This window comes from Polypterus senegalus, chromosome 12 (genome assembly GCF_016835505.1).
Source record: "Polypterus senegalus isolate Bchr_013 chromosome 12, ASM1683550v1, whole genome shotgun sequence".
NCBI lineage: Eukaryota > Metazoa > Chordata > Cladistia > Polypteriformes > Polypteridae > Polypterus > Polypterus senegalus.
The window spans coordinates 74,005,786-74,276,448 of NC_053165.1; the positions used below are offsets into that span (position 1 = coordinate 74,005,786).

Here is a 270,663-nt window from a genome sequence, read left to right on the forward strand (position 1 = left end):
ATACAAATCTCAAACACGCGTCACACTGTGACAAAATATTTAAAAAACAATGTGACATCCGTCTCTTTGATGAAGCGAACAAACAACAAAACACTTCAATGTTCAAATCACTTGACTAAGTCGCCTCTGAATGTTACGCTCTGCATACATTTTCAGATTTGTTAAAATAAGAAAGTGTTATGTAACTATGTAGAGCAGGGGGATCCAACTCCTGGTTCCTGGTGGGCCACAGTGGCTGCAGGTTTTCATGCTAACCGTCTTCTTAATTAGTGAGCCGTTTTCGCCACTGATTAACTTGTTTTGCCTTCGTTTTAATTGACGTGGCTCAGACCCCCTCAGCCAAACAATAATGAGACACACAATGAGACGCCACATGAGTAGCTCACCTGTGACTTGTGAAAAATGAAGGGGTCTCGGTCATGTTGGTTTGCTCAGGTCACCAAACATCTTGACGGTGGTCTTAGAAAAAACAGAAAATCAACAGTCTGCTTGGGGCAAAACGAGAGCAGCAACAAGTCCTGATGTTCATAGACGACTTCTCATTAAGAAACTTGTTGGAATGAAATTGGCTGGAGTTTGATGTTCGTCTGTCAGCTCGTTTCACGTCTCATTTCTGTTTAATGAAGAAACGAATCAGTTCAGAGGACTGAAACCTTAAAAACAGGGCTATGAAAAGGAATGGAAAAGGAGTTAATTAGCCTTGAAAACTGATTAGGGAAAGGGTTAGAATGAAAACCTGCAGCCTCTGCGCCCCACCAGGACCACACTTGGACACCCCTGATGCAGACAAACAAACTTAAACACACAGCATTTTCTGTCACTTAAACATCGGTGACGGTATTTGTGTCCTTTTTTGTGACGATGACTGACTTTGCAAGCCAATTTAAGTGTCATAGAGCCGCCCTCTTGGAGTTGTGTGCTGAGCTGGAGATCATCATACAGAAATCACACCTATAGAGCCCTAAACCGGACAGATGAACGGACATCAGAATGTGACTCACATGTGATTGAAGTTACCTTTTCTGTCCATTTTATAGTCCTGCCGCCTCGACTGTGTGGCACTTACAGATGGCCGAAATGTCCCGTAGCTTTAAGTCAGTTTCTGTGCCATGTGAGGCCAGCTGACCTTCTGGGACGATGAATCCAAGGTAGAGAGGACTGGCAGCATTTTAGGAGAAGAGTCTCTCCCGCCAACCGTGAAGCGAGGGGTGGACGTCCTGTGGATCACAGTTGCTTTGGGAAGCTTGTAGTCGGCACGTCTGCTGTGAATTGTGCATCACGTCCAAGTGTGCTTGACGAGAACGTGAGGCCATCGGTCAGTAAGGTGAAACTGAACCACAGATCAGGACCCGAAGGACACTAGCAAACGCGCCAAGGAATGGAGGGCTGTGGCCTAGGTTTGACTCCCGCTGAAAGGGGGGCATGTAAGAAAACCCACAAACGTCTTGCAACTCACGTTTCACCGAGGCGATGTTAGAGTTCTGCAAAACGCCTGCCAGGGGCCACTTTGGCTGAAGGGGGGCAAGGGTGGGCTTACTTCTTCCCTCCGTAGACCATTACATCTCTTGATATTTGTGTTGACCTCATGATTGTTATATGTTTTGCTTGAGATTTTATTTGAGTAGACCACCTTACCTGTAGGCACCATTTTTGTATGAAGGTCTCCCGTTTGCCTGTTGTAAAAGTCAACCGTTTCCATGGGGGTGTACTTACTTTTTCACAGGACTGGACGTAAGAAGGAGGTGTCAATGTGGATGCTGCGCTTTTGGACCCTCGCCCCACCCCTGAAATAGCCAGGGTGTGAGCTCCACCAACTGACTTCTGCTGTTAATGATGCGTTGTGTGAAAGGCGCTATAATTATAATAACAGGTCTTCAGGCGGCCAAACTTTAGTTGCTAAGTGGCCAAGGCGAGGCACGCAGTGACCTGCTGATGGGGCACAAACACAAACGTGTGGCGTGTTTCACTTTGTCCCCGTTACTCGTTTTGGCTCTGTGTGTGTACGTGGAGCATGGTGGCCTGGATTTTTTAATGGCCGCCGGAGCTTCCTTGACATTGTGGCAGCAGGCCTCACACTTTGGATTCTTTTCTGGTGTTTTACTCCTCCTCTGGCTGTGAGTGAATTTCTTGCACAGACAATCTTGGCACGCACACTCTGGCAGAACATGGAGGACACTTCCCGAGTGTCTGGAACGGCCTTTTAAAGCTGCAGACTAGCGGTACGGACCGCTTTTCTTGACTTGAATGAGCCGAGTGACTCAGCCACAAAGCACGTGCCCGTCCCAGCCCGGCCTCCGAATTGAATGAATCGGTAGAAATGAGCCAACCCACTGGCGTCAGAGCCTGCGCCCTGGACCCTCCAAACAGGCTGCCCCTTTAAAAGGCCGCCGGGGGGTGGCTGACAGCACCGAGGCCTCTGTGGCCCATTAATCGTCTGTCGGAGTTTCCGCCCCGGTGAGCATGTCAGCTCTCCATTAGAAGGGGTTTGTTTCTCCTCTCCTGCCTGCCTCTTAACGGCAGGGGGCCCTCACACATCTCACTTGGCCTCGGTGAGGGCTGGTGCCAGACAGGCTGACTAATGGGGAGGCTGACCCCGGCATTCCCTCTGACACAACGCCTAATAAGAGTCTAATGATGAGTGTGGGACGGGGGCTCCTGTGCCTGTAAATTCCAGCCCGTCGAGATAATGTGGGGTGGCACAATTTAAGGGAAATCCTGTTTGTGGGGGTGATAACAACAGCTAGAAAGAAAACCGCTTGTGTGTTGATCTCTGTGCATGTTCTCCGAATGTCAGAGGTCCTGGGAGTTCTTACACGGCGGTCCGCCACTCCGTTTCCGACCTTCATTTAGCCTGTTTGGGGTACGGCTTTGGCTGATGGTGAAGGTAAAGCTAGCAAGATGGTGATTCCCTCATGCCGCGTGTATTCGGTTTGCTCTGCCACTCCATCATACTGTGACCCCCCCCCCACCACCAGAGGAAGGGGGCTCAGTGTTTCACCCTGGCGAGACAGTCCAGGCATTGTTGGTGGGGGGGGGTGCATGAAGGAGCCGGACAGAGTCGCTCTGGGACTGATTAGTTTAAGGGAAATGAGCACAACCCGATAGGCCGGCTCGACATTTTCTCCCACCAGACCCTTCTTGTGTTTTATGGTCCATCTGCAGGTGGCATTTAATAAAACGCGTGAGGCGGGCACAAAATGAAACCTCTGGCCGTGGTGTAGGTGTAGCCGAGCTAAAGTGTGTGCACGCGTATTAGGCAAATGGTGCTGCTCATTGTTGATTTCCTTATTGGACGTCAAAACCTGTTCAACAACAACCCCCTGTAGTTATATAGCGCCTTTCCCATGCACAGAGCGATTCGCAGAAATTCACAAAAAGCATGAAATGCTAAATACGGGGTATACAAAGCTTTAAATTACAATGAGAGACAGTAAACCTGACTAGAATACAAAAACACAAGAAACCCCTCAACAAGTAAAAGCACTTGTGGCACAAACACAACTCTTCCTGGGCGTCTGGACGGAGACGTCAAACCGAACGGAGGTCAGCGGTGTCAGGGTCAGCTCAACGCCCCCCTGAACAGACGAGCTTAGTAAAGCATGGACTGAGTCGGCTCGTCTCATTTCCAAGTCAAGGCGCTATATACAGTACCCGTGAAGGCCGTGCCGCCCATGGAGTGCAGCTTAGTGTGGGACAAAACGATGTGACCACTGGAGGAGGAGGAGGAGGGTACTGAAGTAGTGCGGCACTCGGCCATTTAATGCTATTATTGGTCATTAATAGAATTTGACACTCAGGGAGTCTGTGATGTGCCCGCTGATGCTGCCATTCCTGCAGCAGAGTTCTGAACCAACTGGAGCTACGATAACACATGAGAAGGGGCACCTGCCAGTCGGGCATTCCAGCAGTCGATACGGGATGGACGAGGGTCTCAGCATCAGAAGAGGAGAGGGACGAGCAGACACGGGATACGTGACGGAGGTGACAGTAACAACACTTCTTCATGTGATGAATGGGGAAAACAAGGAATCGAAAATGATGGCAGAGTCCTAGTGAGAGGAGGAGGTCGGATGACATCATCACCAGTTATTAGGAGACTGACGAGACATTTTCTTCACTCGTTTATTCTTACACTTTCTAGTAAATTAGCAAACCAACAGCACAAAATGACACAGCAGCACTTAAAATGGAATTGGCCATTCCAGATGATATTCAATGAGAGACGTGGCCACCCTTCCTTTTGATGACCGCCACGAGCCTCCCATCCATTGAGTTATCTTTCTCTGAAGCAGCAGCCACGTCCACACAGGTGTATCGCCTGCCCTCACGCCTCAGAAGGGCCCGTCACTGGAGTTAACGAAGCCAACACAATAGTCGGTCAGGCCAAGCCGTGGCGTATTTGGGTGCACGTGATGAATCAGTGGTGTGGCTCACACCGCTTGTAAGGGGCAAACTCGAAACCCTCACGATCCCACTTTGCACTGTATTGTATGCAATCTGCGTTATTGAATCCCCCTAAGGGGGACCGCGCCGCTCTTCAGGATATCAACGTGCTGGAAAATCAACAGGGGATGCGTCACGAGGAGGAGCAAGACGCCAACAAAAAGCGCTACCAAAAATATGTCGTGGAGGAGGACACCCTTAAAGGGAGCTAAGACCCCCAACACCATCCAATCCTTAGGAACATCCACAAAACAGAAATTCATCCAGGATTCAATAACCTGACTTCTCAAACAGACTCCTAGCCTAGAAAGAAAAAAATGGAAAAAAAAACGCCTTTGGGGTGTAAGATCATGCCCTATGGTGCCGGACCACTTAAAATGAAGTGGAATAACCTGCGTCGTGACAGCCCCCTTTTAATCACAGGGGAGCACTCTGACGACCTCATGGCCCCCTCCCCTTCTGCGCGTTTATTTTCATGGTTCCACGATCATTTTCAAGTTTGCCTTCACTCTTCATCAAGTGCTGAGCGGACACATTTGTTAGGCAGACCCTCGATGTCATCGCTCTCTGATAAGTCACAAATTCATGCCGTTGACTAAATCCACATATGGGCCATCCTTTTTTTTTTTTTGCACATTTGCACACAAACGCCTATGAATCCCCCTTATTTCCCCCCCACCTTTCCCATCTATAGACTGTTACTATCTGCGGGCTGAGACACACACACACACACTCGTACGCCCAGATAAGCCGCAGTGGGCTGTAAACATTCCCAGGGGCCCCCTCAGCATGCTGGACAGGCAAAGCACTTGAGACTGGAGGGGGGGGCAGTGAAGCTCCCCTACTTTATTGGTGTGACGCTCAGGCCGCTCAGATACGCGGTTATCATCTCGGGATGGGATTCAGAAGATTCACCGCGGCCATCGGTTTTAAATTATACAAAGAAATTCAGCGTTGACAGCCGAGAGTCTCGTCAGGCTTGGCCATCAAACGGAGCCGACACAAAAATGTAAAACAACAACATAAAAGCCCGGACTTCATAACATCTAAGCAGGCTGTGACGTTGTTAATAAAGATTTGAATAAAATGGCCAGGGTAGAAGGGAGGGGTCACACACCACCTGCCTGCTGTTGTGGAACTCTCCATTGGAGAGAAAGGAGGGCAGGGCTTCAGAGGGCGTGTCATGGTGGCCCCACCTCCCGAGGATCCACCCCTAAAACTCTAAACCACAAGTGCACTTCATATATAATTATTAAACTATAATTACACCAAACAATATGCAGACCAAGGGCAGCATGGTGGCGCAGTGGGTAGCGCTGCTGGGTTCACTTCCCGGGTCCTCCCTGTTTGCATGTTCTCCCCATGTCTGCGTGGGTTTCCTCCCACAGTCCAAAGACATGCAGGTTAGGTGCATTGGTGGTCCTAAATTGACCCTAGTGTGTGCTTGGTGTGTGTGTGTGTGTGCGCGCCCTGCGGTGGGCTGGTGCCCTGCCCGGGGTTTGTTCCCGCCCTGCTGGCTAGGATTGGCCCCAGCAGACCCCCGTGACCCAGTAGTTAGGATATAGTGGGTTGGATAATGACTGACTGACTGAATATGCAGACCATAAAATACAAAATGATCAAAAGCCTCAGCAACACAAGATGACACAATGAGTTCCAATGTGCCCAAATACTTACTGAGGGTGCTGGGCAGCGTCAAAGCTGTGTCTGGTCACCGTACGTGCAGTTTACCCAGGAGGTGGTCTGTTTGGGGGCTAGGGGGCAGCATAGTTTCTTTATGGAGTTGATGTTGTCCTCTTTGCCTCATGTGACTGTCACCTTCGGCATTAATTCACTGCTGGGATGAGGATTTGAGGTCAGGGTTCTCTCTCAGAAAAGAGTGGATTGGTCTCTCCTGGTGATGGGGGGCTTGACAACTTTCCTTATTGGAGGACATTGAGTGTTTCAGGGTCTTTTTCACAAATGATGGGGCAAGAAAACGTCAGAGCGACCAATCGGATTGGAGTGGAGGTGAAGCGGGGGCAGAGTCTAAAAACACAACTCTCAGTTGGTTGATCTGCCCCCCAAACCACCCCCCGTCCTCCATTATGGTCAAGAGCTGCAGGTAGTGACCCAAAGAATGACAACAAGAGTGCAAGCAGCAGAAATGAGATTTCAGGGAGAGCGTTAGAGTTGAGTCACTGCTCCTCCGGATCGAGCTGAGGTGCTTTGGGAATATCGTAAGGAGTGCCCCAGGGTGGCTCCCCCTAGAGCTGATCCGGGCAAGTCCCACTGGGTGGAGACCCCGCAGCAGGGACTAGATCTCTGGGCTGGCACAGGAAGGTCTGGACTCTGTAGCTGGGGATAGAGAAGTCTGAGCTGACTGGCTTGGCCTGCTGCCACCACCACCCTCACCCAGAAAAGCCGTTTCAGAAAATGAGAGTGAAAAATTGAATAAAAAATAAAAAAGGACTAAATCAAGGAGCCGGGAAGCCCTCTGCTGCTGGTGGTGGGGGCTTCTGCTTGCAAGGCAGGCTACAAAACTGTATGGGTGGCCCGACTAAACTCTACGGCAGCAGGCTGTTCCACTGGGGATGCACGTTTGCTTTCCAGTGGCTCACTTAGGGGGGCATCCACGTGTCATGCCCATTTATTCACCTGTAAGATTCAGTTGGCAGATCCCAGTACGCTGGCAAGCCAGAGGCAGCGGTGAAGCTGTACCCGCCACAGGCCTGTGCATGGTGTAGACACGAAGGGGGCCGGGGAATGTCTCACTGTTGGTGTGAATGGTAAAGGCCAAGGAGAAAAGCGAGAGTGGCAGCAGAATGCGATCCGATTGTCTGCTAGCCCCGGCCCGCAGTCGATTGGAGAGGCAGTGGGACGTTCAGGCCTATCTTGATGTTAGTTTGACCCCTGACCCCTTCTCTTTCTTTAGACAGCCGCTCAGTGACCTGTCAAATGGGGGCTTTCTTTCCCCTGACCCAAAGGGGTCACGTCTTCCTCTTTAAGTTGAAATATGGCAGCGTGGTGACCAGGAGCAGACGATTATCTCCTGGACTGAGATGTGAGCGGCACACTGAGCCGGGGCTAATGATGATTTCTGTTTATCTGCTCATGCAGATTTACTGCCCTTAACTTCTCACTCGCTGCCCATTAGGCATGCGGCAGACGCACTGATGAGAGCGGTCGCCGGACCACCTTTTTAAGCCCTGCCTTTGGTCAAATGGCTCAGGAAAAGGATTTAGGGGTAGCCTGACGTTTGTCTTCCTAATGAGCACGCTGGCTCGTCTAATTTCGGAGACCCACTGGGTTTCTTACTGAGCCTCTAAAAAAAAAAAACAAGACCCTCAACCAGCTCCTTCATTAGTTTACCTTGAAACCGAGAGCGATAGGCAGGGTCATGTGAAAAAGTAAGTACACCCCATGGAAACTGAGGACCCTTTGAACACATTAGGAGAGCAGATCTTCATGCAGACAGACGCGGAAATGCGTCAACAAAAATATGTGATGGTCTTTTCGGAACCAGCAAGTCCACCCTTGACCTCGGAACCTGGCGTTGCCCCTTGTAGGTGTTTCGCAAAACTGCCCAGCAGTCTCTGACATCGAATCAGCGACATTTCTGAGCGCTCCTTCATTTCAATAAGGACTCTGCCTAGGCCAGTCCATATCCCCACATGTCTCTTTTTGAGCCATTCCATGGTGGGTCTGCTAGTGTGCTTCAGATCATTAGAGTGTTCAAAGGCCCACTTCTGCCATTCTCAACTTTTGGGCAGATGGCCCCACAACCTCCTCAAGCTCACCGTGACACGATGCAGAATTCTTGGCTGACTTAGTGCCCTGAGGCAGCGGCTCAACCCAAAACCAGAACCCCTACATTCTTCAGAGTCTCCATTGAGGTTCTTCTCCTGATTTGCTGTCAGCTGTTACTGCGGCCAAACAGCTCTCTCTGTGATTCACCTGTCCAGGGCATGCTGTTCCTGAAGGCCTGCTCTTTGCCTAGATGTTCAATGGCAGACTCTTGTCTTGCATTGATGTGCTTTTTGACAGCAGAGGCTTCATTCCTGCCACACCTCGCCTGCAGATCGCATTGCTTTGGTCTTGTTCTGATTGGAGGCGTGTGCACTTTGACCCCAGCTGTGGTAAGAGTTACCTGAAGATCCTCTGGTGACATTTTAGGTTTCTCTGGGATTTTTTTTAGTATCAAACGGTCAGCTCTTGGGTTGAATTTTCTGTTTTGGCCAGTCCTGGACCATTGGACAGTCATTTGGAATCTACGGCACTTATAGATGGAGTCATGGATTTCAAGTCATTTGGCCCAGAAGTGTTTCCATCAGGGCTGTGCCCTACCACAGAATTTACTCCTGGGCCCAACATAAAAGGAAGCCGTCCAGCCTTCTCCATTTTAGTTAGAGTTGTGAGGACAAAAAAAAGAGTTACTGTACATTGAAGAATGTGGTGTGGCTGTGTCTGGGGTGTGGGCTCAGTGGTGTCCCCTGGAGGTCACAGCTAGCGTAGTCAGCAGAATTTCCTGGCCATCAGTTTGGTTGGAAACTGTGTAAAGAATAGTTGTGACCTCCAGGGGGGTGCCACCGAGCCTCCTGTCATGTTGCCCTGCCGTTATGACTTCCCGATTGGGCAGAGATCCACCTGCCATCCCAGTGGGGACACCAGTCCATCCACCATGTTGCTTACATTCTGTATCCTGGACTTTGTCATGCCTGCCTGTGAGCCGCTGTGTTTGTCTGCTGCCCTATTGCTCCGTGTTCAGGATTACTTCTCGGTTGTCAGTGTGATTCAGTGTCTTGTCTTCTTATTCTTTCCCAATTTTGTGTCTTAAATGCCTCTTGTGATTTGCTTGATGTTCATCAGGTGTCGCTGATGTTCCTTTTCTTTCTGTCATTATGGTGGTTATCACTTTGCAGTAAACATGTAACTATAGGTCACTTTATCATCCTTTACATGGGGAGAAATAATAATAGATCTATCTATCTATCTATCTATCTATCTATCTATCTATCTATCTATCTATCTATCTATCTATCTATCTATCTATCTATCTATTATATAGTGCCTTTCATATCTATCTATCTATCTATCTATCTATCTATCTATCTATCTATCTATCTATCTATCTATCTATCTATCATTAATTTATGTAACTTGAAAATTACTTTTGAGATTTGCTTATGTTATTTGGGTGTAGCTTTGGGCTTTTCTTTTAGTTCCCTTCAAGATCTGCCCTTCTGGTGGTACTGTGACAATTTTAAATTGAGTTGCCCAGTTCACCTTAATAAAAGGTTAAGTGTTGTCTGTGTGTGTCTGTTGGGTTGTTATGTCTCTGTCATTGCAACAGGTGGTGCATCACAAACATTAGCACTGGTTTTGTGAATCCCATATCAAATGGCATATAACAAAGACATATGTATTGCATGATGCACTGTGAATGTTAATACTGAGGTCTGAGTTGATTGTTTTTGATTTGAGCCCATCTCAGATGGTTAGCACAGCTAGGTTCATGATATCACTATAGCTGTAAACAGTACATGCACGTATACAAGTTGTTGAGTACAAAATATCATTCCAAATGTTAACTTATTTCAATTTTATTTTTCAGACAAAACTTACAGAAGCAGCGACAGTTTCCTGCAGTCGGTCGGACTTCATCCAACCCTCCTCTGGGCTCCAACCCAGCGCCCCCAGCCACAGCACCTCTACCACCGCCCGCTCTGTCCACGCACAAAGTGTTAGACAAGGTTGACAAGCTCGAGAAGCAGCCCAAGAGACTGCTCATGACCCCTTTCCATCACAGAGCCTCTGTGTGTGAAGACTTTAGCCTGGACCAGGACCCTGCTTCGGCGGGCACTCAGAAGCTGGCCATTACCACAGTGGATCCCCCAATGGAAGTGTTACCAGGCCAAAAATATCCAAAACAGCTGTAAGCTCCAGGCAAGACCTCTGATTGCACCATACTCGCCCCCCTTCCACCCACTTTCAGCCCACATCCCCAAATTCAAGACGCCGAGGGGCTTGAGAGACAGCAGTAAGTCTGCCAGTGTACTATGAACTGCCACCCGGGCCCAAGCTGCCTGAACCAAGTGATACCATGTTATATGCCGCCCCCTTAGCTACTGGCAAAGAGAGCACAGGCTGGTGGCGAGACTTTGTGGTCCCCATGGCGGAAGGTACGGAATTCAGGCCACCAGAGCTGCACGCAGACAGGGCTGAGGTGAAGGTGGAGGCTGCTACAGAAGGCATTGCACTAAAGAGGTAAGTGACGGCTCTTTGCTCGAGCACACCAGGGGGAATGAGGGGTCTCAGGGAGGATACGGGGTCTACACAAGCTCTCCTCCTTCTTACTGGCAGGAAGCCCTTGCTTTTCTTTGCGATTTCCATATGCTGTCTCCAGGCTGGTTAATCCCCGCTAGTTTACCATAATGAGCAGCCATGGAACTACCAGATATGTCAATGCAGAGTCACTTGACGGGACAGTCGAGGTGGACATCAAATGGATTAGGTTTAGAAACCCAACAAACTTCCAGAGGACTTCATGGCAAGCTATCTATCTATTATATATAGTGGTGTGAAAAACTATTTGCCCCCTTCCTGATTTCTTATTCTTTTGCATGTTTGTCACACAAAATGTTTCTGATCATCAAACACATTTAACCATTAGTCAAATATAACACAAGTAAACACAAAATGCAGTTTTTAAATGATGGTTTTTATTATTTAGGGAGAAAAAAAAGTCCAAACCTACATGGCCCTGTGTGAAAAAGTAATTGCCCCCTGAACCTAATAACTGGTTGGGCCACCCTTAGCAGCAATAACTGCAATCAAGCGTTTGCGATAACTTGCAATGAGTCTTTTACAGCACTCTGGAGGAATTTTGGCCCACTCATCTTTGCAGAATTGTTGTAATTCAGCTTTATTTGAGGGTTTTCTAGCATGAACCGCCTTTTTAAGGTCATGCCATAGCATCTCAATTGGATTCAGGTCAGAACTTTGACTAGGCCACTCCAAAGTCTTCATTTTGTTTTTCTTCAGCCATTCAGAGGTGGATTTGCTGGTGTGTTTTGAGTCATTGTCCTGTTGCAGCACCCAAGATCGCTTCAGCTTGAGTTGACGAACAGATGGCCGGACATTCTCCTTCAGGATTTTTTGGTAGACAGTAGAATTCATGGTTCCATCTATCACAGCAAGCCTTCCAGGTCCTGAAGCAGCAAAATAACCCCAGACCATCACACTACCACCACCATATTTTACTGTTGGTATGATGTTCTTTTCTGAAATGCTGTGTTCCTTTTACGCCAGATGTAACGGGACATTTGCCTTCCAAAAAGTTCAACTTTTGTCTCATCAGTCCACAAGGTATTTTCCCAAAAGTTTTGGCAATCATTGAGATGTTTCTTAGCAAAATTGAGACGAGCCCTAATGTTCTTTTGCTTAACAGTGGTTTGCGTCTTGGAAATCTGCCATGCAGGCCGTTTTTGCCCAGTCTCTTTCTTATGGTGGAGTCGTGAACACTGACCTTAATTGAGGCAAGTGAGGCCTGCAGTTCTTTAGATGTTGTCCTGTGGTCTTTTGTGATCTCTCGGATGAGTCGTCTCTGCGCTCTTGGGGTAATTTTGGTCGGCCGGCCACTCCTGGGAAGGTTCACCACTGTTCCATGTTTTTGCCATTTGTGGATAATGGCTCTCACTGTGGTTCGCTGGAGTCCCAAAGCTTTAGAAATGGCTTTATAACCTTTACCAGACTAATAGATCTCAATTACTTCTGTTCTCATTTGTTCCTGAATTTCTTTGGATCTTGGCATGATGTCTAGCTTTTGAGGTGCTTTTGGTCTACTTCTCTGTGTCAGGCAGCTCCTATTTAAGTGATTTCTTGATTGAAACAGGTGTGGCAGGAATCAGGCTGGTGTGATACACCACAGTTAGGTTATTTTTGAACAAGGGGGCAATTACTTTTTCACACAGGGCCATGTAGGTTTGGATTTTTTTTCTCCCTAAATAATAAAAACCATCATTTAAGAACTGCATTTTGTGTTTACTTGTGTTATATTTGACTAATGGCTAAATGTGTTTGATGATCAGAAACATTTTGTGTGACAAACATGCAAAAGAATAAGAAATCAGGAAGGGGGCAAATAATTTTTCACACCACTGTAGCGTCTTTCACATATCTATCTATCTATCTATCTATCTATCTATCTATCTATCTATCTATCTATCTATCTATCTATCTATCTATCATATAGTGCCTTTCACATCTGTCTGTCAGTCAGTTTGTTCTGATTTATTGTTTTCCAGTTTCTCTTCTTTTTGCTTTGTTATAAGGATTTGGCTTTTGAATTGGGTTCTGATTTGCCTTTGACAGTGTACCTTCATGAAGTTATTCCTGTTTTGTCTTTTGAATTTTTTTAATAGAATTTTTTGAACACTGTCACTTGTTTTGCTCTTTGGGGCCAGGGGTTTAACTGAGTCCCCTCTTCCTGTCAGTCTGTTTTTTCTTTTGGTTTTTGCAGGCTATAAAGCCCTCATCTCAGGTTTGAGGCCTACTTGATATGTTCAGACTTGTATGGGAGTATAGCAGGGCTGGCAAACTCACTTTTATTAATGGCCAAACAAAACTCTTTTTGTGCCGAATGTGGGCTGCAGTAATGGCAAGAAACATCTCACCCCACATTTCCTTTACAGACAAGACACGCGGGTATCTCTCTGATCAGTTCAGTGGTGCATTCTGCCTCCCATCTCTCCTAAAACTCTCCTCTCCCATTTGTCATCTTTTGTTTCTTGGACATTCAGTGGGTCAGAAAAGCTACCACTGGGAACATCACTGCGTGAAAAATGGAAGTCAGTGCTTAATGTCGAGGTAGTGCGGCAGTCTGGACAACGGTGAGAATTGGCAGCTAAAGCAAAGTGACTCCATTTACACCTCCATGAACATGCATCACAATCAGATGGTACTTGACCAGAATGAAAAGTCAGGTGTAAACGCCCTGGCATATTTAACCAAAGTTGTCACCTCCTACTGGTAACGGCTGGGTATAGCCTGCCTTTCTTCTTGGCCATTCAGTATGGCAGCGTCCCAGCCAGGTAATGAATTGTGCACCTTCACAGTTGGGAGGCCAGCCCATGCATGCCCTCCTTTAGACCTTTAAGCCTTCATCTTCAGGTCCCTTTCTGCTCAGTAAATAACCATGAGCACCACAGGACCACCCTGACACAATCGGCTGAATAGGATGGATGAGCTTGTTGGCTCCCATCCCAACTGTTCCACTGTGCTCATAGGAGTCTCCTTTGCGAAGAATGTGCCTAGAATAGTATTCGAATGGTACTTAAATTGTGACTTTGGTATCGATACCAACTTTCGGACCACAGGACTGGCACGCAAACCGTTTCAAAGCAAATAACGGATTAGTCCCAAACCCCCTGTTCTTACTCTGGACCTCCTGATATGCCACACAGCTGCTCGCCCCCCTGGTGTGCTGTGCCATCACACCTGTCCTGGAGGGGGCTTCCCTTGTGAAGTTCCAAAACAGTGAGGGGTCCTGTGAGGTTCTGACCACTGTGTCTAAGCTTATATCGAGTGTTGTGTGAAGTGTGGAGGGCAGGGTTGGACATCAAGAGGAAAGCTGCCGATTACTTCAGGTAGTGAAGATCTCGAAGTGCTCCATTTTAAAATTTAGATTTTTCGGTTCTTTTCCAGTACCAGCATACCACACAACCCTAACCTAGAAACGTTATCCTTCATCCTTCTCTTTTTATTGTAGAGTCACCAAGCTTCAGTGGAACCTTGAGAGCGAGACAGTAAGTGGCATTGCTACCCAACCTAACTTATCGTCTTTGCCATCTGCTCCTTATAGTAAGAGTCTTTGTGGGCATCTTGCCAACCTAAATTGTCCCCGGTGGAGTATTAGTCGTGGCAGTGCCATGTGTACAGAGCACACCGACACCCATCATGCGTCACATTACTGCTGTCATGAATTAGGAGAACTGGGAACTGCCATACTGTATACCGTAGCCTTTTCTGAACCCCCTTAATCCTGAGCCGAAGCTCATTTATTTTTTCATTAATACTAATCGTTTTTATATTGTTATCTGTACAAGTTACATTCGCTTGTTTATTAGTTATTGTTTGTCACTTGACTACATCTTGCTTTTGGAGCAGTTGTCATCATTTTGATTTGTCATTGCTACGTCACAGTGGCGAGTTGCTAGAGGGACATCTGATGTCTTTGTGTTTGTGTTATGCAGCCAATTTGCTGGGCTCGCCAAAGTTTTTCCCGGAATATTCACCGTGTGGTTGGATTTGACAAATTTGTGTTTTTTCCTAGTGCCCCATGATGCTTTGAGAGGCCAGTGTGACATCTCAGAGCTGTAGCAGGCACTGCTGGTTGGGACATCTCCCAAGAAGAGCTTGTGGTCGAACTAAATAACTGGCGCTAGTCTCCAAACTTGAATACAAAAATCTTTGAATACGTTTTGGGCCAATCGTAACTGTATGTTTGGCTGTCTTCCATCTCTTGGTCCTGTCTCCTCTTCCCAGACAGTACAGCCACTCTGCAGCGCCATAATGAACAAGGACGTATCAGTAAAGTCGTTGAGTGCCAACCTCCAAACGTGTAGGCGGTGAACAGAATGTGCATAACCCCCCCCGTTTTTTTCTGATGCCATCACCACTCCACCTCACTCTCCCTTTGTGTGGCCCTGAATGATGTCCTTCCCTAAACTTCCTCGTAACATGACCAGTTTCCGTACCGGAAGCAGCAGTCATCTTTCCCTCTTTACTTGCCGTAAAACTCGCTCATCTGTTTTGTGTTCCATCAAGGAAACCCCAACGATCTCCAGTAGCACCGCATCTCCAAAGTTTGTAACGCTGCTGGTTATTCATCGTTAATGTCCGCCCTCCACTTCTGCACATCTCTAATGATCTAAGGTTTGTCTCCTCTGTGATGGCCCTGCATCTCCAGAACATTCTGAGGGCCTGCGCTGAATTTCTTGTCCTAGAGTAGTGGAGTCAAGGGGTACATTGACAAAAGCGGGCCTTCTTTGTTCTCCAGGTGACAATTTAACAGAGGAGTCCTTCAGTAACAAAGTGGAAACGTCTCCAGTTAAATGGGGGGGGGTCGTTTAAGTTGCCCTCAAGAGTCTGAATTAGACGTTTCAGCTAATATCTGCCATGTTATCATTGCCAGTGTAGTTGTATTACACTCACTTGTTATGCCACCCCAGTCCGCCTATGCATCAGAAGCCTCTAACCACTCAGTGTCATCAGCCCCAGGGGTCTCACATCTGTGAGAAGACAACGAAAAGTACAAGTATTGTCATTCCCTCCCTCCAACTCGTACGTGTTGAGAAGTGTACCGAGACCTCCCCAGGCTGGCACATTAACACATTGTCTCGTGCGCTTATCGCCCTGTCGAAGGATGGAGCCACCATGGTGACGGACACCATGGCACTTTTTTAATGCCTTTTCTGTGTTCTGGGCATGCAAGTCAACCCGTGAAAACACTCGTCCGTGGAGGCCACCAAGAACTTCTAGCCGGTAATGCCTTTTCTGTGTGAAAATTAAAAGTGTGAAGAAGCAGTGCGAACCCTCGCTAAGTGGCGGCCGTTGAGCGCGATGGCTTGCTGGGCACAGAGTGTTCGTTGAGGTGTTTATAACATGCTGCTTGCGTCCATTACAACGTTTGCATGACACAAGAGTGTGAAACTGCCCTGCGTCCCCTACACGGTGTAATGTGGCATGAGAGAGTCACAGTACTTAATGTGGTGATTTTAGAGACCACTTAATTCTCGGGTGCGGGAAGTCAGTCTGAGTAAGACAGGAGTCCAGTCCATCATGGAGTACGTTCTGGAATGGGGCACACTGTGAATGCCCAGTCGTTGGGTGAAATGCAGCATATTGCCTCATAGCATCCCCTAACCCCCGGAAGAAAACCACACAGACACAAAGGTTTATTGTAACAAAGTGTCTTCAACAGGTTTATTCCCACAGTTGTCCAAGCACAAGGCAATCATTTCTTCTTCCTCCACTGCCCCCAGGCGAACTTTGTCCATCCATCCGTCCCTCCCAACTCCATCTTGCCTGGTGAGGCAGAGCTATTCCCTTTAGTACTTCTGGTGCTGTGGCATAACCCACAGGAAGCACTTCCAAGCCAAACAGAAGTCCCCAGAAGTAAGGGTCACATTCTCTAATGGAGCCCACGGAACCCAATAGGGCTGCCTCATGGGACTACAGCTCCCAGTATGCTCTGCGGGTGTCCAAATAGGTACCGAAACCTGTGGACACTGCCATTTAGTGTATCATGGGAGAATTCACACTTGATGTATCTTCTGCCCTGGGCTCTTCGTTGTGTTGGCTGGGTAAGAACCTTTGCTTCATTCCTGCCAAGACACCAGTGTATCCACATTGGCATCTCCAGCTAGGCTTCTGGTTAAGGCAAGGAACGTTCTGCCATTTTTCTGGCCCACTCATCACCATGGCCTCTTGGCCCAGTAAGGGAAAGGGACTCCAGCCCATGCGTGTCGTGCATTTGAGCGTTTACATTCACACACAAAACCGAGAAAAGGCGAGTTACATGCGTGATTCCACATCTGGAGTTCTCCTTTGGCAAAATACTCTGACATCATTAAATGACCTCATCGGCCACCGTGAGTCCAAAAGCAAGCGTGAAGCCTGTGATGAGTTATGAGGAAAGATTAAAATAGCAGAGCCTGTTGAGAGATGAAGAGGAGACCTGACTGAAATGAGAGGAACCAGTGGATCAAGATGGTGACTTTAAAATGAGCTCAGCAAGAACACAACTGGAAACTTGTGAAGGGGAAATTTCACTTAGACTTTCACAGACACCTGGAATAAGCGACCAAGTAGTGCGATGGACAGCAGGACCTTCAAAACTCGACATGATGTTATTTTAGAAGAATTACGTGGATAGAACTGAAGAATTCTGTTGGGCTGAATGGCAGATTGTCCTGGTGTTCTAAATTGATCTTATGGACGCTTCGGCCGGTGGCTTCAGTTAGCGAGTGTGAAGCCCAGCAGGTGACAAAATGCACATGTAAGTGTAACCCGGTTAAGGGTTTACGTGGCCAAATGACTGAGTTACTCACAGAGATGTCTGCATGTCTTACCCCGGAGATCACAGAGACCAAGTCCCTCTGTTTATGTGACATTTTAGAAACCGAGCTTCTGGGTAACTGCAGGGTAACAGAGTGGCACAACTGGGAACATCCACACACAAATCTACAAGTTACTCGTAGCAGGCAAATTCAAAATTGAACATCTGTGGGGAGAGACAGCTAAATGTGTTTAATTCTTTATGGGTGGCTGTCACATCAAGTGACACTTTTACTCGGCTAGCGTTCTGTCAGTGACTAGGAGACATGCAGGAGCTCCTTCTGAACCCTCGCCCGCCATATTGAAATTTATGGCTGACGCTTGATCCAGGCTTTCACCGTCACGACCAGTCTCTGATTGTCATGTCAACACGGGCCACTCACCATGACGTGGTTGGCTTCTCTTTGTTTGGTTCTTTTATTTATGGCACACCTTTTGGCTTTTTGTTTTATTTATTTTTTTACTAACCACAGCCATGTTGCTTTCCAGTTTCATAGGTGCCCCAGTCTTCTTTCTGGTTGTCATGACTGGGACAGAGAAACCTGGACACGTGAAGCCCACTTCTGAACAGTGGCTTTTGTGTCTTTGTTAGCCTTTAGCACGTGAAACGCTGCTCGAGATTTTATCTTTTTATTTTTTTTAATTCCGATTTTTGTTTATGTGACATAGGAGACGTAATATAATAATAATAATAATAATAATAATAATAATAATTCTTAATAATTAATTCTTTGCATTTATACAGAGCTTTTCTCACTACTCAAAGTGCTCAGTAATTGCAGGTTAAGGGCTGCCTCGCTCAAGGGCCCAACAGAGCAGAGTCCCTATAGGCATTTACGACGTTTCTGTGCTCTGGTGGCCCTCGGGTAGGTTGGGGGTCGTTAGTTTGCAGTGCCAGACTTCATTTACCAGTTTTCGATTTTGTTTCTGGCTTTGATTTTTGGTTTGCCCCCATGCTCTGCTTGACTGCTATGAGAATTTTCTGATAAGGAAGACGGCAGTAAAGATGCAAGCTGATCTCAAATTCTTGGACCTTTCTTTCAGTATCTCTTGTTGTTTTGATTTGGTTTCTTTATGATGGTGTCCTACAGGCAAATTATTGATGGCCAAGGTCACTGCACAGGTGGTTTTTTGCATGAAATTTTCTTTCTTTCTTTCTTTCTTTCTTTCTTTCTTTCTTTCTTTCTTTCTTTCTTTCTTTCTTTCTTTCTTTCTTTCTTTCTTTCTTTGTCCAGCCATCCACATAGTTTATTCTCCCATTTTTATTAGAAAAACAAAGCATTGAAAGTTTAGGAATCTCAGAGATTTGCCAAGGAAAGCGTAGACTGCTGGAAGCCAACGGAGCTCGGTGGATCACATGGAGGTGACAGGCGGGCCGCTGTCTCTAGGGGATCCCGCTCTCTTCTTTTCCGTGGAGCTGTCAGTCTATCGATCCCTGATGTTAACAGCTTTTGTGACCTCCCGTTTGCGTAGTGCCTGAGTGCCCCCTTCTCTTTTCCTCATGCCTGCCTCAGTGGTGCTTTAAAACTTTGTCGTTGAGACCCTCTACTTGGTCACTGCTCAGAAGATAACTTGCTGCCCCCAAAGCCCTCCCAAATGTAAAGAACTCAACTGTCAACCAAGTGACAGCCATTTCCAAGTCCCAACAGTCGCTTGTGAAAGCTTCCAGGGCCCCTTTGGAGGTGTCAGGGTCCTCAAACAGAACTCACAAATCAATAACCTAATGAAGGGGAACACAGCCACCCACTCACCACAGTTTTCACTTCCCAACTGCAAACTGTAGGTCAGGGTGTTTGTATTGTTTTATGTGTCCAAAGCTCTTTTTTATTTTTAAAATTAACCCTTTACATGGCAGTCACTTAACAGTACAGGAGGTGCTTTGAAGCCCTTTGTGAAGCCAGCAGTGGTGAGCAGCGCAGAGGCGACCATCTCAGACCTTTAGGGTAAGGAAGACACAAGTGTCGGGGTCAGGGTGCTGGACAGTGGCGACATGCTGCGTGCCAGGAGGGATTACAGAGGACTCTGGTGTAGCACTAAATGCCTACAATAGCCCATTAGTCATACTTATGGCATCACAGAAATGATAGATAGATAGATAGATAGATAGATAGATAGATAGATAGATAGATAGATAGATAGATAGATAGATAGATAGATAGATAGATAGATAGATAGATAGATAGATAGATATTAAACCATCAAGATTAACTCATCTTCTTCACATTTACATAACACACTATTTACACACCATATATCTCTAAACCTTTCCAAATTCTGTACATTTATAAAAATTAAAATCCACTAAGATTCTACTTTTACATAACTGTTTGAAGAACCCAATGGTATCCTGAAGCCCAGTCCCACTGATCTTATTTTTGCGGGTTTTCCATATTGTCAGTTTTGCTTGCCCTATGATGAAGTTCACCAGGTTCACATTATTCATTGTTCGTTTTGTTGTCTTCCACCCAAATAAGATGCCCACCTCGTTATAAACAAAACCCAATCTAACGGTCAGATTTCTGATGATGGTGAAAAGAGGTTGAAGCCTCATACAAAACATAAAACAATGAAACACAGTTTCTCTTTCACCACAAAAAGGACAAGTATCAGTAACCCCAGGACTAATTATTGCTAAAAAGGAGTTCACCGCTAAAATGCCATGCAACAGCCTCCACTGCAGATCTCCCACCCGATGAGCCAATGGTGGCCTGTACAGCGACCTCCAGGCCGGCTTTGCTCCCTCTAGAACAGTAAGTTTCTCTCTCCACGGTGTATCAGGATGCGTCTTCAGCTGAGTCTTATGGTTGACAGTCACACACATTCTGTAAAGTTGTTTTCCAGTCACACACTGCAGTGGTAAGTCCAGCAGGTTACTTATGGACAATGAGCCATTAGTTTTACTGTCTGTCCACTCACATGCCGGGGACACCACAAATGTAGGAAAATCACAGTCACTGGAAGGACAAATCTTTGTAACAAACAGATCTTCTATTTGTGTACAATAGTTCCTAAACAATGATGTTCTCAGTCTATTCAAGAATTTTCCTAATAATCGCAGAGAGTGCACTCCTGTCTCCTCTGCTATTGTTGTCGTGTCCTTCCAACCAAATCTGTCCCAATCAATTAAATGACGAAGTTTAGTAATATGGCACTGTACAAAATTATGAACAAAATATCGTTATTCCCAAGAGCAGCCGACATGATGGTTAAATAGCAGCGGTTCCTCCAGTACCCAAAACAAGAAAGTACTTTCAAAATCCCTTGTGACCTTCAGTAGAGACCAAGCACTTAATAAACTTTTATAAAAGTCCGGTAACTGTGAGGTATTGATCTTGTCCACTTCACACAGCACTATGCTCTTCCCCAGTCTCATCTGTCCAACCTGGTCAAGAAAGAACCGAGCTAAAAAAAGTTCATGGGTGCTGCTCCTGTGAATATAACATTTTTTGTATTGTCTGTAGACGGAAAGCAGCCACTCGACTCCCAACATCCATAAGTCCTTGACCGCCTTCATCCAGTGGTAAGTACAGCACAGTCCTTCTCAGCCAGTGCATACCGTCCCAAAAAAAGTTTACAATAGCCTCCTGTACTTGTTTGATCAGCTGTGATGGGGGCTCCAAACAGATGCACTTGTGCCACAGGCTGGAGGTCACCAGGTTATTAACAACCAGCATCCTACCCCTATAGGACATAAGGGGGAGGATCCAGCGTCATTTCACCAGTCGATCTTGAACCTTTTGTAGTAATCCCTCCCAGTTCTTACGTACAAAGTGTCCATTGCCAAGGTAGACTCCCAGGTACAGTAATCCTCCAGTGCTCCACTGCAGACGCCCCTCAAGCTGGGGTGGACTCATTCCGGCCCAGTCTCCCACTAGCAGAGCACTGCTTTTGGCCCAGTTTATTTTTGCCAATGACATTTTTTCATAAGTTCTTTGACAAACTGTCAGCTTATCCACATCCTCCTGATTCTTGATAATAACCACAATGTCATCCGCATAAGCCGTAACTTTAAATGGCTCCACTGTATATTCTGGGATAGACAATCCACTCAGCAGTCTCCGCAACTCCTTTAAAAATGGCTCCAAAGCCAGTGTGTACAGCATTCCAGAAATAGAGCAGCCTTGACGAACTCCTCTTTGAACTGTGAAAGGAGCACACAAGCCACCATTGACTTTCACTACAGTAGAAATGTCACTATAGAGTAACTGAATATTTTTAACAAATTTCTCCCCAAAACCAAAAGCCCTCATCACATCCCATAAGTAGGAATGACTGACCCGATCAAATGCTTTCTCTTGATCTAAGGAGAGTAAACCAACTTTAAAATTAAGAAGCTTTGAGGAAACCAAAATATCCAGAATTAAAAAAATATTATGAAAAATAGTTCTGTCAGGGACACAGTAGCTCTGATCTGGATGCGCCACTTTAGTCAGAACAGTCCGAAGTCTGTTGGCCAGCGCTTTAGAAAAAATCTTATAGTCTGCGCACAGCAGTGACACAGGCCGCCAGTTTCTAATAGATAAGAATAGATAGATAGATAGATAGATAGATAGATAGATAGATAGATAGATAGATAGATAGATAGATAGATAGATAGATAGATAGATAGATAGATAGATAGATAGATAGATAGATAGATAGATAGATGTGAATGCAGGGACCCTGGTCCTTTGCACCATTTTGGGACACATTGCCCCCAATACACAAGACCCTGTTATGCTCTTAAGACACACTCCTCTAATTTTTTCCCACTCCTCTCCTCTCCTCTCCTGACTCCGACTGCCCCGGCAGAGAAGACGTCACGGTCATTAAGGGTGATGGCAGCGATTTCGCTCCCCAAGTTCTACCTCCAGAGCTGTCCCACTCAGTGCTGTCTCCCAGTTGCTGTGGCAGGTGGTCTTCCCATCAGAGAAATGTTCAGTCAGTGTCCCCAGCTGGGATGCCAAACCAGTCACACCTCCGTCTAGAGCTGTTTGTTCTTTAGTTTGTTTTCTCTCTTTTTGTTTTTTAGATTTAATTCTCTTTGGCGTGGTGGTCCACAGATTCATCCCCCTCTAATCCAATCCACATTTTTTCTTTGTGTTATAAATTAATAATCTCTCTTTGAGTGGTCCAGGTTAACAGCCATGCAGGTGAGCCCACCTTTTGCTTGCATCCCCTTTGTGTGTTCTCATGATTTCTGAATGCTGCTTCACTTCTCAGTTTGTCTCGACTCGCCGTTTCTGTAGACGTGTCCTGGGAGCTTTATGCCAGAGTGCCAGGGATTTTCTGCAGCACCTCCTGAAGGGGGCTGGCATACTGGTGACTCAGAATGGCCCGGTGTGGACAGTGTCAAATGACGGTCAGTGGGCTCACATTTCACCCTTTTAAATCCTTTAAAGTCCCAAAGATTTTCATTTTTACCCCCAAAAGAAACCTCATCACAATGCACCCGACTACATGGCCTCTGCACCCCCATGACTGAGACACAGTCAGCAGTGTCACATAAAATGAGCCTCGTCACTAACACGCATGTTACCAAAATACAGGGAAGACGTAAATACCGTGAGCTCAGCATCGGGTTTGTCCTCCGCAGGACACGGAAAGCCAGAAGTGTTGTCAGCGCCGTCTTCGACTGTATAAAGTGGTGCCTGTGTGAAGTAAATACCCGCCGTCCTCTGTTTACACAGCGGCATACTTGGTGATAGATGTGAGGCTGCAGCCTGGCCATCACTTTGCCCGCATTAAGTGAAGTTAAGCTCTGAGCTGGAGGTTTCCATTCCCCTCCTGATGGGTACTTGATAAAAGTCGCCATATGCCACACCGAGCGCTCGTCTCTAATCAAATGCATTTGCTGCTTTCCTCTTAAAATTCCACTTTGCTGAAATCCTAAAAATCTTAGCCCCTGGGTTTCCAGTGGGGCCATGGGTTATGAGCGTGGGAGCTCAACCCTGTTGGAACCCATGGCCACCACCAGGGGACACATGGGCCTTTTCAGGGCCTTATTTGGCCACACTTCCATCACACCTCCAGGGATAGGCACCTCGGTTTGGCACCTGGAGTCCTTCCAGATGCCCTATAAAAAGGCGTTTATGAAAAGTTCGCCCCTCACATTTCACACCCACTACATTTTGCCTCCATGATATTTCTCCCCCACCCCAGTAACTTCTAATACCCACACCCAGACATTTTGAGTGTTGGAAGTTTCTAGAAAAAAATAAAGCGAATAATTGTTCTTGGCATTCAAAACTGACTTTCCTAATTTAAACGCACGTCTTGAGATGACCGTAGTGCTGGCTAAAAAAACGCGTGAAATCGAGTACAATCGTACAATACGATATCACATAACACAGAGTAAATCTGAAGTACAATACTCACCTTTTATGGAGGTAATCACGCATAGCATTTTCAGTGGAACACGTTGATCTGTCTGATCAGTCGTAGAAGAACACTACCTGAGGGAACTGTTTTTATTTTTAATGTTGAGTAAGGTTTATTACATTTTTGATTGCAATTATCGATATGTACATAAATTCTGGGACAAAATCTAGTGGTTGCGAAATGTGTTTGGGTGAAAATTGTGGGGAGCAACTTATCCAGACGCCATAAAGAGGGGCCAGTCCCACCATTCGGGGGCCTGAGGAGGTTGTGTTGGTGACTGGTGCCCAGAGTGTTTGCTGTAACCGGGTGTGTGTCCGAGTTAGGGTGGCTGTACGCCCCCTGGTGGCTTACAGTTGTAAAATTCAGTAACCTTTTCTGCAAAAAATGTTCTTATTTCCATAGGTGTTAGAATAAGCGTGAATACGTCAGGAACGCTGAGAACAGAATTATGAAATATCAACAAGTAATATATATCTGCATTTACTGTTTTGAAGCAGCCCAAATCAACAGGATTCTTTTTATCTGCTCTTACTGTTTTCAAGTGAGCATCCATAGCATTCATGTCCATTGTATGAAGACCCCCGGCCTAAGCCTCATTCAGAAGGGCAGATCTTACTTACATATAGATGGGAAAGAAGTGATACTGTGCATCCAAATTACAGCACCAATGACTTCAGGGACAATCTGAAGGATAGAAAATGGAAAATATACAAACGGCTGAGACCGCTGGCCCCCGCAACCTGGAGTGGAATGTGGTGACATTTGAAATTTGAAACCCCCCACCCCCTCTATTTTAGTAGATAATAGTCTGTCCGTGAAAGTGAACGCGATTGAATCAGGACGTTGACGAAAGGTGAATTGGTGGGGTAGGCGTTTCTGTGCTACGTCTTCGAGGGGAGAACGTGCTATCGGGGTATGCGATAAAGCTCTCGTTATATCAGCAGGGAAATGGATGAATGATTTCATGTGTGTTTTTCTTCTCAAAATTTTCCATTATTGCTCAGTCCAAAACAATGGGGCCGAGTTTAAAGGGTTCGGTTTTTCCTATTGCTATTGTTATTGTGCTATTCTAATGTTCTGTTATTATTCAACTATTATTATTATTATACTAACATGTGTCACGCATGCACGTCAGAGGTATGCAACAAACAAGCGGCCCGGTGATGGCATTTAGTTCCGCCCCTTCCTGCCCCTTCCTGCCCCACCCTGCCACCAGTGTCCTTAAAGGAGGTGTCACTTTTGGCCAGAGCAGCCCGCAAGATGGAGCTCTGCTGGGAGTGCCGCTATCTCACCATTTTCTTCGTGTCAACTTTCTGTTGACGGGCCACATGCCAACGGGCACTAGTTCTCTTCTTTTTGTTAGCTTTTCTTGTCTTTGGACTAATAAAAGTGGATAACTCGACTGGCACTCCAAAATATCATTCCCGCACCCGGCCACACATGCTTATCAAATAATCAGTATTTCAAAGGACAGAAAACGCAGTATACAAAAATAAAATAGCAGAATGTTTAGACACATGGGATTGTAGATGAGGCAGAGAGAGCAGAGGCCGTAGATGGAGAGGGGAGCGGGAGTGAGCTCTGACCACAGAGAGTTGTTCCTCGGTTTTCAGTTTTCTTTCATTTTTTATTTTTCTTTGTGCACATTTTCTGAGGATGGACAACATTTTGGAAAGTTGTGGATGAGAGTCTGTTATAGCTTAGTCATTATCTCCACAAACAGCTTGACCGACTGAATGTCTTGTCAGGTTTCCTCCTCTGTGCCCCAAATCTGTTCCAGGGTGGCTCCCATTGGCCCTGTCTGGTCAAACTGAGCTCCATTTGTAAGCAACGGAGTGTCAAATGGTACCCAAAGACAGCCAAGTGAGTGCACCGAATGAACATCACATTACGGTCCAATGAGGAGTTGTTTGGGATTTTTCAGCGTCAGTTCCTCTTTTCAGGGAGAGATAACGATTCAGGAAGGAAGAGCGGGCGAATGCAGAAGGCCGTGATGGGCAATCAAAGGTCATCACCTCCCAATCTCCTCCTGGAACACGTTTAAGGATGACAATGACGGTCACCGCCTGGTTCAGCAGCCACGGGGTTAATTGGCGTGGCTTCCCCGCTCATCACCTTTGTATTTTCAAGGGGGCAGAGGCACAGGTGAGGTGGCCGAGGAGGGCCGGCGGGAGAAAGTGAGAGGCGGCCGTGTTTATCCTGTCACGCCAGCTCCTTAGCCGGCCTAATAGCCCTTGTGTATATATGGGCGCCGTTTGAAGTGTTTCAAGACTGTTATCCTAAACTGTAACGTTCGTGGGATTTCACCCCCCGGCCCCCCTTTTCTCTCACATCTCTCACATGGGTTTTTTCAAGAGATTTAAGTCTGACGGAGGGAGGGCAGGAGAGGGTGAGGCTGATAACATTAAGTACCACTTAGGCACTTTGATCACAGGCGAGCATCAATCTCCCGGAAAGAGCAGTGTGTATATTTTACAAAGTGAATCAATGTTATTAGTGGAACAGCTGGGATATAAATAGCCAGCCGTCCTCGGCGTGCGATCGGCCCATCGGCTGGACGCGGACTCCCCTCAGTTACGGCAGGGCCTCTGGGGGTGAGTTTAGCGCTTGTGGTGCAGCCCGGTGGCTCAGCGGTTGGTGTCACCCACTGTTAATGCTTGTCTTTGGGTTAACGTGTACATTTTGCCCATCTTGGTGACACATCAGGGCCTAAGTGGGTTCACAGCTATATGTAGAATCTGTTGGTGTGCTTTGAATTTTTATTTGAATTATTTTTCGAGATGTTTATAAGTTAATATGTCTTTTTCAGCTCTATTTTTGTTTTTGCCATTTAACGGTCGTTATGGTTATGGCCAACCGAGAGTACGTGATGTGTGATGTCACCCATGTACCAAGATGGGACAACTGACCCTTTTGAGTAGCCCGTGTGTTGCATTTTGACTTTCACTAAAAGATTTTTTTTTTTTTTTGACGACTATTTTGGTTTTTATCTTGTTAATGTTTCCTTGTTGCTGTCCATGTTTCTATCATAGATTTCCACCCAGCCCCACTTTGATGTGTCTTAGACCTGCCCCCTGCTATCTGTGCCTCCCCCCTGCTATCTGTGCCTCCCCCCTCCCCTCTGACTCGGCTCTCTTCAGTCTGATATTTGCCCCTCCTACCCATGTCTGTGACTCCGCCCAGTCCCTGTTGTTACCTGCCTCTTAGGCTCCACCCCAGTCCTCCTACCTGTGATTGTTACCACTAAGACTCTGTGTGCGTCTGTAGCACCTTCTCTTCCTCAACACGCCGAGTGCTTTACGTTTTTGTGATTTTGATTGGTTTTTTGGGGGGGGGGTTTGTGATTTTTGTCCTGACCGTCATTGGAGACTTGGAGACTTTGACAGAAATGGCCAGATGTCCCTCTGTCTACTAGCAGGTCTGTTTATACCTGATCGTCTCGACTGTAAAGCCTTCCCCTCATTCAGGTCTCAATGTCAAAGTTGGATTGGCACTAACAGCCACACTGTACCATATTGGGGTGCCACACTGGGGTCCTACAGCTTGGCAATGCCAGCGGAGAAGCTGCTGCCGAGGGGATGTGTGCACGCGCCCGACTTCTGAGGACGTTTTATAAGCCTGATAATTTGTGCTGTGCTCACCACAAGTCAGCCCTTACAAGGCTCATTGGAGTCAGTTGTAATTGTCTTTAATAAAAAAATGGCATCTTTTCTTGGAATTTCTTGATGGAGATTTTGATCTTTAATCTGAAGGATCAGAAACAGATTTTGGTACTTGTGTCTCTTTAGTATTTGATTTCCAGCAGCCGCCCCGCCTGCGAGTCACCCACCTGAAGCTAAGTACTCGGATTTGAGACCATCCAGGGATGGAGATGTGGGTCTGAGTGTGGATGCCAGTGACGGGGACAGTGTGCTGAAAAGATGAGACTTTACACCAGACATCCTGACTCCCCTGGGCATATTTCCTAAAGAGGAGGTTGTACCTCCATGTCCTGGCTAAAGTGCCCACCACAGCAGAGCCCTAATAGAGTGTCCAGGCACAAAATGGCCGTCATTGCATCCTTCTTATTGGTGGTAGTTGAAGTGGCTCCCCCTTCTCTGTGTAAAGCGATTTGATGCAGCGTTGTTTGAGAGAGTTGTACAATGTGTAAAGCTCGCCTGCGATGCCATTTTGTTTGTTTACATGTGGGGCCATTTTGTAGCCGTCAGGTTGTGCTACGGCCATCCTTCCCACAACCCCCTGCGAGTGCGCGACATTCCTGAATCCTCCCAGTTTGAGGTGAACTTTTTCCTGATTAACAGGCTGATTTTTAACATTGAGGTCTTTGATTTTTGCTTAATGTTCCCATCTTGATGACAGACTGACGGCCCTGCCTCATATCTTCGCGTTACGTTTCGTCTCCTCAACCTTTTCATTAAAAATTGTTCCGTCTCACTTTCGAGGTCAGTGGCTGCAGCTCATTGGTGTTTTAGTTTTTCTCAAGGTTACAACTCTGCATTGGAAAGACTGTCATAAATGAGAACACACACACCCCAATATATTATTTATATATTCTTTTTAAGTCAAAATCACAATCTGATTATTAGTTGCTCTCCTACCCCTTAACACTTGTGGTTGGTCAGCCAGTCGGCAAACATCCACCACGTCCTCTCAGTTGTGAGGAGCAGATCATAGATATGTGATAGATATTGTAAAGACACAAAGAAGGCAGGAAAAGGTTTGGGGAACCACCCCTCATGTTGTACAACGTGGCAAAATTCACAAACCCAATAAGTGGCTCCAGAGTAACGTCTGCTGCTGTGTCCAAAAAGGGGACAACTCAAAAGGAAAGGGGCTGGGCTTTTATAGGAAGAGCTGGGTTCCAGTGATTAAGGCCGGAAGTGACCTCGGTAGGAGGCGTGGTTAGGAAAGGGAAGCAGGAAGTGGAGCTTTATGCTGGAGAGGAAAGGTTAGGGCACTTCGGAAAAACCTGCTCTTGTTTTCTGCCCTCAATTAAACCCTTAGCCTGTCCCCCAAGCGCACGTGTGTCACAATATATATATATATATATATATATATATATATATATATATATATATATATATAGTAGAAGATCAGACACACAGACCCAGAATGTCCAGAACACACCCATTTATTTATTTCAATGTCCTACACACAACACTGTGCTCCAATATACTCAACTCAACTCAACTCAGTCCTTTCTTCAGCCACCTCGTCCTCCTCCACCTGACTCTGGCCTCTTGCTGGAGTGAGGTGGCCTCTTTTATACCACACCCGGAAGTGCCACAGGTGCTCCTCAATCACGGGTATGGCGGAAGTGCTGTAGACCACGGCTCCGGAACTGTTCAGGCGCCCCCTGGTGGTGGCCAAGGGCCCGCGCAAGGTGGAGCTTCAAAGCTCCAGTTGCATTGCCCCAGTGTGCCCCAGGGGGGCTGCCCTGTCACGTCCCGGGGGATGTACTGCTGCTGATATGACCACTCTCCTGGTCCTGTCTTCAAAATGCCTTCCCGGCCAGGCAAAGTTCCCAGCCCTCTATCGCAATATATATATACAGTATAAACGGAAAATGGTGCATTGCCTTCGTCAACAGTTTGTGTCAAGAAATAACCCACTAATAGGAACAGGCAGTTGCCGGATCCCGAAACAGAGATGACATTGTACAAATACCCGTCAACAAAGAAGATACTGTCGTTCGTTTTGTAACAAAGGCTTAGGAAACAACCGTCACAGTATAACGAAAATAGCAAGGTGTATGGGAGGCCGCAGGCAGCGTGGGGAAGGGTTTGGAATCGAGAAATACCGTGTCGGCTGCGTGTGGGCGGGACCGGTTTTGAAGTGGATGCTGGATGAACCAGAAGAGAAATATATATAAGAGATATATATACGAGGAGGTACCCAAAAATAACTGGAATTGAAAAAAATAAATTGTTTTAATAGATTCTACTTACTGAGACTTTCGTCTCCTTCAAATTCCTCTCCATGTGAATGATTGCACTCATCGTAATGGTTTTCCCACTGGTGGAAACATTTTTGGAATCGCTGAAGAGTAACATTGTTCCCAAGGCCTGCAGAGATTTTTCTTTGACTTCCTCCACGGTACACAATCACTTTCCTTTGAGTTCTTTTTTCATATGCGGGAACAAGAAAAAGTCACTCGGAGCAAAGATCAGGCGAGTAGGGAAGGTGGCGAGACACACATGACAATTCAGAAATCTCTTCAATAGTCCAACGATGATGACGATCTTTTTAAATTGCATTGCAAACTTTTTCAAGATTTTCATCATTCCTAATTGTTGAGGGTCGGTTGGTCTTCGTGTGACACTTCCCCTCATCTGAAACGTGAAAACCATTCATAGACCTGCGCTTTACTTACAGCTTCCTCTTTAAAAGCTGTTTTAAGCATCACAACAGTATCAGCAAAAATCGCAAAACACATTTAATAAGCACCAAGAAACACTGACGCAGAATGGCATACGCACAACACAGAGCAATGGCACTGGGCAGACTGGCACAGAATACTGTAAGTATGCTAAACCTAGCAGCGAAATTCACAACTACATCGAGATTGGGCACCAGGTGCAGATTCCAGTTATTTTTGGGTACCCATCATATACACATATATATTTTATAATCAGCCATAAGGTAGAAGTGGCATTCTCCGATATGAAGATTTGCCGGGAGCACACAAAGTGACAGAAGACAGGAGAAGCGAGGCCCGGTGGCTGTGACTGAGGAGAGCAGATTGGGACGTAGTCTGGCACAGACAAAAACATCTCAAATCCAGGAATAGTTAAGAAGAAGGACGGGCAGCAAATGTTCTGTCTGCGCACTGGCACGACTTAAAGGCGCATGTAGGAAAATGAAAAGGAAACGCCAAAATGAAACACAAGATTCGAGACAACAAGCAAGGAGTTTAAACCAAAGGGAACAATCGAGAAGGCTATTTGAGGTTTGGGTATCCACCGATTTTTATCCCGTCGCAGAGATTGAGCACAGGTCACAGCCTCAAAGGTTACATCAGTAGAAACTCAGGGACGAGAACCTAAGAAAGGGATTACAAGATGGTGGCAATCGAGGACCTAAAATGGAGCCCAGGATGTTGCAGAGCAAAACACAAAATCTGAATTCTTAACAAAGTACGAAGCAAAGAAGTACAAGGAACAGAATCCTCGAGCTGAGTAACCCTCGTCCAGATTACAGAAACCTGGACAACCTCTAAGGTGAGCCTGGAGGAGATCTTGGGACAGCTTAGCCATTAGCAGGTTGTTATCACGACACCAAAAAGACAACCCCAGAGTCCAAAAAGCAAAGCAGAAGGTCGGTCTCCATCCATTTCTGTTCCCACCAGATCAAGGACACACACACAGGAGTAGACCAACGTCACAGTAGCAGAGTTGCTGGTTCGACTCCCAGTGGGATGTGTCTGATGACCCGTGAAGCTCATCGGTATATATGCGGCCTATAAGGTTCAAGGTGCTGGTTCTGTCACCCCACCCAAAAGTTTGTGTCAAAAACCCGGTCACCCTATGTGAAGAGGAGAACTCCAGGATCAGCTGAAACGTGAACAGCGATTTAGGCGCACCCACAGTGATGCCCACCAGTGTTTCCTTTTCTACCCCTTTGGGGTCTCTGAGGGTCTCTGCTCTTGCCAGTGAGATTAGATCTTCTGCTCAGACCTTTCATATGTTTTCCTAAACACTGCCCGACACTACAAACGCGCTTCGGCGAGTGTTTAAAGAAAGCATCCCAGTGGGCTGGGAATGTGAAGGATGAATCTGAAGATGCATCCACATGTTTCAGGGCAGCATTGCTGGGTACAGTGATGGATGACACTGTGAAAACACATTTCGGCCCTTGTTGGTGGGTGTCCTCGTCATAATAATGAGGCTGAGTGAAGTGAACGGGCCCCGAATGAAGTGGAAGGAAAAGCGATAAAAAAAAATAAAGCCAAACACTCCATCACCAAATGTAAACACCGTAGTCTTTTGAAGCACCTGGGAGGGCCGGGATCACCCAATTGGTTATTCCTTAACTCAGCCGGGCCATAAAAACATCAAATGCCTAAGTGGGCCATTTGTCTCATTTGACGGCTCTTATGCTCCTGACAGTTTCCCTTAAATGTCATCTCCCCAGCCCACCCCTTGTTACTTTCTTTCCACGTATGGTCATTAAGAGGGGCTGTGCCTCCAAAGCCTCGCCATGCCAGCACCGGAGGATTAAGGGCTATTATTGCGAGGCACCAAAAGGCCGTGCAGGGAAGGCAGGCACATTCTCGTGTGCTGTCACTCACAGTGCCTCTCAATGGACTTTTATTTTGGGTGCCATCTGCTTTAAAAGCTTTCACGCTTTGCTCCGTTAAATCCTAACACGCTAGTGTACTGTCACCTGCCATATTATCAGTAATTGTTCAATGGCGAGTCATATATGTAGCACGACTAATGCTATCACGCATGTGGCGCTGATCAAGGTATGTGGTGGCGCTGTCACTAACGTTCTCTTCTCCTTCTCACCAAGAAGCCGCCGACTTAGGGCACTTGGCCCCGCCCCTTCCAGTTTGTGCGGTATAAGGAGCCCGGCTGCCCAGATGGAGAGTGAGCCGACGGGCGGAGCTTCAGTAAATGACCTTCAGCTCTGCGGCGTTATGTGCCCAAAGGGGCTGCTTGTACAGACACCAAGAAGCGTGTTACAGTTAAAACGAGGCAACCCGGTTGGCGTCCACCAACTTCTCATTCTTTAAGTGAGCTGCCATTCCTGTATCTGGGTGCAATGTCTCCTCAGAACAGCTGACAAAAATAGAGTCATAAAGTCGTCAGCCCCCTTCAGGTTTCTCACATTTTGTTACGCTGCAGCCTTGTGCAAAAATCATTTCAATTCCTTACCTCATCAAGCAACACGCAGTACTCCAGAATGACAAAAGAAACAAACACCGACCGGATGGTACTCGCTTTTGAAAAAATTATTAAAAACGATAAGAAGAAACGTCCCGTTGGCGCAAGTGTTTGAAGCCTTTACTTTGGCTCAGGTGCAGCTCGAGGGCTCCCATTTTTAGCGTTTTATACCCCAAAGTCTAGTATGTTCTTGGCGTGTCCAGTGCAAGGGTGAAAATGACGTCGGATTTGGGGACACGGCAAACACACACTCACGCACACACACACCAGGCACTTTTCTAACTGCATGGTGGTTTCCCGTTTAGATTACAGATTTATTTTTTTTAGTGTGTTGCCAATACTTTGTATCGGTTTTTACTTTTTGTTTAGAATATTTACGGTTTGTATTTTGAATCGTTTGATTGTTTAATCACTTTGTTGGTATTTTTAAATTAAATTAAATGTTTTACGGCTTTGTTTTAACAGGGCAGGGTTACGTGATTTTGTAGGCCGTTTTTGGTGGTAGTGAGGCTTGAAATCACACCGGGAAGAACCTTTTGTGTTCCGTCTTTGGCGCCCCGTTATTCTTGTGTTTTGGTGGCTTGGCCTGCTGCGTATTTATAGACCTAACTTTTGGCTTTTCATATCCTGGTGTTATCCTGCCATCATGTCAGTATGGACGTAATACTTGGGGGGAGGACACTAAATAGACCACTGGCCGTCATGGACAGTGACACTCGCCGTCTAACTGGGAACTGGAGTCCTGGGGCGCAGCCCTGTTGGGATCCATGAGAAGCATCGTCAGCCTCAGTGGGGATTGTGGAACACCGCCACACGAGTGCGTCAGCACCACCAGGCCTTAATGCCCCTTGGGGGGTTGACGTCATATTTTTTAAAGGGCTATCAGGTTGACTTCACTTGACTTGTCACCATGTCCTACGGTGTGTGATTCCTCTTATTATTTTATCTTTTTTTATTGTTTACTACCCCACTGCATGCCTTGTGCTGGTTAGTTTAAGAGCAGCCTTTCAGTGCAGATTTCTCTTGCGGATTCGCCTGTCCGCTGTTACAAGAGTGTGACACCCATGGTATCTATTCCTGGGTAAGGTCCTCGCTGCGGGTCGCGTAATGGGGCAGGGACACACATCAGGGGGTTGTCATTATAGGCAAAAAAAATTCAGAGATGCTTATTGTGCAGAAGTGAGCAAATTGAAGAGATCTGAGAGGTCTGGGGCTGCACGCACCCTTCACCGAACGGATTAGCGTACGTCTACCTGGCGCCGAGAAGCGTGGGTAAGTCATTGAACCCCGTTCATGATGGGGTTTATTTCTCACGAACAAGTGTGGCTTGTAAACTTGCACTGAATAAGTCTGTGACCTTCGTACACACCACCTGTCTCTTCTACCAAGTGGATGGTTTAGTGAGGGCCTCACATCGGCCCTGCTGGTGGAGCACCTAGAAGACGATCACACTTGGGCTGTTACTGTATGTGTACCTGCAGAAGGATCACTGCCGAGCCTCAAGAGAAAAGAGCGGTGGGCCGGCACGTCTGTCTGACCCCACCAGCAGCTAACCCCACTCTTCATACTGGATAACAATACCCATTATTTTTCGGGAATGTAACCCCCACGGATAACGAGAACTGACCGTAATAAACAATGTTGTTTCACCTTTGCGCATGGTTGGAACAAGTCAGATAGCAGTGTAGTTAAGAGTGTGACCTTGTGGACCTTGTCACAAAAAGATTTGGGGCAGCCACCCGTATGATTGTTCCTGGCTGCAAAAGAGTTCAATTGAGAGTACATTTGTGTACAGATTTGAGTCCAAAACAGAACTGTCTTGATGAGGCCAAGATGACGGTTTTAAAGCAGAGGATAGGAAGAGATGTCATTAGGTCCGGAACTGGAAGTGACATCATCATTAAGGCCGGAACCGGAGGTGATGTCATTCGACCCAGAACCGGAAGTGATGTCATTGGGACCAGGCAGAATTTCCTGTAATTGGTCTCCAGTGGAAAGAGAGAAAGGGTTAGTAAACTCCGCCACCCCCTTGTCTGGTGTGGTATTACCCTCATTTAGGCCCTTTAGCTCCCTCCCACATGCACGTGTGTGACAACCTTCAGACAATAGAGGGGTGGGCACGTCCCAAATATGTGGTCTTCCATCACTGATGAGGTGAGTGACACCAGCTAACCAGGCTAACCTCATCACTGCTTCCTCTTGTGTCCTTATAGCAACTTGAATGACATCCTTTCTGAACTTCAGTGGAAATACGACATCTTGAGAGTTTGCTTGTTGAAGTTACAGCGTTATGCAAAAGTTTAGGCACCCCTGTGAACAATTGACCATCCTGTTGAATTTTCAAGTCAAACATATCCCAGTAACAAGCAGATATTCAAGGACAGGTTTTTCAGCAAGGCAGAAGGCAGTATTTGATTTTATTTTATGAACTTAAACATATCAAAAATAATAATAACTAAGCAGTAATTGTGACATGTGCACAGGTTTGGGTACCCTTCCCCTTATAAAGTCTCAGATACTCACAAACGTATTAGGACCTTGGAATTGTAAGCTGATGACAGATCCATTCCAGTAAGTTTTGTCTCCTCAAGCATTTTGATAAATCTGAATAACCAAAGTGAGATAATTGGCGCTTACAGTGCTGGAGAAGGCTATCGAAAATGATCAGAGCGCTTCCTGGCTTGCAATTAGTACTGTTAGGAATGCCAGTTGAGAGGAACAGAGGAAGTCAAGAAAACTTTCTAAGAGAACTGTGTGCATTTCAGGCTGAGAGGGACCACAAAACCCCTCAATCACTGCCAAGGATCTGCAGGAAGATTTAGGCAGGAATGGAGTCGGGGTGCACCCTTCTACTGTCCAACGGAGACTCCAAGCAAGAGTCCGGAAGAGGAAGCCTTAACTGTGGCTTCGTCACAGTGCTTAGGGTCATTCTGGAGGCAAGTGCTGTGGACAGATGACGTTAAGATCGAGGTGTTTGGCCACATGCTTAGATGAAAAAAGGGCCGCGTTTCATGAAATGAACACCTTGCCCACTGTGAAACTTGCAGGTGGATCCATTATGCTTTGGGGTAGTGTGGTAGCCAGCAAAGAATGGATTCCACTCAATTTTAGAAAATGTCTTCTACAACAGGACATTGAAACATGAAACACACGTCAGAATTCATCATGGCCTACCTGAAGAAACAAAAGCTATAGTTTCTGGAATGGGTCTCATAGTCCCTGGAGCTGAACACTTTATGCATGGCAGCCTGGAAATATCTCAGAACCTGAGGTTATCTGCTAGGAAGAATGGGCAGAAATTCAAATCCTTAGAACAGAAAGACTCCTAGCTGTCTAGAACAAGCATTGGGGAAGCTTTGACATCTGCCAAAGTCAGTAGGCTCTAACGGGGGTGCACAAACTTTTGCACAAGTCACAATCTGTGTGTTCTTTATCTTTGATGTTGTAAGGTTGTGTTTGAATGTCTTCTTCTTGCAAGGGGGTTGCAGTTAATGCTTTCCACTTCCAAAATCCACAGCATATGCCATTGTCTCTGGGCGCCCACACTTCTGCATAGCACTGTAAGTGCCCTCCCTCCTTGTGCATTTTTCTGAAGTAAAGGTTTTCTGAGTTATTTTCCTCCTTGATTAAATGCTGTGACCTCGGGGTCCATTTTTATAGGAACATTAGACATAATTTGATTTTATCCCAATTTAGTGCCCTAATGCGTTAAAGCATTGAGAGTGCCCCCGCGGAGCCAGTCTGTGTGCAAATGCGCTTGACCTCTGTGGATACACAGGAACAGTCCCACGAGACTGCAGACCTACAGTACATGTGCACATTCTTCATATTTATGCCTGTCTCAATCGTCACAAGGCATGGCCTCACCCTGATCCTCGCCTGCAGCGTTGGCACAGCCACTCAGAAGGTCAAGTGATCTGAAGACGAAACAGAAATGGAGTGAGCGGGAGACACAGGGAGTAAATCATAACACCGCCAGCCATGTGTAGGCCTGCATCAGGGTTCAGGACAGGCTTGTGTGACATACCGGTACGGAACAAGCACGAAAAGCCCCGTTTTTTTTAAATGTTATGGCACCAGCATTTCTTTAATTTCTATGCTGGAAGTAAATGAGAGAGCCTTCAAGCACCTTGCGCTCAGGGGTTTATTTGTGAGATTGAAATTCCAACTGCCGCCCCTCTGTCTGTCTGTCTGAATATACAAAGGAGAATCGAAAAGTAACAGCAACTTACCCATTACTATTGGTACCAGTGAGCGGATGGACGTCATGGTTCTATCACTCGTTTCCCTGCAGGGTGACATACTTCTTGTATCATTCCTGCTTTACTGGCTGCTCCCAAATCCCAGTCTGTCCCACTTCATGAACCTGCGGCCATGTGGAGCCCCTTTAATTGGGCTGAAGGTGAGACTGTCGCATGGTGCTATGTCAGGGCTGGAAGGGGAGGGGTTGTGTAAGACATTCAGTCTGTGGCTGTTGCCCCCTCCGTTGTGGCCGCTGCATAAGGACATGTATGTGTGTCATGGAGCTGCCTTCCTTTGACAGTACTGTGTATCACAGGTTTCAGCTTCTCTCCAAGCATCGCACGTTATGTTCCACTTGTCACCGACTGTCCAGGTTCCTGAAAACACACCAGTCCCAAAAGAAGGTCATTGTGGTTTTCTTGGCGGGGGCTGTCGTTCCAACTTCTTCTTTCCTGGAGAAGACGGACAGTTTTACTGCAGGCTTTGTATCACTGTGATGGACGCTTGTCTTATCTCCGGTGACAATCCATTCCAGAACACTTCAGAAGAAGCTTTTACGTTGTGCCAGCATATATCCAATGTAGTTACAGCATAAATTTTCAAATTGCCTTTATGTTTTGATATACCTGCACATGGATGAGAAAATGGATGGGCCATTAGACACCATCGCAAACTGCCTGTAGTGAAGCCACGCTTTAACAATTATATGTGCTACTTTTGAATGAAATAAATCGTTCAATAAAGTATTTGAAGTGTATCACTTTGCTTAGGCTAATACGTTTACTGGATGCTGTGTACAAAAATGGTGGACGTGTCATTTAAAATGAAGAAAACAAACAGTATGAAACTCTTAGTAAGCACATTGATTGTCTGCATGTTGAGGACCAGGAGTCGCAGAGCACCAAAGTCCTAAAGGCTCTAGGAATGCCCACATTGGCACCCTCAGAAATCCCAGCTAGACACCAAAAAGGGCCTCGTAGAATCTTTATGAAATTAAAAGGGGTATTCTTAATGAAGACGTTCTAACATAACATGAAGCTCCGTTGAGCACAGAGGCGTAAAGGATTTGCCTGAACAGTAAGGCAATCCAAAGTGAACAAAGTCCAAATACAGAATCCAACAATTAAATTGGAAAACACAGCAGAGGTTCCAAAATATCCAAAAATAAATCATAAGCACAGAAAACTCAAAATAAACACTCCAAAGGGCATTCAGAATGAGCCAGCTGGAGTTGTGGGAGATGACTCTGGAGTGATAAGGTGATTGACAGGTGACCCTGCCCCCTTTGGGACCATAACACAGGCAAAAGAAAATAAAGCTGATAAGGAATAAACGTAACATCGACACATAACAATGATGAACCAATTCAGAAAACTCCAGGCGGGGAGTAGAGCCCTGGCCGAAATGTAGCACTGCATGTTTCTTGAAGTCATTCTGCTTTTACTATAAACTCCGCCATTGTGTGTGGGAAAGTTCAACCCGTTTGCTCTTCAGACGGCACTCCTGAAGTTCATCCATCCTGCACTGTAACTTCATAAATCTCATCAGATAAGCAGTTGTGCTGAATAAATAATCCCATTTATTAGAATATGCGATGATGAAGCAGCCGCCCTATCTAAATGAGCTTCACTCCTCCAGGCCGAGTGCCGCGCTTCTTTAACAGGCATGTATGATTGCAGCGGGAGCATTTCCGCCAGCCATTCCCATAAATATACTGCTGGAAACAAACGTTTCCGGAAAGCTTCTTTAATTTCAAGGCAATTTTTCTTTTTCATAACCTTGGTAAACAGCAATTAAAAAAAAAATGTGACGTAAACCCGTCTTAAAAATGTGCATCTGTCATGTCCTCCCCGGCCGAGGTTCACATTCCTCTTTGATGTCCCTTTTGTTCATTTTGACTCTTTTGATGTTGATTATGTGCATTGTTCTTTATTTTTGGTTTGTCGGTGTGTATAAGCTGCCTTTGTTATGGGCCAGCTGCTAATTACCGCCCTATAAATCTCAAGGGTCTCCCGCAGTGGCTGGCGGTTCATTGTGAATGCATTCAGGAGTCGCGGAGTTCATTTGTGTTCTTGCTTTGCTTGCGCCTTTTGTAAGTTTTTGAAATTTTGACCCTCACACTCAGTGTTTGACTGGATTACTGTTTTGGGACTTTGTTTGCTTTGGACTGTCTTAGAGTTTTTGGACAGTTTCTTTGCTACTTGTGCTCCACGGTGTGCTTCACAATGTGCTTCATTGACATTCATGCTCAGAGTGTTGAGATGTTAAGTACAAACTTCACCAGTTTCAAACTGCATTTGTGTAAAATACAGATGTGTATAAGCGCAACATCATTCCAAACCGATGAACATGAATAGGCCTAACGGTGTGCGTCAATTAACGTCATCCTTGAGCTGTGGCCACTTGACAAAGGAGAGGAAAACAAAAAAGTCGAGTCCACAGAATTACTGGGGAAAGACACTTCTAAGGGGTCCGTGGCTGAGCAGAGCAGAGAAAGTGGGACATGGTCACAGCCCTGAAGACCTCGGCCAGCCGGTATCCCACAGGCCGCTGGTCATTCCGCCGTTTGTGCTGGGCCGTCTCATCTTTACATCCTTGGATTCCAAGGTCCCCAATGTTCTATGCAGGGCCGACTAGGCCCAAGTGAAAATGTTGCAGCCAAAGCACAGAGTTTTGAAGTGGCCTGCTTTACACTTCATTCCCTGATCGCACAGCAGTGGGGTATGGTGATCCACTTTGAGTTTTTGTTCAAGTTGTGCATGGATGTCATATCGCATATCGGGGTGGAATGGGGTCCCCCTTGGTTATTTTGGGGCACAGACACACAATTGTTTTATCAAGCGTAAGGAATGCATTCATTGGTCACCCAGAACTACCTGGTGGTAGATTTGCAGCTGGTTAACTAAATGCTGCCCTCCCACCAAAAAGTTTCCCGTCCAAGGAGACCACCTGGTTCGCCTGTATGGTAAATAATTTTCTCCTTATCTATGGTAGGGCCAGCCCTGGTCTCATGTGCTGGGAAACCACTTGGAAGTGGAGCAGTGGCAGCAAGGGCCACCATGAGAAGAAACACCTTAAGGGAAGATTAGTAATTCTAATTATTGCGATTCGTAACATCTTACCCAAGTGGCTAATCGACGGAGATGCAGCGTGCTCAGCAAATCAGCAGCTCCAAAGTAAAGTAGTGAGATTTCAGCCTGAGACCAAAGGGGTGGGCAGTGTCCACCAGAAACGACCACAGTTTAGCTGAGGGGGTGACCAGAAAATGGAGATGAAGTAGTTAGTCTAAAGACGCGCCCTAATTAGAAGCCATAAACACCAAAATGGCACAGCCTAAATGATTACAAAAATTAATGACAGAGTCGTTTGAGGCATGGAGTCTTTCCCCAAGAAGAGAGCACACTAAGTAGTTACTCACACAATTTCTATGAATTGCCCTCAAACTACCCATTCACACTATATGGACGCTCGTTGACAATGTCACCAACGAGACGAACGCGTGTGATCATATGACTGCCGTGATGCACTGTTGTTAAAGAAACACTTTGTGGGCCGCTTGTAAAATACACAAAATGCCACTGAAAAGCGAAAGTAGACAATACACAAAATGGTGTCGCACGTGTTAAATAAAACTAAAAATATTAGATGTGAATCAAAATGAAATAGATAAAACAAGACAAAACATAAATGATAGCGACGCCAAATAACCCAGCTGTGTAAAGACCATAACGAGGGCTGTCTCCTCTACCAGCGGGCTGTTCAGTCCACGGCCTTGAGGCCCTGTAGCTGTAGGCTCGGCCTCCCACTTTTATTTTGTTAACGCTTGCAGTCTTTAGTGGGCTGGTGTCACGTGATTTTAACGTGCACTCCTGTTTGTCAGTAATGATAAGCTCACATAGGTCACCCCTCCGCAATCAGACCTGCTTCTTCCATTTCGGCGTTGGCGTCTCTGATGCGTCATTCCCAACAATCAACTTCTATTCTGACTCGTGGTTATCATCAGAGCAGTGACAATGCGCCTCTTCTCTCGACAGTTCTGCTAAGATAGTTTTTTTTGAACAAAGAATTCAACAAGAACCTGCCTCCCCCAATCACGCAAGTTTGAGACCCCTCAGCTGTTTCAGATGCTACAGGCATCATGACAAGATAAGATAAGGCAGGACGAAAAAGGACATGGCCTGCTTGATGGATGTACCTGGAGAGAGAGCTGCAGTCTGTGGAGGCCTGAAGAGGTAAAACGGGACCCAGGCTCACTTGGGGGTCCAGACGGAGCCTTTTAAATGAACAGCAAAGCAAGGAGGTGGTCCCTCGATGAGAAGAGTCCAACCTGCCGGCGTTATCAATAACACAGTGACTATCACAAGCGACAAGTTTAAATGTCCAAGACGCGGGGCACGGGGCTCCGTTTTCAAATCCAGCCTGCCCTCTGCTCCGGCATGGGGTACGTGTTGTAATTGCTGGAGGTCCTGTCAGAGTAGGCGAGGCCCTTGAGATTACAGGATCTTAATTTGGTTACGACTGGGCTTCGTCCCGTTCGTTTAGCGCCCCAGTTAAAAAGAGCTCAGGCAGATCTACTCTCCAATCGTGATACTGGAGAGTGGCGACGTGTTACATGTTGATGAGCACACACAAGTAAGAATTGCACTGGTCAGTACAGTGCGTAGAGAGAAGAAAGTGGGGTCTGGACAGAGTTGGGAGAGTGAGGACCCCGTAAACCTGTTAAATGCCTTCATTAGTTTGAAGCTGCCAGGTTATTAGGTTCACACACACCCCACCCCATCCTCCTCTTCTTCTTCTTTTGGCTGCTCCCGTTAGGGGTCACCACCGCAGGCCATCTTGTTCCATATCTTTCTGTCCTTTCCATCTTGCTCTGTCACCCCCATCACCTGTGTGTCCCCTCTCACCACATCCATAAACCTTCTCTTAGGCCTTCCTTTTCTCTTTTATTGTTTATTATAGAAATATTCCCCCGAAATGATCATTTTTAAAATTTTACTTGAGCCAAATAGTATGTAGTAATTTAAATATTGACTATTCAAACTCAGTGGCATTGATACAGCACTAGACAGTGGCAGATGAGGTAACTCGTGTCACCTTTGTATGCTCAAAGCGTTATTAACAGTCACTCCCCGGAACTTCTGCATTGAAGTCAGCAAGGAAGGCGTCCTTCCCACAATGCTGTGCGTTACAGTTGAAGGTCGTTCATTGGAGAAGAAGCTTGTCTATGGCTCAGATGCACTGCATTGTGGGTGGTGATGCCCTCCCTGTAGGAAACAGGGGGTAGCCAAGGTGATAAATCCCCTTGGTGCAGTCCTTCAGACCCCCCTGGCTGGAGGTTTTTTACTCCTGTCCATTTCAAATTTGGCACATCCATCTGCTTTTACTTCATCACCTTGTTTGATCGTCTGGCCTCCCTATAACTTGTAAATATTTGCCATTTTACTTTAACTTTATCTTCTTTTCTGTAGATGACATTAAATCCACATCTTTAACAGCACTTTACAAGGCCATGTGGTTAAAAACACTGCTCAGGTGGGCTTCAAAAGCCTTCATGGACACTCAAGTGATGTTATAATGTGTTGTTGTTAGTTGTTGAGGGTCCGTGACTAATTGGAGGTCACATGTCTTAAACATTAAGCTTTTTGAAATACGTTCCTGATGGAGAGCTCAACACTCTCTTCAGGTCTCTGACCAAGATGAAGAGCAGGTGTGGAGTTTTACCGACAAATTCATTAGAATGTGCAGAAGATACAGACCTGAGGTTGTTATTGGTGTAATGGACATGTTTGTTCACTGAACACTCGCCGGCCGCTTTATTAGGTCCACCTCACTAGTATCGGGTTGGACCCCCTTTTGCCTTCAGAAATGCCATAATTTTTCATGGCATGAATTCATTTCAAGGTGCTGGAAACATTCCCCAGGGATTTCGGTCCACGTTGACATGAAAACATCACACAGTTGCAAGAGATTTGTCAGCTGAATATCCAAAATGAAAATCTCCAATTCCACCACATTTCAAAGTTGCTCTACTGGATTGAGATCAATGGACTATGGCGGCCACTGGAATACAGTGAACTCATTGTCAAGTTTGAGATGATGTGAGCTTTGTGACATGACAGGTTATCCTGCTGGAAGGAGCCATCAGAAGATCATCATAAAGGGATGGACACGGTCAGCAACAATACTCAGGCAGGCTGTGGCATTTAAATGATACTTAGTTGGTACTAAGGGGGCTAAAATGTGCCAAGAAAATATCTGCCACACCATTACTACATTACTACCATTAGCAGACTAAAGTGTTGATATTAAAGCTGGACGGATCCATGCGTTCATGAAGTTGATGTCAAATTCTGACCCTACCATCTGAATGTCACAGCAGAAATCGAGACTCATCAGACCAGGCAATGCTTTACCAGTCTTCTATTGTCCAACTTTGGTGAGGCCGTGTGAATTGTAGCCTTAGTTGCCTGTTGTTATCTGACAGGAGTGGCACCCGGTGTGGCCTCCTACTGCTGTTAACAAACTACTTCAAGGTTCAATGCGCTGTGCGTTCAGAGAGGTTCTTCTGCATACCTCGGTTGTAACAAGTGCTTTTTTGAGTTACTGTTAATTTTCTATCAGCTCAAACCAGTATGGCCATTCATTTCTCTCTGCCTGCTGAGAACAACAAGGATTTTTAGCTCAGACAACTGCCACTCACTAGAAATTTCCCATTTTTTAGAACCATTCATTCTCTGTAAACCTTAGAGATGGTTGCACCTGAAAACCCCAGAAGATCAACAGTTCCTGAAATAGCAACCCGTTTGGCACCAACAACCATGCCATGTTCAAAGTCACTTCAATCCCCTTTCTCCCTGTTTTATCTTGGTAGAGTAATATAAATTGTTCTACTTTCCCCTATTGTACTATTAATATGTAGCCTTAGAATACCTAATCTCACAGACTTACCACTGTATATAACTTATCCCCACCTTCCCTTCTATATCTATAACCTTAGGCAATTAGATGTAGTAAAAAGACAAGCAGGAGTTAAGTTACACATAAAATAATGTATTACTGATAATATTCATAAATAATAACAAAATGCAAAGTACATTTGAATATTGGCAACCATACAACCTGATAAAATGGTGATGTGTAATTCAGGTGGCACACAGACTTGCAGTTACTTAAAAATGTCTCTAGTTAAGGCATCGTTGGTGCTCAGCTTTCAGTCACATGTCTGTTCAATATGGCTGCTGAGCTGTGCTCTTCAATGTAATGTCTTCATCATCATATGTGGGTCAGTCAGAGAGAGAGAATGTGGTTGAGCAAGTACATTTATAGATGTTCTCTCCAATTCCTAGAACCAATAGGACATCATGGTACTTGAAGGCCTCTGAGACAAGCCAATTCCAAACAGCCATACCTCAGACCAATGGGTGAAATAGAACATCTTATCTCCTGCCCTACCCCCAAGACCATATATTACACTAACCTGGCTTTGTGTGGGAGATCAAACTGGTTTAAGACACATCCCCCCAAATCCTGTCATAAAATTACAAAGAGACAGTCGTAAAAAGGGGGATGGGGGAAGGCAAACATGAATACCTCTCACCACTTGGTTTGCCTAAATTATAAATAAAGACATACAAAACATTTATCAAGTTATATGCAAAATCCTACATCACAACACTCCCCCATTTTGATGCTCAGCAGGTCGTCTTGACAATGTCTACAGACAGAAATGCACGGAGGTGCTACCATGTGATTGGCTGATCAGATTTTAAAATGTACCTAATAAAGTGGCCGGTGGGTGCGTGTTTCCGTAATTCTGCACCTCTCACAATCGTTTCTAGATAAACTGACATTTTGTTTTTTTTCTCTCTTTCACAGTTAACTTGCCTCAAGCAGCACAGCAGCGAGCTGGTGTGGTGGCAGATGGGGCACAAGCACCTCTCCTGGCATGGGGCTGCCTTGTACTGGTGGTCCGTTTTGCCGTCATCACAGGAGAGTCTGTCGGACGAAGACAAGGAGGGAAGCTGAAGAAAATACACAAGTCGGACGTGACTTCTCCCAAGGTAAATTTGAAACCGTAAACTAATCCGTGATTAAATGTTGTTATGAGTTTGCAAATTCACCAAAGTTTTTCAAAGGGAGATTTCCAAATCTCCAAAGTGTGTCCAGCCTGCTGTGTCTGAAACATGTTGATGAACATGACAGTGTCCTCTGAAGGGTAAACGTGCCCAGTTTCAGTTCAAGTCGCTGGCCTGGCAGCCTAGTTGTTTCTTGCAGTGCCAGTGGGTGTCTTATGAATTTCCGTCGCTTCATTGGAGATTATTGGCATATCTCAGGCAGGGGTTCAAATTCTCTTTTGTTCTTTTTTGTTTTGTGTATCTTTCTTTCTTTCTTTGGTTTTATCTGTGTATATAAGCTGCCTTTATTATGTCCTGTGTGTTTTGTGGGTGGTCCCCCAAGGGGAGTGGTCACCTGCCAATCACCGCCAGGATCCGCCCTGACAATCCGCACTTGTCTCCTGCAGTTCCTGGTGGATCATTTTGAATGTGCTTAGTGCTTATGTGATGAGTTGCTGTGAGTTTTCTGCTGTTACCTCTTTTATTTTTTGGATATTTTGGAACCTCTGCTGTGTTTTGTGACTACGCCTGCGATTCTGCATTTGGACTTTGTGTGCTTTAGATTGCCTTGCTGTTTATGTAACCCCTTTATGCCTTTGCACTCCACAGATGTTCATGTCATGTCAGAGCATTTCCATCAAGCACTAAGGCAATTCATTGTGAAGTTATTGGTGTTTAAGCCGTGCTTGTGACTTTTGTATATTTTTTGGACTTTTGACTTTCTTGTTCTTTGGATTCTGCATTGTTTGACCTGGGCTGCCTTTGTTTCAGGTAATTCCATTTTGCCTTTTGTTTCCATGGAGTGGAACCCTTTTTCTGAGGAATAAATCTTTTATTATATAAAGGTTTGGTGCTTGCTGTTATGACTAGCTGGGCTTTGATGGGGATATTCTCCTCTAGTGGGCACCATTGGAAATGTGTGGGACTGCGTGCTTTGGAACTCTTTAGTGCCTGGGACCCGTAGTTCACAATAGCATTGTGCTCAAGTTTGAAGATTAAAATGGCGTAAAATCCTGGTTGTGGGTAAACTCATCACGCGTGTCTTGGCATTACCGTTTGTGTAAACATAGGCATTGCATCTGTAATCATTTATTTTATGAAATGAATCGTATTGTAACAGACAGACACGACACCAGACATCCACAACACACGTGTTTATTTACAATATTTACAGTCCAGCTCCACCAACTCACACACGACTACTCAGTCCTTTTCCTCTCTTCGGCCGCCTCCACTCCTCTCGCAAGCTCCGTCTTCCTCCTCCCGACTCTGGCTCCTCGAATGGAGTGAGGCGGCCCCTTTTATAACATCGTGGATATGCTCCAGGTGCTCTGAGATGGTGTAGCGGAAGTGCTGTCCTCCAGGGCTCGGGAACCATCCAGGCGACCCCTGGGGTTTGCCACGGACCCCTACAGGGTTAAGCTTCCCAGCTCTGTATCCGTGGTCCTTGATGGAAATCAGGGGGGCTGCTGTCTTGCGCCCAGGGGAGTTATTGCCCCTCTCCCGGTTCTTCCCTGATCCAGGCGTCCTGGTGGAGTAAGGTCTCTGGTCGTCTGCCACAGTATACTGCAGCGTTACTTAATGTGTTTGTTGAGACTTCGACTGAGCCAAACAGCAGTGAGTCCAGGGAGCGCGTGCGGCCTGACGTCACTCACGACAAACTGCTGGTTTTCCTTGCATTTATTCATTATCATATGAAAAGTTGCAACGTATGGGTCCACAAAAAAACATTACAGACAGCAGGTCACGAGGGTAAAACGTTTCAGGTGTTGACAGCACAGTTTGTGCCACACTTTGTGAGAAATTGTCTTTTGGTGAAACTAAACTGTCCTTTGTGGCCCCCTTAGAGAGATTCTCTGCAGTTAGTGATGAGCCAACGAGTCACAAAGAACTGAATGTGCAGCGAAACTCTGTGTTTTCCTTTGCAGAAAGTTTCTGTAAGAGCCATTTCCTAGTTACATAAGATTCATAAATGTTTTACTAAACGACAATGCATAATCTATGGGAGGTTCCTATAACCCCTATAAGTAGAACTGAATTGGTCTATTCTAGCCTCTCTCACTTAACCTTATTCTCAGTTAGTGACCAGCCTTGCCATGTGTAAGGTGTAAAGGGCACAAGGTTTTATATCCGGGCCTACGGGCCTGTTGAGTGTTGCGAAGTAACTCGTAAGACAACGCGCTTATTTAAGTGCAGAGCCATACGTTTAAAGTGTACAGAAGAAGAAGTAAAGAACTTTTAAGTACTGAAATAACTAAAGTTTCTCAAGAAAAGCTAAGTTTAGAGAAGATACATTTTTCCCTTTTTTTGCCTTTTATTCTACATGTGTAATTTCTTTTTTCTTTATTCTTGTGCGAATTATTTGCTTTTAATTTTCACCAAATATTTTTTAAATGAACTTGTGCATTGAGAGATTTCTTTCGGCACGCGTTTTACCCGTGCTTGGACTCGCCTTATACTTTGGCGGCGACATTTTCCAAAATGTGCTTTGTTCCCAGCGACATTCACGCCGTTGCCATTAGAATGAAGGTGTTTATTTCCTACCTGGCGGTGTTTTCATGCGCTAATTCTGCATGCCTCTGCTTGTCGTTCAGTATCTCAATAAAGATAACTAGTGAAGGGAAAAAAATCACCCGAAATGTGCGTCTCCTCTGCAAGCTGCTCGTTAACGGCGGGGATCAACTTCCCTGTTGAGAAAATGCAGCTACTTTACATGCACAGTGGTGCATTGTGGTGCCTCTTGGTGTGGAAAAGTTGCAGCCCATCCCACATTTTGAAAGCACTTAGATCCGATTTTGCCGGTGAGGTGCGGATTACGTATGTTACGCTGTAAAGCACAAAAGTGCGAACAAGACTTTAGGGAGCAGTACCTCTATGAAACCCCCAACAAAGTCTTTTTAGTGAGCTTCATGTTTCTCAAATTCTAAATCGCCTGCAATATAAATTTGATGTCAGTTCCACATAACTGTATACTGTTAGGGTTGTGGTTTTTTTTTTTTTTTTTTTTAAATACATTTTTCTCCACTTGACTCCTGCCGTCTACACTTATTTTAGTGTCCGTGAATAAAAAAGAAGTTGTCAGATATCAAAGTCGCCGTGAAAAGGCGAGTTGTAGCCCACCGTCTGAGCTTATTAGGGTACAGAGAAAAAAAAATGGGCACACAGTAGGGAAAAAAGCACGAAATGTTAACTTTAATCTCGAAATTTCCACTTTAATCATGTAGTTAATTTTGTCATTAAAGTAGAACATCGTAAACTTCATCTTAAAATCATTTAATTTACTAGTTTCTCAAATCCCATCGTAATTAAAGTAGCACATTAAATGCTTTGTATTGTATTTGATCTTCTATGTGCTCTATGTGTGTGAATCACTACGTGCTTCTTAAACTGGCTCTCTTCCTCCGACAGGACACAGAATCCATTACATTCGTGATATTACAGCTCTCTGAATAATTAAAATACTGAGATGTTCATTTTCATGATGATAGGAGTTAAAGCATGTTATTAAAAATGGGAACACGATGGCACAGTGATTGTGCGTGACCTTTGATGAAATAATTTATTGCAGCAGTACTGTCTCTGTCCTTACTTTTCATTCCTCAAATACCCAGTCGCCACACAATCAGCTCTGTAACAGACGTTAAGCCATCTGTAAGCTTACAATGCAGATTCTTCAGAACTTTTAAGGAAAATTGAAATACCTTCATAGTACATGTTTAATTATTCTATCCATCTATCCATCCAGTGTTGTACCAGCACAAGCAAGAATACAGCATGAGGCAGGAACGATCCGTGAACGGAGCGCCAGATCCTTGCTAGCGCTGAAGCACCGCGTAGTTAAAGTTTTATCTGTATAATATAATAAACATATTTTGCTGCATTTCATCTTAAAAATGATATCATCATCATATGTAAATACGCGCTTTATAAAGTGGCTCAGGTTGTGTAATATTATAACTGTAGTGCAAGTTTACAGTTGAGGTGATTGTACTTATAAGTCCAAACAGTTCTACAAGGAGCACTTGATGGACGGATTGAGTGCGTTTAGAGTTCTTGGGATGAAACTGTTTCTGAACCGCGAGATCCATACAGGAAAGGTTTTGAAACGTTTGCCATGTCAGAGCAGTTCAATAGACAGCATTGCTGAGGCAGCGTGTGCTTGATGCTGTATTCTGATAATTCTCTTTCCAATCAGCTGCTGTACAGCTGTGATTCGCACTCAGATATAGTGATATAAATACTCACAGTTGTGCAGTGAGAGTAACAACGCTAAAGAAGTTATGGTATTTGTAATACTATGGCTATTCCCTGGGCCATTATATTATTACAGTTAATTACAATCAGATGCATTAAACTAATAAACAATATGCGGTTAATTTCAGTGTATTTATAAAGCCGCGTCAGGGATGTGGATCTAAAAAAGAAAGGATAACCACGCCGGAACATTAGCACTGCTTTGATGCTGGGCACCGGTCTGCAAAACCGAGCTGAGAACTTGCGTACGACAGGGTATGAGCTACCGTGGAATTCTGTGTGGCTTTACGCCAAGGTTAGGTTTTATATATATCGCGATTTGAACGTGAAAACGTTCTTACGCAACAATTTTGTGTGTATGCACTGTTTATACATGAGGCCCCAGGTGAAGATGATTGGGAGCTGAAGAAAAGTGCAGAGAGTCTGCAAAATGGTGAAATGCTAAGCCTACCAATGGATTTCTGATTTTTATTCAATTTTGTCGATTTATTTAGTATCTTATTTTTTTTTGTTTCTTCTACTACTAAGAATACTTAACATTGTAAAAACAATTTGATGCCAAGATAATGTTTGTAATTGTTTTCCCCCGTTTTCTCAAAACAGATAGTTGAAGGCTCTCACGTTCTAAGTTCTTAACATTTAACATGGCAGAGTCTGTCTGCTGAGGGATCAGTTTCTGTTCTTGTGTTGTTCTCTGATGGCAGTCAGGTATCATGTCAAGCTTTGACTTGTCTCCTCTCTCTGTTGCTCGTAATCTCGGATGTTGTTTCTGTGTTTTTGCGTGCTCTCTGCTCAAGGTCGGTTTGCTATTCTTGTACGTTTGTTCCTCAAATGTATGCTACTCTCTAAGCTTTGACGTTACCTGCTAGTTTGTCCCCTTAGTACAGCTTGGCGCCACCCATACAGTGGTTCAAGTTCATGGGCCTCTCCCCCCCGCAAGTCCACCCATTGCTGGGGCTCATTCTTAATACTCTGTTGAGTTTCCACACACCAGCATGTACTCCTGCTGGGGCACCCGAGGTCCGCTTTGCCCCTCAATGTTTAGTCTTGCCCATTCTCCATTTTTAAATACACACAATTAAAAATGAACTGCTGGTGTTGCCCGTCACTTATGTGAAACCTTGTATATATTTTTTATGTAAGTAAATTTTGGTCTATTTTATGCTCGTGTGGTGTTTTGTCATGGAATCACCCCACCATCCTTCCCAGTCTGGGCATTTGCACTGTGGTAACTTCCAGTGGTTAGCTGTAAACCCTCAATTTCTGCATTGCGGTGTTCCTCAAAAGTATGTTGAGAACTCCTGTTGCTCACAGTGGTTCCATTTGGCGTAGTCGGCAGGATTTACACTATGAAGCAGTCGGAGTATAGCGGCTGGACAATGAAAAAGTGAGGGAGTGCTCAGCTGTGTACTATGAGATGCTCATGGCATATAAGAGAGAGTTGTATCTGAGGGCCTTTGAAAGCCAGGTGTTCAGCTGGCCAGTGGCAGTTACCACAGTGCAGATGTCTAAACATCGTGGTGTGACTCCATGACAAACACTTTGCTCGTGGTCACGCTGCCTCACAGTAAAACCAGAATAAAGCAAGGACTACCAATGATGATAATGACATCTGTTTTTGATACCCCGAGTGGAAGTCGTCTTTCACATGAGTCAGGGTGCCACTGGAACAGTTTTCAAGTTAAGGTCCTTGCACAAGGGGCCCGCTGGAGTAGGACCCCTTCTGGCAGTACCCGTCCAGATACCAGCGCAGATCCTTAACCACTGAGCCACCACTCCATGCTCTCAAACCCACTTACTTGAATTTGGGGTAGCAGCTGTGGGCACAATGCAGGATGCCAGTCCATTGTGAATTACAGCGGGTACAGCATTTAAAGTTGGGGAAGCGAGTCCAAGCTGACCTGCCGTTCATCCCGTAAATTGGGGCGACCCTCGAGCTTGAGGCTTCACGTGTCTGTGCGCATTCACATTGAGCCGCAAGTCGGCGTCAGACGTTCAGGTATAAAGTGGCACAGAATGTTTATCCGAGCGAGTTATTTATTAGCCTCAAATCTTCCCATATACAGACCAGCGCACTCTTACACATAATTTAAACATCTGAGAAAAATGTGAAGTATGCGGACCGTGTATTAATGAGCCTGTAATATATTCAGAACATCTGCTCCCGCGGACAGGTGGCTTTGTCGACGGACGGGTGCAGAATGATTCAGGTCATCCCCCTTTGGCTTAACTGGCGGTCTTTAGAGTAGTCATCACCGCGGCCATCAGCGCCAACGTGGTTGGGCCCATAAAGACGCAGGCCAAGCGACAGGCCGCTCCATGTGTTGCCACGGGCACAGTGAAGTTGCCTCGCGTGGAGACGCTTATCTTTGACCGTGAGCACCACACAGCCCGAGGACCCCTGAGCTCTAATCCCTTTTGCTACGGTGCTACTGATAGATTTATTCTCCTTATCGCCTTTCGATATTTACAGCCTCGGATTCCACATGTTACATTTATCTCAGCGTGAAATATGTCTGCCTCTGCCATAAACTTTCAGTTAAACGCTTTGAGATTGTGCTGAAATATTAGTTTGGTGACCATCCATCTCTCTGACCAGATCCAGTTTTGGGCATGGGAAGCCATTGTCTGTCCTGGTAACACTGGGCACAAGGTGGGAGCCAACTCCATCATGCAAGTTCATTCAGTGGCACGGTACTGGGAGCCTGCGTTCGGATTATCAGGCCCCCCAAACCCCGTCATTGTTTTCCCTTTGTCTGCACAGGTTGGGTTGAGCTCCCTCATCCGAAGGACATGCGGGTTAGGCTGGTGGGCACTCCTTGGCAGGTGTGGTTCCTGACCTACACCCAGTACTGCTGTGGTACTCCCTCCATGATCCTGACCTGGATTAAGCAGATCTGAAGATGTTAATGCCATTTTCAAAGCACGCTTAATCCTGAGCAGGGTTGTGGGGCCCATCCTAGCAAGCATAGGGTGCCAGGCAGGAATAATCCCCTGGACAGGATGCCACACACACACTGGAACCATCCACCCCAACAGCAGGCCTATTGGGAGTGTGGGACAAAGGAAACTGACACAGACACGGGGAGAACATGCAGACTCCGCGTAGGGGGGACACGTAGTGCGAGACGTGTCAAACTTCACTGAAGAATAAAACTGCCATCCCCATAGCCACCTGCCGGTCTGCTCCCCTAGTTCAGTGAGCTGGCACAAGGGCCTGAGCGCCATTCTGGAGCTCCCAGTAAGCCTGACCTGCGCGTCTCTGGAGACCCCTGGAGACCATGCAGGCTGCAGATGTCCTCCGTCTTTGTTGACCACCTGCTTACTTGTACCGTTTTAAATTCTTTTGTCTGTCTGTCTGTTTGTCTGTTTTTATTTATTTACTTTTGCTTAAGTGCCATTTTCCTGAGAGTCGCTGAGCCCAGCCATATAGTCCATGATAACAAGGCTGGCGCTGTGACCTCTGGCCGTCTGCTGAAGCTGCGGCTGACAGTTTATTGATAGCATCAAGGCACACGTCCCTGACTCCACGGGGAGAGCTGGTCGCTCCGACCATGGTAGCTATCCTGGGTGGTCAGACAAGGCCCAAAACAACAAGAGGCAGACATTACTTCCCGGGGTCCTGTCCTTAATGTGGACTGCCTGCCTCGCATCACTGCTTCAAGGATCCTACATTTAGGGAGATCAATATCTCTCAGCCAACAGCTCCGTACATCCCAGAGGATGCCCCGCTATTGACGTCAGCCGGTGTTAAGAGAAACAGAGGAGACGCTCTGCGACAAAGTGTCCTTTCAGTGTTCACTCAGTGTCATGTTAAAAGGCAGAGGTGTAGGCGGGCCCAGCGACAGGGCGTCACACCGGGCTGGAAGTGCGATGTCAAGAACAAGTTAAAAAACTGAAAGGGGGGAGAAAGAATAAGACAGCAAGGAGCAAAGAAATGGACTTAAATACAGATAACGAAGGGAAAAAGAGAAGGGAAGCGTGAGAAAGAAATGAAAACAAGGAATAGAGGACGAAAAGTTAGTGAGGTTAAAGTGAAAGTACAATTGATGAGATTAAGAAAGTTTAAAAAGAGGAGAGAGGGGAAGCAAACAGTGAGAAACTGAGAAATTTGAATCAAGAAATTAGGAAAAAGTTCAAAACAATTAGAAACACAATAAAGGGAGATGAGAAAATAAAAACACCATACGAATTGAACTGAGAAAACAGAGTAAAAAATTAAGAAAAAGGTTAAAAAATGTTAATTTTGAAATTGAGAAAAACTGCATAAAATTTAAAGTGAGAAAACAGAATAAAAATGTAAGAAGAATACAAAAAAAGTCCAATTTGAAAAAGGGGAGTGAGAAATTGAGAAAAACAAAATAAAGTAAGGGCGGCACGGTGGCGCAGTGGGTAGCGCTGCTGGGTTCGCTTCCCAGGTCCTTCCTCCCTGTGTGGAGTTTGCATGTTCTCCTCGTGTCTGCCTGGGTTTCCTCCCGCAGTCCAAAGACTTGCAGGTAAGGTGCACTGGCATTTCTAAATTGTCCCAAGTGTGTGCTTGGTGTGTGGTTGTGTGTGCCAAGTGGTGGGCTGGCGCCCTGCCCGGGGTTTGTTTCCTGCCTTGCACTGTGTGTTGACTGGGATTGGCTCCAGCAGACCCCCGTGACCCTGTAGTTAGGATATAGTGGGTTGGATAATGGAGGGATGGAAAATAAAGTAAAATTAATAAGATTAAGAAATTAAAGTTTAAAAAAGGGAAAGAGGGAAAGTAAACAGTAAGAAACTGAGAAAAAGTCAGAACATTAAAATGAAATTTTAAGCAAGAAATTAGGAAAAAGTTCAAATCAATTAGAAACATTATAAAGGGAGATGAGAACTTAAAAACTAAATAAAATTTAAACTGAGAAAACAGAGTAAAGAAAAAATAAGAAAGATAAAAAAATACTAAATAAACTAAATAAAAGTAAAATTAATGAGATTAAGAAATTGAGAAAACGTTTTAAGAAATGGAAAAGAGGGAAGCAAATGTAGACATTGAGAAAAAGTTACGATATTTAAACAGACTGAAGCAAGAAATTAAGAGCTAAATAAAATTTTAATGGGACCATAAAGAGAAGGAATTAAGATTAAAATGTGAAAAATAAGGGAGACAGAAACAAAACATAAGATGAAATGGGTCTGTATTGAAGGAGTGACATAACAAAGGAGTGAAACCTCGAATATAAATTTCAAAGGAGTGACAACCATCCAAGTGCTAGGTGAAGCGACGATGATTTTTTTGGTGAGCGTACTTTCAATTGTGTGTGGCAGGTGAATGTCACTCCTTTAATACCGTATTTATGGCACTCCTTTGTTATGTCACTCCTATGAAGTGTCACTCCTTTGAATGGGACCATATGAAATGGGTCAAAGATTAAGAAAAGGTCAAATAAAAGAAGAGAAAATATGAGATTTCAAAGAAGTAAAAAAGGGAAAAAAAACAAAGAAACTGCAAAAAAAAAACTGAGACAAAATGAGTGGAAAATTTGGTAAATTGAGAAAAAGCAAAAAAAAAGATCGAAGAAAACACTAAGAATTTAAGAAAAGTTTCATAATAAAATAGGAAAAGGGCACAGTAAGCGGATGAGATAAAGTAAAAAATTAAAAGAGAGAAAGAAGATGGTGAGAATTGAAAAATGTTAAAATGCAAAGAGAAAAATAAAATGTGAGAATTTTGGAAAAAAAGTAAAAAATTGGAGGGGCAAGAACTTGAGAAACTTGTGAAAAGAAAGGAAACGATTTGAAAAGAAAAAATCAAAGGAAAGAGAGAAAATGGTAAGACTGTAGAGAGTGACAGATGGCACGCAGGCGTCATCAGTGTGTGGACCCTTCACTTACCTTTCAAACGCTAACCACAGGTGAGTACGGAGAAGAGGAAAGCAAACACTGCAGCTGACGCCGCCCCCCGGGGGTCGACCTGACAAAGCGCGTTGTGGTCACAGTTATGGAGCCCACCTGGCCACCTGTGACGGTTGACTGGACACTTCCCCATTATGATGCCACGCTTGTTGTTGTTTTCTTACGAGTTTCTTCTCATTTTTTTTGACTCTCTCTGTGATTTGTCTCGATGCCCGTGATGTTGACTCACGTGTGATTCCCTACCCTATTTGGTTCTCTAGATCTGAAAACCACTCGTTTTAGAGCATTTTGTGCAGGAGAAATGTGTGTTATGAGGAACAGCAAACCAGCAAAACGATGAGCGAGACTTGAAGTTGTGTGGGCCACGTCAGCCGACCCCCTAATGGGATAGAAGGGGTCAAGGTGACTCCTTTAACAAAACGTCACACATCTGAGAACTGGCAGTACCGGCAGGTGGAGACTGTTGCTTGAGGCCCCTTTCGAGGTGCTGACCACCAATATGATCGTATTTTCGATATTTGATTCTTTATCGGTGGTCCTTGCCCTCTAAGGGTTATTCATGACAAGTGTGAAGCGTTTTTTGAATATGATGCTGTTTTCGAGGTTAAGTTCAAGCACTTTGTGTAGCACAATGAAATGACATTTATGACAACCCCAAGGGGGCATGTCAAGAATACAATAGAAGTAACCATTTAAAAACAGAATGCAAGTTAAAAGAATTGTGATTTTTTTTAACGGTGGTCCGAGCCCCCCATGAATTCTGTCAGCAGGTGTAAACTGACAGGTTTCAAACCTACGCAGGTGGGGTTTCGTCTCAGACTGCTTCAGGGTCACTGATGGTGACTAGGAGGTTGTTTTTGATGTTTGCTCCTTTGTTAGCCCTATGCACGCCTCGGTCAGAGGGTGACAAGTGACGATTGAGAATATGGGGACTTAAAACGTTGAAATTGTTTAATAATTTAATTTGAGTCCACTACACTCTTAGACATGAAGATGCCAGAGTGCTTCTTTGGAGCAGTGCTACAGGAGAGCAGTTTCTATTTCTCATTCACACAAAGGACCCAAAAGGATCTTTTTAAGGATTTTCAGCTCCACAAATAACCAGGATTGGATGAGAAGAGATTTGTGAAATATCCGTTTGTTTCTGAATTTAAAAAGATTCCTAATGCATCCCGTACAACAGGCGGTCGTCATCTCTTGGTATCCTGCCTACTACACCATGCACACGTCTCTTTGCTGATTGATCCTTCACTAGCCCTCCATGGACTTTTGTCAGCCGGTGACAAGTGATGCATTTATTTCTATTGCAGAAATGAGAATTTTGAGACTTTAAATATTTAAATGAAAGGATACATTTTAATATTTGAAATACTGGATGTGGCTCTTCTACCTCGTGAAGTAAAACACCACATTGCTTATGAATGCCCTGAATTAGGCAGCTTACTCCAATTCAGACTTCTGTTTTTATTAAACTTGCTGTGTTTTATTGTGGAATGAATCAAATTAGCATTTTGATTTGTGACGCCATCTGTGTTAGAACTGTAAACTTGTCACAGCACCCAGTCATAGTAGCCGTCTTGTTTTCATAGCCCCACATTACGGTGAAATGCTTTGTCTGAACATCATTATTATTATTATTACTTACTAGCCGTCCCCCCACGTAGTCGTGAAACAGGACAAACTTTAAAAATTAATAGAAAAATGTCATTCTGGCCAAGCAGAAGGTGGTGGGTACACTCCAACGTCAAACATTGGCACTGTCTCTGATAGTGTTCAGATCTGCCAGGAGAGCGTCCCCCACGTGGTCGTGATATGTCTGCCAATCAGCAGCTGCCCTCTAAAACACACTTACTTCTGATCTCTGTCTCAAAAACGTCAAACATTACTCCTCAGCAATCTCTAGATGATAACGTCTGCTGAACAAATGGGTATCATTAGCTAAACAGAGACAAGGTGCGCTCCAACACGTGGCGACAGGTAGAGAGACTCAAACGGAGGCTGGCGCGTGAGTGAGGAAGGTCCTCACAGCCTCGTGAATATATCGTTCCTGTAAGTGAACTCTGAAAATCATCCGGAATGTTTGAGCAAATTATAGAAAAAAACTGAACTAAATCCGTGAAGTAGCTCTCTCGTGAAAGCGGACAGACAGACAGACGCTGGATTCGTTATATACTGTATATAGAGATTACTTGACTGAAGGCTTCATCCAAGGCAGCCGACAACACTTGAGACCCACTTCATTCCATTTCTTTTGGTTTTCTAATTGGTGCCAAAGCAGGTGAAGGGATTTGCTGGGGGGTCACACGTGTGTCAATGGCAGGGTTTGAACCCATGACCTCAGGATTTGAAGTCCACGGCCTCAACCACAACGCCACACTGCCCGTCCTCTCTATGACTTGAAGTGCAGAATGTCAGTGAGACGCCGTGAACAAACGAGCGGAACTGAAAACTTGAAGGAATGGCTGAGCTCCCTACTAAAAGACATAGCCACCCTCTGTACGCCGGCCCGTTTGTGTGTCTCTCATGGAGTTCAAAAATAAACAGAGTGGGGAGACTCGGGAGAGACAGATAACGGCAGCTCCATGATAAGAGGGGCAGGGAAAGCAGCCATTTGGAATCCAGGAACTGCGACACCTCTGACCTCAGGAACACCAGCAATCACCAGCATGGCCACCTCTCTCTCTCTCTCTCTCAGTCACTTTCTCTTTCTCTCACTCTCTCTCTCTCTCACTCACTATCTCAGTCACTCCCTCTTTCTCACTCACTCACTCTCTCTCTCTCTCTCTCACCTTCTCAGTCACTCTCTCTTTCTCATTCACACTCACTCACTCTCTCTTTCTCTCACTCTCTCTCTCTCCCTCACTCTCTCATACACCCTCTCTCTCTCTGTCGGTCTGACATTTTTTTTTTAAATACAAAGCCAAGTCAAATTCCAAGCTCCTCCTGTAGGTGTCGATCTTTGGCCGGGACGCTGCTCATTTATCTCACTTAAGGCCACGCGGCCCCGTGGGTCATAAGATCATTTCTTTATCTTCTTGGCTGAAGGATGCTGTTGCTGCACCTCACCTTCAGACGGTCTCAGACATCACAAAGGGCCCAGGACGCCACTCTTTTTGCACTGCAGCGTGTAACGCCCGTCCCGCCGTGCTCTCAAAGGCTTCGCCCGTTATCTCCTCATATGTAATAAAACACAAGGACAAGGGATGGAAGGGGCAGTGAAAGGATACAGAAACGGCTCGGGAGAGACCCTCGAGGATTTTCCTACAATATATTCCATATGGGTGAAAAATGCAGGTGGAGCAGTCGGCCTTCGGAGCAGAGCGCACGTCTGGGGAGCGTTCCCACAGAAAGGGGGTGGAGGGGCTTATCAGTCTGTGGGCAGCGGCGCAGCTGGAAGGCATTTACTGGGATGGTGGGGTGCACTCCTGCATCTGTAGATGCGAGACGGCCAGGAGACCCTGTCTGTTGACGTGAGGAGCAAAACGCGGGCTTCCCTTCTGTAGGCCAGAGGTGGCGTGCGGTGGCCGCTCCACCACTTCACTCATTCATTCTTTCATTGGTCCGTTTTTATTCACGTGTCCGTGTGACGGACCACTCGTGTTTCAGTGCCTCTTATGTACCGTAAATAAACTGCGTGGTTGAACATAACAAAGCGGGCAAATCTGAACAAAGTGACCAGTCATCTGTGTTTGAATGAGGGAGTTGAACAGATAGGAGAATTAACATCATTTTAATACGGCGCCATGCAGTGTGCTCAGAAAGCCTTCAGACCCCCTTCACTTTCTTCACGCTTTATAATGCGGTGGGTTTCATGTGAAATGGAGACATCATTAACCCACAATGACAAAGTGACAGCATGTTGTCAGAAAGGTGTGGAAATGAGTGAAAAATCAAAATCTGTCATTCCTAGAAATATTCGAGACCCCTCACTCAGTACTCGGTAGTCTTCTTGGTGTGTATTTACAAGCTTGGCACACCGCAATTTGGGCAGTTGAGCCCATTCTTCCTGGTAGATCCTCTTAGATTCGACGAGAAGTGCCACCTTCAGGGCTGTCCACTCACGTTTTGTGGGGTTTAAGTCGGGACCACCCAAGGACACTCCAGCGTTATCTCAGCTCTTTGTTTTCTGGTCATTGAGTCATTGGTCCAGTCTGAGGTCACAGGTTTTCTTCTCGGTATTTGGCTGCATTCATCCTTCCCTCACTTCTGACCAGTCTCCCTGTGCCCATGGCATGATGGTGGCACCACCACGTTTCACCGTAGGGATGGGATGAGGCAGGTGCCTGGTTTTCACCAAACACAGTTCTGCCCAAACTCTTCCATTCTGATATCTTCAGACCAGAGAACCTTTCTACACCCGCTTCTTGAGTCCAAGCAGGTCGCCATATACCGTCTGCTCAAGAGTGGCTCCCATCTAGACGCCCTACCCTAAGCACCACTGAGATGATGGTCCTTCCAACAGGTTTTCCCCCCTCAGCTGAGCACTTCTGAAGCTCTTTGAGACTGACCATTGGGTTCTTGGTCACCTCAATAACCAAGGACCTTTTTGCCCACTTGCTCAGTTTGGTAAGGTGGCCGACTTTAAGAAGGGTTTTGGTGGATCCAAACCTCTTCAGATTCCTAATTCTTGAGGCCGCTGTGCTCCTGGGACCCATGGAGCTTGTCAAATGGCTTGATCCTCTAACCCTGGTCTGTGCCTCACATCAGTTTGTTCACGGGGGTCTACATAGAGTAAATTGAATTTCATGGCTTGGGGGGCCCACTGTACACAGGTCCACATGTGTGCCTTTCTACACAACGTCCAGTCAGTCTGCTTTGCCACAGGTGAAGTTCTAGACCAGCATGTCCCAACCTAAGGGGAATTGTAGGTGGGCCATTGCTGTGATGATCACCAGCGACAACATCGCAGGTGGGTCATGGGCAATCCTGGACCCCCAGTCTGATGATGGTGCTCAATTCACCAAGGAGTGAAGGCTCTGATGCCCCCACTTTGATGGTTGTGCATGAATCACCACGGGGGATTGATGGTAGGTTATGAACACACCGGCACGTGAAAAACTGGGTTGTGACAGCACAAAGGTATGGAAACAGAGTTCTTGGGACATCTCACAGAGAGCTGAGGGTCCTCCTGAGTACAATTTGGTGTGCCACAGCAGCGGAAGATCTCAGTACTTCTAGGAGCGAGAGGTTTTAGTTTGTTATTTCTGAAAGCGGGTGGTCACTGGCTGCCATGGTGCACTCCTTGAGCGGAGCCAGCGGGGGTTTCCTTTATGTTGTCACTTTTACAGCAGTGTGGCTTCCAGAACTTTGTTTGCCCCCCTGGTTTCAGGCTCTCCGACAGACCAAAGACACATCAGCGGGTGAACTGGCATACATGAAGTGGTAAATGCGGAGGATGTGTGCCGTCTTGTCCGGGGTTACGTCCTGCCTCAGCCCAGCTGTTGCTCTGAAGTGGCTTTGAGGTTTTGGGGAGTTGGTTTGGCTGGAGACCACTCTATTTTGGGAGCAGTCATCTCTGCAGAGAGCTGCTTGTCTCGTCACCCTTGTCTTGGCGCACACGTCTGAAGTGGACTGTGCTCAGGTATGCGAGTTTCCAAACTTCTGGCCGCTGCACCTTTGGGATGTTTAGTGGAACACTTGCGCCATTATGTCCGTCACTCAGCAGCACATAAACATCAATTAGTGATTCCTGAGCTCCGAGCTCTCTGATCTTCAGCCGGCTGTTTGTTGATCTTACTGAGCAGCCGTCAGAAACACCTGGGAGACGAGGGACACGCAGGGGCGTCGATTTGGGTGGGGATGGCGTTCTGTCTACAAGAAGATGACGATGGTGGTGGTACAAAGAAGAAGAAGAAATGACCCGGGGGGGCGCACTCTGGGAGCATTACTACCTACTGCGCCCCCCTTCCCCACCGACATAGAAGGCATTGGCCGTGCCAAAGTGTAATATCATTAAATAATATGTTTTCATTTTTATATTATATACATTTGTCTGTAATTTTATTTATTATTTGTCTGTCTGTCTGCCGTTTATAACAGCTGTGGGCGGCACAAGGTGCTCCAGCTCTGTACCCCCTGCCTGCGTTATGACCTGCAGGACTTGGTCTGCCTGTATCTATGGGCTCCTCCATGATAGGTAGATAGATAGATTTTGGTGTAGTAGGCAGGATTAGAGAGATAGATAGTCCCTTGATACACATGTCTGGTAGATCAGCAGGAGAGACTCCGCCATTCATGTCTGCCTGCTATATACTGACTGATGTACATACTGTATCTGTCTATTATATAGCGCCTTTAACATCTATCTATCTATCTATCTATCTATCTATCTATCTATCTATCTTTTATATAGTGCCTTTCCTATCTATCTATCTATCTATCTATTTATTATATAGCGCCTTTCATCCTATCTATCTATCTATCTATCTATCTATCTATCTATCTATCATATAGTGCCTTTCATATCTATCTATCTGTCTATCTATTATATAGTGCCTTTCACTCTATCTATCTGTCTGTCTATCTATCTATCTATCATATAGTGCCTTTCATATCTATCTATCTATCTATCTATCTATCTATCTATCTATCTATCTATCTATCTATGTATTATATAGCGCCTTTCTATCTATCTATCTATCTATCTATATATCTATCTATCTATCTGTCTATCTATCTATCATATAGTGTCTTTCATATCTATCTATCTATCTATCTATCTATCTATTATATAGTGCCTTTCACTCTATCTATCTATCATATAGTGTCTTTCATATCTATCTATCTATCTATCTATCTATCTATCTATCTGTCTGTCTGTCTGTCTGTCTGTCTGTCTGTCTGTCTGATAGATAGTGTCTTTCCTTTCTCTGTCTCCATCCCTCTTTTTAAGCTAGCACGGTCCCACTTTGTCTTGCTGGTGGCTCATTAATGTCTTCTCCTCTAGTAACTTTGTTTCCTCTCCACTTCTTTGTCAGTTTAAGTCAGTCCGCCCATTTATCTCTGGGGGTCCTTTCTGCCCAGTGCTATCAGGCATTTCAATGCTTCCTCCTGGGGCATAGTTACATTTATTTTGAAATACCATTTTGAAATATCTGAATTTATTTATTTTTTTTGTTTGTTTATTATGTATACATATGGATTGATTGATTGGCTATATTATTTGTCCTGCGAGTCTGTATCCTTGTTTGTATGTGGAGTTCCCCTTGGCATTAATAAAGTTCATCTCATCTGCTGTAATCTAATTATCTGGTGCCCGTCGTATCGGCAGGGTCGTCTCGCTTTGAGGCTCTTTAAATTTCTCCCTCTGCTCTCAGCATGCTGCCTTTCTCGATCCCCCCATCTAAAGCACGTTGGTGACAGTGGACTGGCGGGCCTCGGTGTCCTCCTTGTCACTGCCAGGCTAGACCCTCCGCCTTGCCATTGGGCAATGGCCCACCTTGTGCTGAATGTCTTGATCTGATTTGCGATCGAGTTCTGGTCTGATAAGAAACAGCAGCTGGATTATTCAGGCGCGGTGCAAGGCACAGCAGCAACCAGTTGTGTTTGTTTAAAAATCGGATTTCATCCCGAGACCTCCAGAATTAATTACATGGCCCAGAATTTCCACTGGGACCCTCAACACCTCTTTATAGACGATGAATGAGGCAATTAGGGAAGGGAGCAAAACCGTACAGAGCGAGCCTTAGATGGAGGCACAAACGTTAAAGAATGCGGAATACCCCCAAGCCCCACACTGGAAAAACAACAGTAAAAGTCTACGTGTCAAAGAAGTTATTCAATGCCAAGGAGCCATCAGCCATGTTAAAAAAATAAAGAAATAAATGTCAGAGGTGTCTGGGCTCGGTTTAGGGAAAACTCCAAATCAGTTACCTTCCGTGAAGAAAAGAGTTTTTTACCCCCTCATGTATAATTCCGCATGTTTGCATGCGCAGAAAGACCCTACACTGAGCGACAACGTTCAACACATGCAGCGGGTGCTTGGCTTGAAGCTGTCACATGTGTGACCATAAATAACGCGAGCTCGACATAAAGCTGCGATTCTCTCTCTGTCGGGTTTGAAGAAATCTCCCTCAGGAACGCCTTACTTGACTTTGTGACCGCCAGTAGAATCAGGGGGTCCAACTCTCTTATACTGGCAGTGGAAACATCCCAGTAATGAAATAATTAATTAAAAATACAAATCCCGGGTTAACAGGTGCAACTAAAATGGTGAAAGAGCACATCGCGCCATCAAGATTGAACCCGTGGGACCCCGATGTCTTACGCCTTGTCCCACTTAAGGGAAGAGAAGCCAGCAGTGTGCAACGCTTTTGATTCAAAGTACGGGTGGGAAGAGCAGTTGCCCGTATTTATCAAGTTCCAAAAATGTCCACTAGAGGGTGAAATCCATCAAAAAACCCCAGCAAGTAAGATAGAGGGCTATGTAGAATCTTTATAAAATAAAACATTTATTCTTAATGAAAATGCTCTGAAATGACGTGCCGCTCCGCAGAGCACAAAAAAGGTAGGAAGAGCAATTCAAGGCAAACAGAGTCACAGCGCGAAAGTCGAAAAAACAGAGCACAGGTTCAAAAGCTCACCAACCCCGGAGCGCAATCAGATGAACCACCAGGCACTGTGGGAAAAGTGGTGGGCATTGGGTCACCCACGAGGCAATAACAAAAGTAACATTAAATGGCATACGAGAAGGGGAGGAACCCTGACTGAAATATAACAATGGCCAGATGGGATAGAAAGAGCGATTAGTTAAGTCGGTTAATGTTAACAACAGGGAAATCTGCACCCAGAAAGGAGCATGCTGGTATGCCACACCGGATCCGTTTTGGCAGGGAGGGGGTTAAATGCCGGTGGCTTGCTGCTCCGTCTCCTCGTCCCTCTCCCGTCTGTCCCGCTCTTGCCTTCTTGACATGTGACCGACCCTTTTGACCTTTGCACCCCCCCCCCATGCCTTTCCTTTTCCTCCCCTTATCACACCGGCCGCCACTGTCTCTTTCTCCCCAGCCTGCCCCTCAGATTTCGTCTGCTCAGGGTGGAGGTACCAGTGACTCTCGCCAGGGATGTCCCCAACGATGACGTGGACTGTGGCTAACCCCTCTCAGGATGTCCTCGCTGCTCCCCAGCCCGGTCCTGTCTGGGGTAATGTCTCACTCCTTTCAGCCTTAACACGAGTCTAGGGCGTCACCGGGGGCTGAGTCAGCAGACCACCAATGTGATTAATTGATCCCTAAATCTTGTGTAAAGGAAAACGTTCAGGGGCTCGCGAGACGGGTTAATGAATTTCTCTTCCGGGCGAGTGTTTCGGTTTTATGAAGATGGCTGAGGGGCTGGGGCTCCCATCAGTCACATCAAAGGTTTCTCTGTCAGGCGGGTGGGAGATCCATCAGAGGTGAGGCCCGCTCAGCAGATGACTTCTTAATTGCATTTTCAAACATATCGTCCTGCTCTGATTCCAAACCTGAGACTGGTGGCAGGTCTGGCAGCGCAGTGGTCAGTGGTCCCAAATGTAGGTTTTCATTCTTTATATTCATTTATTTTTACACTATTTGTTGTAAATCATTTCAGAGAATCCCTGGGTTATCACATTTGTATCTTTTGTTTTGAGAGTTGTCATTCGCCTTTAGTGAGGACCATCTCACTTCCAGTGGACTACTGTGACACAGAATGGCCAAAGTGATGTGAGGCCTCGAAAATGTAACCACAATGCTGAGCAGAGTTCATACCAGCTTGTCCAAAAAAGTCAGAGTGGCCACTTAACGTGCTGGCTTCGGCCTACGCTGGACCAAATGGCCCTCAGCTTCACAAGTTCAAAAATATGCAGGCACAGTCCCAAAACGTAACTGAAATGACCACACAAGGGAGCGGATAACCGTAAACCCAGGGCATGAAAAGGGATGGACAGCAAAGATTCTTTATCAAAGGAGGAATAATTCACCAAAAAAAAACCTGAAAAATATAACAAAAATGCGGCAAAAGGAACTGCCAATCCAACAAGGTGAGAAAAAAAAATCACAACATAAAATAATACGAGAAGAGCAATTCTCACAAACTGAAATCCTAACACAGTGAACCGCCAGGGACTCCGCACTACAGCCTTCCTTTGACGTCCCAAATAAGGACGCAAAGGGTGGCTCCGCCTTCTGGGGGCAGGGGTTCCATCCTGAAGACACATAAAGCCATTTGAAGCGATTGTAAACATAAACACTGGAAACATAACGAGTACATGACACATGAGCAGAGCAATAATAAGCAGAAATAAGGAGAAAATACATGAGAAAGATGAGAAAACGGAATTAAAACATAAGCCCGGGAAGGACCGCTGGGTAAAACCTAATGCAGGGGAGTGAAGACAGCCAGACGATGGTGGTGTAATTTCTCGATTTGCGTTGTCAGTGTTGAATTATGTCACACAAAGCAGGTGTAGACCGCTGTGTTCTTCCCCAGTTGGCAGCTCTTCACGCTAATCTCAGTGCACTTACATCAATGATGTTATTCGTTTCTGTTTGACGTCCTATAAATACGACTAAGCATTGGCATTTTGTTGATGAGCTGACGTTTACTCAGTGAGGCTGTTGTTTTGTTCTGACTCACAGCTGGGGTCAGGAGAAGGAGACTCAACGTCCCCTCCTGTCAAGCATCAGGGCCCATGGACGTTACCTTGGTACCCCAACCCTAATACAAACCAAATCTGTTTCAGAAAAACGTCCCAGTTACATGCACAGCAGGTCAATAGGCGGCTTCCTAGCATCAGTTGAACCGTGGCCAGCATACATCATTTGGGTGATGGCTGGCCATGTCACATTACACGACTCCTCCAGCAATTTCTAGACTTAGCCTTCACATACATAATCTTAGCGAATAGGAATGCTGGGTGGCAGAGGCAGTGGCATGCTTTCGTGAAGACCATTTGCATAATGTGGCATACCCAGCGACCCCCTCCTAATTCGTGTTTCTCAACCTTTCTGGTGTTTTCCCATGGAAGTGTCTTTGTGTTCAGAGCAGGGGTGGGGAATCCTCTTTGATAAATCGAGCATGAGTGGGGCGGGTAGGCATTTAGAGCAACGGGTGGGTGGGGGTCCCTCCCTGGGTGGGGGTCCCCAGGGTGAATTGAGTGTGGTGAGCCACAGAAGACATTTACTTTGCTAAAACCAGAGCAAAGCTCTTTACTATACACGGGACTCTTCACCGTACGTGAGACTCTTTGAATTGTATGCAGAGTTCTTTACCGTATGTGGGATGTCTTTAGCAAATGCAAGGCTCTTTACCATGCATGTGGGGCTTTTACCGTGTGTGAGACTCTTTAACGAATTTAGGGCTCTTTACCGTACATAAGACTGTACCGAATGCAATGCACTTTATCATACGTGAGATTCATTAATGAATGTGAGACTTTTTAACAAATGCGAGGCTCTTTATTGTATATGAGACGCTACTGAATGTGATCACTTTATCACACATAAGACTCTTTACTAAATGTGAGACTTTTTATTAAATGCAAGACTCTTTAACGAATGCAACCCACTTTATTGTACGTGAGACTCTTTAACGAATGTGAGACTTTTTAAGGAATTTGGGGCTCTTTATCGTACGTGAGACTCTACCGAATGTGATGCACTTTATCACATGTGAGACTCTTTACTGAATGTCGGGCTGCTTACTGTAGGTGGCTCTTCACTGTACGTGAGACTCTTTACTGCATGCAGAACACTTTACTTTACCATACATGTGGGGCGTTTACTGAACGTGAGACTATTTACTTACTGTACATTTGGGTCTTTACCAAATGGAACTCCTTACTGTATGCAAGGCTGTTGACCCTCTACGAGGCTACTGTACTGGACATATCCCTGCACACCCACCCGAAGCGTGTCGATGGAGTAGGTGAGCCAAGCAAGGCAGCTTAACTGATGCCCTCGCGTCCCCTCAAGTGTCCACTTTGACACTTAGGCCAGGCCTTGTGACTAATTACAGCGCCGCCCCGCGTGCCTTCCCTTGCCATTTGCAATTTTGAATGCGTGTTTGCAGACCGGTCACCATGCTCTCTCTTGATTACTCCTGCCCTCTCCCACTGTAATCTGCAGTCAAGCGCCTTTCATCCCACTGAATGTGATTCACTTTTTTAAATTCTTCGTCTTATCATACTGGCAGAAGCAGAAGAAATTGTAGAGTAAGCCGGGAGAATGAAGGCGAGCTTTGTCAGACGTTATCTGCTGTTTAAATACCAGTGTGAACATCAGCGTGATAGCAGCAGAGCGCAGGGCCTTCCAGACCGCCGGATAATAAACAGGCATTAAGGTCGACAATAAAATGGTGGGTTTATGAGGCCTCCAATAGACAATGGCTAGCAGCTCCTGGATTTGCGAAGACTGCGTGTCTTGCAGGGGTTAAGACGCTAAAGCAGGCTAATCTAATTCTGATCCCTGCGTCTACCGTTTAAGGGATGTTGGCAGCTGTTCACTGTCAAGTAAAAAACCCCCACCTGTCATGACCCCGGCCATTAGTCAGGAACAGAAACATTCACTTTTTGGGTCACAAGATGCCAAAGTCTCCCACCAGCCGTCTGCCGGAGATCAAAGTCCTATCCATTGCTGGAGACGCGCTACAGTCAGACGAGTTTTCTTTCTGTTTTTTTATTTCCCGATGCCCCCCCCCCAAAATGGGGGATTTTGCACTGACTGGGAGATGTTGGCTGTGCCGCTGCTTTTCTGTGAAGCCTAAAGTGCTAGCGGTGAGTGTGCAAGGTGCTCTGTAAAATAAAGTCTGTCATGAACTGAGCCACCTTTGTTGTGTCTCATGGATTTCTCTCAACGCTGCCTGTCTAATTCACAGTTTTAAGGGTAATCTACTATATTTAAATGTATATATATGTATTTATTGTATTTAAATCTATATTTATGTATATCCTTCGTGTTTGGGACAAAAACACTGTTGTTTTTTCTCTTTGATTTCCCCCCGACCTCCACAGTTTCAAATTACAAATCAAACAATTAAGATGTTGTGATTAAAGTGCACAGGGGATTTGCAGACATGTCAATCTCACAACTCGTTTCCAACATGTGGTGCCCCCCATTTCAAGGCACTTCAGCTATGGCAGGTCGATTAAAGCAGCCAGTCACATACAGACATTGGCAGGTGTTGAGGGTCTTCTCTGGTGATGCTCTGCCAGGCCATCATGCAGCCATCTTCAGCTCCTGCTTGTTTCGGGGGGTCTCGTCTCCTTCAGTTTTTCAATTGGTTTGAAATCGGGGGGCCTGGCTTGGCCATTGAAGAATTTCCCATTTGTTAGCTTTCCTGTGTTGCCCTAGCAGGATGTTTGGCTCATTATCTTGGTGGAGGATGAAGTGCGGTCCAGTGAGTTTGGAGGCATCTACTGGAACAACTGAACACCTCAGAATTCAATGTGCCACACTGCCAGCCGGTCCACCATCATTGAAGAGAAGTGTGCCAGTCATACATGCCCAAGCCCCCATGTTTAACAGATGAGGTGGTCTGCTTTGGATCTCGGGCAGTTCCCTTGTCGCCTCCACACTTTGCTCTTGACGTCACTCTGATGAGGTTCGTCTTTGTCTCATTGGTCCTCAAGACCTTTTCCCCAGAATGCTGCAGGCACTTTGAAGTCTTTTTTTTCTGCAAACTGTAATCTGGCCCTCCCGTCTTGGTGGCTAACCAGTGGTCTGCATCTTACATTGTGGCCTCTGTGTTTGCGTTCATGAAGTCTTCTGTCTCTGACATGTCCACAATCGGGCATTTAGGGGGCCTTTTCTTTACCACAGTGACAATTCTTCTGGAGGTTTTCCTTAGCCTACCAGTCCCTTTGTGATTCCTGAGCTCCCCAGTTTGTTCTTTGTCCTTCATGATATTCCAGACAGTTGACTCATCCTGAGGTTTCGCCGATGTCTCCAATGGTTTGAGTGTTACTTTTCAGCCTCATGATGGCTTCTTTGACTTTCATTGGCACAGCTCTTATCCTCATGTTGGACAAAGGCAGTTAAAGCCATGAAACCCACCTGAGGAGTCACAAACACCTGTGATGCCAATTTGTGCCCTGAAATGGATTTTGGGGATTCGGGGGCAGTGTAGTAAAGTGTGGTGTGACAGAAATGTCTGCTAATGTCCTTAAATCAAAGTTTGCAATGTGCACTTTAATCACAATTAATTTCAAACAATTGTGGAGCGGGCTATCAATAAAAAAATGTGTTGACCCAAACGTTATTGGAGTCACTGTATTATAATATCAAATCTACAAATATTTTTAAAGCCTCCAGTTTTGGGGCTTCAGGCAACGGTAGTTTGTGCCTTTAATATTCGGAGCTCTGGTTATAATGAACCAATCAGCTCATCCCAATAGATGTTGTAATTTGTTGAAATTTTTATGTTTTTCCCGGGCTGAATGCTCTTTTTTTGTTTTTAGGCCTCCTCTTGGGTTTAAATTGGAATTCTGTTTTGTTTTAAAAGTTTTCCATTTTGTTTAGAATTACATTTTGAATTTCACCATGACACCATTTTGTTTTCTCTGTGCCGCCGCCATTTTTGGTTTTGACACTTCACTACACAATTGAATTACAAATTACACCCATCGGATTACCGGGTGTGCCTTCCATGTCCATTTCCTGCTCCTTGTATAATCTCCTTGCAACCTAAAGATCGATGTTTATTTGTGGAAGGCGGATTTCCAGACACTTTAGATTCAAGCATTCAGCCACAGGTCAGATGTGCTCTGAAGCAGATCCGAAAAGTTGTGATTCCTTGCAGTTGTTTTCTGTTCATGCTTCTTTAAAAATGCAGGTCGGTGTTTACGATGCATGGGTTTATGATTCACAGATCCGCCTCTTTGCCAGTTTGCCATCAGTAATTCAATGGAAATTATTTGGAAAGTCTTGCCAACTTTTGTGGAAAACTGCAGACAAGTTAAATGGACTACAAATCCCAGCAACCCCTGGTTAATACTGCATCATTGGGCAGCTTCAGTGCTTGCTGGGTGAAAGATGAGGGTGCTGACTTTAAAAGTGAAATGAAAGGAACCAGCAGGATGTGCAGTTGAGTTACAAATTATGCTCATTGGATTGCAGTTTTCTCTTAATTTATGTTCTTGTTCTGTGCCCACTTGTTCGTGACAATTCATCAGGGTTGAAAACGTCTTCAAATCTTCACATACTTCGGCATCACAGTAGGGTAAAACTTTATTTATTAATTTAAAGAGCTTCTGTAAAAACCCACATTTCTCCCTGGATATAGATACAGATCTGTCTTGCTTTGCCTTACATTGTCTTGTCTTGTCTTAACTTACCTTAGCGTGTCTTCTTTTACTTTATCATATCTTACCTTACCTTACCTTACCTTGTCTTACCTTATCTTGTCTTATCCTGTTTTGTATCTTTCAGGCAGCTGTTCACAGGGCACTTCATTTCATAACTATACCACCGTCATCTGCTTCTGCAAAACAGGGCTGTGCCGCCATCACGTGTCTTTAATGTTTTTGTGCTTTGTGATTTGTTGGATTTATTTTGTATCTGTAATATTCATGGTTTTTGTCATTTACTACCATTTAATCTTTATTAAAAGTCCCAGTTCACAGAAGGACTGCAGAGCTTTGCACTTTTCCTGGGGGACGCCTCGCGTCTTTGTCTCGGCAGCCAGCCTCACACACGTGACTTACATGCTCTGTGATTATTCTGCCTTGTGTTTTTCGTAACTTTTTACATCTTATTTAGCGCAACAGACTTCGAATGTACAGTAACCATGGGCCCAAAACATTTTTGTTGATTTTCTCATTTGCGAAAGGGTCATCAGATCTGTGTCACGTACGAGTAAATCAGATGGAGCTGCAGCATGAACATAGCCTGTCGAGATGCTTTTGAGGTGGTGTTCGACCCCACCATCTGTGGTGGTCTTGGGTTTAATCCATGACTACATTTAATTTATCGTGGTTACTTGTGACTCAGATAGTTCTCATCCTTTTTCTTCCTGACTCCCAAGCTCGTCCATCGTCTTTAAAGAAACTGGCGGATGTGGCCAAGAGTGACCCCCTTTCAAAGTGGAACGCACTTCCATGGGTGACAGTCTTAAAAGTAAACCCCCCAAATCTTAACAGCAAATCCTTTGGTGTTGTCAAAGAGAGGCCCACGTTACCAGTTTAAAAGTTCTTTAAATTTATTGTACGTCTGTATATACATTTGTGTTTATGTACACCATCAAGGACAAAGTAATGTGCCTCTTTATACAACAATTGAACTTTACCCAGACTATCATAAAGCATTGTTTTAAATTCTCTTTTTTTTTTTAAAAAAGAATTTCTAGCAATATATCTTTTAAAAAAACAAAAACACAACCTAGAACCAAAGTATAATGCGCATCAATAAATACTATGAACAGGAACAAGACTAATAATTAACACAAACCACGGATGCATCCATGTTTTCAATGTTATTGCTCGATACATAACTTACTCTTGTAGTCACTTTCTTATTAATAATAATAATATTTTATAATAATTATCTTTCTGAATAATGCTTGGCAAGGAAAACAAAAAAAATTACAAATTCTTAAAAGGTTCTCCAAAGAAGGATACATAAGGCAGTATTGACGAGCCCGAGATCACATTTTCCCAAATGCCATTTCGGCGGGTTTTGGGTACAGCGTGGCTGTTTGCCGCTCTCTTAAAAAAGCGAAGCGTGAAACGTCGAGTTCGGCTGAGTCGGCTCATTCTGGACAGAACTTCACAGTCGACTTGTGGTGGGCCTGGCAGGTCAGCTCTGGAGTGACTCGTTTGTCCCCAAAAGTCCAGGGAGCGAATGCCATTTTGTTTCCTGTGGGGATGAAACATGAATGGTGCCCCCGAAAAGAGTGCTGTGTGTAAGTGAGGGTCTGGTAAGCCACTCTCTCATTGTCTTGAGTGCATTGCTTTGAGGTCCCGTCCTTCTGTGCAATTTTCCCGCGTGTTATGTCTTCTGACGCTCAGCGACTCACTTGTACTGATGGCCGCTTGGCTGGCAGGCCATACAGCGCGTGATTTCAGGGGCTTACAAAATGGCGGAGACCATCTGAGCAACCTTACAAAAGACTGAATGACGCCACCACTGGGGGGTGCAGTTTGACGCAGCAAAAAATGATGTCATCTGTCGCTGCGTCTCCATTTTTACGTTCAGCTAACCGTAGCCAATGTTGCTTGAGTAGCCTATTATTATAACTCCTTGGTGGCCATTCTGTGGTTTCTGAGGTCGAGGAATTTGAACAAAACATTTATTTGGTTCCTGACTAAGTGGTCCTTTTTTTAAGGGTCCATTTTGAAAATTGATGGGTGTTGCCATTTTCTGGCACCAGGAGTGTGTGCGCATGATGTCATTGGTGCGACCCTAAAGAAAGGTCATCTATGCGCCATTTAGATATCCGCGTTTTGCTAAAAGACTTCACGTGGGCTTCTCTGTATTTTCCTTCTCAGTTTTCTGACTTACTTTCTGGTTTGTGTTCTTCATTCTTGTCTCACGTTTCCGGCCTGGGCGAAAGATCGGTTTGTCTCTTGTGACCCCAGTGCGTACTCAGTTCTTGTCCTTGTTTCATCTTCTGGTCCCGAAATAAAACTTATTCTGCTTCAGCAGAGCACCTGTATCGTAAACAGATTTAAAGTTTAATCTTGTGACTCCACCAGGTATTTGTAGCGGCGCTTGTCCACAATTCTGCTTTGAAGGCCCTCGAAATATCACGTAGCAATTGGTTATCTTGTCACAATTTGAGCCCTAAATGTTTCATAGCGCCACCTTGCCAGAACATAAGCAAGCAGTCACTGCCCGCTTGCTCGATGCCAACTGAAACGCAGAATCGACCCATATGACCTCTCACACCTGACAGTACGTGGATTTTTTTTTTTTTGACATGTCGGGAGCCCTGAGCCCCTTGGATCGTGTTGGCATGTACATCATACTTTGCCAGCAGCGACTTTACTTTACCAAGTCATGAGACTTTCAGAACTTGACCCGATGTTATTTTGCAGCAATTCAGTGGATGGGATTGGCAAGATTTGTTGGCCTGAATGCCCCGTTCTCGTCAAAACTGTTGTAATATTTGAAGTCGGACTTTCTTACGATTTTGTGCTGATTTCAACAACCGCTCTGGCTAAAATCTCATGGAGTGGGGCCCGTCCTTACTTGTAGTCATAATTTGGATGGAGAAGCTTCACGTGCACAACACACGTGTGGGTGAGGATACGCATAACACATATACCGCATTTGCCACAGACTAAAGCATTTTTATGAGTATATTACTAAGTGAAGGGAACCAAAATATTGTCAAAATTGAAAACTAAAAACCTACATGTGAACAGATGAGATTTTGAATCTCTCTTAGAAAATGGGGAATGGATAAACTCGAAACAATCTGAAGAAGAGCCCAGTGGGGTTTGTGTCCTTGTTAGCCCCTAGGGGGCAGCAGTCACGCACCTCTTTGTCACATTAATGGGAAGGTGAGCAGCATCCTGCGTGTCGCTGATCCGTAACCCATGTTTTAAACTGAGAATAGTGGCCTGTGCCGATGTCCATATCGGGCGACCTCCTCACGCCGTTCAGGAGTTATGTCAGGCGTCCTCTTGACTGTGGGCAGCCACGTGAAGAAACCTGAAAGTTTGTATGATTTCTGTGAATCAGACTTTATTACGGTTCAGTGGAGGACAGATTGGGACACCAGGGAGTGCAGCTAACCGGAAGGATCCTGTTTAATGTTGGAATCCACGTTTTCCAGATGGATTTCATGAGGAGTCAGAGGATGTGCTCTTCTACTACGGTTAGATACGCTTGGGGTCATCGTGAGCCACAGTCATCACATACTCCTGGGATAGAAGTGACGCCTGTCACGGGCACATCAGACTGGGTAACATCACACGTTCAAGGACACGTTTTCAAGTCAAAGTCATTTCTTCACAATCGTGGTATTGTATGCAGTTTTGACGCAAATTGAAGCGTTAAGCTTGGACTTTACAGTGGGGCATGGAGCCTCACCAGAAAATAAAAGAAGAAGAACTTCCCAGATAACTTCTCTTTGAGTTTTGATGTATGAAAGCATGCCTTCCGTGTTTCCAACACATTTGTCACAACAAAGGAGATCTGGAAATCATCTTTTGATCGCATATTCCTGGTTTTATTTTCCCCGAGATAGAAATATGTTTTCTGTTCGCTTGCACGAATTCTTAAATAAACATGGAAGTAAATGGAAAACATTGAGTTGGTGTTTTGTGGGAAAACCACGTCTACCATTGAAAGGTTATTGAGAGAGAAGACAAGCGCTGAGGTAACCCGCACGGCCGGTCTTCATTTCAAATGGCCGAATCCCATAATAGTGGAGTTTGTTTGTTCAGAAATGACGGGTACAATCTATTAAGTTGCAGATCAGTACTCTGCAACTGTCTCGGCTTAAAAAATAGGCGCAATCCGTAAGCTTTTATGCTTTGGATTTCCATGCCCCATTGCCGCCATTGTAAAGCGCCAGTGCAGGCAAGATATTTATTACAATTTGTCGTAAACGCTTAACTTTAGGACACCATTTCACATGGCAAACACATATATACATACCCTGCCTGTGACAAAGTAACATCAACTTATCCTTTAGTACGTGATGCCATCCAGTCAGGTGGCTTAGCCTTTAACTCTTTCAGGGCAGATGTCGACTTTTGTCGAAATTCAGGGGTAGAGAACAGTAATCCGCTCGTAAATGGCCACAAAACTCGCCGTTACATTTTCCTTTGACTCTCTTTCCTAGAAGGAAAGCTAGCTTTGCTGATTTGCCCTCGATTCCTTGAGCGTGCATGAGTAGCGAAGAGCAAACAGCCTCTAAAATGGCATCGACGTCTGGCGAGAGAATGTAGAGAAGGCACAGAACAGAATAGCCTGTGGACAACGCTTTGTGTATTATCGCTGAATCGGACTACAATTTTAATGCAAGTGATCTGGAGATGGAAAAACGGAAGTGAGGTACCGGCTTCGGCTGATCGTGGTTCTGAACACGTTTGTGTAGCTGATGCACCTACAGCAATGTTCGCCTGGGAGGACCACCACTTAAGATGACAAGAGGTACAAACTAGATTGTGGCGCATTGCCACTGTCATCAACCGCCACCCGGCCCACTGCACATTCCTATTGGCTGTCGAGCCACCCCTGCATCAGAGATGGCGAACATGCGGTGTCAGCAGCCACAGCACGCAGCTACGATGTTTTATGTTCATTTCTGTGTGAAACCGTTGCTTTGTCTGTTAATATGTAAGAGTCCTCCCCTTTTACATGCAGTGGTCAGCACGTCTAACTAATACGCTAAGCCCGTCCACCTTTTTGTTTTTTCACACCACAGACCATAGCGGGTCGCACATTTTGCACTGTGGTAAGCTCTGATGGTCAGCCTCCAACCAGCGACTTGTGTTATTACAAAGGCTCTCAGAATCTGTTTGTCTAAAGTGAAACCTTTAGAAGAACTGGCACTGCCGGTATGACGCACACCAGTTGATTACCTCCTGGTGACGTCAGCTGAGCACCCACCATTCTGCACAGCACCGCCATTACACTCCACCCGTTCACAGCGCAAAGCCTACCGACTACGCCATTTGTTCCCTGAACTTGTAATCGACCAAAAGAGTAAATGACTACATTTAGTTGTTGAAATAAGAACGGGAATTGGAGGCGAAGAATACAGAACAGCGCCCTGTCACCTGCTCCTCTTGAACCAGCGTTGTTTTAAGGACACGGAGAGTACTGAAGGACAACCAGAACGATGGCAGCCTTTTCATTCAGGAACATAACACTTAAGAAAAGGAAGAGTTAGCCCGCCTGCTATTCATTTATTTGGCCCATTTTTTAAAGTCACTGAGTTGGCAATGGGAGGAATAAACCTGTCAGCTGACCTCCATTGATTCAGAGGACATGAGGGATACAAAACACATAGGAGTCCATTCCTCCAGTAGTTGCCCCCCATGCGTACTCCATTCCAAGATCAAGGTCTTACATGAGCCCTGTCTGGCACAAGATGGATGCCAACCCTTTGCAGGGTGCCAGTCCGTGCCACGTGTCCAGGTTCTTCCCCGTCTGCCTTTTGTTCTTTGTGGGTTGGATGAGAACGTAAAGAACCGGCCTGACGCCTGGTCGCTGCCGTGTGCTTTCTGTGGATGCCATGGACTGCATGTGCGCCCACGGATACAAGCGAGTGTCGCGGGTATCCGCCCCGCCATTCACAAAATGAGCTCTGAAGCCGAGTGAACTGATCTGTTCAGGGAGAGAACACGAGAGTTTAAAGAAAAAGACAAAAAGAGCAACCCAGCAAAATAAAACAAGAAGCCACCGAGTCCCAAACGCCCGTTGTTGACGATGAACACTCCGTCTTCGTTCTCCCTCACGTGGTTTGTGTCCGTTTCAAACAAAAGCAAAAAACACGCCTGTAGTTGTCACTTCTCTTCTTGGCTCATCATTTTCATTTGTCTTTACGGGGTGGGCCCCCCTTTTGGGCTTTTTTCTGTTCTGTCTCCTTGTTTGTGACTCCAGTCCCCCCAACTTCCATGAACACACTGCAGGATTAATGGAGCAGAGTGGCCGCCATCTTCTGCTTCCCACGGATAAACAGTTTCTTGCTCACGTCACGACGCTCAGTTTCAGTCTTGTCAAAATGTCCACACCCAGGGCTGTCCCAGCACGGCTACGCCCGTGCTCCTATTAGCTGTTTTCTCCCCATTCCGGCACAATGCCAATGCCGTGAACCGAGTGGTATTGATGAGGGGACAGGTTGCGAGGCATGCCGTGGGAATAGAGGTACTCGTTTCCTTGGAGCCCACTGCTGGGGGACTGCATGCCAGTTTGTGGGCCGCACTGTCTGCCAATGGACTGATGGGGAACGGAGCTCTGGTACATGTCGGCTATTTGGGGTGAGGCATGGTTGGCCACGCCACTGAGCCTTGGCATGAGGGGACCTGAGGTGAAGTGAGCAGAAAAATGCTGGTAAGGCAGCCTCTCCATTGGCTGCATAGCAGTCACTGGGCAGCTGGTGTAGGGCGGCACGGCTGCCCAGCTGTTGCAGCCGATGTCCTCCAGGCTGGGAACGGACTCCACTGCTTGGGAAGAGCTGGCGTACATGCAGGCCTGGCGCTGCGCGGACTCAGTCCTGTAAGAGGCGGAGCTCAGTCCTGTTGTTTGCGAGTAGCCAGTGGGCCGGTAGTAGGGGTCGTCGTCCCCCGAAGAACTCTCGATATACGACTTCTTGTAGGAGTGATCTGACGTGTGGCATTCCTCTTCAACTGTGGAAAGAGAGACAAAACAAAGACATTCAGGGTGAGAGCATGGGCAGCAAACCAGCCATGACGCATTTCTAGAGTGCCCCTCTGAGGTCAGTCCCAAAGCGCCCGCCACATGCCCATCAGAGGGTCACCCTCCAAGATCCTCCCAGTTACCACCCCGGACCAAGAGGGGTGTCTCATCATCGTTGTCTTCCTCCACGGTGCAAGGTAACTGACTCCACACCTTCTGGCCCCTGACCCATAAGGGCACAACCGCCCGTCAGGAGCTGACATGGACACCCGTTTAAATCCCAGGCAGTCAGAGCCCCGTATGTTTGTATGTTTACCTTCTATTTAATTTTTTATTTCACGTGGTGTGTTTGAGTTCCACAGTAAGTGCAGTGGAGGAGCCGCTCATGGCTTTCCGCTTTCCTCATCTCGTCCTCGTGTGAAATAACGAATCTGTCAGCCAGTCGTAGCAAATGGGGATCAGACTGATAGCACGATGAGCCTTCGACTAACCTTTTGTCCCTTCATCAACCCCGCTGTCACGAGATCAAGGAGAGCGCTTTGTTTGGATGTCCTCGTGTTGCGTTCAAAGAGGGAAGGCAAACGTTTCACTCCTTTGTTTTTGAATGTCTCCGGAGCTCCGGCTGCAGGCGAATTGGGGTGTAGCCCACCGGCCTGCCACTTTCAACTTTGTGACCCGCACTCTCCCTGGGTGGTATCACTCGCCTCAATTCGAGAAGGGTGCACGGGACGCGCGCGTGTGACGCTGATGGATATTTCTGTTTGGCTGATGGTTGAGGGCGCAGAATGAAAGAGGCCTTCTTCTGCAATGACTGTCTATAATTTTCTTTTTTTAGTTAATTCATGTTGAAATATCGCTGCTACGTTACAAAAGAGGGAGTCTGAGTGTGTCCCTTTTAAGCAATTTGACATTCTGGATTCTGGTTCAGTGACGGCTGGCTGTGGGGTGGCTGGGTTTTAAGAGTGACGCGTGTCGCATCTATTAGGGCAATAAAAACAAACTGAATCGTGAAAGGAGACACCGGATACCGTAGACGTTTGCACACAAGCAGCATTGTATTTAGTTTTTTTTTTTTTTTGCAAGTTGCATTTGAATTAGGGAGGCACGGATGGTTTGGGACGGGGTGCGTACAGGTTGATTGGAACTGAGGAATGGATAAGCCAGAGCAGCAGAACTCATCAGCTCCAAACGTCCATTTTTTAAGGCAGTGGAGGCTCTCTTTATATTACAAACTAGTTTCTGACACACGTTTGGCATATTCAGCGTCATTGTGTGTGATATGCCATCAGTTCAGTTTAATTCTAACAGGTGGCACATCACAAACCTTAGCATGGCTATTTAAACCCGTATAGCATACGTGGCCCGGTGGAGACAGCAGACAAATTGACACTCGAACTTAGCTGAGGCCGGCCAGCTGCTTCTCTCTGTGTCACCGTCAGTGTGCTCCTCTCAAAGGAGTTTTTTTTCTCTGTTGGCCATTTTTTTTTTATTTCCTGTCCTCTGTTTTTCTAATTGAAATGTTCAATTTTCTTTTATTTGCCATTTGTGCATAAAACCAACAGTCAAAGCACATTGGAATTCTTGTGCAGAGCTCTGTCCGAGTCATAGTAAAACATTAAAAAAAATGTAAAAACAGTAAAACAATATAATAAATAATATGAGTGTGCTTGAAAGTTTGTGAACCCTTTAGAATTTTCTCTTTTTCTGTATAAATATGACCTAAAACATCATCAGATTTTCACTCAAGTCCTAAAAGTAGATAAAGAGAAACCAGTTAAACAAATGAGACAAAAATATTATACTTGGTCATTTATTTATTGAGGAAAATGATCGAATATTACATATTTGTGAGTGGCAAAAGTATGTGAACCTCTAGGATGATCAGTTAGTTTGAAGGTGAAATTCAAGTCCGGTGTTTTCAATCAATGGGATGCCAATCAGGTGTGAGTGGGCACCCTGTGTTATTTAAAGAACAGGATCTATCAAAGTCTGCTCTTCACAACACATGTTTGTGGAAGTGTATCATGGCACGAACAAAGGAGACTTCTGAGGACCTCACAAAAAGAGTTGTTGATGCTCATCAGGCTGGAAAAGGTTACAAAACCATCTCTAAAGAGTTTGGACTCCACCAATCCACAGTCAGACAGATTGTGTACAAATGGAGGAAATTCAAGACCATTGTTACCCTCCCCAGGAGTGGTCGACCAACAAAGATCACTCCAAGAGCAAGGCACACGTAATAGTCGGCGAGGTCAAAAGGACCCCAGGGTAACTTCTAAGCAACTGAAGGCCTCTCTCACATTGGCTAATGTTCATGTTCATGAGTCCACCATCAGGAGAACACTGAACAACAATGGTGTGCATGGCAGGGTTGCAAGGAGAAAGCCACTGCTCTCCAAAAAAAACATTGCTGCTCGTCTGCAGTTTGCTAAAGATCACGTGGACAAACCAGAAGGCTATTGGAAGAATGTTTTGTGGACGGATGAGACCAAAATAGAACTTTTGGTTTAAATGAAAAGCGTTATGTTTGGAGAAAGGAAAACACTGCATTCCAGCATAAGAACCTTATCCCATCTGTGAAACATGGTGGTGGTAGTATCATGGTTTGGGCCTGTTTTGCTGCATCTGGGCCAGGACGGCTTGCCTTCATTGATGGAACAATGAATTCTGAATTATATCAGAGAATTCTAAAGGAAAATGTCAGGACATCTGTCCATGAACTGAATCTCAAGAGAAGGTGGGTCATGCAGCAAGACAACGACCCTAAGCACACAAGTTGTTCTACCAAAGAATGGTTCAAGAAGAATAAAGTGAATGTTCTGGAATGGCCAAGTCAAAGTCCTGACCTTAATCCAATCGAAATGTTGTGGAAGGACCTGAAGCGAGCAGTTCATGTGAGGAAACCCACCATCATCCCAGAGTTGAAGCTGTTCTGTACGGAGGAATGGGTGAAACTTCCTCCAAGCTGGTGTGCAGGAATGAGCAAAAGTTACCGGAAATGTTTAGTAAGGGGGAGTCACACCAGATACTGAAAGCAAAGGTTCACATACTTTTACCACTCAAATATGTAATATTCAATCATTTTCCTCAATAAATAAATGACCAAGTATAATATTTTTGTCACATTTGTTTCTCTTTATCTACTTTTAGGACTTGAGTGAAAATCTGATGATGTTTTAGGTCATATTTATGCAGAAATAGAGAAAATTCTAAAGGGTTCACAAACTTTCAAGCACAACTGTATAGATTATACCAGCACTATACAGAAAGGTGGTAATATCTACACAAAACAAATACAATGTATTGTAGGTATTGCACAGTTAAAATATTGCACATTTTTCACTCGTCATTTACATGACAAGTGAAGTGAGGTAGTGTGAGGTTATTACGCATATTCAATAATTTTGTTTTGCCATCAGTCTGACTGTGGCGGAGATAAAGCTCTTGAAACACCTTGTTGTGTGAGTGACGATGCTGTCCGCTCTGCTGCATCTCAGATTATACGTACAGTTTTTGTGTCTGAGCTGAGAGTGAGCTGAATGGAGTGAGTCTCTGATAATGTCCTTTATTGGGCTGATTTACAGTATGTGTGTATGGTGCTGGATTTGTGTATTCAGTATAATATTAAGTGAAGTGCCCTCAGTTTTGTTTTGATTTTATTTTTCATCTGTGTTGCCATCCACGTGGTGTCCTGCAGTGCTTCTCTGCCTTTCTGGCATTGTGATCCACGTTGTATGTGACGATCCACCAGATCCAGTCCCCTTCATGAATCAAGCGCGATCGACACAGCGGATGGGGCTGTTGGGATCCCCCTACGTGAACTGAGCACAATCACGACCCACTACCAGTATAAACAGTAATAACGCAGGACCCACCAGGGGCAGCAGCCCATGAACCATTTCTGGCTGAGAGGCACCGCTATCCGGTATTGTGACACTTCAATGTGCGCCACACTTCAAATCTCAACTAGTGGATGTGTGCTTGGTGGTTTGCTCAGCAGCCTGAGCCAAGTGAGGATGTGACACGTCAGGAGCTTTGATTTTAATGACATACGCCATTGGTTTGTGTGGACACCAAATACTGCTGTAGTGGCTTATGTTGAGCTCATCTGGGATGAGGGCAGGTCAAAACGCATTTGAAATTTGTTATCCCGGACAGAAACATGACCAGAGTACTTAGGGAGAAGCAGAATGACAATCGTGAGGCAGGTGAAGGGCTAAAGTGCGGAACTGAAGACGAGAACTCAAAGGCGAAACTGAACCGTGCCCTAATCATCCTTTGTACGTCCTACCAGACTAGCACGTAGGGCTTTCCGGCCTTTTAACCATAGTTTGGATGCTTTCTCGAGGATGTCGCTGTTTAACATTATGACATCACGCTCTGTGTGACAGTAAGGGTTTTGTTTAGTGGAGTTGTTGAGCACATCAAGGATGGAAAGCCACCAAGATCTGAAGATTGAAAGTAACTAATCTCAAGAGAGAGAAGACGACATCAGAGAAGCTGATTCGTCAAAATTCCATAATCAGAAACAAATAATTTAAATCTGAGACGTTGCTAGGATCTCTGCTTGCTTTAGATTCAAGTATCCAAACACTTGAATGCTGTGAGTGCCACAGAGATAACTGGAATGTCAGATAGTAACACGAACCACATGACAGGCAATGCGCGGCCTCACAATGAACAAAAATGGGATCACCCGTGAAAAACACATCTTGGCAACATGCAGGTGACACTGTACTAAATGATAATAAAAATAAATAAACAAGTGAAAGAAAAAACAAAAGCTTACAGAACAGCTTTCTGAAAATGACACCATCAGCCATCAGCCCACATGTCTGGTGTTCTCAGTTTGCTACCATTAAAAGTTATTCAACAAAATTGCAATTCTATAGGCAGAAATTCTCATTTTGTGTTTCCTAATACATTTGTCACCAAGTCTTTTTTACTTTCTCGTATACGTATAAGTATAATGAAAGTACTGGAATTCCTCCAAAAAATGCGATCTCGACATTTTGATGAATCTCGACATTTTAGACCTCCCTGTGTCCGAAAATATCATTTTTGGAATTATGTCTGCCTGTCTGTGTGTGTAAACACGATAACTTGAGTTCGCTTTCATTTCGGTCAAACAGATTTTGCATACAAGTGTTCAGCACAAAGCGTACATTTCTATCAACTTTTGCGCTATTTCCATTAACCTGTAGAGGTACTGCAGCTGCAGAGTCCGATTTATTCAACTTTACTTTTCTAATAATTGTTTAATATATTATTCATTTGATTTGATTTGTTGTTGATGGTTCTTTAATGTACATAATCTAAAAATATAACCCTTGTCTCAAATATCCACTCCCATATCTGAGAAAGTCCAGGGAGACCACTCCCGATTTTTTACTATTCCATACTCTGGAAAAAGAGTTGAGCTTATTCCATTCACATTCCACAACACCATTTTCATTATTTCACAGATGCCGTACTTTTTGCACTGTTTAGTTCTCTGGCAGTAGAGAATCACAGATCAAAAAAAGAACGACCCCGAAATGAAAACTGTATGACCGCACAAGACCAGGAAATGAGTGAAAATCAGCAAAAAGGGTCAATGCTAAAAATTCGAAAAGTACTCTCACACCAAAAATCAGAACTGAAGTCAAAACCATAACCAGAATAGCGTTGTGTGGTATAGCGGTACTGGAAAGCTCAGATCTTAAAATGGTACGGTAACAAGGATTTGGGGATTTACAGTACGGAAAATAAATGTTGGCTTTCCAACACCCACCCAAGGGAAAGTTGCTAGTGTAGATGTCAAAAACGTCCATTTTGTAGACTACTTGAAATGAAACCACAGGCTTTGACACACTCGAGATTTCATGCCGGGTACCCCAACCTAATCTCCTCTTATTGCTTCAAGGCTGTCAGGATTTCATTGGGGAAAATTCTCTGAGGAGATGACGACTTCGTGGCTCTCAAGAGGGAAGTGGTGCGTAGTGCAGTGTAATGGCGCAGCACTCCAGTGAGGCTGGAGAAAGACCTGGTGGGGTTTGGAGTCATCCGCAATTTGTTGGTGCTGGTACTCAGGTCTGAAGGCTGGTATTGACACCAGAATCAAAGTTTACGTGCTGATCCAACTCTAGCTAAGAGAAACACGCACAAAAGTTTATAGGTGTTGTGTATCTCGATCTCCAGTGTTATACCGGCGACATCGGACATCATGACGCAGGAAACTACAACCCCCCTGGAACTAGGAGCGGCATTAGGGCCCATGAAATAAATAAAATGGTGTGGTGGAACGTAAATGGAATAAATTGATTAAAAGCTGTACTCATTTCCAGACAACAGAATAATATATCAGTTTGGCCAGAAATGTTCTCTGAGATACAAAACTACTATTTCTATGTATGGAATTTACAGAAAACATTACAATTTCACAAAAATAATATTTAAAGGGAGCAAACTCTGGTACCAAGTGTCCTAGGAGCCAATAATGAAAACAAGATGAGAGACCATGAATCCTATTTAACAATGTTAGAAACACAAGGAAAGAAGTGAAAAAAAAGGAATATAATTACTGGATTATAGAAAACCAGAGTCAGAAAACCCGACTCACATTAGTTGTCGACTCAAATCATTTTTTTAGACTCAAATCTTTTTGTCGACTCAGATCGTTTTTAGATTTAAATGATTATTCAGAGGCCAAGGAGCAGACTGAAGAAAATGAAAAGGATAAGCCACATCATGAGAGTGAGCGCGCCCAGAAGATCTCACCTTTCCGTTTGGCGCAGTGGTAGATCTGGTTATGATCGTGAGCCAGAGGGTATGGGTTGGCTTGAGGCAGAAGGTCCTGGGAGGTACTGGAAACTCCATTTTCACACTGGTACTGCGAGCCTAGGTTGCCCGGAGCAGGAAGACCCCTCATTTCAGTGCTGAAGGGACTCTGGTTGGAGGTGACACGCTGTCTGACTGTGGTGCGGGGGACCACTGGATACTCCTTACTGCAGGGAAACAAGCAAAGTTAGCTGAAGCAACACTTCCAGCAGGGTGTAGGAGCTCTGAGAAGCAGGCCAACGCTTACAAAAGCAATGCAAGTAAAGCCTCGGAGGTAAATGCGCAATAAATTAGAAGCGTCAAGTCAGAGTCCCAGCACTCTTCACTTAGAACAATTGCTAGAATGCTGCAACACGATTGTGGGTAAAATCAGCTTTACAAATCTTAGAGTGGACCAGGAGATCGAGTCTACAGCAGGTGGCACCCAGGGACCATGAGTGTACACAGCAAACGTTTGGGCAAGTGGAGTGATGGACGGGTGGACAGATAGGTTGGTTTGAAGGGCTGATCAGTTGTGCTTCAGTAGTAAATGCAATGTGTGAAAGACTTGGACTTCCCAACTAAATCTTTGGTTCCCCTCGAAATTAAAATTATCGGGAAGTTCCTTACCATAAATTGAAGAAAAAAAAATGTTTTACTAAATCACATACAGTAAGTGCACGTTTTTGGGTATGAAATCAAAAGAGGCCCAAATTGAAATTCAGTAGAAGTTCATCCTGAGGGGCTTATTTTAGCCTGCTTTACCCTCACACTTAGGTCCATACTCTTAATGACATTTCAGTGAAGGAAACTCCACTCCAAAACAAAGGAGCCTGGCTACCCAAGTCAAAAATTCAAAGTGGACAAAGGAAATGTTCAGGTGTGTCTTGAAAATGGCCTCTCTGCCTGATGCTGGTCAGAAGTACAAGGTAGCGTGACTGTCGTTTATAGACAAAAATGATCAAAGTGAGAAAAGTCCATCCAAGAGTTTCACTGCTGTTGAAGAGAACATCGGAACCGCTCTGGTGAGTCACACGGCTGCTAACAGAAGGCCCTGTGTGTCCTCAAAATCCCTTTTCTCTGCAATGCTGGTCAAAAGTACAAGATGGTGTGACTTTCGTTAATAGATGGCATGTCCAGGTGCGATGCGATTTGTCGGTTTCAGATGTTCATTAGAACACCTTTGATGAGAACAGACCATCTTGCCAACCCTGTTCTCCAAAATGCCTAGAGTCTCCAAGATGACATTGAGGGTCCTAAAGTCCTACTAATGTCCACCACACTCATGTGTTCCATGTGTTTTAGGTTTTTTATTTTTTCTGTATGTGTGAAGAAAAACTTCCCAAAATTTGTGTGGAATTTGCCCTGAGGAGATTTCCATCTGTGTCCCGTGTTCTTGTTCATATCCTAAGTTGATAGCATTCTGTAGAGCTAAGTGTAAATTCTTCAGTCCCACATTTAGGTGTTCAGCCAACAATGGAGCACTAACAGGACCCCTGGATTACCACGAGGTGTTTCCCCCAGATGGAGCAAAGGCCTAACTGAATGAACTTCGTGTTTTGTTCCCCCCAACCCCAAACTCCCGTGCTTCCTGCCTATTCATCACATGTTTGACCAGCCGTGGGCAAACTACAGTGCATTAAAGAAGAAAGGCCGAGTCCATTTCACGTCTTCTTCTAACGGAGAGCCAGTGTATGCTGTGTGGATGTCTTCAAAGTCGCATAGCATAACCGAAGAGTAAACGTTTAGCTTTGGGCTTTACTTTTTGAAGACATTCCTCCTTCTTTACGTGTATGTTGTTCCTTCAGGGCCTGTGCAGGCGGAATGGTCTGTCACTTGAACATGAGGTCTGAGCAACTGCAATGCCATCCCAAGAGCCCCCCGCGTGACCCCCTAGAGCAGGGGTGGGCAAAGTCATTCCTGGAGGGCTGCAGTGGCTGCAGGTTTTTGCTCCAACCCAGTTGCTTAATAAGAAGCACTTATTGCTCAAGTAACAGTTCTGATTCATTTTAGTTGTCTCGGTTGTTAAGAATTTGAGCCTTTATTACTTATTCTAGTCTTAAACGGCTGTGTTCTTGGTTTTTAATGTTTGCTTATTAGCAATAAGATGCAAATGACAAAAGAAGCCAGCATTTCTCCATTTAGCTTGTCTCCCTTTACACCTGTGTGTATTTATCATGCACTATTGGGTTTAATTAAATACTTGGAAGGAAAGTGAACAGAAAAAAGACTTCAGATCATTTGGTTGATATCCTTAGAAAGGAAAATAAAATCTAGGATATGAGAATGGCCTGACATGGCAGAGTTAAAGCACTAACAAGCCATGAAATTTAATTATTGGCCAGGATTTTTTTCTAAATACGCAACTAGGTTGGAGCAAAAACCTGTAGCCACTGCGGCCCTCCAGGACTGACTTTTCCCACCCCTGCCCTAGGGTCTAAGTGAGCATCAGTACTCTGGGCCTCCACATTCATATCAAGATGCCACCCAAGATGTCAGATCTCCATTACCAAGTGGTGTTCGTTGACTAACCCCTCAGTTTCACAAACATCTGTTTAATTCTGGTTTGTTTGTAGTAGTAGGGTGTTGTACTGTGTCAGCCATTATGGATGTGGTGAGAAGTCGAACAAAATGTCACCTTTATTGGCTAACTAGAAAGATTACAATAGGCAGGCATTTGAGGCAACTCAGGTCCCTGTGGTGGCTCTGAAGTAAGGGTCTGCACTGGCAGTCAGAAGGTTGCCGGTTCGAATTCCGTAAATGCCAGTAGGGACTCTGCTCTGTTGGGCCCTTAACCTGCAATTGCTGAGCGCTTTGAGTAGTGAGAAAAGCGTTATATAAATGCAAAGAATTGGTATTATTATTAAGATGTTATCAATTATGATCAAATGTAATCGAGGTGTAATCAATTGATTACAACTTGCCTGAAGAAGGGGCCTGAGTTGACTCAAATGCTTGCCTATTGTAATCTTTCTAGTTAGCCAATAAAAAGGAGTCATTTTGCTTAACGTCTCACTACATTCTGGTTTGTTGAAACGCAGTTGGTGTTCTCGCAGCACTCAGCCGCCCCTTACCTGACCCTACGTCGGTTATGGACGCCTGCCATTGAAGACGATTTGATGTCAGTCAGCCTGCGCCTGTGCTTGGCTATCATCAGCCTTGTTTTAAATGGAACAGTTGAATTCTGTAACAACCACCGTTTCCAAAATCAAGTTGGGACGCTGAGTAAAAAAATAAAAACAGAACGCGCTGACTTGCAAATCATGTAAACCCACATTTAATCGACAATAGGGCCAAGAGAGCGTATCAAATTATTATTTTATGAAATATGTCTGCTCGTTTTGAATTTGATGCTAGCAACACATTTCCAAAAAGTTGGGATATGTCAATAAAAGACTGGAAAAGTTGTGTAACATTTAAAAATAGGAAACAGCTGGTGGCCCATCTAACAGCAAATGAGATTAATTGGTCAAGTCATGTGATTGGGTATAAGAGGAGCAGCCCAGAGAGGCGGAGTCGCTCAGAAGTTAGGAGTGCAGCAGCTTAAGAATAACGTGCAGCGACATAAAACTGCAAAGAATCTGGGGGTGTCATCGTCTACGGTACATAATATTGTTAAAAAGATTCTGAGAATCTGGAGAAATCCCAGTATGCAAGGGACAAGGCCAAAAGCCAACACTGGACGGAAGACATACAATTCTGTAGTGGACATCACTGGCCGGGTTGAGGAGCACTCCTGAAAATCACTGTCTGTGAAGTCAGCTCATCTCTCCTTCCATAAATGCAAACTAAAGGTCTACCATGCCAAGAAGAGGCCAGATATACACATCCACAAACACCACTGCCATCTCCTGCAGGCCTGAGCTCATCAATGATGGACTGAGACAAAGAGGAAAACTCTCCTGTGGTCGGACAAATCCAAATTTGAAACTCTTTTTGGAAATCATGGACACGGCGTCCTCCCAACCGAAGAGGAGAGGGACCATGTGGCTTCTTCGAAAGTTCAAAAGCCAACATCCATGATGGTATGGAGGTGCATAACTTCACAGAGTTCATCTGGGAAGGCACCATTAATGCTAAACGTCGATATCTGCAGGCTTTAGAGATCCAGGAGATATCGTCTTCAGGGAAGACCTCGCCAAACCACATTCTGCACGTATCACGACAGCGTGGCTCCGTCGTTAAAGAGTCACATTATTAAACGAGAAATACGACAAAGGATACCCGAACCGTTGAGCAAACATGACATCGGGCAAGACTGGAACAGCATTTCACTTTCTGAACTGCCGCCACTGGCCTCCTCGGCTCACATACGTTTACAGAGTGCTGTGAAGAGATGAGGGCGAGTGCTAAACAGGCCGCCGGAACACCTTTTGTAAAATGCAGAATGAACGTATATTCTTCAAGAAAACGATAACATTTCTCAGTGTCACCATCTGACATGTCGACATTGTACTACTGTCAATTAAAGACGAGCTTATGTGATTTGCAAATCATCGCATTCCGTTTTTATTTACATTTTACACTGCATCCCAACATTTTTGGAAACAGGGTTGTATTTACTGACCTTAATTTCAAATATCTGGTGATTTGTAAAAAAGAGGGAGTTAGAGTGCATCACTTTAAACAACATTCTGATAGAAGAGAGTCATGTCAGCATGGTGGAGCACGAGTGTTACAGGATCCAGGGTTCAGAGCCCCGTCCCATCCCTGTCTGCTGTCTCTTTGTTCTCTCTGTGCCCATGTTGGTACTCTGGGGTCCTCAGACGTCCCATAGGTATGGAGAATTACTTTGGCTGGTAATTCTAAACTGTCTCAGTATGCATGAATGTGATGTTATGACCCTTCAGACTGTATGAAGAAGACCCCTTTGCTTTTTTTTCAAGTTCTGCTTGTTTTGTTATAAATTCATTTTTTGTTGTTGTTGTTGTTCAGCAACACTCAATACCCCAGAATGACAAAGCAAAAACAGGATTTTAGGAATCTTTGGAAAGGTACTAAATATAACAAACTGAAATCTCATATTGACACAAGTAATGAGACCTTTGCTGTGACCCTTGACATTTGGCTCAGGCCCATCATGCTCTATTGATCATCGTTGAGATGTTTCTACACTTTGTGCTGAGTCCACCTCTGGCTTGTCCCTTTACAATTTCTACAATTCTATTATAGCCAATATGGTGAGTAGGACTGGTAACATTACAAAAAAGAGGGCCACCATATCATCACTCTGCTTTTTGGAGGTTGTAGAGAATAAGGAGAAACTTTATGACCATTATGAACATTTTCTGACACACCAGCATTGAAGACTTGTAGCCAGTGAATTATGGACGTGTGTTAGGAAATGCAACTGGAGCTCCCTGATAGCTACAGCAATACACATTTATGATGCCTCACTAGGTCTGCTCTCTTTAGCACATTCAGTTGATTGGACTAATGAGGAAAAGTACACACCTGTCTAGAGAAGGCTCCACAGTTGAGCAGACACCAGGCCGTGAGGTCAAATGAAGTATCTGTAGAGCTTAGAGACAGGACCATTCTGCAGCATGGAAGGTTCCCAGGAACACAGTGACCTCTTAAATGGAAGGAGTTTGGAACAACCACAACTCTTCCTAGAGCTGGTCGCCCAGCTGAACTGAGCAATCAGAGGAGAAGAGCCCTGGCAAGTGGGGCAACCTAGGGCCTGATGGCTTAGGCTGAACTCCAGACAACCTGTGTGGAGATGGGAGGAACTTCCAAAGGGGCAACTGTCGGTACAACATTCAGCTAATCAGGACTTAATGGGAGAGTGGCCAGGCCACCCCAGAAAGCCAACTTGGAATTTGCATAAAGGCACCTAAAGAACTCTAGGACTGTAAGAAAACTTGACTCTCTGGTCTGATGAAACTGAGACTGAAATGTTTGGCCTCATTTCTAAACGTCATGTCTGGAGGAAATCATACACTGCTCATCACCATTCTGACGGTACAGCCTAGTGGTGGCAGCAACAGGAACTGGGAGAACACTCAAGGAAAAAGTGAACAGAGCAAATTATCTACTGAGATATCTTTACAGAAAACCCTGGACCTCAGACTGGACTGGTTCACCCTCCAACAGGACAACAGGGAGTGGCTCAGGGGCAACTTTGGGAAGGTCCGCAGTTGAGCCTGGAGAGACTTGACAAAAGCTCTCCACTAATGGCCTCCATCCAGTCTGACAGAGCTTGAGAGGATCTGCACAGAAGATCCCAAAATGCAGGTGTGTGAGAAGATTAGCACTTCACACCCAAAGAAGACTCCTGGCTGGAATGGCTGCCAGGTCAAGTACTGAGATGAGGCTCTGAACACTTGTGTTAGTGAGACATTTCAGCTTTGTATTGTTTATAAACTTGTAAACATTGTGAAGATCCTGTTTTCACTTTGTCGTTCTGGGGTGTTGAGCACAGATTGATGAGGGGACAGAGGAATTGAAATGATATTAGTGAAAGGCTGCAGCAATAAGAAGATGTGTAAAAGTGAAGGAGTCTCTGAAGGCACTATACGTGAAGCGAGACCTGCAATCCCACCCAAAGTTGTTCTCTGACATGTATCTGTTGGGATCAGCAGTTTGGAAAATGAATCATTCGATCAATGAAGACCATTCTACTTAAGATCTGCCCGTATTCCTTCATGGAGATGACGCTTTGCCTTCTGATTTTGGGTGCTTGACCAGTTCAACACCCTGATTTCAGATCTCTGTTGGCCGTTTAAGGCTGTGCACAATTTAGGCTCCTGCTCCCTACTCATTGAACCAGAGTCCATGCCACCCCATACATGCATTACCTTTGCATTCTGGACATCCTGTGGAGTTCCATGTCATCGCTGCCTCGGAAGCCTTTTGCAAACGGGTTGTTTTCGATTTTCAGCTGAGTGATCTGCAAAAGCAAAAGTTGACCAGGGTGAACTCGGCAGGTCTGCTGGACTGAAGGTTTTGAGCCTTACAGAAGAACACCTCCATCATCTCTCAGTGTCCACCTATGCAGGCCTTGGACGTTCCCATCAATTATTTCACTGATGGTTACAATGTAGATGTTTCCACAACGTGAACCCACCACCCCACAGTGGTGAACTGACTCTGTTAGAGTCCACAAGGTGTCATAGTGGTGGATATTTTAGAAGATCCATAATGTTGCAACCAGAGTAGACATTCCACCCAACAAGCCCTATTCACCTACATTATGCAAAATAACATCCGATTTGAGACTGGAAGGTCCCTGAAGTCCAACACCCACCACACTACTTGATGGTTTACTCCATGTGTCTGTGGTTCTCTGTGTGGAGCCTTTTTGAAGGCCTTCCACTGGAGAATCACCATCACCTTTGTTTGTCTGTATGTAAAACACAGAAATCTACCTTGGTAGCTTTGGAGCTGCTTGTACCAGAACATGACGTCACAAACAGACATCAGAAACGATTGCAGAGCAGGGCGATTATTAAGGAAATGTGCAAACGAGAGCGAAACAATGAATATGTGTGTGTAAAGTGTGAAAGAACAACACACACCACCCCTTCATGCAGTATGTGTAAGAAGGCACGAATATGCGAGCAGGTCAGACTAAATCACTTCTGAGGAAACCGTTTAGGTGTCTGTTGGGGTTGTGTGGGGTACCTGTACTAGAAAAGTACCCGAAAAAAAAAAAACAGTTTTAAAAAAGTACGGTACCAGAAGTAAAAGTCGTCTTTCCTCTCGATCCCTCAGCCTCTCGACCCACCCAGCATTCCCTCAAAACTCGGTAGTGTACTTGTGGAAAAAATCATCATGGCTTCATCGACTAGATTGGGACCTCATGGGGACCCCCGTCGTGCCTTATTGCTTTGATTTGGTCGAGACTTCTTTGGAGAACCCCTTTACTGCTTCGACGATTGAACATGTAATGCTAATAAAAGTGAAACGCTGCGTAGTGTGGCGCGATGGCTCGGCGCTCCAGGGACACTGGAGTAAGACTTGGGCTTTTATTTGCTTTGGATCCATTTTGGTTCCAGTACTAAAGTCCAAAAGCTGCAATCAATACCAAAGTCCAAATGTTAGTGCTGATCCAAACCATAATGTCTTGTTAGCTTGACTTGTAATTGACCTCAAGCGTTTAGTAGACTTTTGAAACAAGTGCTGACCTGAGGAGATAACAGTTTCTCATTTTCTGCTGCACGTGGAAAGTTGTCATCAGAATTTCATTGTAAGAAAGTACAATAACAATAAACTCTAAACTAAACTAAAAAAGATAGATAGATAGATAGATAGATAGATACTATATAATAGATAGATAGATGTGAAAGACACTATATAATAGATAGATAGATAGACGTAAAAGGCACTAAATGATAGATAGATAGATAGATAGATAGATAGACAGATAGATAGATAGATGTGAAAGACACTATATAATAGATAGATGGATGGATGTTAGGGACCTTTTGTAACTTCCTGTCTACAGAAAAATAAGAAAGTGAAGCGTAATATTTATATTTTCAATGCATTCCTTCTTCCCAAAAATACTCATTTTGTGTTTTTATTACCAAAGAGAGACCTGTTATAAAAGATTTATAGATAGATAGAAATGAAAGGCGCTATATAATAAATACTCGGGTCGGTACAGACATACAGTAGATAAAGACACTGACAAGGAGAAATACGAAGGCCTCAATGGTAGTAGACATTATGTCATAAACCTAAATAAAGGCGCTGTATGACAGACAGATCGATGGCTTGAACGAATGAACTTTACATGTCGCCACAGGGACTTTAAGCTTTTTGCTTAAGGTAAAATAAATACATAAATGCATACATCTGCCCCCCTTTGAATTAAACACCAGAATGAGTCGCTGGCGGTATGGCGTTGGCCATAATGAAGTCTTTTCCCATCTGCAGGTATGTCGTTAGGCACCCCGCTGTAAAAGTGGGACACCCCTCAGTACCCGCGGTCCCGTATTCTTCCATTTTAGAATCAGGACGCCTTAGCCATTGCTGACAGGGATGCCAGTCGATCCCTCGCTGGGCGCATTTATTCGATATGGGAGCACAGAAGGAGATAACAGTACTCGCGCAGGGTGGCGCTGCTGGTGTAAGCGACAGAGAGATCAGAGTAACTCAGCACAGGCGGGGGCGGCCGGGGGTTGAACCCGCCATGCTTCATCGTAGCGCTGACAAAGCAGGTATTCTCATTATAAAATAAGTCCATTTAAAAAACGATAAGTGGGTAAGAAAATGACATGACGTAAATTGTGGTCTCATTTGATTACTACAGTTGTGTTTGTTTCTAGCAGGCTACGAAAACGGATCAACTGCTGTCTAAAAGGATGTTTTACAAAGTGTAAAACGAGGAAGGCTTACACGTGTATCAAATACAAGTCGGCCTTATTCCGAGCGCTCCGGCTGTTTAAGTTCACGTTTTATCTTTTTGGCTCACGACCTGCATCGCTCTGACGGCATTAACGCCGATACCTCGCTGACTGGAGGCGCTTGAACGGAGCGCAACTGAACAAACTTTTTCCGCTGCTCGAACTCACGATCAATGAAAAGAATGAAACCAAACCAACACCAAGATGTTTTTATTATTGGTGGACTTTAAGACAGTGTATCCCAGCAATCTGGGCTCGTGTGTTGCTATTGTTCATAATGGCACTGGGTCGCATCTCCGGGCGATCGCGCCCGATTCCCCAACAGGGAACTTGGTGGGTCGCGAAGAGACTTGCATGGGTAAAAGGAAAGGCTGCGAAACACCGATGAAAGCACACCTCGTGCACTTGCTGGGGGATGTCACAGCGCTGTCAGCAGCCACTTTGACGCGGCTGGCACATACCATGACTAGGCTGCCCAGATTTTCATTGTCCTTAAATGGGACACAACTCGTGCTAGACACAGCCTCAACTGGAGGGCGCCTTGTATCGAAAGGCGCGCCTTTTTGGGGGTTTAGGATGAGGGGGATTCTTGTCTCCGTTAAATTCCAGGACGCGATGCTTAAAACGGTACCTCTGGTCATTCTAGCGAAAACTCTGCCTTTTCGATCGGGTTTTATTTGCGCCGTTTGCTGACACTTTATGACGAAGTAAACACTTCGGCTGAAGCATACAGTCTGAGAACTATAAGCGACTTTATGTCGCAGCTTCGCTTCGTCAGTTCAGACTCTCCGATTGGCCTGATGTTGCTTGCTTCGAATTGAGTTGATCTGATTGGTGGGTTGTAAGACACTGAAGGATGTTCGCTCTAGTGTGTTCGTTCCACAGCGCCGTGCATACTGAGAAATGAGACGGGCACCAACATTGGGTAAGAAATACACGTGGGCTGGCATCCCTGGCAATGGATCGTGACTTGTGTGTGGCGCTAGCGCCGAAAACGGACGCCGGGCATAATCTGATTGAGGCGAGTGCGGGAGTGTCCAGGGCCAGGGTTGGTTCTGGACAGTGGAATAATGCGATTAGAAATGAAGTAATGGAAGGACGGTGCCAGACGTGGAGCAGTGGTGTGACTGGTTGGCAAGGGAGTCAATGTTACCAATGATTCACCGTGGAACTCTTCGATGGATGTGAAGAAAAACCGCAGCACATATAAAGAGGGCACAAGAATCTGCCGGCGCCAAACTTTCCGTGTGAAGTGAAAACGTCATCACAGAAGAAATAAAAACTTTAACGTTTAATTTTCTCTATAACTGCATTCAAAAACCGACAGCTACGTTTTTGGGGAAATAACCATGTAACACGAAAAGTGGAATGTGCATGTTTTTAAAGAGTATTTTTCTTGTAGAAACTGGAAATGTTGCTGTCCTGAGCCTCCGACGCTGCATTGAAATGCCGTGCCAGTTAGGATGACTCGACTTTGCATTTCCCCGGCCATCAAACTAGGTTTTGAGTCATTTGTAGAGAGAGACTTCCTAGATTCTTCCATCAATCGATCGACTAAACCCGCTCATTCCACACAGGATTGAGGGGAAGCTGGAGCCTATCCCAGGAAGGAGGCAGGAAATCCCCCTGGTCGGCGCAGCAGTCCATCTCAAGGTGAACACACAGACACACGGCTAGGTTAACATTGTCTGTCCACATAATCTGCATGTGTTTGGATTGTATGAGGAAACATGAGCACCCCATGTGGACACAGGGAGAGCATGCAAACTCCACACAAGGGGCACCCATGAGGTCTCCTTACTACGAGGCCATTGGCTGAAATTCATAATAACTTCGTTCTTCGTATACAACATGGAGACAACATTTCCAGAGATTTAAGTTTTAAAAAAAATCAAAAGCAGACCAGTACGCAACCTGACAACCTTGATTAGTCACCGTTACTTCGCCAATGGAGCGCATGCGTGATGTTTAAATGTCAATTTGCAGTGCCCTGGCATTTTGAGTATATGTTCAATTTCTGCCTTGCGCCCACCGCTGCAGCGATGGGCTTCGGCTTCCTAGAATAATCTGGTTAGAAAAGTAACGGGAATGCCTTTGGCTTCATGGACAGAGTATCTTGAATTTCAGTGTATGTGCAGATAATATCTTAAACGTCTGAAATTATTTAGTGAGAACAGTGAATGTCCTGGCAGCATCGAATTCAAAGAGAAAAGAAGCCACAAGCCAAGGTCCAGTTACTGCGCCGCCGTGCACTCCGGCCTTTCATGGGTTGACGTTCCAGTTAGATTACTACGCTATATACAAAAATCCGCGACTTTGAAAAAGAATTGGAAGGGCGGCTTTAGAGTGATCCGGCATCTTTTGGACGATACTCTGCTTGTTTTAATACAGCTACTGCACACACGTATAATTAACTTCAATAAACCGAATACAATACAATAAATAGAACAGAACAGAATAGATTAGAAAGCCTTCATCGTCATTGCAAAAAAAAAAATCTACGAAATTGCTAGCGCCACTCCAGCTGGCTACAAAAAAGCAAACGATTTGTGTAAAAAAAAAAGACATTGCACTAAATGATATTGCACATTTAGTCTAAATATGTAAACTATATACTTAAAAAGAAATGAGATCAAAAATTAAACCAGTAGTAGTACAATAAATAATAAAATAAATACCATTATCAATGGGGAGTAGCTGGCCTTGGGCAGCAACGGTATGTATGAGTCTGTTTCTCAGCACTGACCAAGCATTGTTTAACCTTCCTTAATTTGCTTATTTTTGTTCGATGTATTTATGGCCATAAGGATATCATGCTGCAGAACAGAGAGCAGATTCGTGGCAGGCAGTAACAAAGTGCGAGATAAGACGCGATCGAGGAGCCCGGTAACCTACCAGTGCCGTGCCAGTCGTGCAGATTTCAAACCAGCAGGAAGAAGTTTTAGGAAGTTACTCAAGTCGAATTGCCCACGCGTCCGAAGCACAAAGCTAGGGTTTGTGTTTTAAGAGCTCAGCGCCGCCAGGCTACCTTAACGGATTGTGGGAGGAGAGACGTGGGGCACGTGCCAGTGCCGCGCAGAGGGCACCATGGATAGGATTTGGCACGTAGCGCAGCTTTAAAGCCTCGGGAGAATTTGAAAGATATGAAAAGAACGAACCGCCGTATTTGCCGACTTTTGGAGTCACCACGGCATCAACAAGCGCCTGGCAGCGGGTAGTTAAGGGTACTGAATTACCGTCACCGGGGCCACAGTGGGCGCTAAGGCATTTGGCGGAGTGAGGGCGAGCGCTAGGCTGGCCATATTAAAGGTGCATGACGACAGCGGGCCGCGGCTGTTGGCGATGCCTTCGTAAGCATCCTTGTCACGGCAACTAGTGGGTGCGGAAAGTGGGCCGCGGAGGGTTAGGGTGCACTTGGGTGGGCACAGCCGCGTTTCTTACATGTTGTAATGAGTTATCAAGGGCGCTGGCGGAATAAAAAATTGTCCGGGTTTTATCGTTTCAACCAAAATCTCTTATTCCCGTGCAATCTATTGCGTGTTTTGCGTTCTCTGTCTGACTTTTTCCAAACGACGCTGACATTTTATCCTGCTTTATCCGGTTACATATATATTCAAATGCGCATTTTTTATTTTTTTTTTTTTGCTAAAAAGGAAATTTCAGAAATTGATAACGACGTTTAGAAACTATGGCAGTGTACGTTTATCCTGTTATCATGCGTAGAAGTAGTTGCGCGCATGCGCAATAACAGCGCGTACTCTTTTGGAAATTAATGACGCAGTGGTGGAGCAACACCGGCTTAATCCGGTCTAGGGTTGCGGGTGGCCGAGTCACTCCAGGCAGCGCTGGGCAGAAGACAGAAAGACGCGGTTGGCAGAATTGTTTGTGCTCAACTGTGGCCGCTCCCGTTATTATTAGCCAAGTCGGAGGCTTACTTTTCAGTCATCCTGGTGTGAATTTGAGAGAGGATTGTTGTTTGTCAAAATCTTATTGAGCAGTGCGTTTGTCTTTCTATCACGACGTTCTGTTATTTATGTAGTGCCCTTCACATCTATCTATCTATCTATCTATCTATCTATCTATCTATCTATCTATCTATCTATCTATCTATCATATAGTGCCTTTCAACATATGTCTATCTATCTATCTATCTATCTATCTATCATATAGTGCCTTTCAACATATGTCTATCTATCTATCTATCTATCTATCTATCTATCTATCTATCTATCTATCAATCATATAGTGCCTTTCATATCTATCTATCTTTCCAGCCCAATCCATATCTGTTCTTTGTGCCGCCCAATTCCTAAGCCAATGTCACATTACACGACTTGTATTTGTTGGTCTGTCACGCTTGCCACCTGCAGTTGCCAGTCTCCTCACCAGGCCATGTCAATTCAAGTGACTGCAAATCACAGTCCATGTCACATATGCCGCCTGAGTGTCGACTTTCCAGGTGTTTGACATGATACTGTCATACTACGTGAAACACAAGACATCAGGCAGACGAGCTTCTCTTCAGTTTGTGAGGTCCAAAGCCCCCGCGTTCCTTATTCCTCGTTTCTTTATTTTATGTACTGTGTGTCCCTGTGTGTGCTGATTGGTTATCATCTCTCATGCAGACACAGAGCCCACTGCTATGACTAAAGGCAAGGGGCAAGTCCTGGACTAGGTGGTCTCACTTCCTGGGTATGTCACATCAGACAACTGCTGACTGCCACCGACTGGCTAAGATTTTGTCACTGAAGGCCACAGCTTTAAAAGTCACGTAATTGTTCATTTTACACCCAGTTGCTCACAGCACAAAGAGCACTGGAGAGTTTATAACGTCGTTTCAAATATACAAGCACTAAATGTAATGAACGTGTGCAGTGTATATGACTTCTTTTATGTATTATTTAACTTTGTTGTCCTCTTGCTGCTTGCTGTAAAACGACTATTTGATCTTCAACAGCCCTACATACTCGGCCAGCTTGACCTCCATTCCATTCATCAGATTCCCTACCTCCAGATATTCAGGCCTTATGCGAAGGAGAAGACGTCGAGTCAGATAAACATTCACAGACCGTCTATACCTTGCAGTGTTTCTCTGAAATAACTGCTGTTTGTCTCCTGACTGGGCGCTGCGGTGAGGATTTACAACATGAAATTGTTCTCCTCCCAGTCATTCAATCAGCACAACACATACGGAGCGGCACGCGGCAGCTCTTCGTTTACTTTACATGCCATTTTTATTGCAGCTCTGCCAATATTTCCATTGCTGGTACCACCCAGAATGGCAGCTCAGCACAGCGCAGTGTCCGCATCTCTTGGCATAGAGGAGTCGGCGTCAGTGCAGTGCCGCCATTGCTATTCATGAGATTCTTCTTGGTGTAGGAAGACAGGTGACGCAGTAAATAACAAAAGCGAAATGAGCGGCTAGCTTAAGTGTCTGTCATTTTATGACACTTTGTTAAATAACAGGATTGCATTTGATCGCCTGTGACTTTCTTTAAATGCTTTCTAAATGCAGTCCTGACTTTGTGCGTTTGTGTTGAACGCATGATCTCCACATCACGAGCCTTCTCCTGCATGGAGGGATGGGCCGTTCTGATTTCATATGAATATCACACGGTGCCACTGGCCTTGCTGTTAGGTGTCCTTCAGGAGCAGCAGTGCACACTAAAAGGGGACCACCCGCAGGAACAGACCTTCTATGTGTGCCTTCTTGGACCATGAAATGGGGAGCTCCTCGGTTAAGTCAGCTCATGGCCACTTGAGGTGTTTTAGGGATTCTCTTTAAAGGTGTTTTCTAAAGGCCTCCACACAAACTCACGTTAGACTTGACCTTCCAGACACTATGAAGACAACCGATCAGCCAGAACATGAAAACTCCTCACTTAATATCGTGTAGGTCCCCCTTGTGCCGACCCCAGACTGCCACCTGTCCCCCCTCATGTCAACCTGTTGAGACATGGACTCCACAAGACCTCTGAAGGTGTCTTGCGGCCCCAAGATGTCAACAACAGATTCTTCAAGTCCTGTAAGTTGCCTCCTTGGATCAGACTTTTTTTTTTTCCCCCAGCAGATCCCACAGATGCTTGATCAGGGAGTTTGGAGGCCAAGTCCACACCTTGAACTTTTTGTCACGTTCCTCAAGCCATTCCAGAACAATTTTTGCAGTGCGGCAGGGCACATTATCTTGCTGAAAGACGCCATTGTGATCAGGGAATACTGTAGCCATGAAGGGATGTAAGTGGTCTGCAACAGTCTGTAGACAGGTGCTACGTTTCAAAGTCACAGCCACATGAATGCCAGGATCCAATGTTGCCCTGAGCATAACAAGCTTGCCTTCTTCCCACCAGTGCAGCCTGCTGCCATCTCTTCCCCAAGTAAATGATGTACGTGCGTTCTGCCATCCACATGATCTACAAGAAAACGGGATTCATCAGACCAGACCACCTTCTTCCATTGCTCCTTGGTCCAGTCCTGATGCTCACATGCCCATTGTAGACACTTTCAATGGCTAGCATGGGCGCTCTGACTAGTCTGTAATGCCCTGTGTGTTCTGAAACCTTTCACTTCTCATGGCCAATGTGATGTTTTTCAGTTTTGTTTGTTCCAGAAGCTCTTCTGTGGGTTCACACCAAATGGACATCGATGAGCCTTGGATGCTATGACCCTGTCACCACTTCAGCAGTTGTCCATCCTTGGACCACTTTTGGTAGGTACTAACCTCTGATCCAGACCATCACAATCTGGCCCTGGTCAAAGTCGCTCAGTTCCTTATGATTGTCTATTTGACCTTCTTTCATCACAACACCTTCAAAAACCAACTGTTGAACTGCGGCTAACATAACTCAGCCCTTGACAGATGCCATTGTGATGCGTTGTTCACTTGACCTGGCAGTGCTTTTAATGTGGTGGCCGATGTGTGTATTCACTTCATCTGTGCCATTATTTGAAATGGATAGGCCAAGCAGTCAAGCTGATGTCCAGTATCTGCTGGGTCTCAGAAGGCCAGGAGGACATCTGTGACACAAGCCACTTGTTCATGGACTTTTGACTTGTGCGACAGTCCTACACCCTCCTGCTGGATAAACGCTCTTGGATAAATAGTGGAGTTAGGAAGATAGTGAGTGTGAGGAAACATTATAGGGGAGTAAACTGACTGGACCAAAACTTTCAGAATGATCAGGTGAACCATCAGCATCGACAATGGGGTCCCAAAAGCATTACACTCTAATGTGGCACTAAAAATTTCTCTGCAGTCGGCACATGTGACTTGGGTGACGAACCAACAGGAACACAATGTCAGCTCAGCTCTGACACCACAATAAAATAAAAATGGAAATGTGGGGCCATAGCAGATATCTCAAATGTGTCAAAAACAGTCTGATTTAAAGTGGAGAGACATAAAGAGGGGCACAAATATAACAAAAGACACACACAAGTGAAAAGATAATAAGTCATGTTGTGATAATCAGCCCAAAAGAAAAGCTTAAAAGACAGAACGCCTCTCCTAATTCTGGACCGTACAGAAAGAGAAGAATCAGCCATAAACATAAATCAACAGTATAATGAAACACTAAGGTCTGTGCGTCCAGTCCCTCAGAGCAATCTGATTGGTCAGTTTGGCTTTGATGTGGTTGGTCAGTTTGGCTTTGACGTGATTGGTCAGTTTGGCTTTGATGTGATTGGTCAGTTTGGCTTTGATGTGATTGGTCAGTTTGGCTCTGATGTGATTGGTCAGTTTGGCTCTGATATGATTAGTCAGTTTGGCTTTGATGTGATTGGTCAGTTTGACTTTGATGTGATTGGTCACTTTGGCTCTGGTGATACAATCAAAAGAGGAAGTTCGAGTGTGAGTTGTTTGAGAAGGAGTGAAGGCGTTGTAAGCGCGCTGTTAGAGAGTGAAAGTGGACAGGAGGCAGGAAAGACGACTCAAAAATACTAAGAGTCTGAGAAGCCGGCTTTACAGAAACACGGTCGAGACACAGAGCACTGATTAAGAGACATTAGCAAAGGCATAAGACGCACACTGATAGAGACATCTTCAAAGACTGAAAATATAAAAGCTGATAGGAGGAGAGAAAAACGCCTCGAAAATAATAAGAGTACAAGAAGCAGGCTCTACAGGAACGCACTGGAGAGACGCAGCACCAGTGAAGAGACGTTCAGACTCACGGGGTTATCGAGGAAAGGTGCTGAAGGGCAAGATAGAGCAAATATTTTTAAATGGTTCTATTACGCATCTTCAACAGGCTAGTATTACATGTGTAATAATTACAGCTATGTTAATACAGCAACAGTGAAAGGAAAGCACCATCAAACCTAAATATGTATACCTACAGTCACACAATCTATTAAAAAAATGTGAGCAGAATAAAGAAATGTATAAAAATAAAGGCGCAGTCTGCTCCACATCTTTAGGGTTTGTTACAAGATGGCTGTCGCCATCACAAATAGGTAGAGGGGCTTGAGTGACCCATCAGCCTGCCCGATACAGCTGGGTGACAAGCGATGGCTAACGTATTGGCTGACATGTTTTCAGGAGGCTGGCACCCTTCTTTAGTGCTCGAGATTAATGCTAAAGAGACCCCAAAACCAAAGAGCATCCAAAATGTTTAACCGTAATGATTACATATCGCTAAAGCAACATCTCTATATAAATAAAATCCAGCGTCTGTCTTCACGAGAGAACAGCTTAACGGATTTAGATCGGGTATTTTTCTATAACTTGCTTGAACATTTCGGTTGATTTTGCGACTCCTCTCATTGCGTTAAGTATCATGGTTCACTTATGGTAGCGATTTATTCACGCTAATCTGAGAGAGAGGCTGCGGACAGAGGGGACGGGCCCTCCTCTCTCACGTGCCAGCCTCCGTTTGAGTCGCTCTACCTGTCGCCACGTGTTGGAGTGCACCTCGCCTCCACTTAGCTAGCGATACCTGTTTGTTTATTGATCTTTAAAGTTTGTCCTGTTTCACTACTACAGGAGTGGACCGTGGGGGACGGCTAGTAAAGTATTTAATTATACTTTGTAGATATTAAAGTATTTGTATTACATTAAAGTATAGATTTCTTTTTTTGCTCTAATGTTCACATGTACCAAACATGAGCTTAAAGGTAAATGCGTTGCATTACGGAGCACACGGCAGTTTCTGTAGAGTTGCCAGAGCTGCCTGGCAGACTTAATAATAATAATAATACATTTTATTTATATAGCGCCTTTTCCACGCTCAAGGCACTTCACAGAGTTTAAGAAAGAACAGCAGGGTATACAGTACTGTTTTCAATCACAGGAGATGATCCGTCGAATCTCCATGAATCTTTCATCTCTTTGCTGTCCATACATCTCCAAACTGACATCCCTGTGCGCGTTAACAACACTGGTTCACCATTATCTTACAGATAAGAATGCTTCAGTGTTTGCTCGCCATGCTGATGTGGCTTTTCTAAGACAACTGAGAGTCCCCATGTCGCTCGTTTGTTTAGCTCGTCACTGAGCTGAGCGCATGACGGGGTGTGCAGTACCTCCTGACGTCTACACCAAGTGATGCCAACCCAGGGCACAGAGAATCACCTGTGACACCAAGCAGACCCCGACCCCCCACTGGCCTCCCCTCTGTAAACAGTATGGCTGCCTAAAGTCCAGGTCAGAGAGACTGAGGAGGAGCTCCGGTCCACAGTCCATCCGCATGGCGAATGAGGAAAGTGTGTAGCAATACACGTGAATAACCTGTTGAGTTTTTTATTTAGTTATTACTTATCACATTTTTAGAATTCTAGGGATGATTTTGAGAATTTAGAAAGTCAACTTTTGTTATCATCCCTTTCTGTTCTTCTTTAAAGGCGGTCATTGGAGTTGAGTAAATGCATCTCATGGCCCCTTGTACTGTATGTGTAGTTTGTACGTGACTAATAAAACTGGATTGAATTTGATTTGATTTGACATGTCATCCTGATCGTCCTTGAAGGCTGCCAACAACACCCTGGCTCAGTCGTCTGCTTCAGATTCCCATTACAAATATTGAAAGTCCTTCTCATATCTGAAATTTGCATTGACAAGTGACTCTAAACTGGCCCAGTGTGTGTGTGTGTGTGATGCTCTTTTACAGATGTCACAGACTGCCAGTGCCAGCCGTGGTCTGCTGTCATTGGAAATAGGTACATGTCTCACTCAGCCACCATGTAAAGACCCCGTAATGCTTAGTTGTGTGCAGATTGTTCTCTGGGGATCAGAGCAGGTAACCATATTGAATTATTTTCCACAAAAAGACTTTTTACATTTTTGATTGGACAGTCAGAATGGCTTAGCAGACTGAAGGGGAGTTTCTTGCTGTGTGTAGTCCAGTTACTGTTTACTCCCGTCCTTAAAAATGAAACATTCAAAAATGCGAACAATACGTGTGTTAAACTGGCGAAGTTGTGTGGGTAAGTCTGAGTCCTGTGTGACCTGAAGAGCCCACCCGAGTGGATGCACTGGTCCAGCGACTCCTGATTGACATATCTGGTCTTATTTCAGTGTATATCTGGCATTGTATCTTAAACATCGGTAATTTGAAAGGGCATCCTGGAAGCTTAAATCTTTCAAAATGGACCATTCTACTCATTTATGTTTGGGTTTGCCTGAGAGAACACAAAAGGGATTACTCACCCAATCACATGGGCATCTCTCTTGATCCATTACAGGGTTACAGCAGCTTCTCAAATGACGCACAACACATTAGTTTTTATATCGGATGCATAACTTGATGCCAGGATGGGCATCGGTGTCTGACACAATGATCTGAAAAGCTCTCATAATCAATGGAAGAAACTAAAACATTTGAGCTTTCCAAAATCCGTTACACAATTGAATGGGCATTTACAGCTTGCCTGAGCTTTAGCAGTTTTTCATAAACTCCATCACGCTTGAGTGAACCTCGGGAGCTGCTGTGTCTCATGCATACAGCGGCGTCTGAATGGCTCCTGTTGAAAATAACGCAAAAACGAGGCGATGGGTAAAGAACGACTGAAATATGTCTTCGCGTGACACCCTGACATGGTGCTGTAAAGTAGTAAAAAGGGCAAAGGTGGCCTGAATAATTCAAGTCGTATGCTCAGTACTGCCATCCCAACTACACTATCTATCTATCTATCTATCTATCTATCTATCTATCTATCTATCTATCTATCTATCTGATCTGATATACGTTTAGAAATATTTGAAAATGACTTCTGAAACTTCTGAGGGTACCTGACGTTGATTTCCTGTGCTTTTTGATGTGTCAGAGATGCGTTTTATCAACATCCTCCAACATTCCAGCGTGTTCTCCAAGCCCATCTCACAATTTAAAATGAACAGAAAGTCGTTCTGGGATGTCGTGAGGCGCGGTGGAGTCGAACACTGAAACCTATTGAAGGATGCGTTTGAGACTCCTTGAATTCCAAGGCCTTTGATTTACCCGACATGACCAAGTGAACTGGGGGTCTCCGAGCTCAATGAGATCTTAAAATGGACTCATCACAGGCGTGCGGTGCTTTGATTTATGTCACAGGATTTGTTAGGATGACATATGAATGTGCAGTTAATGTTTGTCACGTGTTTATGGGTATCTGGTTTGTTCAGAAATATGGAATATAGCTCTACAGTAACTTGATTATTAAATTATGGCTCATATGTACAGTATCCTGCATATGTAATAATGTAAAATACACACACACGGTATATTTAGATCGTGAGTCACACTTGAATTGTATAAAAGAACAAAGCCGATGAGCATCTGAAAGTGACGCACACTCACTCACACACATACGCGGCTTATACTGTATGAACTGCACGTTTTATAAACTGAACCGCTGTAAGTGTCTGCTCTTTGATTTATTTCATGACTTTTATTTGTTCTGCGTCCCCAGACGTGTTTGTATGCGATGTTTGTCATTTCTTGTTTGCATCCCGTCGTTCTGTTCCACATGTCAGTTTTCTAATTTGTTCACATATTTATGTATTCCAGCTCAACTGTGACTCGCTTTTTAATGTATACTGTGCGTATGTACCTTATATACATGTATGTGAGAGTTTGTGTTGCATTTTTAAGATATAAATGTATAATGTATAAATAAGAACACACACACATATACTGTATACACTCACACCCTGCATGGTTAGAACCTCAGCCACATTTGCTTATCTGCTTTGTTCATATACGGGGTGAGTCCAAATGATATTAACCCTAACGGATTCTTCTTATCTCGGGCACACCTTTCCAGGTCGATGGACCACTGCCATGGCCTCCACACGCCCCTGATTTGACACCCTGTGATTTCTGGTGAAGGAGCTCGTGGATAGCAGGAAAGTTCAATGATCTGAAGGACAGAATATGGACTGTGGTGTCATGTATTTCCCGTGAAATGTGTGTCCAGCCTTTAAATGGTTCTGTTGCTCATTGGATTGTGTGTGTTGAACGTGACGGCGAACAGGTAGAGACAGTCCTGTAAATCATCTCACACATTTGAAGTATGTTTTGTGAATAAATTGTTTCCACCATTCAAGTGTTAACACAAGTTTGACTCACCCTGTGTATTTATTTAATATAGTGCAAATGTAACTTGGTTATTAAAATACACCGTATATACGGAGCTATGTATACAAGTGTGTATGTCATTTTCAATATATCCAATGTGTGAAATACACACAGACATATCTATGTACTTACACAGCAGAACCTCAGCCATATTTGGGTATGTGGTTTGCTTGTATATATATTTAGTTAATATAACTCAAATGTGCCTGACATTTCAAAGGATACAGTATATAGTATGTACATGAGAGTCTTTGTTAAGACACACGTAAATAGACAAACACTGTAAGAGTGCGGAGTGGTGGCTCTGAGGCTCAGGATCTGCACTGGTAATCAGAAGGTTGCTGGTTAGGACCACCGCTCTCTCATAGGGACTCTGCTCCGTTGGGCCCTTAACCTGCAATTGCTGAGCACTTTGAGTAGTGAGAAAAGCACTATAGAAATGTAAAGATTTATTAATTATTATTATTAAGAGCCACCTGTTAGTTAGGTCATGTTAAGTTGGTAGAGAGAGCTATTCTCTTTGTTACGTTCAAGGTTTGCCTACACACAGTATTAGCTCCTAGTACATGGCAAGTCCTATTATAATCCACACAAGCTGAGCTGAAATGTAAGTAAGGCATGGGGGGCACTCACCTCCAAACTGTGCTGTGTTACGTCATATGTAACGTAATGTGAACATGCAGCGCCGTACGTACAGAGCGGACTGAATGTGACAAATAACTCGTAGTAAGTGTAGAAAACAACTGAAGTTTAATAAGACAAACATTTTTTGCCTTTTATTCTGCGTGTGTACCAACTTTTCTCCATTCTAGTGTGAGCCGCTGTTACCTTGAATTTTCACTAAACCTTTTTTAAAAAACAGACTTTTTTGGACTGGGAGATTCCTGTCGGTGGTCCGCGTGTGCCCCATGCTCAGTCCTGCCTTAGCAGCTACACGCACACTCACATGTGGGCGTCTGGTGTGTTCACGTTGGTTTATTTCATGAAGCTCACATATCTGCAGTCTGTACTGTGTGTGTCGTTTACAGATGCTTGTCTCTTTTCTTCTTATGTATTTTATAAAGCTGAAATGTGACTCAGGTTTTAAGTATCCGTGTGTGTGTGTGTGTATTTATTTCTTTCTTTCTTTATATATTATATATCTTCACACACACACACATATTCTGTATATTTTACAAACCAAGTCCTATTGCAGCTTTATTTAATAACCAGACACATGAGCGAAGCAGCTAGCCATAGCCAGACACGTGAAACAGAACAACAGGAGGCCTGAGCGTATGACAAACACACAAATGTCTGGGGATTCACAATTCACAACAACAAAACTCATTAAAGACGCCAAGGAGGGCACACTTAGAATGTCAAGAAGACGTCTGTGAAGACTTTGGAGCGACGGGTGGGACGTTGTGCTCGAAGTGCTCGTAAAATGTACCGTGATCTTCGCCCCCAGCAAGTGTTGACAAACGCCATCTGCTTACGCTGAGAACACACACCCCGTTCTGATCTTTATTGACCCGTCCCACCACACACGCCCAGCGTGCCCAGAGCTCTTCTGCCACCCTCCATACTCTTCAGGTATCTTCTAATGCATTTTGAGGTATTTTCCCAAACTCCCGGAGGTCTTTATTTGTTTGAATTGTCAGACGTGCTGCCTGCAGGCTTTGAGGAGTCGCCAGTTCATTTACGTCACACCTTCGAGTGGACCAAAGTGTAACGTGACAACAGTCCGCACAGCACACGGGCACCCAGTGTGAAATGCACACTTGTAAGCACTTCTGCATTGGCAGCAGGGTCCAGATAAGTTTTAGGTGCCAGCAGGAGGCACCCCTGGGTGGGGTACGCCAACAGAGTCATTTACATGGGGTCAGGGTGCATGTTGTTTTGGGATGTTTCAAGAAAATGTGAACTGAGGAAACAAGAACTAAAGTGGGCAACTGAAACATCAGCCGAGTGTCGTGGAACTGAGCGCCAACCATGACAGTGCCCGCGTCTGTAAATGACAAATCCTGTTAGGTACTGTCTGTCATGGTCTTTGCTTGCATTCAGATGTTTCTATACTTGAAATTAAACTTACACGACAATTTTGAAGATGAGCTACAAGACGCTCTGGCCTGGATATTCCTTTTACTTCCATGTGAGTGGCACTTTGGTGACGGGGGACAAAACTTGGCTGTCGAAAGTTAAGCTCAGATTCTGAGAAAAGCTGAGCTTACCTTAGAGGTCTGAGGTCAATCGAAACTGATTTTCATGTCTTCCGATTGCAGTTTTGGTTGGACAGTCATGCACTGTGTGGAGCCCCTGGGTGACTTTATCCTGGCAAAGATACCAAAATGTAGACCAAGCGCTCTCGGAGATGTCTGCCCTGAACAAAGAGACCCGAGTTACAACAATCAATCCGTTCTGAAACAGCGTGACAGGAGTGTTTGTCTCACTCCAGGACAGTGGATCTTGGCCCAGTGTGGTTCAGTGCTGGTCATTCGAGGACATTTGACCAGTGCCAAGGACAGCTGCCATAGTAGACCAGGACCTGGCAAACCGATCCTCAGGATTTCTACACCGGTAGCTTTGATGTTCCTAATTTATTTAAATCTAAAAGTACACACACACACAAGATAGCTGGCAGCTGAGTTGCCCTTCCAGAGCACATGCTGGGCACACAGCAGGACTGGGCAGGCTGGCATGGGCAGGGACATTAAGTCACCCCTGTGCCCATCTGTCTGTGCGTCTTTTCTTACTTCATTTAACCCAATGGGTTACATTGAAGTACATGAGCTAATGGTGATGTTTCTTTTATATCCCGTATCTAATTGAGCTTATTTTAACTTCAAACCGTCCCCTCTCGCTGGTATTAATTAGCTGTCTGCCGTCACTTTGTCATAAACCTCTTTGGTGTCCCAATAACCCAACTGATGGGCTGTGAAGCAAAGCTGTCCGATTGTTTTCTTGTAAACGTTAAGCGGCATAAGCCTGAGATTATTCCCCCGTTTTATATTAAACTGACACGTTTTATACTCCTGTATTTTATACTCTGTATTTGCATAAACAGTCCCCTGCTTTGTTTTTGTTTTGTTTTTTTTTGCATTGTGTGGGTCCGGGGAATCCCCACACCTTTTTACAGTTTTAAAGAAAGTTGAAGACCTTTAGTGAATTGATTTTGCTTTTAATATGGAATGTGGTGGATTTTGTGCAAGCTGATCTTTTCTTTTATCGATTCCCTGGCAAACGTGTCGCCCACCCTGCAGCACAAGGCACCCCTCAATGTGCTCATAAGAAGTCCTCCTGAACAGTCAGTCAGTCATTGTCCAACCCGCTATATCCTAACTACAGGGTCACTGGGGTCTGCTGGAGCCAATCCCAGCCAACACAGGGCGCAAGGCTGGAAACAAACCCCGGGCAGGGTGCCACCCACCGCAGGGCACACACACACACACCAGGGACAATTTAGGATCGCCAGTGCGCCTAACCTGCATGTCTTTGGACTGTGGGAGGAAGCCCATGCAGACACGGGGAGACACAAGCAAACTCCACGCAAGGAGGACCCGGGAAGCGAACCCGCAGGTTTCCTAACTGCAAGGCAGCAGCGCTACCCACTGCGCCACTGTGCCACCTGTCCTCCTGAACACTTGGAAGTATTTATCTGACACCCGTGGACTCGCCGTTATGAGAAAACGCTCAAATTTAACATACTTGTCAGCTTGTCCTGAAGTTGCATTTTTTGGGGTCCCCCCGCTACCCCTGGAAAACGCTCATCTTTAGGCCATTTGTGAACCATAGTTTGTGCAGGAAATGACACCCTTATGATAAACACTAAACCAGCACAAATGATCAGCGGGACTTGAAGTCGTCCAGGCTGCATCAAGAGACCCCCTAATGGGATACGAGGGAGCAAAGTTACTTCTTGAACAAAACTTGGAACAAACGAGGATCGGTAACGTGGGCCTGTGGAGTGTCGCTTTGTGGAATTTCGAGGTTGTTGATCACCAGTATGATCGAATATTTGACTTCTCTCCGGTGGTCCACTTCCTCTGGAGTCACCCCCAGAAGGTTAGAATTGGCAGATTTCAAGCTGAAGCGTGTGGAGTGTTGTTTTAGAGTATTTCAAGGCTACTGATTATGAATGGGATGTTATTTTTGATGTTTGTTTTTAGCGGCCCCTCCATGAACGTCAATCAGAGGGTGTAAAATGGCACCATTCAAACACAAGCATGTGGGGTTTCGTTTTAGACTCTTTCCGGGTCACTGATGGCAGATGTGATGTTTGATCAGGGCTGTGCTCATCTCTTTGATTCTTTACCGGTGGTCCTAACCTCTAAGAGCCGCCCCGAGAAGGTTCACAGCGACGTCTTTTGGTATCATTTTAGACGTCACTGTCATGTCAGTGCTTATCAATGTGATCATATTTTTGACATTCATTTTTTACCACTGCTTCTTGCCCTCAAAAGGTCGTTCATAGAAGGTGGACACATTTCAAACCCGAGCATGTGGGGTGTTGTTTTAGACCATTTCATGGTCACCTGCTATCATTATGAGGTTATTTGTGACGTTTGGTCCTTTCCTAGCACTCTACTGACCTCCATCAGCGGGTGACCAGTGACAAATGTCTATTACATTAGAGAATAATTAGACGTGAAACATTTAAATTGAAGCCCCCCGTTTGAATAGCTCAGATATTTGACTCAACTTTGCTCAGAGTGGTTCTTTGGAGCGTTGCCATAGGGGAACCGTTCTTCTTTCCCAAGAGAACCTTCCACATGAAATGTCCCAGAAAAATACTTTCATAGATTAAGATCCATAAAAGGCTCCATTTAGCGTACAGCCATGAATAGATGCTAGCAGGTTTGTGAAATATCAGTTTGTTTCTGATTTTGAAAAAGACTCTCGACGCATACAATGGCGCAGGCTCAGTTCGGGTCGTCTTGCTGTCTCGTATCCTGCCTACTACACCTGAAACACTTGAGTCTAACTCTACATTGTGGTAACCTTCTGAAAGCCCAAAGGACCAACCAGATGAGAAACAAACCCTTCTGGAAGATGGATGGATGGAAAGATTGAAAGGGTGAACAAATGAAAGAGCGAATAGATGAATGAGTGAATGAATAAAAAGTGTGAGTGAATGAATGAATGAAGAGTAAGTGAATAAATTAATGAAGAGTAAGTGAATGAGTGAGTGAATGAATGAATTAATGAAGAGTAAGTGAATGAATGAATTAATTAATTAAAGGAAAGAATGGATGACTGAATAAGTGAATAAATGAAAACATTGAATGAATGCAAGAGTGAATGGATAGATGGATGGATGAAAGAGTGAACAAATGAATGAAGAATAAGTGAATAAATTAATGAAGAGTAAGTGAATGAGTGAGTGAATGAATGAATTAATGAAGAGTAAGTGAATGGGTGAGTGAATGAATGAATGAAGAGTAAGTGAATGAATGAAGGTTACATGAATGAATGAAGTCTTCCAATATGAAATGGCGCCTTGGAAAGCTGTGGGTCCACACAGTCCAGTGAAGTGCCATTTTATTTTCAAAAGTGTATTCTCGTCTTTTCTGTATGTTCGTGTACCTCAAGAATTATTTCATTACGTTTCTTATCAACACCCAAAATTAGAGCGCCTTACGCCGGTTCACAGTACACCACAGCAGGTAATTAAAATACAGTCAGTCGAATTCAATCGCGTTTATTCTGCGCAGTGCGGTGTATTTCAGCAGGACTTCAGTGCGTTTCTTTGCGTTTGTAGCTCCTGCGCATGTGCGGTTTGTTTTAAGGAAATCCAAGCAACTGCGCATCAACACAAAGCTCGAGCAGCCTCTGTGTGTGTAACAGACGACAGTTGCTCCGTGGAATCTGTTCACATAACCACATTAAGTATTTTCATCGTTTCATTTATTTTTTTTTCAGTGATTGTTTCACAATTCATATTTTGGAGGTTTTTCACATGATTCCATTTCCTGGTCATTTTACGCTTATCTTACCCCGTACCCGTTCCCATTTTTATCTGGGGTCGCCACTTTTTTCCCCAATCGATATAAATATCTTATAAGCCGACTTGTATTGTATCGACTTGATTGTCTTTTATTGTACAGTGCGGTCGGTGGCTTTGTACTGTAAAATCTGACATGAAGTGATTTCTATGGACCTACTGGATGGATGGTTGTTATTTTCTTTTTTTTACTGCGGTGGGCGCCATTTCTCCGTGCTGAGCGTGATGGATCTGCTGGGTGGACCATAAAAGGTCCATGCAGGGATATTTCACTTCATGTTTCGAGGTATCATCGCGACTTGTATCCGAATTCAGCGCTTAGTCGGTTAAAGAGAAAGCCGCCGCAGACCCTCAGCCCTGCGGCCAGCCTCTCCATTGTCTCCTCTTTTATATTTAACTCAGAAAATGTGAATCTGTTTTGGCTGGATCTGCTGTCTGCTTCAGTAATAACGTTTTGAAAACAGCGGAAAAAAGAAATTATCTTAAAATATGGAAAGTTGAAAGTTACGTTGCCAGTCTTGAAGAAAAAAAAAATCACTTAAAGCTATAAAGTTTAATGAGAAAGAAATACCAAGCAAAAACCTGCTTTTAAAAAGGCTCGCCAAGCAGCTCCACGTCAATAAAACACTCCGGAAAACTGCCAAGTGAAATGATCGGTTGAAGCAAACCTTTTACTCTAAAATGGGAAAGCGCAGTTGAAAGCCTTTTTTATACAAAATAACGACTTGGCCTTCCATGTGTTGTTCGCTTCGTGAGTCGCAAATGCGCATAAACATTTCTCCGCGGCGTAAAATACTTAACAACTGTGCTAAGGGGAATTTTAATAAAACGTTTAGTTTTGAGCCATAGAAAATTAAAGAGAGAGGTTTGAGTCCGCTCGCCTACTCATTAAGCTGTCCAGCGCGCAAACCCGTCATTTGCCTTTATGTGGAAAGTCCTTTGTAAAGGAGCGGAGCTTCGGCCGTTCTCCTCTATTTACGGAAATCTCTGAAAGTGACAAATTAGTGAAGCCACGTATATTTGTTAGACATTCTGCGTCGGCCAAATAACGAACGCGAGAGCCTCGTCGGTCGCTTTTAACAGGTTCCGGTGAAAGGCGCTATATTAAACACATGCACCTGCCGATTGGGAGGCCGATGTGCGGCTTTTAACTGAAATGAACTTGAGAAACTGCAAATATACAACTCTTTCTATTGTATGCCGTGGTGCGCTGCACGTTCAGAGGCGAATGCCTTATTTTTGAATAAATATAAATCCGCCTTTACCCAAATGTCCTTTTTAAATGACATTTTCTTTGCTGAATTCGATTTTTCCACAAGTATCGGTGACGATATTCGCAATCGGCCCAGTTAACAGGAATGGCAAACAAGAGCGGGTACGGAGATAACGTGCAAACTCAACAGACAAACAAAGAAATAAATATTTCGGCAAATCGCGAACATGAAATACACTCTTCAAAATGCTGGTTCTTGAATGGCACTTTATTGGGTTGTGTGGTTCCTTTTAAAACTATTTGCTTGACCAAGCAGGATTTCATTCTACTGAAGGGTTCTTTACACGTGAAGTTGGTTCTTTGCGCTTCGAAAAATTAACTAATATGTTTGGGGTTGGGAACAGAAGTCTTTTAATGTATGGTAGGCTACCTATCAGGACAGCAGCATATTAAGAAAATCTGAACTGAGCCTGTGTTGTTGTATGTCATGACAGTACTTTTAAAATCATGGTATTTCACAAACCTGATACCATCTTTCTATGATTATTTACTGTGTTGGGCCTGTTAAGGATCTAAATAAATTAAGGTTCTTTCTGGAAACTTCATGTGGATGGGACTTTACCTGCTCCTCAGTATGGCATCGCTCTGAAGATTTACGTTGGTACCTTCATTTTTAAGAGTGGCACATTCTTAGTAACATTGAAGTCTTGTGCATGGCGCTCTAACTCTCATAGAAAATGGACGGCTAATTTACCTTCTAGGAAAACAGGACTTTGTCCGACTGTGAGTCATTCTGAAGTTATAATTACCAGTATAACTAGGCACTGCATCATTTTGGAATCTTTGGAAGAGTGCAGTTTTATTGAGGCAAAACTTAACAAAAGAAGCAAATAAATATAAACACGCCTCGGGCCCCTCATGTGATGAGGCAACTGCCGTTGCGCCAGGCCCGTTCGGAAGCGAAGAAACATTTTAATTTCGGAAACACTTTGCACGCATTGGCAAAGCGATTTTGTGCAGTTTTCCAGGGAAAGTTTATAGTATTCTGACTTGTTTTTAATTTTTTCTTCTTCTTCTTCTTGAAGCGTCTGTTTTATGGATGTTTATTACAAAAATATGTCCATAGTGTTGAAGATATAGGAAACGTTTCCATTTCACGAAATTTCTGTCCTCCTGGCGTTAAACAAATAGCTTATTTCAAAACGATTTAAAGTAATACACATGTGCAACCGTTAAAATGTGCATCACCAACCCACTGCATGTCCGTCAGTCAGTCTGTCTGTCAGTCAGTCAGTCAGTCTGTCTGTCTGTCTGTCTGCTCAGCCACAACAGCCGAGAATAAAATAGAATACAAAAAATAAATAAATAAAACACGTAAGACACGACTGTCGTGTAAAGTCGAACAGAAAATGACGTTTTTTGAAAAAGCAGAGAAAGGGGGCTGGATGAGCGTATCTATCATATAGTCCCTTTCATATCTATCTATCTATCTATCTATCTATCTATCTATCTATCTATCTATCTATCTATCTATCATATAGTGCCTTTCACATCTATCTATCTATCTATCTATCTATCTATCATATAGCACCTTTCACTTCTATCTGTCTATCTATCAATCAATCATATAGTGCCTTTCACTTCTATGTCATTATCATATAGTTCCCTTTCGCTTCTATCTATCTATCAATCAATCATATAGCGCCTTTCACTTCTATCTAACTATTATATAGTGCCTTTCTTTGTATCTATCTATCTATCTATTACTTTAATTTCTGTCTCTTATTTATATAGTGCCCTTCATATCTGTCTGTGTATCTGCCGGTGCTGTAGTGGTTAAGCCGTTGGACTTTAGACCCTGAACTTGTGGGTTCAGGTGGCACCACTGACACACACGTGACCCTCAGCAGGTCACTTTGCCTTCCTCCGCTCCAACTGGAAATGCCAAACAAAGGTAACCAATTGTATGTCAGATTTTGTAAGCTGCCTTGGATAAAAGCGTCAGCCTTATAAGTACATAATGATATTTTTGTAATGCTTTGTCTTCCGTGTTACTCAATGGATTCTGACATAGAAACATATTTTTGTAATTCAGTCCCAGCACCCTTGTGACTCCTAGTCATTTAACCAAATAAATTTGCAAAACAAGTTTCTGTTTACTGCAATTAAATTAGGTAACTTAAACTTCCTAACACAATCAAAAAATGATTCTTTGGAGGAACTTAACTAAGTTTTGAGTGAAATTTCCACATAATGATATCAAGTAGTTCAGACTCTGGTTCAAAGGAGTTCCTCTAACCAGAGTACAAGGAGCAAGTGAGCGTAACTTATTTAAGTTGCTCAGACTTGTTTTAGCAGAAGCGTTTTGTTAAACCAAATTCCTGCGTGTTAACAGAATTGCAGTTTGTTGGTCGCACACTCTCGCCTTGCAGGGCAGTTTTCTCTCAATGAAATCAACTGAAAATGCAAACCTTTGTGTGACACTTCAATGACCCTGGCCAACCCTCCAATCACAGCCACACTACTGTCAAATGATCCTGCCAAACAGCCAATCACACTCAGGTAATGAAGACATTATGTCAGTCTGCTCTCACCACCAGGTAGGAAGCCCACTAGTGTGATGGGGGTGTGCAGCAGGTGGGTCACATTGCCTAAAGCCAGCGTCCCCAAAGCCACCTTCACAGCTTAAAGTTCTGTTCTGTCCATTCTTTATCTCTGTCTACATGTTAGGTGAATGAGTGAAGAATGCTCAAACTCTGCAATATCTTTACGAAAAGCCTGACCCTTAATGCAAATGAACTAAACTTATGCTAATAAGGCATGTTTTGCTGCCAAGAACTGTTCAAACATTTTGGAAAAAATGAGAGAAAAAAAACGGCGCACACTATTCAAAATACAAATATCAAGTGGATCTTCGGTGCCATAGGAGGACCATTTTTGGTCCCAAGAAACATCCACATGAAGGTTCAGATAGATCATTTACTTGTTTGGATACTCAGCTGGCTCCATAAATAACCAGGAATGGCTGGTAACAGAGTTCTGAAATACCAGGGGCTTCAGGATTTTAAAAAAGACGACTTTTGTCTGCAATAACACAGGCTAAGTTTAGGGTTTCTCAGTCTATTAATATCCTGCCACAGTAAGTACACTTTAAAGATTTCTCTTTTGACCACATATTAGGAGCCTTCTCAAAGCCCAAAGAAGCCGTCCCAGAAGGACATGCCAGCAGTTCAACGGGGAGACACACAACCCGGGCAGTAGAGCGCCATTAACACTAGAATTACCAGAGCCTACGAAAAAACTCGTAATTCCGTCCCACCTTAAACTGCTTCTTAAATCCCTTCACCTCTCCGCCAGCGTCCTTTGTTCTCTAAATGTGCTGATAAAAAGAAGCTAGGAGCAGCCGGCTATTCCATCCCCCCACCAATTTAGAACGTGCACGAACTTCTCTCAGCTCATGCCTTGATTGAGTATCTGGGAGTGAAGTGGAGTTTTAGAGTGAAATAATAGATCGTTGTTTGGAACACACGCATTTCATGTCTGTTCCGTTTCTACAGTAATCTGTGTCAACACATTGTTAAAACAGAAACTTTTTTATATTCTAGTAGTAGATGACAAAATGTAGGCATAAACTATATAATGTATGAAGCCTGAAGTCCAAATAGCAAAGAAACATTTTCACAAGAATAACACAATTGCACTTTTATTCAAACATATAACTGCAGAAAGAAAAAGCCGCCTTAACATGCGACATTGACACCAGTTTACTAAACTGACTCCGTGGTTCAATAGATACAGCCCCCGCTTGGGAATCAAGGGGTCACGGGTTCGATCCTGCGCCCCTCCCTTTTGAGAAGTAAACTGTTCTTAGTCTTACTGTTTTAGAAGAAAAACATACATTTGATTTCAGTCTGTAACAGCCGGTGCAATTTATGATCTTTGTAAAGGTTAGCTTTTTTTTTATTCACTTTTCATTCTCTCAGTCGCTTCAGAATCAATCCATACAACCCCATCTGACACGGCTGTTTTCACTAAAGACGCGCTATAGCTCTGCAGTGTACCACGATGCATACTAACGCCCCCGGGTTCTGACACACAAACGCTGGCGAAGCTGCCTTCTTCGTATCTCACCGTCACTTGCTTTTCTTTTTATTCAGTTTTATTGAGTGTTCCTGCCAGTCCCGCATGTTGCTGTATGCTTTTCTTTTGTACTCCAGGACATGGTAAAGACCAGTAACTTCGGCGCTATATGCAATCATCAGACACTCCCCATCTGCCCGTGTCGTTCAAACACAGGAACATATATTGGTGTAAAAGTATAACAAAAGTGCACTTTTATTCAAGTGCACTTTTTCCATCGCCTTTTCCTGTAAGAAGCAGTGTACACACTTCTCTCTATGCTGTGGTTTCTATTACACACCTGAAAGAAAGAGACAATATATGTGAAAATATAATCGCACTAATGCAATATTATTTGAAAACGAACAGCGTCAGATCGGTGTGAATTTATGCAGGAACTGGAAATTCTCTGATGCGGGACCTTCCCCCAGGGAAGAAAGTACAGTGTCAGGTGCTCATTCAGTGTAATAGAAACCATAGCACAGAGAGGTGTGTACACGGCAACAAGTACACGTGTCGTAAATGTAGGAAGGACGGTCCTTGGGTGTGTGGGAACTGTTAATATTTGAATGTGATGATTTTATATAGCACGGAATGAAAATCTGCACTTCTTAGCATTGCACCATGCAAGATGTCGTATCAATCGCCTACTGTATCTTGCTTTCTTTTTCTTCGGTTATACAGGTAGTTTTGAATAAAAGTGCACTTGTTTTGTTTGCGAAATGAAGTGTCTGCGTGCACTTTTCGTGGCATTACACGTGTATTTTTTGAGCATGCCCGTTTGAGCAGTATAAAAGTATTGAAAAGTATAACAAAACAACGGGCAGATGGAGAGTGTCTGATGATTGCATATAGCGCCGAACTTACTGCTCTTTACTATTCTCTCCTCTGCGTGCCCTGGAGTACAAAAGAAACAGAATACAGACGCGCTATAGCTCTGTGCTGTACCACGATGCATACTAACGCCCCCCCGGTTCTGACACACAGACGCTGGCGAAGCTGCTTCTTCGTATCTCACCGTCACTTGATTTTCTTTTTATTCAGTTTTATTGAGTGTTCCTGCCAGTCCCCGCATGTTGCTGTATGCTGGATATGTTCATATGTATTGTCTCTTTCTTTCAGGTGTGTAATAGAAACCACAGCATAGAGAGAAGTGTGTACACTGCTTCTTACAGGAAAAGGCGATGGAAAAAGTGCACTTGAATAAAAGTGCACTTTTGTTATACTTTTACACCAATATATGTTCCTGTGTTTGAACGACACGGGCAGATGGGGAGTGTCTGATGATTGCATATAGCGCCGAAGTTACTGGTCTTTACCATGTCCTGGAGTACAAAAGAAAAAGCATACAGCAACATGCGGGGACTGGCAGGAACACTCAATAAAACTGAATAAAAAGAAAAGCAAGTGACGGTGAGATACGAAGAAGGCAGCTTCGCCAGCGTTTGTGTGTCAGAACCGGGGTGGGGGGCGTTAGTATGCATCGTGGTACACTGCAGAGCTATAGCGCGTCTTTAGTGAAAACAGCCGTGTCAGATGGGGTTGTATGGATTGATTCTGAATGCGACTGAGAGAATGAAAAGTGAATAAAAAAAAAAAGCTAACCTTTACAAAGATCATAAATTGCACCGGCTGTTACAGACTGAAATCAAATGTATGTTTTTTTCTAAAACAGTAAGACTAAGAACAGTTTACTTCTCAAAAGGGAGGGCGCAGGATCGAACCCGTGACCCTTGATTCCAAGCGGGGCTGTATCTATTGAACCACGGAGTCAGTTGTAGTAAATTGGTGTCAATGTCGCATGTTAAGGCGGCTTTTTCTTTCTGCAGTTATATGTTTGAATAAAAGTGCAATTGTGTTATTCTTGTGAAAATGTTTCTTTGCTATTTGGACTTCAGGCTTCATACATTATATAGTTTATGCCTACATTTTGTCATCTACTACTAGAATATAAAAAAGTTTCTGTTTTAACAATGTGTTGACACAGATTACTGTAGAAACGGAACAGACATGAAATGCGTGTGTTCCAAACAACGATCTATTATTTCACTCTAAAACTCCACTTCACTCCCAGATACTCAATCAAGGCATGAGCTGAGAGAAGTTCGTGCACGTTCTAAATTGGTGGGGGGATGGAATAGCCGGCTGCTCCTAGCTTCTTTTATCAGCACATTTAGAGACAAAGGCGCTGGCGGAGAGGTGTGAAGGGATTTAAGAAGCAGTTTAAGGTGGGACGGAATTACGAGTTTTTTCGTAGGCTCTGGTAATTCTAGTGTTAAAGAACAACTCTGTTCAAGTGTGTATGGAAAATGTAAAACGAAAATCACCTGATGTGGCAACTCTGCGTCCTGATGGGATTGCTGACTGTACGCCAGAGAAACCCGTTGGCTTTTTATAAGCATGAATTAACGGAGCTCTTATGACAACCAAACACATGATGTCAGTTGTACAAGAAACAAACGCGTAACGTCGACAAACACAAACGCCCATATTCAGGTGAATCAGTGCAAAGTACTGTGTAGTGAGAAAACTCCACCTAAGATAACTGAGTGGGAGCAACATACTGTAAAAATGATCTCTGAGAGCCGTGCACTTACTTCAGTCATGACGTTTCTACGCAAATTCAGCTTAACATGACACTCCACAAGTTGAAATCTGCTGCAGCAGAGATGAGTACAAACTGTAAAGCCTTCACACCGACATCTTCTGAGTGAAGTCCACTTAGCGGAGTAATAGCAGTGAACCCCAGGGGTGACAAATACAGTTTCTGTGACAGTTTCTTGGCATTTTATGGGCGGTGTCTATCAGTTATATAGTGCCATTCACATCTATCTATCTATCTATCTATCTATCTATCTATCTATCTATCTATCTATCTATCTATCTATCTATCATATAGTGCCTTTCAACATATGTCTATCTATCTATCTATCTATCATATAGTGCCTTTCAACATATGTCTATCTATCTTTCAATTATATAGTGCCTTTCAAATCTATCTATCTATCTATCTATCTATCTATCAGTCAGTTATATAGTGCCTTTCATATGTATCTATTATATTGTGCCATTCGTATATATCTATCAGTCAGACATTTTCCAACCCACTTACTCCTAAACAGGGTTGCGGGGGGTTCTGCTGGACCCTATCCCAGCTAGCTTAGGGCACAAGGCACAAACAAACCCTGGACATGGCACCAGACCATTGCTGAGCAAACAAACACCATAACCACACAGTAGGGCCAATTTAGTATTGCTAGTCCACCTAACCTGAATGTCTTTGAACTGTGAGAGGAAACCCACGCAAACACAGGCAGAACATGGCAAACTCTGGCTTCCTTACTGCAAGGCAGTAGTACCACCATGCCACCCATTATGTTTTATAGTGCCTTTCCTTATCTATCTATCTGAAATATAGCACTTTTGTTTGCCTATGTTATATGGTACTTCTTTATCTATCTATCTATCTATCTATCTATCTATCTATCTATCTATCTATCTATCTATCTATCTATCTATCTATATACACCTACATGCTATGGATTTAAATAAAGGTTCTTTCTAGAACATTCTTGTGGATGGTTCTTTTGAGACCCAAAGATGGTTCATGCTCTGACGAATAGTTTCTGCCCTTTTATTTTTAACAGTGAAGTGGTGGTCCTTGTTGTTATGTCCTTCTTTCCTCTTCAACCACAATATCAGAAGACTTCTCCTACTTGATAATCACAGTGTCTTCTTTTTCTGTAGCTTTCTTTAATAGACTGCCCATGAAATGTTGTCAGCCCTTTGGCATTTCAATGAAATGGTGGGATGCAGACCCCAAACTCGAGTTGTACCAGTGTGGTCATCCCTTTGTCAGATGTCCAAAACCAGCCAGTGCTTCACCAGTCAGCCCTTAAACAGAGTGACAGCAGGAGCGCAAACAACACAGAAACACAAAGGACAACGCAGGACCTCCTCACACAGGGCACCATATGACCCCACGGTGCACCAAGAACTGGCCAAAGCCCACTTCAGCGTGATGCGCACTTCTGGTGTCCCTTTATTATAAGAGAGTTCCAAGACACAGCCTGTTGACATGAGAGGCTTACCTTGTGGTTCTGGTAGGATGTCACTGCAATGAAGGCCGTTTCTGGGAAGACGTGAGTGCAAAAAGCGGTGTTTTTGGAGCCGAATCCGTTATTTTCGTCCGCCTTGACGATATGCAGCCTTGGTTGGTACTTATGCATGGAGTTTAGTATTATCTGGAAAAATAAACAGACATGATTACTTAAAGTGTTCAGCTATCAGCGAACGGAATAAAAATGCACACACTTAAAGCCATCGCTTGACGGAGACTCTTTTACGATTTATAGTTCTGGCAAATCAATACAAGTTCTCGAAGTCTAATAATACCGAGAACGAGGGGCAACATCAATCAACCCTGGCCAGGGCTCCAAATGGGCTTCGACCGCCACTGCACTCGGGGTCTGCATGCGCCTCCTTCTCCTTCGTCTTCCCAGGACAATCAAAACGGGCCACTCGCAGCCTGTTGTTTAAATGTTTAGAAACGGGCGGAGCACACTTAATGGATTTGTAATCGGCTACTTAAATCTTTAACCACAGTTTTTTTCATTAAACCTTCCGCTGTAGACATAAAAACGACCCTTTTTAATTAAGCCTGGTGATTCGGACTCCCCACGAACGTGCGGGCGGAGGCGCAGCTCCGGAGCGTTCGGACTGAAATTCTGGGACAGGGAATGTGAAAATGTGAATGGGATTTCGGCCGCAGTTGTTACAAGTGTTTCACTTATCGGAATGGACATGATAACAGCCGGGACCCGGGACCCCCCTTCCTCTCATTATCTCTTCTCACGTCGTATTATGTCTTGATAAATGCTCGTGAAGAACTCGGCGACACGAAGGCGACGCTGTTTGCCTCCGCAAAAGTCATCTTGTCCCGAGAGGCCCCTCGTCCATTCTTGTAAGCCAAATTTCTTTGACACGACGGGTAATCCTTGAAAGCAGCGGTCAGCGATCTAATACTTTTTAATTTCATTACATTTGCTTTAATGGAGAGACTGACAGTTGTTCTTCTTTTACCGCGAAGCCCCTACACACTCCGTACTCCTGGTGTGCTTTTAAAAGTTTATTTCGTCACTTCGCAGAGGAAGATCACCCTTTGGTGTTTTATGGCCGCTTATTTCATTACACGCGTTCAGATGTTCCGGCTGGACAGGGACAAGTTGTTTCTAACAGTTAGGTTTAGGACGAATAATTAAAGGGAGTCCACTAGAACAAAGCTCCTCAGGTTCAGACATGGGGGGCACCCAACATCGCAGCTTTTCATTCCAACGAACGTCTTCTTTTAGTCGGACTCCTCGCTCTTAAAAATACAAGCTCTTTAACGGCGCGGCACCGGGATTCTTTGCGTTTGACATTGCGGGACTTTTGGCTTTGTAAAGATTTCTAAAATTGAAACCTTTAATGTCCGATTGGCAGGATACCGAGAGATCCACGCAACCACAACGGAGCCTGCGTGACTTTGAGCAGTGAGAGTCCTTCACATATCGGGAAGCCATCGGCATTTCTCAAATCAGCACAGCAGAACGTGTGAAAGTAACCCTTCAAATTTTTAAATTTAGAAAGAGTGGCCCATGCATATCATCAAGTTGTGATCGAACCCGCTGATTTTGCTGTGCTGTTATTTATTCGTGTGTTATTTACGGAGCCTGCTACTCATCTGAATCAATAAAGGATCTTTCTGGAAGGTTCTTTTGGGAGCCAGAAATGGTTGTACTATGGCATCGCTCTAAAGATACACTTTGGCACCGTCATCTTTTAAAAGTATACGATAATTAAGCGAGGTGGCATTTCGCTGTTTGTGTTTTTGCATGCAATCAATTCAGAAATTCTAAACTAGCCATTTGTTTTACTGAATGAAGCAGTAAAGAAATTCTCTTTTGTTTTGTTGGTGTTTTGTTCTCCTTACATGTTCTTTTTATTTATGACATTATTAAGTAACACAGATCGGTAACCCCAAAATGGGCGCCCTTTAGCAGTGAGTGTCGATTGGCTCGGTATCTGCCGGGTTCGTCTTTAATGGTCAGCACGGCGACATCCATAAGAGAGGAAAGTCCACGCAAACAGTGAGTTAAAAAGAAAAATGAAAGAGAGTCGAAAGAGACGTCAAAAAATAAACGTACGCTGAAAAAAAACAGTAAAAACGCATCATGGTCCCCGTGTATTTTCGCAGTAAGCGGATAGAATAATTTGAAATAGATGCGCGTAAATATGCCTGTCGCCATTGTTTTAGCTGTCTGAGTGACTGTTGCTGCGCCGTTAACCCACCGCGGTGCGCGATTCTGAATTTGCATCGAGCTGGGATATTTGCATAAGGGAACGCCCCTTCCAGTTCTTCCTACTGAGCCACCGTATCCGCCCTGTAAGATGATGGGGAGCCAAATCATTTCTCAGTGTGTTCCGAAATGGTTGTTGAGGTTATGGAGTTATTTTCAATATACTGGCGCAGCAGAAAATATCAGAAAAGAAAAGTTTCTTTCTCCACCGGACAGCATCCCTCTTAAAAATGAAGGTGTCAGGGTGGCATTTCAGGGCGCTGCCAAGCGCATTTTTGTTTTCCTAGAAGGTAAAGGAGCCATCACTTTTAAATTAGAGTTAAATGTAGTGAGAGTGCCACAAGACTTCAGTGTACTAAGCACGTGCCGCTCTTAAAAATGAAGGTGCCAGAGCGTATCCTCATAAGCAGGAATAGATGGTAATACATTTGGGTTCAGTGACACGAGCTAACTCCCGATTTTCTTTACCTGTTAAGTCCTTCTAGACGACCACCATACATTAAAGATTTTTGTGTTTTTCAAAATATGAAGACGTTTTTCAAAGTACAAAGAATCCGTCCCAGAATGAAAAGGTGCGTGGTCAAGCAATGGCTATAGGAAGAACCACACATTCCAGTAAAGACTCCTAAAGTGCCATTTTTAAGAGTGTTAAGTTGCATTCTGTAAATGTTATTCCAGTCATTGGATGGAATCTGTCTGTTGACATGTTTTGCACTTTAATATAATTAGGTTAAAAAGTTTAAAATGAACTATTTCGCTTGCGTTGTTTTGAATCGACATTCGTTCGATTTAATATTAGTGATGATGGTACAATTCTACTGGCAGACGACTGAGAGGAGCCGCCCACTGGCCTCTGCTCCTCACTGTGTGATTGGCAGCTCAGCTGTCAGTCATCTACACGTTACACTCTGGCCGCCTTGTTTGAGGAGCGGGTCTTCATTTCGTATAAATGCAAATCGAACAGTACAGTAGTGCACTTTTCTGAACGCTAAATTAAGACAAAAGGACATCTAAATAAACGATGAAGGTAAATAAACAGTGGAGGTAAATAAAAACATCTAACGAAACAGTTAAATAAGAGGATATTTAAACAATGAGGCCAGTTAAAGGTAAAGGGGGCTGCTGGATGTGCAGCTGGTTGGAAGGAAAACCTTCAGCCACGTACATCCCCCCAGGACTTGACTGGAGAACCGCTATTTCTTTAAAGTGATTATTAAAACCCCCAAATAATGAGGGCGCTACAAACAGCCTTTAGGTAGACTTGCCCAACTACATGGAGATTTCACAGTCCTCAAGCTGTGGAACACATCCACGCCGGGGAAAAAGAAAAACATCGTTAGAAATACGTCATACTTACCGCGTGTCTTCACGGTAAAAACGGCAATACAATAAATGGATTTTTAAATAGATACATGCACGTGCATTTTCGTTAAATCGTTGTTTCACCTGTCAATACTAATTCATTGTATATGAGTAATTGTTGTCATCTTTTTTTTATCATTTTTATGTGGGGTCGCTTTTTTAGTAGACTTCTGAGGTTTTTAACGTGAACGTACATGAACAATGGTGTAGAATTCTATATTTGCATAAAACTAATATATTTGCATAAGGGAACGCCCTTTTGCTGCACATTCTTCCTGATATCCCCCTGACAGTTATCCTGCAAAAACTTAAATATGGTTAGCAAAATAAGTTTTTCAGTGCGTTTTATTTATTTATTGATTGATTGAAACTTGTATGCAGGCTTATTTTCTCTTTAAACTGTAACACACCCCAACATCACAACAGCAGCTTTTTCTTCTCCACCGGACAACATGCATTGCCAGCCGTAAGCGCTGGGTTTTGTCCAAAGACTAAAGTGAAAGACTTTTGATGTGTTTTACGTACATATTTGTTAGATTCCTGCAAGTAAATAAAATCACTAGTGCAGGGGTATGCATCAGGCACCCTGCACATAACTTGGTTCGTTGAGACAATTCTAAGATTAATTTTACGCACGAAGATAGAACTCTAATTGTGGACGGTATTCTTGAACTCAAAACCGTACACTGATTGGTTGTTGCTCGTGACAATACGTTCACCGTTAGATGCCAGTCATTTAACCGTTAAATTACGGAGCGTGTGGTCATGATGGCGTAAACATAGACACCCAAAAAAGAATTCACAGAGCTTTACACTCATAAAAATATAGGCGCTAAAGCGAGGCCATTTTAAGAACCGCCCAAATGCAGGTTCCACAAAGACCCCCGATTTATTTAGATCCCTAACTGGCACGTTGGCTTTGAATAGATGATAACAGATTTGTGAAATCTCAGTGGCTTCTCGATTGTACAGAAGTCTTAACTTCGACTCACTTCCCGTTTTCTCCATTTGCCAGTATCCTGCCTACTATACGTTAAAGGTTTATGTTTTGTCCGCGTATTGGGAACCTTTTCAAAGTCCGAGGAACTCACGTTACATGCAAAGGCCCCTTATCAGAATGCAAAGGCTCTTTTTCAAGCAGGAACCAGACAACTCAGTGAAGTACCATTTTAGAACCAGCATTTTTAAGTGTGTTGAACGAATTAGGAGAAAAAAGTTTTTCTTTTTATTTGCCAATTCAATTTCTTTTTTCTTTAAATTGTGTCATTACAGAAGTTAGTTGTTTTTAAAGAATTTTGGATTTTGATTCAGCTGTCAAAATTAAAAAAAAAAAAATCTGTACATGAAATTTTGCTGAACTTGAATGATTTAAATGAGAATGCCCATTGAGATCCCCAAGTGAGAGCTCACTTTTTATGGCAATACTCAGCAGCATGAAGGTGATCTCTGTGTGCATGCCAGTCCCAGTATTCCGTTTGGATTTCGTTACCATCAGTTGCAGTTGTGTTGTTGGACACATTGGTGCGTCGGGATTTGGTACATCATCTCCGGGTTGTGTTTGTTTCTGGTTTAGGCTAAACCATCAATTAATCTTGACGAAATAATCGCGTAGCTAATTACCTGTCAGCAAATGGGACAGTTTGCGGTTTGCGCGCATTCTCACTCATCATGAATGTAAAGGCGGCTTTCCTATGAGAGGTCGAAACAAAATATGCCGTTAAATCATTAGCCCCTTCACTCACACAACAAGGCGATCTGTGGACTCGGGCAGACCGACGAACAAATCCGAATCTTATTATGGGATATTATCTATTGTTGCACGCCCAACATACCTGAAAAGGGGTCTCCCTTTGAACTGCCTTCCTCCATTTTTTCCCTGCAGGGCCTATTAAAGCCCATTGCGGCACTCGTTGTGTGATTTTGGGCTATACACCAATAAATGGTATTGTATTTTAAGCTTGCACCAGTGCCCGAGTACGTGAATGTCAGCACCCTTTTTTCCCCACGATGTCCTGCCCCAGGGAGCTCTTCTCATTTATTTCTCACCAAACTCTCGACTCGCCTTTCCTGAAGCTATTCCTGAGGGGAGCGCTGGCCAGGTGAGAAACTGACTCGGGTGTAACGAAACTGCGCCCGGTAAATTAAAAAAAGCTAACCTGTCAGTGGCGTAGGGGCTCGCTGATTAGTGGGACTAATAGAACACACGAATATTTCACGTTAATCGACTTCAAACTACTTCGGGTATTCGTTGTGTGATTAGTAAAGTCTGTAATTGAATCTTAAGACATCTGCGCCAGCGCTCAGTCACTGAAGGGCACGATACAAATTATAAACGTAATTCAATGTGACTCAACACAACACAATAACACGCAATTGTAGTGAAAGTTAGCAGTCAGTGCCACATCCAACAGGAATACACAAACACCAGCAAGCGTCTGTCAGTCCGTCCATTTTGTAATCCGCGTAGAGTTTATAATTATTTGGGCTTTGTATGTGAGCAAAACACGAGTATTTGATGTAATAGCAGACCACCGTCAGGATACGAACAGATCAAGAAGATCTGAACACAACAGGCTCGCTGTCTTTTTAAATTCACGAAGACGATGGGATTTCAGAAATTCATGTTCTTGCCTATTGACGGAGCTTTAGAACCTTTATGTGAAGGGTTTCTGGATAACTCGGTTTCCTTATGCACTCTTAAAAAAGGCACTTTATTTGGTTAGATCTGTAACAGATTCCAGAATGAACAAACATGAATGACAACAGATTTGTGAAATCCCGCTGTCTTCCTGATTTTAGAAGGACTCGGGCGGCATACAGTCAGTCACACAGGCTCACTTCGGGTTTGCTTGCTCCGCTAGTGGTGGCCTAGCATTCATTAAACGTTTCTTCTTTTTTTTTCTAAAAATAAGGAACTTTTTAAAAGCCTAATGAGCCATCTTCGTATGCAAAGATAACGTTTATCAGAAGGAAACGGTTGTTTGTCGAGCAATAGTGGAACCGCGCAGCCCAATAAGGCGCCGTATTACGGATCCAGGATGGCTGATGAGTGACGCGTTTGCCGGAGAGCCCAAGCTCAGATTGCAGAACTCGTCCTTGCATGCGGAGCACGAGCGTGGGTGCCGTGTTGCTGTTTCATTTTACCGAAAAACGCTGCAGGAATCCAGGTATGGACGACGACATCAGACCAATTGGGATTGTGCGAACATGTGTAAAAATAGTTAATGCAGTTTCATGAATGATAAGAAGAGTCACATCATTTTAATTAATTGCATGTCCTCTAAATCGTTTATTAAACACATCTGCATTCCCAGCGCACGTTTTTGGCCCTTTTGTTTTGTTGATTAGATACCTTGTGATTCTAAAGAGTTAGGTTTATGATACATATGTGAAAGGCGCTATATAAATGATAGAGAAAACGTTATTTGTCCACTGCGGGAAATGTGTTTTTTTACAGAAGCTATTTCAACAAATAAATACTTAAATAGGTACGTTCTGTTGTAAATATAAGTTGTAAGTTCTGGTATCTGATATGGGAAACATGGCGTCGTGTCCACAGCCGAAACGCTCGGCCATCTACACGATTCGGGTCCTGCCTTGAACCCGTTACGCCTCTCATAAAAATTATTTTTGTTAAATTAACTTCATTCAGCCATTGGGTTTCATACAAAGAGTAGTTTTAAAATGAAGCATTCGTTTTAAGATGACGCTAAGAAAATCTGACACAGTTAAAATAAATTAAATTAACGTATTTGTGTAGAATTAACGTAGCTGATTCAGTTTCATTAAACTGAAATTTAGCATGTTTATTAAACAATTTGTTGTAGGTGAGGGTACATAGTTTTCTTAAGTCAATCCATCTAAACCTTATTCCACTACATATAAATGTAAATTGTGGACAGTGGTGCGATTTAATAAATACAAGCGACATAAGGGTTGCTTAAGCGTTTAGAGGACTGCAGACGGTAATTGAATTGATTTGAACTTTCAAGTTGCTTTGTGGATTGTAATTTTTACTGTGTAAATGTTATATATATATAAATCTGATTGCATTTCCCATGTAATGTGAACATTAACAATATCGTTGTACTGGAAACAAAGAAAAAGCTGCTTTTCTAAAGTAGGATAGGATACGTGTAGCAAAGGTCTTCTATAAAGCGGCTTCCACAACCCCTGCACAAAAGCCTCGCTATTTTGGAGGAAACCCCATTTGCTCAAAGTCTTTCCTTCTTTCAAGTATATGAAGGTGCGGAGTTCGTTTGGATCATGTTGTCAACAAAAGGGGCGGGGCTTTATGTACGGTATTATATTTTATGCAAATCTGGGATAGTCCTGTACATCAGACTTGATTATTTTAAGATAAACGAACTCAATTGAGCGGCGTAGACGAAAACTGGGAATACCACGTTTTGAGGGTTACATAAGTATTAATTTTGAGTAACTTCAATTTAAAATAAGTGAGCAATGACAACAGTGAAGGAGACGGATTGTGCTTGCTTTGTTGTAACACATTGTGTTAGTACGACATCCGACACATTTAAGTCCATGAAACTTGGAAAAGTTAAGTAATGCCAGCAGATTTAACGATTTTAAATTAAAGTAACTTAAATACATAAATTGAACACCCCCAGTAGTTCTTTTTTTGTCTCCGGGTTCCCCTCAACACTGGGCGGAGTGAAGCGGCCCACGAAAGCAATGCTGACTTTATTAAATTATTAAAATTTACGCGAATCACTTTTGTTTTGAACCTTGCACACCTTTAGACACTTTTTTATTTTTTTTGTTTCTTACATAACCTAATATCCATTGCTAAACCCAGGGTGTTTGTACATTTAATAGTATTGTTTACCACAAATAAAAACTATTAAACAGTAATTTTGCACGTACTCAAACTAATGCATAGTTTTTAAATAAAGCTCCAGAAAATCCTCCCATCTATTAAGAGCAACCACAAATTATAATTCAGGGTCTCGCAGAGCTAAAGCTAATGTGAATAAGTATTACTAATTCAACTGACTATCATATTTTAAATCAAAGCAGGTGACAAAACAACAAAGGCAAGATGACTTTTTTGTCGGGGTTAGCTTTTTGGGGGCTTTTAAGGTTCCTAATATGTGGACAAAATAGAAATCTTTATTGTGTGATTCTATAGCGAGTCCTTTAAAATCGGGAGCCCATTGGTATTTCACAAATATTGGATCATCTGTTCCTGGCTTTTTATTGATTCTGTTTCTTATCTAATTTAATTAGGGTTCTTTCTGAAGCTTTCATGTGGAGGTTCTTTTAGGAACCAAAAACAGCTCCCATATGGCATTCTTCTGAAGAACCAGGGTACCTTTATTTTTAAGAGTGTGGGGTGGAATTGCAAAATAAATGGGAAAAGGAAAATCTGGAATAGGAGTTGATTTATGGTTTCCACTGCATGTAACGAGGAAACAAAAGCATAGCGACGGTGTCTGTTCTGTCACTTTTGACGTCAACTTTTTTCAGTACCAATGACGCGTATTGTGTTTTGCACAACTTTTCTCTTTCATTTAATTCTTTTTTTACATAATAATAGCAGTGGAGACCAAAAGCACAACTGTCATACAAGTTCTGTTGCTGCCCGGACAGGCTCCCTCTCCCCACCAGCAATGGACGGACGGACGGACGGATGGATAATTGGAGGGTCCGACTTTTCCGTGTTTGCGAATCACTGCAGCTCAGCTCAGCTCAGTGCGATATCCAGGACCTGTTTAAATTTCACACCCCCTCCTCGTGTCGACGGCCTTCGTCCCGCCCCCCTGCCTTGAACGGCCCGCCCCTTAAAGAGATAAACACGCCTTTTTTGCTCTTTTTTTCCTCTCACAAAGTGGTGAAAGGCCCTGGTGAGAAAGCAGCGAGAAGAGCCCGCACATGTCCCTCAGCATACGCCTTATGGAAACAACACCAGGCTCGCTCTTAGCCAAAGGTTCCGTTATCAACATTTGTTTATACGTATAAAAGTGAACAGATAAGAATTAAAGCCTTGCCATAAGAATTCAGTTTTCAGCCTGTCTGACTCATTTTCCCTGTTGCTCCGAAGCAGAATCCCTTTTATTTTTCGGTTGCGCTCGCAGACCTTCTTTTTTATTTGTGGATTTATTTGGACTGGTAACCAACCGGTCTCCATGGAAACCTGCCCACGCAGCAAGTGGCACTTCTCATTCAACAGAAGCGTGCCCTTGTATGGCCGTCTTATCTTGTCTAATAGACTTCACATGGCTGATGGTAACCGGTTATCTGAAGCGGAAACCTGGCTTGTTGCTATTTCTACCAACGCAACGACTAAAACTAAGAGCAGAAAATGTTAGTTAAAAATAAATCATCTGTTCAGCAGTAGTGCTTTTAAAATAATAGTAATAATAATAGCAATAATACAGCTTTTTCTTATTAACATTTATGTAAAGCCTTGAAAGAATTGCAGCATTTGTGAGGAAAGCGTGCTTTATTAAAAAATTAAATAAAAAGAATAAAAAACTCGTTTTAAACAGAAGGTTAGGACTGATAGGACCGAGCGTGTGGCGCCCCGTCCAGGTTTTGTTCCTAACTTCTGCCCTTCGAGTACTGAGATACACTTTAAAAAACTGAAGGTAGCGACGCCATAGGGGAATCGTTTTTGGTTCCTAAACGACCTGTCCTCTTGAAGGTTCCAGAAAGAACTTTTATTTCTTTAGAATTGTAACCGACTCCATGCAGTAAATTGATGTGAAATACCAGTGGGTTTCTGATTTTAAACGGGCTGCCACTGCAAACGGCTACACAGGTTTTCTTAATCTCTTCAGACCTGTTGTGTAACCCGCCGTACATTAAATATTTCTATTAGGAAGTTTCACAAAGCACAAATAACTAACTTCATATGCAAAGAACCCCGTCCCAGAACGAAATGGCGATTTGTCAAGAAATAGTTCAACAAGCAACTAGACGGCCCAGTAAAGAACCATCATTTTTAGGAGTGTTTGCACCAGCTGCCCCGGATAACGGGTTCGGAGAATGGATGTATGTGTAGTATAATAAATGGAATGAAGGCGCGTAAAACCGGCATATAAATAAGGGAATTCACCCAACAGATGTATAAAGCAAGCTGTATGACGAGTCTTAGTCCTACTCGGTCCATCCATTTTTGAAATGCCCCCCAACCCCAGACTCGATAACGCAGGAGCCATGACGGCGGGCTCTCAACGAACCCGAGGCGTGAATCAGCATAAAACCAGGGAAGAAACCGACAGGAACACACGGAGAACATGCAAACTCCACACAGGATACTCGTCAAATGGCATTTGCAATACAGCATGAACCGAAAATGCTAAATTAAATAACACTTAACGTGTATTTGTGGTAACACTCGATCTCTGTTCACATACGGAGGCGTTGCGAGAGACAACACATTTTATTGTGAAACTTGCGTAGCCTCACCACCGTGCAGCCCGGAAAACGGTGCCGGTCAGCCCGTTGGGCTTTCCGCTCCCTAAGCTAAGCGGCGACGAGAAGAAGCTGGAACTTCTTCCACTGTTAGAAAATGAAAACTGAGAGTGAAGCACAACCGCCTGAAGTTTGAATTTTTGGTCGCAAAAAACAATTCTGGAGTACTTACATCGAGACAAAAAAAAATACAAACGTAAATATTCAGCTAGTGGACGGTGATTTTCGTATCGTATTGATATTCTACATTTTCTTTACGGACATTTTTGAAAAGCGGATGTTATGCAAATGCATAAACAGTACATTAAAAGTGAAGGACATTTTAAGGAAGGACATGCCGAGCACAGTAAGGCCAGTCCATAAGGCGTCCTCAAGTGTATAGCCGTCGATTCCTTCGTCTGTTTTTGCAACCGAATTTGTAGTTGCGGGCAGCGGAAGATCATCCCGGTAGCGTCGGGCACAGCGCAGGAGAAATTGATTCAGAGTGCAGACTTAGTTAAAAGTAATAAAAAATAAATAAATAAAGTGAACTGGGAGTGTGTAAAGTATATCGAATTACAAGAACGTTGTACACAGAAAGAAAGAAAGAAGTTTATTTCGACTCTATTAGAATTCATGCATAAACAGTCAACAAAGCATGACACCAACATTTCAAAACCGTTTCACAAAAAAAAAGTACAACAACACACCGAAGTCGTTTATTTTAAAATTCCACAAAACATTCCGTCGTTTTTAAAGAAGAAAGATGTTTTCACCAATAGAAAAAGACGTAGAGATAAATTATTTGGAAACTGGGTACAGAAAAGCTTTTCGTAAATATAAACGCCAAACCCTTCCACCAAATTACGTGCAAGACCTAAACATTTGAGAGTTCACTTTACCCTCCAGATCACATTTCAATAAACAAAAAATAACTTGCATTTATATTTCTGTATTGTTTCCGTCAGATTTATATAGGTTTGCATTAGAATGAAAGAGTAAACTGTTTTGTATATTTTATACTTGAGCTCGTAGCGAACTTTATAGAAACAAATCTCTGTGATAAAAATGTGGTTTCGTATGATTACAGACACTGCAGTTCCAAATATATAAATGACTGTGTTAGCTTTAAGCCGAACAGCCGGAATTTCTAAATGCAAAATGTACAGAAGTCTTGTAACCAATGAAATATGTCCGTTAATATAAGAATTCAATTTCATGACATTTTATACACAAATTGCGCAATTATTGTAAATTAATACATTTCGCTATTTGAACTTTATAAGTGGAGCAATGCGAAGTTTTGTTGTTAATATTATGACTTTATTATTAATATTATGCCAGTCTGTAGACATTATTTCTAATTATTATCAGTGAATACATTTCATTTTGTGTATTATATGAGTTAATTGTGGTAAATAAATGCTAAGCAAGTTCCTTAATCTTATGATGTTAGTATTATGCCAGTCTATACAAATTATTCGTAATTATTATCAGCAAATACCACTGCATGCATTGTATGAGTTAATTGTAGAAAACTCAGTACTACGATTACTGCTGCTAATACTGCTTCTTTTAATGTTTATTATTATTATTATTATTATTATTATTATTATTATTATTATTATTATTATTATTATAGCAACCCAGTGCTAAATGAACACATCAAGTGTCTATAGGGGACCATTCTCTCTATATGTACTCTGTTAAGTGTTAACACTGGACATTTTGTTGTGTTATAATAATAATAATAATAATAATAATAATCCCTTGGGCCACATATACATACTAAAATAGCTTTCTAGTTTTAACTGTTGTTGATATTATTATTATCAATAATAATAGATACAACTTTATTTGTCTGCAGGCGGAATTTATAATAATAATATCAATCCCTGGCAATATGTACTAATACAGAAATAGTGTTCTTTTTAACTAATAATAATAATAATAATCCCTATAGTGCCACATATAAATACTGAAATTGTTTTCTGTTTTAACTGCTATCGATACTAATAATAATAATTATTATTATTATAAACCTATGCAACAATTACAAATACTATAATAGTTTTCTATTTTAACTGCTATAATAGTAATAATAATAATAATAATCCCTTGTACCACATAAAATACTGAAATTGTTTTCTGTGTTTTAAGTGCTAATGTTATTATCACATACAATTACTGAAATTGATTTTTCTTTTTAACTAATAATAGTAATAATAATAACATTATTATTATAAACCTATGCAAGACATACACATACTATAATAGTTTTCTATTTTAACTGCTATAATAATAATGATAATAATGAGAGTAATAGTATAATAGGGAATAACAGTAATCCCTTCACCACATAATAATACTGAAATAGTTTTTTATGTTTAAGTGCCAATGTTATTATCACATACAATTACTGAAATTACTTTCTCTTTTTACTATTATTATTATTATTATTATTATTATTATTATTATTATTATTATTATTATTATAAACCCTATGCACCACATACAAGTACAGAAATCTCTTTCGATTTCGAGCTGCTTTTGGCCATTTTTTCCCGGGCCGGCCCGTTTGTGATACTGCAGTCTAAACCCCCCGGTAGTGCCCGACTGTCCACTTACATGTCCAAAGGGGTCCAGGTGGTTGTTGGTTAGCTTGAGTTTCTGGAAGGACACCAGCTGCCTCATCCAGTGGGCCCCTGTCGCCGGCGAATCGGGATGAACGTAAAGTCTGCCCGGCATGGCGGGCTCAGCCTTCCCTGTCACGGACCTGTTGAAGAGAGCGAATGGCGGGTGAGAAGGCAGCAAACAGTGAAGAGGTCGATTTCTTCCCAGGGCGCTTTTTTTTGTTGTTGTTGTTGAGACTCTTTTGCTTTACTGTAAGTACAATATTTGTCTTTTTGGATCTCCGTAAAGTCAGCTCATGTCAGTATCACGATATCTAACGATCTATCATTAAGATGTTTTGTAATATAAAAGTCGAATTTCGCCTGGTCTATACTTTAATCAAATAAAGTTTACATTCCGTCTTCCTTGTTTTCTCCAGACCACGACATATGAACTTTAAAGAACAAGACGCCCCAGTTGTTCAGACAACTGTTGTAACGGATTAGAGCCCCGAAAACGCCTTCAGCGAACAGCCGTAGTGACACCTGAAGGGTCGTCTTCCGCGGCAACGTCACGTCACGTGGAGTTCTTGTCTTCCACGGCGCATGTCTGTGACAAGCCCTGAAACCGCAGCCTGTACTACAAATCCCCATTATGTGAAGTTATCTATCAGTTATTCAAATTACAAATCAGCGTAACGCACACAAACCACAAGGCGAGCGGGGCTCAGATTGTGGGGAGGCTCTCGACATGAGTTCAGATGATTAATGGAACGAAGCTGGGGTGGACTAACACGGTAAGAACTGGACGTATTCATCCCTCGGACTTTTGACCCGGGATGGGCCGCTCGCTTTAACGTCGGTGTCCTTTTAATTCGTTGTGACACTGACGCTCTTCAGTTTGACACCCTGCACTGTTCCCTGTCCCAGATGCGAGCCCGTGTAGGTCAGACGGTGGCATTCCTCTTCAAACCCCCTAAGTAAGAGCATCGTCTGCTTACAGTGACACGCACGGGTGGGTTTACTAAAGAGGAACACCTGCCCTGTGCAGAGGGGTCTTAAGTGACACCATGCTTGGGTTAAAACACGACATTCAGATTATGACTGATGTAATTTAATCGAAGTGCATTTCATCTTCTGATTCTCCAGTTGTATTGTTTAAAAACACACACACCTGCAGCCAGCATCAAGCGGACTTCATTCTGTCTGTCGAAGGTAGACATGTGACCGTGACTCCAACAAAAATGCGAAAATTAAAAAATAAATAATGGCTAAACTGAGATCCAGGTAAGTAATAATATAGCGCATGGATTTATTGCAAATAAAAAGTCGTGTTTTGGCATGAAACAAAGAAAAGGTAAGAAATGGGACCAAGGGGTCCCATACTGTAACTGTGTGTCGTCCATTCTTTGACACCACAGATAATCTGAATCAATGATGTCATTGTCAACGGTCACACCAAGCCAGCAGTCTGCACAGGCGGTCTCGGGCAGCTAACAACCTTAGGGAAGGAAAGACCAGTCCGACATCACCGTCTCGTGTGAACCGCTGTGAATCAAAAGAGACATACTCTGCTTTCTGGGGACCACCGCACGGTTTGGTTATCTCTGGTAGCCTAACACACACACACATAGACACTCGACAGACAGACAGACAGTTAAATTATGGCATTTCGTATAACATACCATTTGTTGTCAGCGAATTTGTAGCGGTGGTCGTCCGCTGGCACGATGTCCATCAAGAGAATGTACTTCGTTTTGGGGTTTAAGCCCGTTACCTTCACTTTATAACTTGGAAACATGCGCCTGGAAGCAAAAGGGCTTGGTTACCAAAATCATGCTGATGATATTAACAGTCTGCAAAATATGTCCGCCTGGTGGGAATTTAAATAAGCGAAAATAAAAGGATCAGAAATAAATAGCCACACAATAATCAAGCCCTATTATTTAATTGCATCTTCCACGAGACGCTCACAAATCTACATTTCATTCTGTGCAATTAAAAATTAAATGCAGGCGAATTAAAATGAAGCGCTTTTCCAAGCAGGCGTGCAATCCGAAGAAACGCGTTTTCATAAACACACTCGGCGATGTCGGCGACAAGGCCTCAGCTGGGCTGCCTGCCTGCCTTTGGCCTTTGCCGTTCAACACACGCGCCGACTTTTGCTGCAGTGCAGAAGCGCACACGCGGTGAAGCAAAGAGGAGAAAAATACAATTAAAACAAGAGCTTGAGAAAATTCAAGAGAAACGCTCCATTTCAAAATGGTGTGCCATGCCGTGAAACAAACACACGAGACCGTGAGACCCACCTTCCTGCTTTCGTTATAATCATCTCCGTGCCAACTTCATGGAACTTCGTCCACAGCTCCCGTTCGTGCAGGTACACTTTAATCCCCTCCATGCCCTGGAACAACAGAGTGCGAGGAGCACAGAATAATGGCAGGCTCTTTCAGGAGACAAAGTTAAAACCCACAGGAATGGCTATGCGTGCGCGTTCAGATCGCGGCGAAAAGAAAGACAAAATGAGACCATGCAGACAAGTCCATGAAAAGCAAACTGTACATTTCATACAGGAATTCTAACATTTATACAATATGTTAAAGGTCCCCAGGACTCGAACTCTGAAGTCCTGCATTTTAAATGTAAATCTCCACCACTCTTAACTGGCCATACTTCGTATCGATTAATCAGTGTGCAGATATCGTTGGTTTCCATTTCTGATTAATCCGTTTCTGCCTTGCTCTCCGCGTGTTTTTAACAAATCTGCATTTATCGGTGGACCAGTTCTGTATTTAGTGAACCGGTACAATTCGAATAACTGATATTTGTACTGTAACTGGTCTGCGCCCGCCCCCATTAAAGAGCAGGCGCTATACAACAAGACGTTGTGGGGTCTGGTCAGGCTACTGAACGACCCCTTTGGGCTTGGAAAGTCAGCCGTGCAATTGTGATTCCAGGATTTATAAAATATGAATTCCATATCGTGTGGTACTCGTGTCTGTTTACACAACACAAGTGTGTGTTTGAAGTCAAAGCTGCTCGTCAAAGTGTGTGTGCGCGCGAAAAGACGCACTTGAAGAGCTCAGAAAAACACTGGCGAAGTTTTGATTTTATTTAAAGCAGAAGACCAGCCTGAAATCGACCAATTAAACATGTGGCGCAGCCGTGCGAGATTTTATTTGCTCCCCCAATGCATAAACGGCGGTATTAAATTCAATTAAAAAAAGTGTTTCCATGTATCTCTGTCATTTTATTTAATGCTGTGTCATCTGTGTTTTTTTCTCAAATAACACTTCGTGTTTTTGCCTTCATGTGTTTGTTCCTTGGCGGAATCCTCCAGGAAACTGTAAACTAAATTTGTAACTTTTTAGAGTGAACTTTTCCCGTTAAACTTTTCCATGACGTGTGTTGCTCAGAAAGACCCCGTTAGTCCTCGCACACTTTTTTCGTTGTTATACTTTATTTTAATAATGACGAGGATCTCATTGAAGTCCGGGCACAAAGTGAGGCGACGGTCACTAAACGTTGTCGCGTCTTTTCGCCTCGTTAGCTGCACAGTCCCACAATGAACATCATTAAAGCGGTGGCCTGGTGATTAACTTGGGGATTCGTGGACCGCCTTCAAGCTAAGACGGCACTAAATTACTTGGTGTGATTTCTAAGTACTCCTTAAAATTGTTATTGCCAAATCAGAGTGCTATGTGTCTGATCTAAAATTTAGAAACAAATGACAAGATGGGTACAGGAAGAAAAAAAAAAAGTTTCGAGTTTTAAGTGAATTCTGACAGTGTCAAAGTAAACTTTAAAAGTGTGCGAATAGAAGGAGCGAACCCATAATGTAACTTGACATTACAACCCTGGTGATTTTTCAGTGCATCTTCAAAATCAAAGTAAAACAAATCGTCGTAACAACACTACGACACTCACAAGTGGCACTGCAGGTACAAACGAACACCCCAGAATGCGGCTGACCTGCTGCGTGTACGTCGTCTGTGGCGACGGGGACTTGCTGGCAGCCCCGAGCTGGCTCTCCGCTTTGCTGTCTCCCTGGAGCTCCTTGGACTCGGAGTCACTAGGGGTGTTGGGAAGTCCGAAGCCTTCCTCGGTGTCCGCCATTCTGGGTCTTCCTTGAGCTGAGATTTCCGCTGCAGGGATAACAGAATATGAGCGTCAATTCGATTTTTGACAACAAGCGAGCAATTACAGAAGTGCTATAAGAGGACACTTTAAACAATTTAACACGCGCTCCTCACACGACACAAAAACCAACAACGGCAAAGTCAGACAAAGTGGCGGCGAGTTTAGCGAGGACTGACCCTCGGGCTTCACAAGCAGGGAAACTCCAGGCATCGGGCTCTGCTTCACGTTACGTTGTTTACTTACATTTATGTGTCAAGAAGGGTCTTAACAAAAAAAAGAAAAACGACTGTTCAAAAGTCTGCCATGTGCTTACAATGTCCAAAAAGGCTGTTTATGTGCTTATTGAAAATGTCCTTCCAAATGGTCTTTAAGTTACATTCTAACTTTACTATTTCTTAATGTGATCAATTAAAGTCACTTCACCTGCCAGACTGGAAAAACGAAAAAGAAATGTCATCAATAGTGTATCAAACGACGCAAGTCGCTTTGGATAAATGCGTCAGCAAATAATAAAAATAATAATAATAATAAAAAAAATAATAATAAAGTTTACATAGCGCCTCCACACACCAGCCTAAGGTCATTCGATACATCCCTATATGTCACAAGTGTCATTGTAATTAAGTGTGTGTGGCTGAAGAAGTGCAACTTTGGGCTTGTTTTGTATCATTTCATTTGATGGCCAAATTAATTTAATTATAAAATACAAACACTTATGAAATTTACAGTCATTTCCAGTTTGTTGGAATTTGTTATTGTAAGGAGTTGCTAATCCAGTTTTATACCAAATCGCCAGTCTTGGAATATTCAAACCATAAAGAGCGTTTTTATGTTTAATTTAGCTCGGTACGTTTTGCTGTGTCTAATCGTACAGGCACGAGATTCATGAGATCATACGAGAGTTTAATTTTGCCAAATATACATTTTTAGTATACATTTTTCAGTATAGCACACGTTATAGTTGTTATACCTCTGAACAGTTAGCTTTATGCACAGTTGTTTTAAATAAATGCTGTTAGTGTCGAAGGAACGTTTAAAATTAAGCATATATATGCATATAAAATCATACTTTTAAACACTTTTAATATAATTTTAAGCCTCTCTCTCTCTCTCTCTCTCTCTATATATATATATATATATATATATATATATGTCTGTGTGTTAATTCATACATTTTATGCATTTATATATATATGCACACACACACAAACGTGTATATATGCATGTAAATATTCTTAAAGTGTTAATATAAATGGTGATTTACAAAGAATTGCACTAACATTGCAATCTGTATGATGTGTATTGTTTTTCAATTTATTTGCCATTTGAAATACTCTTTTGCGGCCTAAATTTTCGTTGTATAGAGCTAACATTTATTTCATTTCGAAACAACTCTATTAATTAAAGTGTATATAAAAAACAAAATGTATAAATGAACATTTACATGTGTGTTTATATATTAATGGTTATTTGATTTCTGTCTGTGTATTTAGATTTTAATTTTTAGATCTACTTAGCATTTGTTCGAAGTCACATATATGGTTTCTTTGTATATAAACCTTACATCTAAGTCTTCTTTCCACTTGGACACTTTTAAGGGTTACTTTAACTCTGCCTGTTTTTTGTTTTTTTAAATCTCTTTTCCGTCGGTTCATAGTATTTATACATAAAATTTCCTCATAACTCCGTCTGTGTATTTTGAGTAGAATTTTTAAATCGACTTTCCGCGTGTTCAAATTGCTTTGTGAACTGAAAACGTGTTCAAGTAAATGCCGTTCTGTTGTGTCATTTTGGGTGGGGGGGTTGTGTGTATAAGGAAGAATAAAAAAAATGTCACCCCCGCCCTAACGTGACCCAGACATTATTCTGCACAAACTGAAACATTGGATGTTTGTGAGAAAAGATCGGATTTGTAATTCGATTTCAAAGCACTGACCTTTCACGAGCTAATTAGTTGGACATCAAGAAGGGGCTTCATGTACGCCCACAGCAATACAATTTTAGGGGGGGGGAAAGTCGACTAACTATACAGCAAAACGTCCAGTGTGGAATTCCAACTTTCCGGTTTCAATCTGCCCATTTTCGAGGTAACTTTTTACAACTGGATCTTGGCGATTTCGCTGTGTTCTTGTGTCTTACATGTGCGAACCGCTTGGTTCTGGCAAGCTGAAAACAGAAAACGGTATCAAAGGCTTGTCATCCTGTAATTGTGAGAGCGTTCGAGGGGGGTTGTCGGTGCTGAAAAACAGCGAGAAGACGGCAGTGCGACCACCGAGTTCATTGAAAATCCCACACGGAGTACAGCAGGGTCCGTGCAGGCCCTGCCTTTATGAAGACGCCGAGGGCAGCCACAGTGCACCTCGCCAGCCGGCTGCCACCGAAAAGGACGGCACCGAACATCGCCGTGTGCCCACCGAGCTCCTTAATTTACCTTGTGCAACGAGTCGAGCCGAAGAGCGGCGCAAATCCAGGTCTGTGAACGCGAGGCTTTCCTTTTTTTATTTCGTCTTATGTTTGTAGCAGGAATGCGTCCTCCACACTGGATACCCATAGAGCTCCTCAACGCTGCCTCCAAAGCGTTTCTCTCCCCAGAACACTTCCAGGTTGCCAGGCGATCTCGAAGGAGGAGGGTAAAAATGGGGATTCTGTCAACGTGATAAGGCCTTCCTTATCTATCTAGTTCGGAAAAAATTCAACCTCTCCAATAGCCGGTGTCCATCCTGTTTCGTGAGAGTTGTGAAGACGGGCGCCTTCCGTACTAAAAAGAGCGCCTCGATCCCGGGTTAGGCGCTGCAGCCCATTGGGGTAGCCGAGAGTCAGACCGAGTTGTGTGTGCACACATGCGGCATTGAGCCCTGCCTGCTAGCACAGCACAGCACAGCACGACAATCCAAGTGCTCTGCGAAGTGACGTGGGCTCGAGCAGCTCGCTTTCCTTGCTGAGAGCTTAAATCCAACTCGAAACGAATCCTATCTGGAATGGAAGGCATCAGCTCCCCCTCCTCTCACCCTGCGCCCCCCACCACTCTCTCGCTCTCTCTCTCTCTCTCTCTCTCTCTCTCTCTCTCTCTCTCTCTCTCCAGACGTACACCGCCAGCAAATGTCCGCATGCAACTCTGGGCACCGCCACCCGTCCTCCTTGACGCTTAAACACGATCCTTTTAAAGATGTAAACACATTACATTTTACGTTCAATGCCTCAGAACTGTAAGTCTAAACATTTTGAATGTTCCTAAAGATAAACCCCCCGCATGAAGGAACCTGTCGGAGGAATCCCTTTGTGCTGTAAAAGTACGGCGATTACGATATTATTCACCCAGCATTCATAAATACAGGAATAAACGGAGCGCTACTTTGCCGAATTAGTCGATGGAATGTCCGAGCTCCGAAATGGGAACGCCATAGTGTATACAAGAACTCAGCCTTTTGCAATATTAAAATAATCAAGCCGTCAGGAAAGCAACGGGATTTGTTTTATCTTGCAAAGCCCTCACCCCGTTGCCTGTAAATGTATTATTTTGAGGGTAAAGTTGAACAGGTCAATGTGAGGTAAACAGCCGCGCTGTCTCATTCAGGCCAGTGAGGAGAAACAGATTGAGCGTGGATTTTTGATAAGAGCGCAAGTGAAATGACATGGCTTGGATCATCTCGGGCCTCGCCGGGCCTTTGATTTCAATAAAAAAAAAAAAGCTTTACACAAACTTTCAATAAGTGGAGGCTCCATTCTGTTCGTCTCGGTGGTCAGTCTGGCCGGTATGCAGTGGCTGGGATTGGAGAGCTGCAGATGTTCGTTCGCCGCTTAGCCCCCTTTTTCGTTTCTGAAAGCCCTGGCCAGTCATATTGGAGTTTCTTGAAATCAAATTCAGTTTATCTTTCAATCTAATCGAGTCACTGAGGTCTGCTTGCATGATGCCGTCTTTAATTATACCGTTTTACAAATGCAACTTGGATGATAACATTAGCTCAAATAAAGAATAAGGTGAAAAGATCAAACTGATGGAGTGGCGTGAAAACCTCGGACTCGTTGAAGTTTATTTCTTTATTGCTACTTTTTAGAGTTTCAAGGACTGGAGCTTTATGATTGTGCGCATTTAACGGAAAATGTAATATACACCCTCTGTCGGAATCTGAATGACGTTTATTCGCTAGTTCTTAATGTCCAGACTTGTTAGCTTTGGAGCTGCTAGAACAGAACAGGACATCACATACAGATAAGAGAAGTTCAACAACAGACACCAGAAACAGTTTATAAAGGAGATGAGCAAATAAAAGTGTGCGCGTGTATAGTGTGTGTGGTTCATTAGGAAATATGGATTAGACAATTTGAACATTGGCAAAACATTAATGTTTACCTTATAAACAGTTTAGCGCAGTAATAAAGGAGATGTGGATACGAGCGCGTCATGTTGCTCCATATGGTATATCAATAAGAAGATTCCATTGCAAAATATTACCTTTTACATTATAGCCAATAGCAAAATAGTACAGCAATAAAGGAGATATGCAAATGAGAGCTTTTATGTGGCTCATTGTGCTATATGAATAGGAAAAATTGAATATCCCCTTGCAAAATATTACCTTTTACATTATAAACTGTTGCACAGTAGTGCACTTATACAGACATATGCTTTATATGATTCAACATGGCATGTGGATTAGAGAAACTGAATATGGCCTTGCCAAAATTTTAGAATTTACATTGTAACTAGCTGCCGAATAGTAGTATAATAACCGAGAACGTGTGTAGATGAATTAAGAAAAACGAAATATATCTTTGCCAAATGTTACCCTTTCCATTGCAGACCAGCGCACTTGTATAGGAGATGTGCGAATGGAAGCGTTTCTCTGGTTCATGTTGTTTAAATATCATAAATTCAAGATACCCTTGTGAAGTTGAACTGTTGACGTTATAAACAGTTGCACAATAGTGTAATTTGCACATCTCCTTTACAATTAGATAGATAGATAGATAGATAGATAGATAGATAGATAGATAGATAGATAGATAGATGTATCTATCTATCTATCTATCTATCTATCTATCTATCTATCTATCTATCTATCTATCTATCTATCTATCTAATTGTAAAGGAGATGTGCAAATAGAAGCTCATGTCTGGTTCATTATGGTAAAGAGAAACTGAAGATACTCTTTGTGACAAAAGTTTCCGTTTACATTACAAACATTTGCATGATAAAGCGCACTTATAAAGGAGATGAGCAAATGGAAGCGTTTTTGTGGTTCGTTACATAAGTTAAGAGACACTAAAGATACCCTTGACAACATATTATCGCAGAATAGTAGACTAATAAACGAGAGCGCTTGTGTGGCTCATTATGGCATATGAGTAAGAGAAATGGAATACACATTACTTGCCAACAGTTACCGTTTTCGATACTATAGCGCACTTACAAAGGGGGCGTGCCAGATGAAAGTGTGCGAACTGTGCGGTTCAGCATGGTAATCAATAAGAGGAATTGAATTTAACATTGCCCAGTATTGACGTTTACATTACAAACAATTGCATAAAAATGTGCAATTATAAAGGAGATGTTCAAATTAGAGCTTGTGTGTGTCTCATTATGGTATATGAATACGAAAAATTGAATATATCCTTGCCAAAGATTTCCGTTACCAGACGGGAGCTATTTAGTAATAGAATCGTTGCGCCGTTTCCTAAAAAAAATATTTGAAAGCACTTATATGCTCTTAAGTGTGCAGAGCCAAGCCTTCACTTTTAAATAAAAAATTCTTCCTAAAATACGAGCCCTCCTTGTACCGCCGCCGCCTGCGGTGTAGTGTCACGATGGCGTCCATTGACCGCCGGCTTGTCGTGTTTTCAAATGCAAATCTCACCAAGCACATTATTTTGTTGATGTGTTTCACTCGTATACCCCACTAACGGTATCATACCACACATGGTCAACAGCCCACCAGTAACTCCATTGAAAAGCGCCAGGCTCTGGAGATACTGGACTACCTGCAAAGCTGACTGATGAATGAGCCGACACCTTTGTGACAAATAGACCGGGCTATAAATAGTTGGCCGTATCAGAAGGGAACCAGTTATGCAAAAGATAAAAACGGTATTCCGCCTAACGCCAAGATAACGTGAAGCCTGTCTATAGCCAAATAAACCTGAATTGAAAGGTTGACCTCGACCCTCGAACGTTTCAAGAGAAGGGTCCGACTGCGAAATATGAACAACTTTGCAAAGACTGAAAAAGCCCCTCAGATGTAACCTCGTGAATTATTCACATCTGCTCAGGTAACACGAAGAAGGGGGTCCGCCCTGAGTTCGCAGAAGTCGCCGCTCGCCGCCACGGCAGGTAGGTGAACAAGGGTCACAGACGGCCAAGGCTGGTCTCGTTTGAACATTTCGTGATACAAGCCTGCTATTGTTAACGGGCGAGAGATTTTAACACAAAAGGACACCATCGGAAAAACGAGGCCGAGATGATTTAAGAGCCGACAGGAATCTGGCGAAGGCAGCGGCTTTCCCACGCGCGTGCTTTGTTAGCCCACGAGTGTTCGTTTAGGTGTGTGTGTGTGTGAGAGAATGTCAATGTCAATGCATGTGCGCAATAATCCGGAAAATCGCCGTTGTGCCCTGTTAGATGACTGTTTGTTTCTAATGGGGTGGATAGACTGTGACGTGTTGGGCTCCCGTTACCTTCGTCACAATAATGTGAACGATTTCACAAACACCGATTAGTCTGGCCTTTTGAGCGATGTCTGAACTGCACAAATACTACACCCTGGAACTGCTCCATTTTATTCTATGAAAGTTTTAATTGGAGTGTTTTAATTGTGAGACTGGCACTTGTCATCAGAAGCGGTGTTATATTTGTAGTAAGTGAAATTGTGTGTGTGTGTGTACACGAGTTTCGAATAAACGTTAGACCACCACAGAGACGTGGAATACGTGGTTAAGTTATTGTGATGCACAGTAGGGCCTTACAAGATCGTCTTGATGTCATTTTGGAAAAACTAAATAAACAACTTTGGGCGAGCGTTGTGGGGGTCCTTCGCAATTGTCCTTATGTCTCAAAATAAAAAGAGGGATTTTAACGCGCGTGCTTGGTTTGTTATTAAGGCGTCGCGCGTGGTTTTCTTTGTATCCCTTTATCTCTGATTCGAATTCTTTTTATATAACTGTTTTACATCACTTTAGTTGTTTTAAAGTTGCTGTATAAATTACATTTTATAGCGCCCCTAATGCTAAATCGATTACGCGATTTTTGAAGTAATGCGGTCTGACTGTTTAAAGAACTCGGCTTTAGTTCTCAGCTTCCGCTTAAATTGAGTTCAGAACAAGGAGAAATGGCAATTTCACTGCAGCAACAAAAATATATTTATTAATACATAAATAAAACTATGTACAGTCTCATAAGGTAATTTAACATTTAAAGTATCTATTTTTACCACCACACTTTGGGTTCCGAGACTCCCCCAAACACGCATAAGTTCCCCAGCACTCTAAAGCACAAATCTGACCGAAGTGCCGTCACCGCCGCACCTTTAACATGTGCTCACCTTATGATGATGATGATGATTCTTATTATTCAACAATGCGCAGCACAATCGGCAGGTTTAAATGAACTGTTCTAGCGGGACGCACTTCAATTCTTGTGTTGTGTAAAGTTTGTTACACTTTTTTTTCAAGATAAATCTTTATGCGCTCACTTTGGCTTTATGCTTTTAAAATCGTTATATTGCTTTTGATAATCCTCACTCGGATATATTAACACTTAAGTTAAATCATGTCTCTGTATAGGTAAGGAGAACAGGAGACGCCATGGGTTACTTAAAACATTTTAGGATTCATTGCTAAGACTCGTTTTTAAAGTCATTTTTGTTATGGGATTTGGTGCACATTTTCTTTACAATAACCTGCTGTCCGTTTAATTAACTGAAATAGAGAATGAGCGCACCAGTCCGATCGGTAAAAACGCTCCATTTTCATTCATTTCATCTTGTTTTTCATTTTAACTAACAGTCCGATGCATGAAGATTCGCGCGGTGTGTGAATGTCCTCTTAAACGACACAACGCCAGCAAATATTTGCTGTAACTAATCGGTGGGTTTAATATGCAGAGACACCCCCAAAAAACAAATTAAAAAAAATGAAAAAAAGCAGCTTTTAATCAATTAAGTTTTAAAACAGCAGCAGTTGTGTCTTTTCGTTACCCGCCTGTGAATGCCGAGAGGCACAGCTCAGTGCGCACTGCTGCTGTTTTGCTGTCCACAATTCCCAGTCGCCCGTCGGTGGCCTTTTCTGTGCAGGGTGGCGTCGTAGCGCCGCGTGGCCGCCATTCGTTAATCTCGTGTGTCTAAAGTTAGGCGCAGGGTTCAAGGAGGTTTACTGGGGTATGGTGGAATTGACCTTACTTGGAAAAGTCTCAATTCTGCGGGCAAGTGTGGACATTCAGCATTGCATTTTCACATGGAGGCCAGATTTGCGGCCATAGCAGAGTGTGCTTTATGAAAAACGGCGAATTTTGTTAATAATTCGTGGTGGATGTAAATCGGTCCTGAGTAGCCAACCGCTACGGCCGCTTAAGAAACGGCGGTCCCATAATGGCGTTTCACTGGGTTATGTGTCCTCTTGTAGAAGTTTTGCTTGACAGCTGTTTCATTCTGAGAAGGATTTTTTGCAAGTGAAGTTGGTTCTTTGGGTTTTAAAAAAGATTCCTAATATGTGGACATAGCAGACATTTGTAATGTGTAGTAGACACGATAACAACCGAGGGATCAAGAAAACCTGAACTGTTAGCGACAGAATTTGGAACCTGCTAGGATTTCACAAATCTGTTTTCATCTGTTCTGGGCTGTCTATATGTGACTTGTTACAGATCGTTTTTTTTTATTTCTGGAACCTTCATGTGGCCTACGAATCCGGGATGCAAAATCCCAACGCACCACTATGTAGAATAACGAAGATACAATGGATGCTGATAGATAGATAGATAGATAGATAGATAGATAGATAGATAGATAGATAGATAGATAGAAAAGGTGCTATATAAATAAAATGTATTTTTATTACAGATATAAGAAAGGCACTATATAATACAGTGCAGAAAACGCAAAAACTAGACGAAATAAATGAATGAATGAATGAACGAATGAATAACTAAATAAATTAAAGTAGATAACAGAATTCACCTTAATGGTACTTAATATTAAAAAAAAACTGAAGTGTCACACATGGCAGAAACGAACAACTGCTGCTTACGTTTAAATGATCAATATCGGCCAAGTTCCTTATACTGATTTTTTTTAATATATATATATTGACAGTTGAATCAATATTTAAAATTCTTTAAACCACAAGTAAACTCTGTAAGGGTGCACTTTAAAGGAAACCCCAATTGAATTAGCAAGTAAGTGAATGAACAAAACCTTTTTTCCTCCTCATCTGTTCAGCTCTTTTTAAATGCTGGTTCTGAACTGGCTGCACTTTACTGGGTTGTTTGGTTCCACGATTGCTTCACAAAAAGCCTTTTCATTCTGGGGAAGAAAGATCTTGGCGAATGACGTGGACTTTGTAAAGATTCCTAAATACGCGGACAAAACAGAAATCTTTAACGCATAGTAGGCAGGATACTGGCAAATGGAGAAAATCCAAAGTGAGCCTGTCTGGTTGTATATGTTTGAGACTCCTTTACAATCAGGGAGCCATCGGCACTTTACAGATCTGCTCGTCACTATTTATGTTGCATGTCACGGGTGTAAAAAAGTCACATTTTTTGTTGTTTTTTTCTGAAAGTGTCACGTGGGCAACTGCTTTTTGGAGCACCATTAAGTTGAAGAGTGTAAATGTAATTTATTGATATTATTATTATTTGGTTTATGTGCCAGTTTATCCATTGACTTTTTGTTTAATTCATTGTGTTTCTGTTGAAATAGTCGTCACAGATGGTGTGGAGTGGGTGGGCGCTGGTGAGGGGTGTTTTGTATTTGTTCATAGCACAAAAATCCGTTATTATTGATGATTTTCTTTTGCTGTATTCCTTTTTCACTGTATCAAAAAATTGATCATAAAAATATTATCGTTATTGTTATTAGTATTATTAAATATAGCAATAATGATAATGTTGATAATAATCATCACCATCATCTTGATAACAAGGCATGAACAGTTAAATGAAAGTCAAAAGGCGGACGCCAAATGGGAGGATCGGACTTCTATACAGTGTGTGTACATATCGGTGTCCACACACACACACACACTCTTAAAGTGTTAATTTAACGCTGGCACTTGTGCTCAATGTGCGCTTAACCTGAGCTCCCTTGAATTTCCTAAAAAAACAAAAGTGTTCCTTTTAAACCGTGGAGAACAATCGCTTACATTAACGACTTATTCAAATTGGAAAGTGCCAAAAGTTTTTTGAGAACTGGAAAAAGGAAAAACACACACACATTTGCCGTGAGCTTTCTTCAAACTGTGTAATGAATGGATGAAGGGCTGGTTTATGTGCGGAGTTATTCCGATCGCATCAGTGAGGTCTTCTTGGAACAGCCGAAGTCCTTCAGACCTTTGTGCCCATCAGGACTGCGTGTGTTTAATGACCTCTTCAAAGTGTGCCCGTCGTAGCGCCATTTTCACGGGTATACGCTGAGTGTTCATTTGACGTTGGCCATTTTGCTGTGTACTTTTAACTGTATTTTACCTTTAAGTGTTGTCTTCATAAAAAATACAGTTTGTTTCTTAACTGCCTCGATTTGTATTTATTTATTTTTCTTTCTTATTTATTTTCTTATTCGAAGTATAATTATTTGTCACCCCTCCTCCACACCTCTCCCTCAGTCCCAATGCCTGTCTCGTGCACGCGCTTCCCAAATTTGTTTTAATCATCAAAAATGTCCTCAGGCGCCAACACGTGAAACTCGCAAGCTGCTAAATTACGGAGGCCAAGTTGCGCCGCAGCGCATTCTTAATTTTAACGTTTTAATTGAACGTTGTTGCAGTTTTGTCTATCAAATGCGATTATTTAAATATCACTGAAGGTTATCACGGAGGGCTTTTTCTTTCTTTCTTTTTGCGGCCCAGATGTTCCTAATTGAAATCATACAACACCACGTCTCACATGGGCTCAGTTTACATGCTTACAGACTACATCAATGTTTAAGAAATGACCAATTAAGAATGATTGATTTTAGCAGCTCTGCACCCACCAGCCTTCCTCTAGCAGGTTCAGTCGCCCCCTCTGCCAAGAAGCAGGTCGGCTTCAAGGCTGCAGGACCCTTAAAAGACCCGAGCGGGGGCCCGCTGAAATAAATCTGTGGGCTGGCCAGCGAGCGCCTTTCATTAAGGCAGGAATGGCCGCTTCCTCCCCATTGAGCAAACATGCAAAACGGCCACAGAGATCACTCAGCTGCTGGATTTGTTTTATTTGAGATGGCATCCTATAGCTTTAATCATAATAAACGGATCTTTAGCCCCGAGGATCAATTTGTCCTCCAATCTTTCTTTCTTACATTTCGATTTTATTAATAAAAGCAAAGCAGTTGAGTTGACGAACAATTTGCGGAGGTCCCATCATCGTTTGAAAAAAAAAAATAATGACGGTGTGCAACTCAAAGCGGAGCATTTCTTTCTTTTAATAATAGCGAATGTATAACATTTACGGTGCCCACCTTTACCGCTTCACACGACAGGAGCAAACTGCCGGGTGCCTTATTGTTGTGAATATGAAGTCCGGGGGTGGGTACTGGGCTGGCACCGCTGGCAGACACCCTAATGTCCATGTGGGCGAAGCAAAAGAACGACAGTCCAGTGGAGCCTTCAACCTTTATTTTATTTTTCACTTTTTTAGTTTCTATAATCCTTTAGATGCCCACCTTATAGCGCACTATTACGATGGAGGTCAGTCAGTCATTTTCTAACCCGCTTAGGCCAGAACGGGGTCTCGGGTGGGGTGCCGGAGCCTGTCCCAGCGGGTATAGGGCGCAAGGCAGGAACGTATTAGATGTGTGTAGATTGATTTATTCAGATATTATATTTAGATATTAAATTTAGATCGCTAATTAAATCTTAAAGGGGAACTGAAATTCTTTCCCCAGCAAAAACAAAGAATGCCAACATAGCGACTAAAGATTATAGGATAAAAGTTTATAAGAAATAGTGTGCTAAAATATCTGCATGCTGTACTCGTCTTCTAACAACTGATTCTTGTATTCCGTATCTTCGTTTTTTTCCTGTCTGGAAAAGTCGAGCACTGCACCCGTTTAACGAGGCGTGTAGTGTCAGGTACAGCAAATCACAGCGGCCTTTGAAACGGACGCCCGACCTTCTTGTCTTCTTGAATTTTTGATCGCACGTCTCTCATGTGTAAAAGAGCGACTGTCTACCGCCAGATTATTTATTAATGATTCCAAACGAGATAAGCTGATAATGCCGCAGTGAATTAAGAAGAGCTCGCTGCGCAACAATGCATATTTCATACACGAGATCGTCTTTACAGCCTGCTTTTATCCAGAGTGTGCAATGTTTTATTTATTTCATTTCATTGGAATATTTTCGCCAGTTGTGTTAGATTTCTTTCAGAGAAAAAAATCTTGAACTTTTAAAGTGAGGATTAATACGAAAACACCCAGCAAAAGCACACATAACACAAAATAAACTAAACAGAGCCGCAGCTCCTCCATTGCGAGAAATTGTCGACAGAATCGGCAAGGCGCGCCCACAGTGCTGGTGAAGTTCAAGTGAACCTTAAAAGTTTCAAAATGGAAAGACGATTTCAGCTCACACTTGCCTTGTTAGCTTAGGCGATCTTGCTGCGTGATCTGAAATGTCTGTTGCTGTGGAGCCAAAATTTAAAACACAATGTGCTGTGCAGTTCAGTTCCAATTTAAAGTTACTACATCAGTGACCACTTTCTTTCTTTCTTTCTTTCTTTCTTTCTTTCTTATATATATATTTATATACGGTATTTTTTCATTTCGATTAGTAAATGCAACTAAGAATTTCACTGGATCCATACACGTCCAAAAAATGGACCCAGAAACCTACTGGTGTCCTGCTAAACGAACATCAAAAAGAAACTGATCGGAACAAATTATATATATGTATGTGTGTGAATATGTGTATTGATGTGTGTGTATATGTGTATCTATGTGTATTTGTATCGTATATATATATATATATATAATAATAATAATAATACATGTATTTATATAGCGCCTTTCCCATGCTCAAGGCACTTAAAGAATATCTATCTATATATATATATATATATATATATATATATATATATATATATATATATATATATATATATACATATATATGCATGCACTCGCTCACACAGTGTGTGTCAGTCTTAAAGTGTTTGCCTGTGTTTGTCATTTTCTAACCCGTTTAATCCAAAACAAGGTCTTGAGTGTGGTACTGGAGCCAACTAGCGCAGGGTGCAAGGCAGGAACAATCCCTGGACAAGACCAGCGAATGCACTGTTCAAAATGAAGGTACTAGAGTGAATCTTCAGAGCGATGCCATGTGAGAACCGTTTTTGGTTCCCAGAAGACTCATCCACATGAAGTTTCCAGAAAGAACCTTAATTTATTTAGATCCTTAACAGGCCCAACACAGTAAATAATCATAGAAAGATGGTATCAGGTTTGTGAAATACCATGATTTTAAAAGGACTGTCATGACATACAACAACACAGGCTCAGTTCAGGTTTTCTTAATATGCTGCTGTCCTGATAGGTAGCCTACCATACATTAAAAGACTTCTGTTCCCAACCCCAAACATATTAGTTCATTTTTCGAAGCGCAAAGAACCAACTTCACGTGTAAAGAACCCTTCAGTAGAATGAAATCCTGCTTGGTCAAGCAAATAGTTTTAAAAGGAACCACACAACCCAATAAAGTGCCATTCAAGAACCAGCATTTTGAAGAGTGTGCTACGAACAAAAGAAACAACAAACGTGTGTTCGTTCTTTATCCGATTTCACACTCCTGGTCCAAATGTAAAAAATGCTCACATATACCACGTTATCTAAATGAGACCCTTGACTTTGGAACCCAAAATGTTCACCCTGTGAGCTTTAATGACTGTTTTAGGGCTCAAAATCCGGGAAAAGCGCTGTGTGTTTGGCAAAAGTGACTTGTCACATCACCTAGTCATTGTCGGAGAATCAGATTTTTCATTTTTAATTTTACCATTATTTATTTGTGTTTTATGTCAGGACTATTCCTCGTAAGAGAAGGACTGCGATTTGCCAAGTGTCTTCTGCTGCCGAATCAAATTTAATGAATCGATCTGCCTCAAAATGACTTATCCGGGCAGCGCCGGCTGCTGTTGCGAGTACACGTGTGTGTGTGTGTGTGTGTGTGTGTGTGTGTGTGTGTGTGTGTGTGTGTGTGTGTGTTTCATTTACTTTTCAAATATCAAGTTAAAGGCAAAGCCGCTACCGCGTATGTGGCGCGCTGTTCATGAAGTCCTCGCCGTTACCTTTACGATCAAAAGAGAATTTTGAGCCGCTCGTGCACTTTCATCGTACTGAATTATTTACTTCACGGCTGTGGATGAAATTTTAAGAAAGCTCCGCTCCATGCGTTTTCCCTCGCTACAGGGTGTGTGGAAAATAAAGTTTCAATTGTCCGATTTATTATACACACTTTTCGAGTTAATGTTGCTTTATTACGGCATGATTCGCGATAACGTATTGAAAAGCTCAATAATACAGTTTTATTTCTTTATTTTATGCTTCCTTTCTCTTCTTATAAATAGCAGAACGTTTCTGTGTGGTTTTAATAAATTCTTTTTTTTTTCTGGAAAGCAGCTTGATTTTGTTTTCACTTAAACATTGATGGAAGGTGAGTTGTAATGCCGACATCGAATCGATAAAATTGCATATTGTTAAGATTTAAAGTAGTAATAATAATAAACTGTTCTAGACTTTTAAAAAATTATAAATGTTTTCAGAAAGAACTTTTTTAATTTTCTCAAATTAGTCTTGGACCTAAAGAAAAGTAAAAAATACATCGCAACCAAGTAAATCAGTCGCTTTTTAGTCTGCTTGAATGACTCGTGAAGTTCTTTTTTGTTTCTGCGTTGAAAGCACTGAAACTCTAAAATAAACCCTTCTGTACATTCCATTATAATAGATTAGTTCTTTATTCTCAGTCAAATAAATACATATTTTATAATAATATAACTACTACTATTTATAATAATAGAAGTAATAATAGTAATATTACCTTTTAGTAGTAGTGGTGGTATTAAATATTATATATTATTATATAATTGTAATTATTATATATTATTATTATTATTGTAATATTTCTGCAACTAAAGAACAATAATATTTAATACTAATATTACTAGTACTATAAATAATAATTTAACTACTGCAACTACTACTACTACTATTAAAAATAATAATAATAATAATAATAAAAACAAAATTAAGGTTAAAAATAATAAAAAGAAGATTTTATTGTCACATGCAACACGCGAGCGTATACTGAAATCTTAGGCCACAGTTGCAGTTCTCACCACCCCAGAATTACAAAGCGAAAACGCGATGTGTGACATTTTTTGCGAGGTTATTACGAATAAAATTATTCAAATATCACATCGACACTATGTTACTGGTGAGCTGCACGAAAAGGTACTTTTGCAGAAGGAAAAAGGAACAGAAAGAAAGAAAGAAAATTGTAAACTCCCCAACTTAACAAAACACTCAAAAAGTTCGTCGCAGCCCAAGTGTGACAGAAAATGTTCAAGATGGCGGGGACTCGTGTCCTTCAAGTGATTTTTTACATTTTTATTCGGCCTGTTGTTCGCGCGGCACTGCAATCGCACAATAATACGGTCTGTGATTATTTTTGTATCTATTAATTAAAGGTTCTTCTTCTTCTTCGTCTTATTATTATTATTATTATTATTATTATTATTATTATTATTATTATTATTATTGTACTCCGAGTTTTTTCACATCGCCCCATTTGATGAGGGCTCCCCCCGGGTCCGATGCGGTGGATGAACTGATTTTTATTTATTTATTTGTTTGTTTGTTTTTAACTAAATGGCCCGGTTAAACTATTTATATTTTCGGTCGTTGACGGACTGGTACTGTTTCTGTCTACTGGTTTCTTTCTTTCTTTATTTCGGTTTTAGGGGTCATTGCCTTCAGTTGTCTAGCAGATTCTCAAAAGCCCCGAGTGACCCTAATGAGTTCCGTTAACGTTCCCCGCCTACTTCAGGGCTATCACAGGAGACTCGGCGGCTTCTTGTCCTTGATTATTCCTGGTATTGCATGCAGCATATCAAGGCGCCGTGTTCGTTGGGAGTCTTAACGACTTGATGCCAAGTCCCGTTTTCCCCCGTGAGTTCCCTTGCGCATGGCGCTATAATACACACCGCCCTCACTGCCACACTGCGTTTGTTATGAACCCATCAGAACTCTTTGTGACTTTAACAGCCTTGGGCCACTCAAGTCACCTAAGGTCACGTTAATCGGGGACGCCACAGAGGTGGGAGGTCATGTGAAGCATTTGTGAGAATTAAAACACTGCAGACTGACCATTGTAGCTAATATAACATGAAGTGCTGCTGCACGGTTGCAGCTGCAGGCCCATCATAGGGTGAGTGCACTCTTTGAATTTTCAGTGAAGTGACCAGTAAGCCCATCAAGTTTAGGTAACAGACCAACAGCCTCCAAGGAGACGAGGGCCTCACAAACCTGAGCAGAACATGCAGGCCACACAGAGGAAACAACTCGAGCTGCATACCGCACATCCGGCTGCAGCGCTGACCACCATACGGCTGGTCAGTGTGCGGACATCAGACACTTTGAGAAAACGGTTCTGCTTCTTCTACACCAGGACTGTGTGCCGCTTTGACACAGGAGCATCAGACCGCTGGCATCTCTTACACGAAGTGTGAGGAGGACACTTGGCGGCTTTTTCAAGGGTCCGCTTCAGCAGTGAATGTGAAAGAGCATGCAGCCTAATGTTTTATGAAGGACAGATTTCCGATATCGATCTCCTTTTTTTCCACTTTTTTCCAAATTGAAACACAAAAAACGTGTTCAAGGATTCTTGTGAATGAGCAGGAAAAGGATCTGCAGGTGATGAGTCATCAACATAGTCACATGAAGCGAGGGGTCAAAACGAGGAGGGCAGGAAAGGGCTTGAGCCGAAACAGAAGGGCAGACGTTGGTCTGGAAGTGCAAAGCAAAACCAAGTGGAGAGCTCAGAAGACAAAGCTTGAACTGGAAAGAAACTCTGGTATGGAAAGGTCTCGACAAGAACTTCGAGTGAGCGTTGTGTACCTTCAGCAAGCACTCAAGCCCCTTCACGTTTGTCATGTTTTGTATTGTTGCAGCCACCCGCTCAAATCATTTTGTTTTGTTTCCCTTAAGAAGCAACACTCAGCACCCTGGAATGACAAAGCGAGCCCAGGGTTTTGGACAGTTTTGCTAATTTATTCAACATCCCATTGACACAAGGAGTTAGACCCTTAGCTGTGACCCTTGACATTTGGCAGAGGTGCATCACATTCTCTTGGTCGTTGTTGAGATGTTTCTGCACCTTGCTTGGAGTCCTCCTTTGGTCAATTCACATTTAGGAGAGGCACCCTGACCTGACTGTAGAAGGTCCCATAGTTGGGCAGAAGCCAAACCGTGATGTTGAAGGAATTACCTACACGGCTGCAGCAGCGAATGTGCCCAAGAGCACAGTGGCCTCCAAAAAGTTTTAAGTACAGGAAGGTTGGAACAACCACGACTCCTCACCAGAGCTGGCCACCCAACCCAACTGTTAGTAAGCAAGGTGACCCAGAACTGATGGTCACTCTGACTGAGGCGTCATTTCCAGAAGATCTCCCATCACTACAACAGCACCACACCCACCGCTCTTTTTGGCCGAGTGACCAGACAGCAGCCTCCCCTCAGTTTAAGAAGCCCACTTGGAGTTTGCAAAAGGGGCACCTGATGGACCCTTACACTCTGAGAAACGAGATTCTCTGATCCAATGGAACCAAGACCCAACCGTCTGGCCTCAATTCTAAGTGTCACGTCTGGGGGAAAGCAGGCAGGACTCATCAGGTGGCACCATCAGGGACTGGGAGACTCTGATCAGAGCAAAATAAAGAGGCGTCCTTAAAGAGAACTCAAACTGTGCCGGCAGTTCATAAAGCCAAGATAACACAGGAGTGGCATGGGGGCAGTTCTGTAGGTATCCTGGAGCTGCCCACCCAGAGCCCGGACCTGCACCCGATCAAACATCTCTGGCGAGACCTGAAAATAGCTGAACACCAATGACCTGCAGAAGAGAACGGCATGAAAATCCTCAAGTACAGGTGTGTGGTGCTTCTGGACACAAGCCCAAGGAAACGCCAGCCCCCATGAGTAAAGGATAGGAGCAGTCGTGCCAATGTCAGATTTCAGATTTTTGTTTTTGAATACATTTGCACAAATTCGTCAAATCCTGTCTGTCATTTTGTGGTATCGAGTGTTGATTTAGGAGGGGATAAAATTAATAGAAATGATTTTTACAGAAGACTGCCACCAAGCAAAACATGCAAAACGTGCAGGGCTCTGAAGATTTGCTGAACATCGTTACATCTTTGATGTCATCTGTGTGATGATCTTTGGCACTTAATGGGAACAAAAATATTAAGTTAAGATAAAAAATAAACAACAGTAACAAACCCTTGCATGGATATTTAACATCATAAAATACACAAAAGCACACATATATCAAAGTGTGACTGCGACACGTTTAAGGGAGAACATTCTCCTGGACTTTGTATTCCTCTGTGCTGGTGTGTGCAGCACGGCGTCGACAGAGAAAAGTGCAAACGTGCAATTAAAATAAAAAACAACAATACATTTAATCCGGGTGATCACCTTCAAGCCCCATCCCTAATCTGGACTGTTCATAGTTTGCACGTGTGCACTTGCGCAGCCAAAAGTATAGAGGACACTGCAGGGCCGATTGTTTCAACGTTGACTGGAAACGGGCCAGCAACACTCACAACAAAAATAATCTCACAGACTACAAGAAGCGAGAACAGTAAGCTTCACCAGGACCAGACCATACTTACCCTCACGTGCCGTAGGAGGCTAGCGAGTACAGATATTAACTCTTGATGCCTATGTTTAGCAAGTCACTGCGAACTAGGGAGATTACGAAGGAGAAGAAAATGGCAAATATTGTCCTGTTCTATAGAACGGGGGACAGGGGAGATCCAATCACTGCAGGATAGTATGGTTAACATGCATCACAGGAAAATTAATGGAAGGAATTATTAAGGAGAACATTGAGCAACACATGGCAAGGACAGGAGTTTTACTGAACAATCAGCAGAAGATGGAGGTTTTGTTTTACTAACATGCTGGAATTCAATGAGGAAGCTACTGAAGTATAAAATCAGAGTGGAGCAGATGATATTATTTATCTGGACTTTCAGAACGCATTTGATAAGGTGCCACATGAGAGGTTGGGCATCAAATTTAAAGAAGTGGGAGTTCAGAGTGATGTGTGTAGATGGGTGCAGACTTGGCTCAGACACAGGGAGCAGAGGGTGATGGTGTGAGGAACCTCATCAGAACTGTGGGACATTAAGAGTGGTGACCAGCAGGGGTCAGTGCTGGGGCTGCTGTTATTTTTAATACTAGGGGGCTTTGCCCCTATTCACTTCACTTGCCAACCCCCGAGCTGGTGCTACGCGCTAGCCACTTTGCGGTTCTGCCGCTCCCCGATGCGGCTGTACAATTTAAACAGATTGTTAATTTCATGGGAATTGTTACATATGCATAATAGAACTAACTATTCTATATTCGAGCGAGCAATTAACCACAGTAAAAAAAATAGTAAAATGTAATAATTTGAAAGTAAATTATGTTTCATGTTGCATTAGAGGTATTTGTTGCGTTATAGGTTTTTGTTTTGTTTGGCTTTAAAATTAACACGCAAATACTTCATAAATTTACACTTTTACTATAAAACTTCAGTAAAAACAATATTTAGAATTAACTTTCATCAATATTGCATTGAATTTTGATTCTGTGTTTGGCCTTTCATTTTGACAACTGAACGTATAACTGCCCGTGAGTGAATTTCGTTTCTTTCTCTCTAATAAATAAAATAACTTTTGTTTGTCCCTGTGATTTGTTAATTGTCATAGTAAAAGCTCTTCTAATGGGAAACGGTAAACGTTTTAATACGAATGGCATATCACAATCTCCTGTGGTGTCTCATGTCATTAGTGAAGATGGACTACATTACCTTTCTTGTTGGCTGTTAAAACTGTACATGTCAGAATTGTTTGACCGATTTTCAATCCAACTAATCCTGTCCTATTGCACAGCCCATTACTCAGACATCAATTACACAGTAACATTACGATACGTCCTTCTGTCAACAGTAATTCGGCCGATGGAAGACCAGGCGGTGTTAATGGCTGTAGATATTCTTTGTGATATTGTAAGTTGATGGTTCATCTTCTGCACCATCATCACCAGCTGTTTCAGCAGAGTCTGTTGATACGCATTTAACCAATTTGCCGTGTAAACGATCGACAATTTTCACGTTAATTCATTTGACTTCATTGTTTCTCTGTGCTAGGCTTGCCTGTGTACTCATTTGTTCTGTTGATAACCCTTCAGGATGTAATTCCTCAATACGATTTGGACATCATAAGTCTACTTGAATTGTGATATTTTGAATTTTAAAGTTGCCAATGTCTAGTAGCCAGAGAGGGAAATCAACCAAATCTCGATCTGCTGGCATATTCTTTTGTCATTTGAATTGTTGGAACAAACACCATAAAGGCCGACTCTTTAGGCATGCATCGTAAATCTGCCTTCAGCCTCCTTTCTTGACTACTGGTAGAACTTGATGAAAGTCGCCTCCCAGTATAAAGGTTTTACCCACAAACGATTGATTTGAGCCAAATACATCCAAAAACGTTTTGTCAATTACATTTCATACTGTTTGTGGGATCATTAATGCTTCGTCCCAAATGAATATTTTGGTCTTTTGCGTTTCTTGTTTCATCTTATTTTTCCATTTCAATGTAACATTATCTTCTGTGATATTTAAAGGTAAGTTAAAAGTTTTGTGAGCCATTTTACCATACGGAGTAAGAACTGCTGCTCTAGCTGTCCACGCTATCAATGCAATGTTTTTGCATGTGTTTGCAAAAATTTATATGAGCTGAGACCGCAGGAAGTGAGTCTGTGAACAGCAAACATTCACACGAATGAGAGGTGAGAGGATCGTGGGCGTGGGCCGTGAACTGGAAATGGCTGAGAGGAGGGCAGGACTTGAGAAAATCTCTCGGTAATAGTCACGTCTCAAGATTTTCTTTTATAATAGAGATATTTAAGTGAGTAGAGTAGGAATATAAGTAACAAGCTGGTTAAGTCAGCAGGTGATAGCAAGATAGTTAGACTGGCAGATAATCGAGAATCCATTGAATCATCACAGAGGGACTTGGACGGCACAAAGAATTGGGCAGATGAGATTTAATGTCAGTAAATGTAAATTAAGACACGTAGGGAGTAAAAGTGTTAGGTTTGAATACACAATGGAAGGTTTGGAAATGGAAAGTATCTCTAATGAGAAGGATTTAGGAGTCGTAGTGCACTGTTCAGAAGCTGTTAAGAAGGCTAACAGTGTGTCAGGTTATATAGCGCCTTGATGCGTGGAGTACGAGTCACAGGAGGTTCTGCTCCAGCTTTATAACACACTGGTGAGGCCTCATCTGGAGTCCTGGGTACAGTTTGGGTCTCCATAAAGACAGAGCAGTACTAGAGGTGGTCCAGAGAAGAGTGACTAGGCTGATTACGGGGGGCTACAGGGGATGAGTGATGAGGAAAGATTAAAAGAGCTGAGCCGTTACAGAGATGAAGAGGAGACCTGACTGAAGTGTTTAAAGTTATGAAGTGAATTAGCACAGTGAATCAGGACGGTGACTTTAAAATGAGTTCATCAAGAACATGGAGACAAGTTGGAAACTTAAGGGTAAATTTCACACAAACATTTGGAAGTTTTTCTTCACACACAGAACCACAAACACATGGAATAAGTTAGTAGTAAGTAGTGTGGTAGACAATAAAACTATAGAGACTTTCAGAACTGAACGTGATGTTATTTTGGAGGATTTAAGTGGACCGGACTGGCGAGATTTGTTGGCCTGCATGGCCTGATGTTGTAGTGTCATTGATCATATAGTAGACAAGTGGAATCTTGCTTAAGAAGACAAAGCAAAGGGCCATAGTAAACATTTGAATACGTCGAGTCACCGAGTGAAGCTCATTGCTTGTTTGGCACAGCACTTGCATATCTCTTAATGTAGAAGTGGCGCGTGTTAGAGTTGCACCAGTTTAGGTTCAGCCGAGTGTGGCATGTGCAGCACAGCTCAGGATTGTCATTGACAGGCTGGAGAACGGAGTGTCTGGTGCCACGGCCTGAGAGAAAGAGGAGGTAATATGGGGGTACATTAATTTAGGGTTTAAGAGATGGGCAAAAGAGGGCCAAGTCTGGTTAGAAGGACTTCAAGAAGGAAGTGATTGTTGTTATTTCTTCTATCTTTCTCTGTGTAACGTCTTCCTTGCTTTTTTTCTTAACAGTTGCCATTTCTTTTTTTTTTTTTTTTACTGACGTCTTCTTTCAAATTCCTATGCTTAGGTTTTAAAGTTGAATAGCGGCCCATGAGGCAGGCACAGTATTGTCTGGGTGACCTTTACACGCTCTCCCTGTGCCTCCATTTGTTCTCCTCTGCACACTCCGGTTGTCTTCCCTCAGGTTAAGTTAGCCGGTGACTCCGCTGTATATGTGAGGGGGGCTTTGCTATAAGCTGGCATCCCATCCACAGGTACTTCCTGCCTTGTGCCAAGTGTGGTCAGGGTAGCCTGTAACCCCCCTCACGACCCTGAACTGGATGAACTGGGTTGTGTATTAATGTTTGATTTTATGCAAGTTTTGTGAAAGTTGGGCTTTTTGGATCAGCAGATCAAGTTTTTGTTGTTGTATTTTTTTATTTTGCTCTTCTTGTGAACAGCTGATTTTGGTGACCATCTTGTCTTTACTGTTCACGGGACACGCATCATGTGACCCTGATCATTTCATTAGCGCTACGATTATGTGATGGCTTCAGCATTCACTAACCTGTGGTGGATGAAACAACGTTCAGTTTAGCGTAGTTATGTTTCTGTATTTCCAACTATTTTCTACTGCCAGGTTGGTTTTTGGTTTCCTGTCTCTCACTCATGTCCTCAACATTTGACAAAGAGGGGGAGAACATTCAGCCATTTGTGGCTCGTTTGTTTAGCCAAAAACTCAGCTGTCCCTGTATCTCATCCAGATCCATGTTGAAGGTTCTCAAGGTTTCTGATTCAAACCCCAGACTCTCACAAATCCTTGTGTAAAGAAGTGCTTCCTGGTTTCAGTCCTAACTTCGTGTCCCCTTAATTTGCACTCACTATGAAAGAATTCTACGGAATCTTCTTCATTGATGCTTTTTAAGACCTGGATTAGGTCCCCACGTGGTCTCCTCTGTTTGAGACTGAACAGGTTTAATTCTCGGAGTCTGTCACAGTAGGACATGTCCTTAAGTCCCACGATGCACCTGCTTGCTCTCCTATGCACAGATTCAAGGGCTGCTATGTCTTTCTTGTAGCACGGTGACCAGAGCTGCACACAACATCCAGATGTGGTCTCCCCAGTGCGTCTGCATAGATCATCAACAGTTTACTGTACATGATGTAACCTAATATTTTATTTTCCTGCATAATCACTTCTTTACATGGCTTAGCTGATGAAAACGCTGTGTCAACATAAACCCCTAAATCCTTTTCAGAGGTCTCTTCCATTAGGTCTGCGTATGTCATCTTGTATTTAGAACTGATGTTTCTGTTGCCCAGGTGTAGCACTTTGCACTTTTCTACATTGAACTCCAGTTTTTTGAATGTTCGCCCAGATCTGAAGCCTGCCCAGGTCTTTCTAAATCGTCTTTGCTGCCTTCTCAATGTTTACCGTTGCTCAAATTTTGGTATCATCTGTAAATTGTAAAAGTTTACTAATTATACCAAAATTCTAAGTTATTAACGTAAATCAGAAATAGCAACAGTCCTGAGGGACTCCACTGATATTGTCATTCCATGTGGACCATTCCCCTCTGTAATGTCTGTACTTTGTCTCCTACACGTTCACCAACTTGGGATCCCGTTTTTTAAGTTACATCTGATGTCTACATTATTTAGTTTCAGAATTAATCTTCGGTGTGGGACGATGGAGTCAAAGGCTTTGTGAAAGGTCAAAATCAATTCTGCCATATGATGTGTTGTCAGGTACCACAGTTGAATTTTCAAAAACAGTCTAAAAGATTGGTTTGGCAAGATCCTCACCTCGTAAACCGATGCAGGCTGTTACTTAGTATGCTGTTCTCATAGAAGTACTTTTCTAATTGATTTCTTGTTATAGTTTCCATCATTTTTCAGTGCACAGAAGTAAAACTTACTGGTTAATAATTGAAGGATGGAGTCACATTTGCAACTTTCCAGGCCTCTGGTATTTCTCCCAACTCAAGTGACTGTTCAAATATGCCTAATATTGGTTCATAGATGACAACTTTCATTCCTACTCGTAAAATTCCATCAGGTCTGGGGGGGTCTATTAATCTTCAACGTATTGAGGACTTGACGTACATCTGATTATTCAGTTTTAAAATCTTGGAACTTTGATTTCCGCATGGCGCACTCTGTTTTTCCTCTACAAACACTGAACGTAGAATATTTGTTCAGCTCATTTGTTATTTCCTCCTCCTCTATGGTTTCACCTCTCAAAAATGTCTTCTTTCTTTGTTTGTTGGATTCACTGGCAGGTTTTTGTTGGTTTCTCTTTTAACCTTTCGAATGCTTTGTTTCGCTCACAGCCCGTATGACTTGCTGGTTACGACTTTGTTTCTGTCTTTTGCTACTCCTGTTAATCCTCAGATAACTCATTTGTCCCGTGGTCAGTCAGAGGGCCTTAGGCTTTGTTTAGCAGTGAAGGAGCTTGGGAGACATTCAAGAGCTCCATCAGTGTTGAAAAATGCAATTTGAACGTCAGTCGGCCATTCATCTGTCCATTTTAGGGTCTGTGTGATGTCATTAATGAGTTTCATGTGCTTTTTATCAATAAGGCGTTTAACAAATAATGTTGTGACATGTTGTCAATGTTATATTCCTAAATATGCAGTAATGACTTGTATTGTTTGGACTGATGGTCCTTATTCTAAGATCTCACCAGTCTGGTTTGCATAAACGTGTGTCCCGTGAAGAACCCGTGTCGACAAAGAGTTGAGCCATATCCCCCGAACCTGTGCCACCGGGGCTGAAGCCATTGTAAAGCACTGTCAGACTGGGCACATTGGGAGTCGCCAGGCCACCTAACACACAGACCCCCTTATGTAATGACACCACAGGAAGAGACAGTCATAGATGGCTTTAATTCAGGGTTCAGGAGGTGAAGTCAGAACAGCAAGCTAAGGAGGATGTCGGGCAGTAAGAACATGAATATTCTGAATATATGAACATTTGAACCTTCACTTGCACAGGAACTTAACGGATTATTGATTTATTGAAGAATTGCAAGCCCTGCCCTAATTGCACTTTGATGTTCGGTTTTTGAATGATTTTAATAACAGCACTGAACACTTTTGCACCTAACCCTTGCTGTAAGTATGTACCCTCATTTGCCCGGCTCATCTCAGTTCATGACTATCGATGGTTCGGGTTCAAGAGGCTCTCGAACAAAACAGGGAGCATGGAGCTGACATTTCACATCTTGAAACACATGTGGACCTCACTGAGTTAACATCCGCTGAGCTGTTGATGGCTGCCCTTTGGAGAGTCGCGTGCCCACCTCTCCCATCTCTTTCCCACCTGTACCTCTTAATCCATCTCACGGTGTGCCAGTCAGAAGTATGCCAGTCATTGCGAGACAGCCAGTAAGAGCCAGGAAGAATCATACATTGTCTACTTGCCTGCCTACCCTTTGTTTTCTATGTGACGGCAGACGTTTTGTTTCTGAAGTACAGTCAGACAAATGAGTGGTCAGCCCAGGTTGACCTTTCTGTGTTTTATTCCCCTACTTTGTCATTTTGTGGCCCTGAGCAGGTCACTTCACCTCAATGGACGTGGACTCGAGAGCAGCAGTTCACTAATGTAAAGGCTCAAAGCATCAAAACGCCTATTTTAAAATACATTTTGTTGTTTTTTAACAGAATGAAGTTCATCAGTCATTTATCACAGCGTCTGCTGAGCTCGTTCCAGAATAACGCAAGGCAAAGGCCTCAGGGTATCACTGGGTGTGCACCTGGTTTAGAATGGAAAGTGCTGACCAGTCCGATGGCATATTGTGACACTTGTGCAGTGGAGTACCTCGTGAGCGTCACTGATATTAAAATTATGGTCCAGGTTTTCTTCATAGTTTTTTCTTTTGGAAATGGTTATTCTTTATCTCTAAAGGAAATCTTCATGTTATATTCTGCTGTGTACCTTATTTATCACGTCGCCATTTTGTGACTCTGTCGTCACGATGCTAGTCTTGGTTGGCTTGGGTTGTGTGAGGTGTGTTCTTATGTGACGTCCTTTACGTTATATACCGGTGTGACGCGTATTCTGTTGACCTTGTTGGGAAAAATGAACCCTCCGACTTTACCCCGATTTTCTGGTTTCAATTTTCTTGCGTGTTAGTTTCGAATGTGAGTTGGCCTGCTGATTTACAGCTTTGGTATTTTTTGGACTCTCACTTTGATCTTCAACCTGCTTTCATTTCCTGGCCTCAGTCTTCTCTTTATTCCTTGAGTTTAGCTCTGCCATAATGGAATGTTTCTGCTCTTTAGGGTGAGGGCCACATTTATGGCTCCAGACATAACATACGGGCCAGGAGACACCTGAACCATTTCGGATAGCCCAGCGTCTATCCATTCAGGCGAACTAGGCAGTCATCTAGAGTGGCTCTTGATTGAGGGTGGGCAAACATCCCACTTTAAACTATTGGGCAACATGCTAGGACCTTGTTGGCAGAGCACATCATCCTGCCAAGTTGAATGGCAGAGGACCTTGTTGGCCTGAGCCCAGGAGGCCCACCTACCCACCACTCTGTAGCACTGACCATTCTAATTAGCGGAGAGGGCAGTGCACCCCAGGCGGCACCTTTTTGGGGGCGGCATTATTGGCCAAAAGGCTCAGTACAATTCATGTGTAAGCAGCAGGGTTTGTAAAAATCTCACTCATGAATGAAAAAAGTCAAATTCTCTGATTTGTGTCCACAAATACTTCAAAAATAATTTTCAGACTGTCCTGTGATGGCATCGGAAATGTATGAGGCAATACCAAAAACAAACAGAAACATTACACCGATAATAATTTCTAGGGAGATAAACAACTAATTTATAATTTCGTTTTGTTATCAATCCTTGCTCGTCCCCACCTGTCACTTGTACACCACACTGGTTCTGGTTTTCGTAGCGTAATTATATTAAACGAATCATTTGAACACGGCTTGTCAGGACAGCGTCTACTATATTCTTGTCTAGTTGATGCTTATAAATAATTATATGTGAAAAAGTATTGCTGTTTCTCTGTATATGAATAAATCTATGCAACATTTACCTTAATTTTTCTCTATACGTCATTTTAATTTTCTATTTAAATACATTTAAATATTTAGATATGTTGGAGGGCGGCAAACTGAAGCACCGCTCCGCCCCGAGTGGCACGAATTCGAGCTATGCCACTGTGCCAGGGTGAGCAGGTTTAAATGACCAAAATAAAAAAAATTGGAGACAGACGGTCGACAAACACAAAGGCGCAGCCCTGAAAATCACTGGGTGACAATCCGCCATCATCAAGTCACCAATTCCACTTAAAACGTGGCCTCACATTGATGGATTAAAGGCCAGAAGTCCACATGACCATCATCATCAAATTCTTCCATGAGAACCCTGAATACCATCAGGACTGATTGAGGTCACTGATATGAGGTAGAATGCCTAGAGGGGGCTGGCTGGGTGGTCTCGTGGCCTTGAACCCCCGAAAAAAATTTTTTCTCCAGCCGTCTGAAGTTTTTTTTGTCCTCCCTGCCCATCGGATCTGACTTTTATTCTATGTTAATTAGTGTTCTCTTATTTTAATTATTTATTTTGTCTTTTTTCTGTTTCTTCATCATGTAAAGCACTTTGAGCTACTTTGTTTGTATGAATATGTGCTATAGAAATAAATGTTGTTGTTGTTGTTCATTGCCGGCAGCATTGGAGGTAGAGGGTCCTCTTCCCCAGGCGGCAAGTGATAACTGCTGCGCCTCGTCCCAAACAGAGCCTTGGATGACTTGTGCTCCCTGGCCACTTTCGTGTGTTGTGCTCCCACCGCAGTGAAGGAGCTGTAATCTCAATACAAGTGTGACGTGCAAAGAAGAACAGGGTGCCGCCTCTTGGGAGTTCGCAGGAGGCCAAAGCCACCTTTGTGCTTCAAAACGACTGTGACGGTGATTAATGCTTTGATGTGGTGACATGGTGAACCAGGAGGTGACTGTGAAGTTTGATGCAGTGTGAAATGTGGTGCGCCATCTTCACCGATGACTGTCCAAAGTACTAACAGGTCTGTAAGATGGCACCTGTGCTTGTGGTTACCCAATCCGCACCCCACCTCACGGTAGCTCTTGGTGGAACCAGGAACTACTCATGGGCTGAATTCCTGTGGTGACAATGCTACAAAGGTTCCCGAGTTTCTGAAAAGTTCCCAGAAAAAGGAACGCACCTATAGGAACAGCCAACCCCATTCTTTCTGACCAGTTGCATCACTGTCTGGTTTGGGACCCTCAGCTTCTCTGAGTGCAGGCTGCTACAATGGATGGTACACACAGCCACAAGAGACCACTGAGACCTCTGTGCCCTCCAGAACAGGCACCTTCATTGAGCGCTACTTCTGTGGGGGCCGCTCCCACCCCTAACATGGTCTCCTTGTCCCACTTCAGTCTGGCAGAAGGTTCTGCGACATCCAAACCAGCTGTGCAACAGCATCCACCCCTTGGCTGTCCAAAGTCGGTACTCTGCAACTCCTCTACCCTCAGATCTGCTCCTACTGGTTTATTCACATTTCTTACACTTGTTACTACTGTTATTCTATTACTATTAAGAGTTTTTACTGTCTAATTTTCAAATTATCGCTCTCGATTCCCTTACCTATTGTTTATTTGTTTATCTGTTTACTTCGTTTTTCACTTGCCTTGCACGTGTCCTGTGTTTTTATGGATGTGTTGCCCGCGGTTCCGGAGAATGTTATTTCGTGTGCTACTGTATGCTGCAGTACGGTGTACGGATGGTGCAACAATAGTAAGCCATTTTGGCTTGAACAGAGAACTTTCTAGAATACGAATGATTTGCTTATGCCCTGGAGTAATCATTTTGAACTCCCAGCTAACTAAATGTCAGTGGAAATGAAGGAATTAAAAAAAATGGCGGCAGTACTGGAACCTCAACACCACTGGCAAACGTTATAAAGTGGGGACGTTTTCAATGATCCCGGCAGGACAAAGACACAGGAGCGTGAAACGTGAAAACAGGAAATGCAGTTTAGGTGTTAGCAGCTGTGCTACGGTTGGACAGCCGACTGACTAAGTGCGCTATTCTGACACCACTAAACTATCGAATGCAAAACATCATCACTGTGCACTCGTACTTTTCATAATGAAATAAACTGTTTAGTGAGGGTGGATTATTCTGAGCCTCACAGCCGTGAGATTAATCGATTGCTACAAAGCGGTTTTCTTTAGATTTCCTGCAAATAACGAAGAATTTCTGATGAGCGAGTGGGTGAGCCAGTCAGTTGTAGACGTGTAGCTTTACCTGCCATACGTGCTGAAGAGAAGAAGTACGATAATACAGCCAGAGAGTTATTGGTTGAATTTCATTGTAACTGGCAATGTGTGAGTTGGTGTAGCAAGACATGTGTGACGGCCTGTATGCTCCATTCTTGGGGGTAAGCAGGGCCGGCAGTCCAAAAGACTCCAGTAGCTCCTGTTGGGCAGTTTTCCCATCCATTTCTTCATTTTCTTAACCCAGTCATCCAGGGCTGCTGGAGCCTCTCCCAGCAGTCATGGGATACAAGGTGGCAGCAACACCTGGACAGGGCGCCAGTCCATCATAACGTGAACACACACACACACACATCGGGGGCCACTTTAACACCAGCTCTGTTGCATGTCTTAGAACTACGAGAGGAAACCCACACAAACACGGGGAGAAAATGCCAACTCCATGCTGGAGCACCCGGGGCAGCCACCCTGTTTGCTGGGCACATCTTCAGTCCTCATCATTAACTGAATAAGAGCCTCGCGAGATCGAGGGCCCCCTCACACCACACCAGAAAGTGCCTTTGAACACGGCTGTTAATGTGACTTGGGGAGCTTTCGCAGAATGTTTGGTTAAAAAAGGTCAGATGTTCTTCACAAAGGGGACACTGAAGCTTGAAATCTTTTGATTCCATTTTCAAAAGCATATTGTGTGGGGGAATATCGTAAAATGTGTCTGTAAGAGACGAGATGAAGTGTCAGGGACTTGTTATTTATGTGCCTGATTCGTATAGCGCCGTCATTTTTGGGTGTGCTCTTATAGTTATGATTGCTTATTGTTGTTTAATTGTTTTTTTGCTTGCCTGCCATCTTGTGAAGCGGTTTCTCCACCGAGGCTGTCATTTTGTACATTATATCCATGGGCGCCATGTTGCCGTCAACAGTGATGTCCATTGCTAGCCGTGTTTCTGATGGTTAACGCAGCAAGGGATATCTTTGTGCTGCCACAATAAAAGTTGATGGTGTGCACAAACTGCGCCTTTAGCTTAGGGTAGGACGACGGTTTTGAGAAGAAAGGGCCTTTGAGCCCAACAAGCTCGCTGGTCTCATTCCCTTCATTTCTCCAAATGGAGTTCTGAAGTCCTAGGATTACCAAATACCTGCGAACCCAAAGGAGCAAACCAAAGGTCACAAAGGAGGACAAAAGAGAACACATCCCGTTTTGTTCACGAAACACAGTGTGAACAGGGTGTTATAATGAAGACTAAAAGCAGCTAATTTGACGAGACGTAAAACGAGTCTTCAAAATGAACAGTTATTGTATAACTATGCAGTTTCATATTTTTCAGATGAGGCGACTTTTCGCAGTAGTTCATCGTTCCCGGCCGTGGAGCTCCAGACAGGAAACGTTCTTAACTCTTTCAGGGCTGATGTCGACTTTTGTCAAAAGGATGAGTTGGCAATAGTAACCGACTGTCAACTGTGACAAAACCAACTGTTATGTTTTACTTGGAGTCTTGTTGCTAGAAAGAAAGTTAGCTTCATTGGTATTGACTTGAGATTTCCTGCACTCCCATGAGTAGCAAGGCACAAATAACTGCAAAATCGGTCCTGACACCTGGCAAGAGATCCAAGTGGCTTTGTAAAGTAGAACACTCTGGGGACAACGTTTTGCCTGTCAGACTCCGATTTTGATACAAGCGATCGAAGACGATTGTGGCTTCAGCTGATTGGTTCCCAGCTATTCGTGATGCTGATCAGGTTCAAGTAGCTGACATGCCTATGGTACTGCTCGCCTGGGAGGACTACCACTTAATAATGACAAGAGGCAGAACCCAGATAGCAATGTACTGCGACAGTGACCACTGCTGCTGCCCCAGCCACACGAAGACAGCCTGGCAGCAAGCCTGCCGCACATTCTTGGCAAACTGGCAGCCACAGCATGCAGCAATAGACGTCTTATGTTGATGTCTGTGTGACGCCATTGCTTTGCAGAAAAGGATGTTTTTTGGAAAAAATATTCAGCCCTCAAAGACTTAATATTGTCTTATTATATATAAAAAATCCTGAGACAAGACTTTTTCAAAGAGATAATTTCAAGTCCCACAAGACGAGACTCTGGCCACAAGATTTTTTTCAAGTCCCGCCCTCCTCTCCACCATATTAAGCCACACCCACAGCACTCTCTCCTCTCATTCGTGTGAATGATTTTGACAGACACACTCAGTTCCTGTGCTCTTAGCTCTTATACATTTTTGTTTTCCTCACTTTAAGCTACCAATTCAAGTAGACTTATGATGTCCAAATCTTATTGAGGAATTACATCCTGAAGGGTTATCAACAGAACAAACGAGTACACAGGCAAGCCTAGCACAGAGAAACAATGAAGTCAAACGAATTAACGTGAAAATTGTCGATCGTTTACACGGCAAATTGGTTAAATGCGTATCAACAGACTCTGCTGAAACAGCTGGTGATGATGGTGCAGAAGATGAACCATCAACTTACAATATCACAAAGAATATCTACAGCCATTAACACCGTACAGTCTTCCACCAGCCGGATTACTGTAAGGACGTATCTAATAAAGGTAATGTAATACATCTTCAGGGGATAACATTAGACACCAAAGGAGATCTTGATATGCCATTCATATTAAATGTTAAGTTTCCCATTAGAATAGCTTTTGCAAAGACAATTAACAAATCATAGGGACAAACATTCGAAAAAGTCTGTTTATTTATTAGAGAGAAAGAAACGAAATTCACTCACGGGCAGTTATACACAACATGAAACACAATTTACTTTCAAATTATTATGTTTTACTATTTTTTTACTCTGTTTAATTACTCGCTGTAATGTAAAATAGTTAGTTCTATTATGCATATGTAACAATTCCCATGAAAATAACAATCTTTTTAAATTGTACATCCACATCCCCATACGTGAGCAGCAGAAGCACAGAGTGGCTAGCGCGCAGCACCAGCCCAGGGGTCGGCGAGTGAAGCAAGCAGGGGGCAAAGCCGTAGTCCCCTAGTACTCTGTAAAAAGAATTCACCCCAGGAATACAAAAGAAAAATGTGCAGATTTTAAGCAGCTCTGAGTAACTGGCTTATTTTACACAACTGTGAAAGTATGCCATGTTTCTGCGTTTCTCGCTGGTAACGTGTCGTTCTAAATCAGTGGTACCCGTGTTTGCAACAGTCACGTAGGTATCATAAACCAAATACTTCACTTCGTTTTCGGTGTGTTCTTTGCCAATCACGGATACTTTGTTTTCATGTGGTCCGAGAATTTGCATTTCCTGTTGTTAGTGTTACTGCTGGACGGCATTTTTCGATGAAAGACTACTTACTGCATATTCATGTAAGGAGTACAGATAGCACAAGATGGTGAAGTGGGCGTAGGTGTGTAGACATGTTTTGTTTTCGATAAAACATCGATGATTTATGTAAAACATAGAGATGATAGCGTGAGATTTCAGCCAGTAAAACGGTCAATTCAGTGATTGATGGGCATTCTCACCTATTTAGGCAAAGCCTGCCGGACGGAGGACACAACACTGATAAGGAGGACAGCTAAATGTTTGGTAACCCTGTTAAGTCCTGCCATCCACGCCTCTACTTGGTCACTTGTTCCAGATGTCTGTGATCGTGTTAGATTGGTAAAAGAAGTCTGATTTTGGTATCGATACCAGCTCTTGGATGTCAACACTTCTGAAGCCAATAACGGCCGACTCCCGTTAACTCAAACTCCATCTCACAGCTGCTTCGTTCTCTGAGCCCCCATACACATGCGTCTTACCGCTGCACCACATAATCGAGCGCCTGCCTCCCAAGTACGCCACACTCCTCTTTGAACTGTCCAGCGAGTTTACGTGATGTGCAAAAAGAAGGGGGGAGTTGGGCGGTCTGAACTGTGCCCCCCTTGAAGTTCAGATCACGACAAAGAACAAGGTGTCTGAAAACGACTATTTACTTTGTTTTCATTCCCCAGAGACATAAATCGATAAGAGGATCCTCCTCTTTGGATAATTCAGCTCCTTTACACATCTAGAGATGTTCAAAAAGTGGGCCCTTAGTGATTCATGCTAGATTAAAATCAAATGGCGGAACGGTCCCCCCTTGCTCAGAAACATGTGGTGCCTAAAAACTATCATTTACTTCTGGAACTGAAATTCACGAACTTCTGGTACCGTACCATTTTAAAAACTGTTATTTCTGGTACACCACGCAGCTGTAGTCTGTGGTTCTCTGTGTGGCGAAACATATTAGAATGTTTGTTCGAAATGCACTCTTCCTGAGTCTCCACCTGCATCCCCATGTTGTCGATGAAGAGTTCATTTTGAAGTAATGGCTGGGGTCCACTCTACTAACTCCTTTCATCATTTTTAAATCGTGTCTCCTCTTAATCCCCGTTTGCATCAACTGAAGTAGTTCAACTCCTCCGTTCTTCACAGTTGTGGAATTGGTCTAGTCGCTCGTCTTTGCACTTGTTGCAGTTCTAAATCATGGCTTTGTTTAAGTATTGACTAAGGAAAGAATTATGGCTTCCGGTTTTGGTATTTAGTTCCATTCACAACCTGTGAGCACAGGGCACTCAATGCGGGCAACCAGGGATGAGGAACAGGAGTGTTTGGGACTAACAGAAGAGAGGCTCGTCGGGCTGATATCTCACGTTTGTCTGCCACGACAGAATGAATAAAGAAAAGCGACGCCCGTGCGTGGATCGCCTTCGTACAGCACCGGCGCTGTCACAATGCAGAAGGCTAGCAGTACGATACGGATTTTAAATTGTGCTGTGTCGTCGTCCTGGAGTCGTGTAATGTGACACAACTTCAGCTGTTAAAGGATGAGTTTGGTATTTTCAGTTATTTTTTCACAGTTACAGTCATATGAAAAAGTTTGGGAAGCCCTCTTAATTCTTTGGATTTTTGTTTCTCGTTGGCTGAGCTTTCAAAGTAGCAACTTCCTTTTAATATTCAACATGTCTTATGGACACAGTAGTGACATGAAGTTTATTGGATTAACAGAAAATATGCAATATGCATCGTAACAAAATTAGACAAGTGCATAAATGTGGGCACCCCACCAGAGATATGATATCAATACTTAGTTGAGCCTCCTTTTGCTCCTTTGAGCCTCCAGATGCTGTCCTCCTATAGCCTGCGATGAGTGTCTGGATTCTGGATGGAGGAATTTCTGACCATTCTTCATACAAAATCTCTCCAGTTCAGTTCAATTTGATAGACAGCCTACTTCAAATCATCCCATAGATTTCCGATGATATTCAAGTCAAGGGACTGTGACGGCCATTCCAGAACATTGTACTTCTCGCTCTGCATGAATGCCTTTGTGTTTTGGGTCATTGTCTTGTTGGAATATCCAACCCCTGCTTAAGTAACTTCAACTCTGTGACTGATGCTTGAACATTATCCTGACGAATTTCTTGATATTGGGTTGAATTCATCTGACCCTCGACTTTAACAAGGGCCCCAGTCCCTGAACTGGCCACACAGCCCCACAGCATGATGGACCCTCCACCAAATTTGACAGCAGGTAGCAGGTGTTTTTCTTAGAATGTTTTGTTCTTCTTCCGCCATGCAAAGCGCTTTTTGTTCTGACCAAATAACTCAATTTTTGTCTTATCAGTCCAAAGCACTTTGTTCCAAAAGGAATCTGGCATGTCTAAATGAGCATTTGATACAACAAGCGACTCTGTTTGTGTTGCGAGTACAGAAAGGGCTTCTTTCTCATCACCCTGCCATACAGATGTTCTTTGTGGAAATTGTGCTGAATTGTAGAACGATGTACAGATACACCATCTGCAGCGAGATGTTCCTGCAGGTGTTTGGAGGTGATCTGTTGGTTGTCTGTAACCATTCTCACTATCCTGCTCATATGCCACTTCTGTATTCGTCTTGGCCTACCAGACCTGCTGGTTTAACAGCAACTGTGCCTGTGGCCTTCCATTTCCTGATTCTACTCCTTACAGTTGAAACTGACAGTTTAAACCTCTGAGATCGCTTTTTGTAGCCTTCCCCTAAACCATGAGACTCAACAATCTTTGTTTTAAGATCTTTTGAGAGTTCCTTTGAGGATCCCATGCTGTCTGTCACTTTTCAGAGGAGAGTCAAAGTGAAGGAAGCACAACTTGCAATTGGCCACCTTAAATACCTTTTACCACTCATGATTGGACACTCCTGTCTGTGAAGTTCAAGGCTTAACCAGCTAATCCAACCACGTAATCAGCATTGAGCAGTGACAGGTATTCAAATTCAATGACAAGGGGACCCACATTTGTGCACAGCCAGTTTTTCACATTTGATTTAATTTCATACAACTAAATACTTCTTCACTAAAAATCTTTGTTGGGAAAACACCCCAGTACTCCGATGTTCCTAGGAAATGAAAGACACACCACTGATATCTTTTTTGTTGAAAGGAGAGTCAATTATTATGCAGGCTGAGAAGGGTCCCCAGACTTTTCCAACAACTGTATTTCTGGTATGTCTGTTTGTGCTGCTTACAATGGGGCTTTAGGGTACACACGATCATATTTGACTGGATGAGCCCTAAAACATTCCAAAGATGTCCCCTTTGAAGCAGCAATGGTTTCCGTGTTTTTACAAGGTATCCTGGTGATCACGGAAAGAAACTAGAAATAATTGTTTGGAACTCGTTTTCCTGAGGTAAGAATACATTTCCTGATCTCTCATCTTTTCTCAGCCTCCATTGCTGCTCTTTAAAATAACACTTCTGGAATGGCACTTCACTGGGTGCTGTGGTTCCTCGAGGAAGAGGAGGAGGTTGGGACCATGCGCTGATTAGAGGGCATTGCCACACCCACCACACGACGAGCCACCCAAGTTCAGCTGTGCATAACCTTAACCCTCACCCTCAGCACCACACTGGATGAAGGACAATTCCATTCTGGGGAGGATTCCTTGCACGTGAATTCTTTGGGCTTTCTAACATGCATAGAAAAGAGAAATTTTTAAATGTGTAGTCAGCAGGATACCGAGAAAATAAGAAAACCGGAATGTAGCCTGCGTTATTCCTTTTAAGATTAGGAGCCCACTGGCCTTTCACCAAGCTGTTCACGTGTTCATGGTTATTAATGGAGTCTGCCACGGGTCACAACAAATGAAGGCTCCTTCTGGAATGTTGTTTTGGAAACCAATGAAAGTTACCCCATGGCATTGCACAGAAGAAAACCACTATGGTGCCTTTATTTTGAGAAGTGGTGGGTGAAGTTATTATGACCCAAAAGCCCCCGGGGCCATGCTACTGTATATTCAGCGTCTTCAGTTCTGTTTCTATGTTCTGCCATGGCTTATAACAACAGCTGCATGCTGCTCAAGTAATATAATGGTGATCTGGCGCTGCTGAGGTGGCAGAGTGTGTGTGCCATGTGATGGACTGCCATCCTGCCCAGGGGTTGTTTCTGCCTTACTAGCAGGGGTTAAGGAGATGGATAGCTTAGTATTTATCATTTTAATGGCATGTCATTTTCCACTTGTTCCAGTCCAGGGCATTTGTGGTGGGTGGCGTTGACTTTGTGCCTATCAGCCCTCACCCAATCAAGACAGAGTTTCTTTGGGGTGCGCATTCCCCATGGTCTGAGATGTAAGGAATTGTTTTGCACTGACTGCTTGTCATTGTGGATCAAGTGGCCATATCATCAGAGGCATCTCCTTCTTCCTCTTCATCACTTCCCACTAGTCATGTGTCGTTTTCGGTGAGATTTTTATGGCCGGACACCTTTCTTTAAACACCAACTCCCCCCTATTTATCCGGGCTTGGGACCGGCTCCAAAATGAAGGCTGGGTTGACCACACTATCAGAGGCATGCTGTTAAAGGACAGCAATTAAAAATAATGATAATAATATCGGGTGGCAAGGTGGCACAGCGCTGTCTGATAGTGAAGGAGACAGGGGGTCGCGTCTGTGTAGAGTTTGCATGTTCTCCCAGGATGCTGTGGTTTCCTCCCACAGTCCAGACACATGCAGGTTAGGTGGACTGGCGCTATGTGTTTGCCCTGTGCTGGACTGGCACCCCGTCCAGGTGTTGCTCGATGCTTGCTGCATAGGAGGATGGATAATTCAGTTCTTGTCACCTGATTTCATACTACGTGCCTGCTCAGTATCCTTTTGAAGCACACGTGTGCATTTTCAGTCTGGTGGCATGAAGAAAGAATCAAAGTGATCACAGGTGGGCCTTCTTCAGCCATTACTGTCCAGTTGTCTGCAGAACAGAGACATCAGGTCTCATCTGCGTTAATAAGTTGGAGCCCATCCCAGCTGGCATCGGGCACAAGGCACGAACAATCCTTGGACAGGATGGCAGTCCATCGCAGGGTGAACACACAAAGATACTTGCCAGTTTAGCAATGCCAGTTCACCAGACCTACATGTCTGTGGGAGGACAGCCAGAGATAACCAACTCGGACACAGGGAGGATATGCAAACCCCGCACAGGGAGCACCAGGGACACAAATCCCCGCAGATTCCTTTCTGCAAGGCAGCATACCTGCCACTCCGTGCCACCATGTCACTCTGGCCATCCATCTATCCATTATCCAACCCGCCATATCCTAACTACAGGGTCACGGGGGTCTGCTGGAGCCAATCCTAGCCAGCACAGGGCGCAAGGCAGGAAACAAACCCGGGGCAGGGCGCCAGCCCACCGCAGGGCACCCACACACACACTAAGCACACACTGGGGACAATTTAGGATCGCCAATTGCATGTCTTTGGACTGTGGGAGGAAACCCACGCAGACACGGGGAGAACATGCAAACTCTATGCAGGGAGGGAAGCGAACCCAGACGGGTCTCCTAACTGTGAGGCAGCAGTGCTACCCACTGTGCCACCGTGCCGCGCCACTCTGGCCATGGTTTGCTTATTTATTTGTTTTTGTCTGAACTATTCCTCCAGACTCAGTGGCTCTGTAGCTGCCAGATGGGGTCGATCACAGCTGCCAGGGCTCATCCTGCCCGTCGTAATTGACAGCACGCTGCCTAAAATGGCTGAGCCTTGTGTTAGATAAGCCATTGTCTCCGATTGTCATTTAAGTTGTAGCCAGGCCTTTAAACACTTGCGCTTTGGGACGTGTAGCTGATTTTCATGTTAGCTTTACTTGGCATCAGCTGTAAACAACGGTAAGACGTTCTACTTGTTCGGTGTGACAATCGTGACGGTCTTATTGTCCACTTGCCCGAGTGTGCCCATGTGAACTGAACCTCGTGCCCTTCTCATTGCAGCTCCGCTCTTTTTATCAAGTGTTTCCAACCCTCTTGTGCCCGCTCATGTCACTACTGGGCACGCTCCGTTCACCCTCACGCTCCATGTGTGCAGGGCCGAGTGCTGGTGAACGCACTTGGGTCCTAACGCGTTATCTTTTATTAACTAGACTTGTGATTTGGTGTTCGCGGAAGCACAAGTGGATCAGAATTGGCGCCGGACAGTGAAGCGCACTTGAAGCATTTTATCGCAGCCTTCTTCAGACAAAATGAGTGGTAATGAGCCGGCAGAAATGAAACTTGGCGGGTTTCGTTGCTCCTTTAATTCAAAATGTATTTTGTTATTCTGCGTCCATAAGAAATGATGTTGTGCTTTAGGAACTTTACAGTAAAGCCCGACAAATCTGGTAAAGATTAGCTCACAGATCCAATTTAGCACTTGTGTTGCAGGACTAGGGGCACCACAGAGAAATTAGGAATCGAGAAAAAAAGAAACAAGAGGACAATCGAAGGGGCACTGCAGAGCGATGCCATAGGGGAAGCATTTTTGGATCCCAGAAGAAGTGTGCCCTAGAAGGTTCCAGAAGCCAAACATTTAAAATTAGATCTATAACAGCTTCTAAAGTAGATGAGAACAGATTTGTGAAATGCATTAAAGTCCACATATTAAGAACCTTTTCATAATCCAAAGAAGCAACGTCATATCAGAGACCCCTTCCCAGAATGAAATGGCTCTTCATCAAGCAACAGTGGAACCACACGACACAGCAAAGTGCCATTAAAGCACCAGGATTGTGACGCATGCTCACGTGGAGTAAAAACAAAAACACAAGTGATGCCATGGCTATTGATCAAGCTGAGGGTCTACAAGGAACCAGTCAACCCAGTAAAGGGCCATGAAACTGCCAGCAGTGTGGCGTAGTAATTACAGCTTTGGATTTCAAATCCCACTCCTGACACCATTGTGTGACCCTGAGCAAGTCCTGGAAAAAATAAGAAATGAAGCCAAATGTATTTCAGATGTTAGACATCAGACAGCCTTCAAGCAAATGGCATTTAGGAAGAAATGGCATCCCTTATGGTCATGTGCATCGGCGACTGAATAGACCGAGTACAGCCTTCGTTTGCCATGAATCCCACTCAGTCCTTCTCCTGGCACAGCCTTAAAGGGTACGTTTTTGGGTAAGTATGAGTATGTAATGCCCAGCACCCCCAGAGTCTCAGCTGGTCCAGTACAGCCATATTGGAGCATTTTGGGAGGTATAAATGGCCGTCAAAATTAACTTCCAATAAAAAAATGAAACAAATAAAAGTTGCATCGTCCTTTTTTTTTTTTTTTTTTAATCTTCTGTAACTAAGCTTTTGTGGGCAGCATGGTGGCGCAGTGGGTAGCGCAGCTGGGTTCACTTCCCGGGTCCTCCCTGCGTGGAGTTTGCATGTTCTCCCCGTGTCTGCGTGCGTTTCCTCCCACAGTCCAAAGACATGCAGGTTAGGTGCACTGGCGATGTGTGCTTGGTGTGTGTGCCCAGCCCGGGGTTTGTTTCCTGCCTAGCGCCCTGTGTTGGCTGGGATTGGCTCCAGCAGACCCCGTGACCTTGTAGTTAGGATATAGCGGGTTGGATAATGGATGGATGGACTAAGCTTTTGTGAGACGCTCAGCTAAGGTTGTGGTGGGACCCCCGTTGTTTGTTAAAGCCTCTTTTCCTCTCTAGATACACATCACGGGCTCGTGTGCACCATTAACTCATACTGGTTCTATATTGGGTCCTGTGGCTCCTCATTGCTTGACAATGACATTACAATGACAATGACTGGTTCTCTGGGTTTTGAAGAGGTTCGTAATATGTGGACAAGGCAGACATCTTTAACGTGTAGTCCGCAGGAACAACAGACAGAACAATGAAACATTACAATCAGGAAGCCACGTGCTATTCCACAAATCTTTTACCGTGGAATCGGGACTATTTGAGGAGCGATCAAAGTTCTTTCTGGAGCCTTCCTGCAGTGGATGGCTCTGAAGAAGGACCACGTTAGGCCCCTTTATTTCAAAGAGTGTGCGCTCGTTTTATATTCCCCAGCTGTTACAATCTGGCCCTGCATGTGTCCGACATTTCACGAGTTTTCAGAGCACGCGGGATGGCCGTGATTTCAGTCGGCACCGATTTACCTTTAACGGACAATTAATGTCGCAATACGTCCGGCGACTTTGGGATTTGCAGCCGGTTTTCATGGAGCCGCAGCTCTTTTTAAAAAATAAACGCTAACTTGGCGTCAATTCGCAGTTACGGGGGGCACGTACTTCGTGTGCATCCCTCCGATTTTAAAATATTAGCCCTTGAAAGTTCCACGGCTGCGCTTCAAATCGGAGTCGGTGTTGGAGAGCAGAGCCGCGCAGTTCGGTGGAGATCGTCGAACGTTGGGGACAAACGGGTTGGGCTCGAGCTGACGGCACATAATGTTTAGTACGTGATACTGTAATATTTAAATAATACTCCTTTTTATGGCTAGCGGCTGCTCTTTGCCGAGTGAGTGAGCAGAGCGCCATGAACGATTCCCAAGTACAGTACCGGGTATCCTAATGGCGAGGATAGGCGGACTTCTCGTTCGTGTTTTGTTATGCGCAAAACGACTTGACTAATTTTTAATTTTCGATAAATAGCTTGTGCATTTTTATTTATTTATTTTAATGTGCAATTTTACCGCAGAGCAAAGCAATATTTGTAAAGGCAAATGGAAAAGCGGACAGCACTTTACTAGTATAGCACATTCCAGACTTTCACTCAAGAACATCGTTTTGGTTTTCGTTTATTTTTGCTCCAAATGCACACTTTTAAAATAAAATATTTTAAAAATCGTCTCTAACAATAATTGGGGTCAATCAATTTGGTTCTGCAGTTGCGATGTCTTAGGGGAATCTTTTTTTTTCTTTTGCTAAAGAAACATCCACGCGAAAGTTCCAGAAAGAAACTTTCTATTTATTTTGATGATTCCGTTAACAACATGAACAGAAAGGGAGCAAAAAATTCTTCAGAGCGATGCCACGGAGGAACCCACAAGAACCCTCATTAGATCAGTGACAGGCTCCATAAATATCAGTGAGCAAATGATAAGCGATTTGTGAAATCCTAAAGGGTCCCTGATTTTGCAATCCGTCACACAATCTAGCAGAGGGGTTCTTGATTTGTTTCTGTCCTGCTAGTGTGCAGTGATCAGAATTTCAATTTTAATGTGTGCCCTTCTAAACAGTAGAGATTTCAGGTTTATCCACATGTTAGGAACCTCTTTGAAGCCCAAAAGAGCCAATTCCATACTGAAAGACCCCGTGCCAGAATAAAATGGCTGTTCGTCAGTCCAGTAAAGTGCCATTTAAGGAACAGCAATTTTAGATGCTCTTTAACGATTCTGTTATAATTTGTCTTTTATCGTTTGTAAAATACGTTGAGTTACATTTCATTATTAAAATGTGCTTAAAAAAACTGTAAATATCATGAAATGTGTTGGATTGTAATGAAATTCGAATAGTTGGGGTCCATTTTTTATACCCCTCACCATAAAGGTGAAGTTTCACTTTATACTCTCAGAAGGGTTCAAGAACTACCGAAACGAGAACTTGATTCTCTACCGTCGGACATGCCGTTCAGACTCCGTCAAAAGCCCGAGAACCGCCAGCAGATGTGCTCGCAAAAGAAAGCGGCCCCCTCTTCTGTATTAGGTGTAATATTAGCGGCGGGCCCCATTAGTAGCGCAGCCATCAGGCCGCCATCCAGGCATGTGAGCTTCCTTTCTTCCCTGAGGGACCCGGCCGGCTGTAATGACCTTCTGGTATCTGTACAATTTCAGCTAACACAAGTCACCGAGATTAACACCTGCGCGCGGAATCGAAATGGAGTCCAACTTGAGTCGCTCCAGCAAAAGAGCGCACTGGCGGCGGCGGTGGGGGCTTCAAAATGAGCCAAAGCGGCAAAGTGTCGTCCAGCTTTAGTCAGCCCCTTTTATCGGCAGCTTTATAAACACTTTTAACAACACAAATAAACTTTTTTGTGTGATCTTTATTTGGGTACATACTCAACAATGAGGATTATTTCACCTTACACTCTCTCTAATGAACAAAGCGCAATCAAAGACTCGACAAAGTTTGATTCAAGTAAAAAGGCGGCTTGTAGAAATTCTGACCTCCGTTTGCCATTTCATTATGCGGAAATAAAATTAGCTTCGGTGTGTGTTTTCATCGCATTCATTTGAACGCTGTTCGCACCCTTAATAATATAAAACGAACGTTTATTCTTCTTAAGTGGTTCGTCATAAAATAATAGAAATGAACCAGTGAACGCGCGTGCACGCGGCACGCGTTATCCCTTGCTAATCGATACCGTTAGAATTAGTAATCGATCGAAAAATAATAGTTGCAACCCATAGTGCGTGCATTTTATTATTATTTTTTAATCTAATTATGTATATTTACTTTTTAAAATTTAATGGACACAATGATATCCTTATAAAGCCTGAATAGTAAGAAAGGCGCTATATTAATACATTATTATTATTATCATCATCATCATTATTATTATTAAAAGTCTGTAATTTAGTTAACACTTTATAGTCTCAGAATGAGATTTGAAAGTGTAAAGGCGAAGATCGAGGCGTTTCTTTATTTAACGTTCCTTGAATGCGCGGAATCGAATTCTATTGCAGTGCGCTCTCGGTAACTCCGCTCGATGAGATCTTTTAACTTTACGTTTATTCAGCCAATGTCGAACGTTCATCCTTGTGCGCTATTTCCTTTTTAAATTCGATTCTTTTCAAGTTGATACTTTTTCGTTTTCTTATCATATAATTTGAAACCCCATAGCACAGTGCTTGTTTTACAGTTGCTGTTATTTGAATCATTTTAATAATCATATGTATGTGTGTGATATATATATATATATATTGATATACAGTATATATAATTTTAGAAATACTGCCGCTTATTTCTTTTTTACACAGTCACCCCGGATTTGCGCCGACAAATAGCACAAAAAAGGCGTCCTGCCCAAGAGTGCCCATTAAAGCAGGTAAAAATGTTTAAGCAGATACCTCTTGCCCGCCTCACGTATTCCGCAGCCCGGCGCCTCTTGATCGACAAATGGAAGAAATCAGCTTCATCGTCGAGGCGAAGCGGCCATCTCGTGCTTCCCGACGGCTCTCCCTGTAATTAGAGCCCACGCCGTAAAATCGCTCCCTGCTGAGTAAAGCGAAATGCAAGTCTCATTATAATTTGCTTAATGAGAATACAAGGTCTTTATAATGCGTCCGTCATATACTACAATATTATTATTCCAGACCCTCTGCTCTTTAATGGTAGGGGGCGCCAATTTCCTCTTTTTTATTAACATTTCGAGCTTTTTTACATTTTGTTTTAACATTTACAGATGTCAGGTTTCAGCTCATCATGCTCCGCTTTCGTAAAGCTGTTATTGGCAATTAATTTTTTTAACGAACCCACCAAACAAACAGAACTCCGTTGTGCCGTTCGATGAGGCCGCCAAGCTGTTCTTGCGTGGCTCTGTTGTCCCTTAAATACTTTTTGCTGTTTTCAAAACACAGTAAATTTTAATTATGGACAGGGCCAGTTCTAGCCAGCCTTCCCAGGGAGTGCAGTCAAAAATGACAAATAGAGGGGTACCGCATGGTAGTGCCAGTCGAAGCCCATTTACAGTGGGGGTGGTATAGCGGGTAGTCAACATTAGTCTTTAACGACCAAGGGAGGGGGGCCCCCTCGGTGTCTGGAATGCACATCCCTTCAGTTACATAAATGGAGCCCCTCTGTGTACAGAACACAGACTTTACAGAGGGTGCACCCCTTAACTTTCATAAATGAGGTTGACCACCTCAGGCTATTATCTCCATTCTGAATTTTTTTGGGTGTGGGAGCCCCATGTCACCCTGGACAGCTGCCCACATCCCCCATTCTGCCTCTTGGAGGTTCTCATTCCTATTAAGAGTTAATAAGTGGGAAGTGGGGTCCTCCTCAGAGTTTTTCAAGCACCCTGATATTCAGTTCACAAATAAATGAATGGAGAGAGGGGCTCACCCTAGGGGTTTCTTGATTGTTCTGATAATCATGTCAGGAGTCGATGAGCAGGAAGAGGGGTCCCATTTGTTGTAAAGGCACACTGATATTTATTTCAGGAATCAATCAACAGAGAGGGGGGTCCCCCTTTGGGTTTTCATATTCTGCATAAGAAACTCGGCGACTCCCAGGAGTTTTTTTGTAAGGTTATGTATGCAGTCTGAACGTGTGGGTGTGTTGGGGCGTCACATTGCCTCCCGACACAATCCCACCAGAAACCCACCAGACCTGATGTGATTCTGATACTGGGGGCACAGTCGTTAGCTCTTCTTCATTTCAGCTCCAGAGTCCTGGCTTCAAATCCACGCCAACTGTGTGGCTTTTGCATGTTCTCCTTGTCTCCTGTACTCCCTCTGGGTACTGAGGTTTCTTTCTTTTTTTCATCACAAATATTTCCAGGTTGTGTCTTTTGCTTTCTGTTCCTTTCGATGTCCTGATGTCCGATCCGCTTTACCTCCCTAGCCTGGTGGGATAAGTTCTGCCCCCAGTGTAACCCTGAACTGGACTAAATGGGCAGACACATACATAAATCGTGGAGGTGACAAGTGCTCAGTCTCTTTATTAAATATCTAAAGTATGAGCAGTAGTGAAGGGCAAACCCTGGTGAATTAGCTTCACCTCAAGTTTGACAAAACAGTGGAAATGTGTTCAGGAATTTCTGCAAATTCTGAAGAATGCATTGCAGTCAATGGAATGAGAAACTAAACTGGTTTGGAGTGGATTATAATGTGGCAGTGAGCTTTTAAGTGTCAGCAACGTTAGTGCTCCGGACCGATTATTGTGGCCACAAGTGTGACGTGTGGTGTGACACAGCAGTGCTAACCACTGTGCCACCGTGACTCCCTGAGATAAGTTGGTAATCTGTCTCTTATCTTTCTCGATCTCGTATCACCGTGACTAGCAGAGCCTTTGGTGCAAGAGATCAGCGTTGTATACTTTTAAGCTGTCCCTGTCACTACCCGATCTGCGATACACAGCAAGAAGCTTAATCCCGTAGTGACAATACAAGGTACAATGACATGCAGAACAACGATGGAACTTTTTCGGCAAATTTGACTGGAGTGCCGATCAGCAAGTGATATCCAACATAGCCTTCTGGGTTATGACAATGCCAGGAAGGCCCTCCCCTGGCAGTGCCCTCTATCATCTGTCAGGGTCCCCTTCAGGACTGCTTCTCCAGACTCCCAATTCCCATGCAGCATTGTGGGTGTCCAAACTAATAAAACTGTTCTGTGCCATGCTCTCCTGCCAGTTCTTGTACAGTTTGGGCATCCCACTCAGGTGATAAGACATCCTGAATGGGTATTGCCCCCCTTTTAGTCCATCCTTCCATTATGGCATCCTAGCTGGGTAAGGAGTCTCCACCTCTGTCCTGGGTGGGATACCCAGTTGTTCTCCAGGGTGTCTACAATGGGCATGAAGCAGACCGGGCAGTGGCACAAAGTGTGAGGTGGAGTCAAACACATTGCAGTTCTGCACAGTGAGTGTGACATCCTCATCCACCATTTGCTGCTACAGCTCTATGGTGTCATGCTGACCTCGCAAAGCATGATGGGATGCTGGGGGATGAAATGGCCTAAGGCATCCGTGCAGCAAATATTTAGGGAGAATTTGGCAAATGAGGCCACCAGCAAACTTTGCCAATCAACAGTAGTGAGCAACTTCTGAAAAGTGAAGGTGTATGAGGTAAGTTTGGCGCAGGCACAATTCAGGGTCACATTAAAGCTCCTTAACACCTTCCTTACCGAACACCTGGATGAACCTGTCGTGGAAGAAGCCCCTTTGAACATTTCGAGCCTCCACTATGCAGAACCATACCTGAACATTGGAACACTTCCGACAAGAGCAGGCCACTGCAACGGCCTCAAGTCTTTTGGGTGATGCCAATCCGGGTGCCACTCTGTGCAGGGGGGGCCACCTCCTCCAATGTGTCGGTACGCGATCCTGGCTGTGGCCGCCGCTCCTTACTCGCTCAAAGACTCCACCACTGGGTACAAATGGAGACTGGAAGCGATCCACAATCTTCTTTTTTTTGTTTTTGGCAAATCTGAACAAACCACACGGGACTCCAATCACTGTAATGAGCCTCACCGCAGCCTGTTTCTAATATTAACTATTGTGTTTGACTCTGAATTTGAAGAGAAAACCAACATCCGTCAAGGCTAATTTGGTCGCCGTCTTGAGCCACGCATAAGTGATTCTGTCAGAGTTATAGAATTATTCAATTAAATCAAAGCGCAGTAATCTGCTTGTAATAAAATGCACATTTTCAGGCAGACCTCACACACGACAAGTTCAGAAGCAAAGCGGGCCGAACCTTAGCCCAAATGTCAATTTCATATCATGTTAATTATAATAATACTCTGGGAGTAGCGCCTCAGTTAAGATGGCGTGTAGGCAGCTCTGCTTGGAATGTAAAAGGCACAAAAACTGCAAGGTGGACGTTTACCAAAAAATCAGGGACAAAATACGCCCCTGATCCCTGCTGGAGCCTAATCCACCCATTACCATTCACCCGGGCTGCTACCCCCAGTTACCCTCATCCCAAGCCCACCTCTTTGACATTTGTATCGCGATCTCTGCGCCAAAGCTTCCTCGGTTGTCCTCACTTGCACTTCCAAGTTAGAATGTGATGTTGCTGCCTGGCTTTCTCAGGGTGGGACCACAAGCCAGCCCACCTCCTCCTCTGTGGGACGCTAAGGCCACGGCTCTGCACTGCTGATGGTCTCCGGCCAGTGGATCCACAGGATTAGGGGTAGGTAGGCGTTAGTATCTGAACATCTGGGTTTTCCTCAGCGTTGTTCTCCACGTCTCCGCTCCCCGTATAGCAGCACAGATTTGAAGTTTGTGTGGAATAAACGAGGGTCCGCAGCAAAGTCAGTTGTCTCCAATGAGCACCAAACCAAAAGAAGAGGCGAGTAGCTGCCCTGAAGTTCCTAAAACTCCAGAAGCTCACTTTTAAGCATGTGCGGACCCTTTGAATGTATCCAGAATCCTGGAAAACCAGGAAGTGTGCAATGCTGTCTCTTAAAGCGCCGAAATGGAGACGTCACACATCGTGCCACCCCACAGGCCCCCGGGTGACTTAATAGAGAGTTGATTGTACTTTTAACATCGCGGTTGTTTCGAGCAGCTTGACATTTTCTCGCTCTTGATTTCTCGATTGTTTTATCGCATCCCTCACCTCCCGTAGGTCATTTGACTTCGGGATACTCAATTGGTTCATCGAGTGAGGGGTCACTTCGACATCGCAGATACTTAATCCTTTCAAGTAATTTCAGTTTATAACCGTTTTACTGAGTTTCAACTTTGACCCCCTCTTAGTAATTTTGACTTGTGGGATTATTTTATTGCTGTCACAGGACCCTGTGCCCACACCAAGAACGCCCTGATGGTACACACGAAAGAGTCGACCCATCACTAACGTACTGTGCTCACGCAAGTGAAGGAGGGTCAACAAAACAGGAACAGGTGCCAACACGGCCCTCCTCGTTTACTGATAAGGCCCAACAAAAAATGCCCGATGGCATTAGAAAAAAACAACAAAACTGAATGCCACGCATAAGCGTTTTGGCTCTGCCAATGGGTCTTCTGACTCAGACCTCCTCCCGTTAGGTCATCTCCGCAAAAATGACGTCTCCTTCCGGGTGGTCATCCTCTTGAAGCTCTGGGACCGGATGAGACGGGGTCAGTTTCCCTAACTGGGTGACTTGTTGAGACCGTGGAGGAAGAAAATGACAGGACAGTTAGTGGCAGCGCACCCTCATGGCCTGGGCTTGGTATGACATACATCTGGGAAGAGCTTGGCTGGTGATCCTCAGACCCGCATGCATGGCAATGTCCATGAATCTTTGCTCAGTGTCAATGATGTTCCTTTGTTACCACGTGGAATGGAGAAGTGGCGGCTCCTATTGCTGTCTGGCCGACACTATTGAAGATGGCGGTTCACTGGCTTTGTCCTGCAGGTTTCTCGATTGTGTTCTGAAATCGTTGTATGTCGGTTAATAAAAATCAGGTTTGGAGTTTCTAGTGAATGTTCTAACCTTGCCTTGCCTCGTTTTTTTCTGTCGATTTGCTGGTTTTGTTTACTGGTTTTTCTGCTCCTGGTCCAGCACACAGTTGCCGGTTTTGCCCTGCCTTTTTTTTTTGTAAGGTGGGCTTCATAAATTACATCCAACTTCTTTACAGCACAAACACAACTCCATGCCAAGTCCAAAGATGACACCAGAGGAGGCGGCGGGGCCACCTAATTATTCTGTTTAAAATCCCGAAGGCTCGCCTGTGCGTTTGATGCTCCAGTGGTGTGCACCTGTGCCACCCGGCAGCTTTTCAATGAATGCTTTTAATTATTTTTTAACCTTTGGTTCAAGTTCTAAAAGCAGAGCGCCTGGTTTGAGGGCAGAGGAAGGTGTTAAAACAGATGGAGCCCCAAAGATGGGCTCCTGGTGAGGACGCGATTTGTTCATTCATTCATTCAGAGGAGGAGGATGTGACTTGCTGAAATGCCTTGATTGCCAGGGTCGTGTTTTTCCTCAAAAGGACTTTGTCGAAAAATTTGGTGGAAGTTTAGGCTTTCTGGTCGGGGGTTTGTGTAAAGTAGAAAAAAATAAATAAATTGACGGAAGACGCTCCGAAGCAGGGTGAAGCCACAGAAGTTTCAAAGGCCCGTGTGTGTGTATTTGTCTTTTTGTATAAAGTTGTGGTGGGTGAAGACCAACAGAACGAGAGGATGTTGACCAACGTGGGTCTTAACCTTCTGGGGCTCCGACTGAACATGACGTCCAAACTTGACAGCTAAACGTTTCTCTCCACCTATGCAGTCCCCCATTCTGTCCTGACGCCCCCTGGAGGCCACTGCCTGCACTTCACTCCATTCTCATACTTCTCTTGTATTCAATTTTGTGATGGAAGGCATCATAAGAGATGATAGCTGATGGAGTGATTGATTCAGGTAGCTGGCTTGTGGTCCTTCTGCGGATCCTTAATAAATGTTGGTGATGCTGCAGTGCTGCGTCTCATAGCTGTCGTGAAGCCTCAGCCTTCTTCACAGGTTCATGTCGGCTTGGTCATTTCAAGTGGTTGTGACTCGTCTGTACGTGGCCTGATGCAGTGCATTACAGGAATTGAACCCTAAGATAACAACAACAACAACATTTATTTCTGTTGCACATTTTCATACAAATAATGTCGCTCAAAGTGCTTTATATGATGAAGAAAAGAGAAATAAAAGACAAAGTAAGGATTAGAATAAGACAACACTAATTAACATAGAATAAGAGTAAGGTGGTCCGATGGCCAGGGAGGACAGAAAAAACAAAAAAAAATAAAATAAAATCTACAGGGGGTCCAGGCCACGAGACCACGCAGCCCCCTCTGGGCATTCTACCTAACATAAATGAAATAGTCCTCTTTGGATTTAGGGTTCTCTTGGAAGGACTTGATGATGATGGTCATGTAGACTTCTGGCTTTTAATCCATCAGTGTAGGAACATCACAGGGCTTTGATCAGGTGGTGATGGCGCAGATCACAGAAAACTGGGAAAAGAAACAGAAGATGGCCTGATGGTTACTGCACAGCATTCTTGATGAGACAAAGCCAGCGGGGGTCACTGCATCTCGGTACAATGAAGGGATGATTACTTCTAGGGTTATAATATGGAGGGGGGACACTAGAGATGTTAGTGTTGGAGTCCTCCGTGCCGGCCACTAGGTGGCAGCAGGGAGGGCTTTTAACTCATATAGGGTGGTCCAGATCTAATTATGCAATTTTCATTACGCTATAACTTATTAAGTTTGTTACATAGGAAATCACCCGAAAAATCCTGGACCATTGAGAAGTGTGCGAACTAACGACATGAAGAATCGTCTTGACGCCAAACTGGAATCGTCCCCACATAAATGAAAGTCATCCAGATTATCTGGATCTGCATAATTAGATCTGGACCACCCTGTAAATGTCCTCCCTGCTGTCCTATAGTGCGGACTTTTGACTTGCGGCCAAGTGGCCATAGTCCTTTAATGGGGAATTGTGGTCTAACACTGCAGAGGCACCTGAGACCTTTAGGGGGTGACCAAAGAATTCAGCCCCGGGTTATGGGGGGCATACTCCGTTCTTGACTGTGGAAGTGATTTCCTCATCCTTTAATAAAAAGTCTTTCAGAGACACAGGATTTATGGTGCATTTCATTGAGGAAGAGAGCTGGACAAGGAGTCAACTAGAGTGACCCGAGATAGTGGAGAAAAGGGGTGCTGTTCTTGGGGTGGGCCCCGGCCCTTTAGGCACCCCATCTGACAGACCGAGGGTTCTGTACCTACAAGTATAGTCATTGTGGGCCAGCAGGCTTACTGTTTTCTTGTTTGTTTCATACTGCGAGTGGCTCCTGTGATCATCCCTGCTAGCGAAGGTCATTTCCATTCACTTCACTGACTCAGTTCTTTTGAAACACCCGTTGAAGTGAGTTGGTTCATTTGATTCATCCGCAGAATTTAAGGCAGGCTCATATGAGATGTCTTGGGGTTTGCTTGCTTGCACTGCAGATGTTCACTTTAATAAGTCATACATTTTGGAATATAATACATGATCTATTTAACATGCTACTAACTCATATGGCACTGTCCAGTTTCGGTACACAATGCCAGACATCACAGTTAAAATGCATTATTAAAATAAGGCGATAAGTGAGATAATTATAAGTGATTGACAATTGTGCAGCTCCTTCACAGATACAAAGAATGAGAATCGTGCGCCTCATTCTCAGGTAATGATGTCTTTGTGACTCAAATGAATGAGAATTGTGAACCTGCTGTAGTTCTCAGTAAAGAGTCCTTTACAAATCAGATGAATATCTGACCCTAACCCTAATCTAATGTTCTCTGGCTCCGATTTGGTCGTGAATCAAATAACCTGTGACCATGTACCTCATTTTTGGGTAATGATGTGTTTGCAAGTCAGTTGAATGAGAATTGTGTGCCTCATTCTCGGATAATGATTCCTTTCCAAATCATATGAATTGTTCACTATGTTTTCAGGTAATCATTTGGTTTCAAAACTCTGATCACGTACCCCATTTTCCGGTACTGGTGCATTCAAGAAGCAAGCGAATGCCAATCACGTGCCTTGTTCGTTGTTTTGTGATTTGGTTGCAAATCAAATTAACTATGATCATGTCTTTCATTCTCGGGGAATGACGTGTTTGCAAATCGAATGGACAAGAATGGTGAGACTAGTTCTCGAGTAATGTGTGAGTGCCACATTGGGTGGACTAACATCCTGACCAGGAAACAAGGGATCCTTGCCAGGAAGGTGAGCCGTATTGGAAGGAAGTGGATGAACTGGCGTCCCATCATGGTTGGATGCTAGTACCTTTTGTGGAGGGGAAGGATGGTTAGAAAAATAAAGGGCATCCTTTTCCCCCCGGTGCATACAATGCCAGTATCTCACGGGTGAATCTCCCATGTGTACAGCCATGGAGCAGGTTGGGAGATGTAGTCCTGTTGGGCAGGCCTGCTAGGGGGAGCTGCAAGGGAGCACTGTCCCACCAGAAGCACTCCCCGGGTCCGTCTTGAAAGGAGCTCTCCACCTCACCTCAGGGAGTCCGAGTCGGGAGGAAGAGGAGGGCACTCACTGAGGTGTGGAAGAGACGGTTGGGTGCTTCATTTGGTATCACATTATCTGAAGGTATTGTAACTGGAGTTGTGTCTGGTGTTGGTGACACGCCCGAGGAGTGTCCGCAAGTGATTCCGTGTGAAGTTGAAAGAATTGCAGAAAGATTAACGCCGGTGTGTGTTAAAGGAAATAATTGTCAGAAATTAGAAAGATATTTTTATAAGGTTTAGTTGTGTGTGACTGATTTGTTAAATGTCTAATGTCTGTAATAGTTTAATGTTATGGTTCTGCTCAGCTTTATAACACACTGGTGAGGACATGTGGAGTCCTGTGTGCAGTTTGGGTCTTTAGACTTCAAATAGGACAAAGCAGCACTAGAGGTGGTCCAGAGGAGAGTGACTAGGCTGACTACGGGGGGCTACAGGGGATGAGTGATGAGGAAAGAGTAAAAGAGCTGAGCCTTTACAGTGATGAAGAGGAGGAGACCTGACTGAAGTGTTTAAAATGATGAAGTGAATTAGTGCAGTGGATCGAGACGGTGAATTTAAAATGAGAACACGAGGACACAGTTGGAAACTTGTGAAGGGGAAATTTCACACAAACATTAGGAAGTGTTTTATTGACACAGGGATCCACAGACACTTGGAATAAGCGACCAAGTGTGACAATGTGGGTTCTGCTCCATACTCCCATCGCTGTTTGGGAGCCCTTGAATCCAACACCGTTGATAGATATAACCAAGTTGAGCTAGACAGTGGAGGCAACAACTGAGCAAGGGGATGGTTCAAAAAGTGCAAAGTGCTTTTATTAAAAGACAATCAAAAACAAAGTGTCCATAAAGTGCAGTGAATCAAAAAGTCATTAAATAAATAATCCAATAAAACACGTGGAGGTTAAGAACAATAGAAAAAACAATCCTTTAAAAACGAGGTTAAAACGTTCCTCAGGAAGCAGTTTTTAAAACAATGACAAGCTCGGTGCTTCTTCTAGGCTGGCGTCTCACCTGCTTCTCCCGACTAGGCTTTGCAGCAGGCGAGACGCTCTCTCTGCAGCTGCCCTTTTCCATTCACACACATGCGAGACTGGAGACCTCCTGATCCCTGGCTTCGGTCTGGCACTCATCCCAGGCTCGAGACTTGGTTCAATCCAACGGCCAGGACGCTCACATTGGATATTCCCCCAACCAAGCCTCCCGACTACTGCTGCCTTTCCGGCCTTCCACGGCCAGTCGCCTTTCCCTGGTCACGCCCGCTACCTGGTCGCTCAATGGGAGCAACAACAACTCCAACCCCTGGGTGTAGGCCTAACACCCAGGCCCCAAGCTGCCCATGGCTGCTCGCCGCCCACGCTCTTCGTGGCTCTCTCTCTTGCACCGACATGCTTCCCTATAACCTCCGTCTCCTTCTCTTTTTTTTCTCTCATTCCTTTTTTCCTGATCTTTGAACCAACTCGCACTTCCTTTTATATTGCGAAGGGCCATAGCAGCTGCAGCACATTAGCCACGGGAGCAATCACGAATGTGGGCAGTCCCTCACCTGTGCACTCGGTGAGAAACGCCCACACCGCAGATCGCCCCGTGGCTTGCTACGACTACTATGCCCCCTCACGAAGCAACCGTGAGTATGGTGATTATTTATTTAAAAAACGGCTTTTGCTCAGCGAGCTGTGGACCCATAACACCACACCAAGTAGTCAATAAGACTTTATGGACCTTCAAAAATCGACTTAATGTTTTTTTTAGAAGATTTAGAGCACTGGCGAGCTTTGTTGGGTGAATGGTCTGTTCTCGTCTAGATTGTTGTAATGTTTTATTTATTCCTTCTAAAAGTATTCCAGTAACAAATTATATGTTCTAATCCAGGGGTCTCCAACACGTCGCTCGCGAGCTGCCGGTACCTCGCCACCCCTTTCCAAGTAGCTCGTTAAATAAATCTGAAAACTTGATTAGTCAAATTAGGGGTGAGCGATTGTTCCAAAAAAATCCTGTCACAATCCTTCTAACACAAAATCACGATCCACAATCTGAATCTTTTCAATGTGGCAGACACTTAAGAATATCCGGACTCAATCTCATCAAGAGCTAAGTGACACTTTGTTTTAAATATCAAGCAAAGTTGAATTCAATTGTTCTCTCGTTTGCTAGCTAAGCGGAGTTAAGGACCATGCCCTGAAGCTGGCGAGTGAGTGAGGAAGGCCATGTCCCCCTCTGCCCGCTGTGTGGATCTCGGATTCGCGCAAATAAATCAAACTCTGATACTTAGCGCAATGAGAGAAGTCGCAAAATCAACCGGAATGTTCAAGCAAATTCTAGAAAAAAACCCAATCTAAATCTGTTAAGTAGTTTTCACATGAAAAGCAGACAGACAGACAGACATTGGATTTTCTATATTAAATATCAGTAAACCTTCAAACTAATAACAACAACAACAACAACATTTATTTATATAGCACATTTTCATACAAACAGTAGCTCAAAGTGCTTTACATATTAAAGAATAGAAAAATGAAAGACATAATTATAAAAAATAAATCAACATTAACATCGAATAAGAGTAAGGTTCAATGGCCAGGGGGGACAGAAAAAAAAAAACTCCAGGCGGCTGGAGAAAAATAAAATCTGTAGGGATTCCAGACCATGAGACCGCCCAGTCCCCTCTGGGCATTCTACCTAACATAAATGAAACAGTCCTCTTTGGATTTAGGGTTCTCACGGAAGGGCTTGATGATGATGATGGTCACGTAGACTTCTTCCTTTTAATCCGTCCATCATTGTTGGAGCATCATGAAGCTTTGAGTAGGTGGAGGTGGCGCAGGCCACCACCACAAAGAAACCGGAAAAGAAACAGAAAGAGAGTAGGGGTCAGTACCGATTTTAGAGCCACCATGAATAGTTGTTATGATGAATTGAACATACAGAGTATCAGGATTAAGTTAAATTACGATTAAAATGAAGTTATAAAAAGGCCATGTTAAAGTAATGTGTTTTCAGCAGTGTTTTAAAGTGCTCTACTGTATCAGCCTGGCGAATTCCTATTGGCAGGCTATTCCAGATTTTAGGTGCATAACAGCAGAAGGCCGCCTCACCACTTCTTTTAAGTTTTGTTCTTGGAATTCTAAGGAGACACTCATTTGAGGATCTGAGGTTACGATTTGGAATATAAGGTGTCAGACATTCCGATATATAAGATGGGGCGAGATTATTTAAGGCTTTATAAACCATAAGCAGAATTTTAAAGTCAATTCTGAATGACACAGGTAACCAGTGTAGTGACATAAACTGGTGTGATGTGTTCTGATTTTCTTTTCCTAGTTAGGATTCTAGCAGCTGCATTCTGCACTAGTTGCAAACGATTTATATCTTTTTTGGGTAGTCCTGAGAGGAGTGCGTTACAGTAATCTAGTCGACTGAAAACAAGCGCGTGAACTAATTTCTCAGCATCTTTCAGTGATATAAGAGGTCTAACTTTACTTATGTTTCTTAAGTGAAAAATGCTGTCCTAATGATCTGATTAATATGTGATTTAAAATTCAGATTACAGTCAACAATCACCCCTAAGCTTTTTACCTCCGTCTTGACTTTTAATCCTAATGTATCCAGTTTATTTCTAATAGCCTCATTGTATCCATTATTGCTGATCACTAAAATTTCAGTTTTCTCTTTATTTAACTTGAGAAAATTACTATTCATCCATTCTGAGATACTAGTCAGACATTGTGTTAGTGAATCAATAGAATCGGGTCATCAGGTGCTATTGATAAGTACAGCTGTGTGTCATCAGCATAGCTGTGGTAGCTCACGTTGTGCCCTGAGATAATCTGACCTAACGGAAGCATGTAGATTGAGAATAACAGCGGACCCAGGATAGAGCCTTGTGGAACACCATATTGGATATCATGTGTCTTCGAGTTGTAATTCCCACAACTAACAAAATATTTTCTCCCTGTCAGGTAGGATTCAAACCAATTTAAGACACTGCCAGAGAGGCCCACCCATTGACTAAGGCGATTTCTAAGAATGTTGTGATCAATGGTGTCAAATGCAGCACTCAGATCTAAGAGGATGAGAACAGATAAATGGCCTCTGTCTGCATTTACCCAAGTCATTTACTACTTTAACGAGTGCAGTTTCTGTGCTGTGATTTGTTCTAAAACCTGACTGAAATTTATCAAGAATAGCATGTTTATTTAGGTGGTCATTTAACTGCATAATGACTGCCTTCTCTAGAACTTTACTTAAGAAGGGCAGGTTAGAGATGGGTCTAAAATTTTCAAGAGCTGAGGGGTCAAGATTATGTTTCTTAAGTAGGGGTTTAACTACAGCAGTCTTAAGACAGTCTGGGAAGACCCCAGTATCTAATGACAAATTTACTATGTCAAGAACATTATCAATTAGCACGCCTGATACTTCTTTGAAAAACCTTGTTGGTATCGGGTCAAGGACGCAGGTGGAGGGTTTTAATTGAGATATTATTTTTGTAAATCAGGTAAATCTATCCTAGTGAAAGAGTTTAATTTGTTTATAACAGGATGTTGGGGTTTAGGGGGATCCTTAGTGTTGGGGAGATATACTATGTTATTTCTAATATCATTCATTTTTTGATTGAAAAATACAGCGACAGCCTCACAGGTTTCACTGGAAGCACTTAGGAGGCATTCCTTTGAGCTACCTGGGTTTAGTAGGTGATCAATTGTTGAAAATAAGACTCTAGGATTACTAGCATTGTTATTTATAATATTAGAGAAATAGCAGCGTCTCTCCAGACGGACAGTGTTATTGTATTCTGTTATTTTGACTTTTAATATTTCGTGGTGGATAGTAAGTTTACTCTTCCTCCATTGACGCTCAGCTCTACGACATGTTCTCTTTAAATCAGACACTCTTTGGGTGTGCAGTTGAAAGTGCAGTTAAATGTGCAGTTAAAGTCTCAACAGCATTTCTGGAGCTCAGTAGAGCGAGATGACTATAAGAATCTTCACCAGGCAGCTCTGAAAATGTCTGCTTTGTTTGGGTCTCCATACCTCTGTGAGTCTGACGTGAATGTCACAAAGTCAAAGTTCAGAACAAGATGGACAGAGGAACATCTCAATGACTCCATCAGAGTGAACCTCAGTGGCTCCACTCCACCATCCACCTCAGTGCCAGTCATCTGACTAACTAAAAAACACATCACACAGGCAACTGGACCTGTGAATAAAGTGACACAGTGACATGTGACAAAATGACAAATGATGGAGGCATGTTTTAATTCAATAGTGTGAGATACGCCAGACAGACAAAATGCACTTGCAGGTGAACTCAATATTTCGTTGTGATGTTTTAATGCAAAATGTGAGTTGTGGACACCAACATTTTGTAAACGTTCAGGCAAAAGAAGCGCATTCAGTTTGTTTTGGTCGAAATAAGCGATGAGAATAAACGTTAGGACACATGAGGAGCTCTCGGCCGTTTTCATTTTGTAAAAGTAGCTCTCAGAGGAGACCCCTGCTCTAATATAAATGTATTGTTACAGTATTGCACTTGTGTGATGAACCAGAGAGTCGTCGGCGAGAGTTCTCGTGCGCAGGCAGTAATTCAGTTCGACTTTGAAAGAATCAGAAAGTGAAGTGAATGAGAATCACGACACGGACGGGCGGCATGGCACATGCACTTCAAACATCTACCTGGCAATAGAAAGACGCCGACAACGCGACGCACGCTCTACAGCTGTGTTTCTCAGCCTTTTTGTCGTCGTGACCCCCTTTTTCCCATACAAGTGTCTTTGCGGCCTACCAAGGCCCCCTTGGAGAATTGATCTTGGTCTCCATTAGAGAATCACGTGTGACTGTTGGAGCAGCGACTCTCCGCAGACAACCCTGACCCGCCAACATTATAAAAACAATAGCGGCTTGTGACCCTCCGTCGGCAGGCTGAGAAACACTTGTGCTAAGGGACTCCTGTTGAGTTCCGCTGAATGAATTTGCTTCTTGAGACCCACAAGAGGAGCGACTCTATCATGAATTGCCCTGCCGTGTCCGTATTATTCTGTTAAAGGAGACACTTTGGCCACTTGGTGTTATGATTTTTGGATCCATTTTTCCTCATATTTTATGTATTCGTAGTTTCGTTTTGATTGTTGTTATTCCTTTTGACCGTTTGGATCACAGGTGTCGCCATTGTGTGTTTGCTTGAATGGCTGCAGCCGTACTGTTGTTAGTGACCACACCGAGTTGCTTCCACATAGAAGTGAGACGTGTGATGTATTTGTGATGGTATTTGAGGTGGCGACGCGCAATTCTCAGTTTCCGAGTGTTTATATGTACTTGTTTAGTGAATTCTAATCACACAGAGTTGGGGCTAACAATCCTGCTCTGGCTTTTGGACTTTTTGGTTTTTCTTCGGCCTTTGACTTTGTTTGCTCCTTCTTATCTCTCAGGCTTTTCCTTCATTCTGCCATCACATGTACCTTGGATTTATTCTGGGTTTACGGACGTCCCAGGAGTGCCCTTCACTGTCCTCTGTAAGAGACGGTCGGCAGTCCAACTGGGCCGGGGCCTCCAAGAAGTGGAAGGATGGGAGAAGGCAGCCTGTTTAGGGCACTGCTTCCCCCAGAAAGCTGCAGTGGTGCCCCGGTGCTTTGTGCTGTGTTGTGTAGTGGGGGGCAAAAGAAAGACGCCTCCCCTCTTGAATAAAAGGTGTGCAATTTGGCAAGACTTGTGGACCACCAGGGGATGTACTGCTCCCCAAACCCCGACACAGACAGGCTGAGACACAAGTCTTCCCATATTGCCCACCTTTTATTCAAATGGGGAGGCATCTTTTTTTTTGCCCCCCACTACACAACACAGTACAAAGCATCAGATAACACGCAGTCCTTTCTTCCTCTTTCTTTCAGTCAGTCTCCACTTCTCCTCCTCCTCCTCCCTACTCTGGCTCATTGCTGTGAAGCTGGCAAGTCCTTTTATGCTGTCCAGCCTGGACGTGCTTCTGTCCTTCCGCCCTCGTGGTCTGTAAGCACTTCCAGGTTAGGTGGAAACCCCCACCACCTGGATCCTCCATTTTTACAGCACCCTCCTGGTGGCGCCCACAGTAACCAACTGGGCTTAAATAAAGAACTCCAAGTCCCATGGTGCCCTGTGTGGGGTGCGGTGCCCTAAAGAGGCTGCCTTCCCCCATCCTTCCACTTCTTGGGCATCCCGGCCATCTCTTACACCACGCTGACAATATGTAACTCATTTTCCAGGACCACTCTCTGGACGTCATGTCCCCCAATGTCTAGGAGCACTCGTTTAGAATGAAAAATCACACAAATCCCAGGGCAAACTCTGAGAGATGCTTCCGGAACGACCCACGACCTCCAAACCCAGACAGATGACGAAAGTCTAAAGTGTGATTAAGAACAGAGCGCCCACAGGTGGAGACCATTATCAGCACAGACTTTAGGGGGTACGATTTGGGTCCACATCTTCTGAAAAGAGCCTTGAACTGAACAGCAAGTCCTCATGAGTCAACGCAGTGATTTTCACCCAGACGGGCGAGTCCTAAAGGTCATGTGGCCGTGCGCTCCATGGTGTGTCCATCATAATTATGTAACACATTTAACATAGGCTCCTTTTCAGCTTAAATGCCATCCTTCACTTAGCTGACAGAACTCAAAGGTTGACCAAAGTGGGCGTCTGGTGTGCCCACAAGAGCACGGGTGAGTTGCTGTGAACGTTCGCTTGTTTGACTGAGTTGTGCGGCTTAGCTCTGTTTTTAACGAGACCCCCTTTGGTCAATAAGGTGTGACAATAACAATAATACAGTAATAATAAAAGACTTCTGGACTATTCACATCACAGTGGTCTTTGTAAGCGTCAATTAGTTAAACGCAGCATCTCAAGGTATTCAGCTTCCATAATAAAACTGGTGAGATAGCACTGGCAGGGCCGAGGCATCGCCATTCCGCTATCACTTCCGGTTGTTCCACTCAAGATCTAATGCCTCAGCTGATAACATATCAGGACACGCTCGTATGCGGCCGCGGAGCTTGTCACCTCAGCTCTTAGGGGACTCGGTGGGAAGCGCGGGCAGAGGCGGAGGGTCTCGGAGCGAGGCCCAGGCGCTTCTGGTAACCATCACCTCACACGGAGGCAGGACTCGCATTCCGACATTGTTGCTTTTTCCTTGCTCGGCTCAGCCTGACAATCTCAAATGGTATCTCGGCCACTTTATGGGAAAGAGATGTCCGCTAGTTGGGAGGGGGGGGCTGTGCTTGTGCGTGAAGGTCACATACTGTACGCCTCACTTGGTTCGTTGCTTTCCATACTTGACACAGTTCCCAGCGTGTGACAAAACGGATGCCAACTTTAAATGGCTTCTGAATGCCCAACCACCCCTTTACCAGGTCTCTTTTATCACAGGGTCACACGCTTGTAATGGACACGAAAACGGGCATCGCCTCAGATATGCGCCCACACTTGTAACACATCCAAATACTGCCAAGTTTATGACTGGACTGAAGGCCACAGGCACATCTGGCAGGAAAAGCAAGGGGGTTGTGTGGGGCATGGGTGGAAGCTGACCCGAGATCCTTTAAGATTTTAAGGGTATATTGGCCACATTGACCCACCAGGATGGTTTCATTTAAATTGAGAATTATTTCTTTTAGGGCCACCTACTGGAGACTAATAGAAAAACAGTTCATTTGTCAGCGAGACGCTTGAGAGAAACTGCCAGAGGCAGTGATGACATTTTCAGAAGTGGCTGGTGACACGCTAGGACATCCCGGCATTTACTGTAGCTAAATCAGGGAGCAGCAAACTGTCCCGTCTCATTTGTGACAGGCCTTACATTGAACATTTGCACTCGATACGATGAGGGAAACAGGAGCTCTGTAGGGCTAAGGGACCAAAATACGGGATGGACGTCAGAGAGGTATCATCAAGCCCAGCTGAGGATTGGTGTTGTTCATCGAAATTTGCCAAAGTGAATGTGCTGTGTTCAATGGTGAACTTGTTTGCCAAAGATTTTTCTGGAAATTCGCCCTGTGCGGCTGGCATGGACTAATATTTTTTTTTATCCCAGAGCCCCATGATGGTTTGTGAGGCCAGTAACACATCACAGAGCTATAGCAGAACTTTCAAGCGTGAATACTTTAAGATCGCTGCCTGATCTTCTTCTCCACATGTGTGATGTCTCAACTGATTGGTTATCCAGCCGCATTTCCACCGGCATATGTTTATTTAGAAAAAACAAAACCATTGGCAGTATTTTCATTTGAGAGAGACAAACGGTTAACCGACCATAACAAAAATATTAGAGTACTGCCAGTGATGCTTCTGTGCCTCCCCGTGAAAGAAAACTCACATGACAGGGCATTTCTGTCTTCTTGATGGAAGGAAAAAGTGCAAAGCGTTGGCACAAAGGCTGGAAACGAAAAAAGACGTTCCAGCCATGCCGGGAGCCGCGACTTCAAACTAGAGTTGGTCAATCCATTAGGCAACATAGGCGGCCACCTCGTGCACCGTCACCTGAGGGCAGCCACTTATGAAAGTTAAGGGACACTTAGGGTCACACCAGCCAAACCATTCGTCAAACTCTAATGATATTGAGTGGGTGCTGTTAACTGTTGGCCACCATTTGTGAAAGTAAAAGTGCGTGCTCCATACAGCAGGGGGCGTGCACTCCTTTAAGTCCACGGTGTATACTGAAAGGGGCTGCTGAAGGGGTACGTGCTTTGCTTACTGAGGGAGACCACCCACAGGTTGTTAAAATCTGATAATACCGACTACAAGCTATGGACAATGAGGGGTCCACCCCACCTAGGGTTCCAAATGGGTTTATAACAATGGATGGAGCCAGTCCTACGGTCACTATGGTCTACTAAAACACTGAGGTCCCTGTGTGTGTCCTTTCCCTTAGGGCAATGTGATTGGTCAGTTTGGCTTTGATAACACAATCGAAAGACAAAGTGCGAGTATGAGACACGGGAGGAGGAGAAACGGCAAAGGCGGCACGTTAACAGTCACCTTCAATAACAGGAAGTATAAGGTGGTGGAACACAGTGCACCATAGCGTGGCCTTTCGTGGATGCTCCTTTTGTACCCAAGTGTGGTAGTGACTCCTCCTCTGGACATTTCTTGAACGTGCCACATTGTTCATGAAACGTCACTTTGCTCCTGTCCCAGCTTATTTTAGAATGTCTTGTAAGCACCAAGGAAACGTGTCTTAATTATAATACTAATGATAAGCTAACCCAGTGTTCTCAAACGCCAGTCCTGGAGGGCCACAGTGGCTTCAGGTTTTCATTCTAACCCTTTTCTTAATTAGTGGCCTGTTTTTGCTTCTAATTAACTTCTTTTCCTTTCATTATAATTGACTTTTTTTTTTAAGATTTGTTCCCCTGAATTGCTTCATTTCTTTCCTTAAATGGCTCCCAAAAAGAACTGAAATGTGAAGTGAATGAGCCGACAGAAGGCCAACTAAGTCAGGGCCTCAGACTCCAACCAGTTGCTTAATGAGGCGCCGATTCTTGTCGTTAATTAATTCCGCTCTTTAATTCCATGGCTTGTTTCTGCTCTCATGGTGCATTAGCAGACATTTCTAAAATTGTTAATTTTCTCTTTTCTAAGAGTTCTATTTGTGGACCTGAGCATTCCTGAGACCTTCATCTTTCTTTATTTTCAGATATCGTATGATGGACACCAGTTGTTTTGGCTCATTCTGTATCTCACTATTGTTTGGCTGCTAATTATGAAAAAAACAATAAAGGGCTTGGAGTCTTCAAGAGCAAATAAGTGAAAATTAGTTAAACAAGTTCACTAGCAGCAAAAACGGGTCGCTAGTTAGTAAAAAGGGTTAGAATGGAAACTTGCAGCCACGGTGGTCCTCCAGGACTGGAACTGGGGACCCCTGAGCTAACCAGCTTAGAAATTAGTCACTCCTGGCTAAGTCTTATCTAATGGCGGGTAATTCCTCCATGAGACCGAAGAGTATCTGGCATGGGTGCCATCAGTTAGCGGAAGTAGGTGACATCAGTTTTCATTTGCTCTTCCAGCACCCAATCCCACAGTTCAGCCAAGACGGTTGGTTGGCTCTGCCAGCGTTGCACTCGTTGCTCCAGACAGTCCTTTGGAATTTCTACGGAATTTTTGTGGGCCGGTCGAGATGCAAGAATGCTTCACAATTCTCTTTAGGCTGATCACATGCAATTCCAGTCCTGTGCACATAAAAGTTATTGTCTTGAAGAGGTGGGGTGGCCATCTTGTGTTAATTCTGGAGATGAAGCCCAAATGGTATCACTTAGTTGTCCAGAAGCCCTGGGTAGTCCTCCTGGTTCAAGTGCATCGTCAACTCAACCAAAGGGCCCATTTCCTCCTCAGATCATCAGAGGGCCGCCTCCTGCTTGAACGCCACCTTGCACACGATCCTCATGGAAGGCTTCATGTGGCTTACGATTTACGCGTCACCTCTCGTGATTCAAGTACCAGCAGAAAGGCAACTCGTCAGACCAGATAACACCTTTCCAGGCTTCCACAGTCTGGCTTTTGTGGAGGGCTGTTGGCAAGGGCCTCTTTAGTGGCACTCCGCTCCAAACATCCTTCCGAGTGTGTGTTCAGACGTGGCTTGTTGTGAGCTGGCATTGACTGTCTGCAGCACGGTGGCTGACACACGGTGATGGTCCCTACTGTATCTGTGAGTCGTTCGATTGTAATTCTGGTGGTGACTATCTGCTGACTGCAATGTGCTCTGAGACCACTTGGACAGCAGGCTTTGACACACCGGCGGACTTGGCTGCTTCCTCTTCACCTTGCCCAGCACAATAACCAGTTTAGCCAATCATTCACCTTTTTCGTGCACACCTCGAGTCCTTGTCACACGATGACCGCCGTAGCACATGACACACTGGTCTGTTCACACTGGAGTGCCCTCCTCCTCTCCTCTGTCTGAAGCTTGTTTCACCTGCTACAACGGACTCTTTTTTGTTTTGTTTTGTCTGAAGAGCTTATTTATGTGGCACCTTTCAGAAAAGTAAAATTGTTCCTTGTGATTTTGTGCTTTTCAACTTAGTCCCCCAAGTGAAGAGAGGATTGCTTGGGTACTACTTTCTGTTTTTATTAACGTTTGGCCACTTTTTTTTGATTGGGACCTTCGAAGTGATCGATCATCGGGGTCTGTTGGCTTTGCTGTTGTAGTTTGAAGTCGGTTCAACTTTTACAAAGAGAATTGCAGTTCACTTCAGAATAGAAAACACATGAAGTGAAGGTGAATACTGGGAGAAAATAATGACAATGGTGTTGATAAGAGGGGTCCTTTCATCGGATTGGCTGGCCCAGCGCTGTTTCAGCTGTGGAATGGCCAAATGGGGGAGGCAGCTTGATAGCCGAAGTCTCCAGGACTCTAAACAAATCCAAATCCATCAATCCATTTTCTAACCCGCTGAATCCAAATACAGGGTCACGGGGGTCTGCTGGAGCCAATCCTAGCCAACACAGGGCACAAGGCAGGAACCAATCCTGGGCAGGGTGCCAACCTACCGCAGGACACACACAAACACACCCACACACCAAGCACACACTAGGGCCAATTTAGAATCGCCAATCCACCTAACCGGCATGTCTTTGAATTGTGGGAGGAAACTGGAGCGCTCGGAGGAAACCCACGCAGACACGGGGAGAACATGCAAACTCCACGCAGGGAGGACCCGGGAAGCGAACCCTTAAGGGTCTCCTAACTGCGAATCCAAATCCTATTATGTGATATCATCTACTGTTAAATTCTACCCCTTATTATTGTTTATTGTTATACTGTATTGAGGATTTGTTCTGTTCTGTGCATTGTATTGTATTGTATTGTATTGACCGCCTTCGTTTTGACACCCACTGCACGCCCAAGCTACCTGAAAAGGGGTCTCTCTTTGAACTGCCTTTCCTGAGGTTTCTTCCATTTTTTCCCTACAAGGGTTTTTTTTTGGGAGTTTTTCCTTCTCTTCTTAGAGAGTCAAGGCTGGGGGAATGTCAAGAGGCAGGGCCTGTTAAAGCCCATTGTGGCACTTCTTGTGTGATTTTGGGCTACACAACAAATAAATTGTATCGTTTTGTAAGAAAGGAAATCACAGGCTGGGGACGTTTATAGCATCTTCATTGTGCCCACAGAGTACGTTGAAATTCTGACGGTCACGTGCTAATCAACACACAACACAACCCGTCACATCAATACCAACCCTCACCCTCTCGGGTACCACAACTACTGAGCAGGTGAGTAGCAGAAAGACACACGGATGATAAGGACAGGTGGTACCAAACCTGAGTGACGTCACCAGGTGCCTTCTCAGTGCTCTGAGCTCTGCTGCCTTTATCAACACACATCCTCGACTGAGGCCGGGATTCAGCACTTCTGTCCACCATATGACTGCCCTCTTTACATGGGGCACATGACCAGTCCATGCCCAGTGTATGCTTTTCTCACTCACTTGTTCTTTTCCTTCAGACACACAAAGAGCTCAGTGGTGTCTTAGAGCAGAGCTGATGTCTGTCCTGGGTGAGCAGGGCGCACTCACAGAGCTTCTTCTTAGAAAAATACCTGAATGAATGAGAAGAGAAATGTTAGCTTCAGCACCCTGGACAGCCACAGTTTCTACACGCTTTCTTCCTCAGAAATGCAGGATCAGTCCATCTGTCTATTATATAGTGCCTTTCACATCTGTCTGTCTGCCTGTCTATCTTTCTGGTCTCCAGTGCCTATCTATCTATCTATCTATCTATCTATCTATCTATCTATCTATCTATCTAGTATATAGTGCCTTTCACATCTGTCTGTCAGCCTGTCTATCTTTCTGGTGTCCAGTGCCTATCTTATCTGTCTGTCTGCCTGTCTAGTATTATACTGCCCTTCATATCTATTATACAGTGCCTTTCACATCTACAGCTGTGGCCAAAAGTTTTGAGGATGACACAAAGCTACTGGTCTTCACAGAGTTGTCTGCTTCAGTGTTTTTAGAGCTAAAACATCCTCTGAGAGCAACTACTCCCAACCATCCAAGAACAGTTTTGTGACCAACATGATAGAGCACCGGGCCATAAGGCAAAAGTGACAAATAAGTGGCTCAGGTACCTAATTTGGGGTCCACTAAGTGGCTCAGGTACCTAATTTGGGGTCCATGGCCAGGAAACTCCCCATTGAGAACTTGTGGTCAATCCTCACACTGTAAGAATGGGTGGTTGTCATAAGTCAGGATTTGGCCCAGAAGTTGATTGCCAGCATGCCAGGGCGATTTGCAGAGGTCTTGAAAAAGAAAGAAGGGCCAACACTGCAAATACTGAGTCGGCATAAACTTCATGTCCTTGTCAATAAAAGCCTTTGAAACTTGTGAAGTGCTTGTCATTCTACTTCAGTGCACCACAGAAACATCTGACACAAAGATCTAAAAACACTGAAGCAGCAGACTTGATGAAAACCAACACTCAGGTCATTCTCTAAACATTTGGCCATGGCTGTATCTAACAATCTGTCTATCTAGTCTATAGTACCCCTCACGTCTGTCATGTAGTGCCTTTAAATCTGTCTCTTTATCTGTCTGTCTGTCTAGTGCTGTATGTAGTGCCCTTCACATCCATCTACCAATCTGTCTAGTATATAACACCTCTCACATCTATCTAGTGTGAGCACTGGGGGTCTCAGACTGCCAAACCCCAGACCCCACTGCACCGACAGCAGACATGGGTTCAAACACACAACTGTTCTGTTGTTTCCTTTCTAGCACCATAAACGTTATGCTTTTCTGCTTTGGCCTCCTCCTCATCCTCTCCCTGACTCCACCATGACTGTCACTTGTCATGCCAGGCTCAGGAATGTTTCCAGTGGCGCAGTTTTGTCATTAGGGAGCACTTCTGGTCCAGCTTGTGCTTACATAATAATAATAATAAGTTACATTTATTGAGCGCCTTTCACAAACCCGAGGTCGCTTTACAAAACAGAGTGAAAAAAAAAATTACACAGATGACAAAAGTTCGTAGAAGAGGAAAGTTTTCAGTTGAGATTTAAAGGTGGAGAAAGAGGAGCAAACTCGGAGAGACTGAGGAAGAGGGAGCCATAACACTGAAGGCCCTAAGAGTCTGGTGTGTGGGACAGTAATGTGGGACAGATGACTGAGCGAGGACCTCAGAGAGTGACAAGGAGTGTAAGGAGCTTGGAGCTGAGTGAGGTAGAGAGGGGCAAAGGTCATGTAGGGCTTTGAAGGTGTGAATTTAATCCTCGCTGGAACTGGTAACCAGTGAAGTTGGGAGAGAACAGCGGAGATGTGAGCAAAGTGTTTGTGTAGCTACGGAGTTCTGAATGTACTGTAGCCTCTGGAGAGATTTTACAGGGAAGCCGATGAAGAGGGAATTACAGCAATCAATACAAGACATTCTGAAACAATGAACCAGAGTCAGAGCATCATTAAAGGACAAAAAATGACAATGTTACGGAGATGATAGAATGAAATTTTGGAAAGAGACTTAATGTGTAGCTCAAAGTTAAGTGATGAATCAAACAAAACACCAAGAGGTCTGACAACAGGAGCAGGTGTGACAAGAGTACATAAGACAGCCAGTCAGAGCAGGACATGCCCTCAAGTCCCATGATGTACCTGGTTGTTCTGCTCTGCACTGCTTCAAGTGCTTCCTCTATAGTGTGGTGAGCAGAACTGCACACAGGATTCCCGAGGTGGTCTCACTAGAGCTTTATACAGTCGGAGCACAACGTCCCCCAGTTTCTGTGACATAACCTAACATTTTATTGGCTTTTGAAGTCTCACCCGCACTTTGCTTAGCTGATGAGAATTCTTTGTTTTTTCCAGGCATGAGTCGCCCTGTGGAGAGTCACCGATGGACACTTGACCAACATCATCTGAAGACCTGCAGAACGTACGTAAGTCAAAGGGACTTTCATTGTTTCAATTGAGCTTGGAGGTCAGCAGGGCCGATTTTGATGCGTTTTGGTGGCTCCTTTGCTTTTTAAGAGCAGCTCTGCTTGCTGGGTGGTCGTCCACTGGCCTGTTGGGTCAGGTGGTCTTAGAGAGTGGCTTTCGTGACAACGTCCCTTTCATTGTGCGCCGTTTAATGGGATGATTTATGGCAATGTTGGCTTTGTAAATGTGCCTTGTTTATCATTTTTCACGTTTTTTGGGTTAGATTATTTACAATAATGGTGTAATCGCTACTCTTGGAGGATCTTCGTGCAGCCGTTTTAAAAACAAATCACAGATACGACACCAAACTATTTTATTTAACAGCTGAACATTCTGGCGTTGTAAATCATGCCTCAAAAAATGAAATGAAACCATTGTAATTAACGGCACATTTTCTGTTCAGCCCAAGAAGATGAAATCTACTGGTATAGATTCTGCTGGTGACTTTCATTTCTGAACAGGCGTCTCAATCGGCCGCAGTGCAGATCGAGTGTCTGCTGACCTCACGAGAGAGAGCGGCCAGTTGAAACAACAGAAAAGATCACCAAAATCCTTCAAGAAGGGAACTCCGCACCCAGAGTGACAAAAGATGTCGGCTGTTCCCAGTTCAGCCGTGTCTAACAAAATGGGAAAGCTGGAGAAGGCAAACACGCAGATCGACCAAGGAAGACGTCAAAGTAAAAGGACAGGATGAAGATCCTCCTCGAGTAGGGACTCACGATTGCGGTTTTGGATTTTGTTGTCCTTTTTGAGACGCCTTCCATACTGCTGATCACTCTTTGGCTTCTTTTCCCAGCACCATTTTGTTTCTGTTGATTGCTGCCATTTTGTTGCTCTGCTGTGCGTGGCACCAACTGGGTCACCAGTGTGAAGCTCACGTTGGGCACGTCCTCTTATTCTGAGTTTGACAGAAGGGTCTGGCTGCAGACCTCCGCTCAAGAGTCAGCGTGACTGCACGTTTGTGTCACTTGTTCTTCATCATTGGACAGCCCAGATCTTAACCATTTTGTGATGTCACCGATGTATGGTGGCGCTCCGGAGGTCTGCAGCTGGACCCTATTGGAGTTTGATGACAGAGAGCAAATCCAGGAAGGAGTTTGTGTTTGCCCAAGTTGTTGTTTTTCTGGTATGTGAGATTTTGTCTTTGCTGGGCTGACCTGCAGTGAGGTGTTCGGTTTGGCCTGATGTTAGATGGCTCTGATGTTCTGGCTCTGATTTTGGTGTTTCCTGGCTTACGTTTGTTCTCCTGGTCCATTTCATATCTCCTCTGTTGTTCTTCAGAATTGTAAGCTGCCCTCAAATATCAGGGGACGTGTTTGGTTTCGTGACGACTGCCTTGGGTGCAGCTCAGTGGTCTTGGGAGAGCCAAAGACATTTGTGGCGTCTTTTTCTTTTATTCTCTCCGTGAGTTGTTATGGACAGTGGTAATCAGTAAGCCAACCAGCCATGTGTCACATTTCGTGTTTGTTTCTTCTCGCTGCCGTCTTTCAGTTCTTGTATTGTTAATCTGGTGTTTGCTTTTGTTTTGCCTGTGCTGTGTTTATACAGAATGAATTTATGATTGCTGTGCATGCTGTGCTTTTTCTTCTTCCTTTTGTGTTTTTGTGTTGTGCTAATGTTCTACGCATTCACCTCTGATGAGCCATGTGTTGGAGCGGCAGTTTCAACGTCGTACTTTCGATTCAGATTGCTGCTATTGATTCTGTGACTGCGGTTTGGATCAACGGGTGCCTTTCTTTGTGTCCTGTTTGCCTTTTTCTTGCCCTGTTGGCATTCTTTAATTAAAGTATTTAAAGACATTTTGTTTTGTCCGTGTTTTGGGCCCGAGTTTTGTGAAAGTTGCTTTTCCTACTCCTTATTTTTTGAACGTTACAGGTCTTAGCTCCACTTTTGGGCCCAGTCAGGCCTTCCGTTTTTGAGTTTAGGGCCAGGCCACCTCTGCTGTTTGGACCTGTGATGAAGGCACATGTGTGGTTCTGGGAGGTCTGCGCTTGTTTGCGATGCCCGAAGGTGGCACTGTGCTATAAGCACCCCTCTGTAACAAGCATGAGCCATAAGCACCCCTATGTGTCGCATCGTTTTACAAGCATGTTGTACGAGTGAGCAGCACGGTCTGATTTACTCGACTACACAGACTGTTGCTTTGTGTTTGTTACCGTTGCTCGTGTGTATCATCAGTTAGTGTGTGACGTGTCATCGGCCTTCGTATAAACTACACTACTGCGATCCCTGAGATTTATACATTTTATTTGCACCTATTTTCGTGATTGTTCGGTCTTTCAATTTTCGGGGCTATGAAATACAGAGAAATGGAATCTGAGGTCTGCTTTTGTGTTTTGTTTGTACCTCCTAACAAAAGTGAATATTTGTGAACCTTCCACGGCGACGCCATTTTCTTGTCCTCTAAGAACGTGTTGTTTACTGTTTGCATGGAAAGAGTGACAGTGCAAAGGTCATTGCCTTCAGTTGCGGAACTCTTTGCGATAATCTCCACTTCCCTACTGACTTCCCGGTTATGATTGTTCACTCTCGTGCAAGGCAGGATTAAGACCCTTCAGTAGCCCCCTTTGCGACTGAACGAAATGATCGAATAGGGTGGCTGCAGTCGTCCTTTGGTTCCATCGAGCGGCGCAGTAATGGGCTTTTCGATGTTTCAGCTGGGGCAGCTGGACATGCGCTTAAGTACTAGAATATAATGTGCGATATGACAGGCCCCCCTTGCCAACCACGGACCCTCAATGCGCACCCAAGAACACCCCTTTGGTAAATCCGCCGCTGCTCTCGCATTTGGACTTCGGAGCTTTGCTGTGTGTTTTTCTGAATTATCTCGATTCCCAATTTCTGGATTTTTTGTTCCCCCCGTCTGTGGTGAACGTTTATTCTGTGCCCTCAGGTTTTTGTCGGTTTTCCATGCGATTTGCACTTGACGTATTTTTGTCTCATCCTGGACCCCATGACTGTCCACCTAGCTCCTACTCGAGTGGTCTCAAAATGTCAATGAATGCACATGAGCACGTGTCACCGCCTCTCGAGTATTCTGTGCTGTACGCAGGGAGCCCCTCCGGGTTACCCACACGCAAGACGTGAGGGGCTCTGCCTGGCATGGTGCTCTCTCGTCTAAAATCAGGAGGTGGTAAAAATGACAACAATCTGCCCCTACAGGTCTCCTCACGCCATTGCATTTCTTCCAGAAATTTCTGAACATGACAACACCAAGCAGCGATCCTGGGTTGTCTCACACTGAGTGAGCGTTTTTGGTTTGAGCCCCCTCTGGCATCACTTGTGACAGGAGCACCTTCTTCCTTAAATTGCATTCGTTCTTCCACATGCCATCTGATATGTGTGTGTGGAGGGGCTCTTGTAGGACTGAAATTTGAAGGAAAAATGAAATGTCGGAAAAGTTTGGGGTCCGTGATGGAGGAGTGGGATGTAAGGAGTGTATTAGAGGCACAAGTCAAACCAGAAGGACGGAAAAAAACGGCCTATTAAAGATGGAGGGAAGTAAATTTAGTGCCAGAAAAGAATGTCATTGTCACACATGGTTAGAAAAAGATGACCTGAATGGAGCAGAAAGAAGAAAAGCGGGAGTTTGATGAGGTGGGAGCAGGGTGCAGGAATTAGGACAACGGGGAAATGTGACAAGGAGAGCGTCGATGGCGGTGACTTTGCTCGTCCTCGACCTGCAGCTCTCACTCCATACGGCCGGCGAGCGCAGAGTGCTTTCTGTCCTCACAGACGCTCTTTCAGATAATAAGCGTCGTTGGGAGAATCAGACTCTCTGAAGTCTTAGGAGGCCTATCGATGGTCACCTTCTGTTTCTGTTTGGGGGTGGCGGGGTGCTGGAATGGCGGCAGGACTGAGGCTAACAGCACTCGTTCCTTTGGCTTTTGTGTCCATCCTAAGAGGTCCATCCATTCATCTGTTTCGTTCTGCTTCTGGGGTGCGAGGTCAGCAGTCTAACCAAAGATGCCCAGATGTTTTCAGCCACCACCACCTCCTTCATCTCCTCCAGGAGGACACCCAGGCGTTCCCAGGTCATCCATCATCTCCACCTAAGTGGTCTGTGTCTTTAAAAATATGTGAAAGGGTGAAAAAGGGATGAAGGATGGAGAAATGGTGGTCTTCTCTGGTCCAGAAACACATTTGGGTGGTCTCTCTGAAAGAATAAAAAGTTATCTGTGGAAATGTCCGGTGGGCACGGCCAAGTGAGACCACTAAGAGCCACACCGCATTTCATTGACAGCATCTAACCACAAAATTAGTTGTGAATAGTTGGAGGCCCCCTGTGTGCCAGGCCACATCACGGATCTCGCCGTTCTTTACGTAGTTTACAGAATTTATCGTCCAGGGTCACCTGTGAAATTCGCTAGAGGTCCACTTACTTTTAATAGTCATCCTCCATGGTGTTCTTCAGAAGCACTTCAGAGACGTGTGGCCCAGAGTGTACGTGCGGCTCGGTGGCCTACAGGTAAAAAAACGAGGTGGTGGTCTGCCAGTATGGAGTGGGAATGTAAACAGCTGTGGGGAGACCGAGTTAAGAAAGTCACAGGGAAGTGGAAGGAGAGGAGTCACCACGCAGGCGCACACGAGGACCTTTGAACAGTCGCACCGATTTACATTTACGTATTTGACTGACGACTTTAGCCAAGACGGCTCACAACATTTATGATGCCATTGGTTCCATCTTTTCTTTTGGTTTTCCAATTGGAGTGCAGACAGGTGAAGTGATCTGCTCAGGGTCACACACTGGTGTCAGTAGGGGGTTTTGAACCTGCAGTCTCGGGGTTTGAAGTCCAAAGCCTTAACTACTACACCAAAACTTCCCCTGATTTCCTACCCAAACATGATGCCCCGCATAGTCAACTGTAATACAATTGGGGGTCTTCAGGGGACGTCCCTGGGGATTGGTCGGGAAAGCCCAGCGGCTGCCTTTTGGCCATTCTGATCTGCAGATCATTTGGTTAGAAGTGAAGATGGAGTGAGGTGCTGGTTGGATTTGACCTCCGAGTCGGGAGGAGGAGATGCGGAGAGCCGAATGTTTATCTCAGTGTTTGGTCCTTTTCTGGATGAACTTCCTGGACCCCCGGTGTGTTCTCTGTGGAACAAAACCTTTTCATTTTGGTTTTCATGGCACACTTCCTGGAAGGTGCAGTTGTATATGGTGAACATCTTTGCTATTTTTCCATTTTTCCATTTTGTGTGCCACTGCTGTTTGACATTTCTTTTAACAAGACCCTGATTTTTGATGTATTGGCAACTCGCTGTGCTACCCGCCTAAGATAACATAGACCCCAGTGTTGACGTTTGCGTTTGGTATGGGATTTGTAAGAGCAGTGTTAATGTTTGTGATGCACCATCTGTTAGAATGACAAATGCAGTGCATATGTCTCTGTTATGCACCATTCGGAATGGGATTCAGAAGGCAGTGTAAATGTTTGTGATGCACCATCTCTGAGAGTGATAGATGTAGTAACCGGACGGCTGCACAGACTGACACATGGATGGACACGCAGACACTTCTGCCTTTACTAAGGTGGATGAAGGGCGACTATCGTCTGTGCACCTCAGCCTTGTCCGTGTTTCTGGCCAGTCATGACCTACCAGGTGCCCAGGGGCTCCAGTGCAGGGGGCGTAGCACACCAATAAGTGAGCCTGAGACCCCTGAGTTCGCAGGTCATCTGCCAGGCCCCTTTTCATTTCCTTGTTAGACTGCTGCTTAAGGAAACAAAGAGAAACAATGAAGGCTGCTGATTTTTGTGTTTAGTTCAATTGTTTAAAAGAGGTTGGGGTCCATCAGCAGCAGGGACCGGCTATTAAGTGACAGCCAGTGGTCCGCCAGGTTTGGCGTTTGACTCCACCAGCCGTGGGGCTTCACTGCTTTCAGGCTCCTTGTGCTGCAAGTAACAGAGGGTGTCGCTTGTGGTGAAAGGCTGCCACCTTGTGCACATTGTGGGTACTGCATGCTGGCTGGCAGTTTGAGGTGACCCCTTGGTTTCTCTGTCTGTGCCCACTTGACGCCATCGTTTTTTCAGTTTGACAGAAACCCTTTTTTTCTTGGAGTTCTAAGCCAGCGCCTTTTGTTTTGTAGTAGTAGGCATTGTTTGGGTGTTTTATAGTAAAACTCACTTCGTCTAATGACATAAAGAAGGGTGGAAGGAAAAAGGCCCTGAAGGGCACCACTTCATTACCACGTACCCAAAGACTGGTCAGCCCCCACCATGTGTTGACCTACCCTTTGTGTCCAAAGTCAGGGTGATCAGCAGGGAGCGAGTCCGGGACAGTCACCTGAAGAGCCCTGCGGTCAATCAGGGGTCTGCAGCAGGAGGTGGGAAGTGGAGGCAATGAGTGGGTGTGTTGAAAGTGTACCGTTCAGGGGGTCCCTTGATGGATAAACGTGTGCATGTAGGGAGAGACATTTCACCTAAACCTCTAACATCGCTTACGGCATCTACATTTGTACTGTAGTGGAGATCTCCTTACGTTACGTTTGCGTCTCACCAGCTAAGATCTGCGATGGCGGGCCGATCACTCTCCGCATTTTCGCCTTCTTTGGGTTGGCTGTACGGCCTTCCCCGCATGCATGTGGACAACACGGTGGTCCGCTTTCGACTTTGATCCGTCACTTTTCTCCTGTTGTTTTCTAGAAACAAACGTGGCCTCCCCGCTGGCTGTCTGCAGCCAAGTGAAACATCGAGCCGTGAGCCGCTCTTTATGGGCCCGAGGCGTCCCAGAGCTCGGAACTCATGGCACAGAGTTACTAGATGGGCATCACATGCCCACTTCGTGTTTAACATTCTTGAACCTCGCAATCTGTTCGTCAACACTCTGAAAAGTGCACCACTGCAAACGGAGAGTGGGGCGGCCATGTGTACCCCTGGAAAACAATGACTTGACGGAGGGTGAAACTGGGGCAGAGACGTGCCACGTGTCCACATGCCCGCCCAAGCAACATAGCGTCTGAATGTGATTGAATGGTCCAAAATGATGAAGGCAGTCACTGCAGTGGCTTAGGCCCGTAACTTTAAAATCACGCTCTTCAACAAGAACAGACGGAGAGTTTAAGGTTCAAGGGCCAATGTCATACAGACGTTGGAGGAGTTAAGTGACCGAGTCGTGTGGTGGGGCCTACAAAACTCAACTTGCTGTCAGGTTGGAGAGCTCAGGTGGGCCGAATGGCCTGTCCTCGTCACCTTCTGTAGATGAGTGACCAGGCATATTGGATCACTGCAGGACAAGTCCTGTTCTGACCGACTAGCGGAATTCAACAGAGATGGCCGTGCGGTGAGGGGTCCTGACTACCCAGAGGCCAGACGAGATTAAATGGTCATGAAACGGAGTCCCAAGTGTGGACCATCACGATCCGCAAACACTTGTTACCTGTCCTGCCTTTATTGGGCAAAGCCATCGAGCACTGCGAGTGTGCCCAGCAGTGACGTCACATTGGCTGGAGATCACTAAACAGCTCAGCCATGTTGTTTGGACGTCTGGTGTGAGCGGCCCTCCTGAGGTCACTCCATGGCATCTCCCTTGGGCGCCAGTCTACTTGTCATGTCGCTATTCTGTAACAGAAGTACAGGCTCGTTTGTCTCATCACGTCCAACTTCTACTGACCTTCAGCTGGTGCACGGCTGGCTCTGACATGATCCTGTGGGACATCCTGATAATCTTTGGAAATTTAATGGTGGCAGGCCGTCCAGGCCCTGAGTCAGCCGAGCAGCTCCAGATCACAGCGCTCATTACGTCGTAGCTGACCATCGGGATGACGTTTCCATGCTGGCATGTGGTGCCCGTTTCACGCCATACATACTGCGGTGTATTCTTCCTGAACAACTGTACTTTCGTTTTCGTCAGTCCGGGATACTCCAGATGGACTCCACGTGTGCAGTGAGATCTTGTGGGGCGGAGGTTCCTACTCCATGCCCGATTTGTGTGTGTTAGACTCCTGAACGGAAGACACGTCCACCTGCTGAACCTTCAGCTGGTAGTCATGGGCTCCTTCTTCCCACATTATGACTTTCAGGTCAATTCTAGGGAGGGCTGCCACCTCCTTTTACCCATTGTTTGTCCAAGTGCAGACCCTCTGAAATGGCTTTGTAATCCATGCCAGCGCCATGCAAATCGCCAATTCCTGATTGGAGGCCTTCGGCGATCTGTCGTTTATGAAGCTTTCTGTAAGTGGCCGACTCCTTTTTTTTAGCGGTTTTAAACTCCTGAAGCACGCAGTCTTGTCCCACTGCCCCTCTTGAAGTCATCTGCCCAGGAGCTCTCAGAGTTTTTCCGTCCTCCTCTGTGGATACCTGAATGCCTGAGGGATTTGGAAATTGTAGAGAGAGAAGAGCTGCTCAGATTAAATAAGATGAAATCAAACAAATCACCAGGCCCAGATAATATTTATCCTCGTGTTCTTAAGGAGGCTAGTGAGTACAGATATAAACCCTTGACATATATTTTTAGTTAGTCACTGTGCACTGGTGAGATTCTGAAGAACTGGAAAATGGCAAATATCATCCCATTATATAAAAAGGGTGACAGGGCAGATCCAAGCAACTATAGGCCAGTAAGCTTAACAAGCATCACAGGAAAATTAATGGAAGGAATTATTAAGGATAAGATTGAGCAACACATGACAAGGACAGGAGTTATTCTGAACAGTCAGCATGGGTTCAGAAGAGGGAGGTCATGTTTTACTAACATGTTGGAATTCTATGAGGAGGCAACAAAAGGATACGATCAAAGTGGAGCTTATGATATTATTTATCTGGACTTTCAGAAAGCATTTGATAAGGTGCCACATGAGAGGGTGGGCATCAAGTTAAAAGAAGTGGGAGTTCAGGGTGATGTTTGTAGATGGGTGCAGAATTGGCTCAGACACAGGAAGCAGAGGGTGATGGTGCGAGGAACCTCATCAGAACTGGCCGATGTTAAGAGTGGTGACCAGCAGGGGTCAGTGCTAGGGCCGCTGCTATTTTTAATATATATAAATGATTTAGATAGGAATATAAGTAACAAGCTGGTTAAGTTTGCAGATGATACCAAGATAGGTGGATTAGCAGATAATTTGGAATCCGTTATATCATTACAGAAGGACTTGGATAGCATACAGGCTTGGGCAGATTTGTGGCAGATGAAATTTAATGTCAGTAAATGTAAAGTATTACACATAGGAAGTAAAAATATTAGGTTTGAATACACAATGGGCGGTCAGAAAAATCGAGAGTACACCTTATGAGAAGGATTTAGGAGTCATAGTGGACTCCAAGCTATCAACTTCCAAACAGTGTTCAGAAGCCATTAAGAAGGCTAACAGAATGTTAGGTTATATAGCACGATCTGTGGAGTACAAGTCACAGGAGGTTCTGCTCAACCTTCATAATGCACTGGTGAGGCCTCATCTTGAGTACTGGGTGCAGTTTTGGTCTACTTAAATACTCATCAGCACTCAAGAAGGTCCAGAGAAGAGCGACTAGGCTGATTCAGGGCTACAGGGATGAGTTATGAAGTTAAGTACAGTGGATCAAGACGGTGACTTTTAAATGAGTTCATCAAGAACACGGGGACACAGTTGGAAATTTGTTAAAGGTAAAATCTGCATAAACATTAGGAAGTTTTTCTTTACACAAAGAACGATAGACACTTGGAATAAGTTACCAAGTAGTGTGGTAGACAGTAAGACGTTGGGAACTTTCAAAACTCGACTTGATGTAAATAAGTGGATAGGACTGGCGAGCTTTGTTGGGCTGAATGGCCTGTTCTCGTCCAGAGTGTTCTGATGTCCTCGTCCACATTTGTCTGATGTGCTCAGGACGTGCAGGAGAGCAGCACACAAGTTTGAGTTTGCTCCTTACTGTAACGTAGATGAACATCACAGCAGATTGTTAGCCTGACTTAGACAGCAGTGCCATTATCTCCAGGCTGCGGGGATCTCGCTTGGGGTCTCATTCCTTTCTTGCCCCTGGAGGTCTTCAAAATCCCAAAGGCTTCTTCAGTGAGGCCTTCACTTGTCGAAATGGCGACATCTTGTGGACAGTCTGGGGAAGTGCAAACTCGAGCTGGCCGGCCGCTTTCATCGTTTTCATTATTCGACAAGGTAACTGTCACAAAGAAGGGTGTCCCGCTGGGCCTCCGCACGTTTTTTGTGTTGTGAGACATGGCGGCTGTTTCTTATGTGGACTTGCGGGTGACTTTCATCTTCCCAGCGTGGACACATGGGTCCAGCTCACGGGCAGACTGAGCACACTTTAATGGCGCACTGTAAAGGATGGGGAGGCGCTGGGCCACCGCAGTCGTCACTCCTTTGGTAATTTGCACTCAAGGTTTGCCTGGCACAATGTGGGCATGTGGGTCAAACGTGATACCAACATGGCCACCAAACACCACTGCCTGGTCCAGTGGTCTTAGATATTTTAATCTGCCCCATAATTTTACCCCCTCTGAGATGGGCTGTAGGCAGTGACTGTTTAATAAAGGGGTCTGTCTTGTCTGAAAATGGTGACAACTAAAGAAGCCCAGCTTCACGCGACCCATTTGTACCCGTGTGGAGCCAACACGTGCCATTTCAGTTTGTAGCAATGTCTGCCTCATGGAACATTGTTGGAGCTTCCAGGTCATTGGTGTATGAATGTGGGGGCTGTGGCCGCCAGGTAGGTGACAGAAATCTACGGAGGCTAAGTGCCGTGGTGAATGCCCTCTGGCGGGCTTGTCTCTCTTCTCTCACACACACACTTTTGACTTCTCGGTTTTATTTGTGGGACCTTTGTGACAGTCCCTAAAAGCTGGACTCTGGTCAGGTGTGTGACTAATTCAAGGATGGCTTTACGTCGATGGCCGCCTCTGGTGCTGTGGCGTCAAGTCACTTTGGTTTAGCACTTTGTCAACTCGTCCGCCGTCTCTCTGCCACACGCCAGGTATGCAAGGACAAGCCCTGGATGGGACGCAAGTCCTGTGTAGGATGAGAGCAGTGGTGCCAGGCATTGTGCCCTATCCCTGCCAAGCTACCAGAGGACATTGGCACACTGCTTTCGATCGGGACGAGACGTTTAAGAGATGCCACTCAAATGCGTGTGGCCACAGAGCTGAGGGACAATGGACATGTGGCTAACATTAATGGGTTCATGAGAGGGGCGGAGTAAACGTAAATGAGTGGGCAAAGAAAAACGGGCACGAAAAGGGCAACTCTGAAGTGGCTTACAGTAGATGAGCGCCCGATGAGCTGCCCGCAGTTCTGCAAGTGAACGCGAGAGGGCGCCGTCAACCCGCGGATCACGGGGATCCGACTCAGTGGCGCTGGCGGCTTCTCTTTCAACGAAAACGGGGGGGCTCGTGAGTGCCCACCTGAGCTTTTACCTCACCACTTCAATAAAAAAAAGGATAAGAAAAGAAAAGACGTGAGGCTTATTATATAGGAAGGTCATCATCTTAAAAGAGATCCTACATGTCTTCCACGGGCAGAAGGGGGCTTAAATAGTTTAGATGAGAGAATTTAAAACCTTACAGAATTTCAAGAGAAGGATGGATATAAATATAAAAAATATCATAATAAATACAAATAAGAACTTTAAATAAAGAACTGCTGCTGTCAATCACAGACTTGTGGGTGCCGCAAAGATGGTGAGCCGTGTGCAGAGGTGATGTCAGCTTCGAACTGGGCTTTCGATGGTTAGTAGTTTAAAACTGTACAGTACGTTCATCATCAGCAGTTATTTTTTTTTTTTGCAAATTAACTAATAAATGCATGTGCGCTAAGCTCCGTTTTTGACATTCTCAAGATTCTTTATTTGTCACATGCATATAAAGGACAACACGCAGTGAAATGCATCCTGATCCGCTTATCAAAAACTGTGCAAAGTTAGAAGAATATCAGTTAGATTAACAAAGATAACAGTATAGTGGAACATAATAAAGAAGTAAGATTATGTGAATAAATTCAGATTCAATGAAAGGATTAGATGTTATAATCCCTGATATTTGCATCACTTCTAATGTGTTTGGGGACCTTGAGGGATGGCAGCCAGGAGGCTTTACCAGCAGGACACATCATCAGTTGTGTGCCTCAGCTTCACAGGGTGTTTCGGCCATTTATCACAAGACACCCTCTGCTGAGGCAGGCCCACCGCAGGTTCATCAAGCATGGGCGTGTGTCTCGCCTTTAGCTGATCGCCTTAGCCGCCCAAGAGATATCATCCCTCTTCAGCCATAGCCAGCGACTGGTCCTCTCAGCAGTGTTAGCCAATTCTCTGATAGCCTGTCGGTGGGTCTGTCCCCTGACTCCAGCCTCTCTAAGGAGCTTCGCTGTTGTACTGGCCACAAAGCCCCTACACCCCACCTCCACCGGTCGCACCTTGATCTTCCAGCCTCTGTCCTCCACCTCAGCTGCTAAGTTGGCATACCGCAGCTTCTTACGGTCAAAGGCTAACTCAATGGCATCCTCCTACGGTATCGTCAGCTTGATGACGTAAGCAAGTTTTCGGCAGTTAGACCAAAGGACGAGGTCTGGTCGCAGAGTCGTTGTTACGGTCTCTGTAGGGAAGATGAGCCTCTGATCCAAGTCAGCTTGCATCTGCCAATCCCTGGCTACCTTCAGCGGTCCCAGATCTGGGGTTGAAAGGCTAGTCCTCTGCTTATCCCCTTCCTGAACAAATGTTCGTGGGTACTGGCGCACCTCCTGGTTGGTGAAAGGTAGGGCATTGATGGATTCCCTCTTGCACTCAACTTTCTCAGCGAGGCACCTTAGGACCTGGTTGTGTCTCCATGTGTATCTGCCTTGAATGAGGCTAGTCCTACAACCAACAAATGAAGTAGAATTAAGTGTTAAGGTGCCATAGTGCAGTGATTATTGTGCAACACCAAAGTTAGACTGGTGCATAGTTAGTTAAATGAGGCACTTTGTTTGTTTGCGCTCCTGTGATCTTTACTTTCTTTTGTTATATTTTCTAATTTTCCTACTTTCTCCACATGTGTATAGCACCAATGTTTGTGAACGTCTTTATGAAGTTTTACTTTGTCTTTTAATTCTAATCCCGATTGGACCTGCTTTTCTTTTTTTTTTTCAGTTCCTCTTGTTCCAGGATGATGATCACTTTTCTTATATTGTGAATTTGCACCTCGATTATTCTTTTTTGCTCTTTTTTCTCTCCAGCGCTTTTGAGTCTCTTTTCTCTGCGCCGCTTTCTTCTTTGCTTAGATGTCGACATTTCATTTATAACGTATTGTCCTTATACATTTTATATGCACAGAGACCCTGGATCTGCGTGTGCTCAAAGGCTTTACACGATTGAGTGTTTTGCTGCTCGTGCTCTTACTTAGTTGTAGAGTGTGTCTTGTAAAAATCTCATGGTGTACGTCATCGTGAGACGGTCTGGGGGGTCAATCTCTTGGCACAAAGTCTCATGTTTAACGTCCCCGCAAGACACTCCGTGGCAATCTTGCGGTTTCTTTTAAATGTCTTCCATGACAACATGAAGATCATATCTCAACTCCCTTGTTTCTCTCCTGGATTTTTTTTATAATAGAGAGAGATGATAATAGTAATAACTGTAATGATAAAATGAATAAGAACAATAGAAATGTACCTAAATAATAATGTTGATAACAATACTAATAGAAATTGTATTATAATTTAAAATGTACATAGTTGTATTGTTTAAAATTCTTTTCTTCTTCCTCCTCATTGTTGTTCGCACTATTACTGTAGCTGAGCGCCCGCCGGGTCGCCGGCTCACCCGCCGGCCGTTGCACCTCATTGCAGTTCTCCGGCCCGCTCAACTCGTAAAGCTCGGAAGGTGACGTAACGAGAGAATTCATTTGGACTCTGTGAAGACTTCGCTTGTGAACGCAGATGAAAGTTGTGTTTTTGTGTCAGTCTTCCTGAAAGTCTCCAGCATTTGTTTTGCTCTTATGTCACATTACAGACACACATTAAATAACATTAATGTGGTTGTTGAGTTTGGAGATTTCGTTTTTATGCTAAACTACAACCTCACTGAAAATAAACACAAAGTGGCACTTGTATCGGAATTGAATTATTGTCTTGGCAAGCTGTTATCCCCATTTGGCGCTGGCGGTGATCAGTCACGGTGACTGTTAGGGAGCCTTCTGTCGATGTGAGACTTTCATTCTTCTTGTCGTTTCACTCGCCGTGTGTCTTTCCTCAAATCAATAATCAATAAGTAGGACTGGACTTGACATATTGTTGATTTTATTAGCTTAAGGGCCTGTCTTAGTTCTGAAGCCCTTCTGTGTTCAGCTTCTTCTCCTTTAGCAAAGTACAGTGGCTGTACACGGTCTTCATGGTTCCATTTGCTACATTTTTGTCTGACCAGCTCAGAAGAGGTTATAGATGTTTCTTGTCCAGAGCGTGCGTCTTCAATTAGGTATTCTTGAAACTTAAGATTCCTTCTTAATTGTTGCCTAAAGTTTTATGACAGTGTCTCGTTTGATATAATGTATCATTTCACTTACTGTTTATCTGTGAACATGGTCACTGTTTTGTTTAACACCTTTCTTGGTACTGTAAAACGCTATAGCTGTAGTTACTAGAGTAAAACACCAAAGCTGTATTTAAAACTTCTCTAGTAAAAAGCTTGTAGACACACTGATGCGCACAGCGACTCCTGCTGTTTGAAGAGTTTAATTTCGCTGTTACTGTGGTTCTGTTACTAATTGGACTTCGGACGACTTTACTCTATTTCGCTGTTAGTTGAATTAACAACAGGCGCCCACCTGCGAAGGGCCATAGAGCCCCAGTTTTGAAACAGTTAGCCTACCTTCATGTTTTGGAATGTGCAAGGAGTACACGGTGGGATTCGAACCCAGTGCTTCATGACTTATGATTTCCGACCCTACCCGCCGCTCCACCGCGTCGCCGTGATTTGCCAGCCATTTCGCCGGTAGCTAACTATACTGGGTGGTGTGTGCAGCTGATCAGCTTTTAGCCGTTGGTTCGGTAGTTAACTAAAACTGATGTACGGTCGACAAGTTTAAGTTGCGCTGCACGCCGCCGCTTTGACTCTTTTTGTTTATTCTCCGTACAGTGCCGTATAGTACGGGAGTGGGCGTGTCCTCGGCGTTGCCAATCACTTCTGTATGCCTTCTCCCGCGCTGAGCTGATTTATTTTTCTAACCTGAATTGCGCAGCATAATTTACGAAAGGGATGACTTGACATTTTTTGACGTATCTCACTATATGAGGCGACACTAATTTATCATTTAGTTTTTTTTCTGCAGCGTTTGCGATTTGAAACGAGTGTTTAGGCAGCTTAATTACAGGCTTATTGGCATTCAGGCACTTGACGCACATTCGCACGAGGGGGGGGCGTGCCTGCTAACCAGAGGGCGTGGCTGTCAAGAACTCTTCACAAAAGCAGAGCAGAGGCGCGCCGCGGCTCTTTAGTTAGTGAACTGTGAAGGTGCGAGGAGCTGCTCATACTGCAGTGGCCTAGGCCGAGCCTTGTCAGCGGTGTGCTGGTGATGTAGTGCCGGGGGTAAAGTTTTGGTTAGTTAAGGATTAGTGTACGAGGACAGGGCAGACCCAATCGATAGCCTTCTCCGTCTTTAGGAGGCATTTCTTTTCATGTTTGCTTCTCGTTATTTGTTTGCCCCGTAGCTGTAATTTGGCTGCCGGCTTCATGCTGTTTGCGATTTTTCTGTTCACGCTTTTGTCTCACAGCCTTATTTCTTTGAAAACAGCCCTTAGTTGTCCAGCTGCTTTCTTAGCCGACATTTTGTCTCGCAGCCTTTACAAGGCCGGCTAAGAAAGCAGCCTGACAACTGTGGTCGTTGCTTTTCTACTTGAGGTATTCTTTCTTGTTGAAGTTGGCCATTGGGTGGTGTAGTTTAGGCCGGGTCCTAAAGGGGAACTCGGGGGCGGGGATGGGATTGGAGTGGAGCGGGAGGAGGGAGGGAGTGGGAGGGGTGGGGAGTGGGGAGGAGGGGTGGGAGCGGGAAGGAGGGGTGGGAGCGGGGAGGAGGGGTGGGAGCGGGAAGGGAGGGGTGGACCAGGGAGGAGGGGTGGGAGGAGGGGTGGGAGCGGGAGGAGGGGTGGGAGCGGGAAGGGAGGGTGTGGGAGGGAGGGTGGGAGTGGGAAGGGTGAATGATATACACCACCCTAATATCCCAAAAGTCTCTTATATCAGTATCCCTTCCCCACTCTAACCTCCCTCCCTTCCTCCCCCACCCTCCCTTCCCTACCTCCCTCTCCCACCCTTCCCTACCTCCCCTCCCCTACCTCCCTCTCCCAACCTCCCTCTCCCACCCTTCCTTCCTCCCCTCCTCCCCTTCCCTCTCCCACCCTTCCTTCCTCCCCTTCCCCTCCCTACCTCCCTCTCCCACCCTTCCTTCCTCCCCTCCTCCCCTTCCCTCTCCCACCCTTCCTTCCTTCCCTACCTCCCTCTCCCACCCTTCCTTCCTCCCCTCCTCCCCTTCCCTCCCTCCCTTCCCTACCTCCCTCTCCCACCCTTCCCTACCTCCCCTTCCCTACCTCCCTCTCCCACCCTTCCCTCTCCAACCTTCCACCTGACTTACCTCCAGTTCCTGCCCTTTCCCTCCCCACAAGAGAGAGACCAAGCTCCAATGGGGGACTCTGCCTCTTTACACCCACCCCACGAGAAACTAAGTTGGGGGCTTTGTCTAGAGGTAGAGCTGCCTCTTAAGTAAACAGACTGAATGTAAACTTTAATCATAAATGAACATTCATATTGTCTAATAAATGTGTTCCCCGATTGTTAATTGTGTTGTGTATTCATCACCTCTCTTTTCTTTCCAGGGTCCCATCCACACCTGCTGAGCTCCAGAGGTGTGAATGATGAGCGACAGTCCAGGATGAGGCACAATTGCTCGGTTTGTTGGCTTTGTTCTCATTTCATGACACTGTGTCACTTGATCAGTTGGGTTTACTGAATTAGGATGATGGGCTCTCTGACTGATCAAGATGGAGGATTGCACCTTCAGTACCAAAAAAACCAAAGACCAAGTCCCAAAGGGGACTCTGCCCCCCCCCTCCCCCCCCCCCCATCAAGCCCAAGTCCCAAAGGGGACTCTGCCACCCACCTCCCCCATCAAGCCCAAGTCCCAAAGGGGACTCTGCCTTCTCCCGAGAGAGCCCAAGTCCCAAGGGGGCTTTGTTTATTTCTTAAGAGGGAGCTCTATGTCCAGACAAAGACTGAATGTAAACTTGAATCATAAATGAACATTCATATTGTCCAATAAATGAGTAACCCCCTGATTGTTGCATATTCATCACCCCTCTCTTTTCTTTCCAGGGTCCCATCCACACTTGCTGAGCTACAGCTGTGTGAATGACAAAAGGGACAGTCCAGGATGGGGCACAATGGCTCGGTTTGTTGGCTTTGTTCTCATTTCATGACACTGTGCCACTTGATCAGTTGGGTTTACTGAATTAGGACGATGGTCTTTTACTGATCAAGATGGAGTATTGCACCTTCAGTACCAAAAAAAACCAAAGGGGGACTCTGCCTTCTCTACCACCCCCATCAAGCCCAAGTCCCAAAGGGGGACTCTGCCTTCTCTCCCCCCCTTCCCCCCAATCAAGCCCAAGTCCCAAAGGGGGACTCTGCCTTCTCCCCTTCCCACCCCCCATCAAGCCCAAGTCCCAAAGGGGGACTCTGCCTTCTCTCCCCTTCCCGAGAGAGAGCCCAAGTCCCAAGGGGGCTTTGTTTTCTTCAGAGGCAGCTCTATGTCCAGACAAAGACTGAATGTAAACTTGAATCATAAATGAACATTCATATTGTCTAATAAATGAGTCCCATTCCCCCCCCCCCATATTGTTGCATATTCATCACCCCTCTCTTTTCTTTCCAGGGTCCCAATTGCTCGGTTTGTTGGCTTTGTTCTCATTTCATGACACTGTGCCACTTGATCAGTTGGGTTTACTGAATTAGGATGATGGTCTTGGACTGATCAAGATGGAAGATTGCAGCATCAGTACCAAACAGAGAGACCAAGTTCCAAAGGGGGACTCCCCCCTCCCCCTCCCAAGAAAGAGAGCCCAAGTCCCAAGGGGGCTTTGTTTATTTCTTAAGAGGCAGCTCTATGTCCAGACAAAGACTGAATGTAAACTTGAATCATAAATGAACATTCATATTAATATAGGAGTCCCCTCCCCCCAGATTGTTAATTGTGTTGTGTATTCATCACCTCTTTTCTTTCCATGGTCCCATCCACACCTGATGAGCGACAGTCCAGGATAAAGCACAATGGCTTGGTTTGTTGGCTTTGTTCTCATTTCTTGACACTGTGCCACTTGATCAGTTGGGTTTACTGAATTAGGACGATGGTTTTTGACTTATCAAGATGGAGGATCCCTGCTTCAGTACCAAATAGTTGCTCTCCCCCCTCTTTAGTGACAACTCCATTAGCAGTAAACTGACTGTGTCCTACACAATAAAGTTTCAAACCGATTTTCAAGCAAAAATAGTTTAAACAGTTTATACACAAAATAGGCAGGCACTTCAGGGGTTTAATATTTTAATTTTCAGTTTCAAATTACAGCAGAAGTGGAGGTTAAACAAACTTCAGAAACAATTTGCTGAATTTACAGGCCAAAACAAGTCATGAGAGAGAGAGGATTCTGTTAACAAAGCAGATGTCCGATTACATAATATAGGGACAAACAGAATAAAATAAAATAAAAACAGTTTGGGGTCTCCAGTGTATACAGTGCTCTTCCAAATCAAACTGGAGGGCTTTTTGTAAAGCTTAAGCCATTTCACTAATCAGCAGGTAACAGAGGCTCACCAAGTGTAGAATAAAATAAAAGGTAACCAAGACAGTATCCTTCGTGGAGCCAGAAGTCACTACGTGTTGAGCGAGCAGGTCCTCTACCAGTAGACCTGTACCTGGAGAAGGGGGATGAAGTACTGTGCTAGTTTTAGCTCTGCCAAGTGGTACACTGGGTGGTCTGTTCTGCCAAAGTAGGACACAGCAGAGCAGAGTGCGCAAGCTCAAAGGGTTCTTAAGCTATACGGCTGCTTTTCATTTCCAGTCTTGTAATCCTCATTGATTGGTAGCCACGTCATGGAGGAGAGAACTTGCTTCATCTTGGGTATGGCACACCAGGCAGCTATCAGCTTTAAGTCTTAACAGCTCCTTATTCGGTGGTCCCACTACTCGGTAGACTGTTGCTCTAAGTTTGGCACATCCCAGAACTGCCTAGAGAGAAAAATAGCAATTTATGAAATGTGTTTTGTTTTTTATTATTTTTTTTTTTTTTTTTTTAAAAACCAGGCACAAGTTACCCACACTTCACCCTTCAGTCTACCTGGCCCATCATTGGCACCAACACTCAACCATGCTGGCGATAGAAAACAATTCTTAAAACAGAAGATGGATAAAAGTATGCAAAAAAAAAAAAAAAAAAAGATACCAGCTGATGAACTTGCAACACAAAAAAGTAATCTAAGCAAGTTTGGTGACAGGCCTACATTGTTCCCACTTTGTAACTGGATATTTTTATACCCTAAGTCAGTGTCCCCCCTTTAATTCTCATGTAGAGCTTTGCCCAAATAAACTGGATTTAGGGCCAATTTTTAAAGGCTTCAAATTTTACGTTGTGCTGTTTCGGCCCTGCTACTCCTATACAGAGATGGTCTGCAGGCACTGGTGAGCTGGGCTGCTGCAGTTCCAAACAGCTGAATGGGCCCCCACAGGCGTCCATATCCCTGCTTAAGCCCTCCGTGAAACAAACTTTTGCTCTGCCTCATAGGTTCAGGTATGCGAGGTGCCAAGGTTAAGGTTCATATTCAGGACTTGAAATAAGATGCTGTAGCTCAGGGTGGGCTGTGGCTGCTGGCTTTCACTCCTAGCAGACCACTACCGATTGTTAAGCCAGCCTGTTGTCTCTTTAAATCTACAATTACACAAGAGCTCTACACAAACTCAAATGCATTTTCAGTGTCACTTTTGAATTCCTTAATTCTGCAGACTTTGCTCCCCACGTTGTACCCAAATACTGAAAACAAGGAGCACTGCAGACACGGGTGCAAATTGATGTTGAGAGATGCTTGTCCAAAAGGCAGGAGTCTGAACTAGGGGAGGACCACCTTGTACAATTTTTTTTTAAGTAGCGCCGCCTCTGCTCTGTCATTTGCCGAGTCTTCTAGAGGATAGTGGCAAACGCTCGCCTGTGTGAACTAAGCTTCCCTTTTGAACTTTGTCATTTGCACCCATGTCTGCACTGCTCACACAAAATTGTCAGTGTCTGGATACAGTCGAGAGAGTGGACTACACAGAAAAAAGGGAATTCAAAGGAATGAAAACACCACCAACCATCAAGATGGGCCAAACACCCACATATTCTTTACAAGGCGATGGACTGGCAGCCAGTTCTCAAAGCAACACAATAAATTTGTGCCTCTGCGTTCTAAGTTCTTAAGTATACTGTATTTAAAAAAAAAGGCAGCACCAGTGGCACCCCAGGACTGAACATAAGGAGTCTAGCTTGTCGGTCCACTGCTTCTCCAGCTTTAGGACTGGGGTCCCTATGCCTGCAGCCCCTTGTTCCCACCAGTTTAATTGCAGCTGAGCACAAACAGGAGGAGCTGCTGCATTACTTCATTCCAGTAACAAAGAAGGGACTTGGGATTAAAAAATAAAAAACCCTGTAGCCGATTCAGACCCCCAGGCAGCCCACCTGCAATTCAGGAGAACTCCACAGTTCAGGATAGGAGACCACCTAGCAGGGGGCACTTACCCTGTGGTCTGAACATGGGTCCCAACACTACTGTAAAAATGGCACCTCCCTTCAAAGGGGAGATGTAAAACTGGAGGTCCCCAGCTCAGGGTGGATTCAGGTGCCCTGGCTAAACTGCCCACAGCCTGGTCATTCTGGCCCCCTCATTGGTCTAAATTGTTTCTCACACCCCTTCACCAGCTAATGGCTCATGTGACAGCAGCCACTTTCGTACCAGTACACCTGCCACAAATCTGGGTTGCTAAAGGGTCCACATTCACCTTGTAAAGTGCTTAACAGACAAGGAGTTGGGGGGGGGGATGACCACTGGGTTAGCCAGTGAAACTATGGTGGTCCTCACTCTAACATCTCACCCTTTTCCTCTCAGAATGGTCCTTTAAAGCTTCATGTGACCCCACCTTTCTGCACACATCTGGATCAGACCACCTACTGGGTACAGGGGAGGGTTTCTAAGTAAATTTAATTTCAGATACAATTGGCCTAAAGCATCAGTTTAATAGTTTGTTGAAACTGAATAAAGAGGAGTCCTGATTGCTGCTCTAACATTCATTCCAAGTGCATCGCACACAAGTTAGGTTCTTACCTTCAGGGTCTCTGCAGCCAGGCCTGGCATTGTGCAGATCTTCCTTCTCTGGGGGGGCTCACAGTCTGCTCCACAGTCTTCAAATCCTTCACTGAAAATGTGGAGAAACAGTTAATCACTGCAATATGAAAAAATGTGGACCACCTCTACAAAAAGACTTCAAGAAGCGGAATTGTGTGTGAGAGACAATTACAGACAAGGAGAGGAAGTCACATTAGCAGGTCTCTCAATGACACAGCAGAGCACAATTAAAATAGGCAAAATGTACCCAAGTACCCTGGCCTACCATATCCTCCCCAATTTTTACCACAAGCAGCACACTATGAGTGACGTTAGTGAAAACTCTAAAGTGAGAACTGGCAGAGTCAGACATTTACCAAGACTGGAGGACAGCAGGCAGGTTACACCTTTATGCTCAGTCAGCCAAGCACAGTGTGACACCCCCCTCAGAGGGCAGCAAAAGGAGGGGGGAATTGGGGCCACTCAAAGAACATCTCATTAAAATAAGATGCCAAAAGGGAACATCAAGTCTTTTGGATTTCACAGGCAGCGAGTGCAGATCCTCACCAGTTAGAAATGGAGGTGCAGAGAAGCTGAAGACCTGTGGCTCCTTTAACACACACGCCAGTCTCAGGTGCCAACAATGAACCTCCTCACAAAATGTCACCCTTTGAGAATTTTAAAAAATTCACAACCAGAAACCTGTGCGCTGCGTGACCTTCCAAGTGCACGGAGGGGTCTGGTGTGAAAATCCTGGTGGGGTCACATGAACCTGGGAGAGAAATCAAGACAGAGTCAGAACCAGCCTTAGAAGCTGTGTGGGCCCACAGATACCAAAGCAATTCAACTAGAACCCACCCACTGGAGCACATCCGATGGGATCCCAGCTTGGACTGACCCCATGATGGCGTTACCTCTGAACATCTAGTGTGGGGCGGTAAATGGAAGGGGCCATGGACAGCAGCTGAGAAAGCAGGACCCCAGTAAACTCCTCCAAAAATCACAAGCAGTACAAGGACAGACAACAAAATCAAACCCACCAACAGGTTGCTTTAAAGAGCTTCAAGGTAGAAATTCAGAAAACGTAAGGGTCAAGGAGCCCACCAAACCAGAAACACATCATGACTGCCACCATACAGGTTGGGGCCTGCCATCACTGGCTGAAGCAGTTTGAATCATGAGAAGAGCGCTATACACAGTATAGTAGTGCCTTTCTGGACCATGGGACTTTCTCTCTCAGAGAGAGAGAGAGAGAGAGAGAGAGAGAGAGAGAGAGAGAGAGAGAGAGAGAGAGAGAGAGAGAGAGAGAATAAGGAAAAATGACGACAAACAGGACAATGAAAAAGGTACGTCAACTGAGGAGGGCAACATCCTCACCACACAGACTGCAGCTTAGAGCTCAACGAAACTCACAGCAGCCAATAGCACAGTCTAACACACCGAGCAGCACACCAAACAAATATTTAAAAATATATAAATATTAAGATGAAGGCCCAACTGCTCTGGAGTTGCTCTCAAGATTTCACATCCCTCTGCCTTTGTCTGAAGGCACAATCCACAGAACTAGAATGTCAACTGCGTCTCACTTAAATACATGTTGTGCATCTCAATTTGTTTTACTGTTTTCATACATGGGCAGCTCATTCATTGTACTTCAGTTGCCCTACTAATGTAGTCAGGATGTCTGTTCTAGAAGCCCCATTCCCGGTCACAGCATTAGAGGCTTCAGGAGCCAAGTAACACAACAGGACAAAGTGGACATTCAAGCAGCCACACAGACTTGCAAGGCAAGCAGTGCCAGCCACAGGTATAGGCTTTCTAATGGTCCTTGTTCAGTTAGTATGACCACATCCAAATGGGGGTGGAAAACTGGAGTAATGTCAACTGCCTCACTGGAACAGGAAATCTGGTCACAGCCCATTGGATGCATCTCCATAAACGCTGCAGACCACCAGGATTTAGGAAACTCCACAATTTTTAAATAATCAGAACTCCAAGCCCCTCGTCTCGATCCTGGAAAGATAAATAAAACTTGCAGATATTGCTCATGTTCCCTTTTCAAGTTTCAGTAATGGCGTCGCTCAACAGGGCAAAGGTTCAGAAGGCACAGCGACACGTGATAAAAGCTTAGAGAAAAACAGCAAGCTGGAGTCAAGCTTCGCATTTCAAAAGTGAAAACCCACCCATCCCAGCAGCACACAGCGGAGGCTTCCTCCTTTGACCTTGCATCTGAATAATGGGGTGAAAGCAGCAGTCTTACTACCATTGCTGTTCCCTCTCTGTGGATGTCTGCCATAGACCTGTCCCGCACACCCATCTGTTTCTAACCACAGTGCCCAGGTGGCATCACGGAGACAGCTGCACCAATCACAATTCACAGCAGTTCAACAACTTGACATCCGGCAGGCATCTTTGAAAAAGCAGCCACTAGACTGACACCAGTAATGAAACAAGCCACTGCAGGTCAGGTCGCAAAGTAGAAGCTCCTTAAATACTTCAGTATTCTGCCGCGCCTCTCAGTGACACAACATGTTGTACACTGACCCAGTGTTGGTAAAACGCTACCCACAATACAAACCAGCAGGTCTCATTTGTGTCGGTCAGTCAGATGTTCAAGTATGACCGACATCTGGAGCACGTGCAATAGACGACATGTGTGAACGTCACGCAGTAACAGCAGTCCACAACCTCAACCTCACACAAGACAAGTCAGAGCTCTCAGAACAAAAGGCCGTTTTTACAGACTAAAACTGGCAAGTCTTGAAGATGGAAAGACCATAAAAAAAAAAAAAAAGGGACACATTTGGCTAATTAGAACACCCCAGGAGTACGCAATGTTTAAAATCTGAATCAACGGGACTCCTCCAGAAGATTACCACCAGCTAGCGATGCAAATCCAAGTCTTACAAGCCTATGTAACAGACGCACACTCCGACTCCGACAAAGATTTCGGTTTGTTGTTTTGTATTACTTTAAATTGTATTTTTCAGTTACAGGAGAGAACTCCTCCTGTCCTCCTGCGGAATTAACAGAGGTTACGTTAAATCAAGTCACGTTGAAGAAACGTGCCTGCCAAGAGCCAGCAGCAAGTCTTTATTCTTCATCCTTCACACAGCTCAGTCTAAGCCAGGAGATCCCTCCATTTCTGTATCTTCACTAGTAGGGTGTCCGCTTTCTACTGCGCTCTGCCTCGAATACAAGTGTGGCATTCTGTCCTACACTTAACCCGGACATCGACATCCCTGGACTAGTGCCAGGTCTGAGCAGCCACATTGTCCCTCACCAGGCACGGGGAGAGAGATCTGAAGAAAATGGTGACCCTAGGGCCCTGAAGGGTCGCCATTAAGACTCAGATCTCAGGGCCGTGCACTGGTTGGTGGGCTTTAACTGGCTCGATAACCCAAGACCAGAATAAAATTAAATCTTTAGTGTTAATTTGGCCTAAACTCAAAGCACAAAACAGAGCATAAAGTCAATGCAATACAATTTAAGCAGCCAATCCAATATATGGCCTCTACCAGACATCAAGTCCAGTAGCACCTTTTACTTAATCCTACACCTAAAACACACCTCACGTGGAGGGTGAGACCTGGTCTGGGCACAGCAGAAATGCACCCGCTAGGACAGAAAACCACCAGGACAGGCACCTCAGTCCATGGCAGAGAACCTCTGGGTTCAGCAACCACATCCACAGGCAACTAAAAAAATATCATGGATGCCGTTTACTTTCTGCATGAGTTATACTAAACAATGACTGGCTTTCAAAGAAAACTTGAATGTCAACTCACTAGTTGTATTCCATCGTTAAAAAGTATTGTAAACTGCACGGTTTCTGGCTAAGCTGATCAGTTCCTCCGAGTTCCAGATTTTGACATGGACAACAATTAGCTGAACTTGTTTATGACTGGCAGGAGCTTTCCTACGAGGCCAACAATAAACCATCCGACACAGGTGAACAACTGGAAAGTCTTCATCTTAGAGGAACACTGCTATGAAGGCACACTGTTCAAGCCACTTACTGGTAGCTACTTTATAAAAAGCACAAGTTAGATATTTAAATGCACAAAACTGGTTTTACTTTAATACTCGGCACCAATACAAACTAATGAGCTTCATGATGATTAACATGCTGGACAACTCGCATACCTTTTGTAAACTATGTACAGAATCAACCTTACAACAATGTCGTGGATATGCAGAATGCTCCAGTTACTAAAAGCGACCTCCCATAAAGCCCACCATACCTGGTGTCATCACTACCTAATGAAGTGCTCCTTCCTGGGGTCTCGGTCTCTCTGCTGTCCCACTGGTCCAGTGTGTTTTAAGAAATGGACTATCAGCCCCACCTAGTGGACATTAGATACAAGAGGCCATAGAAATTAGATTCATACTTTTTTCAAATTAAAGTTGATGACTAAAGCACTAAATACAAATTACTTCGATAATGTATACTAGAATACAGACTTACACCTCACTAAAGAGAACATTTAGAAAAAGGAAGCTTTAAAAACCACAGAAAGCGCGGCTATATGGCACCTTATCCAACTACCTACATCATAGCCACGCAATTCAAACTCCACAGTCCCTGTGTTACTAACAGACCAACTACAAACGTTTATTTTGCCAAGGGTCCACGGCCATAACTAGTGCTCCAAACAGCGGCTTTGAGACGAGAGGCCAGGAGATGCCAACACAAAGCAGAAATCGCAGGCAGGCAGTGCTAGTAAGACAGAAGAGAATGGAACTTAACCAGTGGACATGGAATACTCTTCACCAAAATCCCCATAAGAATTCCATCGGACAGGCAGAGTCTGGACGTCAACATCAAGGCCATCAAGTTAAAGCGTCAAACAGGTAACAAATCTAGGAGGAAGGAGGGAACAAAGCCAGGGCAGATGAAAAGGAGTTTGAGAGCAGCCATGAAGAACGAGATTAAGAGACCTGCAGAAATAGGAGTCCAAGGTGAGAAGGAGCAGAGCTTCTCCTGGTTCTCTTTGAAAGGGGGCTGTGAAACAATAGACTAGTGTGACTATGCCAAGGATTCTACAATAGGCTTTGTGAGGTCTGATCTTTACAGCTCATATGTCCGTTAGCCACCACCAAAACCCCACTTTCCCCATCAATGGGCGCTTCTTACATAAATACAGTAAATGACTTTAGCCTGGCAAGAGGCCCTTTTAGTGCCGAATTTGTCAGAAAGACTAAAATGGCATTGGTGGTGTATTTACAAGTGACACAGCCACTCCAGACACATGTCAAAGAGCTGGCTGTGGACTTTGGCTCTCCACTGTGAGGTTTGCTACAGGTCAACAACTTGTAGTGGTCTGTTCAATGGAAGGGGCTAGGGAAGAGAGGCTCCTGTAGAAGGATCAATCTGTAAAATTGGGAAATGAATGACCTGTAGGAGAGAATCCGGGTGGAACTGGACGAGCAGCAGGACACTGGTTCCACTTCAAACAAATCTCGTGTTGTTGACTGGGCCAATCTACTTGAAGAAACTCCTCATCCACAGTGCTTGCTTGCTAGCAAGAGTCAACCTTGTCACCTGGAAACTCTGAAAGGGGTAGAGAGGTTTTAGTGTACCAGGAATGGAAGGAGCAGTAGAGAAGCCAGGTGGCTTGTGAAAACAGAACGGTGACAAAGCTGTACACCCAAGAGACGACCAGAAACCAAGCAACAGAACTTATAAAATCTGAATGGCTTCTGAAGCAGAGGTTGCACCAACACAATGGTCAAGAGATGTATTATTATACACCGGTCTGGTTCAAAGTCTATGCAGGAAACAAAAAAAAAAAAAAAAAAAGGATTATTACCATTGATAGTAAGTAGCAGCTCCGCCAGCCTGTTGAAGAGGATCATGGATGTCTGCTGAAGGCCTTTCTGAGGGTGATGAGAACTTCATGAGGAACAGCTGCATACAAAGATGTCCACATTAAACAAAGCAGTTACGACTAAGACCAAAAGGGCGTCAAACTGGAGAACAAATTTAGCGCATTTTAATGAAGAGAGACCCTCAGCTACTGGTCTCAAATGTCGCGTGTTCAACAGTCCCAAGGGGTGGAACACTTGACACAAGAAACAGTGGGAACACGTAAAACAGATATTTGTGGATTTTCAGCAATGAGGTATTTAGTGTTGGGAAGCAGATCTTTTGCAGACAAGTGAAGCGTTAGAAGTTACCCTCAGCTGGTAATCTGTCAGATCCAGGAGATGGAGACGGACAACTCAGAGTGCTTTAGAAGCTTTGGCAAAAGGCCCCCCGTCTGAACATCTGATGACAGCATCACCTTGACGGCACAGTGTCTTCAGTAAGGCTGGCCACCTGTGTGTTTAGGGGGAGATAAAGTGCAAATTAAGAAGTCGGCTACAGACGTCAAGTCAGACTCAGTTTAACAGCCTTTCACAATACTGGCTTCAAATTGTGCTGTGTGACGATTCCTGCAGTAGAAGCATTAAAATGTCAAAATGGACTTGCAAATATAAAAAAAAATGGCTGAAGGAGGGAGAGACATGCAGATATGAGAACATCCCTTCTCCCATGGCCTCAAGTCACAGTAGCCCTTTACTTTTACTGATTTGTATTTCATTTGTTTTTACAAATGTGTAAATCAAAGTTGAATGTTCAGTTGAATGCTTTCAATTACATGTGGCTGGTCTCCGAGTATCTGCTGCACACTGAATCTCTCCAAATCTATTATCTGTAGACCTTAATGACAGACTCGCCTTCCATAATGCACACATGGTCCCAGAGAAGGTGCGGATCAAGGTGCCAAGTCCACTTCTGTCTTCTGGATTCACACACTTGAGCAAAGCCAAAAAATACACAAAAAAAAAAATTTCAAAACAGCACAAGCCTGTAGTGACTTACAAGGCGACATGAACACAGGGATCTTAAAGAGCAGCTTTATGGTCAAGAGAGAAACAAAGGTGAAAACATTGTGCCCCACATCTTAGCATCAAGTGCAGGGTAACACTGAGCGAGTGCAGAACAAAGGGCACTCCATGAAAGAGCATACTGAGAAAAGCGCAGCCCCCCCATTAGGAGCATACAGAGAACTAGAAATGGAGCTTTGCAGCAGTGACGTCCCCACTCCAACAACGCCATGGCTTACACTTCTGTCACTCCTTATGGCCAACTTGCCCTACACCGCTGGAGAAGCGAGCTGGAATACCAGAGGGGCTGTTTGGGCCTCAGTGTTTGACTCGTTTATAAGAAAGATCTTTTACAGACAAGAGTTATGGGAGGGAGCCCTACAGAGGAATTCTGGGCAGGGGGCTTTGTCAAAGATCCCCAGGGAAGACCATTTAGAGTAGCGAGAGAAGTGCGGACAAGAACTCACCTGGCAAGAGGAGGAGGTGAAGAGACTGGCCTACAAAAAACAATAAAAGGGAACTAAACACACAGTTCTGGTGTCCCCGGGTGTGCATTATCACATGAAGTAACCCTTTATATGCACTTCATGTGCATTTCCACAGTGCTTTGCTGTCAGTCCCAGTGAAGAAATCTGCTCAATGAATCAAGCAGTCAAACTTCACACAGCAGCTCCCATCTAATATTAGATTTATATATGAAAACCCTGAAAAGAAAAATGTGAGCACAACATGACAAAACATCGCCATTTTATACTGGCAGCATTGTCAACTTTTGGGGTACAACATAAGAGAGCTAATATATGAAGCAGGGTAAAGACCACACTGAAGTCCAACGTGTGTGTGCCAGCCGATTCCGATATCCTTCAACTCTAAATCACCCATTCGTCTTCTCCACAAGCCCTGAAGGTCTGGACTACTGGCATGCGATGGAACAACATTGCCCATGTAAGCCAATTTCAGGGTCAGCTCCAGAATTCACAACCTTAGCCAGCCATGAAAACCACAAGTCCCAAAACTGAGAATTGTCTTTGATAGAGTCTTTGAAAGCCAACTTATTAGCCTGATCAGGAACTTCAAACCGGTGTTTTAATTTGCGAGTCTTGCGACGCTAACAGCATCCCTTCAAGTGCCATATTTACTACACTCTCGTTAATCCGGGTGACAACAAGTGCTGCATGTTGAGCGGCATTTGGGGAAAGAGTTGACAAACCGTTCAGAGTGCAGCCTTCATTTTCAGAGTTTTACTGACAGACACCTCACAGGAAAAACTTACACGCCACAAGACTGTTTTTTCTCTCCTCGTGTTAAGGGTTGTGAGTGGGTAACATTTAAGTGATTCTGTACACATTCTCACACACAGCTTAAAAAAAAAAAGAACGCTGACAGTCAGCCTACTGTATTTCCACTGCACCAGCCTAACACTTCACAAATTACTTTCTAAAAGATCATTCAGAGATATAACATGTTAAAAACCTACCAGCTTATGGGGGTAACAGAAGAGTCCAATCTATTTCTTGAAGGATAAACGCAAACATTTGCCTTTCACTGCACCACTAAGGACGATGGTGTCCCCAAATCAAAACCACTCTACCTCCTCTTGAAACTTGTCTAATCTTGAGAATTGAAAGTTATAAACTCAATCAGTTGTGCTCAGTGATTTCCAGGAACCCCCTTATCTTTACGGGGACAGAAGTGCAACATTTAGGAAGATGTGAAAAGCAAGACGGCTGGCAGGTTTATATTCTGCTCAGCGACTACACCTACAGTGGGGCCTACTCCCAGCTCTGTGGCCCACTTTGTCTGCACATTTTTGGTTCTCCCAGTCTGCCCAGTTAATTGGTCTCCTTAACTATTAATGTGCATTTAGAAAAAAAAAGCAGAAGTGCGAGATAAACATTTGGAATACATTTTCCAGTACAGTGTACTTCTCTAGTTTGTTAGATCTGTCATTTTCCTATCAAATCTTTGATTGTCGAGTTTTCTTCTTTAATTGTATCCTAATAAGGACAACTAACAATGCAGGTGGTACTCGGGGGACCAAGGAGTGCAATGACAGAGGGCTGAAAGGCGGCCGCTTGTTCAGCTTCAGACTTACAACTGAAGCCGTTGAGTAAACGTGGCTTAAATAACCACAAAGCCTAAAATCTAGAAAAAAAAAAAAAAAAATTCAATCCTATAAACCCACCAAGTTTAAGTCAAGCCTTTCAGCACTCCACGTCATTTGTTCCCATCTTTCTTCATTGTTAAGTGTCACATTAGGATGCAATTTGGGGGACAATCACAAAGATGAACGCAGTTAAAAAAAAACTCAGCCAATTTCTAAATCGCTTCATAGTATAACCTCACACAGCTGCTTTTATAATTCAATAAGAAATCAATAAGACATCCAAAATGTGGAGACCGATCACCAATCAGAGTGCTCCCGGGGGTCCCTCCAATGGCACTGGACTAACAGAACATTCAGACACTTCTGTCTCCACTGGACAGGCTGGGAAAACCAAAGTTCAAGATTCACTTGGGAACGTCAGCCAAGTTGCCGTTTATAAAGGAGTTGGAACACAAGCACCAAGTGACATCCCATTAAAGTCACTACCGCCTGGGCCTTCTCAGCACTGCACTGAACGCCTGACTGTAGGCCACAAACCAAGCTTACGACAGTGTAATGGAGCTGCAATGCGATTTCTAGAAAGGCAAATCCTACTGTGAAACAAAACCCTCAAAACAAAGCCAACACAGGCCTGGAGGGCACTCTAGCTTCTGTGACAGCGCTTACTACTTGATTGGGGACAATTTTAAGCCAAATCAAAACTAAAGGACAAGCATGCATGAGTGTAGAACAAGATGAAGCCGTGAAAAATGAAATAATATTTACAAACTAAAGGCGGCGTTTAATCAGACACTGCAAATAAAATCCGCCACATTACTGGTCCACTTTGGTCCTCTAGCCACCCATTTTCCGAGTCCATACCTAAATGAAGTGAATGTCTGGACTTCTCCTCCAATAGTCACATTGGACTCTTTTCCTCTCCACTGTAAACTAAACACTTCACGCCACTTTTTTTCCCCAAACTTCAGCAGTGAGTGCCACCAAGCTGCTAGCGAGGCCCAGACTGCTTATGAAGCCACGTAGGCCTCCGTGGCAACCCGCAGCCGGACTGCCAGCACCCTGTCGCATGGCACTGCTGAAGCAGCACTGAAACATTGGCAGGAGAATGCATCATCTTGCCCACTGAAGGGTAATGCTGCTCTTTCCGGTTCTCCTTCCCTACAACACTCAGTAGTGCCTGGGTAGGCCCATTAACCATAATGCCAGTCCTTCACAGTGCACGACAAGACCAACTTCCATTTTGTAATTTTGGGAGACTTGTATACTGGATGCTACAGGAGGAGGTAGGAACGCACTGAAGAGGTGCAACGCCACGCCACATCACTGCTTCACTTCATTCAATAGCAAGATCTGAACTTTGTTTGTGGTGATGTCACATTTTCTAATAACACTGGTTTGACCACAAAGAGCTCAGCACAAAAACACAAGCGAGTTACAATTTATACAAAACCCACAAATATCAGACAAATTCACCAAACATGGATTTACACAGAACCTGGAATGGAGGTGGGCAGCTCATTCCACTACTCGGAGGTGGCATCAGGCCGCAGCACACAGGACTTGACCGGCATCTCACCATCTGTACCTGCACTCCTGTGGCTTACCGTACGTAGGGAAGCTCGGCAGGCCAACAAACACGCAGCTGCTGGAGCGACATCTGCCCACCGTGTCTAGCAGTTTACTTTTGCTGTGTTATTCATTAATCAACTTTCTTAAATTACATTTCATGTACCCACAGAAGACACACCCAACATTGAAAACAAAACCATTTAAATCTGTATGCTTGAGTAAGACTTACCCCCATATTGTGCTTGTCATCTTCCACGACTCCAAAAAGGGCTGATGGGCTGGGAAATCCGTTTCAATCTGCCAGATGCATAAACACCCAAAATAAATCCACAGATGAGCACAACAGGAATGGCCTGAGAAGAAACCAAACTTGAACAGCAGCAATTTACAAAAGCTAAAGGAGTTTTGGCTCGAAAACGCAGCAATTCCACAGCACCACCGTTCACATGGCTTACCTTACACATGCAGTGAGGCATCCTGCCGTCTCAGACGATCCCATCTTATTTCTGTAAATATCTGCCAGGCAATTATAAACACCAACTCCTGGCCAAGGGCTTTGGGTGGCATGCGAGGGGACCTTGCAGGGTCAATGCAGGGCTGGCAGCATTCATAACCAATTATTGAGCTGGAAGGCGGTTGTGAAAACAGATATTTATGAAAGGCCTTAAAGGCAGGAGACACAAACGCAACGAGAGAACAACGTCACTCCACATCACGGCCGCAGATACACGCTCACTAAGAGGACTACAATGGTGACTCTGGAAGAACATACTCAAACAAACCCACTGAGCACTGGGACCACTGGCACGCAGACTGCTACACTTCCTCTTACAAGCCCGTCACAGCGGTAACCATGAGTGCTCAGGGTGGCGGCTGTTGGTTTTTATATGCACACGCCGAGAGCTTCTGTAAAACTAAACGTCACCTCGGGGACAAAAAGTATCACCCAGCTACAGAGGAAATGAAGAGTTTAGAATTGAAGTTCACTTCTGCCAACCAATGTGCTGCCTAAAATAGTAAAACTACAATTTTTTTTTTTTTTTGTTAACTTTACAGTTAGTTTAACTTGCTAAACACTTAAGTTATGCTCAGAACTTTTACTACTGCAGAAAAAGGAGAAGGGGCAACATTAAAACTACTCATACATACTAGCTCTACAACTCCATTATAAATTTACAAAATCGGTTTTGCCTTAAACTCATTTTAAGACCCCTAATGTGGTGTAAAGATTGCTTGACATCTGCAAATCTTACAGTTTTGAAGTCTTAAGGTGCGTATTTTTCATTTTTTGGCTCCAAAGGAGTACAAGAGACAACTGAAAGGTTTCCAGCGGCAGCTCTTTTGCCGGGTATTGAACTTAAAAGGCCCGATTACTTTGTGAATCTCACTTCACTGTTGCTGTTCACAGCCCCTCACATCTCTATGTATCCCTTTGACTTGTAAGAAATGGGGGTCTTTCAAATGGCCATCGCTGGACATTTAGGAGGACAGCCTCGTCCGTGTTGTAGTTTAATCTTCTTACCTCTGTCATTCTCTTACCAATTCCCCTTTTTCTCTGCGTTTGCTCCCTCAATTGTTTCCTTAGGAGGATAATCCACAATGGTGGCTCAGAGGTGAAGGCCCTTAACCTGAAAATTGTTCCAGGGTCACAAATATAGCTGACCCCCCCAGAGGTCATGTAAAAAGATTAACCCATAAAGGAAAATTAAGTATCTGAAATCAAACAAAAAATGAAGTAGACAGAGACAAATGACACAATGAAAGACTACTATCAGAAGGTAAAGAATCACCACACCTAGAAAAACAGTGAAAACCACACAACCTTCTTAGGAAAGCTAGAAGCACCACAATTCAAGTAGCACAGACATTCCAATAAAAGGACACTAGAAACTTAAAAACAAACATCTTGCAGCATGCAGTGTCATTTGCTCCCATCTACTTCATTCATTGTCATATGGGAATAAAATAAAAAAGGACAAACCTCACAGAGCACGGTGCATGGCAGGAGAATGACAGGAGGTTAGACTTGCTGGAGTAGTTTTGAATGGTTTAGGAATGTTAACATCACAGAATAATAAATGAACAAGTGATTAAATAAGGAGATCATTTACATGTCCAAAAAGGACTGACCGATAATGAAAATATGGAAGGGAACTAAACCTGTACCCATACTGTGTCCCTGGGACTGGACTGGCTGGGAAGTCCTTTTCAAAACCCAAAACACTCTCAACCCAACAAGAAATGAAGTCAAACATTCAATCCCGGGCATTAAGGTTATGGACTGTTAATGGATTCATAATGTTAGGGGAATTCCAAAAACGTTAATCATACTGTGAAACAGCAGCCCTGCACATTTACATTGAGATGCACTGCTGAGTAATCCAAGTAAAGCGAGACAGCCATCAAGTTAACGCAGGCCAGGACTTCAACTGCTGTAATGGAAGCATTTCCAGGAGGACAAACCAATCCCAGTCTTCCCTGTTCTTTTATAACAATGCGTTAGGATACAATAGGAAAAATTGGATGAGAAGTGAAAGGATAGACTTGCAAACTAAATACAGACCCCCAATCTTACCGCTTCAGGACAAAACAAATTCAAAAGGACACAACTGTGAACAGGTTTGGAGAAAAAAACAAAAAAAAAACACACAACACTCCCATCTTGTGTCACAAAGTTAATCTCCGCATGTGCAGACGGATGAACCCCCAAGGGTAGGATGCAGAGCCCCGTTGTGTACCCCTTCAGGTCATCATTAAATCTGCTGCCAACACCACAAGACTCCAAAAGAGGACTATAATGAGAAGGTGTACCTGCTGCATAACCATCAAAACTAAAGTGCTCATCACACACATCTACTGAACAGAGGGGATTCTGGAAAACAGTATGCAACTTGAGATTTCTTGGAAGGGCCATAACAGAGGAAATGAATGAAAAGGGCACAACAGGCATCATGTCCTGGGGACCCACAAGAACGTCTTAGGGCAAGGGTCCTCAATCACAGCCCTGGAAAGCCACAGTGCCTGCAGGTGTTTGTTCTAACCCAGCAACTAAAGTGAAGCAGAACTGTTACTTCAGCAATAGGTGCTTCTTAAGCAATTGGGTTGGAGCAAAAACATACAGCCATTGCGGCCCTCCAGGACTGATTGAGGACCCCTGTCTTAGGTGCTCCAGAGCACACTTCTCACGCTCTGTTCACACGCACTTGTACAGGTGCACACAGGAATCCAGCCATCCTACATGGCTGCTGAACTGCCCAAAACAAGTGTGGCACCACAGAACAGGCCTGGCACCCAACTGCCTTCTACTCGGGGCGCACAACGCGTGCGCTGCCACAGAAAAACAAGCGGGAGTACCGAGGTGTTCCGCCATCCTGCCCAAATATTTGTCACTCCTCCCTTCTACTGCATGGAAGGGTCAGCAGATTTAATAAGTTTTACTCGCAAACCACTGAATCATAAAGAAGCTAAACATTGCAAATGTGCGTATGACCAGAATACCCGTAAAGACGAGCAGATGTGAAAGGCAATGACTGAAATTGGTCCCCAAGAGTGAAATTTTAAAATTGTCATAAGGTCTAGGATACGAACGCACCACTTTAAACTTCACACACAGATTACTTGATGAATCTTTGTAAAACGTTTCGTATACGTTGGTTCAAGTTGCCAACTTCCTATTTTGTGTATTTACTACGGTAACTCAAATCGCCCTCCGTCCACTCTTTCCACGGTCACACATGACCAATGCACACCTAATTTCAAACGCCTACCGATTCAGAAAGTTTAATTTCTTACAGAAAGGCACCTTGTTTCACCAAGTAAGCTGTAAAACGAGGAAGGTAGAACAAAAACCAATAAGAACTGACGCGGAGATAGATACGACCAAAGTTACCGCAACGCACAAATGACGTCTTTAAAAACAATCTTCAGAAAGCTACAAAATTGCCAACTCACGGAACAGTGGACAAGTTACTTTAAAACTGGCAAACTAACTTTCCTAGAGAACGTTCTGGTACATTCCTTAAATAAAATTACTCGTCAACATCAAGAACACCACGGGCTCCGTAACATCCCACGCCATTTCCCCCAACTGTTTCCTAAAGACAGATCAGCCCTCCATTGGCCCGCTTACCTGCCAGAGCACCGGCTTTACTGAAACTCGAAAGCACGTCCTGCTGCGGCTTCACATTCCTCCCGCTTTCGTTAGGACTGGGTCTCCGGCTTCTTGAGCAATTCTCCTCACGGCCGCTCATCTACGACAAATTAAATCTCCGCAATTGAAACATGCAACTTCGGCTTAATGAGACACACCTGAAAGGCTCAACATCCCAACAGAAGGCATCCACGAAAATTCAATCCATTCAGACTACAAACAATTAAATCTAAACAAAATCTTCAAAAGAATTTGAGGAAAAACACAACGCGACAAAGAACACTGAAACGCCGGTTAAAGAATACAAAGTAAAGCACGAAACAAACACACCATCAAAGGCACCACAAAGTTAATACTGAAGCGTCAGTCCCCCAGGAGGAGCCCTATAAGCGCAAGAAAGCGAGGGGCGGGGCGAGGTATCAAGGGCTTCTACTGCGCATCCTCACACGAGTCAGCTGGCTGATACGAAGCAGCACGTGAGTGACGTTAGAAGAAGAAGCGACTGCACTTGCAGAGGGTCGGTGGGTGCACACGAGCACGGGATATGCGTTTGCGCTGCTAACAGGTGTTCTTAAATCATGCACTAAACTCCAGTTTCTTTCTGCATCCAGTTGTCGTAAATGCAAAGCTCAAAATGGACTTGCTATGTTTAAAAAAAAAAAAAAAAGCCGATAAAAATCACAAGTAGAGTGTTTTACTTAAGCTTATTAAAAAAAAGACTTGTGTTTAGTAAGAAGTCAAGCAAAATGACTCCTTTTATTTGCTAACTAAAAATATTATAATATGTAAGCTTTTGAGGTAACTCGGGCCCCTTCAGGCAAGATGGCGCCAAACAAGGTCGCGTCCTGGAGGTGCCGGTGCCGTCGCAGTTGTTATAGGACGGAAGGCAGGAATAAACCGTGGATGGTGTCTCATTCCATCCATTTAAAGCAGGGGTGTCGAACTACGGGCCTGGACGGCCGCAGTGGCTGCAGGTTTCCATTCTGACCCTTTTTCTAATCAATGACCAGTTTTCACTGCTAATTAACTTCTTTTCTCTTCATTTTAATAGCCCTGATTTTAAGGATTCAGTCCCCTGAATTTATTTCTTTCTTCATTAAATTGCAGCCGAAATGAAATGTGAAACAGATGACCAGTAAAGCAATTTCACTCCAACCAATCTCTTAATGACAAGTTGATTTTTGTTGATAATTAAACCTGTTATTTAATTCAATGGCTTATTGCTGCTCTCTTTCTGACACCGCAGACGTTTCCAAAACTGTTGATTTTTTGGTTTTTTTCTAAGAATACTGTCAAAATGTTTTGGTGACCTGACCAATCAACCTTACCAAGACCATCAGCTTTCTTTATTTTCAGATATTGTGTGAAGGGCGCAGGTAAGATGGTCATGTGGCAGCTTGTTTTGTGTCTCATTACTTTTTGGCTGCTAATTAAGGAAAAAGAAACGACTAAGGACCCTGAGTCCAGTTAATTAGCAGCAAAAACTGGTCACTGATGGAGAAGATGGTTAGAATGAAAACTTTTATGTGAATGTCTCATCAAGTTGCACTTGTTTTATTTTATTTGGTGAATACTGTGTAATGCACCTGGGTTTGAAGTCTTGAATTAATAGTATTATTACTGGAAGTTGCACTATTATTTACTTTATTGTTATTATTTATTAGTTTAAATAATATGCAATTTAGTGATGGTAAAGTTGTTTAAAAAGTCACTTTAACGTGTCAGTGGACAGAGATTGTTAACATTAAAAGAAAGTGTAGTTAATTTACAAAAAATATTGACTATTCCATTTCTAAGACGTGCTCAATACAACGTTTGACAAGCACCTCTGGATATTTTATTAAGTCTGAATGCCTCTTTGAATGGTTGAAAATATATATATTTGTTTTTTTAAATGTTATTAATTTTCTTGCAATCATTCCATACAAAATCAATTTTTACAAAAAGTAAAAATAAGAATAAGTCGATCCCCACTCGTGAGACAGTAAGGCAAATGGCATAAAATTTAAGGCTTGTAAACATACCTAAATTAATAAATTCTCTGTGCTTTATAAAATCATTTCAAAATATTACTGATTAGATCCTGCCATGTTTTGAAAAAAGTCTGCACAGATCCTCTAACTGAGTATTTGATTTTTCCAATTTTAAATAATATAACACATCAGTTTCCCACTGACTTAAAAGAGGAGAGTTTGGGTTCTTCCAGTTTATCAGAATAAGTCTGCGTGCCAACAGTGTAGTGAATGCAATCACAGTTTGTTTGTCTTTCTCCACTTTAAGACCCTCTGGAAGAACCCCAAACACAGCTGTTAATGGGTTAGGAGGGATTGTGAGTCCAAGACTGTCTGAGAGGTCATTAAAAATGTTGGTCCAGAATGATGTTAATTTGGTGCAGGACCAGAACATGTGACCCAGTGAGGCTGGAACTTGGTTGCAACATTCGCAGGTTGGATCAGGCCCTGGAAACATTTTGGAGAGTTTTAGTCGAGACAGATATAATTTTGAGTTGTATAATTGTATGCTTTGCGCATATAGAGCTCGAGTGAATTCTCTGCATTGCTACTTTCTACTCCTTTTCTGATATTTTAATTGAGAGATCTTTTTCCCAGTGTCCTCTTGGATCTTTGAAAGGGAGGGATTGTAAAATGATTTTATATATTGTAGAGATGGAGTAAGAGTCCTTGAGATTGAGCAATATTTTTTCCAGCATGGATGAGGGTGCGAGATGATGTGTAGCTGGAATGTTAAATTTGGAATGTAATTGTTCATAGGATGCAAAGACGTTGTCTATATAAAGATCTCTAAGCAAGTTAAGTCCAAATTTTTTCCAGATATTAAAACTGCATATGTTTGTGAGGGTTGAAAGAGGTGGTTCTTTTGCAGGGGTGCCACAGAAAGAAGCTTCTCCGTCTTAAAATGCTTTCTACATTGGTTCCAGATTCTAAGTGAGTGGAGCACAATTGGGTTATTAGTGTATTGCCGATAACGTGTGTTTATTGGAGCACAAGCAAGGAATACAAAGAAGTACTGCAGGATTTTACTTCTATTGCGGTCCATGCCTGTGTATGTTCTTCTATTTGTGTCCAGGTTCTTATCGCCTGTATATTTGCTGCCCAGTAATAAAACTGGAAGTTAGGTAGAGCCATGCCACCTTCTGCCTTTTGTCTTTGTAGGGTCGCTCTTTTGATGCGTGGATGTTTTGAATTCCAAATAAATGAGGTTATTGTTGAATCTAATTGCTTAAAGAATGATTTATTAATGTATATTGGTATGTTTTGAAATAAAAAAAGGAGCTTAGGAAGAATATTCATCTTAACAGTGTTAATTCTTCCAGCTAGTGTGAGATGAAGGGTTGACCATCTATGCAAGTCTTGTTTAATTTTTTCCATGCACACGACAAAATTTTGTTGATAAAGAGCTTTATGTTTACTTGTGATGTTTACCCCGAGGTATTTAAACTGTTCTGCAATGATAAAAGGTAGGGTGTCTAATCTAATATTATATGCTTGAGAATTCACTGGAAAGAGTACACTTTTATTCAGATTAATTCTGAGACCAGAGATCTTTTGAAATTCTGTGAGTGCTGCTAAGACTGCAGGCACAGAATTTTCTGGGTCCGATATATACAGTACCATGTCATCTGCATATAATGAGATTTTCTGTTCCAGTCCTTCTCTGCTAATCCCCTTTATCTGATCAGTATTTCGACAATGTATTGCCAGTGGTTCAATGGCAATTGCAAACAGCAGCGTGACAAGGGCATCCTTGTCTTGTGCCACGTTCTAGTTTAAAGTAGTCTGAGCAAATGTTGTTGATGCAAACTGAAGCTTCTGGGTTAGTATACAGTAATTTAATCCATGCACAAATGTTGGGCCAAACCCAAACTTCTCCAATGTAGTAAAAAGGTATTTCCATTCAATCATGTCGAATGCTTTTTCTGCATCCAATGATAATAATATTTCTGGGGTGTTTGATTTAGTTGGTGAGTATATTACATTAAACAGGCGTCGAAGATTTGAAGATAAGTGTCGGCCCCTAATAAATCCAGTTTGGTCTTGTGATATTACGAGGGAGCACTTTCTCCATCCTTCTAGCTATGATTTTAGAGAGTATTTTAACGTCGTTATTCAGAAGTGAAATTGGTCTGTATGATGCACATTGTAATAAGTCCTTATTTTGTTTTGGAAAGACAGTGATTAGTGCTTGGCGAAAGGTTTGTGGAAGAGATTGGTTATCTCTGGCTTCTGTAAATGTTGCTAATAGGAGGGGAGCTAGCTGAGCGGAGAATTTCTTGTAAAATTCTGCAGGGTAGCCATCAGGGCCTGCTGCTTTCCACCTTGGAGTGACTTTATAGCATCTAGTAATTCTGATAATGCCAGAGGTTTATCAAGTTCCTCCACACTAAAAGCGTCTATTTGTGGTATCTGTAATGTATCCAGAAATGCATTAGATTGTATATTGTCTTCTTTAAACTCAGTAGTATATAGGGATTTATAGTAGTCTCTAAAAGTGTACATTATATTTTTGTGTTCAATGATTTTGTCTCCGTTCATGTTGGTGATTACGAGATTGCTTGCATTCTTGCTTGTGAATTTGTTGAGCTAAAAGCTTATTAGCTTTCTCTCCATGTTCATAGTAATGATGTCTGGATTTGTAAATTAGTTGTTCAGTTTCTTTAGTTGTCAAGAGGTTTAATTCTGAATGTAGAGCCTGCCTTTTTTAATGTAGAGTCTCGCTTGGTAGTCTGGCATGTTCTTCATCTATTTTAGTAATTTCGCTTTTTATCTCTGCTACTTTCTTGGTTTCTGATTTATTTCTGTGGGAAAGATATGAGATAATCTGTCCTCTTAAGAAGGCCTTAAGAGTTTCCCAGAGTATTCCTGCAGAGATCTCAGGGGTGTATTTGTCTCTAGAAAGAATTTGATTTGTTTGGATATAAATTCAGTACAATTCTCGTCAGCTAATAGAAGCGGGTTGAGCGCCATCTGGGGTGAGTGTATGGGGCTTAGTAATTTTAGCTCCAAGATCATAGGTGCATGGTCAGAAATAACAATAGCATCGTATTTGCAAGATTTAATCGTAGGCAAGAAATTATCTATAAAGAAGTAATCAATCCTTGAGTAGCAATGATGTACTGGTGAGTAGAAAGAATATGTTCTTGAATTTGGGTTTAAAACCTCCAGGGTCTGATAAGTTGTGATCAGTTATAAACTTTGTAATTATCTTTGCGGTGTTAGATGTCTCCCCTGTGGAGGAAGTCCTATCTAAAAGTGGATTTAAACACAATTAAAGTCCCCAGCCATTATAATTTATGAGTGTTCAGATTGGGAATGGATGCAAATAAATTTTGTATAAATTCCTTATCATCAACATTAGGTGCATATCAAAATCATTTTACAGTTAGATAAGTCTCCTATGACCATCACATATCTCCCTTCAGGATCCAATACTACATCTGATGCTACAAATGGTACTGTTCTATGTATGAGAATTCCCACACCTCTAGTTTTCTTTGTAAAACTAGAATGGAACATTTGGCCAGTCCAGTCTTTTTGCAGCCGGAACTGATCCTTGCTTAGTAAGTGGGTTTCCTGTAAAAATACTATTTTAGCATTTAGACCTGTTAGGTGAGAGAGTACTTTCTTTCTCTTTAATTCGTGATTCAGGCCTTTAACATTCCAGCTTACGAAGTTAACTGTCCCATCATGGAGACACTGATTCTGAGTTTTTGATGTCATTTTATAGTCTTAACTGGAAGTGAGACAGCTTCGGTCTTAATTTCCTATTTCCCTAAGAGTTGTTGCCATGCAGCTTATTATTACGTTGGTAGTTATAATTATAAAGATTGAGATGATAGATTAGATATAGATCAAACCTGCTCTCTCTCCCCTTAACCCCCACCCTCCCTTTTTGCCTCCCCAAATGAGACTAGAGCCCACTTCACGCAGTCCCTGCCCTCTGACATACCCAGAGGCAGAGCACGTCCAAAGCAAAACAAGCCACCACGCAGCGGCGCTTTAGTGTTAAAAGATAGAGATATCTGTTACCAAAATAGTCTAAATACTATATGCATAAAATTGAATCATTAGCAAATTGTGAACTTAAAATATATATATAATCTTCAGCAATCTTAGTGTATTAAGATAATACACCCGGATAATAAACCCGGGGAATGGTGTTAGAAAGTGGTCCAGAATAAGCATAATAAGTCTTAATGCAATAATAGCAATAACAATAAACCAAGGGTATGATGTTGAACAGTCTAATTTAGGGTAGAGAAAAAATAATTAGATAAAAAAAAAGGAATTAAGCACAAACATCTATAGCTGTAATTAAAACATAAACAGATAGTGTCCGAGTAATAATGAGGATATATAATGATAAAAACCCGTATTTCATACAAATAGATCAGACAGTAGTCATTAACGGCCATGACTCACTATTATGTATCAGAATAGTCCCGGGATCAGCTTTCTTAATTCCTTTTCTGCTTCTTCCTTGCTAGCGAAGACATAGAATTGACCCTGCAATTCCACTTTCAGTTTGGCCGGATACAGGAGGCCGTATTTGACATTGACTTGCCGTAACCGCTGTTTAATGTTGTAGAAGGCTGTGCGTTTAGTAGCTGTTGCTGGAGAGAAGTCAAGGAAGTTATGAATGTGGTTATTTTCGTATAAAATCTCTTGCTTGTGTCTGAGGAGTGCCATCACCTCTAGCTTAAATGATAATCTTTCAAAGCGAATGATAAAAGATCTAGGTCTAACAGTGTTTGATCCACGTACGCGATAAGCCGCTGTTATCTCAGAATCTGCTTTAAAGTCCCCTCCAATTATTTTAGAAGAAAGTTCAGCTGCAAATTACACAGGCTTTGGACTTTCTCGATTCTCAGGTAGACCTTCAATTCTAATATTATTCCTTCTGCTTCCATCTTCCAAAGCAGCCAGTCTGTCTCCGAGGTTTTGCATTCGGAGCTGACAGCTGTTGCTTTTTCTTCAGCACTGGCAGCTAGATTTTCGGCTGTTTCGATCCGAGTCGTGAATGTCTCCTTGACATCCTCCAGCTGATCAGCAAGCGTGCTCAGTTTAACCGAGGTTTCCTGAATGTTCTCTTCAATTTTACCCAGCATATCTTTAAAGACTGCCTCAAAGCGAACCCATATGTGTTTCGCCAAGTCTTTATTATCCTGCTGCCGCTCCTGTCGCAGCTTCTCATTTGCCTTCTTGCTTTTCTTTATCTCTTGCATGAGCTCAGCGAACATCATACGCCTCTTTGGATGGTTGAAAATGTCATCAAAATGTTAGTTTAAGTTGTTTGCAAAATGTGTACAATAATAATAAAAAGATTCTATACTTTAACTGCAACTGTCATGCAAAGTGATTCCTTTTCTTCATTAGTGCCACCCCCTTGATGGGGCCATGCAAACCTGTATTAATACTTGTGTGCACATTAAAATGTTTTTTTTTGTACAATGTACAATTCTAATGACAGTGGAACAGGTTATTCTTAGCCAGTCTTCTGTAGTCATTGCAGTGGAAAATGTGGTTAACATCCACTCATGCATTAGAAAAAAATACCGCTGAATACTGTGAAACCGAGATCATTTTGAGAGATACCGTGATATAGAATTTTAGTAGCATACCGCCCAGCACCACTCTCTAGATCCCATTATCCTGTCCCATGGTTTCTCATTTCAGTGCTATGCCGATGACTTGCCAGTGTTGAAGAGCTGAGATGCCTCCTGCTGGCCCGGTTTTCACCTGCGTCAGAACAATGCTAATGATATGCAGTTGTCCCTGTCATTCCTTCCGGAGGACCACACAGTATCACTGATATTGCATCCTGGATGAAGGAGCACCATCTCCATCACAGCTTGACAAAGATGGACCTTCTTGTTACCCCAGCTAAGTCTGTCTATTCAGCACCCCACCTCTGTTCTGCTCGGCTCATTATCACTAACACCTGCCAAGTCAATACACAAATTTGAGGTGGTGCTTGATGACCAGTTGTCCTTCAGGGACCATGATGCTCCACCCTTTTGGTCTTGTAATATCCGCAAGATCAGAGTGATCTGACAGAGTATGCAGCACCTCTCCTGGTCCAGGCTCTGCTGTTGTCACATCTGGATTAATGTATCTCTTTCCTGGCAGAAGATCCACCACATGTCACCAAGCCACTGTAGATGATTCAAAGTGTAGTGGCACATCTGGTGTAAGAGCCATTTGCCATTTATTTAGGTCATGTTAAGTTGATAGAAGCGTTTTCTTAGTTCTGTTGAATGTTTCCCTATAAATCAGTGCATAGCCTATGGGAGGCTCTTATAAATCGGTATACCCTAACTACTTCTTGTCCCTTTGACCACAGATTAGTCTCAGTTAGTGACCTGCCTTGCCATGTGTGAGGCATGGAGGGTCTCGAAGCACCTAAACGTGCTCAGTTGTATGCACAGAGCCGCATGTTTAGAACATCCAGAATGTGAAGTAAAGCAAAGAGAAATAACTCGACCTTAAGTATAGAAACAATTGAAGTTTAACAAGAAGAAACATTTTTCCCCTTTTATTCTACGTGTGTAACAACCCTTCTCTATTCTTGTGTGGACTGTTTGTGTTGAATTTTCACCAAAAGTTTTTAAAATGACCCTTTTTTAGACTGGGAGATTTCTGTTGGTCCCATTGTTGATCCTGCCTTACTTACCAGTGGCCACATCCGGTGTTCAACCAGCCAAAATGGGCACATGTCCCCACCCTGGCACCCTGTAGCGGCCTTGATGCTGTATGTGGAGACCATTGTGAGGTCCTCTGCTCCTTCTCGACCCCTCAGGTGTTCTGATGAGCAACATCTGGCGGTGGCATCACATCTCACTGCAGACTCTCTTCACATGAAGCTCCTGCCTGGTGGTGGAGTGAGCTGCCCACCTCCATGTGACATTCTGACTCCCTCAATGATTTTAACAAGTGTCTGAAGACCCTCATGATTGGTGAATTTCTGTCACTGATATTCGCCGTTAGGTTTTATTATCGAGCAATTGGAATCTCAACTCTTCACGTATGCTGATCAATTCTGTCACCTTCACGCCTGTTCTCAGGGCTCCCCCAGACGGATGTTTACTTGATGACGTTGACGGCTCTTGATAAAAGTGTCTGCTAAGTAAATTCATGCAAATGTAAAAATAAATTAGACTTTTTTAAAGGTTGATGATATGTTGAGAATTTAGATTAAGGATCAGGGTTAGAACTGTTAACTATTAAAAATGTACACTTGTCATTTCTTTGAAGTCATTTAAAAGGTTGTCCCGTATTTGTAGGCATAAAAGCTCCTGTTCTTTGCTCATAAAGAGTTGATGAAGGTGGATGAGTTTAAATACTTGGAGTAATGGGGATTGTGGAAGAGAAGTGAAGAAGACAGTGCAGGCAGGGTGGAGTGGGTGGAGACAGACGGGTACCAGCAAGAGTGACAGGGAAGGTCTACAGGGTGGTAGTGACACCAGCTATGTTATATGGGCTGGACACGGTGGCACAGGAGACAGAGCTGGAGGTGGCAGAGTTAAAGATTCTAAAATTTGAATTGGGTGTGAGGAGGATGGACAGGATGAGAAATGAGGACATTAGAGGGTCAGCTCAAGTTGGACAGTTGGGAGGCAAAGTCCGAGAGGCAAGATTGTGATGGTTTGGACATGTGCAGAGGAGAGATGATGAGTATATTGGGAGAAGGATGCTAAGGATAGAGCTCTCAGGGAAGAGGAGAAGAGGAAGGCCTAAGAGAAGGTTTATGAATGTGCTGAGAGAGGACATGCAGGTGACGGGTGTGACAGAACAAGATGCAGAGGACAGAAAGATATGTAAGAAGATGATCTGCTGTGGCGACCCCTAACGGGAGCAGTGAAAAGAAGAAGAAGTTGTACAGCATCTTTACTCTATGAAATGAGGATGGTGGTTATGGAGTAAACAAAATCCCAATAAGGGGCTCTGCAAAAAGTGACAAAGAAGAACACACAAAAAAATCCCCAGTGACAAAGCCAGATAAAGACAGCAGGTGTGCATGGAAGCCAAGAAGGCTGCAATACTAAGAAGTGGCAGAAGGTGGCAGTGTTCATCCCTAATGCAGATTACTATTCGGGCAGGTTGACCAGCGGGCCTTATATGAATGCCAGCGTTCTCGACTGTAGCCTTCATGGAGGTGCCAAGGCTCTTCATGTGAGTCCTGGTGGCATCTGGATGGGACACCAGTTAAATGGCAGACGCAGTGTGCCCAACGTGTGTACCCAGAGAGACTCTTGTTTTCCATAATAATGTCACAGAGGCCTAGGAGTTGGACTAATTTCACTGTACTGGTACAACAACAACAGTAATGGCTTCCTTCCTAACTGTTGACTGTCATATTGATGCTGCTGCTGAATATTATGAGTAGTCATTTGTAATACGTTTATTATGATTATTACGATTAGGAGTACTAATTTCACTGCTATGCTGATGATACTCAGGTTTATATTCCTGTCTACAACTCTGCAATGAATCAACTGCACAACTGTCTTTTTGAACTAAGAGCCCGAATCACTAATAATTTTCTTGATCTGAATCAAAATAAAACAGAGGTGCTTATAGTGGGTCCATCAGCTAAAGTCCAAATTGGTCTTGGACTTCTCGGCTCTCTGTCTTTTGCAAACCTCAAGTCCGCAATCTTGCTGTTATCTTTGACAGTAACCTCTCTTTTAAGAAACAGATTAATTCTGTTTCTGTTTTTTGATTTCTTCAGTGGCTTCAATACCATCCAGCCATCTGTTTTAAGAGGTCTGCTCAGAGATATGCAGGTGGGTGAGCCGGTGGTGTCCTGGATGATGGACTGTCTGACGGGCAGACTGCAGTTTATGATGCATGGGGACTATGTGAGTAACACTGGAGCGGCACAAGGAACAGGCCCGTCTGCTTTGCTCTTCACTCTGGACACCTCCGACTAATAAAGATAACAGCAGGTCAGATCACTTGCGGAAATTCTCAGATGATTCTGCACTTCAGGAGTGTATTGATAAGGGGCATGAGACAGAGGAGAGGAGTCAGGGGAACACTTGGAGAATTGTCTGCAAATCAACATCAGCAAAACCAAGGAGCTGCTTATTGACTTTTACCGCAACTAACAGCCTCCATGTCTAGTCACTATTCAGCGGGTGGATGTAGAGGGGGTGCACTCTTACAGGTACTTGGGGGTCCGCATCAGTGACAGCTTACACTAACACATAACATGGGGAAACTAGAGACACAGCCAGGCACCCTCTATTGAATGTAATAGCAGGGACACCACCAGGCCCCTCTATTGAATGTAATTGCAGGGACACTGCCAGGCCCATCGATTGAATGTAATAGTAGGGACACAACCAGGCCCCTCTATTGAATGTAATAGCAGGGACACTGCCAGGCCCCTCTATATGTGCAGCAGGGACACCGCCAGGCCCCTGTTTGATAAGGACACAACCAGGCCCCTCTATGAATATAATAGCAGGGACACTGCTAGGCCCCTCTTGACAGAGACACCGCCAGACCCCTGTTGGCAGGGACATCGCCAGGCCCTTCTATTGAATATAATAGTAGGGACACAACCAGGCCCCTGTTTGATAGGGACACCGCCAGGCCCCTCTATTCAATATGATAGCAGGGACAACACCAGGCCCATCGATTGAATGTAATAGCAGGGACACTGCCAGGCCCCTCTATTGAATGTAATAGCAGGGACACAACCAGGTCCCTCTATTGAATATAATAGCAAGGACACTGCCAGGCCCCTCTATTGAATGTAATTGATTGTATTGAATTTTACTAAATGTAAAATTGGAAGAAACCTCGGGAAAGGCAGTTCAAAAACCCATTCTAGGTAGGTTGGGTGTGCAGTGGGTGCCAAAGAGAATGGGGTCAATACAATACAATACAATACAATACATAGAACAGAACAAATCCTCAATACAAATAAAAAAAATACAAGTATGGAGCAAAATTTAACAGTAGATGATCCCAGCCAATATGGCCAGCCAATCCAATGAATGGACCCTTCTGCCCCACAATTGCTTCAATCCTCCATCAGAGATGGAAGCAGGCAGGTGGGCAGTGGCACCAAGTGCCACATTTGAGTACTGAGAAGGGAAACAGAACAGGTGAGGGTTAGTAACAAATTAGAACTCTCATGTGACTGATGTCAGTGCTAAAGACAAAACAACAAGATGCAGTCTGCACACAGTTAATCAGAGACAGAGACACCGCCAGGCCCCTCTATTGAATGTGATAGCAGGGACACTGCCAGGCCCCTGTCAGCAGAGACACTGCCAGGCCCCATTTGATAAGGACACTGTTAGGTCCCTCTATTGAATGTTATAGCAGAGACACCGCCAGGCCCCTCTATTGAATGTAATAGCAGAGACACCGCCAGGCCCCTCTATTGAATGTGATAGCAGGAACACTGCTAGGCCCATCTTGGCAGGGACACTGGCAGGCCCATCGATTGAATGTAATAGTAGGGACACTGCCAGGCCCATCGATTGAATGTAATAGCAAAGACACCGCCAGGCCCCTCTTGACAGAGACACCGCCAGACCCTTCTATTGAATGTAATAGCATAGACACCACCAGGCCCCTGTTTGATAAGGACACAACCAGGCCCCTCTATTGAATATAATAGTGCCCATCTTAGCAGGGACACAACCAGGCACCTCTATTGAATATGATAGCAGGGACACTGTCAGACCCCTCTATTAAATGTAATAGCAGGGACAACACCAGACCCTTCTATTGAATGTAATAGCATAGACACCACCAGGCCCCTGTTTGATAAGGACACAGCCAGGCCCCTCTATTCAATATGATAGCAGGGACACTGCCAGACCCCTCTATTGAATGTGAGAGCAGGGACACTGCCAAGCCACTCTGAATATAATTGATTGTATTGAATGTAAAACTGGAAGAAACCTCGGGAAAGGCAGTTCAAAAACCCATTCTAGGTAGGTTGGGTGTGCAGTGGGTGCCAAAGAGAATGGGGTCAATACAATACAATACAATACAATACATAGAACAGAACAAATCCTCAATACAAATAAAAAAATGACAAGTATGGAGCAAAATTTAACAATAGATGATATCCCAGCCAGCCAGTATGGCCAGTGCGTAAATTGCACTCCTTCAATGTGACCAGTGACATCCTTCACATCTCCTACAGCTCTGTGACGGTCAGGGTGATTTATTTATACTGTGCTGTGAAAACTTCAATGCCAAAGTCATTCAATAAAACACACAACATACAACTGATAGAAGAAATACTTCACTTGTGGAGAATGGACATGGTGGTCTTTGTGCCCACTGTCAGATTCACATTCACTACTCAAAAGCCTACAGACATTACCTGAACACCAACATACTCAGCCATACAAGTACAGAAAGCAGCCATTTTAAGTATGTGTCATGCAGGGAGGAAATTCTTCAACAAAAACACAATTTCACAAAACACCGACACACCACAGAAGGTCGCATGATGTCTGGGCCTGAGCTCAATATAGGCAGACTGTTCAAGAAAATATCATCAATGAAATGGCATCCAGCAAGCTAAGAAGATGACATCCATAACAAAAGATCATCTACATAACATTCACTTCTTCTTCTTCTTCTTCTTCTTCTTCTTCTTTCGGCTGCTCCCGTTAGGGGTCGCCACAGCAGATCATCTTCTTCCATATCTTTCTGTCCTCTGCATCTTGTTCTGTCACACCCGTCACCTGCATGTCCTCTCTCACCACATCCATAAACGTTCTCTTAGGCCTTCCTCTTCTCCTCTTCCCTGAGAGCTCTATCCTTAGCATCCTTCTCCCAATATACTCATCATCTCTCCTCTGCACATGTCCAAACCATCACAATCTTGCCTCTCTGACTTTGCCTCCCAACTGTCCAACTTGAGCTGACCCTCTAATGTCCTCATTTCTAATCCTGTCCATCCTCCTCACACCCAATTCAAATTTTAGAATCTTTAACTCTGCCACCTCCAGCTCTGTCTCCTGTGCCACCGTGTCCAGCCCATATAACATAGCTAGTGTCACTACCACCCTGTAGACCTTCCCTGTCACTCTTGCTGATACCCATCTGTCTCCACCCACTCCACCCTGCCTGCACTCTCTTCTTCACTTCTCTTCCACAATCCCCATTACTCTGTACTGTTGATCCCAAGTATTTAAACTCATCCACCTTCATCAACTCTACTCCCTCATCTTCACCATTCCACTGACCTCCCTCTCATGTATTCTGTCCTGGTGGTCCTACTGACCTTCATTGCTCTCCTCTCATATCTCCACCTGTCCAGGGTCTCCTTGACCTGCAGATCACAATGTCATCAGCAAACATCACAGTCCACGGGGACTCCCGTCTAATCTCTTCTGTCTACCTGTCCATCACCATTGCAAATAAGAAAGGGGCGCAGAGCCGATCCCTGATGTAATCCCACCTCCGTCACTCCTACCGCAGACCTCACCACTGTCACACTCTCCTTGTACGTATCCTGTACAACTCTTATGTACTTCTCTGCCACTCCTGACTTCCTCATACAATACCACAGCTCCTCTCAGTCACCCTGTCCTATGCTTTCTCCAGGTCTACAAAGACACAATGTAACTCCTTCTGGCCTTCTCTATACAACATTCACCTGATTCTGAACTCAGAGCTCAGCACCCATAACAAGATGGCAGCTCTCAACAGCCTACAAGTCCCAGTACCAGTGCGTAGCTTTGACAAAATCGCCTGGAGGAAGGAGAAGTTTATGCAGCTTGACAGTAAAACGCGACAGCTTCTTACCGTGTGTGCGTGAGATCCACCATCCAAACGGCGATGCTCATTCAGGGGATATGGACCACTGAACTGTAGTCTGCTGTCAACTCTTCCATCATAAGGCTCAACAACAGGCTCACAAAGCCAAGTACTCGCTCTTCACATCTTCAACTGAGGCCCCACTGGGAGGGGTCTACGAGTATACCCTTGAAGACCCACCTGAAGGAGAGCATGGAAAGACACAAGGAGGACCCAGTTCTTCAAGCTACTAGAAGAAGCGCATGTAGATCGAGAAGCGTCTCGCGCATGGCGTTGAAGCTCAGGACTCAAAGGGCAGGTGGAGAGTCTCATAGTCACAGCCCATGATCAGCCACTCACTACTTGACTCCATCACAAGGCCGTCCTTAAGATGAATGTCAATGGCAAGTGGGCCACACATTTGATGACCACATAAGACACATAGTGGCTGTCCGCCCGCCTGCCGTTAGTGCCCACCAACCACCTGCATTGGCCGATGTGCAAGGAAGCTGGGCATGAAGTACCTGATTTCTGCTGTGAGCATAAGACACAAAGTGTCACAAACATCAGTGACGTTACCAAGACGACAGACATGGCTGTCAACAGCGATCGAGCAATGGCAGCCAGCCGACCAGATACAGCACAGAGCTCCATGACAGAAAGGTGAAGACCTGCCTACTCGTTGATGTTGCTAATCACCTAACAAAGGAAGTCGAGGAGATCTGGAGGTAGAAATCAAGCAAATGTTGAAGAGAACGTCGACAGCAACGTTGGAGCACTCGGTACTCTTGAAAAGGTTTCAACAACTGGACGACCAAGAGCCTGAGGGGTTTAGAAGATCACTGAAAATGGATGGATGGATGGATGGATAAGAATTAGAAGAAGGAGGGAGCGACAGAGAGAGACAAGAACATCACAAAACAGACGCAGAGCCCAACATTAGACGCTCATTTTAAAAATGTGCCATGCTGACTGCACACGAGCCCCCCGCTCCCCTTAAGACATCTGTCTGCCTTGTGTGAGTGAGTGTGACAGTGGTGCCCACCTGCTGACCAAGTGGCATGGCCTGGAACTTAAACTCTTCATTTATGGTTGTGTGTGTTTTTTGAAGTATCACCGGTGTTGTTTCTTTGCCCGCCTTTGACCGAATGCCCATTCAGACACTCATTTACTGTGGGTGGGTGAAGCCCATGAAATAAAAGTGACAATGGCTTTGGTGCTCTGACTTTCTTCTTTACACTTTCAAAATCTATTAAGGCACAGTAATGCCAGGGGCCACTATGGGCATAAGCCATGCCGTGGTGACCCCGAGTCGGAGCACTTCGTGTTTGATGACCAGCGCGGGCAGAATGAGAGCATGGGCAGGACAGAAAATCACAAAGAGTGAAGCACAGCGGTAATTTGACATGCGTGGAGCGGACTGACCTGCAACTTGGGACAGCAGGTCTGTCTGTGGACCTGGCGCCATTAGGTAGGCCATCATAACATCACAACTGATTAATGAAACAATTCAAAGTGGCCCTGAGGGCTCCCGCCCAGTAAACGTCCCAGTGCTGCTGTTTAGGTCCGTTAACCTCTGTCCATTTTCAAACTCGCTTAACCTGAGCAGGACCATGGAGGGACTGGGGCATATCCTAGCGGCGCAATGTGCAAGGGCAGGAGAAATCGTTCGACTGGACGCCAGTCCATCGGAGGGTGAACTCGCTCACACACACCAGGGAGAATTTAGCATCGCCTTTCCACCTCACCAGGAGAAGACGCTTCAGTTAATGAGGCACAGCGACTTCCAAGAAGACATCACTGGTCTGTGCCGCTCCTCCCAGAATTCACAGCCTACTGAGACGCTCATCCACTGCCAGAGTCCAGGGGCTCCTTCAGCCCCCGCTGGCTTTCATTGCAGTCCTTTAGTCCACGTAGTCAGCTGCATTTTAAAATGATGTCCTCGGATTGAGTTTAAACTTTGACATCATGAGTTTGGCCTTCGCCGCTCTGTGAACACAAATATTCATAAAAGTTCAAAGTGCCGGCAGGGTCGATTCTGTAAGACGTCTTACTGGCCGGCAGTTCACAGGGACTCAACACCGCCACCTCCCGCTGCCTCTCGGTATTGCAGCGTCTTCTTTTCTTCCCTGCGCCTGGGCGGCGAGTCCGGCGACGGGCATTCAATCCTACGCATCCCTTAACCGGACACCACCTCCTCAGTTTTTTAAGATTGTACATTTAAAATGAAATTAAGTTAAATGTGTGTGCGTTTGAAAACCAAACCACTCGTTATTTCTGGAAAATCGGCTTCAGGGTCACAGAGAGTGCATTCAGACACGGGTGCAAATGACAGAGAAGACCGCGGAGTGAGCGCGACGCCATGAGGGTCACTTCGAATCGCTTTAGGGTACGAAACGAGCAGCTCGTCAAAACTCCGGCTGAAGAGAAACACGCGCCGCTCCGCCATTGTGAGTGACTCTTAAAAAGACACCGGACATTAAATGAAGGAGGTGCTGGCATTACAGCGTGGCCGTCTAGCCGCCCTTTCAGCTTTAGCACTGCAGGATGGATGGATGTATTAGCTCTCTGCTAACACCAGATGGACTAAGCGGGCATCAGGAGCGACGCCATGTAATCCACCCACCTGTCCGGATGTCTGTCCATCTTCAAACCCGCTTATCCTGGGCAGCTGGAGCCTCTCCCAGCAATCACAGGACACGAGGCAGGAGCAATGCCCGGACGGGGCGCCAGGGTGACGCGCTTCTGTTATTATTTATCTCCGTGTTCTCTATTAGGTTTTATTTAAAGTTACTTTACAACATATTTCATAAGTATGAATAATACAAGACCTTCATAAAAACGAAAACGGCCAAGGCTTACAGACGGTGCTATTGAACAAAATCCGCGGCAGAATACACGCAGAGCTTAATAATTTCTTAAAAACGTGTTATTAATTGTGACTCGTCACTGCGCCATTTCAAGTGTAAAAAATGTACCATCAGAAGCAATTAAATTATTATTTTAAAAATACCTTTACACAGAATCAGCCTTCATTGTGATTCCATTTGTAACCTTAGTTTATTAATTATTTTCAAAACGAATTTATTATCATTTTTCAGCACAAGCCTTCATTTTTTTATCTTTTGAACGTCTTTTTAATAATAATAATAATAACAATAATAATAATAAATTAAATAATACTAAGTTTATTATTATTATTATTATTATTATTATTATTATTATTATTATTATTATTATTATACGAGTGACGTTCAAAAAGTTTCCACACTTTTTAAAATTCTATTTATTAAAGATTTCATAAATAAATTACATCGCTTTTCTACATAGGCACCTTCGTTTGCGATGCAGTTTTCCCAGCGTCGTACCCACGTTTTAATGCCCATTTACTACTCCTGCCGCCTTCACCATTTGCAACGAAAATTTAAAAGCGGCGGGAAGGAAACACAACTCGAACGGGTCAAGTCGAAGAGATAAACTGACTGACGTGTGCTAACAAAATGAAAGTCTTTGCACGGCGTACGCACACTTCAGGGGATGGTCACATTGGAAGAGTTTATATGATGATCTGGATAACGGCGGGCACGGAAATATTTGTGTATCGTTGTATTTGATTGTTTTACGTAATTACTTTGAAAGGCACAATATACAATAAACGGTGACTAATTTATGATTTCTGTACTGTTTGTGGGCGATGTCGCCAAACTTTCAAACGAATAATATTCTGATAATCTTCTTAAAAACGTTGACTTCCGTTTATAACGGACTTCATTTGCGTGTTACTCGCGCGTTTCAAGGCGAACAGAAGCAACAAGCGGGCCAAGTCAGGGGTCTGTGAGAAAAAAGAAAATCTGCGAGAGGGCCACGCAATGGCGGAGAGTGGGGTTCCTCGTACCAAGTAGTAGCATGAGACAGAGACAGAGAAAGGTGGGCTGTAACAAATGGTTGGAGGAAAAAAGAAAGGAAGTGTTGAAGTTATAATTAAATAAAAGCAAAAAACTTTAGAATTTAAAAAATAGATTCAAAGAGAAATACATAGAAACAAAGAAAGTAAGAAAGAAATAACAATTATATGTTTTAAAGCTATATTCATAAATAGAAATAGCGTAGATTTTTAAAATACATAAACAAAAATAGAAAGGATGTACAATTCTAAATTAAATAAAAAAGTGTAGGTAGAAAAAAGAGTCTAAAATTTAGAAAGAAATAAAAAACAAAGAACAAAGTGTAGGAATTAAATATAAAGGTATAAAAAATATATAAATAAAAAGGAAGTAACAACTAAATATTGTAGATGTATGAATTAATAAAAAGAAAGAAACAAAGATGTGGATTTCACAAATAAATAAATAATTAATAGAGTAAAAAAGAAATAGAAAAAAAGAAGAAAGACGGACAGTGTGGCTTTAATATGCAGAGCGAAAGGCGCTACAAACGGCCGCCTGTTCTTTCCGCTCCTGTGCCAACACACGTCCACCTTTCTTCGAAGTCCGACTGTCTGCTCACATCCACGCGAGTTTTTAGGTCTTTCTGCTTCTCGTCGTCTTTTCGTTTGCCTTTTTCTGCAGTTGGCTCTGATCCTGCTTTGCCGATTTTTCGTTTATTTTTTCACTTTTTAATTGTATTTCACCTCCGTAAAGGACAAATGCCACAACCTAGCACTGTGCCCCCTGGCGGAGTGTCTTGATTTATATTCCAACGCTCAGTAACGTGAAAGAAACTTCACGAGTGTTTTGTTGAATGCCGCGTTATCAGACAATTTAATACCAGAAGAAGAAGAATAAGGAAAAAAAAGAAAGAAGTCATCAGCGACAAGACTTTATTCTGATAAAAAGTGACCGAAATGCTCATTTGTAACGAATTTTCCGATTTTTTTCCGTTTTCAGGACCGACTAACGTGTCTCATCAGGCCGTTTGCCATTAAACGTTGTCATTTAGGGGTCCTTCGCAGCCTTCCTGCCACCCCACCCCACAATGTCCCACTGAGGCATCTCTTTCATTTTTACCCCAAAGCCACCAAGCCGGCATTGGCACCGGTCAGTCAGAGCTGGCATGGGGAGGCGACCTGCCCCATTATTGTATTTTGTAAATGCTTTTCACTCTCCAGACTGCGTCGGTCTGCTTACTGCTGATTTGAACTTGGCCTAACCATTTTTTCGCCGTGTATTCTTGCTATAAAAATGAATTTTCATGAAGTTGCGGAACTGGCATGGATGACCACCCCCCTTTTGTCAGCCCGTCAACGGGGTCGGCACACGAGACAATTAATGAGTCATTTCAACGGTGCATCACATGAACTTCCTTTTAATCTGTGAGCAATTCATTATTTTAATCCAAATCGCTGCCTGACCGTCTAACTAAAACGAAAGAAATTAGAAAGGGGACTTCGATCATAATGCAGAGTATGCGACCCCCGACATGTCGGACAAGCCCTCAAAGGACAAACCATGGGGCCCCAGTCCCAGCCATGACCTTCGGATTTTCTCTGGTAAGACCACCACAACTCAACTTTCGGATATTCTAACGCTTTCTTTAATTGATATAGTGATAGCCATGAATATATTTTATAGATTTGTCTTTTTCAGATTCGCCTAATAACAAAGGCGTCCCGGCTGCCCCACGACCCTGAACTGCACCGAAGAAGCACCTTACAAAATGGATGAATTAATGGGAAAATCCGGCAGGGTAAACGGCTGCAAAATTTATTTTTTCTCCAGCCGTCTGGAATTTATTTTTTTGTTTTTTCTGTCCTCCCTGGCCATCGGACCACCTTACTCTTGTTCTATGTTAATTAGTGTTCTTTTATTTTAATTCTTGCTTTGTCTTTTTTCCCTTTCTTCATCATGTAAAGCACTTTGAGCTACATTATTTGTATGAAGATGTGCTATAGAAATGAATGTTGTTATTAATGAAATCACGGTAGCCTTTTTATTTTAGTGTCGTACTCGTTATGCCAAGATACAGAACACCCGTCCGTTCCGAAGGTGGCCGCCAGATGGCGTCGGCAGCCTACAAAGTGCACGGCAGTGCGCCCTTAAGCTCCGCCCCGGTTCGTGTATGTGTGGGCGGGGTCTTTGCGCGTCGCTCATTCCGGTTTGGATTCCGTGACGAAGCAACAGGGTGGCGTTTTGTGGAGGTCAGCCACCCGAATAGCAAACAAGGAGAATAACTGAAAATTAAAACGCGGGTCTGCTGTTAAAAAATGCTGACCGAAGTGAGAGACGATTTGACTGTTATTATTAATATTTGCAGTTCACACGATCGTCATAACCACAATTATGGCTGCTATGATTACGCTCCTAATTTACACGTTTATTTTTCATGCCATTTTTACTTGTTATTAGCAACTCCGTTTGCTTGTCATAAAATATCAAGCAAATAATTTTAACATTAACTTAGCTGTGAAGGCCGTCGAAACACGACACGAACATATATATAACATACTCTGAGGTATCCCATCTAAAAACCAAACCTGGCAGAGGGGCAGATTGAGGACCGTACAAATCGAGGCTGGTCGTTTAGGGGTACCTCTTCACTGTTAGGCGTTATAAGGATTCGAGGTCATCTGCGACTTTCACCAGTAAACAGCCAGAAAAGAAAAAACAAAGGCAAAGCCCACCGCCTGCGTCCTGTGCCCGCGCAGGCCCCTCTTCATGTCAGCCGCAGCTGCCGGGCGCAACTTTTTAATGGAAATGTCCAGAGTTCGCTTGCCCTGGGAAATGCGCTACGAAAATCCGTGACAAGGTGCCACCACAGCTGGGGGGTGGGTTCACGTCGGGCCTGGAAATATTGTAGGAGACATCTTAGAAGGAAGGCCCGATGAAAGCTACGACCACCTTAAAAGTGTACAGCAGCGGCCATCAAATACTCTTTTGATATGTAAGGTCTGTCCTTGTCGCAAACTAAAGGGTTTGCTAGTCGAAAATCAACGATGTGACGTGTTCTGGAAAATCAATCAATCAATCGATCAAAAAGGTAACGACAGCCTGATGGCCACTTTTTCTACCGGGAAAAAGTTGATTGAAATAAAAGCACATGCAGCCCGCCCATCCATCCGCAATCCCCCAGGATACCAACGGATCAGAATTCCGAATCAAGTGGGAGTCCTTAGTCGTTCATTTTAGAACTAAAACGAATAATAAGTACACGGTAAAAGTGCCAAAGTTAAATAAGCTCTTCTAATAGCAGGCAGCGTGGCGTAACTGTTAAGGTTTGGAAACCCTGACCTTGTGGGTCCAAATCCCATTGTGTGACCCTGAGCGACTCACTTCACCTGCCTGCGCTCCAACGGGGGTGTTTGGGGACAAACAAACAAACTAAAGAATTGGAGCCAATTATACGTCCGATGTTCGCAGCCACCTTTAAAAGTGCACGGGACACAAATACGCTGAAGGTAAAGGCTAACGAACAAACGTTTTAAATGCGTTTACCCCGACTTCATTAAAACGACAAATGTAACCGGTAGAAAAAAAGAACCAAACAACTAATAGCATCAAAATAATCGAGTTTCTGTCTGACCGTGTAGTGAAATACAAATAAACACACAGTAAAACAGCGCGTTAAACTAACACTTTGTGGATGTGCGCATTTACCTGCATTGCTATCACTCTTTAATTTAATATTGTTCTTTGTATCAGTATACTGCTGCTGGATTATGTGAATTTCCCTTGGGGATTAATAAAGTATCTATATATCTATCCATTATATAGTGCCTTATCTATCTATCTAGGCCAACTCTTTACACTTTAACGATAACATTCAGCTAATTTAAAACGGCCGAGTTCAAAACCTAAACGAAAACATTTCAAATCGACTACCCATCCACTCACAGAATTATAATTCCGGAAGATTAATGTTTAAAGTGGACTGCTGCGATTTGGTTTTATGTTTACTTATACAGTACAATGTATTTGATCTGTTTACTTTCCAATCGATCTGTCTTTTATAAGGCGCTTTACTGTCTATCGGTTATGTAACGAAGGAAAAGGTGAAGGAGACTGTTTGTGTGTCCTGACTGTCAAATTACTCTTCAGTTTTTTTTACTTTTTTGAAAACTTTATTTTCAATGGTGGAATTTTACGATTTGAATGAATTTCATAATAAATGTAATATAATAAGATTTTTTTTTTGAAGTTTTATTAATTTTATTGCAATCCATACAAATAAATCAATCAAGTTTTTACAAAAAGAAAAACTGAGTTAAGGACAAATCGATCCCCACCCCGTATATATATAGTTTGATTTTTCAATAAATCTATGTATTATATAGCGCATTTCTTAACTACCTTTAATAAAAATAAGACATTTTATTTATTTATTTGCTAGCTTTGCTACGATTAAGGTTTCTGTTTATTTATCTATTTGTTATTTGATGCCTTTCTTTTGTATGTATAGTAAAAACAATACATTTCATTTGCATCGCACTTTTCCATTATTCTATTTCAATTTTTTTCGATCTATCATTTAGCGCCCTTATTATATATGGGCAGGTATCGATATAATAAAGAAGGAATTGAATGACAAGGTTTGTAAGTCCTGATTGTGGAATTACCAATAATGTCATGTATATTTTTTTGTTTTGAAAATGTGTTTTGCAATGATGGGATCTTGTGGTTTTGATGAATTTCATAATGAATGTAATAAAGTTTGTTTTTCTAAATAAAGAATATCCAAAGAACAGCGCCTTTTTTATGTATCTATAATCAAGACAATACTTTATATTGATAAAGTTCTTCTTCTCTGTATACGAACCTTTCTGTCTGTAATATAGCGCCTTACCTGCCTGTGTAAATCTCGACTGCCAGTCTCGATGTTCAGTTCACTCTCAGCACACAATCGTCTGCTGTTCCTCTTGCTCGTATAACGCGATCACCGATTGTGAATTATTTCTCAACCCCCGTTGACACACCTTGCGCTTTATTTATATTTCTGTATAAATATTTTTTATTTGATATTTTTTCGACGGCGAGACCACAGCGGTGGAATAAAGTTTTCGGTGGTGAACTCGTGAAAGCCCCGCGCGCTGCTATCTTTTCTTGTGTGGTACACAACCATAACATGCAGGCTTTTTACTCTTTACAAAATGAAGGCAAAATAGATTCCATTTATATTTGTCCATCCAAAAAACGATTCCCTTTCAGCGTTCAAAACAGAGCACCACACACAAAGGCGCTATAAAGCGGGCGCCGGTTGGCAGATAAGGGCAAACATGGAGCTCTGCTAGAACAGGCCTCGCTTTTCTCAAAGCTTTTTACATTTCGCACTCTGAGTAAAGGGAGTTTCGTATCTCCAGTCTTCGAAGGCCGTTTTTTCTCTCTCATCTCTTCATTTCTTTACATTTTTACAAGTCAAATTGGCAGACAGGAATTGTGGGACACGGGGGACCATCGCTGAGTTGGGGTCTTCGATAATCGAAGAGTGGGGGCCTGCCTGTCTGCCGTGGTATACGACGAGGTCGCGAAGGCGACGTGTTGCCTCCCCCGGTTTAAATGGATGGAAGCTGTTTTAAAATTTGAACAAAGAGCAACATAGGGGGGTTCGACAAGTTGAAATGTGAATGTGACACTCGGAAGGGTCGGGTATGTAATGTGGACGCAGGCCGCCTGTTGGGTGTCAATTCGGCGCCGCTCGCTCCATGCGGACGCTTTCTGAGCTCACGTCGGCTCTGCAGCAGCACATTTTAGTTTTGTCCTCATCGAATAATTTAGGTTTTGTGGAGTACCGCACACATGAAATGAATCAAGTAGTTTGTATTGTACAGAGAAATGAGGGGCAGCCGGTAACACTAAAAGAACGGCAGTGACAATGTGCGCACACGTCCAAGTCGCGTGTTCATTACCGTTCGTTAATATTCGTTAGGCTCGGAGGTTAGCGACTAAACATTACTCTAAATATTGTACAGTGTGTCTAACTGTATGTGACAAACAACATTTGATGTGGACAACAATAGCAATAATAGTAAGAATGATGATAGATTCTCTTCGCTGACTGACGGCTCTTCACACTACGCCCCTGTAGTCGCCCACCCAACCACCATCGGCTTCCCATCGCTGATTTTGTCCTCCCTTCCCCAAAAGTTCCCATCCACGGCGCACAGTGCGGAGCCTCCAAGGCCTTCATCTGGGAAACTGACACATTCAATTTCACCACATCAGCAAACCCCTTTTGGTTGCCAATATTTGAAGAAGAGTCCTTCGAATTTTTAAAGGCTAAGATGGCACGGCAGGGGAGTCAAAGCAGAGTTTTTATCCCCTAATTTCTAAGCCACTTTCGGCATTGCTCACTTTCCTCTGTGCCCTCGTTACCTCATTTTCAGTTGTTCCTTACACTTTTACGCTGATTCCCGTTTCTCTCTTGACACACTATAGAGACATTTGCAAGAATGCATACGAGACACTCATTTCCGCCATTAAACCAAATGCTTCTTGTCAAGCTTTACCACACCCGTACGGTATTTAGCTTTAAAATGACAACGTAGACATTTCTTTGAAGTACTTGCTACTTAAAACACGAATTTATGTTTCCTTATATAAACGCGTTTCCTGTAAACCACAGAAAAAAGCGAGTGATTGACACGGCGGCCAACAATGCAGGCACTTCCCTCCGTGGCCTGCAGATGGCAGCCGTCTCCAGAGGAACGTCACTAATCAGCGCATCGCATCGGCAGCTTCACAGGCGCCTTGCGTACAATAAAATCAGTGAAGAGATCAGCGGAGGCGCCAGGTGAGCAATAGGAAGGGTAATCCGCAAAGATTGCAAGCTGTTTACCCTCATCGACGAGCGCCACTACAGTTACTTATTAACATTACTATATACAAATAAAGATAGGCGCTCGATAAACCCACTGGACACACACAATGCCTGCTAGATAAACGGCGTTTTACGATTTCATATTTCAATTAGGATCAGGCAAATCATTTTTTCATCAAAAATAAATACAAATACTCATTTTAGTCGACATCTTCCAAGAAATGATCCAGGAACTACAAGCAAAGTGTCCTTTAACCCCCCCCTTGTTATACAAAGATACAGCCGAGGCAGCCGGCCGCCCACACCTTCCACGGATGAGAGATGTTTGTGCAGGGTGCTCTTTCTTTATGTTGCTCACATTAAGAAGGTAATATTTGAATGCATACAATCGTCTTATATTTATGCTATAGGTGCCGCCTAGCTCGCACAGTTTGACCCCCATATCGCCCAGAAGCTAATTCAATAATTTCGTGGCAATGTAGAGAATGGCACAAAATACAGAAATGATTTGAACAAATGGATACGGAACGCGACAGAAGCCGTCAGAGCCGAACGTTTCATTATTATTAAGGATTTGGGGGTCTCTGCTCAGTCGTGTTTGAGGGGCTTTTCAGTGCTCAGTTATCATCATCTGTCCGTAGAAATGGTTTGTAAAACGTTAACATTTAGAAACACTGTGGCATTAAGTTCGTTAGCAGTTAGAGTTTGTCAGTAGAAAATATTTGTAAAATGTTAACAGAATAGCAACAGGACTACTAGTACTATTAATTATTATTATTATATTTGTGTATCAGCTGCTTGTAAAATGAAAAACAGCTGGAGTGGAATTGAGATAATTAATTAGCAGTTATTAATTCGTCTATGAAATCATTTGTAAAATATTACAGAAAAGCAGTGGAAATAAGTTAATAAATGCTGACTAACTTAACACACTTTATTATTATCAATTGTTTGTAAAATGTAACATTTATAGCAGCAGTGCAATTAAGTGAATTCATTAGTTGGTTAGTTAGTCGTCTGTAGAAATT

At 43.9% G+C, this 270,663-nt stretch overlaps 1 protein-coding gene and 1 long non-coding RNA gene across 6 annotated transcripts; one reads left to right on the forward strand and one right to left on the reverse strand.

Moving 5' to 3' along the window:
- Window positions 1-71,407: 71,407 nt before the first annotated feature.
- LOC120541050 (T-box transcription factor TBX5-like) lies at window positions 71,408-183,673 on the reverse strand. 4 transcript variants are annotated; one of them, XM_039772312.1, is made up of 9 exons: window positions 183,553-183,673; window positions 139,217-139,434; window positions 137,599-137,693; window positions 136,975-137,094; window positions 135,306-135,453; window positions 121,650-121,802; window positions 91,140-91,231; window positions 84,301-84,527; window positions 71,408-77,531 (listed from the first exon to the last, which is right to left on the reverse strand). In XM_039772312.1, the coding sequence occupies exons 2-9, from the start codon at window positions 139,403-139,405 to the stop codon at window positions 76,954-76,956; spliced, it is 1,602 nt and encodes a 533-aa protein (XP_039628246.1). In that variant the 5' UTR covers window positions 139,406-139,434; window positions 183,553-183,673; the 3' UTR covers window positions 71,408-76,953. The 4 variants fall into 4 exon arrangements, with proteins under 4 accessions (XP_039628246.1, XP_039628249.1, XP_039628245.1 ...); XM_039772315.1 differs by lacking the exon at window positions 183,553-183,673 and adding an exon at window positions 141,861-142,397 and having other exon boundaries at window positions 139,262-139,434; XM_039772311.1 differs by lacking the exon at window positions 183,553-183,673 and adding an exon at window positions 141,861-142,397.
- LOC120541051 lies at window positions 145,286-225,145 on the forward strand. Of its 2 annotated transcripts, none has more exons than XR_005635936.1 (3): window positions 145,286-145,758; window positions 207,992-208,062; window positions 224,862-225,145. It is a non-coding gene; the product is annotated as an uncharacterized LOC120541051 (long non-coding RNA). The 2 variants fall into 2 exon arrangements; XR_005635937.1 differs by having other exon boundaries at window positions 145,290-145,758; window positions 207,992-208,058.
- The last annotated feature ends 45,518 nt before the right edge of the window (window positions 225,146-270,663 follow it).

Bases quoted from the DNA above. Each gene is read 5' to 3' on its own strand.
- LOC120541050 (XM_039772312.1), bottom strand. From the start codon at position 139,405: ATGGCGGACACCGAGGAAGGCTTCGGACTTCCCAACACCCCTAGTGAC. The intron at 137,095-137,598 runs GTGGGTCTCACG...TTTTGCTTCCAG, and splicing joins ATTATAACGAAAGCAGGAAG to GCGCATGTTTCCAAGTTATA. The intron at 135,454-136,974 runs GTATGTTATACG...TCTCTTCAACAG, and splicing joins AAATTCGCTGACAACAAATG to GTCCGTGACAGGGAAGGCTG.